Source organism: Sorex fumeus, unplaced genomic scaffold (assembly GCF_029834395.1).
Source record: "Sorex fumeus unplaced genomic scaffold, SorFum_2.1 ptg000061l, whole genome shotgun sequence".
NCBI lineage: Eukaryota > Metazoa > Chordata > Mammalia > Eulipotyphla > Soricidae > Sorex > Sorex fumeus.
Genome location: NW_026606118.1, coordinates 9,478,872 through 9,767,229, shown reverse-complemented (window position 1 = coordinate 9,767,229; position 288,358 = coordinate 9,478,872). Strand labels below are relative to the sequence as shown.

The following is a 288,358-nucleotide window of genomic DNA, read 5'->3' as shown; positions in this document are numbered from 1 at the left end:
AATGCCCTACCTGCTGTGCCTGTGGGCTATGATAGCATAAGATAAGATAGGATAGGATAGGACAGAGTGAAATATGACAGAATAGGAGAAGGTATTGGTAATGGGAAAACACTAACTCCTACAGGTAAAGCATTTTTCCCAATGTCATGAGCTAAAGAGGGTTCTTATAGGCTTTTTCTAACCAGCATAGTTTTGCCATTTTCTTTCCTAATTTTCCATGATGCCAACCACAGCTCTAAGCAAATCTCCTATTTTCTCGATTACGGGGCAAAGAGCTTTCAGTTTCAACAATGGCTCATAATTAGTCCAGTTCCTGGACTCACCAAAAACTTGGACCTGAAACAGAAATGCTGACTCTCCCTAAAATCAGTACTGTTCCGCCTAATTTCTCAGTTTCACCACAACTATGGAAAAGTTTCAGGGTGACAAAATAAACTTTAAATCTTAATCCTCCCTCAGGCTATCTCTGAGTGAGGGAAGTCATTCCTCTGTTACAAATTTCCATCCTTGAATCTCACTTTCCTCTTCTGAGCTCAAAGAAAATAACTGAGAATATGTTCTCAAGTTAAAACTGAGGTTTGTCCTTGTTCACTTGAATGTTTTCATTTTGGGGGACCCTACTCAACAATGTTCAGTCCTTATTCCTGGCTCTACACTTAGAGATCAATCTTTGCTGGAGTGGGGGAGTATACTGGGTGCCCAGAATCGAACCCGTATCAGCCACATGCAAGGCAGTTGCTTTACCTACTGTACCATTTGCTCCAGATCTCTAAAAGCAGAATTTTGAAGCAAATTTTATCTTTGGAATGTTTGTATGCACCATGAGATTGACAGCTTCTTTAAAGAAAGGTCAGTAGTGATATTATCATATTATAATATTGTATATCCACACCACATTTTATGGGGTCCAAACAGTAGGCAACCAATCACATAAAGAAATATTTATATATGTATACATATATATGAAAGTTCACAAGACTCAACCTTTAACAGCATGTTAATGATCTCTTATAAGTCTTAATGGACCCTGTCAAAATAGAACAATCTTCACAATCTTTCCTCTATGGATACTTTTTTGGAGCATTTTCAGAGTTTTTTCATAGCCTACAATAGAAAATATTTTATTTTGGTTCGGGTTTGGGACAGGGATTGGGGGTTGGGATGGAAATATCCCAAATTTGGTGGTGAGAAGGTGTAATGGTGGTGGGATTGGTGTTTTATTATTAAATGCAATCAAATATTGTGAACCTTATAAAATAATAAATAAAATATAGCCACATTTGGAAGATCTACATAATTCAGCAAAACTACATTTTTCAACTATTCAATGCATTGTTACACAATTATGTAGAATGCTATAAACCAATTGTGATGCAACAACATATGCAAAGCTCATAGAAAAGATTTAAGTTTTCATATGGCATCAACTATTTGAGAAGTTTTTTATTCAGCTGAATATTGTCATATTATAAAAGAATATTCACAGCCATATGAAAAGACTAATAAATTAAATCAAGCCATTTCTTAAATAAACTTTTAAAAATTATGTTAGAATATGAAATTTTGTTAGAATATAAAATTGAGGAGAAAAATCAATCAAATATATAGCAATAAACATAGATCATAAGAATAATACGTAAAGTTTTATTTATGTCTTAAGTAGTAATTAAAGTAAAAAATTAAAGACTTTTAAAGTTGAAAAGTGACGAGTTGGGTGAAAAGATTCAAAGGAATAGCACAAAAGAAAATAAAGAGGCCTCTATGTCTTGAGATATTAAGAAAGAAAAGGTGAACTTGATGTGTTTAACAATATCAAATGAAGATACTATATGGCTGAAATATAGGAAGGGAGAGAGTGGAACAGACAAGGTTTGAAAATAAGCAGAAGCCAAACTAGACAAATTATTCTTAGTACAAAAGTCATTGAAGAGCTTACAGGACAGAGACAGCCAAATCATTTTTTGTACTCATTCCTTTTCACCCTAACTTCCTATGTGTGTTCTGCTTGAGAGAGATCTGCCTCTGTAAAAGCAGTTATCAATGAAGAAACCAATGCAGGAGGCCAGATGAAAATAATAATACAATATACACTGAGGTTCTGACAAGGCCAGCACAGAGAGCTTATGACTACTTATTTGTATATAAAGTTTAATTAAAGATGACTAGGTGGGGACAAGAAAGGGAAGGGGAATACAAGCAACCAAGTTTCTGCTTTCTACAGCTAAACTTACAAAAACATCATTGAGTGACAAAAGGTCTTGGAGGTGAATTAGGACCAGTAAATTTGAAAGGCCCAAGAGTTACCAAATAAAGTAGCTGATTGAATAAATTAATTAGGAGGTATCAGAAATGGAAATCTAATTTTGATAACTATTGGGATTTAGGCAACGAATTAGATAAACTTATCTAAATGTAGCAGTAGTTAATTCTTTGTGTCACCTTGATTTGGTCAAGGAACGCTGAAGTATCAGATCAAACACTACTTCTACGAGTTTTTAGAGGGTTTTTCAGATCTTCTTTTAATTGGTCAACTGAGCCAAGAACATTAATTTCCCAAATATGTTGCTTTTTTGGATCTCAGTTCTTCTCACTCTGCCACTGATCTTTCTGGGTCTTCAACTTGCATACAGCAAACACTGAGGTTCTCAGCCTCTATCACCACTTGGTCAATACCCATAGATAACAGAGAAATACATACATATATCTATACATATGATGCTTAGGTAGAGGTGAAGAAAAATTATATTTCATTAGAGAATTATATAGAGCACAATGGAAACTCCAACATCTATTTGTATTTTCAGGAAGAGGAAGAGGCATCTTAGAGAAGAAAAGAAATAAAATAGGATAGCGTGATGTCATAAAAGGCAAGGTTCAATTAGAGGAAAACTGAAGTCCTCTTGAGAAACAGTGTTACCTTGTTTAAAAAAAAGAAGTGAAACAAAAGCAAATTTTAGTGAGTAGTTTTATAAAATAGATGCATCATTTATTTTGAAAAGTGAATCATGATTTTGTGATGAATAAGATTTGTGTTACCTTGGAAGAGAACATTTGAGGTAGGGATTTGAGAAAAATGAGATGAGAAAGAGAAGGGTGCTTGTGTTATAAATAAATTGGGAAAAAGTATTTTAAATGAGGGCAATAATTGGCCTAGAGAGGACAGCAGATAAGACACTTGCCTTTCACACTGCTGACCTGGGTTCAATCCCTGGCACCTCATATGGTCCCTCGAGCACTTCCAGGAGTGATCCTTGAGCACCAAAGCAGGATTAAACTCTGAGCAAAGTCCAGATGTGGCCTAAACATCCCCAAAAAATAAATTAATTAAACCAACAGAGTGAAGTAGTAAGTGGTAAATATTAAGTCAAGGAAGGTATGTGTAAGGATGTGTAATTCTATTTTCTTTCTACTCTCCATCAATCAGTTCCTTCATTACTTTCCTCACTAATTTAGATGCTGAATATTTAGCACAAAATTTAAGCTGACCAATGAACTGGGGAAGTTGTAAAGCATCAAGGAAGGCACATATCATGGGACTTCATGGCCCTTGATAAACATGGAAACCCAGTATGTTAATACTCATGCAAAATAATCTCTTGCAAAACTCTTCTGTAATAACTCAATTTTCAAAAAAAATATTTATCAAAAATACTTTATTTAATCAGAAGAAATGGTTCTTATAAAGTCTTACAAAATTGCAGTAATTTGTGTAATGTGTGTCATTATGAAAACATTCTTTCTCTATATTAAACTCAGCACTGTCAGACAAGTGGGAGTCTTGACCTCATATTTAACTTCAACTCGTGCTACAGCTTTTTCTGTAACAAGGGTCAGATTTATAGAAATATCTTCAGCAAATATGAGTCCTTTAGTTCTCACACATATGAATGATATATAGATAACTGATGCATATACATGAAAAAACAGAGAACCTAGTTCCAGAAAAGCTGAGTCTAATTAATTAATATGAAAGCATATAAAATTTTAATTAAGGAACAAGTTTTAATTTAATGAGTATTTTAAGCATAGTTTATATTCTTACTCAACCCAGTGGGGTTAGCCTTATTATTTTAATTTTAAAGATAAGGAAAATAAGTTTCATAGTACTTAAATGTCTTACCTAATATAGCTTTTCTTAAACCCAGGGTCTCCATCAAATCCAGTCACGTGGGTCCCTCCCTACAAATCCAGGACTGTTAGTAGCCTATGGTGAAATTGGTCCAGCACTTTACTTAAAGTAGTTTTTAGGGAATGCTGAATGATTTCTCAAAAGGGGGTGGCAGGTCAATTAAATTTGTGAACCATTCAGTACTAATGACCTCAAATGCATAAGTACGAATAGAGACCAGAAATCAGATTACTTGAGATACAGACCTAATGCCACTTTATCGTAACTCCTATAAACTTGGAAAGTTCTTCCTTCTATTCTCCCTCAAGTTTCTCATCTATAAAATGAGGCTAGTAATAACGTAATATCATATCTCTGTCTTTTCTATTTTTTTGTTTCTTTGTTTTTGAGCCACACCTAATGATGCTCAGGACTTCCTCCTCTTCCTGTGCTCAGGGATCACTACTCAGTGCAGGGTTCAGGGGACCATATTGGTTACCAGGGATCCAACCAAGCCGGCAGATTGCAAGGAAAGTTTCCTAACCACTGTACTATCTGTCCAGTCCCTCAAAGGATGATTATAAGTATTAAAGCCATTTAAACACTGCTTGGCTTATAAACCCAATAAATGATGACAACACATATATTTCTCTACTTAAGAATAGTTATTCTGGGTCCAGATAGTACAGTGGATAAGACACTTTCTATGCATTTAGCCAACCTGGGTTTGATTCCTGGCACTCTACTACAACTTCCAGCCCTGCCAGGAGTGATTCCTCAGTGCAGAGTCATAAGGTGTGACCCCAAAAGGAATAATAGCAATAATAATTGGTTTTTTTTTCCGAAGGTCACCCCTTTCAAAGTATATTTTACAGGAATTTTATTGAACAGAGTGCATTATAGTGAAATCACCTTACACCAGTGTGGATTTTATACCAAAACACAAACACTCATTGTTTAATTTTAAGCACTTCATCTCATGACTTTGGTCCATAGCTGAATTTTCTCCCATTTCAGTTTTTTTTGCCTACCTCACTCTCCAATAACACTTTTTCTTCCTACAAAGAGGCTAGTGACAAATTCATCTGCATGGAAGCTGGGAAGCAGCCCGGGTTTATTTGCAGACAACTCCACAGAGCTTCGGCAAGTGTGATCTGTCACAATATTGTAAGCTTGCACTGAGTCTGCTTCAGAAACCTGGCTGGGCACAGGGAAAGCAAACAAGCGCTGGCAGCTGGATCAGGCGGGGTTTCTCCATTTCTGCATCCAGTAATGACTTCGCCTGCTCTAATTGCTGCTTTCTCCTCTGAACAAGAGAATTCAGTCAAGTAGATAGGAGGAACTGGGTTGTTCTAAGATGATAGAAAAGCACTCCTTTCTTTTGATATAATTGCAGTCCCTTGTTCTTGGAGTAGTTACACGAAATAAATGTCATTCTAGGAGCACCCGTCCTTACAGCTATCCAAATGTTTCTAAGAAATCAAGAGTCTCGAACTCGGCATTCTGAGAGTGACATAGAAAAGTAGCAGTACAAAGGCTATTACCAAGGTAGCAGAGTCTAAAGGAGATGGGGCTGATTTGTTGCAGAAATATTTTCCACTTCATTTGAGAAGACCTACTTTCCACTCGTGTTTTGAATTTGATACATTCCACCTTATCGCTATGATAGACCCAGCAGGCAAATGAGGGGGAACAAACATGAAGGGGAATTAACAGGAAATTCAGTTGTGTGTGTCTGTGCTTCTGTCCTGATACCCGAGCTATGGAATCAATGATATTCCTACCAAATTACGGATTAAAAGAAATCATTTTATTCTTCCGGTTGTTATTCCTTCATTTTATTAAGCACGGGAAGCTTGAAAAACAGCAAAATTTAAAGCTCCTCCTTGTGGGAATTGAATATTCAAAAAAATGAGCTGAAGAGTGGGGGGGTGGTGGTGGAATAAATTTTCAAAGCTTTAAAACTTTCCTTTTTTCCCAATATAAATATAAACTAACTCATGACTCTATGATAGCCTGCCTGCAAGTCTGTATACGGTTACACCATACACAGGCACAAAGAATTAAAAACCAGGTAACTTAAATTGTAATACATATGTCCCAATTATCTGAATGACACAAGTGAAAAATATTTCTTTCCACAGTAACTTCCATAATTTTGTTTTTAAATAAGCTTTGAGGATATAATGTTAAGCATGGCTACTAATGTGGCATTACAAACTTGAGAGTTACTAAGATTGAAAAGAAATTCTATTGTGATGATCATTTTGTAATATATAAATACATTGTTTAATACCCATGAAATTAAAACTTACTATATGATGTTTTTATTTCAATATGAAAATAATTAAGATTCCCACTTCAATTATTTGTAAACTACTCTAGTTTGTTATTGCTTTGGTTTGATTCAATTTTTGGACCACTTCCAGATGAAATCAGGGTTTGCTGACGGCTTTGTGCTCAAGCATCACTTGTGGAGGTGCTTGGAGACCCATATGCAGCACTGGGATCAAACCGGGGTCAGTTGTATATAAGGGAAGTGCCTTACTTACCTCCTTACCTCCTATATTATCTCTCTAGAACTGAACTAATTTAGAATTTTCTTTTCAAATTACCATAATTTAGCAAAAAATCGTCACATCTGTTTTAGTTCAAAAAATTGTTTATAACTTATCATCATGCAATCTTATGACATAGCTCTGTTGGTCAAGTCATTTAAAAGTAAATAAAACATCACTTCAGTTACCCATGGCATGTGGATGCATTAGTTTTCTTGTATGTTAAGCCTATAACTAGTACTCTGAGCACATGAATCTTGTCAATATTTGTAAATAAGCCCTTTAAAGCCCCCTGCACTATTTCCATAATGAGTATATGATAAAAAGTGATCAACAATTGAAGACCATTGGTAATATAAAGCATCCATCAGTGGAACTTTGATATACATGAGTAATATACGTAAGTAATTAAATACTGGGACCTTATACCACATGAAATAGTTAAGCCCAATCTTCACAAATATGAGGATTTTTCCTTCTTTTTGTTTTTATCATATATTTCATTTGATGATGTGTTTATGTTAAACCATCTTTGCATCCATGGGAAAGATCACACTTGATTATGCTATGTGACCCTTTTGACCCCTGGGGTTCATCGATCTGTTAAAATTTTGCTAAGAATCTTCATTTGAATATTCATCAGCGATATATCAGCATGCAATTTTCTTTCTTGGCATTATCTGTGCCTATTTGTGGTATTACTGTAACATTAGATTAATAGAAAGATTTAGGAAGAATACTTGTTTAATCAATATTCTGGAGAAGCTTGAGAAGTATAGATAATTAAAATTCTTTTTTCTTTTTAAGGAAGTAAGGGTTGGGCCACACTTGTTATAAGCGTATTTCTGGTAGCTTCTAGGGGCTCATATGCGGTACTTGGTATTCGATTAGAGTCTGCTACAAGCGAAGCAAACACCTTACTTTTCTCTCCTCAGTAATTCATGTACTTTGAAAGTTTGGTGAACCCACAAGTGTATCCACCAGGGTTGTTGATCTTGGGGTGACTACATTACTGTACTAATTTCCTTACTTCTGTTTAGGTTTTCTACTTCCTAAAACCTGTTACAATCTTGGGAGTTTGTCTGATTCTAAAAAATGCATGAATTTCCTCTAGATTCTCTACTAACATAAACTTTGTTGATAATAGCTTATGATCTTTTGTATTTCTGGATGTCCATTATATTTTGTTTCCTTTCATCATCAGTCATATTTATTTGAGCTTTCTCTCTTTATTTCTTCATAAGTCTAGATAAGGTTTTGTCAATTTGGTTTATTATTAAAAATATAGCTTCTGGTTTCATTTACTCTTTGAATCATTTTCTTGATTTCTGTATTATTGATTTATGTTTTAATTTTTATTATTTCCTTCCTACACTTACTGGGAGGCTCTGTTGTTATTCTTTTTCTAGTTTGTCAAGCTGTGAAGTTAGATAGTTGATATTGAATTTTTATTTCCTGATGTGAAACTGTTATTGTTATGAACTTCCCTTAGTACAACTTTTGCTGTGTCAAATAAGTTCTGATCATTTCTGTCTTTTATTCTCATTAACTGTAAGCCATGTTGTACTTTTATTGTTTACTGGGATGGAGAGATTTGTACTGTGGGTAAGGTGCTTGCCTTGTACATGGCTGATCTAGGTTCAACTCAGCATCCCGTATGGTCACCCAAGCCCACCAGAAGTGATCCCAGAGCACAGAGCCATGAATGAATCCTGTACATAGCCAGGTATGGGCCCAAAACAAAAAGAAACAAACAAAAGGAATATCTCAATGTATTCTTTGATTTTCTCTTTAACTTGGTGGTTGTTTCTAAGTATGTTTCACAGTTTCCAGTTACTAATATGTTTCCTGAATTTCTTTATCTAACAGATTTCTGTCTTCCTGGCATTGTGATTTGAAGAAACACTTTCTAACCTTATGGACACTATAACTGTGCTTCATGTGGTCTCTCCTGCATTTTGTCCCACATGCACTGAAAAATAATGATATTAAGCTTTTCAGGGCAGAGAGTTATGTACACATAAATTAATCCCAGGTCTAAGTCCTCATTAAAGGTTCACATTTCTTATTTCATTGTTAATTTTCTGCCTGCTTTATTTGTTCAATGATGAGACTGGGGTGTTCTAGTCTTCCACTGCTATTATATTATTGTTGGTGAATCTCCTCAGGTTTGTAACTAGAAACTTTATAAATGTTGGTGCCCCTTTCTTGGGGAATTCATACCAATAACAATTCACCTCTTTAAATCTATTGATTCCTTAAGAAATAAATAATGACTATTCTATATTTGTTTTCTTTTGTTTTCTTTTGCATGAACACAATTTTTTCTCATGTCCCTACATTTTTCAGTTTATCATCAGTCTTTATGATTGTTTTACAACCATTAACTATGGGCCTGTGTTAACTATGGGTTGACATGTGTTTCTTATAGCAGAAAAATGTTGATTTTTTTCCTGATCCACCCAGTCATTCTATGCCTTTTAATGGGAGAGTTAAGTTCTTTGGCATATAGAAAAGCTATTGATATGAAGGAACCTGTTGTATTTCTCTGAGTATTTTGCCATTTGATTTGCATATGAGGTCATTCATTATGACCTTACCGAGTTGGATTCACTTAATCACTTAACTTCCCGGTAGTCGTCGATTTGCTCGAGCGGGCGCCAGTAACGTCTCCATTTGTCCCTGTCACGTGCTAGTGTAGCCCAATGGCATCTGTTCGCTCTGGGAACATGAAGAGCCTCAAACCGATCATTCATGATCTTCACGAAGAAATCTGAACATCTGGTAGGTGGGCGGCCACGCGGTCTTTTGACATCCCGTGGAATTCAGTCAGTAACAGCTGTAGTCCAGCGATCGTCTTTAAATCTCATTACGTGACCAGCCCATCTGGTTTTTGACACCTTGGCAAATGAGACAGTGTCCCTGATTCTTGATCGTCGACGGATGTCGGAACTCCGGATTCATTCTCTCATTTGAGTGAAACGTGATATTCCAAGCATAGCTCTTTCTATTCTTCTTTGGGAGACCTGAATAGCGTTCTCATCCTGTTTGCATAGGGTCCAGGTCTCTGAGGCATATGTTAATGCAGAAAGAACAGTGGAATCAAAGAGATGTGCCCGGAGCCGGAGGTTCTTCATTCTCTTAGCTATTTCTTCGACGTTCTTGAAGGCGTTCCAAGCCGCTCTCCTCCTCCTGCGCAGCTCGGGTGCCAGGTCATTTGTCATGTTGACTTCTCGACCTTGGTACACATAGCTGTTGCATTCGGAGATGGTCGTTCCATTGAGAGCGAATGGGGCATCAGGAATGAGGCTGTTTCTCATAAACATTGTCTTCGTAAGATTCAGCTGTAGTCCTACCTTTCCACACTCATGGTCAAAGTTGGCCAGCATTTGTGCCGCTTGGCTGATGTTTGGATTAATGGCAGCAAATATTCCCTACTCTTGTGTGTCTGAGAATGCTTAAAACACACCTTAAAACCTGAGTGAAAATTTTGCAGGGAAGAAAATTCTTGGTTGAATGAACTTTTCATTCAATGATTTGAATATATGATTTTATTCACTTATGTTTTTTCCATCATATATTATTTCTTGCTCCTTTTGTGCTGCTTTGGGACAACTTTGTCTTTTCTTCTTCCCATTTTTACAATGGGACTTGGTGTTGTTTTCTTATCTTCATAGACATTCTCTGGGTCTCCTGGATCAGTGCACCAATCTGCCTCTTCAGATTTGAGTTCTCAGCTGTTATTTCTTCAACCAACCGTTTTTCCCTTTCCTAATTTCCTTTCCTGGAATTCTGATGATTCTAAGGTTGCCCTCCTGGTATTGCTTGTATCTAGTCAGTTCTTTGTAATTTATTCTCACTCTTTTCAAACTCTTCTTTACTGATGAAATTGTTTACCTGATCTTTGAGGTCACTAATTAGATTTTCAGTTCCATCAATTCTACTGCTAAGACTTGCTATTATATTCATCAGCTCTTTATTTCTACTTGAATGGGTTCTTTATTTTTACCCTAATACCCATCAAGTTTATTGATTCACTTGCTTTTTAAAACTTTTATTAAACATCAGGAGAATTGTTGTTCTAAAATCTTCTCCAAGCAGTTTTAAAGTGTCTTACGCAATGAACATTTTTCACCAATATGAACATTTTTATATTGAAACAACTGAATTCCTTTTTCATTCTGTGCTATATCTACAGAATTTGGCTTTAGCCATTCATGATTCTAGTTTGTTTCTCTATATTTGATTGGCCCATTGGTCTTCAGAGATTGAAGCCAGCATATATTATATGAGTAGAGCTAATGATAGCAGATTCAGTAACTAAACCAATTATAGCAGCATTTAGTCTTCAGACACAAAGATTAAATATTATCAGTCCTAACTTTATAGATTATAGTAAATTTTCCCAATTGTGTTATTTTAACAATAATAGACAAATAAATAACAACTAATGTGTCAACTTTTTTAGACCAAAAATTGATAAATAAATGGTCAAAGACAAACTATGTGCACCAGTCTGGACAATTACACTTTCATGTATGTTTATTTATTTATTTATTTATTTTTACTTTTTTTTGCTTTCAAAATGGAACACAAAGGAAACATTATCCAGCACTATTTTTTTCAATTTTTTCCTTTTTTTATTGATTCACCATGAGATACAGTTACAAAGCTTTCATGTTTGAGCTTCGATTATACAATCATCAAACACCCATCCCTTCACCAGTGCACACTTTCTACCACCAAAATTCCCTGTATCTCCCCACATTCCACCCCTTCCCCTGCCTGTATGGCAGACAATTTGCACAATACTCTCTCTCTCTACTTTGATTACATTCAATATTTTGACAGCAGTCCCAAAACCACTCAAATCTGCCAAAAAAGCAGTGCTGGACAATTTGTTTTGGAGTGATAGCGTAGCGGGTGGGGTGTTTGCCTTGCAGGCAGCCAGCATGGCCAACCGAGTTCAATTCCTCCAACCCTCTCAGAGAGTCCTGCAAGCTACCAAGAGTATCTCGCCCGCATGGCAAAGTCTGGTGAGCTCCCCATGAGGTATTTGATATACCAAACACAGTAACAATTGTAACAATGGATACGTGACTGAGCCCGCTGGAGCAAATTGATGAACAATGGGAGGATAGTGACAGTGAAAGTGATTGCTTGTTATGGATAAAATATAACCTCCTGTGGCCGCTGTTGTGACCATGGACTTTAGGAATTCTAGAATTTTAATATTTAGGGTCTGGAGAGATCTCTGCAGGGAGCTGCTCAGTTCCGAGATTCATTTGTGTGTTTCTGGATCATGGCCATGTGGGAGCTTAAGTTAGCGGTGACAGTTTGGGTGTCATCTCAGAGTTCCACTGGGGCAGGGGAAAGGAGAAGGGCCAGCTCCTCCCCTATCCTGTGAGGCCTGGCATTTCCTGCCACTGCCACCATGTTCCTGTAGCTTTTGTTGAGTTCTAGAAGATTGCAGGCTCAGAGATTCCTAGGGGACAGGTGGAGGAACTGCACCTGTTCCCGTCTGGAGTGGCCCAGCAAAAATGGCCTATGAGGGATAGACATAAAGAGATTGCATTCATCTGGGGAACATAAAGTAACAAAATAGGAGATTAATACCTAAAAATAGCCGAGATCAGTACCAGGAGGATTACTCCATGACTTAGAGGCCAGCCGGGCATTCTAGGGGAAAAGGCAGCTCAGATAGAGAAGGGAGCACCAAATAAAGGGTGTTTGGAGGATCCTCCCAGGATGGGAGATGCATGTTGAAAGTAGACTATGGACCTAACATGATTGCCACTCGATGCCTCTTTTGCAGACCACAGCACCCAAAAGGAGAGAGAGAACAAAAGGGAATTCCCTGCCACAGAGGCATGGTGGGATGGGTGGGATGGGGGTGGGGGGGATACTGCGATCCATGGTGGTGGAAAACGGGCACTGGTAGAGGGATGGGTATTTGATCATTGTATAATCAAAACCCAAGCACAAAAATTTGTAAGTCTACAATTGTACCTCATGGTGTTTCACTAATAAAAATTAATTTTTAAAAAAAATCTGCAGGCATCTCTACAGCCAACCGCTTGGTTTCAAGATTCATGTGTCTGTCTGACATGTATATTTATGTACATTCCATGTACCCTAATCTAGCACCAAAGACAGTTTTGCAATAAAAAAAATTAAGTAATGCTACAATTTAATATATTTTTTGGTTTCACATTATTTTTGTACCACACTTTTACAAAATAAAAAATAGCATAACATCTGCAAATGATTATATGGTGAAATACAATAAACGGTATGCAGTTGTTGGAATGGAGACACATGTATTAATTTATTTCACAGATAGACACTAAAATAGATGGTGTCATTAAAAATGACAAAGCAAAAAAGCAAAGTTTCAAAGAGCAGAATTTGATTTCAAATATGAAAAAAATCATTCCCAATGAAAAAGAGTGGTGCATTAAAAGTAAAATTGAGGTGATATTCCACATACATACATATGTATATATGGGGCTTTTGGTGTTCTTTTTTGGGGGAACCACACAGGCAATACTCAAGGAGCATTCCTGGGTCTGTCCCCAGGGATCACTTTTGGCAGGCTTAGGGACTATCTGGGGTACATGGGATCAATCTAGCATTGACTGCATGCAAGACAAATACCCTACCCATTGTACTATCACTCTGCTCCCTGATATTCTATAAATATTAAATAATACTTCAATTTTAACAAAATAGTATATTAGACTTCCACATACCAATGTAAAAAATACATATCTCAGTTATTTATCTCATACCATACAACCTCAGTTCTAAACATATAGGTAAATAAGAAAAATAAATAAAACTTTGTCACTTATATAAGAGAATTAACACAATAATACTAATAAAACTCTCAATAATACTAATAAAACTGAGCTCAGACGTTTCTTCAACAGAAAGTTAGTATTGACTAAATAATAAAATGTAGCACTGTAGCACTGTCCTCCCGTTGTTCATCGATTTGCTCAAGCGGGCCCAGTAACGTGTCCATTTTGAGACTTGTTGTTACTGTGTTTGGCATATACTCTCGGTAGCTTGTATAAAGTTAAAATTTTATAAAGCTGCATTTGCGTACCTAACAAGATTCTAAAATAATCTTAAACAAGTAAAAGTCAACAGAAAAAAACATTTTATCTTTTTATTGTTTATCATAGTTAAAACTATCCATGGTTTATGGTACTTAAATTATAATCTCATACAGGAACAGTTAATAAATCATCAAATTTCTTTTTTAAGAAATTGAGTCACATCAGTGATGCCAAACCTACACAAATAGTTAATGCTCATAGTACCATAAGTCCCCTGTGGTGCTCAGGGTGGGTCTACCATATACTAAGGAAATAAATCCAGGGCCTCACACATGCCAGGCAATGAGTTATTTGAGCTATCTCCTTGGTCCAACTGGCAACTCGTCCAACCTTTGTTTTATGTTGTCACTAGACTTATTTTTCCCCCATCAATACTTTTGGGTAGAAATTTGTCTGAATACCATAATCTTACAATCCGGAGCGATAGCACAGCGGTAGGGCGTTTGCCTTACAAGCGGTCAACGTGGCCAACCCGAGTTCGATTCCTCCGCCCCTCTCAGAGAGCCCGGCAAGCTACCGAGAGTATCTTGCCCGCACAGCAGAGCCTGGCAAGCTACCCGTGACGTATTCGATATGCCAAACACAGTAACAACAAGTCTCATGATGGAGACGTTACTGGGCCCGCTCGAGCAAATCGATGAACAATGGGAGGGCCGTGATTTCATATGTTTGGGCCCGTGATTTCACCATAATCTTGTAAAGGCCCCAATTTTAATCGAATGGTGTCATTGATGATTATGTCTGATTCCAGATCCCTTCTTAGGCTTCATTACTTCAAAGAGTTAAAATGACTCATAAAGCCACATCTTAGTACCCAAAGAGTTTTGGAGTCAAAGGCAGAATTTTTACCATGATTGCTTCATGTTTCCAATTGTATTTTAATTAAAAACATCTTTCTTTAAATTTACTGAGTTTCAATGATGTTCATAAATAAAAACAGACTCTATGAAATATTTTCCAAAAATAAATATGAGTGAAATTATTTCTCAGTGTTTGCTCAGTAATCTGACTCATTGAGGTCTGCAAAGAGGGAATAACAGTTTTCAGGTGGGTGTTAGACTTGACTCTAAATATATTTATTCTGCCTTTCTAAGTCAGCCAATAATACAGAAAAAAAGAAGAACAATGAGGAGGGTTATACAAAGCATCATCCAGTTGTAGATGTCAAAGTGAATATATAAATGTCTAAAGTTCATTGAGAGTAATTATGTGCATTTAACTTAAATTACCAGTAAAAGTATGCATACAAAAATAATGAACTTATTTGAGATGTTCTTTCAGCAATGTTACTTGAGTGTCTTAAATAATTTTTTCATGTTGACAAATGTTATGGAAATAATATGTGGATTTATTCACCCAACATCTTAATTGAAAATATACTTAAAGCTAAAAGTATAAATTTAGGATTTATAAGTTCTAGTTAAAGATTAGCTTTATAACAATAAAATAAAGGTATAACTGTTTATCTATTAGCTATACTGCTAAACTCAGGGATTAGCATTTAACAGTGTTTATCATACAGTAACAACTATATTGGTCTTAGCTGGTCCTGGTAGAATGTAAGATGATCAAAGTTGGAATTTTCTGAGGCAATTGGGACAACTCAGCTTTAATTGTCATGCTTTTCAACATACAGTAGGTTCCTCTAACATACAGCAGGTCCTCAGACTTGACTGACATGAGATCAAGTAGAAACAGTAAAGGCTTCTTGAGACCTATATATGTAGCTACTTATGGTTCATTTTGTTGCCATGGAAGGTCATATTAAGGAACCTAGAATCAAAATCAGCTAAGGCTACCCTAGCCACTGGCAGAGAAAGCTGAACAATTATATAACGAGGATGACAATGATGTAACCACTACATTGGTTAGAATGGATGTTATTCTTAAGAGTGGTCAGAAAAGAAGTCATTATATTTGATTCAATTGATCAGATGCCTTAAGAAGGTGAAAGGATGAGTCATTGGTATAGGTAAGGGAAACACTTCAAAGGTTAAGACCCTAAGCACGATAGAGATAAAGTAGAGAAAGTGATAGAAAGAGAGGGTTACAGCAGTGGTAGAATGGGGTGATGGGAGTGCAGATCTTACAGGATTTTATAAATACGGAAAGAAATTTGATTTTACTCTAAAAGAAAAATTCATTTAAGGTTGATGAGAAAAGGAGAAACAATACATCGTTAACTAATTTCTAGAAACAATTTTGCTGGGGAGCCTAATGGTTGTCTTGAAAAATGAAAGATTATTCAAAAAGCAGAGAGAAATATATGTTTTTAGAGATGATAAGGGGATTCTGAAAATCTATGCATTCACACGCATATATACATAGAATTCTAAGTGTCATACAAATGACTTTTTGCAGTAACTTGCAATTTGCTTATGCCGAACTCTCTGACCTAGCCAGATCAACAACCACTATTGGACCTGGATCCCAGATCCTCACAGTACTCCTTGAGTATTCACCCCTGAAACAATCAAAATAATTTTAACTCCCATGTATTCCAAAACATAATTATCTGAATGACAGTACTCTTTCAGTATACACATTTTTTATGATTATGTATTTCTGGAAATATTTCTTCCAAGCTGTGAAAATGGGGGCTAAAGTCACCTACAGATTTATTTAACTAATAGCATCTCTTCATGTAGCAAACACTCATCAGTCATTTATTTTGGTGGCCGAGGGAGCAGGCAATGTCTGATAGAATCAGAGCTTATTCCTAGCTGTGGCCTCAGGGAATATTCCTGGAGACACATGAGGGCGTTATGGGTACCAAGGATCAAACCTAGGTCAGTCACAGGTAAAGCAAACACTTTCTCCTTGTACTGTTCCTCTGGCCCCTCTGTGCTTCTATTGACAACTCATTTCACACCTTAAATATTTTGGAGTGGACAATACTGAGAACTCAATTTCACAGATAAGAAAAAAAAGTCAGTAGCAGGTTAATTAAGTTTCCCCCGGTCATTCTGCCTTTCAGTAATAGGCTTCTTTTCTAATTCTTTAATTTTATTTTCATAAAGTTGTTCACAATGACTGTTTACATTCAACATTTCAACACCAATCCCACCACCATTACAACTTTCCACCACCAGTATTTTGAATTTTCCTACCACCACCCAAGCCTGCCCCTTAGGCATATGCTAAATAACTTATTTTGTATTGTTTGTTGTGAGTAGTGGAGAGGTTGTGTGGCTGCAAAAGTGGCCATGTGCTCCTAGAATTCTAAAATTTTTAAAAAAATATTTGGTATCCAGAGGCATCTCTGCAGCATGCTGTCTCTTCTGAGATTCATTTGTGACCCTCTAAATCATGGCCATTAATGCACTTAAATGGTGCCCAGAGGCAATTGGTGGGAGTGACTGCCAGGAAACAGGTATATGTGGGGTACTGGGGGGAGGTCACCAATTCCTGACTCAATGAAGCTGGAGTTTTCAGTCCCTAGTCCCGCATACCTGGGTTTTTCTTCTTCTTTTTTTTTTTTATTAAATTTTATTTTTTAGTGAATCACCGGACACTACTTCCACTACCCAGCCGTCGCCACACTCCAGGACACTTTCCGGACCCGCGCAGCAGCTCCGGCCGAGACCCACGCACAACTGAAGACCCACAGAACAAGATAAGTGGAACTCTCTGAGACCTTGGACTCCAGGCTTGGCGGACCCAGGGACAGAGCTTCTCTGCTTGCTCCCACCACCACAGGTGACAAAGGGATTCTAATCAGGAGCCCCACCCTACCCTGCCCTGTCTGCTTCCATCAACCACCCAGGGATCGAATTGTGCACAGGAGACCCACCCTACCCAGATAAATACCCCACTGGCAGATTTCCACTCTCGACACTACTTCCACTACCCAGCCGTCGCCACACTCCAGGACGCTTTCCGGACCCGCGCGGCCACAAGCGGCCGCACGACACATCATAAGACACTAAATACCCATCTTCTGGAATTGTCGTACCATATTTGATAGGGTTCAAATATGGTAACACCTACAAGGGTGATTAGAGGTCACCCCAAAAGCCTCTATACCTCTCGGAAAGACTGGCAAGCTACCAAGAGTATTCCGCCCGCACGGAAGAGCCTGGCAAGCTATCCGCTGTGTATTCGATATGCCAAAACCAGTAACTACAATTGGTCTCATTCACCTGACCCTGAAGGCTTCACTGACATGGCAGCACTGAGAAAGATGAGAAAGGAGAGGCCGACAAAATCTCAAGGACGACCTAGGCTGCCACAACGAAGGAAGACAAAAATGATCGTCTGTACTTTCAATGCACGTACGCTAGCATCAGATGCATCCATCGAGGACCTGATGGTACAAGCGCGAATGATCAAGTAGGACATCATTGGTCTGACCGAGACAAGAAGGCACGAATCTCACCATGCCGTTTTCGACACTGGAGAAGAATTGTTCCTCGGAACATGCGATAAAAGAGGTGTTGGAGGCGTCGGTGTCCTTGTCAACACAAACTTGGCCAAGAGCATTGATTCATTCGAATGCCTAACAACCCGAATCGGACGTTTACATTTGAATAGATGTGGCTCACTGCCTGCAGTTTCTATCTTCGTTGTCTACGCACCAACATCTCATTATGATGAAAGAGAAATCGAGAAGTTCTACATGGAGCTGGAGAAGTTCTATAAAGAAGACCACACCTTCTACAAGATCATTGTGGGTGATTTTAATGCCAAGATAGGACAGAGAAGATCAGCTGAAGAACTTCACATCGGGACCCATGGCCTAGAATGGAACGAACAGGGTGAGAGACTGTCTGAGTTCATCATGTCGACCAAGACCATTCATGGTAACTCACAGTTCCAGAAGGCAGAATCTAAACGATGGACATGGGAGTCTCCCGGTGGACGATTCCACAACGAAATAGACCACATCATATTCAATCGACGGTTTTGCCTGACTGATGTCGCTGTTGTCCCAAAATTTCGAATGGGATCGGACCACCGTCTCCTTCGTGCAAAATTCTACTTCACAGAAGGGGGAGAAAGGGCTGCAAAGTTCAAAAAGAGAACTCCCAGAATGACCACCAACTGGGAACTCTTTGGTACTATTGCGGCAACATGGGAAGATGCCATTGTTGACAACATTGACGAGGAATACGATCGACTGGTTAAGCACGTCCATGAATGTGCGAGGAACGCCGAGAGAGAGATAGCCACAAAAAGTCGCCTATCTTCGAAAACTCTTGAGCTAATTCGCCAGCGTGGTTTGGCGCATGCCTCAGGCAACCGCAAGCTAACGTCCGAGCTTGCAAAGCAGTGCAGAGATGCGATCAAGGAAGACCTCAAAGAGAGAAGAGCAGAAGTACTGGTAGATGCGGCAGAAGCCGGGAAAAGTATTCGTAACGCCCGCCTGTCCTTCGCCAACTATAAGACCAAGATGACTGCCCTCCGACGTCCTGGTGGATCCATCACATCCTCCAGAACGGCAATGGAGAAGATTATCCATGACTTCTACTCAAATCTCTTCGATAGCCATGTCCACTTGCCGACATACCAAATTCCACAGGATGGGTATGTCGTTCCTAACGTTCTCCCTTCCGAAATCCGACACGCCATTTCGTCGGTAAAGAAGCAAACAGCACCCGGCCCAGACAAGGTCAGACCTGAACACCTGAAGAACCTGCCGTCAGTACTCATCAATACACTGGCTCGGCTCTTCACTCGCTACCTGTCTGAATGCAAGGTTCCGTCCCAATGGAAAACCAGCAGGACCGTACTACTGTTCAAGAAGGGAGACATCCATGACATTGGCAACTATCGCCCGATCTGCCTATTGTCTGTCATCTACAAGCTGTTCACTCGAGTCATCCTGAATAGGATTGGCAGAACACTAGATGAAGGACAACCATGCGAGCAAGCAGGGTTCCGCAAAGGATTCAGCACCATCGATCATATCCACACGGTAACCAAGCTCATTGAGGTTTCTCGGGAGTTCAAGATGCCGCTCTGCTTAACGTTCATTGATTTAAAGAAGGCCTTTGATTCTGTTGAGACGGAAGCGGTCATTGAAGCCCTAGCCAATCAGGGCATTCAAGCCCAATACATCAGGATCCTCCGTGAGCTGTATTGCGGATTCACTACCAGGATCTCACCATTCTACAAAGAAGTGATCGTTGATATCAAGAGAGGGGTGCGACAGGGTGATACCATTTCACCGAAACTCTTCAGTGCCACCCTCGAGAACATCATGCAACGACTGAAATGGGAAGGAATGGGAGTGAAGATAGATGGTCGGCAACTACACCACCTCCGCTTTGCTGATGACATTGTTTTAATAACACCAAACATCAGCCAAGCGGCACAAATGCTGGCCGACTTTGACCGTGAGTGTGGAAAGGTAGGACTACAGCTGAATCTTACGAAGACAATGTTTATGAGAAACAGCCTTGTTCCTGACGCCCCATTCGCTCTCAATGGAACGACCATCTCTGAATGCAACAGCTATGTGTACCTAGGTCGAGAAGTCAACATGAGAAATGACCTGGCACCCGAGCTGAGCAGGAGGAAGAGAGCGGCTTGGAACGCCTTCAAGAACGTCGAAGAAATAGCTACGAGGACGAAGAACCTCCGGCTCCGGGCACATCTCTTTGATTCCACTGTTCTTCCTGCATTAACATATGCCTCAGAGACCTGGGCCCTATGCAAACAAGATGAGAATGCCATTCAGGTCTCCCAAAGAAGAATAGAAAGAGCTATGCTTGGAATATCACGTTTCACTCAAATGAGAGAACGAATCCGGAGTTCTGACATCCGTCGACGATCAAGGATCAGGGACGCTGTCTCATATGCCAAGGTGTCGAAAATCAGATGGGCTGGTCACGTAATGAGATTTAAAGACGACCGTTGTACTAGAGCTGTTACTGATTGGATTCCACGGGATGTCAAGAGACCGCGTGGCCGCCCACCTACCAGATGGTCAGACTTCTTTGTCAAGATCATGAACGATCGGTTTGAGGCCCTCCATGTTCCCGGAGCGAAGAGATACCATTGGGCTACACTAGCACGTGACAGGGACAAATGGAGACGTTACTGGCGCCCGCTCGAGCAAATCGACGACTAACGGGAAGTTAAGTTAAGTGAAGTGATTAAGTGAATCACCATGAGGTAATAACAGACTTACAAACTTCCGTGCTTACATTTCAGTCATACAATGATCGAGTACCCATCCCTCCACCAGTGCCCGCTCTTCACCACTAATGTTCCTAGTAATCCTCACATTCCCCCATTTCCCCATCCCACCCTCACCTCTGTGACAGGTGCATTTCCTTTTACTTTCTCTCTCTCTCCTTTAAGGTGTTGTGGTCTGCAATGCAACTATTGAATGACCATCATGTTTGGTCTATAATCTACTTTTGGCATGCATCTCCCATTGCGAATGGGCCCTCTAAACACCCTTTATTTGGTGCTCCCTTCTCTATCTGAGTTGCCTTTTCTTTCAGTATGTGAGGCCGGCTTCCAAGCTATGGTGCAAACCTCCTGATACTTGTCCCTACTATTCTTGGTTGTTAGTCTCCCATTCTGTTATTTTATATTACACATGTTACTATATATTCTGTGTGTGTGTATATATATGCAATATATATATATATATATATTACTCATGTGCAATCTTTCTATGTCTGTCTCTCTCTGACTCATTTCACTTAACATGGTATTTTCCATGTTGATCCACTTATATGCAAATGTCATGACTTCATCTTTTCTAACAGCTACATATTATTCCATTGTGTAATACCTGTTTTTTTCAGTGGATTCGTTCTTATGTGTGGAGGGCTTGGGACTGTGATAGAATTTTCAGAAGGAACTGGAAACTGGAGCATAGGTACCCAATCATAGTCGATAGTAGCTGCTAAAAAGGTTTGAGAATGGCTTCCAGGTTTCCATTTACATTCAAGCTCAGAGGTTCGCAATGCAATTCAGAGAAGTGCATTTGAATACATGGAAGGTGATTGATATATTTGAAAGAATGTTGAAGAATAATTTAGGTATGTGTTTTTCAGGGGGGTGGAGCGATAGCACAGCGGTAGGGCGTTTGCCTTACAAGCAGCCAACATGGCCGACCCGAGTTTGATTCCTCCACCCCTCTCGGAGAACCCAGCAAGCTACTCAGAGTATCTCGCCCGCATGGCAGAGCCTGGCAAGCTACCCATGACGTATTCGATATGCCAAACACAGTAACAATTCTCATGATGGAGATGTTACTGGGCCCGCTCGAGCAAATTGATGAACAATGGGAGGACCATGACCGTGACCGTTTTTCAGGGACCCATAAATTATTCAAGTGCAAATGTCTACTAAACTCATGAATATTAGAATATGAGATATCAGTGAAAGTCAAAGCTAGAGATAGAGATTTGGCCCATCAAAATACATTAAATCAAGTGTGGACTGGAGCGATAATACAGAGGGTAGGGAATTTGCCTCACATATGACTGCCAGGAATGATTCCTGAGTGCACAACCAGAAGTAAACTCTGAGCAGTCTGGGTATAGCCCCAAATCAAACAAAAGATTACTTTGGAAGAATACAGAAAGGTTACTAGAGAATGTTTTAAAACTTCAACATTTAAGGAGGAAGAAAATATTTTTTAAAAACTATAGATATTACCAAAAGAAATTGCCAGAGTGGTGTCTTAATCAGGAAATAAAATGTAATAAAGAGAAACAGAAGAGCGTCAGGAAGATATTCCTATGAGAGAAGACGAAAAACACCATTAGGCTGGCATTAGGGAAGTCCCTAATGCCTCTCAAAGTGAAGGGCAGATTTTAAAGTGTAGAGGAATAAATGAAGATGTAAGAAAGCAAGATTGAGGGCAGGGCTTGGGTTACAGATAAAAACACGAATAAAGTACCATTTTAATGAAAACTGAATAGCCTGATGGCATTAACATGAAAGCGAAGGGTCTTTTGTGCAAAGGCAGATGTGTCATGGTTTGAAAGTAGAATTTAAGTGCTGTTGCCATCGCTTTCTCTGTGATCTGTGGAGCATAGAAGCTCATGGGAGGGAGAAAAGGGAAAATGAATCAAGAAAAAGAGGACGGTAATATGCATACAACACAGAGTAATAAGGACTTTTGATGTGTGTGTGTGTGTGCGCGCACGCGCGTGTGTGGTATATGTGTGTGAGAGACAGTCATTGAAAGCTTTGATACAAAAGAGTGATTTGCTCAGGAAGCAATTTTAGGGTGATTTGCATGATGCTTGTATAATGTGCACTACTGTACTGATAGGAAACTGAAGGAAAATAGGAAATACCCTCATTTTGAGGTCTTAAAAGTGTGGTTCATAGATTCCTGGGAATTTCTAAAACTTTTTCAAGAGAACATTCATAGTTTCAAGAGAACTATGAATTCAAAACTGTCCAGCACAAGTCTAGGAATCCTATGACTTTTTCACTGCATTAAAAGTTTTATCAATGTTTCAAAAGAAGTAGTGGGTGAAGTTACTAGGCCCCAGCAGGAACACTGAGGAAAAGAGACATAGAAGACAATGCCTCAAGGCTGGAAGATCACTAGTGCTAACAACTATTGCATTCTTCAGACACACTCACAAAAAATAAAAATTTCACTTTAAAAATATTAATTCATGGGGCTGGAGTAATAGTATATAGATAGGGCATTTGCCTTGCATGCAGCTGACCCCAGTTCCATTTCTGGCATCCCATATGGTCCCTCACCAGGAGTAATTCCTGAGCACAGAGTCAGGAATAAGTCCTGAGCATAGCTGTTGTGGCCCCCAAACAAAACAAAAACAAGATTGCTATTGCAGAGCTCAATGAGGTATTACACCAGGTAAGGTGCTTATCTTAAAAGTGGCTGACCTTACTTGAATTCCTGGCACCACAAGGCATGGACCAAAGAACAAAACAAAATAAGGCCCTCCCGTTGATTGTCGATTTGCTCGAGCAGGCCCAGTAACGTCTCCATTGGAGACTTTGTTGTTACTGTGTCTGGCATATCGAATACTCTCAGTAGCTTGCCAGGCTCTCCGAGAGGGGCGGAGGAATCGAACTCGGGTCGGCCATGTTGGCCGCGTGTAAGGCGAACAAAATAAAAAAACAGAAAAAATTATTCATTGATTAATATTAATATTGTTCATTTTCTAAAATCGGACTATGTATTTGTGACATTCTGTGTGATGAAAAGGGAGTTCTGCCTCTTAATGAACTATAGGTTAATAAAGGGGAAAAGCATTTCGACTGTGAAATGGATTGAAATGAACTAACTTCTTTTTTCCCTGAAATACTGCTTGAATTTTTGAAAGGATCAAAAGATAATCTACATTTATTCATACAATATGCTTGTCATATAATTTTCTGAAAATGAAGGAAGTATGCCCCCTTTAAAAAAAAAAAGATGCGTGAATTCATGACCATTGGCAAAATCCAGACTTTCATGCAACGTTAGAAACTGGGAAACTTTAGTAGTTATGAACCCTCTTTCAAGTTTATTCTCATAAATTTATGTTTTAGGAGAAGAAACTAAGAATCTGGGAGCATGAATCATTTGATTAAGTTTCAAAAAATTAACGGTAAAGCCTCAATTGGCCTGTTTTTTAATTAAATGTTTTGGGGTTTTGGTTTCCCCCGACAAGCAGCTCTCCAGCACAGCCGTGGCTCCAGAGGCACAAGGACTTAATGCAGAGCCCAGCAGATTGCGGTGGAAAAGTGAATGGACTATGCGTTAATCCAAGATACCATGCCTACCCAGGGCTGGAGTGATAGCACAGTGGTAGGTCGTTTGCCTTGCACGCAGCCAACATGGCCGACCCGAGTTCGATTCCTCCGCCCCTCTCAAGAGCCCGGCAAGCTACCAAGAGTATCTCGCCCGCACGGCAGAGACTGGCAAGCTCCCCGTGACGTATTCGATATGCCAAACACAGTAACAACAAAGTCTCCAATGGAGACATTACTGGACCCGCTCGAGCAAATCGATGATCAACGGGAAAGCCTTTACTTACTTACTTACCATGCCTCCCTGGGAGGGAAGGGGTATCGCTCCCTTCCACCTTTTTCCCCCTAGGGAGCAAGATGATGGCCGCTTCAGAGCTTTTTGGAAAGCCTACTATGAGTGGGCAGTGACGGGGCAACTACAACCTCATGGGAAGGAGGGGCATTCCTGATTCATCCTTCAGGCCCTACCGAGATCACTAGTTGCTCCTCAGGAGCGGCTCTCTGACACGACACAGACATGGCTCCAGAGCCACAGAAACCAATCTCATAATTATCTGCCTCTTGGCAGAAATCCCTCCAGGCTTTAATAAGTAAAATATCAGAAATGCAAAATCGCGCAGCCACTGTGCAACATCATATGGTTCTTATAACCAGCTGTAGAAAAGAAATTATTTCACAATACCTTTTCAGCAATTCTGATTGTTGGGTGTAAACTCTAAACAATAATGTTGCATCTTTTGTCGAAATAATGTAATCAAAGTAGATAGAGAATTAAGTTGACTTCATTTGCCTCACAGGCATTGGGAGGGGTGAGAGGGGGTGTATATTGGGGTTCTTGGTGGCGAAAAATAAGTACTGGTAAAGGGAAAGGTATTTGACCATTGCATGACCGAGACTTAAACCTGAAAGCTTTGTAACTTTTCCCACAGTGATTCAATTCATTCATTCATTCATTCATTCATCATCCTATTATTCGTCGATTGCCTCGAGCAGGCCCCAGTAACGTCTCTTTCATCCTAGCCCTGAGATTATATTCAAGGCTCTTTAGGAGAATGAGACCCATCATTGTTACTGGTACTTGGCATATTTGGTACGCCACGGGGAGTTTGCCAGACTCTGCCCTGTGGGCAGGCTACATTCGATAGCCTGCAAGTTTGTCCAAAGTAGGAATGAGATAATAAGATGTCATAAAAAAAATGTCCTGATAAGATGTGCAGCCACGCGGTTCTGGGAGCTAGATTTTATAGTCTCTGAGTCTTGGCCGTTGATGGGATTACACGGCGCCAGGGGGCCAGGTGGTGGGTGTGACCCCCGCCTACTGGAATTTGGAGGATCTGGGTGGAGGATGCTCGGCCCCAATTCGAGTAGGTTTGGAGATCTCGGCCCCGGAACCTGCGTGGCTTTGTCCCTCTGCCAGTACCTTCATGTGTGCGGAGAGTGGTCTCAGCATGGTGGTGGCTGGTCCTGGAGGTCTTCGGCTGCCGGAGCCCTGGTCGGGGCGGGGAGGAAAGCTCAACCCGTTCCCCTCCAAGGGGCCCCGGGAAGGAACACCCAGGCGCGGGGGCAGAAGACTGCACTGTTCTCGTCCGGGATCTGGATTTTATAGTCTCTGAGTCTTGGCCGCTGATGGAATTACATGGCGCCAGGGGGCCAGGTGGTGGGTGTGACCCCCGCCTACTGGAATTTGGAGGATCTGGGTGGAAGATGCTCGACTCCAATTCGAGTAGGCTTGTAGATCTCGGCCCCGGAACCCGCGTGGCTTTGTCCCTCTGCCGGTACCTTCAGGTGTGCGGAGAGTGGTCTCAGCATGGTGGTGGCTGGTCCTGGAGGTCTTCGGCTGCCGGAGCCCTGGTCGGGGCGGGGAGGAAAGCTCAACCCGCTCCCCTCCAAGGGGCCCTGGCGAGGAACAGGCGCTTCAGTGATTCAATAAATAAATATAAAAAATGTTTTGGGCTTTTGCCCTATATATCTTAGACATCTCTCTTTTATATTTATCAGGGTGAAATAGTTAGGAATTTTTTTTTAATTTAAAATCCAAACAAATGTTCCCATTCCACTTAATTGGATGTGTATGCAACACATGGATTAAGAATGATATTTTATCACAATAAATTTTCATCCTAATAACTTATAAATAAATATTACATGTTGGTATCATGGAGTAACTATAAGGAAATAGATTAAAACTCTTTTACTGAAATTTATGGTTGAAGCTTGAAAAATGGGGTGAACTTCCATTTTTGTCTGAACTTCCAATTAACAATAATTTCATGCATCATATTTATGGCTTTATTTGTCATTAGGAATTACTAATCATGGGTTACATGAAGTGCTACCCTCAGCAAAATTCAGGACTGAGTTATTAAAGTAAATCTGATATGGAAAAGTAAATGTGATATGGAAAAAATCATATGCATGATTGATGGCAAATTTTGGAATTCAAAAAAGAATAACTATCACTTGACCAGATTCCATCCTAGCTGGGACTAAATTCATTGTTTCAAAAAATATTTATATATATATGTTGTATATGATGGGGTTTATGTTAATGATAAATCTTGACTGACATAGTCTAGTTTCAAAGAGAAATATTCTAGTATGAGGTATAAAATGGGTTATACCTTATATCTTGCTATATAGAATAACCAAGTTTATAATAAAGTTCATAAGAAACATTAGATTTCATGGTAGTTTTGATAATACAACATTCTTAAGACAAAGAAATGTACAGCTTTTGCTAGAGAAGGCAACTAAGATGTAACAGAAGTTATGTCAAGAGATCTCGTTCCTTCAATACTATAAAAATGTCTGGAAAGCATGACATTTATAATAGAGATTAAAAGGTAAAGGTAAAGGTAAAGGCCCTCCCGTTGATCATCGATTTGCTCGAGCGGCCCAGTAATGTCTCCATTGGAGACTTTGTTGTTACTGTGTCTGGCATATCCAATACTCTCGGTAGCTTGCCGGGCTCTCCGAGAGGGGCGGAGGAATCGAACTCGGGTCGGCCATGTTGGCCGCTTGTAAGGCGAACGCCCTACCCGCTGTGCTATCGTTCCAGCCATAATAGAGATTATTCTTAATAAAACTTGAAAAAGAGTTAATAAAGTAAAGGAGAAAAACATCATCAATTTTATTTGAAAGGATAATAGTTGGAGCATAATGTCCAAGTTCTTATATTGTAGAATGAGTCTATTTTACTACAAAATAGAATGAGAAACAAGTATTTCCAGAGGACAATGATAATTGGGTTGCTCTTTGAAGTTCAGTTTATATAGTTACCTAACTAAATCCTGGTTCCTGGATGGTTATCAGAACATACTGAGCAAATATCAATACAATATTCAAAAAGATATTTGACTTTTCAAACTGTCAGTTAAATTTTTACTCATGTTTTTTTAGATAGTGTCATTTTCTTACTTTAGCAGTTAAAATAAAACATCCTAAACTCAAAGACTTACAAACAATTGATCTGTGTTTCTCACAGTTCTGGAGTCTGACACGTAAAATTACAGTGTCAGCATGGTCAGGACCTGGTAACAGACCTCTTTCATTTGTAACCTGTCAAACTGTTCTCTTTCATTGTACCTTATATTGTGGGAAAAATCCTTTAGAGTTCTCTAACATTTCTCTTACAAGTGTAATTGTCACCTCTATGAAGACTACACTCTGGTGTCCTAACTATCTCCCAAAGTCCTACACTCTGGTGTCCTAACTATCTCCCAAAGTTCTACTATCATAACTATTGGGTTCTAGAGTATATTTGCACATATGATATGATTTTAGGGTACATAAACATTCAGCCCATAATATTTATGAAATATCTTCCAATTTTCCTATTAAATTAGAATGTGACACATGTGCATATATATTTCATATAAAGAAGTATAAAAGAAAGAATTCTATAATATATTATAAACTCTACTAATGAATATTCATTTTGTCCCTAATTAGCCTTGTTGTAGAATACAAAAATTCAGGAAATTAATGATGCACATAAAGCAGAAAGCACACTGACAAAATCATTGAATATGAATCGTCATCAAAAGTATTAAATAAGATATGCATTAGAAAATTAAAATATATAGTGTTTTGTTTGGATCTCCCTAAAGCAATGATATGTTTAAAGTAAAACAGGATTCTTCATATCTAAGAAACTTCCAGGGTAAAAATAATTTACTTACTTTTAAAAAAAATTCAATATCTAGTCCAAATTAGATTTCTATTGAGTATTTGAAACATTTGTTGAACTGAGATCATGTTTAAGGAATCTTGTCAATAATATAATAAATCCAAGAAGAATCAAAAGAGCAAGGTAATTTAAAGAAAGGTGTACAATATCTGCACTGATATAAAAAGATTTATAATCTTGCTCAGTTTTCATTGATTGGCAAAATTCTAGGCACTGCTGTGTAACTATATCTGTAGAACTGATATACAAATTATATGTAATAGAAAAGAAGAGAAAAGTCTGCTAATCTTAAAAGAAACATCTGGAGGAATCAATGTTGAACTTGAAAAGAGACTGCTATTATTATTATTATTTTAAATAAGTGATATATAATAGCCATGAGCTTTTTAATAATTGCATGATATCTCATTTAAATCTTATAGACATATTTGGGTTCTATTAACTTTTTTAAACTGATAAGCAATATTCACTCAGTGGGGTAAATTAATATATAAAATATCACATATCTAAAAAGTCACAAACCTAAGGTTGACAAAATGATTTGACTTTAAGGTCAGGGCATTAAGAGTCTAACTTGCCTTTCATATGAAGGATGCTCTGATGTGTGAAAGGTATCCTCAAGATACTGAACAGTAACAAGCAGAATTCAGTTCAATATAAAAAAACTGGTACATGTGTCAAAATAACATGGAAAAATAATAGAAATAGTTGTTTATATTGATAAGTAGAAGATATATAAAATGTATTGCTAAAATTCTACCCTCTAATGTAAAGGAAATACAATAATTCTGAAAATTGTTAAAATAATTTGTGGTATAGTTTACCTATAAGGTGTTTTCAATGACTTGCAATGATAATTAAATTGAATGCCCTTATCCTTTCTCTCTACTCTGGAAGAGAGTAACTTCTACCACCAATTGAGAATTTTGAACATCAGTGTTTATAGTTAGAAAATATAAGCATACTCAAAGATACTTATGTATACAAATAAGAATTACTTTAGAATTAGCATTTACCACTTCCGGTTGGCTTACTCATTTATTTCTAAGTCAACCTGGCTTGAATTAGAAATGAAGTATCAAAATCTCAAATACTCCAAAAAAAGTGTATCAATATTTCTCAAGAGCCATATCTGCCCCCCCCTTTCAATTCCAGGTATACCTAGTTGTCTTCACTAGAACACACACCAAAGGAATGCAAAAAGCACTTTATTTAAAACTTCTTGAAGTGAGAAACACATGTCCTTGAAGAAAGTCTAGAGACAAAATGGATTTTCAATAATTACAAACAGATCTCTAAGACTGAAGTTAAAGAGGAACATCATTATCTTCCGTCAAATTCCCTGAAAGCCAAAGTCCCTTCATTTTTGTAATGTTCTTGTGTCTTTTCCATAGCAGGAGAGAAACATATGCAAAAAAAAGACTTCCTTAGAACAAATGAGGGGAATAAGGGAAAAAGAGAATACATTTGACATAAAAGTTTGTCTCATTTCTTTTCCTGAGCAAAGATCACTCTTGTTTCTGCAGCTTTGAAAGGTTGTGGATTTATGAAAACGAGGCGTTATCTTGGGCGGACGGTGGGAAAGGAGCTTGTGTGTGGGACTGTGGTCAGAAAACACAAGAAGAACGTTTTTTGTGTCCTCCTGCCCCAAATGTTCACCACATAGGCAATGGAGATGAAAAGACTCTGGGTTGTAAGTCTTGACACAGTTGCATCACGCCAATGTCTGTCCTGGCACGTTATACAGAGAAACAAAAATGCAGTGATAAAATAGAGGGACGTCAGTCCCATTGCCTGTGCTTTATTGCTGCTTGAAATTGTTGCACTTCCCACTCCTACCCATGCAAATCCCATCCCGCGTCTGCCCCTCCTTGGGGGTGCTGGAACCGAGGAGTAACGAGTAGGGAGACGTACTGTTTGCCTCTCTTTGCGCAAAATCCACCCCTTTACTCCTCTCCCTCCCTCCCCCGCAGCCTGGACTCCCGCACAGTCCTCCCGCGCTCGCCCAGGAGCTGCGAGGTAGCGGACGCGCCTCCCTACTACTAAGGTGGGAGGGGGCGCCCAGCAGAGGATCATGTCAGAGGTTCACTTCCCCCCTTCTCCCGACACTCCTCTGTGGTTTCTCTAAGGAACCGCAGCTGCAGCAGGAGGACGCGGCAGAGGCAGGGAGGCGCGTGGAACCTGAAAAGTCTGGGTGCTTGCAGTTACCTTCTCTCTCTCTGGGCGTCCGCCGGCGGGCCGTCAGCACCATGGACAGCGGCAGCGTCCCGGTGAATGCCAGCAACTGCACCGACCCCTTCGCCCGCGCTTCCAGTTGCGCCCCAGCACCTGGTCCCAGTTCCTGGGTCAACTTCTCCCACTTAGATGGCAACCGGTCGGATCCGTGCGGTCCGAACAGCACTGAGCTGGGCAGGAGCGACGGCTTGTGCCCCCCGACCGGCAGCCCCTCCATCATCACCGCCAGCATCATCATGGCCCTCTACTCCATCGTGTGCGTGGTGGGTCTCTTCGGAAACTTGCTGGTCATGTTTGTGATTGTCAGGTAAGGAGGGCGCCGGGGCCCCGTGCAGAGTATCCAGCTGCTCATAAGGATGTCAAGGGACTTCTGATGCCCCTTCGCCGCCCCCCCCCCCCCAGCAGGGTGTTCAGCGAGAGGATGAGTGGATGGAGAGTCCAGGAGAGACTGGGGTCTTGGTAGATAGGTGGGATGCTCTTTGCATGCAAAAGCTGATGTTCTGATTCCCCCCACCGCACACACACACACACACACACACACACACACACACACACACTGATAAAGAAAGAAAACAAATTTCAGGAAGAGCGAAGTTGCTTTGGTAAAGATGTAATACTGGCAAAATATATGTAATAATGATGATCAATAACAAGAGCAGTCGTGATGAGGGCCACTAAACACAGTCCCTTCAGGAGAGCTACGGAAAGAGAAATGAGTGTATAATAGTTGAAGATTCTAGGTAGTTTCTATTGACTGGGGACTGAGTCTTCTCATTTCTTTGAAGAGGAACTCTGCAACTTTTCTCTTCCTGTTTTGTTGATGCACTTTGCTACCTTACCCTCCACATGCCTTTTCAGACTAACCTTAACCCCAGTCTTCCTAAGACCACGTGTGGTGATGAAGTTTCTCTGTTATCCCTGGTGTTGCATCATTGTGACAAGCATGACATTGTGCCCAGACCAATTTGCAACTTTTGGCAGCTACAGATTGCTAAGGGTGTCTCCCTTCCTGTTCCTGAAATGGGGATGTATGTTGGGGAAGGGGGGAGCAATACAGAGAATTGAAGAATATGACGGTTGTTCAATGCCTAAAAAAGTTGGAGCCAGTGAATAGTAAACCCAACGCAGCATAATTCTGGATTATAAACTGTTGTTCTAGAAAGTGCCCTGATTGTTCTGAGGGGGAAGGAAGAAGTGGATTCTTGAGTGAAAGTATTTCAAGAGTATGTATGCCTCTCTTGACCCAGATTTTCAGGTTTATTTAGTAAAGAGTGGGCAACCTCTCATTGTTACTTGAGATGTATGTACACGTGCTATTGTAGGTGTGTTTGTTCAAATCCTACATGTCAATATAAGATATTGAGTTTATATTCAGTAGACATGTGATTCTTGGAGTTTTCTTCTACTAAGAGTTATATGTATTAACAAATTTGGGTCTTTAATATCTAGTTACAATAGATGTATCATCAATTTGGCAATGATTGCAGCTGTTTATGAAGCTCTTCCAACATTTAACAATCATTTTCTCTGTTAGCTTTCATGGTCGAGATGCTGCAAGTTACTTGGAATTATTTCTATTTATATATCTTATTTCTTCAATTAATAATTGTTAAGGAGTAAAACTAATTTTCCTGGCCTTTTGATGAGGAAAAAGAAAAGCAATGTCTCTGAGAAAAGAGCACCATCTATTGAGAAGAATGTTAACAACAGAAGGGAAAAATGCAGAAAGGAAATCAAATTAAAGAATTTATTTTTTTTAATTTTATGTAATACAAAGGTCCATAGCAAAGGTAAAACTCAAATTATATTCTGCATTTAGTATCTTAGAAGGCATAAATAAAGGCCTCTTATATGGAAGAAAATCATTCTTCATTTTTTTTTCTAAGCCCATAAAATCACAAACTATTAGGACTGGAAGAGACCTTAGAGATCATGGTAAGATGAGCAAAATGAGGAACAGAAAATATTAATTGTTTCTCTGAGTACAGGGAGTTTTTTTAGATTAGTAGTTCTGAATTTCTCTCAGATAGTATGATATACATATATAATTTTGTGACTTAGGGTGGTAAATTATGAATTTAATGCATTCAGCTAAAAGATTTATAGAATAGATTTAGTTAGTAGTGGTAAAATAGGAGTAATAAATTACCTTAGAATTTTCATTTTGAATTGTGGAGAAAAAAGACAAAAAGATGAATTACCAGAATGTTCATAAATCCTGCCATTATTTGGGTTTTTGATTCCATTAGAGCTTGGGGTTAACCAAGGATCTAACCAAGTACTTTATACTTACATGCCCTGGTATATCCTAGCAAAATATAATATCCTATTTCCATTGCTATTTCCCCTTGACATTTCCTCCCTGATTTTCTTCCTTCTATTTTATGCTTTTCTCTAAAGTTAAATCCAGTAGAACAGCAACCAATTGTGAACTGGGCACATTGGTCTTGTTCCAAGATTTAATAAGTTGTTATTTGGGTATGTTTGTTTTAATATCATTACCTCTGACCTCTTGGTGACTTGAAGAAAGATGGTGACTGGATACTGAAACCATGCTATGATGTTTTATTTTTCTATACTGAAAGTTCTAACTACGGGCACAATGATTTGAAAGTTCACTCCTAACACTCACCTGTGGCAGATGAGGCATTTCATTCCATAACGCTCTAGGAATGTTTGTGAAATAGAAAAATAGCTCAGTGACTGATGAAGTCATGAGAAACATATCTGAGGATGAAAGGGTGGTGGTGTCTATTTAGCTGAAATATTTTAACTGCCATGTCTACAGACTATATTTTCACTATGAAATAATCAGCTCAGGGATATCATTGTCTCTGCAAAAGGGTGATAGTAGAGCTGCATCTACTAAAGTGTTAGGTTATAGTTCACTTCTTGCTCTCAGTTAAAATTGAACAAATTCTTCTGAATCGTCAAGCTCTTGGGATTTTGTAATCAGATTAAGGTAATAATTATTAGAATGTCATTACATTGAGTGACTCATGAGTTTCAGACACCGAAAGCAACAACAAAAGCAAAATAACTGGTCATACTGATGCGATGATTAATGATTTTTCTGTTCATATTTCCTACTAACACCATCTTGCTCTTTCATCTACATTACTACAAGTTATGAATAGTTTGACTTAACTAGGTAAGATTCTAAAACAAAGTTGTTCTCAAAATTATAGAGGTAGGAAAAGATACTACCATTCATTTAAAGATTATCCAGATGTTAAGTGATAAAAGTATAAGTGTTCATCACCTGAAACTTTGTGGGAGTGATTTTACTGAAAAAATGTTTAAGGCAGGACATGAGTAGTATACATTTGTGATCAAATCAAAATGATACTGAAAAAGTGCAATGAATAATTTCCAAAATATATATGCAAAAATTAAAATAGGATTTTAAGAAAGCAAATTAATACATAAAATTATAGCCCTGAGGAATATTGTATTTTTCGAAACATTTGACCAAAGTATAGAATTAATTATAAAAGCTGATGTGTAGTTCCAAGTTTGTTTATTTTGTGAAATATCTTTTTACAAATCATTTCTCTTTGTAGTCATGAACACAGTCTTGGAAGACACTGAAACAGCAAAGGATTTGAAATTCTTAGATCTTCAAGGACTATGTAAACAGTCCTTACAAGTTCAAAAGAAGAGGGTCAAATGGCATTGCTTGTATTTCTAAGATCAAGATAAGCTGCATAACTACCAGCACGACTAGTTATCAAAGAAGAGTAGTAAAACATGCAAGATATTATTGTCATTTTGCTTTGACTAGAAGGCATTTCTGGTTATATTCCATTGTGGTTACAGTGCCATGAAATAAACCCAGGACTTCATAAAAGAGAGGCATGTGTTCTATCTCTGAGTCACATCTCTGGTTCATGTTGTCCTGAAAATTAAACAAATATTAGCAATCTCTATTTGTTCTACATACTAAATATTTGACTCATGTTTAAATTACAAAATCTGCAGCTAGGTATAATTGGAACAGAAAGAGTATATATATATGTATGTATATATGTATTTATATACATATATATTTAACAAATTGGTTGTATATTTAAGGAAGTGAGAAACAAAGGAATATTTTGTTTAACTTCTGGACATGTATGTCTATCTAACTATCCACACACATATTTACAACGACACACACGTATATTACCAAATACGGCCATTAATAATGTTCATAGAACAGAATGGTTTATTTTTGAAGATTAAATATGAATAATGTTTGCTTTTTATTTAATTTCATATGGGTCATACTCAGAGATGCTCAGGGGGCTGGAGGTAATCTACCCTGCCGTGTTGGTTGGAAAGAACGTGAACCTGAAGTTTCCATGATCAGGTCTAATGGTGTAGGGATCAGCCTTGTAGAACTTGGGAGTCAACCAGGCACATCCCAAAGGATACTGGGAACATTTGGGGTAATGGAAGGAGGAGAGGGAGATATGATACAGGTATGGAGCTCGGAATCTCGCTCATGCGTTTTTAAGCTATCTTTCCAATCCCTACTCTCTCTTTTTGTCAAACTAAAAATTATCCTACTTAGTTTATGACTTTAAAGGGGAAAAGAAGACTTTAAAACAAATTATTTTCTTAATATAGTGGCTTAGTTTATATTATAAGAATTTAATTGTGTACTTTCCACTTTACAATGAAATCCTGGTATCATCCGACAATTCACCTTAAACAGCTATTTTCCAAAAAGGTACTAATTCTGTGGGAACAAGTCTTTCTCTGTATCCTGAGACCACAGAGATTTTTTTATATAGTCCCCTCTCTGTTGTAAGCTGTGCCTCTGTTATTAAATTTTTTTCTAATAGAATAGTTACTATATATGTATATCTAATGTAGGTTATATACTTTATGCATATGTATATACAGGATACATATATAATAGATTATATAACAAAATGTATAATAATAGAAATAATATATAAATATACATATTTTGTATATATATGTATCTTATCTTATATATCTTATCTTATCCCATCATACTTCTCAGAGACAACCACCACCATGCTTAACGTTCACACATAATTTTAATATTTTTATATTTTAATCATATTTTCACAAATAAGATATACTCTTTTAATATATATTTCAAAATTTATTTATATTATTATAGCATACATTAAATTCATACATATAATTTATCATTTTCCATAATTGTTTTAGAAATAGAAAATATGTAGCAAATAAGACAGCATTAAAAACAAACAAAAGCTGTCACTACTAATTCCCTTGAAGAATTTTAACATATCTCATTAGCACCTAACAACCCACTTTAGATCAGAGAGAAATTGTGTAATGTATTAAAGTCAGGGAGTAAATATGTTACAAACAAGAAAAACACATTCTAAAATTATTATAAACAAATATTTCAGGATGTTTTCTTAACATAAATAATCTTTTTATTAATGGGCCCACTAAAGCTAATCGATGAACAACAGGAGGACAGTGCTACAGTGCTATATATAAAAAATGTTATATATAACCTTTAGATAACATCCTTCAAAAATATTTTTCTCTTGAATACAAACCAGGTATGGTTTCCCTATTTCTAGCACTAAAATAATTGAATTTTAACTACATTAAAATAGCACTCAAATAAATACTGATAATATTTAATTTGAAATTTTCAATACTTTGGAAGTCCTCTCATATAAGGTAGAAAATGTTATTTATTCTAGCATGTTACTTTAAGTTTTAATTGAAATGAAATTGTTCAGGTAATATGAAAATACCTGCTCATTTTCTTAAATAATACGGAGCAATGTGTCTTTTTAAAGTGCATTAGTAAGTAGCAAAACTACATTGTATAAAAATATTTGAAAGAATTTCTCGTCTTTAAGCCTCACATAATTTACTGTATATTTACCTGAAATTATGATCCTTTACAATGATCTTGAAACCAGGTTTTTATTAATTGAATCATTGTAAGATACCCAATTACAAATTGTTCTTGATAGGGTTTTCTCTCTCTCTCTCTTGTTCCCTCTCTCTAACACTCTCTCTCTTTTAGGCGTTATGATTTGAAACACAGATTCCAGAAGTTCACCATGTTTTTCCTTTTGCCCACTTCCAGCACTGAATTCTTGTCCAGAGTGATCATTTCCTTCTCTCTCTGTCATAGTGGACTTCTCTACCCTAACTGTACAACCATCCCCTACACACAACACCTCCACCACTTGTAGCAAGCTTCCAACCATGTACCAGTCCTCCTGTCCTTATTTCTACTGTCCTTGGGTATTAGTGGCCTAGTATGGCAAATAAACTATGGTGCGTCTATACACTGGGATACTTTGCAGCTACCAGAAAAAATGAAGTTGTTAAGTTTGCATATAAGAAGATGTACATGAAGAGTATCATGCTGAATGAAATGAGTCAGAAGGAGAGGGACAAACAGAATGATTGCACTCATTTGTAGGATATAAAAAGAAACCAGTTTTTAGATGCTGATACTTATTTCAAGAACTTGAAAGTCAACCTACAAAACAGATCAGGGCCTTCTGCATGAATTATATGTCGGGACTCCAGAAGATCGTAGCATCCCTTTGTTGTTCACAACGATCATAGCATCCCTTTGTTGTCTCTAAGACACCTTCATGGAATCTCTAGGACAATCTCAGGAAATAATTTAAAGCCACAACTTTCCTGTAGTATCACAAAACGTTGTTCATTCCACCCGTCACTCCAGCTTACCTTTACATGAGTGATTAGAAAAGCAGACAGATTTGAGGAGTTATAATCTGGAAATACCTCTTCTCATCTGCCTATTTTCCTTGCCTGCTGGTACCCTTGCTTCTATATCTCACACAACCTTCCAAAACTAAAACTAGTTTTTAGATTTTATATATAACTACGAATATAAATATATATTAGATTTTGCATATATTTGTATCTTATCTTTTCCCATTATACTTCTTAGAGATAATCACCACGGTGTTTAACATTCACATATAATTTTAATTTTTTTAATTTCAAGTATATTTCCACAAATAAGATATACTTTTAACATAGTCTTTAAAACTTGTTATTTATATTATGCATTAATTAATGCACATTAAATTAACACAAAATATAACATATATTATATAAAATATATGCATTATACTTCCTTCTCAGAGACAATCATCACTCTAAATTTGGTATTTATCATTTGCACACATAATTTTTACCTTTTAACCCAGTACTCACTTGTGATGCAGTGTGACACTTGAAACTACACTTGGCAGATGAAATGACAACCTGTGTTTAAGAAGCCTTGACCATCACCTTTCCACTCAGCTCTGGAGTGCTAACCACAAGCCATATTAGAAGATCTGGTCCACATTGTATCATCCCAAGAATATTCTTTTGCTCTTTCCTGTTTACTCTGCTACTTAACCTCTCTACTTGTGTTCCATGCTTGCACTTTCCAAAATGATTCATCTTTATGCAAATGCTTATCTCATACTCTACAAAACTCATATATCAGCTCAGTGGAATCTAGCTAACATATAGACTTAACATATCCATTAAATATTTTTCTTAAGAATTAGAAATGTTTAAGAAAAAATTCAATAAGTAGCTAAGAAGAATTATCAGGAAAGACTCTAGTATATTCTTCCCTAATGATCATCATCACTGTCACCGTCCTCCCGTTGTTCATCGATTTGCTTGAGCAGGCCCAGTAACGTCTCCATTGAAGACTTCGTTGTTACTGTGTTTGGCATATCGAATACATCACGGGGAGCTTGCCAGGCTCTGCTGTGCGGGCGAGATACTCTCGGTAGCTTGCCGGGCTCTCCGAGAGGGGCGGAGGAATCGAACTCGGGTCGGCCATGTTGGCTGTGTGCAAGGCAAACGCCCTACCGCTGTGCAATGTTCCTGTAGAGAGTCATTCTTGAATTCACAGTGCTGGAAGGTCTTCCTTACATACAAAATAAATAAGGCCTTCCATGTTTTATAACAAGCCATATAAAGATGAAAATAAACCTCTTTGATTAAAGGATTTATATTTAGCATGAGAGTACTTAAAATAACTAAGCAAGGGACAATTTCAAGAATCCTTAAATATGAACTGAACAAACAGACACAAAAAAAATATATAAAAGCATTATATAATGATGAACTTCTCATATCTACTCTTTTTTACTATCTTTTCTTGCTTCAGGGCACCTCATTTTATTTTCTACCATTTCTTCAGGCCATACATATATATATATATATATATATATATGTGTGTGTGTGTGTATATATATATTTGTGTGCATCTCTGTATATGTAAATTCATAAAAGAATATAATGAAAGCAAACTTTGCCTTGGCTCAGGATATCAACTTCAAACTGTGAAGTTTGTGTCTTTTTCACTTCATCTGCAAAATATGTGAACTACACCCCAAATATCAGAATTCCTCAGAAAGTCTCAGCTGAAATAATTTGTGGAAACTTCAATGACTTTTCTACTTTTTTTCCAGATATTCCTTCTATAGTGACAAATGTAACAATCTAAAATATAAAAAATAAATAATACGCATATTAACATATAAAATATATAAAATATAAATGAATTCTAACTTTAATTTAGTCCTTTGAACTCTTTGAACTCTAAATGAATTAACCTAGTCAGGGAGGAAAAAGTATGTGGAGCTTCCAGGTGGCTTACTTGTAAACTTAGATCATGAATGGTTGAAAGGTACAGTCAATTCATTATTCATTTATCCATGGCTAGAGCAAGAGATCTAACTGGATAATGAGCCATTGTTCACCAAAGAAAAGTGCCAAGTAAGGGGCTATCAGGAGAACAGATATGGGAGAGAATAAGGGCAGTCAAATCAGCAGTTTGCTATAAGGAACCTAAACAAAATGATTCAATGTTTTCTGGACAGAGATAGATGAGAATGTAAGGGAAAAAATGGAAGTGAGAAGGTAGAGAATGAACAAGAGTTTCTTCAAGGACCCTTGATAAGCTTATCTCAGCAGAAGTACCTAGAAAGGGCCTTTCCAAGACCCTCAATAAAGAGATGTTCAGATGGGAGTGGTAGGACTAAGGATATAAAGATGCTTCAGAGAAGGTTGATAGGGACAGAGTAATAGAGTAGCATGGGTAAGTCATGTGTCTTTCATGCAGTCAACCCAAACCGGATACTCTGCACCACATATGAACCCCTGAACATCACCAGGACTTAACCCTGTTCACTTCCAGATGTGGCCCCCAAAACACAAAAATAATAGAAATGTTTGATCTTTTGAGGCATAAAGTCTCTGAACTTTCCTTATGTTTTGGTGTCAAATCTCATTATTAATGGTAGCTATGATCAGTAAGTCCCCATGAACCCTGAATCAAAGAAAAGCCAAACTTTATTACCAAAGGAAAACACAGACTTGGGCTTCCTGTCAGCGTCTCAATAGAGCACTTTCATCAACTCATCAATATGATTTTCTGTTTTGTGTTTCTAGTTAAAGGCACCTTATTTAATAGATAATGTGATTCATTCCCATTGAATTCACTGCCAAGAACACTAAACTAATGCCTGCCCTGAGCTGATCCAACACACCTCCTTCTCCAATAAGCCTTCTTACACTTCAGAACACTTAATAGCACTTCAGTGTTATACCAAGGGGCTATTTTAAACAGTGAAAATCACAAACAACATGTAGAAAATGTGGCACTGAAAGGACATCAGAATGGAGACACCTAATGTCTGAATTAGAGCTGAAATGGAGAGGGCACGAGTTACCTCATTTTCCCTCAGCTGGGAACTTTTCCCTGTCAGAAAAGCTCTAAATCTTTGACTCTTTGAACATGCCTGGTAATGACTATAGAAAATTCACTAGACTAGAATTTAAGACCACCAATAAATTTTAGCAAGGAAGCTTGGTTGGCACCAGGAAATCCTTCAACAAGAAAGATCAATGGCATATATCATATTCTTTGGGGATATATATTTAAAACATAGCTAAAGAAGAATTCAATTAGTTATATACCATACTAAATATGATGATGATGATGGGGCCAGAGTGATGGTACGACAGGCAGGGTGCTTGCCTTACACAAGATGGATCCTGGTCCTATTCCTAGTACCACTATGGACCCCCCACCCCACCCAGGGTACTGTCTGGAGTGATGTCTGAGCACAGAGCCAGGAGTAAGTCTTGACAATACTGGTTGTGATCCCAACCACCCAATAAGAAATATATAGATAATAGTAAATAAATGTGATGTGAGGTGAGTTTATTGATTGAGGTAAAAGTTTGTGGTTTTATTATCATGGATCATATTCAGAGGAAATTCTTTGAAAGCAAAATGAACCTATAAGAATCAATCATCAGTCTGTTATAAGATATCTAAGTACAATATTTTATTTTGTTTTCAAGAATTAATTTTTTTATTTGAAAAAATGTTACTAATCTTCACTTGACTTTTCTTGGTTATATGCTGCAAATATTCCATAAACATGTTACCAAACTAAAAATACTGATATTTTCTTGATTTTTCTTAATTATACATACTGTACAATATTATTTCATAAATATGTTACCAAGTTTCTCCATTTTCACAGACTAATATTATAAAGCAATCAAACTAATATACATATAAATATATATTTTTCTCTATATATATATTTTGCAGAGAGATATTTAGAGTTTGTGTTTACACACAGATAAAATTTGAAATGAAATTTGCTTTTGTTGTAAAAAATTTTTTTTAATTAATTAATTTTTAAAACTTTTTGAGTCCCAAGCAGCCATTTGTCAAATCTGGTGCAGAATATACTAAATAAATTATATATTTTGCAGTGGTTGTGGAAGAAGAGTTGCTAGCCTTCTTCGAAAAATATGCTTAATGTTATTATATATTGGCCTGGAGTGATTGCACAGAGGGTACGGCATTTGCCTTGCATGCAGCCGACCTGGGTTCGATTTCTCCACCCCTCTCAGAGAGCCTGGCAAGGTACCAAGAGCATCTCTCCCACACGGCAAAGCCTGGCAAGCTACCCGTGATGTATTCGATGTGCCCTAAACAGTAACAACAAGTCTTACAATTTGTTGTGAGACGTTACTGGTGCCCACTCGAGCAAATCAACGAACAATGGGAGTACAGTGCTACAGTTGTTATATAGATGGAAACAAAGAATTTTATAAAAATAGCTTAGTCACAGCTTAAAAACTTTTCAGCATCTGAGACAGTAAATAAATATGAAGGTTAGCAGAAGAGTAGTCAAAGATTATGATGTCAAAGGATATTGTTTTTCTGAAATTAATGTTGATGGTGGATTCAAAAAGTAAGCACATAGGATTTTCCCTTACTACAAGCCCCATTTCTAAACCTTCACTCTCTTTCGACTCAATCTATAATAGTCATTACCAACTTTAGCTGTAATTAGGGAATGTTTAGAAAATATAGTTCCTGAATGATTTTTTCTGTTGAGTATGCTACATGGTTATCTTAAATTGGTGCAATTTTCTAGGCTTCCTCACAGAAATTTTCATCTTCAGTCAAATGAAGTTTTCAGGAAAAAATTGAAATTTTCATCTGCAAATTTCATACTAACCTCTCTAGAAAATATGAAAGCTTCCCTCAAAACTATCTGCACCCAAACCCATACATTCATCCAATGGTAATTAATAGCTTCATTTCATTCAACCTCTCCTAGGTTCTTTCAAGCAAAGAGTTTCCTGTTTGAACATGGTTTTATTTCTGATTTATTTAATTTGTCCATTTGAAGTAAAAATTATTCCCTACAGTTCTCAATGTGATGGGCCTGTGATGAGGGGTGGAAGGGTTTGCAGGAATTCCATTTCTTGATCCGAAGCTTGCTAGTTTGATAAAAAGAAGCACTAGACTTGGTCAAGGTCTTCTCTGGCAATTGTAATGCCTTGATTTCTTCATGTGAGTTTGTTCAGTGATTTGCAAAAGGTTCCCTGAAATCTTCTCCCTTCCTGACTCCACATCTTTAATTAAACCCCTATTTATCTTAACATCTCTGTCTCTTTGGTAACATGTCCCGAGAAACTCTTCTTTTCCATTTTTGTTTTGCTTTGTTTTAGAGTCATAACAAGCAGTACTTTGGGTAGTGGTCAGGTGACCATTTGTGGTACCAGAGATTGGACTTGGATTAACTGTATGCAAAGCAAGCACCCTACCCGCTGTGCTATCTCTATAATCCAGAGAAACATTCCTTATACATACGGGAATGGTTTAGATTAGACAGGTGGTATCCAGGTATAAGCTTTCAAAAACAACCAGGTTAAGAAAAGAGTTAATTGGGCAACATAATGGGGGAAACAAACCCACACAACTTAGTTGGGGTTAAAGGTGAGACAGAGGGAGTTGGGTTCCTTAGAAAGGGAGACAAGTACCCTGATGATGGGTATAATGTTGGAATTATGTCCATGAGAAATTACTGCTAACAGTATTGTAAAGCAAATTAAAGAAAAAAAACATTTAACAGAAGAACTTTAGATGATAGATCATCTATCTGGAGAATTTTAATTTTCAGAATTTAAGTGGGAATTGAATATAAATCCCAGCCTGTAACACAGACAGAATAAAATAAATAACAATATTTTCATTTTCTCCCAATTACCTGAAAGAACAGGAGTTCATCAATCTGTGTAACATATGTAAAAACACAAAACACTTCCAGATTTTTCATTCTAGTGATTCTTGGGCTTGGTTGAGCAATGAAATCACCTGGGAAATGGAAGAAAGTAGCAAAGGAAAGAGGGAAGGATGGAATGAAGGAAGGAAGGAAGAAAGGAAGGAAGGAAGGAAGGAAGGAAGGAAAGCGTATCTCTAAGATTAATTTAATTAAATTTTTTGGAGGTACATCCTGTGCACTTAGGCATAGGTAGGTCTAAAATCTTGCTAGTGCTCTTAATGTACACCCAATATTGAGAAGCACAGATATTGACCAACCAATTAATTTTATGAATAAAAAAATGTGTACTGCTGTCAAGGAGATTTGAGATGTCTACCTATATATTTTATTTCTCTGAACTTTAAGACTCATTTATAGAATAAGTGGTAAATTAGATTACCTCCTAGAAGAACTAAACCTTGTGACATTTTTTAAATGTCTTCAAAAGTGATCAGTAAGCTCTTTGCAGGAGGCATAATGTAGTAGATTCAATGCTGAAGCTAGAACAAAAAACTAGGATTCCAATCTCTGCCCTCTTTAATCATTGTAACACAACATCCCTGAAGCTCACCATTAAACTTTACCAAAGTAGTAATAACTGTATCTTATCTCTCATGTTTTAGGTCTAAGTGCTTACCTTCACATAAAAGTAAGAAGTTTCGTTTTTGGCTCCCAACTGATCTCATAAAATAAACAAACAGCTTTTGTTCTCATCTTGCAATTTTGCAGCCCTGACCCATATTTTAAAAACATATTTCTTCTGGAATTACAGTTTCTGCAGAGGCAATACCAAGCAGGTGTCACTCGTGGTATTTTTTTCATTCCAGTCAACTCCTTCCCAATATTCAGTTCTCTTCCAAATGTGTTTTGACAACCATGAAAATGTGAAGAGAATTATAAGGAAAGATACTGAAACTCACTTGGCTTTTTATAATAATTGTCTTATAGAGTTCAATAAATTGAGTGGGGAAAACACAAATCAACTGTTTGGAAATAGTTGTTTTTGCTAAGTTTTTCACATTTAAGTTTCTGTCAGAGTTACTTCTAGAGCATACTTTAAGTCTTTGAGTTGTGTAGAGTGTGCTTTAAGTCTTTATGTTTGAGCACACTAAATGAAACGTTTCTTATCAAGAAGCTACTTACTGAATTTGAAGAATAACATAATACCGGTATTGTCTAACACAAATTTGAAAACAGACATTTAAAATTTCGTTCCTATTAAAGGCCTAGCCTTCAAATACAGGCCTGACATAATAATCACAATAAAAATTGTCCATAAATATGGAGAATATACTCCGTGGAGGACAGTGCATTAAAAACAGTCTGCTAGTAGGCTTAACTTTATTCTTGCTTCAACCAGTTAAGCAAGGTACTAACATTGTCAAAGTCATGCAGTTGTGGACAATGGAACTCAGAATAGTTAAGTAACAAATTTACTTTTTTATGGTTAATAAGCTATAGTACTGAAATTTGAATAAAGATGTATATAATCCCCCAACTTACTGTCTTTCAAAACTGCTATGTTTGATTTTATCGAGGTGAGATTTTTCAAGCTAGTAACTGAAGTACCATTAGAATGACCAGCCAATTAGCTTCTTAGTATACTTTCCAGAATATCAATTAATTAACAAAATGTATATGTTTCCTTGACTTAGTAGGCTGTTCCCTCATTTAAAAGGTGATGAAAGAATAGGAAATTTCCCCATCAAAGTGTATAAATCTGGAGTTTCCCTTAGTACTATACCATGACATTTTGAATTGAATTTATGTTTTTGGGTTCACAAATTTAGATTTCTACTCAAGTATTCCCTTCAACCTGGAAAAATAGAATCCAATATTTATGCGTGAAACTTCTAATCACAAAATCTCAGTGGTAATATAAAACTTCTCTCTCATACTCTGTCCGCAACAGCATAATTTCATGTTATAGCCAGTGGGTGCTAATAATTTATAACAATGGATTCATCAGGAGATAGTGTACCACATTCAGCAGAGAATAATAGAAGAACTAGGCTTTCTGGATTTAATATTCAGTCCAACACTGTACTATCTTCATATTTACATTGAACTCAACAGTTTCATTTTTACATTTTTTTTTGTTTTGGGGCCACACTCAGCAATCTTCAGAGCTAACTCCTCGCTCTGCACTCAGGAATTACTCCTAGTGGTGCTTGTGGGACCACATGCGATGCCAGGGATCAAATCAGGGTAGGTTATCTCTCCCACTGTGCTATCTTTCTTAATATTTTTGATAAAAGAAAATTTCTAATTTTGAAATTTTAAATTTCTTTAAGATGGAACTGGGCTGGAGCGATAGCACAGCGGGTAGGGTGTTCGCCTTACAAGCGGCCAACATGGCCGACCCGAGTTTGATTCCTCCGCCCCTCTCGGAGAGCCCGGCAAGCTACCGAGAGTATTCGATATGCCAGACACAGTAACAACAAAGTCTCCAATGGAGACGTTACTGGGCCCGCTCGAGCAAATCGACGATCAACGGGAGGGCCTTTACCTTTACCTTTACCTTAAGATGGAACTGTCTTTTTTGTTCATTCATTTTTGTACCACATACTCAAGACAGTAACAAATACTCGAAGGACATGGTAGTACATGAAATTAATTAAACTGTTCTGTTCTTGCTATATTTATTCCAGTCCACTGTGTTTTAGTGGCCCTTATCTGGCTTGTGAAAATAATAGTTCTTAGATCATTGTTCCTTTGAAAATTAATGACTGAACAAAACTTGAAATTCCCCAAAGTACAATTCTTACTAAATTGTTTCATTTGGAAGCTCAGATATTTTTCAGGGTTGCTTTAGACATTCAATAAAAGAAGACAATATGATACCACAAAATCTCTGACTTGTCTTACTCCCACCTCATTATCTCAAAGAATGGGAAAGGGTTTTTGAAGAAATAATAACTATGGAGGAAAACTAAACTTGAAGAATTAACTCTGACAGTATCTAAAAAGACGTAATCTAAAAAGAAGATGTACCCTCACTCAAAGAATTTGCAAAAACTTTAACTAATTAACCACAAGGAAAGTCATCCTAGTCCATCTTGTTATCTTTTGAGTGAGTGAACAAAACATCAGATGGGCAGGCTTGGAGCAAGTCAGCATGAATTATTATTGCCAAGTGAAAGTAACCCAGCATGTCAGTGATATTCCAGAGAGCCTAAATAAGGTAACAGATACCAACGGTACTAAAAATCCTTCCTTCCCACACCTTCATGGCCTACCAGTAACTCTTTCTTTGCTTCCCAATAGTTTATTAAGTCATTTATTTAAAATAGTGAAGACACCTAACCTATTCAGCTCCCATACAATATTTTTCTCATAATTCTCTTTCAGCTCATCCCATATTCCATGCCATAGCAAGAGATAGGAAAAGATGAGATATTTTGGGAAGTTGTTAGTAAACGCAATTCTGCTTCTTACTGATTATATTTGCAATGTGATAAACTAAAAACTAACAAAAGCTATTAAGTATCACTGCAATTTTTTTTCTCTCCCCCCAAAACCAATGAACTTATATTTCCCTGGAACAGAAAGACAGAGAAGGGGAAAAACTACAAAGATAGAAGAGTAATAAGAATGAGGTTCTTCCTCCAGAAATGAAAAAATAGAACTTATTGATCTCAAAACAGATCAATATGAGACCAGACTCTGGATTTATCTTACCTATTTATTACACTATCTATAACTAAAGAAGTAATCTGACCTCTACTATGCATAAATAATTTCACTTATATTTAAAAGTACAATTTTAAGCCAAGAAAAAGAAGTTTTATTTTGCAGTGCTGATGGAAAAAAGCAATAAAATTTTATATTTCTTATCAATAAAATAAATTATGAAATTTGTCAATTTAAATGTTTTGAACATATGTATTTTCTTGTAACAGCAGAATTATGTCAAATGAAAGACATGATACAATAGGAGAAATCAGAATTTTTGTTTCTGAAAAATAGACTATCCACACTTATTTATTGTCTACCCAATACTAATCTTTGCCACCACCAAAGATAAAAATATTGGTCAGCAAGGGCCAGGAATATGACACATGCAGCAAGTTTAATGTTTTTGTGGACCTTCCCGATGCACGAAACCAACTTGTAGTAATAGCAAACTCCCTGACATTTAATGAAGTTTCCTTTCAATATTACTATATTTACCACTCCAACTTTGCCATGAAATCAATTCATTTTTACATCTCAACAAATGTGCTTGCGAAAACTTAAAGCATCCCTATAATTTTTAATTTTTTCTATGTCATATGCAAAATTCACTGTCATTCATACCTCTTAGTTAAGATCATTGACTTTTCATTAAAATTTACAAGACTATATGCATTTCAGGGTCACTGTCCACTGTCACTGTCCTCCCGTTGTTCATCGATTTGCTGGCGTGGGCCCAGTAACATCTCCATCTTGAGACTTGTTGTTACTGTGTTCGGCATATCGAATACATCACAGGTAGCTTGTCAGGCTCTGCTGTGCGGGCGAGATACTCTCGGTAGCTTGCCAGGCTCTCTGAGAGGGACATTTCAGGGTACAGCTATACATATCTATATGTGTGAACCATGCTGTGTTCAGTACAAAAATTCTGACTCTATTGCCTTTATGAGAATGGTCCATCCACTTTCCCCATCTCTGATCATTATCCTATGTCTTCAATCTAAGAGTTATTTTGTTGCAATCTCTTAGTTTTTCTTTGTTCATTTGTTCATTTTTTATCTTTTCTAGGGAAAAATGTGAACTGCAAAACTTTGATTACAAAAAGTTGTAAACATAAAATGTCATTAGAGCTTTGATCTTCATGATGAATTTTATGATGATTTATTTGTATGTAACTTTTAACATTATTTTAATGGATATGGAATTGTGCAATAAAGAAAATGCTATCTATAACATTAAAATAAAGTAGGATAACATTTCAAAATAAACAATCCTTTAAAGGAGCAATAAAATATTTCTTTAGAGAACCTTTTATTTAAAATTAAAAATATGTCTGGAGGTTTCCTATGAAAATATAATTGCACACATTAATTTGTAAAAATCTTGTCATGGCCAAGTGGATCTATTCCAAGCTGCAGAACAACTTAATATCCAGTTCATAACCCTCACTGTGCCATGTCACTAAAATGTCAAAATTTTATAACTAACATTTATTTGCTATGTCAAATTACTGGTTTATTTATGAAGCATATTTTCTCCTAACAAGTGCTATTGAATTCTCTATGGGGTAGAGGAAAATACCTTCTAAAATATCCCTCTGCCTGAAAATACTTAGAAAATAATCTCAAGAACCTTTTTCATTTCTTAGAAAATCCCAAGGTAACATTGTAATTAAATTATAAAATAGTGTATTATTCTAAATGGAAATTCATCGTTAATGTAAAATTTTCTATAAGCCAAGATCTACAGGAACTAATTGCATTACTTTTATTTTTCTTTCTATCAATCCTAAAATATTTTTGACAGCTAAGTTTTTGGGAATTAACTAAATGCCACAATATTTATATATCAGCAGGTGCGATGGTTCCTAAAAGGGATAAACATGGAATGCTCTTCAGCAGTCTTGACAAATGGGATTTCAAATTAAGTTTCCTGGATCTTAATTAAATCTCCCCATTGCAAAACTGAGGAGCATGAGACACTCTGAGTTCATCTCCCTTTACAGTTCAATGTATCATTCTATCCAGCATATTATATTATCATTAAACACTATTTAGAGTAGTGTTTGCCATACTCAAAGGAAAAAAATTATATTATCTAGGTATCTTGCTTATGTAAGCAACAAGTATTATGTCACTTCAAACATAAAATGTGAAACATGTGTGTCCTTGACAACTGTTTTAAAACTAGATGCTATTTAAAATATGAATAAACTACTTAGATCAATGCCTGGTAAGCATTCATTAAAAGTTGGAATGCATCACAACCAGAATTTAATTTCCTTTAATGCTAATTTTTCGAGCATTCTCCTCCCGTCGTTCATCGATTTGCTCGAGCAGACCCAGTAATGTCTCCATCATTGTGAGACTTGTTGTTACTGTGTTTGGCATATTGAATAGGTCATGGGTAGCTTGCCAGGCTCTGCTGTGCGGGCGAGATGCTCTCGATAGCTTGCCAGACTCTCCGAGAAGGGGAGGAGGAATCGACTCAGGAATGCCGATATATGTCAATATGGCCATCACTTTATAGTTGTAAATGTTTAAGCTCAACTACTGGGCCAGGACCATCAAAGTCTGTTCAAACCAATGCATCCTAATTCTAAACCTAATATCCTTCCAATAAGACTAAGATGTAATTTTTACCATTAATTTGAAAAAAAGTGGTCTTTGTTACTTACTGCTCCAGGGGATACTAGCATTTTATTGGTTTGTATTTTGCTTTGAAGATTCAGTAAACATTTCATACAACTGTATATTTATCAGGGATATTCTTACTATGAAAGAAAGTGTTTTTGTTCCTTATTCTTCAAACACTTAAAAAATAGAATTAAAAATATTTATCAAAGACATTGAAAACAGCTGCTGTAAATCTAAACCAGTTAATAGCAATTGAATAAGTAGGTATTTCCTTTTTTACTCTCAAAAATATAGACCATACTGCAGCTACTGCTTGAAGGAATGGGTTGCTCATAAGTAGTGAGAAAAAAAATTAGGGCAAAGTGCAGACCCAGACAAAGGTGAAATGCACAGTCATGAACTCCAAAACAGGGGTACATCCCAGAGAAAACGGTGATCAAGTATCCAGTAAGAGCTGGCATAGCTTTCCTGTGCCATCTGGAATGTTTACTTCCTGTTTCTGACTTTAAGAAAATACATTTGACAAGAGTCCACGGTATAGGCAACTCTGTAGCTACCAAGCCCTAGAGAAGCTCTGATCATCTGGGGACCTGACTGGAAAATCCCCAGGACTTCTAATTACCATTGACCTGCTGATGCTGTTACAACCTTCTGATTCAAGTTCACTCTGGTGCCAGAATTCACTGTCAATGGCCCACAGGAATATTCCTGGTGTCAAACAAATGAAACTTCTTAAGCTTTTAGCAGCAAGGCAGACAGAAAACCCTTAGGGATTTTAGTTTCATTCTGGTGATGGGAATTCAAGGAGACAGAGGACTGTCTGGAGAGATTGCTTTCTAAAAGCAAAATTAATTTGATGGATGGGCATTAATGTTTTTTTAATCTGAGAGGAAGCATTAATATAGTGAGTTAGAGTTGTCATTGAAAGGAAACAGTGGCCTCTTAATGCTAACCAGAGGAAATTTTTTGACATTTTTATGGGTGCAGGTGTTTTTAGTATCTATCTCTGGTTTGGCATAGTTATGCCCGACTTATTTTTAATTCCTATAGTATCAGACGAAGAGAGTTCATATCAGAGGCTAATCAACTTTGGATCATTATGCTCTACCAATCCATCCCATAGCCTGCTAATCAACTAATCTACTTCTATCAAGTTTTCAGATTTTTTTCCACACTATTATTTAACTTCACTAATATTACATGACATTCTTCTTTGGCAATGGGACAATAAAAATAGCAAAAATATCTAAAAAAATTTCTTTACAGTGTGGGAGTAAAGTTTTGATGTGAGATCCAAAGTTATGATTTATTTCTATGGAATACGGTAGGAATATGGAATGCTTTAAGAATATAAAATGAACAGGAATGTCACATTTAAAGATAAATGCAGATGCATATAAGTTATCATTAGACTCAGAAGAACCAAAATGTGCTCAGGCAAGCAATTGATAGTAGAGTTTAGACTCACATGGTTCCTTTACTTAAAAAAGTATACTATTCAGAACTAGATATGTACATAACTATGTTAAATATTAGACAACAATAACATTTCATGTTCAAGCATACAAAAGGTCAAACTTTACTTTCAAATTCCTAATGGCATATGATTTTTCTTTATTCAATAAGGCCCTCCCGTTGATCGTCGATTTGCTCGAGCGGGCCCAGTAACGTCTCCATTGGAGACTTTGTTGTTACTGTGTCTGGCATATGGAATACTCTCGGTAGCTTGCCGGGCTCTCCGAGAGGGGCGGAGGAATCGAACTCGGATCAGCCATGTTGGCTGCGTGCAAGGCAGACGCCCTACCCGCTGTGCTCAAACTAAAATCTTGTTCAAAGTGAATACAATGTCTTATTTTCAGATTGAGACAAGCACAAAATTCCACGCCCAGCCTCCAAACTCCAGAACAACTTTTTTTTTTTAATTTGAGGAAGGCTGTTGGTGTTCATTTGGTGGCAACATACAGCTATGCTCAGGGCTTACTCTTGATTCTTCTTAGGGATCAAGAGTAAGAAGAATCAAACAATCAAAGAACTCCTGTCAGGTTCAGGAACCTTATGTGGTGCTAGGGATTGAAGTCAGACCAGCTGCATGCAAGGCAAGAACTGTACCCACTGTGTAATTAATTTTATAGAATAACATTGGTTTATCCTCTCAGCCTTGCCTGCAAGGAACTTGGGTTACACCCATCACAGTGCTCCCAGTCACTCCCATTCCTCTGCATTTATCTGTAAACTCTTCTCTGTGCTCTCCTCCCCAACTAGTTAATCACCTTTATCCCCTAATGAGATTCTGTTAATCTGTAAGATCATTTCCTTCTAAGGACACTGAACTTCTATTTTAAGTTACGTCTTTTGCATGGGCTGGAGCAATAGCACAGCTGGTAGGGTGTTTGCCTTGCATGCAGCCAACATGGCAGACCCAAGTTTGATTCCTCTGCCCCTCTTGGAGAGCCCAGCAAGCTACTGAGAGTATTTCACCCACATAGCAAAGCCTGGCAAGCTACCTGTGACGTATTCAATGTGCCAAAAACAGTAACAACAAGTCTCATAATTTGTCGTGAGACATTACTGGTGCCTGCTCGAGCAAATTGATGAACAACGGGAGGACAGTGACGGTGACAGTGACCTTTAAGCGATGTCCTTTCTGTGTGGACACAGGAAGACAGCTGATGCTGTGCTTTGTAACTTTGGAGTTGATGGACTCCATTAATATTTACTCCTGGGTGTCTGTTTTCTCAACTCAGTTGCCCTTAGTTCCTAGCATCCCAAAAGCAGGGTCCCGACGAGGGATTGAATGGACCCAGGGAAAGCTTTGAGCTACCCTGGCATGAAAATGGGCCAGGCCAAAGTGCCACAATACTCAACTATAAAGTTGAGAGCATGGTCATGGACAAATGCTGTCATAATCCAGAAGTAATGATGAGATTAGGACCCCGTTGGGGTTAGGAAGACTAACCTGGCCTAAGGACTGATATATATATATATATATATATATATATATATATATATTGCAGAATATATAGTGAGATTCCTCAGGAAGAACCAAAGCACAGTGGGTAGGGCGTTCGCCTCACAAGCGGCCAACATGGCCGACCCGAGTTCGATTCCTCCGCCCCTCTCGGAGAGCCCGGCAAGCTACCGAGAGTATTCCATATGCCAGACACAGTAACAACAAAGTCTCCAATGGAGACGTTACTGGGCCCGCTCGAGCAAATCGACGATCAACGGGAGGGCCTTTACCTTACCTTTACCTATCTCTTACTCTGCTCATACAGAATGTCATTGTTAGAAATACTAGAACAACTATTTAAGTGGAGTGCTAGCTGAGGAAAGAAGAGAGCACACACCCTCATTGAGATCCTGCTCTTGATCGGGATCTGCTTGCAATCTGGAGTAATCTCTTTAGATGAGATTTTATCCTTGACTTAATCTCCTGGAGGAGTGGTTTTATCCCTCTTTGTTGATTTTTAATGTCCAACCCACCTTTGTACCACCACCCTATGTGACTGCTACATAAAGTAAGATTGTAAGAGTGGAGGGGGGCAGAGTCAGATCCAGAGGCTGGAAGGAGAATGAGGGGAAGCAGAAAAAAGAATGAAGGGCTGGATAGAGACAAGCAGAAGGGGAATCCGAGGAGTCTGGAGAGGAGATTGGAAGAAACTGCAATTGATACCGACCAGCCTGGCCCTCATTCCTTCCTTTGTCTACCCATCGCCATCGGCCTCCCCGGGGTGGCGGAAACAGAGACCACCGAATGCAAGCAGCAGGAGAGAGAGCACCAAGGTCTTTAGAAAATACACAAATGTGGCCCCTTTTTGGTTATATTTTTATTTGTTTGGTTTGGGTTTTTGGCCACAGTTGGGAGTGATCAGGGTTTACTGCTGGCTGTGCTCATGGATCAGTCCTGACTGTGTTCAAGGGACCAGATATTGTTACCTGGAATCCAACTAGGGTCATCTGCATGCGAGATAAACACCTTAATCACTGTACTATCTCTCCGACCCACAACTTATATTTGAAAGAACACAATTTAAGCAACAAATGTCTGTAAATGTATGAGAACGGTAGAGAAATTCTTAGGCAGTATTGTAGTTATTTAAAGATCCCTGATAAATGTCACTTCAACTGGCCCTACCACTGTTTGCACCCAACCTGAAAGAGATAAGTGGAATAAGCAATGGGAGAAAATTATATAAGCTTTATTACTGATTAATACTTTGCTTGTTGGTATAATTTTGGTTTTCTTTTGGCCACACCCAATGGTCAGGCCTTTTCCCAGCTCCGCACTAAGGGAGCACTTCTGGAGGAGCTCAGGAAGCCATATGAGGTGTCAGGTTTAACACAGGTGAGCCATGTATAAGATATGCAAGCCCCTGGCCACTGTACTATCTACCAGCCCTGGGTCGGTATAATTTAATTGTGAAGATATAATGGCTTCCTAATTCTAACCCCAGAATGAACTGCAGTAACCCACTAAATCATAGGTGCAGGTATTTGTTCACCCACCCATAGGAGCAGTGGGCACTTTAACATAAAGAACCTGAAATAATAGATTATAATATGTATTTCCTTTAGGCGATTTTATCAAAACACAGAGAGTGATGGCACAAGTCAAAGAACTACACTCACTCATTTCCTTTTTCTAAGTTTATAAACTAGATAAATCATACCTTTTGCTGTTAACTGAGTCAATAATGCAACATAAACTAAAAGTGTTAAGCCTTATGAAATATGTATTTGGAAAAACATGAGTTTCCTCACGTCGGATTTACTAAATCTCTAGAGAGAAACACCGAAGAGACAGAACAGAAAATATCAGCCCTGTGCTATCGAGGCAATTCCACAGATAGTCTAGGACTCGATGTCTTTCAACAGTGTTGACAGCCATATTCATTGGCTTTTGTGTGTTTCCGGTATAGAAGTTAGACAGAAACAACAATTCTTACTTTACAACTGGTAAGGAGATTAAAGTATAGGTAATAGACTGTACCTGGTACCCAAGAATGCTCTGTAGAACTAAGTCAGCCACCAATCTACCTTGTCTACCTCTCATCTATCCCATCCTAAAATCTGGTTGAAAACATTATGACTCAAAAGTCTAGGGAGCTCATTCCAATCACTCCCCCGAACCTGACCCCCCAGTAGAGTCTGTGTGTTCATATAGAAACAAATATTGGCTTCAAGAGTCATCTCCAAATAGTAGCCATCATCAACAAGCGGTCATGTTAATGCATGAGTTTATTGAAAATGAGCAAAAATGGGAGTACAGTGGACCCAACAAACAGAAGAGTTTACATTTGAGGAATCAAATAAGAAACATTCACACAAGGATTCTAAAATAAGTTCTATATATTTTCATCATTCAAATGAGATTTATTTTCATGATGCAGGAGGAAGCAACTAGAAGCACAGGGAATCAGCATGAATAAGCAAAGCACAGCAACTATCAGTCAAACTGTACCCAAATTTTGGCCCAACAGTTGCTAGTTGGGGCCCCAAGAGCTTGTTATTTTACCAATCTGTGTCTTAGTGCATTAGCTTTCTCATCTGTAAGATGGAGATAATTATAATATCTACCTAATCATTTGGCATTCGAAAGGCACTGAGAGCAACACCGTACACATAAAAAAAAAAAAAAAAAACCAACCCCTAAGCCTGAGAATAAAAATTCAGAATTCTGGGAGTGTCTGAAAATACAGAATGGAGGAAAATGAAGCCTAACTTAGTGAGCTAGAATAATGTTGTAAATGGAATATAAATGAAGAGCATTAGAAAAAAAAAGTGAAGCTACCTGAATTATAGACACAGAAAAACTAGCATGATAGAGAGATCAGAGGGAAAAGAACAGGGGGGAATTATTGTAAAAATAATAATCCCATTTCCAATAAATAAGAAGAATGTTCAGAATTTAAAATGAGAGATTTTGAGTAACAAGAATAAGAAATATTCTTTAAAAAATCCTCATTGCATTTAATAAGATCCAAGAACATGAAAAATAGAGACAAAATTGCAAGGGCAGGAAAGGGAATGAATTTTCTTCATAATTGGGCAAAAAGAAAGATGGATGGAATGCAAGTTTCAAAGTGAACAAAAACTGCTCTGCAATAAATAAAAAGTCAAACTACATATTAGAAATGAATTCCTCAGTATACGTGAATACCATTTTGTTTAGAGATATTGAAGTAAATACTAAAATAATTAGTTCACTCGGAAAATGAACGTGTGAGCTTCAGAATAAGAGGAAGTGCCATTTTTCTCCTCAGGGATGACAAATACTCAATTATTTCTTTGGTAAAGATAAGATACATTTTTTTTTAACAACCAAACATAAAATGAATTTCAAGTGCCTATTTTATACTAGGCTTAGGAGGGTAATAAGACTTCACTTCTTATTTGGTGGCACTTCCTGTCAGTTAGAGTGAAGCACCAAGAACAGTGAACAGGCCTGAGTAATGATACGACCCTGGGTAAGTTAACCTGTTCTTGAGCTTTAGTTTGCCCATCTGTAAAATGGGAGTGTAAAAGTGCCTGTCCCATCAATTTTGGAAGTTTTATAGTACCGTTCTAAGCATGTAGCAGTATTGACAATGTTATCATTCTTCTATATAAAAAGTTTGAAAGGCTATGAGCCAAAATGCTACATCTAAGTAACAGAGTCTGTTCATTTTTAATTTATTCTTTGCATTACCCATAATAATTTGGCTAAGCTTAATGATAAACATGTATCATATTTTAATAAGCTAAAATAAAATTGAATTCTGAAAAAAAACTCTATATCTTAAAACTATTAAGTTCACATACTATTACACTTACGGTGTTCACATAACACTATCACAATAAGGAAGGCCTTTGTGGATAACATGTACTCTCCATTAGGACAGTTCATTACTTTTTTTGGTGGGGGGTATACCCAGCTGGGCTCAGTACTTACTCCTGACTCTGTACTCAGGGATCACTCCTGGTGGGGCTCAGGAGACCATATGAGGTGCCAAGGAATAAACCTGGATTGGCCCCATGCAAAGCAAGCATCCTACCCACTTTATATCTCTCTAGCCCAAATTCAGATATCTCAAGGGTCAAAATACATCACTGATACACTTTAATAGAAAAAGTCTGAGAAAAGAATATGTTCAGTATATATTTCAGTCTCTTACATGTAAGAAAAAAATAAACCAATAAAATGGACAAAAATCAAAATAGCTTGCTAGAAGATGCTATAAATTTGACCAGAAAAAATCTATGAAATTATTTCAGTCTCTACAATAATTAGTAAAATCATAGCTGAAATGCCATTTAAATAATGTGATTTCAAAAATATGAAACATAGTATAGGTCTCATAGATCAGCCACTATTTTAACTTATTTTAGCATCAAATACTGGGAGAATATAGAAAACGCAAATAAGTAGATACTGCAGGTAGAGGCCACCACATTACAGGGCAGTGAAGGAGATGTTTTCCAGCCAGATGTGTTCCCCCTCATATCCAGGTGTGCCAATGCAGGATATCTCATGTACGCACAAGGGATAACTACAGTAGCATCATGGAGATCCTGATAATAATTGAAAGATGAACAGCACAAATTAGAAAGGCAATTTTTAGAAAGGCATATTCTTATAAAATATTACTACAGTGTTGCTAAAAATGAATAAATCACATTTTAGATGTTAAAATGGGGAGCACTTAATATTAGCTAAAAGTGTTTTCAGACTTTATTATTCATTGAAATCATGTTGATTTACAAGACTGCACATGTTTCATGAGTACAATCTCTCACCTTCTTGAAAGATGCTACTACGTCACACACATCACCCAGGTACCAATATCCATCTACCACAGTCTTAAGACTGCTCAAAATCCCACCTCTCCCCACTCTGGCAATGTCCATTCTGAGTCTAAAAGGGTTTTGTTCTCCCCCATAGTAATTCTAAAATCTTTGCTGAAATACAACACTGAAGTAGAAACTGCGAATGAAAAATAAAGCCAACAAAGTAATTTCCCTGGAAAATATGAGCAAGCAAAAGAGCTCTCAACAAGAACACAAGCATTTTCTCTGTATTCATATGCTGTTTTGTTGCTAGTAATAATCAAGATGTAAACAACCATTCCATGTGTGTTTTGAATCTTGTTTTCTTTCAGTTTCTCAAGAACATTTTCCAAACTAGGTCTGATTTTGTTGATTTTACTTTGTTACTTTTATAAAGAACCCTCTGTCTTGCTCTATGAAGCCCAATAGTCAAATGTTTTAAAAAATATTTTGTTTCTCCCCATTTTCTTTTAAACTCATATTCACGTAAACAATCTCCTCTCCACTCCATAGCATTTATGAAGGCCATTAGTAATGTGCATTTTACTGAAGCCAAACAAGTTATATCTGTCCTCCTTTTACACAATTTTTGCATGATCCAGCAAATTGCTCTACCATATACATTAATAGTTTCATAATAGGCTTTTCTCCTTTAGTCTCTTCAGCCCCAACTTTTGGGGTTTTTTTTCTAGTTTTCTATTTCTGCTATATCAGTTATTTTATCTAGAATTTTTTTCAGTCCTACATATACACATTTTTCCCTTAAGAATCCTTTCATACTCTATGTTAATAACTACCAAAGTCACAGAACCAGTCCCTTCTTGGCATCAAAGCCTGACCTATCTCACCTGTTCTCTAGATCTTTCATAGGCATTTAGCAAAACAATGAGCTCAGATACATTTGAATAAACCCAATCCCCTCAGTAACTCCTTTTTATTCTATAGCTCATTATCTTTGTAACTAAACTCTCGGGTGGAGCTTGATTGTCCCAAAAAGGAGGAAGTTAACAAAAGACCTTAGGGAGACTAAAGACTGTTTTCCACATCTATTCTATTATAGGTTTTCACTGCAGAGAGACAAGCTTCATGGGGGTACAAGTCAAAACTAAGAAATCTGATTGCATATTTGAAAGGAATTCGAGTATCCTCTGGCACTGCTGGAGAATTACAGCAGAGGAGAAATCGGAGCAAAGTAGGGCTGGGCACAGATCATCTTCAACCATGGAGGAGTCTCAACCAGAGTATAGATTATTGAAGTTGGGGGTTATCGTGCTGCCTACTACAGTAGACATTCCAATACATGCTGTAAGTGAGCCACTGACTTAAGTATGTGATAAGAAACCTACAGCAGAATCCCAGAAGGTCGCAGGGCTGATCTCTGGAAAAGCCTGTGGGAAGGCATTGAGATGTAGGAAGAAGTGGGTTCAGAACTGGCAAAGTGGAGGGCAACAGACATAGCGGAAAGGGTTGAACCATGTGCCAATCTTTGAGTTTGACAACACACAGTACAAATTGGGAGACTCAAAAAATGATATGTGGGGGAGGCTAAATGTTGTTAAAAAGTGATGGAAAATTATAATACAAATTAAAGCAAATAATTATGCTGAGAAAATTAAAAATTTAAGGCACAAGAGAGAGTGTAGTAAAGTGCCTCGTATGAGGATGGCTGGGTTTAATCCTCAGCACCTGACTACAGTCAGGAGTGATCCCGGAGCACAGAGCCAGGCGTAAGCTCCAAAGCACAGGTAGGTATAGAAAAAGAAATTAACTAAGAAACACATACAGAATGATTTTTAAAAAATAAAAAGCTAGCTAACACGAAAACACATACATCATTAAATCGAGTAAAAATTTTTTTAATTAAAATTTCTGTACACTTACATAATACTTCCCTAATTCTTAGTCTATATACTTCTTGATTTCATTTGATTTGCATTTCATATTCTATAGAAAAGCAAAATCAAATTTTCTCAAAACAGTAATTAAATTTTTTTAATACTTAAGAAAACTTTAATTTATTTCTTTAAATTGGTATTGTAATTGTCATGCAAGTTTATAGTTTGTCAAATTTGGGGAAGTATCTCTCAATTTTATCTTATGTGAACTGTAGGACTTATCGTGAAAATATGTTTCAAGAGGTGACCCGGGTATTAGGATTTGTATTTATATTATCTCATCTATAGACTTATATATGACTGTAGCATAACTATTCATTTGATTTCAAAAGAAAAAACTCTTATACATTCCATTTTAAACAAAATGGATATTTAATAGGATATTTAAATGGATATTTAATAGTGTAATCCCATCAGCGGCCAAGACTCAGAGACTATAAAATCCAGATCCCGGAACTGCGCGGCCGCATTCGCGGCCGCGCGACATCTTATCAGAACTTTTTTATGACATCTTATTGTGTCATTACTACTTTGGACAAACTTGTAGGTTACCGAATGTAGGCTGCCCACAGGGCAGAGTCTGGCAAACTCCCCGTGGTGTACCAAATATGCCAAATACCAGTAACAATGATGGGTCTCATTCTCCTAAATAGCCTTGAATATAATCTCAGGGCTAGGATGAAAGAGACGTTACTGGGGCCTGCTCGAGGCAATCGACGAATAACAGGATGATGAAATGAAAATGAAATAACAGGATATTTATATCCTGTAAGTCTTTGTCAAAAATTGTTTGTCTAGAGGATCTGAAGACTTTTCCACAAGTGAACTTCAGGTCCTGACATTTAAACTTCATTTCTCTCTCATTCATATTCTGCGTCCAGTTTAATAGATCACCCTCTCTTTCCTTTTGTCTCCTTTCCATGCCCTCCTTCTTCCTATTCTTTCCCAAAACTGTCTTTCTCAGCCTTTACTGATTTTCACACTTTGCTTCTAAACTGAAGTCAAACTCACCTACTTGCGTGACTAGTGTTGACATGTAGAGTCTGGTGACTCATAATTGAATTTCTTCAGTTGTGGTGCAAAAGAGTTTGAAGGAATGAAAGCTACAGAATGGGAATCCAGAGTATAGTACTTGCCTTATACGCTGCTGACCCCAGTTCTATGCCCAAACCCCATGTTGTCTCCTAAGCACTGCCAGGAACGATTTATCTCTGAGAGTAACAGTTGTCCCTGCGCCTGGTAAAAAGAAACCAAACATAACAAAAACTACAAAAAGATGTTTCAGTTCTTGTTCATACAATTGAAAAATGCACAGAGCCATTTGTTTCAAGCCTATTGGGCTGGAGGATTGAAAAGATACAATCCATTCTTCAGTTGCTCAGAAAAACTAAAAGAACCACTAGAAACACTACACCAAACTCCCCCTAGATGCACAAACCACAAAGCATAGATTCATTTTATGTCCAATCTCCTGTGCATGAATGCAGACATTCTGATGATATGTTCACTATTGCCCTTTCCCACTTCAATTGCCTATTTTCTACCTGTATTTCGGTTTACACACCAGGCTTTTAAAAAAAATTAGCTTTTTCTTCATCTAAGGTGTCAAGGAACTAGATCCCCTTCTCGCCTCATTGCCCCTGACAGTCTATGAGCTGTTCCTGGGTCCCCGACATCCTCCTCTAGAACCCCCAAATTGATGCCTTCAATCTCAAAAACTCTCAGGGTTCTTGGGTCTTAAATTATCTTTCCTCATATATGTCTACAATGACCTGATACCACAAATGGAAATATTAGATAGTCAACTGCCTGAGCAGCGAAATAGCAGTCTAAGGCACAGACACTGCTAGATTGAGATTATAAGGAGTAGCCGCTTCACGAAACATAAAAAATCAGGTCAGACCCCCGCTCTTTGGGAATCTGAAGCGCAAATCATAGCACCTACAAATCTGTAAGAAAAGTGGTGAAAGAAAAGCTTTTACCTGCTCTGCCAGAAGGGACAGAAGTCCTGGCAAATCATCAAGTTCAAATAAATACATAAATAAATAAAACATTATAGATGAATAGGAAGATTTTTTGTTACTTTTTTAAATTTATTTTATTTTTTTTACAGACGTACAAACTTTGGTGATAACGTTTCAGTCATATAATGTTCGAGTACCCATCCCTCCATCAGTGCCCATTCTCCATCACCAATGTTTCCAGTATTCTTCCCGCCACTTCCACCTTTTCCCACCCTCTGCCTCTGTGGCAGGCACATTTCCTCTTACTTTCTGTCTCAGGTATTATGGTTGGCAATACAGGTACTAAGCAACCATCATGTTTGGTCTATAGTCTACTTTCAGCAGGCATCTCTCATCCCAAGCGAGGCTTCCAACCATCATTTACTTAGTGGTCCCTTCTCTATCCTAACTGCCCTTTCCCCCAGCATGTGAAACCAGCTTCCAAAGCGTGGAGCTTATCTCCTGGCCCTTATCTCTACTATCCTTAGGTATTAGTCTCCTATTATGTTACTTTATATTTATTCCACAAATGAGTGTAATCATTCTATGTCTGTCCCTCTCTTTCTGACTCATTTCACTTAGCATGATACTCTCCATGTCCATCCACTTCTATGCGAATTTCATGATTTCATCTTTTCTAATAGCTGCATAGTATCCCATTGTGTAGATATACAGAGATTCTTTAACTAGTCATCTGTTCTCGTGAACTCAGTTTTTTTCCATATTCTGGCTATTGAAAATCACTTAATCATTTAACTTCCCATTAATCGTCGATTTGCTCGAGCGGGCACCAGTAACGTCTCCATTTGTCCCTGCTGCGTGCTAGTGTAGCCCAATGGCGCCTGTTCGCTCTAGGAACATGAAGAGCCTCAAACCGATTGTTCATGATCTTGATGAAGAAGTCTGATCATCTGGTAGGTGGGCGGCCACGCTGTCTTTTGACATCCCCTGGAATCCAGTCGGTAACAGCTCTAGTCCAGCGGCCATCTTTAGATCTCATTACGTGGCCAGCCCATCTGATTTTTGACACCTTGACAAATTAGACAGTGTCCCTGATTCTTGATCGTTGATGGATGTCAGAACTCTGGATTCTTTCTCTCATTTGAGTGAAACGTGATATTCCAAGCATAGGTCTTTCGATTCCTCTTTGGGAGACCCAAATAGCATTCTCATCCTGTTTGCGTAGGGCCCAGGTCTCTGTGGCATATGTTAATGTAGGAAGAACAGTGGAATCAAGGAGATGTGCCCGGAGCCAGAGGTTCTTCGTCCTCTTAGCTATTTCTTCGACACTCTTGAAGGCATTCCAAGCTGCTCTATTCCTCCTGCACAGCTCGGGTGCCAGGTCATTTTCATGTTGACTTCTTGACCTAGGTACACATAGCTGTTGCTTTTGGAGACAGTCGTTCCATTGAGAGCGAATGGGGGGTCAGGAATGAGGCTGTTTCTCATAAACATTGTCTTCGTAAGATTCAGCTGTAGTCCTACCTTTCCACACTCATGGTCAAAGTCAGCCAGCATTTGTGCTGCTTGGCTGATTTTTGATGTTATTAAAACAATGTCATCAGCAAAGCGGAGGTGGTGTAGTTGCCGACCATCTATCTTCACTCCCATTCCTTCCCATTCCAGTTGTCGCATGATGTTCTTGAGGGTGGCACTGAAGAGTTTTTGTGAAATGGTATCACCCTGCCGAACCCCTCTCTTGACATCAATGATTACTTCTTTGTAGTATGGTGAGATCCTGGTAGTGAATCCGCAATACAGCTCACGGAGTATCTTGATGTATTGGGCTTGAATGCCCTGATTGGCTAGGGCTTCAATCACCACTTCCATCTCAACAGAATCAAAGGCCTTCTTTAAATCAATGAACGTTAGACAGAGCAGCATCTTGAACTCCCGAGAAACCTCAATGAGCTTGGTTATCGTGTGGATATGGTCGATGGTGCTGAATCCTTTGCGGAACCCGGCTTGCTCACATGGTTGACCTTCATCTAGTGTTCTGCCAATCCTATTTAGGATGACTTGAGTGAACAACTTGTAGATGACAGACAATAGGCAGATCAGGCGAGAGTTGCCAATGTCATGGATGTCTCCCTTCTTGAACAGTAGTACGGTCCTGCTGGTTTTCCATTGGGACGGAACCTTGCATTCAGACAGGTAGCGTGTGAATAGCCGAGCCAGTGTGGACACTACCTCCACTACCCACTCCCTCCACTACCCAGCCACCGCCACACTCCAGGATGCTTTCCGTACCCGTGTGTCAGCTCCGGCCGAGACTCATGCACGACTGAAGACACATCATAACACACTAAATACCCATCTTCCGGAATTCCCGTGCCATATTTGATAGGGCTCAAATATGGTGACACCTACCAGGGCGATTAGAGGTCGCCCCAAAAGCCTCTATCCCTCTCGGAAAGACTGGCAAGCTACCGAGAGTATTCCGCCCGCACGCAGAGCCTGGCAAGCTGTTCGTTGTGTACTCAATATGCCAAAACCAGTAATTACAACTGGTCTCATTCACCTGACCCTGAAGGCTTCACCGACATGGCAGCACTGAGAAGGATGAGAAAGGAGAGGCCGATAAAATCTCAAGGCTGAACTAGGCTGCCACAATGAAGGGAGACAAAAATGATCGTCTGTACTTTCAATGCACGTATGGTAGCATTAGATGCATCCATCGAGGACCTGATGGTACAAGTGCAAATGATCAAGTACGACATCATTGGTCTGACCGAGACAAGAAGGCAGAAATCGCACCATGCCGTTTTCGACACTGGAGAAGAATTGTTCCTCGGAACATGCGATAAAAGAGGTGTTGGAGGCGTCGGTGTCCTTGTCAACACAAACTTGGCCATGAGCATTGATTCATTCAAATGCCTAACAACCCGAATCGGACGTTTACATTTGAATAGACATGGCTCACTGCCTGCAGTTTCTATCTTCCTTGTCTATGCACCATCTCATTATGATGAAAGAGAAATTGAGAAGTTCTACATGGAGCTGGAGAAGTTCTATAAAGAAGACCACACCTTCTACAAGATCATTGTGGGTGATTTTAATGCCAAGATAGGACCGAGAAGATCAGCTGAAGAACTTCACATCGGGACCCATGGCCTAGAATGGAACAAACAGGGTGAGAGACTGTCTGAGTTCATCATGTCAACCAAGACCATCCAGGGTAACTCACAGTTCCAGAAGGCAGAATCTAAACGTTGGACATGGGAGTCTCCCGGTGGACAATTCCACAACAAAATAGACCACATCATATTCAATCGACGGTTTTGCCTGACCGATGTCGTTGTTGTCCCAAAATTCCAAATGGGATCGGACCACCGTCTCCTTCATGCAAATTCTACTTCACGGAGCGGGGAGAAAGGGCTGCAAAGTTTAAAAAGGGAACTCCCAGAACAACCACCAACTGGGAGCTCTTTGGCACTATTGCGGCAACATGGGAAGATGCCTTTGTTGACAACATTGATGAGGAATACGATCGACTAGTTCAGCACCTCCACGATTATGCGAGGAACGCCAAGAGAGAGATAGCCACAAAAAAACCGCCTGTTTTCGAAAACTCTTGAGCTTATTCGCCAACGTGGTTTGGAGCATGCCTCAGGCAACCGCAAGCTAACATCCGAGCTCGCAAAGTAGTGCAGAGATGCGATCAAGGAAGATCTCAAAGAGAGAAGAGCAGAAGTGCTGGTAGATGCAGCAGAAACCAGGAAAAGTATTCGTAACGCCTGCCTGTCCTTCGTCAACTACAAGACCAAGATGACTGCTCTCCGACGTCCTGATGTATCCATCACATCCTCCAGAATGGCAATGGAGAAGATTATCCATGACTTCTACTCAAATCTCTTCAATAGCCATGTCCACTTGCCGACATACCGAATTCCACTGGATGGATATGTCGTTCCCAATGTTCTCCCTTCCAAAATCTGACACGCCATTTCGTCAGTAAAGAAGTGAACAGCACCTGGCCCAGACAAGGTCAGACCTGAACACCTGAAGAACCTGCCGTCAGTACTCATTGTAAATAGTGCTGCAATAAACATACAAGTGCAGATGTCCTTTCTACTGTCCTATTTTTGCATCTCCAGGATATATTCCCAGAAGTGATATTGCTGGGTCAAATGGAGCTCAATTTTTAGTGTTTTGAGGAATTAGATCTCCTAATTTCATAGAGAAGGCAAGTGTTTAAACAAAAATTGTAAGAAGACTGAAGAGAAAGAATAGAGGTAAAGGTGCATACACTGCATCCCCAACCTTTGGTCCCCAGCACCACAAGTTCTCCCAAGCACCACCAGGAGTGACCCTGAAGGCCCCTAAGTAGCCCTAGGCTGCTCCAAGTAATCTCTGGCACCAAAGGACCTGAATAGCTGTGAATCCTCAGCTACATCCCCCTACCCACAACCTCCTGACCTTTTGGAACTTGAAAGGCTCCAAAAACAACTGTGAAGGAGATTGTGATGTTTAGATACATCTAAATGTAAGGTTTTCCCAGTTACAATAAAACTCCATTGTGGTTATGCTTGTCAATCCAAGTCTAAAATTATAGATTATAGTCATTGGTTCTCTTTTTAGAAGTGGGAATTAAAAATAAATAATTACACATTCATACTTATGCACAAATGTGCCATTAAGGTAAAAGGTAAAGGCCCTCCCGTTGATCATCGATTTGCTCGAGCGGGCCCATAGAAAATTGTTCCTAGATTTTTTGTTTTGTTTTGGGGCCACACCTGGCTATGTTCAGGGCTTGCTCCTGGTTCTGTGTTCAGGGATCACTCCTGGTGGGGCTCAGGGAACCAAATGGGGTACCAGGGATTGAATCCATACTTTGGCATTGCAAGTGCCTTACCCACCAAACTCTCTGACCCCCCCCCAAATTTCCCGATTTTTAATGCATCCATAATCTATGACTTTCAATTTTATAGCAGCATAAACTCTCTGAAAGTATGTAGTTTGGTAATTATCAACATGATCATCACATTCTACTGTAGCACTGTAGCAGTGTCCTCTTGTTGTTCATCAATTTGCTTAAGCGAGCACCAGTAACGTCTCCATTGTGAGACTTGTCGTTATCGTTTTTGGTATCTCGAATACACCACGGGGAGCTTGCCAGGCTGTGCTGTGCGGGTGGGATACTCTCGGTAGCTTACCGGGCTCTCCGAGAGGAGCAGAGGAATCGAACTTGGGTTGGCCACGTGCAAGGCAAACACCCTACCTGCTGTGCATTCTACTAGAAGATACAAATATTCCCTTCAAAAACTTCCCTTCAAAACTTCCCTTCATAAATAAAAAGTGGCCACTCTTGTTTTTGTGGGCTCTTCAAATGAAATAAACAGAAATTTAAACTTTTGATACTAAATTTTCGTGATAATTACATTATATTAACTTTGACCCATTCTTATCCTAGAATTTTGTATGTGTATTCTTCCCCTCCCCCTTATTCTTTCTATATTCTATCAAATCTTTCTGTACCTTCTTTTTACTTATTTCAACTTTCCATTTTTTATGTCTTATTTCAGTGATGTTATTGTTTTGCTGTTACTGACTTCATTGGTGGTGGGAGTGAGCTGGAGATGCTGATACTGGTTAAGATATAATACAGGCAAGCTCACTTTTGGAAGTATTACATTTGAGATGTCCACATCAAGTTTAAATTTCCAAAAGAGAGTGGGAAAGCTAGCCACAAACTTGAAAGGGGGACTAAAAATAAACTTGAAGGCCAAAGATAGTATAATGGGTAGAGCACTTGTTGCGAAATCAGCTACTAGGGTTCAATCCCTGGTATCACATATGGTTCCCTGTGCTCAGAAGTTATTTCTCAGCATCACTGGGTATGATCACTAACACAGTAAATAAATAAAATAGGAATTTTAATTAATGTTTAATTGCTATTTTGTTATAAAAAGTCAATTGCATATAGTTGCTAGATTAAAGCATATATTGTGAGAGGATAAAGCAAATAATATACAACTTAGTTTTGCTATAGATCTGGTTTTGTTATGATATTCTCAATGAATATGTATCAATATGTAATAAAAATGTCTCAATATTTCTATGATGTTCCCAATATGGCCATTTTTCAAGAAAAGATAATAGGGGGAGTATGGTGCCGCCGGCAGGTCAATATGTACCTGTGATGCGAGTGCATCAGCAGCCTCATAGCTCCTTCAGACTTCCAGATACCCCAAAATTGCTACTGTGCCTTTAGCCAGACCCCAAAAACTTGGGGCAAAGTTTACCAAGAAAGTAAACGGCCAGAAGTTAGGTATGTGGGAAACACACCCACAAACCATCTCCGGCTCAGCTATATAATTGGACGCAAGGCCTCTTTGGTTCCTGATTGGACTGCTTAATGGCCATGATCCCAGAGACTCAGAAACGAATCTTGGAACCCAGCGACTTTAGGTAGAAATGCGTCCGGTCTCTGCGTAGGCTACCGGTGCTGGACCAACCCAGGTGGGAATAGGTTTCGTGCCTTGGTCTGTTCCCCCTGGCGGCCCAGTGGTCGCCATCCTTCTGAGGCCACTGGATAGTCACATTTGGGCCCCCAGTGACGAGACACACAGGGCCTCACGGGATGGTGGGGGGGAGCCGGGCCTGTCCTCCCTACCCCAACGAGACCCCAAGTCATCGCCCATGAATGGCCTCTCTGGCTCCTCATCAAGCTGCTAACGGCCTTGATCCCAGAGACTCAGAAACAAATCTCGAAATCCAGCGGCTTTTGGCAGAAATGTGTCCAGACCCCGCAGTAGGTTAATGTTGCCGGGCCACCCCAGGGGGGAAAGGGTGCTGTCCCTCGGCCTGTTTCCTTCTAGTGGCTTGGTGGGCGTCATCCTCCAGAGGCCATTGGACAGTCAGGCTTGGGCCCGCAGTGACAAAACTTGTTGGGCCTCACGGGATGGGGTGGAGCCAGGCCTGTTCTCCCCACCCCAACAAGACCCCAAGTCATCGCCCACAAACGACCTCTCTGGCTCCTCATCAAGCTGCTCAACGGCCATGATCCCAGAGACTCAGGAGCAGATCTCTAAACCCAGTGGCTTTTGGCAGAAATCCCTCCAGATTTAAGTGTTAAAATTTCGGAATTTCAAAACCACATGGCCCTACTGACATTTTAACAGAACTTTTTTTTATGACATCTTATTGTCTCATTCCTACTTTGGACAAACTTGCAGGCTATGGAATGTAGCCTGCCCACAGGGCAGAGTCTGGCAAACTCCCCGTGGCCTACCAAATATGCCAAATACCAGTAACAATGATGGGTCTCATTCTCCTAAAGAGCCGTGAATATAATCTCAGGGCTAGGATGAAAGAGACGTTACTGGGGCCTGCTCGAGCTAATCGACGATTAACATGATGATGAAATGAAATGAAATGAAATGGCCCTACTGCAGCCACGCGACATCATATGTTATTCATAACCAGCAATAGAACACAAATTGTCTATTGTTGCCTTTTCAACAGATCTGAGTGTTGGGGTAAAATCTCAAATAATGGTGGGTTTGGTGTCGAAATATTGAATATGATCAAAGTAGAGAGAGAGTAATGTGGAAATCATCTGCCCCACAGGCAGGGGGAGGGTATGGGATGGGGGTATACTGGGGTTTTTGGTGGTGGAGAATGGGCACTGGTGAAGGTACGGGTGTTTCATTGTATGACTGAGACTTAGACCCGAAAGCTTTGTAACTGCTCTCACAGTGATTCAATACATAAAATTATAAAAAATGGAAAAAAATAGTAAGGTGGAGTTCATGCACAATTCAATCAACTAATCAGTGGCTGAATAAATAGCAGTACTCCTACAAAAATAAATTAAAAAAAAAAGATAATAAAGTTTTGCTACATTTTTCAGCTGTTACAGTAAGTCAAATAAAGATGGAACAAAGTACATACTAAAAATGCACTCCCAGAAACACAGGATAGAGTTTCAGGTGGAGTCTAGAAAATGTGGAGTTAAATGAGCCTGGAACTTTTCTGCATAGCTCTGCGTCAGGTTCTTGCACCTTAAAACAAAGTAATCAAACAACATGGTCCTGAAATTTCCTCTTATATCTTGTCACAATTCCATGAGTTTCTATGAGTAAAAATCTTTAAAATTGATAATACATAGACAAGACAGTAAAGAATATTCCCTCTTCCTTCTATATCAGAAGCTACTGGTTTCATTTATAAACACACACACACACACACACACACACACACACACACACACACCACACCCAAATCTTATATTCAAACATTATCTGATGTCAGTGGTGTATTTGATTCTGTGATAAATGAACAACATTTCTATTTCGGCTTATTTTTAACTTTTTCATTACTGCTATCTTTCTTATTTGACTTATGTTGAATGATTACCTCAACATTACCAAAAAAAATGAAAAATATTTTTGTGGGTTGTGGTGAGATAGTAAAGCCAGTAGGGTGCTTGCCTTGCCCATGGCCAACCTGGGCTTGATTCCTGTCAGCCCAATTGGTCTCCAAGCCTAACAGTAGTGATTTCTGAGAGGAGTACAAAACCTGAACACTACGTCATTCCTGAACACTTCCAGGTGTGGCCACAAAACAAAATTTTAAAAAATTAGTTTTATTAATTGCAATAAAGAATCATTTTCCTTTATACATCATCTAAACATTTATAATCTACCGTGTATCCTTAGACTTCTCCAAAACTAATTTACTAATACTGATATTTCTAGAAAGGTTTTATCATGTTGCTATAAATGTTCTAATACTAATATTATTTTAATACTATATGATCTATTACTACATTGTTATAATACTAATATTGCTAGAAATATATTTATCATATTTTATCATATTTAAGCAAAGTTTTCTTCACTGTTTGTGCCTCCATTATTAAAGAAATATCTGAGGAAGGATATACCATTATTTGAAGTTAGTAATAATGCACACTTGCAGATTCTTTATGTACCAAACTCTCAGATCCTAAAATAGAAGAAATTTCCTTCTCTCTCAGAACTTTCATATTTGAAAGCTAAGGCATTTCTTAGTTCTAAAAATCAGGTCTTTGGAATAAAAGCAAACACTGTTATCTATGAACAAAAAGCTCCAGTTCAGAGGTAGATGTTCTAATGATGTGTTTGAAGTCATTTTGGTCTAAAGAAATGAATAATCTATACATTTTCATAAAACTCTTAATCCACAGAATAAGATTATTTTCGCCAATTATCAGTTCTGTGAATCAAACAAATTGGTGTAACAATATAATACACCAATATTTTAGAATTCACCAGTGTTTTTATAATTACATAAATCAAGAACTCAAGATTTTTTTCCATATACAATTTATTAGATCAATTCTGAAGTTCATATTAGATCTATCCTTAAGTAAAATTTTCAGAAATAAGATAAAGCAGTAAACAGTCTCTTCTAAAATTCACAATGCAAAAATTGTTAAGCAAGTCTTTCAGTCATATAAAACTGTTGGATAACATTGGGTTGTTCTTGCTGCTCCCACAGGGAGCTTAGATTTATTGAATTTCAAAGGACAGCAGTCGTGATGCGTAAGACTCGAGCCATTCCCCTGGCTAGTCCGCAGTGACCACGGACGAGGAACCAGGGGAATGGAGAGACAGGGCAGGAAGCTGGTCAGTACACAGTCCATTCCTCTCTCCTCCCCAGCGGAGTCTAATCTCTCCCTTTACGGCACAATATTAGTCGTAGTTTGGGTCTAGTGCCAGTCGTCATAGTTCCATCATGCTAGTCCTTGTCTTTATAGTCCCTGCTTTCCCCTTACAACAGCAGAGTTATATAGAAATCACGAAGGGTGGGGATACACATAGGTGGGGTTGAACAGTGTCATAACAACTGTATCACTGTCATCCTGTTGTTCATCGATTTCCTCGAACAGGCACTAGTAACATCTCCTTCGTCCTACCCCTGAGATTTTAGAAAGTGCCACATTCAAGGCTCTTTCAGGGTCAGGAGAGTGAGACCCATCATGATGGGTCATAACAACAAACAGAGGTAAAGCTACTCCTTCAGGAGAAGTCCTAGGAGATTAACTAAAGGACAAAATCTCATGTGAGGGTTCAGCACTCCAGATTACTAGGAGATTTGCTCAAAAGTGGAATTCCACCCAGAGTGTATCATCTTTCTCCTTTCCTCAGCTAGTAATCCATTTAATCAATCATAGTAAATTTACTTCGTATAATATTTCTAGTCATTTTGTATGAACACATTACAGATATATTAAGTTTAAAGGTTGGCTCTTCCTGGGGACATCTCGCTTATATTCCAGATCATAGTCCTCAGGCCAGTTTAGTCTTTCCTAACCCCAGCAGGGTCCTTATTCAGTTACTTCCTTTTGGGTCATGACAGAGTTTGTTCCGTGACCATGCTCTTAACTTATTATACTTATGGTGCTTAGCTTGTTCCCTTTAGATGCCAGGGTGGCTTACAGCTCTCCCTGAGTCCATCCAGTCCCTTCGTTGGGACCCTGCTTTTGGAGTGCTAAGAACTAAGAGAAAATGAGGCTTAAGTCAAGTGAATATGGACGCCCAGGAGTAAATATTATTTTGGAGTCAATTAACTCCCACGTTACAAAGCATAACATGAACTGTCTTCCTGTATCTATATAAAAAGGACATTGCTAAACCATGCAAATGACAAGGAAAAAGAAAAGCAATATAGGATTATTAGTGCTTGATGGAATTGGGTGTTCCTCAGGGGCACTGTTGTGAGAGTAACTCGATAAATCTAAGCTCCCAGTGGGAGGAGCAAGGACAACCCAATGTTATTCAACATCTCCCCCTTTTCGTTTGTGAAAAACAACAAGAACAAAAAATTGAAATTCAACCCACCGCTGAACCCAGAGCAGTGTTCGTTAGAAAGTGTCCAGTTACTGCTCAGTATCACGGTTGACAGTAGCCTGCACTGACCAGAAGTGGTGAGAGTCATTTTGCATGTTGTGACGACATCATGCTTCTCAATGAGGTTTGAAGAGCTGTTCCTGCAACAGCAGAGGTAGTGGTCGGGAGTGGTCACAGCAATGAGTCTCAGGAGAGATTCAATCAGGAGTCCAAAGAATTGTCGGGGTAGTAGAGCAGTCCTGTAAAGGATCTGGTGGCCTTTCCCCAAGGGTCCTCTGATGCTGACTCCTCCTCTGATTTCCTTGTGACTTCAACTGTAATCGGTTTGGCAGGCTGGAATGTAGAGAGTTGGGGAGTCTGGGAGCTGATTCTGGCATTGGAATTCAGTGGGACCCAGAATTTCTCGGTGGGTCAGCCACCTGTTAAAATATAAGCATAGACTCTTCCTCCTATGAGAGGTTTCCCGATATGTTCAAGTGGGGGGCTACCTCCCTTTTTGGTTTTGTTTTTAACATTCTACATGTCCATTGAATGTGGAGAGGTGGTGGGCATAAAGCTACAGTGCCCCCTATTAAAAAGGGGTGGCCTCGGAACCAGAGTCTACCAGGGGAGATGGTGTGGGAATTCTAAACTCTGCTTGCTACTGTTCAAGTAAAGCTCATCCCCATAAGAGGTATGAGTGCTACATAGGGCTGGAAAGTGCCTATAATGCCCTTAAGGCCAATACATTTGAAGTGTCTGGTACTCTGCCAGACAGAGGAAGAGGGCATCATGCCTACTCCATACAAACTGTAGAGTATTGCCTGCACGGCCAGTTATGGGGCCAATATTGGGTAGAGATGAAAGAGATATCAACTCCTGAGTCAATCATTCCCTCAAATTTCTTCCCAGGGGTCTCAAGAGTTACAAGTAGGTGGTTGACCTCTTGTTTTTTTCCCTCTAGTCATCATAGTTCTTCTTTTCTTTGTCAATATCTCATTTATTTTTTCCTATAATAATAATAATTATTATTATTTTATAGAACTTATTATTATTATTTTATTATTATTATCTTATTATTATTATTATTTTGGTGTTTGAACTATACCCAGTGGTGCTCAGGGCTTACTCCTGAGCCACAAAGACTGGCAACAAAGGCGATCAAAGGATTAGTGCTGCTGAAACCTCCCATCCCTAGGGCAAGTGGATTGACAGGGAATAACAAAAGGAAGTAAGAGAAGCTGAGTAATGTGCTCTCCCTTATCAAATGTCCAAACAGTTGGCACTGTAACAACAATTGCTATTTCACCAGTATAATCAGAACCAATGACCCCAGTATGAACAGTAATTTCCTTAATAGTCAAACTGCTTCTCCCTAAGAGTGCCCCATGGGATTGGTCCATTTACACCAGAATTTAATTTGTAGGGACACTGGGCAGGGGTTATAATAACTGTATCAGGCAGGGAATAATATCCAAGGCAGCGTTCCCTGCCTTTTATTTTTTCATCTTTGACTAGAGTCATTTCCATGAACTGGGACAGCAGTTTTCTCCCCGATTTTCAACTCAGTTTTAATTAAAAAATTATTTGGAGATCAAAGAGATACCAAAGATACTGTAGGGGCTATAAATCTTGCTTTACAAGTAATTGACCCCAATTCAGTCCCCTGAGCACCTCTAGGTACATTCCCCCAAAACAGTGCAAAACAAAACAAAATTGTTGAGCTTTATAAAGATTCATAAAATAATAAGTAAGTAAGTAAGGCCCTCCCGTTGATCATCGATTTGCTCGAGCGGGCCCAGTAACGTCTCCATTGGAGACTTTGTTGTTACTGTGTCTGGCATATCCAATACGTCACGGGGAGCTTGCCAGGCTCTGCCGTGCGGGCGAGATACTCTCGGTAGCTTGCCGGGCTCTCTGAGAGGGGCGGAGGAATCGAACTCGGGTCGGCCATGTTGGCTGCGTGCAAGGCAAATGCCCTACCGAAAAATGCAACAAGAATGAGATAGGCAAATAGAAAAGCCAAAGAGAATTATGATAGTCAGCACTGTAGCACTATCCTCCTGTTGTTCATCGATTTGCTCGAGTGGGTACCAGTAAAGTCTCCATTGTGAGACTTGTTGTTACTGTGTTTGGCATATCGAATATGTCATGAGTTGCTTGCGAGGCTTTGCCATGCGGGCAAGATACTCTCTGTAGCTTGCCAGGCTCTCCGAGAGGGGCAGAGGAATCGAACTCGGGTTGGCCATGTTGGCTTCATGCAAGGCAAATGCCCAACAAACAGAATATAAAGAACAATACAGAGAAAAAATTAAGTCTATAGAGTACAAAAATAAATTAAGTGGGTGTAGATAAAGTGGATAACTGCAACAAAAAACCCAAATACACAAAACCCTGAGTGTCTTGCACTTTGGAAACTCAGAGATGGAATTACCAAGCCATTGGCCCCTTATTATATGACCCGCTTGGTTTAGTTTTTTGCAAGTCTCTTTCTTCTTTTTTGGAGAATTGATATCTAAAACATATAGGAAATAAAATAGGACTGATTTTATTAGCTAAAAAAATAAAAGAACTTTTGTAGCACAGCGGTAGGGCATTTGCCATGCACGCAGCCAACATGGCCGACCCGAGTTCGATTCCTCCGCCCCTCTCAGAGAGCCCGGCAAGCTACCGAGAGTATCTCGCCCACACGGCAGAGCCTGGCAAGCTACCCGTGACATACTGATATGCCAAACACAGTAACAACAAGTCTCATGATGGAGATGTTACTGGACCCGCTTGAGCAAATCGATGAACAACGGGAGGACCGTGCTTGCTTACTTGTAAAAAATCTGAACGTGGAATACAGCAGGTGAACTATGAGCTTCTAAAAAAATAAGCTTCATAATATGTGTAAACTCACACAAAGGGGGCACGGCACACACAGTGGTGGCTCTATCTCTCCCGCCGCCCACGTTCGGTAGTCTCACCCTTCTGGCGATGGTCAGGTGAAGGAAGGAACGAGGGCCAGGCTGGTTGGTATTAGTAGCAGTTTATTTCATTCCTCTCTCCATCTACACCAGTCTCTCTTGTCTGTCTCTGCTTCTGTCTCTGCTCTTGTCTCTCTCTCCATAGTCTCCTTATATCTCTCTCCAAGAGGAATTGGGGAAACAATTACACATAAGTGCGGTCACAATCAATAGGGGTAGAACTCTTAGCCTCAGGGAAAGCTGCTCCTAGGACAGATCCTCATTATCAGATCAATCCACCCTAGAGCGGATTCTCCTGGGTGTGTTTCTCCTCTCCTTGTCTAGCAAACATATAAGCATATATAATAAAAATCATTTTGTATGGATACAGTAAGAAATATCTTAAACTTATAGAATTGCTCTCCTAGGGCCATCTCGATCTCAGACTACAGTGCTCAGGCCAGATTGTCTTTCCCACCCCTAGCAGGATCCTAGTCTCATCGTTACCTTTGGATGACAGCATTTGTCTATGATCAAACTCTTAACTTATAGTTAAGAAGCGTGGCACCTTGGCCTGGCCCATTTCACTGCCAGGGTAGCTCACCACTTGCCCTGGGTTCATTCAGTCCGTCGTCGGGACCCTGCTTTTGGGGTGTTAGGAACTAAGGGCAACTGAGGCTTAAGTCGAGAAAGCAGATGCCCGGGAGTGAGTAATATTCAAAGCCAATCAAATCCTAAATTACAAAGCATAATGTTAACAGTCTTCCTGTATCTATACAAAAAGGATATTACTTTAAAGTAAACTGTTCATAAGGCATAAGGAGAGGAGAAAGGCAATATTTCACTTATACATATAAAATCATAGATTTCTGGGAAACTGATCTTACAAATTAACAGAGTCTGATTAAGGGGAAAGCTGATTATCTGGGTGGGGAGGAGACCATAGGGAAGACTGTTTACAGATAAACACAATGAAAGTGCCTCAGGAGCACTGTGATGGGTGTAACCAGATAAACCTAAGCTTCTTGTGGAAGAAGGACAAAGCAATGTTACCCTACAATAATATTTTCTCCCCATAAAACTATCTGGAAGCTATGTAAAATCACTCTGATATATCAAGCATGATTGGTACTGAAAAGAGTAAATTTTTTTAGAAATAATTACATGGTTATTAATTTGAAGTCATATCACAAATCTATCACTCAGTCACCTAGAACACACAGGACAAAATACTACTATGTGGAGCTGGAGAAATACTATAGTTAGTAGGAAACTTGCCTTGCACCTGGCAATCCATATGGTTCCCCCAAGTCCTCTAGGAGTGATCCCTGAGCACAGAGCCAGGAGTAAGCCCTGATCACCACTGGGTATAGTTCAAACACCAAAATACTACTACTACTACTACTAATAATAATAATAATGGGAAAAATAAATGAGATATTGACAAAGAAAAGAAGAACTATGATGACTAGAGGGAAAAAAAAAATTTCATGAGCATAGTAGGACCAGACAGTTTTAGAAATGTCCAGTTTGTCCAGGGGAGACTCATTGAGGAAATACCACATTGACACTCCAACCCCAACCACGTTCTTTTGGCACAATTGGTTAATAAATTCATGCTGCCACAATAAGAAGTTACAGAACATTATAGGCAGACACCTAAAAATATATAGTGTGCAGAGAGGAATTCTACTCATACCCACTCAGTAAAACATCATTGTATGGGGAGCCCACTGCTCTGGCATGTTGACTGACTGACTCTGGTATGTATATTCGTCTAATTTAGTGTGACACTGATTGCTCACATAACTTCCTGAGCTATGTTCATCGCACACATCCACAAAGAGGAGAAGAAAAAGTTCAGGCTGGCCAGATCACATTTTTCCTCCTCTGATCAGATCATCCTTTCAGCTGAAAGGATAGGATAAAGGCAAATGAAAGTACTAAATTTCAGTCTTACATAATTCTTCTGCATACATTTAAGAAATTACTGAATCCCTTTGTATACGATGCTATGATCCAAAGATTGAGTAATTGGGATAAGAATACTGGCTCTCTTTAGGAGAAAACTCTTGATAAACTGAGAAAAAAATGTAATTACAACATTCCTCCCATAAAATGTCAGTTGAAATCGCTTTCGTCAGTATAAAATTCACTTCACCTTTCATGATGTAGAACCTTAACCTAATTTTGTTTCACAAACATCTCATCTTGGAGGAGGAAATATAAAATTTTCACTGACATAAACATCAATAAATATCTGGTGCTAGATGAGTCTGAAGAGAAGGTTAGAAGTATTGTGAGTCATAAAATTCACAGTAAAGAACTTCATTGTTTAATGTAAAGCACTCTATTATAAGACAAGACATGCAATGTAAGGTCATTGGGTAGGAAATTGACTAATACCACCCAGCATGCCTTCATATTATGCACTTTGTGGTGTAGCCAGAAAATAGGGTTTTGTTTTTCTATTTTGGGAGAGAAATTTCTACTTAAAAACATCTAAAAAAATAGAAAATTGAGCTTGAAGTTCAGGTATTCTAAAAATCTTAAAGACCATGCTGTTAATTTTAGATTTGACTTGTTTATACTTTGGAACATCTTGTCAAACTTATCTTTTTATGCCTATCATATTTGGAATCCTGATAAAATGAAATAGGTCTTAGGTCTGCAGGATCCCACTGCTATCTGAAAGTAGAGTGATCCTGTCTGGTTTGATTTACTGGGCAATTTATTTATTTGGATCCAGAAACACTTTTACCATTAACTTACATGGAATTTTTTTTTTTTTAGTATTTTGGGAAATTTGCATTTTCTAAGTCAAATGAATTTCTTCAATTTTGCCTTAAGAAGCCCCTGAATAACTTTGTAAATTAGGGTGACTTAATAAGACTTTTTGAAAAATCTTGTGTGAAAGTAAAATTTCCAAAGCAAATCAAAAGATCCTCAATTTTGAAAACAGCCTTTCTCGCAGCAATGCAACATCCACAGTTAGAACTCCCCCATCAGTATTTTAGAGCTCAAGAACAAAATTGAGACTGTTGGTCTTGAGGAGGTTCGTGAAATCCACCTTTATAAGTTCAGCTTCTTAGTGAAATCAAACATTCATGGCATGTCATGAATTAAGACCCTAAACAAATAAGTCTCTGATATGTTGGTTGGTTGCCTCCAACCAATAGCCATGTTGAACAAAATGAATAAAATCAGTTTCATGTGACTAAAAAGCAGTAATCACAAGCTGAAGTTTGAATATAATGAACTAAACATTGAGGAAAACCTTGCTGCAAGATTGGATTATTCTCTTAACTATCAAGTTCACATCTTCTGGGTTAATTACAATTTCGGGCAGGATATTCCAACAGCTACAGACTTTACATTCACTTGGATTTGTTTAAAAATACTATAGTCTTTCCACAGAAAGTTCCCTAAAATCTTACTTATTCTAGTTAAAACATAAAACAATTGCTAGACATTCTCCATAATCCCAATTAATTTATATATTCAAAACCAGAGCTAGCAATAGAGCTTACTGCAAAGCTCACAATCTGATAGTTAGAAATTGCTGAGTGAAACAGGTTATTTTTATAAATTAGATAAATAAAAGTGAAAACTCAAGATAGCTTTCTATTATGTACTTGATTATTTTTATATTTTCTACTTCAAAATTCCTTAGTGTTTGGAGATGAAAAGTACTCTTGACACTTTCTAAGAGGAAGAAAAAGTATTCAATACAAAAACTTGTATATGTATGTGTATAACTGCCTTTTAGTATTCCTAAACTTGATGCAATTCAATTCCCTTAACATTTAAATTGATAGGCAACTCGTGATATATTCATATAATATAATAGCACTAGATTGTGAAATAGAATGAATTACTGACACCTGCAACAATGTGGATAAATCTTTAAAATATTCATGTCTAGTAAAAGAGAAAAAGAAGAGCACACTTAGATGAATTTATGTATATGTTTCTAGAAAACAGAAGCTAAATAACCGACAAAAGAAATGGATCAAAAATAGTAGTTACCTAGGGTATAATAAAGTCCAAGCAGGGAGGGATGAAATGGGAAGATGAAAACGAGGGAGGATTGAGATGGGGAAGACTAAACCTGGGTTGGCAATTAAGATCAAGAGTTAGCACTTTTTGTTGTAAGGAGCAAGGATAGTAAATATCTTAGGCTTTGTAGATCATTCGCTCTCTTGGGAAACTACTCAGTCGGCTAATGATTCATCCAAACAGTCACAGATACCACTTGATCACTTGACATTTGATCACTTGATCACTTGATCACATGACAATTGACTCATCAATTTGCTCTAGCGGGTGCCAGCAATGTCTCCATTCGTCCCTGTCGAGTGTTAGTGTAGCCCAATGGCATCTGCTCATTCTAGGAGTATGAACAGTCTCAAACCAATCATTCAGGGTCTACAAAGAAGTCTGACCATCTCATCGGTGAGCAGACAAGTGATATTTTGACGTCCTGTGGAATCCAGTCAGTAATGGCTCTAGTCCAGCAGTCGTCTCCAAATATCATTACATGTTCAGCTCGTATGATTTTTGACGCCTTGGCAAACGAGATAGCATCCCTGATTCTTGATAATGGACGGATGTCGGAACTTTGAATTCTTTCTCTCATTTGAGTGAAGCATGAAACTCCAAGCATAGCTCTTTTGATTCCTCTTTGGGAGACCCAAATAGCATTCTCATCCTGTTTTCATAGGGCTCAGGTCTCTGAGGCGTATGTTAATGCTGGAAGAACAGTGGGATCGAAGAGATGTGCCCAGAGCCAGAGTTCCTTCATCCTCTTAGCTATTTCTTCCATGCTCTTGAAGGCAATCCATGCTGCTCTCTTCCTCCTGCACAACTCAGGTGCCAGGTCATTTGTCATGTTGACTTCTCAACCTAGGTACACATAACTGTTGCATTCGGAGATGTTCATCCCATTGAGAGTGAATAGAACGTCAGGAATGAGACCGTTTCTCATAAACATTGTCTTCGTGAGATTTAGCTGTAGTCCAACCTTTCCACACTCATAGTAGAAGTTGGCCAGGATTTGTGCCGCTTGGCTTATGTTTGGTGTGATTAGAACGATGTCATCAGCGAAATGGAGGTGATGTAGTTGCCAACCATCTATCTTCACTCCCATTCCTTCCCATTCCAGTCATCGCATGACATTTTCGAGGGTGACACTGAATTGTTTTGGTGAAATAGTATCACCCTGCCGAACCACTCTCTTGACGTCAGTTATCACCTCCCTGTAGAATGGTGAGATTCTGGTAGTGAATCTGCAATACAGCTCACGGAGGATCCTGATGTACTAAGTTTGGCTAGGGCTTCAATGACCCTTCAGTCTCAACAGAATCAAAGGCCTTCTTTAAATCAATGAAGGTTAGACAGAGCGGCATCTTGAACTCCCGAGAAACCTCAATGAGTTGGTTATTGTTTGAATATGTTTGACTGTGCTGAATCCTTTTCGGAAACTGGCTTGCTCACATGGTTGTCCTATATCTAGTGTTCTGTCGATCCTATTCAGGATGACTTGAATGAACAGCTTGTAGACAACAGACAACAGGCAGATCAGGAGATAGTTGGCATTGTCGTGGATGTCTCCCTTCTTATATAGTAGTACAGTCCTGCTGGTTTTCCATTGAGATGGAACCTTGCATTCAGAGAGGTACCAGGTAGCATGTGAAGAGCCGAGCCAGTGTATTGATGAGTACTGACAGCAGGTTCTTCAGGTGTTCAGGTCTGACCTTGTCTGGGTCAGGTGCTGTTCACTTCTTTACCAATGAAATAGCGTGTTGGATTTCACAAGGGAGAACATTGGGAAGGACATATCCATCCTGAGGAATTTGGTGTGTGGGCAGGTGAACATAGCTATGGAAGAGATCCGAGTAGAAGTCATGAATAATCTTTTCCATTGCCCTTCTGGAAGATGTGATAGACCCATCATGACATCGGAGGGCAGTCATCTTGGTCTTGTAGTTGGTGAAGGAGAGACGGGCATTCGAATGCTTTTACCAGCTTCTGCCTCATCTTCCAGCACTGCTGCTCTTCTCTCTTTAGGTCTTCCTTTATCACTTCTCCGCACTGCTTTGCGAGTTCAGACATTTGTTTGCAGTTGCCTAAGGCTTGAGCCAAGCCACGTTGCCGAATGAGCTTGAAAGTTTTCGAAAACAGGCATTTTTTTGTGGCTATCTCTCTCTCTCTCACTTGGCATTTTTCGCACAATCATGGAGGTAAAGAACCAGTCAATCGTATTCCTCATCAGTGTTGTCAATGACAGTATCTTCCCATGTTACAGCAATAGTGCCAAAGAGCTCCCAGCTGGTGGTCATTCTAGGAGTTCTCTTCTTAAACTTTGCATCCCTTTCTCCCCACTCTGTGAAGGAGAATTTTGCATGAAGGAGACGGTGGTCTGATCCCAGTTGGATTTGTGAATTCCAAGCCCAGCAGACCTCCATTACCTCTACTACCTCCACTACCCAGCAGCCGCCATGCTCCAGGATGCTTTCCGAACACTTGGGCCAAGACTCATGCACGAGTGAAGCCCCACAGAGTCAGGGAAGTGGAATTCTGTGACCTTGGACTCCAGACTCGGTGGACCAGGAACAGAGATCCTCTACCTACTTTCAGCAGCCCAGCAGACCTCCATTACCTCCACTGCCTCCACTACCCAGCCACCGCCACACTCCAGGACACTTTCCGTACCATATAACACTTAATACAAGATTACTGCACCATATTTGATGGGGTTGAAATATGGTTTGAATCATGGGAACACCTTCAAGGGTGATTAGTGGCTGCCCTAAAAGCCTCTATCCCTCTCAGAGGACCTGGCAAGCTACAGAGAGTATCCCGCTGCATGGCAGAGCCTGGCAAGCTATCTGTGTTGTATACAATATGCCAAAACCAGTAAATACAATGGGTCTCATTCCCCTGACCCTGAAAGAGCCACCAATATGGCAGCTTTAAGAAGGAGGAGGAAGGAAAGGCTGATAAAATCTCAGGGCCAAACTAGGCTGCCAAAATGAAGAAGGACAAAAGTGACTGTGTGTGATTTCAATGCACGTACACTGGCATCGGATGCATCCATCGAGGATCTGATGGTGCAAGAGAGAAAGATCAAGTATGACATCATTGGTCTGACCAAGACAAGAAGGCATCAATCAAATCATGCCGTTTTCGACACTGGAGAGGAACTCTTCCTCAGAACATGCCACAAAAAAGGGGTCGGTGGTGTCAGTGTCCTTGTCAACACGAACTTGGCCATAAACATCATTTCATTCAAAAGCTTAACAACCTGAATCGGACGATTACACTTGAATAGATGTGGCTCACTGCTGGCATTTTCTATCTTCATTGTCTATGCACCAACATTCGATTATGATGAAGGAAGAATTAAGAAGTTCTACATGGAGCTGGAGAAGTTCTATAAAGAAGATCACACCTTCTACAAGATCATTGTGGGTGATTTTAATGCCAAGATAGGACTGAAAAGATCAGTTGAAGAATTCCACATCAGAACCCATTGCCTAGAATGGAACGAACAGGGTGAGAGACTGTCTGAGTTCATCATGTCTACCAAGACCATCCATGCTAACTCACAGTTCCAGAAGGTCGAATCTAAACATTGGACATGGGAGTCTCCAGTGGACAGTTCCACAACAAAATTGACCACATCATATTCAATCGACAGTTTTGCCTGACCAATGTCGCTGTTGTCCCAAAATTCCACACGGAATCAGACCACTGTCTCCTTCGTGCAAAATTCTACTTCGCAATCACATAGAGTAAGTGATTAAGTGGGCTTTAACTGTCTTCCAGTACAAATGTTTACCAAAAAGGCAGCACTTTGATGAGGATTGCGAGTCAAAGTTCGTTAATCGCTAATCATGAACATGGGGATGGTTTTATAAAGTTGTAAATATATGTAAAATGTTTGGTGTTATTAGAATGATGTCATCAGCAAAGTGGAGGTGGTGTAGTTGCCGACCATCTATCTTCACTTCCATTCCTTCCCATTCCAGTCATCGCATGATGTTCTCGAGGGTGGCATGGAAGAGTTTCAGTGAAATGGTATCGCCCTGCCGAACCCCTCTCTTGACATTGATGATCACTTCTTTGTAAAATGGTGAGATCCTGGTAGTGAATCTGTAATATGGCTCACGGAGATTCCTGATGTATTGAGTATGAATGCCCTGATTGGCTAGGGCTTCGATGAAAGCTTCTGTCTCAACAGAATAAAAGGCCTTCTTTAAATCAATGAACGTTAGACACAGCGGCATCTTGAACTCCCAAGAAATCTCAATGAGCTTGGTTATTGTGTGGATATGGTTGATCGTGCTGAATCCTTTTCAGAAACTGGCTTGCTCGAATGGTTATCTTTCATCTAATAACACCAAACATTAGCCAAGAAGCACAAGTGCTGGCTGACTTTGACCGTGAGTGTGGAAAGGTCAGACTACAGATGAATCTCATGAAGACATGAGAAATAGTTTCATTCCTGACGTTCCATTCGCTCTCAACGGAATGACCATCTCCGAATGTAACAGTTATGTGTACCTAGGTCGATAAGTCAACATGACAAATGACCTGGCACCTGAGTTGTGCAGGAGGAAGAGAGCAGCTTACAACACCTTCAAGAGTGTCAAAGAAATAGCTAAGAGGATGAAGAGCCTCTGGCTCTGGGCACATCTCTTGGATTCCACTGTTCTTCCTGCATTAACATACTCCTCAGAGACATGGGCCCTATGGAAACAGGATGAGAATGCTATTCGGGTCTCCCAAAGAGGAATCAAAAGAGCTATGCTTGGAGTATCACTTTTCATCAAATGAGAGAAGGAATCCAGAATTCCAACCTCTGTCGATGATCAGGAATCAGGGATGCTGTCTCGTTTGCCAAGGCATCGAAAATCAGATGGGCTGTACATGTAATAAGATTTGGAGACAACTGCTGGACTAGAGCCATTACCGACTAGATTCCATGGGATGTCAAAAAACCACGTGGCCACCCACCTACAAGATGGTCAGACTTCTTCATCAAGACCCTGAACGATCAGCTTGAGGCTCTTCATGTTCCTAGAATGAACAGACGCCATTGGGCTACACTAGCATGAGACAGGGACGAATGGAGATGTTACTGGTGCCTGCTCGAGCAAATTGATGATTAACGGGAAATCAAGTGACTAAGTGATATATAAAAACGTAACAAACTGCACACAAATTACCAACCACTAATTATAGGTCAAATATACCTCAACAAAGTTGTTAAAAGATAAACACAAAAAAAGTTATCTTAGGGTCCACATTATAGATGGGATAACGTCTAATTTTTTTTTCTACTACGGCATACGTATTCCTTTGTGAAATGGTTTCTGTTATATTTCTACATAAGATTTATTGCAACCTTTTAGGAGCATTAAATATACATGTCATAACCAATTGCCTTCTTTAGGTTCTCTCTCTTCCTAGAATGTACAATTCCTACCATCTGTAAGATTAAACAAGTATCTGCATGCTTCCTGAACACCTTCCTTTTCCCCTTACCTAACCTCTTCTATTACTTTTGTTTTGCTCCCACAGTTCACTATTGCAGTGCTGTATATGCAAATGTAAATACATTGTTCCACTATGTTAAGAAAATATATGTGTGTGTTTGTGTGCGTGTGTGTAGAAATATATGCTTTTCTCATACATTTGGATTTTAAATAAATTCATATCTATTGTCTGGATACTTGAAAGAGATATGCTTATATTTATCATACCTATTGCAGTAACTAGTATTTGTTTATGTGAAAGTATACATATTTATGTATGTCCACACTGGCATCTTTTCTGACTCCATCATTGCTCTCCGTTCATCTCCTAGATACACCAAAATGAAGACTGCCACAAACATCTACATTTTCAACCTTGCTCTGGCAGATGCCTTAGCAACCAGTACTCTTCCCTTCCAGAGCGTCAATTACCTACTGGGAACATGGCCCTTTGGAACCACTCTCTGCAAGATTGTGATCTCCATAGATTATTATAACATGTTTACCAGCATATTCACCCTCTGCACCATGAGTGTTGATCGCTATATTGCAGTGTGCCACCCTGTCAAGGCCCTGGATTTTCGTACTCCCCATAATGCCAAAATTATCAATGTCTGTAATTGGATCCTCTCTTCAGCCATTGGTCTGCCTGTTATGTTCATGGCAACTACAAAATATAGGCATGGTGAGTGATTTATAGGCCAAAGTGATGGAATGTTTATTAAACAATATGTTAATTGAATCATAGGATAAGCAAAACTTATGGAATCACCTAGTGTCTCAATCAAATTGTAATTTTAATGATTCCTTCTAGCATGATATCTTTATTGCTTTGAAATAAGATTTTTCCCTTTATTTAACACCCGCTATTTTAAATAGAATATAATCTATTAGTTTGTGATTTCACTTTCTTACATTATCAAAATGATGAGAAAATGCCATGACTCTCAAGAATAATTAGAACTTAACCACAAGGGACATCAAGTGGAGACTTATCTCCAATTTTTTGGTCTATTGGATAATTTAATCTTTTCAGACTTCATGTCATAGTGATGAAACACCACCAAAAAGTGAAATGAAAATAGCCATTAACTAATTTGCTACAGATTTTGGACAGTAATTATATATTTTATCTCAATGTGGACTCCATAGAAGATCTAACTCATGGTGAGATCTAAATTGATCAAAGTGAGAAAAAATTATGTTTTGAATAAAAAGAATAAAATAGCTCTAGCTGAAAAACAACAGATTGTTGAGTTTCACCCTTAATATCTTTAATTCCTTTAATTTGATTTTTTTCAATTTCTCCTCTATCCGTTTATATAGTATAATTTTCTTTAAATTAGCACTGGTCAGGGCTGAAAAGTGTGACAAATTATTTACAATGAAATGATTCGATGTTGCTGTTAAATCTTCCTTGTGCTTTTTTTCTTCTAGGTTCCATAGATTGTACACTAACATTTTCTCACCCAACCTGGTATTGGGAGAATCTTTTGAAAATCTGTGTTTTCATCTTTGCCTTTATCATGCCCGTCCTCATCATTACAGTGTGCTATGGGCTGATGATCTTACGTCTCAAGAGTGTGCGTATGCTCTCTGGCTCCAAAGAGAAAGATCGGAACCTGCGAAGAATCACCAGAATGGTGTTAGTGGTTGTAGCTGTGTTTATCATCTGCTGGACTCCCATTCACATTTATGTCATAATTAAAGCCTTGATTACAATCCCCGAAACTACTTTTCAGACTGTCTCCTGGCACTTCTGCATTGCTCTAGGTTATACAAACAGCTGCCTGAACCCAGTCCTTTATGCATTTCTGGATGAAAACTTCAAACGATGCTTCAGAGAGTTCTGTATCCCAACTTCCTCTACCATTGAGCAGCAAAACTCTACCCGAATTCGGCAGAACACAAGAGATCATCCCTCCACGGCCAACACAGTGGATAGGACTAACCACCAGGTATGCGACTTCCAAAATCTGGTGTTCCTACTGGGGATGACAGAAATTACTGTGCTTTGTACTAAGCCAATATTTGAATCCAATAGAAAGAGATAGTAACTACAGGAAACAGTCTAGTAACTAGACAGTTTCCACAGTCTATTCTTTCATGCAAAATGATTTTGGTATAATTGTATAAGTGTTCCTGATTCTTATTTTTTTCCCAGTAACATTGCCTATTTTATATGTCATCCCAATAGACCTGTTCCCCTCAAATAAGGTGATCCTGCCCCCATCTTATGGTTAACAAGGCCAGAACTTTCCCCTCTGCCATGAAGGGTGCAAGATTTTCCAGCTAATTAGTGTCACAGCAAAGAAGAAAAGGGGTATTGGACAATCCCCAACATTGGGTACACCTTGTTAAACCATTGATTTGGGCATTATTGTATCTGAACTCTAGAATAAATATCAAACATATAACTTTGTCAGATTTAAATGATTGCTTATAGTTGTCCTAGCAGATAGGGTTAAAAGAGGGAGGAGTGATCACTTATAGAGATATTTCTAGGCACAAACTAGAACAGGAGATGGTCTGCATGGACGATGCAACAAATTATAATCCTGTGGGATAGCAAAGAGAAGGGAAGAGAAAAAATCTCTATGTTAATATTAGTTTTATAACCTATGGGTTTGCAAAATTTGCATTCTGTCCTTAGAGCAAACATATCACTGAATATTAGTTTAAGTAAGTGCATTTTCAGAAGGTGACAACATGCAAATATAGCAGCCAGTACAATTTGAAAATGTAGAACTCAAATTCAAATGTCCTTTGAGGTAAATTCTTAAGTCAGAACCTTAGAAAAAAAAGATCCTACATGCTGTGTAAGTGGGCAGATCTGGGTGTACTGGTGCAGGACTGAGATACTGGTGCTTCCATCAACAGTTTCACAGATGGACCAGTGGAAGATCCAGGCTATCACAGAGATCATTTGCTTCTCCACAGCTCCTTTGCTGTCCTCTCTTCCCACCCTACATCCCCCCCCCCCCCCACAGCTCAGGTCCACCCTTTATTTTGTAGCTGACCGCGATGGTTAGAGTAATGTGACCCAGATGGGTCTCCAGGAGAAACATCAGTCCTCATAGTAAAGACATTAAGTAACGTTTACCTGAACACAGGAACTTAGAGTCCCTTGGGTGGATGAACTAAGGATGGTAGAACCACTTCCAATGAACGGAAAGAATCCACATTATTATGTCTCACTTCTAATTCCAGTTTGGAAAAAAAAGCCGAGCAGAAGTGTTTTTCTATTCTGCTTCTTTACTGTTTTGTTTTGCCTCCATACCTGATTCTTTAACTAAGCAGCCCTCCTACTCAGAAACTATCAAAATCTTGTGAGCACTCTTAAAGAGGGCTGGGATTTGAGTGAGTTTTCTCCTACCTGTCAATAATAGATGAGAGAATGCACTCTGAAACCCTCGGGGCAAAACTAGAGTTAGAGTATTTTGGCAAAGTAGCAAAATATTTCCACTGGAGCAAATGAGGGCCATGATAAATATGGATTATTTCTCCCCTGACCTTCCCCCCCCTTATATATATAGTACTTAGGATGTGTCTAGTGGGATGCTGCCTGGGACCCTCTCATGTACAGTGCTTAGGATGTGGCTAGAGGAATGGTTCCTGGGACCACACTGGAGTCTTTTCATGGCGGTCACATTGGATTCCCTCAGTGCTCTGCTCTTGCCTTGCTCTCCTGGAAATCCAGCCTGCCTGGGGGCAGAACTTCCCCTGAATTCAGTTGATTGCCCTCCAGTTGCCCCCTGGGGTTGTCCTTGATTCTCTTCCAAATCCAACATTTTCACATTAGTGTGGTGCTTGCACAGCCAGAGAGAGGAGAAAGGAAGCTAATTGGGAAGCTCTGTTCTAAGTAACTAAAAGGTTTGCTTTAAAAATACATCCAATTAGGGCTTATCTCCCTCCATTGGCCTCTATGAAGCGGCATCAGTGTCAGATAACAGCAGAAATACATTAGCCTTGGCTGCTTTCCCAAAAAACGCCCAACTGGGAGAGCTGGACACAGAAGGCCGGCTGCCAGGAAGTAAGGGAAAAACACTTCAGCCTATTTGAAAATTAAGATGAATCAAAGATCCTTTTCAGTAATCACCACTGATGTGCCATTGTTTGACTCAAGGCAGTTACATGCAGACAACACTCTGCAACGACTCCTAAGCCTTTAGTGACAGTCTCAATAACATCAAAATAATAAAATTATTTGAAGGAAAGATCAGATACTTTATAGATGTGTTCATCAGCTGTATCGATTCATTGCAAAGATTAAGTACTTGAATGATTTCTTCTACATCATCATCCATCGTGTTGAGAAAAAAAGCTAACGTGATTTTCATTAACTTTTTCTAACTGCTTATGTAAAGTTTGCAACTGTTGTCGATATTCATGTCCTGCCTGTATATTTGTATTCTCTCCAAGAAATATATTATACTATATATGTCGCATCTCCTGCACATTAGTCCACTTCATATTCTGCAGATCAGAGATCCAATATCAAACCTTCCCAGGGTGTCTGTATTCTGACAACTGTACGCAGAGGGCGTGTCTATACAGCGCAAAGTCCAGTGAAGAGTTGACAGTTTTCAAGGTAATTTGATAAACCGTATGAGAAAAATTCTGTGCCCCCCCCATAAACTTTGAGTCATACTTACCTGTTTAAGGGTTACTCTGTCAGTTTTTGCTCCCTAACAAAGCTTCCAAAGTGTAGTGCCTTAAAATAACCTTTCAGCGATAATATGACCTAATTTGGGCCGGTTGGGCAGTATTTCTAGTTTTGAATGGACTTCCATTGTGGTGATCTGCTGCTGACAGATCACCCATCAGTTGTATGATCTAGGTTGATCCCAGCAAGAGTGGCAGCTTCCAATGATTCCTCATCTTCCACCAAGCTATTCTAACCATTTTTTTTATGGTGGTTACAAGGTCTTGGTCAAGAGGTGAGAAATTCCAATTAATAAAGATAAGAGCTGCAGTCACCATGAGAAGAGTCGTGGACACTTCTGATCACTTTCATTGCATATTCCAAGTTAGATAGGTGACCCATTGCTTTCTGGGAACATGAAGCTCTTCTGCCTTGCTCCTTCTTATATATTTAGCATTTATCTAGCATCATATCTGGCATGTTCAATGGTATTCCAAAAATAACTGCTGAATGTATGATCAGAGGCCTCTTGCTATTTCAGGACTGAGAAAAGGTGCTAGGAATGACCCTTCCTGACAGAATTGGATGATAATCCAAATGGCTGAGTAATACACTTTCCCAGGCTTACTCTTCAGTAAGAAGAGTAGTCACATAAGGGGTTCTTCATTTTCTCTTCTCAGTTTTTAGTCCTTTTATCAAAAGTGTTTTTCAAAAGTGCTTTATAAAAACAAACATTAAGCATTAAATGCTTATTTTCTAATTTTGTTTTGAACATGCTCTATGGTATAAAGGGTCCAGGAACTGAACTCAGTTCCCTAGAGAGGGCTCACTCTCACTAAATATGGAAGAATAAAAGAGCTCAAATTCTTTTGTGTATTCCAAGGCCCAGTATGTCCCTTTGCTCTAGAATCTATGCTGGATTTATGTTCAGCTTGTGATTTTTATCACTTCTACATCCCGATTAGGCAAACACAGGCATAGGCATTCATTTTCCATCTGTTGTCAATGCAATTTAATTTCTCTGTATGTGTACCACCCTGCTGTTATCCTTCGTGGACTTGGCTTTGCCCCAGAGCATCCCCTCCCATTAGTTCACATCAGTCCAAGTCTAACTCAGATCTGAGGTCTTGGCCAGCTGTTGCCAACCTGCCTTTTCTGCTTGGTTGCTACAGAAATGACATCCCAAAGCATGTTTTCTGATTGGCACCCAGATGGTTTTTGAAAAATATTTAGCTTTGAATGGTAAAATAAAAGAATATATTGAATATGTAAGATTATTATTTCAAGGGATTCCACTAACTGTGACCAAGATGACAAGGTCATCCTGTGGTGTGGAAGATGTAGATTATAAAGTGCTTCTGTGGACACCCTCGTGTCAGTTTCCCAAACTATTAACTCTGATGGGGAAGCATGAGAAAATAAATGTTCAGAGAGGTTCAATGATTTCAGGAGACCAAATGACCAGTAAGGTACAGAATCTAGACTAGCTCTTGATATGAATCCAAGTATTTCACTATTTTCCCAAAACATACCATATTGTCTTCAAATTTTATTACGTGATCTCAGCCAGAGTTTTTATGCTTTGCTATGAGTCCCAGAAAAATATACCTTCTGAGGAGCTCTCTAAGACATTCTGGTTCACTGGGTCAAAACAGATGGGACCTGTCTTGAAGAATCTGCCTGTTACATAAAACTCTAAACAAAAAACATATTTAAACTGTAACTTCATTCAAGTTACTCTTCCTTAAGTTTAATAACTATTTCAGGCAAGCTTATTGTTTTCAATTTTCTCACCAAACAAATCTTGGATTTAGCAAAATAAGTTTTCTTAGAGCCTCAACTTTCTGCCTTATCTACAATACCTTCAGCTAACACCTTCCCAGTAATACAGCAAGAACATTATTAAACCCTATATTTAAAGCACTTCCTTATACTGTAAATCGACTAACAGGTCAAGAAATTATAAGATGCTTTGCTCTTGTACTACCAATATAACTGTATTATTCCCAGCTAAATCAAAATCAGATACTAATTTTGAAAAGCAACATCATTCTCAAAAGCTGAATCTTGATTTCATTTGTAGAGCATCTGTAGAGAGCCAATTTGAGCAAGGAAAGCATTTCAATTCCACAACAAAAGCTGCAAATGAGAATTACCCACAAAATGACAGACCTTGACCACATTAATGCATATTTTGTGAATGAAACCAAATAGCTATTCTTTCAAATCCATGGTTTAAAGCACTGGTTTAAATTATGAATGTTTCCACATGTGTGCTTCAGTATGTCACAAAAGGGCATGTCTCCTTATGTGTCTCTGGCAGCAGAGTATATGTAGGCTTAAAATGGATACAGAGAAAGACAGCACATTATGTATGTTGACCATAACCTGAGACGACTGTTTATTTGAAAGTATGTTTATCCCCAGTAAGTATTTGCCCCAAAGACCATTTGTAATCACATTCATTGACTAGTTGGTGTCTAAATGTATGCAATCCTCTTAAATTTTGATTATTACATCTACAGTTGGGGAAATCATCATTGAAGGAATGAACTTTTCTAAGATTATAGCTAAAATGTACGGACTGAGGAATGAATCAAATTGAACTTGAACCTATATTCAGGCTCTTGATCACACTACTCTGGTTTTCGTTCTTCTCTGTGTGGATCTGTTTAGTTTAGTTCTGTTTTTGTCCTGGGGCAATGCTAGCTGTTCTTAGGGCTTATTACTAGCTCTGTGTTCAGAGATTCCTGAACAGCTCAGAGGACTATAATATAGAATGACAGGAATTGAACCCAGGTGGGCCACATGCATCCTACCCACTGTACTATATATCTAGTCCTCTGCGCAGGTTCTTAAGAAACAAATTTATCATTTATATACTGACAGTTTAATTGCTACAATGTTTTATGTACAGTTATGTAGAGATGTTTATAGTGCAATTTTTTTTGTGTGTGGGAAGACCAACACTGAAGTTTTGTGACTAGCAGAGGACATTAAAAAGTAAAAAATAAGGATGTGAACTACTATCATTGAGCTCATATATTTCAACTCACTTAAGTATTTGATATTATTTAAATCATAATGACCCTCCTGGGCTGGAGCCATAGCACAGTGTGTAGGGCGTTTGCCTTGCATGCGGCCGACAGGGCCTACCCAAGTTCAATTCCTCTGCCCCTGTCGGAGAGCCCGTCAAGCTACTGAGAGTATCTCGCCCGCACAGCAAAGCCTGTCAAGCTACCTGTGACATATTCTATATGCCAAACACAGTAACAACAAGTCTCACCATGTTACTGGGTCCACTTGAGCAAATTGATGAACAACAGGAGGACAGTGACAGTGACAGTGACAGTGAATGACCATCCCTGAGTGGATAGCTTTTATACAAGTCAACTTTTTTTTTATTGAGGGCCAGAGCAATAGTACAGTAGGTAGGGGATTTTCCTCTTACACGGCTGACCCAGGTTCAATCCCCAGAATCCCATATAGTTTTTCAAGCAACGCCAAGATCCCAGAGTCAGTAGTAACCCTTGAGCACTGTTGCGTGTGACACAAAAAGAAAAAAATTGTATTGCTGCCAGTGAGCTTCACTGAATAGTTTTGTAAACTGATCTTATGGTCATAAATATAGTCACATAGATCCTACTAATGGAGACAGCATAGATGGTGCTGGTGTCCAGAGACGGCCAGGCCGGGGGTCAGGTGAACATTGTAATTGTTACACTGTGTCTGACCAACATGTACTGGAGTCAACATCTTCATCTGGAAAGAATTCAGTTTCTTCAACTCTCACATATCTTCTTGGTTGAACCAAAAGATAATCCTGCATAACAGATGCACACAGTGAGTGTTGATACAGGAATTGGCCACAGTTATTTGAGCCCTAAATATTCTGATCTTCTAAGGGGCTAAGTTTTAAAATTCAGACCAGCGACTATAATCTTTGCAGCATTTTTGTGGTTTTGCTCTAATTTTTGATATTTGTTATTAAGATGTATTTCTATAGTTTCTTTTAAAAACACTTTGAGATATTTATTTGGCTAAATGTAAGAGGTAAATTTCTATCTTGTAATCATTAAGAATGCAAAAGTTCTTATTGAGATTTAGTGTTTTAGAATACTAAATCTTTAGCCTTTAGATGTCAAAGATGGATATATTAATCTTTAGTCTTTAGATGTCAAAGGTGGCTATATTACTCTTAACTTTCAACATACACTTATTTTTTGCTTCTACATTTATGAATTTTAAATGTAGCCTTATAGTTTGGCTCATTTTGGTTTTGGTATTTTGTATATAAAATGAAATTATGAAGAAGATGGCATTTTTCTAGATCTTTCAGTAGGTCTCATTAAACGTTTTCAAATGCTACAATTTTACAATTTTGGGGGCTGGAGCAATAGCACAGCAAACATGTTTGCCTTGCATGCCGCCTACCCGGGTTTGATTCCTCCATCCCTCTCTGAGAACCCGGCAAGCACCCAAGAGTATCCCGCCCACACAGCAGAGTCTGACAAGCTCCCTGTGGCATATTTGATATGCTAAAAACAGTAACAACAAGTTTCACAATGGAGACATTACTGGTGCCACTCAAGCAAATCAATGAACAATGGGAGGACGGTGCTAAAGTGTTAGAATTTTATAATAATGATCAAATTATTTGGGATATAACATTGGGATGATTATGAATTTCTAGAATTACATATCTGTGACCATGACATATCATATTTTAAAATTAATATTTCCCCCCAAATTAAGAACCTAGGCATGTAACTTTTGTTCACCATTCTCTTCCTTACACTCAGAAAATTTTTCCTTACATATAAATTTCCTAGTTTTGATATGAATAGAGACATCTTAAAGTTAATAGAAACATTATAACCACACTCATTTGGCATTATAATTGGGAAAAAATTCTCTGTTGTGGGAGCATCTGTATTGCAGGGTATTTTCAGGGGTTCTGCCTCAAACACACTGTGTGCCAGTAGCACTCACCCACTGCCAGGTGTGACGGTCTTAGGTTTGTTCATGCATTGGTCACCTCCACCACTTCGCCTGCAGTGAAAGGGTGTGGGGAGATAGATGAAGTGACTGGGTTCAGAATCAGGTGAGAAGCACTGATCTGACCTAACCAGTTGTGTTTAGTGGGAAAAGAAACATCCATGTCCCAATTAGTTGTGACATCTTTGAAGTTCTAGCAGAATTAGAACTGGACTCTGGGTCTCCTGACTTAATTGCTGCTACAGTATCCCACTGATTTCTTTTTCCTTTTCTTTGCTGACCAGTTGCAGAGAAGTAGGCAAATACAGTTTAGAGAAGAGGAAATACAGTTCTATAACATTTAAATGGCAAGCTTCTCATTACTACCTCTTCCTTGTAATAATGTACCCCTCAGGGTAGATGTAAAGTATATAACTTCTAGAATAACTATCCTGGGGGCTTGGCATAAAGGAGGTATACCTTAGTCAAACCTGCCTCCAGAAAATTCCAAGAAGTGAACCAAGTAGAAGGCTCCAAAGAGATGCTCTTCAGTTATATTTGCTTTGGGCTGTTACTTTTATAAGAGGTAGCCTTACAACAAGAAGAGATGAACTTTGGTTCTACAGCGTTCACAAATGCAAAAACAATATTCCTCAGGGGCTTAATCTCTGGCTATTAAAAAATAAGAGCCATAAGCTTCTTGAGTAAAGTCTGTTGCTTAATTAAAACAAAAATCCCTTTAAGACATTAAATGAACTCTTAAAGATGTGAATGACCAACAAGCCATTATTGGAATGGCTTGAATTTATTCAGATTTTCCTAATGGACATGGAGCAGTTCAGCTTAATATTCAACTGGTATGTGGACCTTCTGCTTAGAGCATTTTCACATGAGAACCTATGGACTGTCATACCTCTGAGTTCTCTCAAAAATAAGAGGTTAAAGACCCCATAACTGCTAATCAGCTTTGAGTTTAAATTGTGTCCATTTTTAAATGATAACATTTTATTACATATTGATGCTTATTATGACTCATCAAACTACCTATAATTTTAGCACTGTTTAATATTCAAAAATAGATATTATATATTAAGCAGGGTGATTCTCTTTCAGAGAAAACTATCTTCAGTCTGAAATTTTATTATTAAGAAAACTTTAAAGATGGATGAAGATAAAGGAATTGTTCCAGAACATGGGTGTTTCTGAACGAGGCCCCATCTATTGACAATATTTTAAGAACTTTTACATTCAGTACATTTAGTAAAAGAAATCAGGAGTAAAGAAAAGTGGGGGGACTCCTGGAACAAAAAGTAAAAATAAGAGTCCTGATTTGGGGACTGGAGAGACAGCACAGCGGGTAAGGTGCTTCCTCCCAGGTAGTCAAGCCAAGTTCAAAGCCTGGCACTGCGGATGGTTCCCTAAGCCCTGTCAGGAGTGTCCCCAGATCCCTAAGTGCAGAGCAGGGCCCAAAGCAGCTCTGAAAGTGGCCCCAAGACTAGAAAGAGAGCCAATTTTAATGGATATTTATACACTGAAAGTCACTCAGAATACTCAGCTTTGCACTCTCTGATCAGATGATTTGAACGGATTCTGAGAGCCTTGTAAAATGAAGCAATAACTCCAAGAAGCAAGGTAAGATCACTTGGCATAAGTTTTCTCAAAACAAACTTTGTTTTCATAAATGGTTACTCAACAGGGGAATTAGGTAACCCTAGTATCAATACAGTTTTTTAATAAGAGTTTTTTAATAAGAGATTCTTGTTCCTTTCTGTGAAGGTTTGCTGGATCAAATTATAACCTGGCTATAATGGTACAATGCAAGTGCTCTAATACTAAGACATAAGGTCAGCCCTTACTGGTTTTCATCTTAATAGTTCCAATTGATGTTAATCATCTTATATGATAGGATAAATTATCAAGCTAACTACAAGAGAGTGGCTAGAATTATGACAAGAGAAAAACTTCATTTCCAACTATAGAATTAGAGAAAATTAGTGATAGTAGAATATGGTGTTGGGGGAGTCATAAAGATTTTATTTCCTGAGTCAACAATATGATACAGACCTTCTCAACTGTTGCATCAACACATCAACAGAACTCTAGCACCTAGAACCAAAAAGATTAGCGTCTTTTTTTTTTTTAGAAGGTAAAAGGTAAAAGGTAAAGGCCCTCCCGTTGATCGTCGATTTGCTCGAGTGGGCCCAGTAACGTCTCCATTGGAGACTTTGTTGTTACTGTGTCTGGCATATCGAATACTCTCGGTAGCTTGCCAGGCTCTCCGAATTTTTTAGAATACAAAGAATTTTATTTTTAAGTTGTGGAATATGGAAACAAGGGAATCTAAATCACTAGTATACTTTTCCAGTGTTAAGGCCACTTCTTTAGAGCTCAGTTTTTCTCTGAGATATAAAAAAACCCCAGGTATGATCACTGTTGTCTGGATAATCTGTGATTCCCTAAGTGCTGTCTTACTTGGTTAGCTCTATTTTTGACCCTGGTAAGGATTAGAAAAATGTGAATGGATGTATTATTCCAGGCAGTCTTGATGAATGTTTCCATCTTAGTATCTCTGGAGAGGCAGAACCGAGCCTAGAAATCAATCTTTTTTTTTTTTTAGTTTTTGTTGGGTTTTTTTTAGATTTTTATTAGTGAAACACCATGAGGTACAGTTGTAGATTTAAGGATTAGCCTCTTTCTAGTAGAACCCACTTCATTTAAAAAATAAAATGAGCCATTAGAGTGTTTTAGTGATAAGTAAGAAGGTCATGAGAATCACAGTGAATTAGAATTTGAACTACCTTCCTTATTTATTAGAATAAGGAAGGTAGTTCAAAGGGCAAAAATGCATGTTTCTCAGGCACTAATAAATTCCACATTTAATCTCCAGAACCAAGTGGCCTGCAAGACCCTCTGGGTATAGCCCTACTGATGCCCTACACTACAAGACCATGAGCACATTTGTCAGACCTCACAACCTAGTGATCATAATCAGGACAGATGCCAAGACACCCAGCCACCTGAGTTCTTGTTAGGAAGTCCAATTTATAATTAATTAAAATTCCTAAGTATGACAAATGGTTGAAATAAGTATATGTGGGAAGGAGAGACTGCAACAGGAAATTTACCTTCATATAGATAAAGGAATATGAATAGGAAACTAGGTTTACCCAACATAACCCTAATAATTAAAGTCCCTAGGAGGAGCCTACGGAGAAAGGAATTTCAGTATAACTGAAGAATTTTTTAAATTTTGAGGTAAAAGGATTCCATTGCACCAGAAGTTTCAAGTGTTCAGGGATCTTTATTTTACCCTCAACAAAGGGATGCTGCAAAATTTCAGAGGTTAAAAGTTTTGATGTTTAGGGACAAATAGGGAAGGATTTACTGATGAAAGTTCTGAATTTTTGTTTTGTCTCTTTATTTTTTTTAATAAACTTTACCAGGTTCCTTAAAAATATTCCTGCTATAGAATGTGATCATGAGAATATAGTTCTCCAGACAAATGTTAGGAAATGCTGCATTTTAAACTTTTGGTCCTGTGTTTTGAATCCTGGTGTTAGCATTTAAAGTCTTTATAAAACTGTAGTGCGTTGTATTTAGTTCATGCATTTTTCTTTTAAATACAGATTTCACTAAGTGATTCCAAAGAGTACCCGTAGCATCAGTCATAGCTAGCACAAATCTTTTCAAACTTAAGTGCTTTATTAGAATAAGTAGCAATCTCCTATTCCAGGCATTATCCAGCATTCTAAAAATGATTGCTGATCTCTAATTCTCACTCGTTTTAATATAGAGTCTAAGTAAAACAAGAAGTCTGGGAAGCAGCTCAGCAGTAAAATTCTTGCCTTGCATGTGTGTGGCTCTGGGTTTGAACCCTGGCACCAATAAATAAATAAATAAATAAATAAATATTATTATTAATAAGAAGTGCAAGAAAGAGATATTGAAACTCCCAACATCTAAAACTAGGACAGATTGAGTTTTGTTGTTTTCTTTTTCCCTTCTGTTTTGATGTTTTGAAGCTTGACACTTTCAGGTTATAATCCTAAATTAGGTGAAAATTCATGTGGCTTGGAAAAATGGTCTGCACCGATTTAAATGACCCATTGCTAGAAATAGTCTTACAATTGGCACATCCTTTTGTTCTAAATGAAACACATTTGAGAAAAAAAGAAAAGAAAAGAAGGTTCTTTTAAAATGCATTTATACTCAACCGTGGGAAGTATTTAAAATTCTGTATGAGGGCCATAGTTCTTGTTGAAAGCCGGGGAGTATGAGGTCCATGCCAGGCTGCTGATAACCAGCTGTGTGAGCTTGGCACTGCCAGCCAGTACTGCCTGGAGACCCTCACCAGCAGCTTGGTCCTCTCCGGCCTCCCTGACAGCCAAACATTAATGCTCAATCCCGGGTTTGACTGATTATCCAATTCAGAGGCTAGCCTCTCCTCCTTGACAGAGGGAGCAGAAAGCATCCTCTTTGGGGAGAAGAAAAAATACTTGGGGTAAAATAAATCTGTGCAAAAGCAAAAAAAAAACACGTGGCCTCCAGATCCTTTGGACTATCAAGTAACTCCAAACCTCCTTTATATTCTGGATCCCAAAATAGCTAATCACACAATGGCACCTGGAAGAAAGGATGAGTTTATTATTTAGGCAAATAGAGAGCTTTGCTTCTGAATCAACAACTCCAATTTTTTATGTGACTCTTTTTTATGGATGAATGAGATTTTGAAGACTTTTACTAACTAACCTGCTTAATATTCACTTAAAAATTAAACAGGTCTGTTACTGGCTTTCACTACAACTCTGGATGAGATTACAAATATGAAAAAAAATGTGGAAAGAGGAGAGAGTGGTGGCAATAAGAAGAAAATAAAGATATTAAATCAGCAGCTCCACCAATACAGTTAGTCCTGCCAACTCACCTTTCAAGACCTCTGTTTCCTTCCATTGATTGGTGGAGTTGGGAAAACGATTTCTGAAGTTCTCTCCAGAGGCAGGAAACAGCTTAGCACTGTTTGGATAGAGACAAAAAGTGCCTTAAATAAGTTTCCATTTGAAAATTTAAGCTTTTAAGACCATTCTTTTTTTTACCAAAATAGAGTTTAAAAAAATAGCCCAAGAAGATTTTTTTAAACTTGATTTTTCAAAAAACTAAGAGCTTCAAAAGCTATTGGAAGAAACTAGAAAAACTGGTGGTAGATGAAGAGACTGTCTATACCAAAATTTAAGTTCACTAAAATGTATAGCCAGGGCTAGATGGATAGTACAGTGGGGAGAGCGTTTGCTTTGCACACAGCCAACCTGGGTTCCATCTCCGGCATCCCATATGGTGCCCCAAGCACCACCAGGAACTATTCCTGAGTACAGAGCCAGGAGTAACCCCTGAGCACCTATGGGTGTGATCCAAAAAAGCAAAAAAAAAAAAAAATAGAATAGCCTGACAAGCTCCCTGTGGCGTATTCGATATGCCAAAAATAGTAAAAAGTCTCACAATGGAGACATTACTGATGCCCACTCGAGCAAATCGATGAACAATGGGAGAACAGTGCCACAGTGCTACAGTTACAGCCACACTGTGGCTATGGTCTGGAAAGAACCCCAACCTTTGAAAGTGACACAAAGTTCCAAGCTCCCAAAAGAGATGGCTGGACAACTTGGCTAGTCACAAATCCGTGGGTGCCAAAAATAGACAATGCGATTCAGTGGGCCAGAGAAAGCAGTTTACTCCTCACAGTTCAGCAAACATCTACAGGGTCCCTCAGCCCTGTGCCACACACCACACAATGGAACCAGATTACAGCTTGGCCCAAAGTGGATACACAGCAATTGAGGACTCCAAGCTAATGGTTCAGCAACTCTTGCAGCGAGCCATAAACCAACTATACTCTTCCCCTGGGGTGAGCGCTATTAAATAGTCGTGCTGGGTGCCATGGTTTGTAATTGACTTTGTGACAATAGGAACAACTCAGACTCAATTAAGTGTTAGCTCTTGCAGCTCAGCTCAGTGAGAGAATGTGCAGAGATGGTTTCCCTTTTTCCTTGGGAACACAAAATTTCTTTATATGGAAGGAAGTTGGAAGCTAGTGTCTGCATCTGCCTCTCACCTCCCAACCAGTGACCATTCCAGGTCAGGTACATCGCCTTGAATATTGATGATCAGGCGCAGAACTATCACGGTCACTGTTCTCCCGTTGTTCATCAATTTGCTCGAGCGGGCCCAGTAACGTCTCCATTGGAGACTTTGTTGTTACTGTGTTTGGCATATTGAATACCTCACGGGGAGCTTGCCAGGCTCTGCCGTGCGGGCGAGATACTCTCGGTAGCTTGCAAGGCTCTCTGAGAGGGGCGGAGGAATCGAACTCGGGTCAGCCATGTTGGCTACTTGTAAGGCAAATGCCCTACCACTGTGCTATCGCGCAACATGCAGGGGAAAGATGGATACCAATGCAGGATGGAGAGCAAGAGAAGTGGTAAGAAGGGGTCAAATTAGCCGCTACCCAAAGCTTACCTAGGTCATTTACTTGATTTCAAGCCTGGATAATTGAATGTGCAGTCCTTACCCTTCCAAAGCCTAGTTTATTTGTCATTTGGGCATGGAAATAAAAAGAAATCCTGGGAAATAGCTGATGGAACAGAGCACAGGCGTGGCATGTTCAAAGACCTAAGTTGGAGGGCTGAAATACTACATGCCACATAACTGTCCAAGTTCTGTGGAGCCATCTCTGGCCCCCAGGTCCTGCCAAGTGTGGTCCCTGTGCAAAAGGAAGACCTGATTTTCCATTCAGCCCTTAGCAGATTTTCTCTCCAACCCCAACTTTATACCCACTCAGATAAAATCTCAGATACCTGCTGGGAATAAAGATTCTTCCTACCTCATCCCACAGCCCCTGATTTTTAAAGACTTTCGACTCAGAATCCAGAAGCAGAGATTTTGAGGGACAAATTTGCTCTGGGGAAGCCTTCTGGCGTTCTAGATTCTTGAATAGATGGAACTTGATCTACATGAAGGCATCTGATAGACGCCTTCATTATTATTATTCACATAGAGCTTTCTCTATGTGAATAATGCCTCTCTCTGTGGGAGCATCAGAGTTGGACTACACTTCTTTGACAATCGTCTGATTAGTCTCTAGGGAACCCCTGATTTGAATAGGAACACCACACTGTCTAATGTGGAATGGGTAGGATTTTCCCATTCTGGACTGTCTTGGATTACAGAAACCTTGGTTTATAAGTGCTTACTATTTTGAGAGTTTAATGACCCTACAAGCTCAAAGAACCTCCCATTAAGAAAGGAAATAAAAACTGATCTTTCCAGCCTGGGTTCTTCCTTGAACACTTATCTCTCTCTGCTTTTTTCTAGTCTTGAGAAGCCTGTGTTCTCTCTTAAACAGATATTCCTGTCTGTCTTTCTTCTTACGTCTTCCTAAGTAAAAGTTGTTCAATAAAAAAAAATCTTATAGTACAGTGGATAGGGCACTTGCCTTGTATATGTCAAACCTGGGTTTGATATAGTCCCCCAAGCCTGCTAGGAGTAATCCCTGAGCACAGAGCACAGAGTCCTGAGTTCAGCCAGTTGTGACTTCGATCCCCACCCTCCCACGTTAAAAAAAAAAAAGGAAAAAGGAAAAGAAAGAAAGGAATGGAGTGCTCCTTTCTTAGCTGAGGAATAATCTTGACCTAGAAGGCATGTGACTTCCAGGAGATAAAATCAAAATTGAATTGTCATTCTGTGCAAGGTAATTCCAGGGTAGAGTAACTTAAGTGCTCAGGCATTATGCTGTGGGATTTTAATGTCTTCAGGATGGTCTCTTCGGGTTGACCATGTTTTCATTGTAATTGAAACAAAAGAGCCCAGTGGCAGTCTTCATTGTGGGTGACAATTCATTAAACCCAGAAACTTAGAGCACAATTGCCTACGGGTTTTGCCCATCTTTTGCTGTAAAACTTTCCTCATTCTTTAATCAACTCTTAATCCTCTTGATCAACAAAGCCTTGGGTGTCCTTTAGTTTTTCATCACTGTGGTACTGTGCACTGCTGGTACATTGCCCTCATGATGCTCCTAGCTATCATTTAAAATCAAGCAGGACTACTTCCTCCCTGATGCATCTCTGCATGCTCTCCTTGCCCCTACTTTCATCTGAGAACAATCATGAACCATGGTTCCACTGGGAAGCTTATTAAATTTTCTTTCATATCACTCAGCCTCTTTCTTCTGACTCAATAATAGGTAGAGAAAGAACAGATCACTCATTACCCTTCTCTGTAACACTTGGGCCGGCCAGATCATTTAACCCCAGTTCCCAAAGACTTGGGATCCTGGTCCATGAGCTCTTACATATTATATTAATCATGGTTCAGGAACCCTTCCCTGTGTTCTTACTAGAACTGTCTAACATGTCACCCTATTTGTTACAACATCTGCCAGAATCTCAACCTCTTCTAAAATGGCAAGAAAGTGAGAAGATGACTAAGAAAGCAAGCAAGTAGGTTGTCTTGTCACAACTCCATGGGTGCAAAAGTATGTAAAAACTTAAGATGTTTTGTTACTAAAAACGCAATGAATAGTGGCAGGTTTATCATAGCAGGACCTCTCCTGTCCCAAACCCAGAGCAGAACAATGGGACCACATGGTTGCTACACTCAGAAGGATCCATCACAGTTGAGACTCTAAAGTCAAAATCTGTATAATAGGTAAATCTTCTTGATTTTGAGAGCAAATCCAAGCCTTCCCCAAGAGCAAAACAGCTACATTGCCTCTTTTGCAAACCACAATACCCAATAAGAGAGAGAGAGAGAACAAAAGGGAATGCCCTGCCACAGAGGATGGCGGGGGGGGGGGGGGGGGGATGAGAGGGATACTGAGATCCGTGGTGGTGGGAAATGGGTACTGGTGGAGGGACAGGTATTTGATCATTGCATAACTGAAACCCAAGCACAAAAATTTGTAAGTCTACAACTCTACCTCATGCTGTCTCACTAATAAAAATTAAAAAAATTAAAATAAAGCTACATAGATATCAATGCTATGGACCTACTTTAATGCCAATATGACTATCTACAGAAACTGTTCTGTCAGGGAACAGTTAAGTCTTGCATTGGGCATAGCCTGAAATTATGTTCAGAGACCACTAGGCTTTCTTGCCAAAATGGTAGTTATTATCTGTCTTTTAGCCTAAAGAAATATTTAAGGGAAATAGTTTAACTTAGTATCAAATGGTTCAATAAGATTATGTATGTGTGTACATGCGTAAAAGAGAAAAGAAAATGCAAATGGTAAAGCAAAATGTGTGAAATGTTAACAGGAGTTTACTCTAGGTCAAGGATATAACAGCATACCTTGAGCCATTCTTACTTGATAGCACAGCGGTAGGACGTTTGTCTTGCACGAGGCTGATCTGACCAACCCAGATTCAATTCCTCTGCCCCTCTCAGAGAGCCCAGAAAACTACTGAGAGTATGTCACCCACATGGCAAAGCCTGGCAAGCTACCCATGGTGTATTCGATAATGCCAAACACAGTAACAACAAGTCTCACAGTGGAGATGTTACTGGGCCCACTCGAGCAAATTGATGAACAATGGAAGGACAGAGGACAATGGACAGCACTTGCTCTGAAATTAACCAAGATTTTTAAAATATAATCTTAATTTTATGCTTATCATTCTATCCAAAAACCTATGACTCCACACCAAATACCATAACAATGACAATGACAACTGTGTATTAATTGCAAAGCATTTATTTTACACAGTCCTTCCTTCCTTATTTGAAAATATCAAGTCAGGTTTCTCATGTGGAAAGAAATGCCATGCTATTGTTCAACATCTATGTAGTCTTATACTGCAGGTGTCATGGTGAAATCCCCAAACTTCATATCAGTTTCTGCAGAAAAATAAAACCAGTAATTTTGATAATTGGGAAAAATAAAAAATAAAAATCTGTATCTAGGAAGAAAGAAAGCCATTTCAAAGAAAGGCGATTCCTTTCATCTTTTGGAATTTTGGTCAAGTCATACATCATTTGAGGATAACAAAAAGGAAGAGCCAAGAACAGAAGGAAATAGTTTGCAATTAAAATCTATGTTTTAAGGAAGTCACTAATTCATATTAGATGTCTCATGTGCCATTCCTATTAATTAGTACAAACAAATGTAGTTGCATGCTTATGGTGATTCAGGAGATAATACTTAATGACCCAAGCACTAGTATCCATCTCTTAGAAAAACCTCAGAGTTGCAGTGAAAGAACATACTAGTGAAGGGTTTCCATCTGGTTTTGACACACCCAGATGATACTCAAGACATACATGCTACGATCAGCTCTGAACTGTTCATTGCCTTTTATTTTTCTTTTCTTTCAGCTAGAAAATCTGGAGGCAGAAACTGCTCCATTGCCCTAAATTCCTCATGCCATTCAACCCTCACTGATCTGGAAAACCACGGGGACTCAGTAGCAAATCACTGCAGGACATTTGGGAGGCTCTAGTTTCCTAGGAAAGAGCCACCTTCTGGATTGCCAAAACCTTTTTCTCTCTGCACATTTGAAGAACGTGAAAACTAAGTTAAACACTGGGAACGAAAAAGAGAACGAACTAACAAGTTTAGTTTATGTACCTAACCACCGAGAAAATGCCCACTGGGATCAAAATATGCCATGGTATGTGAATTGAGTTCATCGTGCAAGATGACTCTTCTGTATCATATTTTATTTCCATGCAAATATTTTTGACTTTATTAAAGAAAAAAATCAATTGTTAAGTTTATCGTAGTAACTCATAGAGTAAAGGCTACCTCTCTGACCAAAGTGCTGGTATGGAAAGTTCAAGGCTTTCTAGCCTTCTGTAAGTGAATCTTATTCACTCTATTTTTAATTTAGTGTTAATTTTAATATTGCCTTCTGTTAAAGACATGTTCTCCACCTTCATTTGTGGGTGTGTATTTATTTTCTTAAGGAATAATGTCTCTTTTACCTAGCATCTTAATTGCGAGGGAAGAGAGTAACTTGAAAAGTAATCTGAAACAAAGAGATATGTCAACCGTATAAAGGTGGATTCTTGTGTATTGTGAGCACTTCCAGAATCGTAATAGATTTTCCATTTTTAGGCTTTTAGCGGTTTGCTTCCAAGTTTTAACTGTGCAATTCCCTTGCTTCCATCCAAGTGTTCACCAATGGTAATAGTGGGTCAATGAGCTCATCACTTTATCCATGCAGGAAGTCAAGCATTAAAACATACTCTACATTTTCTGTATTTTCTCCATATGGCATGTTCCGATTATATATTATTCTTTTTAAACTCTGCTTAGGGCACGTATGCCTTTTGAATCAGTGTCACAAGATGACAGATGCTCTCCTGAGTGTCAGAAGTTTCAAGTTTACACACACACACACACACACACACACACACACACACGCACACAAATCCATACTTTTAACTCATAACAGGAAGACTATGTCAAATGACCATCAAAAAAAACGGATGATCTATTTTTCAATCCTGTATACTTACTTGGACTTGAATTATTAAGAATGACCCAAAAGTATTCTCCTGAAGATTGTGTTTCTGTAATGTCATCACTGATATGTTGCTCTTTTTCATTTCTGCTAAATGTCAAGTTTTCCTTTGTAAAATGTCAGTCACCTAAGTAGTTTTTCTAAGACAATTCTCTTTGACTGGTTTTCTTTGGTATGAAATACAGTGAAGATTTAGAAATCACCCGTTTTATTGGATTTGTACCAGTCAGGTCCGATGGCATATATGAAAGAGTTCTCTGCTTTGAACTATTTTGTAGTTGTTGTTGAGGTAACCTGAGTATATATAACTTTGTACTTGTTTTGGTAGGATACGCTCAGACTTTTCCAAGTGCTTGATACCACACCACAACCACCAATTAATGACCCTCCAACACAATCAATTCAACTGCCTCATCTTTTGGCTACCACCTCTTACCTTTTTACCTTGAGTAATATCAATTCTATCTGAATCCAAAATATATATAGTAGTACATATTTTGCTTGTTGATAGTCTACAATTCATAAAATTATAAAGTATAATCTTCCACCTTTTGAATTATTGGACTTAGCATAAGATTCTTTTCAGAAGATATGCATCATTTGTCTTTTAAACTGTTATTTTGGTCTGAAGTGATTAAATAAGTCAAAAATACGTAGTTATCAATAAAGACATATGTAGAAAATGTTGCCAGAATCCCTGAAGAAAGTACTCAGAATCTGCACACTCCCAGACTTGCCTTTTAAACTCATATCTAGTTATGAATTAGTTCATCAGGTGGGGTGTTTGCATTTCATATGATTGACTGGGTTGATTGCCAGTACCCCATATGATCCCTCAAGCACCTGAGTGATCGCTGAGCACAGAGCAAGGAGTATTTTCTGAGCACAGCAAGATGTAGCAAAAAAAAATAAGTAAAAGCAAAGTAAAAATTTCATGTTTGTTCTTTAATCTTTTTTTTTTTTGCTTTTTGGGTCACACCTGGCGATGCATATGGGTTACTCCTGGCTCTGCACTCAGGAGGCGGTGCTCAGGGGAACATATGGGATGCTGGGAATCGAACCCGGGTCGGCCGCGTGCAAGGCAAATGCCCTACCCGCTGTGCTATCTCTCCAACCCCTTGTTCTTTAATCTAACAAGGCACAAATATGCACCTGTGACCAAGGGCAGTGTTCCAGCCCATTCAGGCAATATTACTGCCAAGGATCTTATGGACTGTGATTATGTGAGCCCAACCCACACAATCATTGGATGAGGAAAAGGGCAAAAGTCAAAATGTGATTCAATATTTCCTTTTAAAAAAGTCTTTAAAAAATTTAATCACCATGCTTTATATTGCTATTAATGTTAATGTTTCAAGAATACAGGACCAGAGAGATAGTACAGCAGGTAGGGCACCCTTCTTGCACAAGCTCAACCTGGGTTCAAACTCTGGCACCACCTCTGGTCCTCCAAGCCCCACTAGGAGTAATCCTTAAGCACAAAGTCAGCAGTAATTACCTCTGGGTGTGCTTCCAAAAAGGAACAACTGAAAAAAAAATTTTGCTTTTTGGGTCACACCTGGCAATGCACAGGGGTTACTCCTGGCTCTGCATTCAGGAATTATTCCTGGCAGTACTCAAGGGACCATATGGGATTCTGGAAATCAAACCTGGGTCTGCTATGTGCAAGGCAAACACCCTACCCACTGTGCTATCACCCCAGCTCCCAAAAAAATATTTTTAAGACTATAATGTTGCTTTACCACATCAACCCTCAGAGTAACAGTGCCTCTCAACTATGTCTTTGAATACCTTCTCTTCTGCACCCTACTATTTCCACTTAACAAACTCTGTTTTATAGGCAGACCTCAAAGTATGCTATCATTGGCCATTGTTAACTCCCTTGCTTTTTTTCTTTATACTCCACATATGAGACAGATAATTTGGGATTTCACCTCCTTTCCACAAACTTTACTCATCATGATATCTTCCAGGTTCACCTAAGTTGCACTGAAATAAAGAATTTCATTTTGTATTATAGCTGCATAGTATTCCATTGTGCACATAAACCATTGTATTATTGTCCACTCAACTGTTTTTGAACACTTGAGTTATTTCCAGATCTGTGCTATTGTGTTAGTGCTGCAATGAATACATGAGTGAAAATATCTTTTTCTGAATTAATGTTTTGTGCTCTTGCCTTCTCATGAAGTCTTAAAGATGCTTTAATGATGTTTCTCATATAATAGTTTCTAGACTAAAAGTAATAAGCATTACCTTTAAATTTTTACATTATATCTTCAAAGTAAATAGTAGCTGGACTGTAAAATATTTACAATGTTAAATAAATGCATCAGTGGATACATGTTTATATATATGTACATATATGTATGTGTGTATACATATATATCCATATTCATGAAGTATTGCTAGAACTTCCACAAGTAAAATGGATGATTCAAATAAAACAATAAGGAAAAACAAAACTTTTGTATACAAGTCACTGGAGAAGAAAATTCTTTTTAATGAGCTATATAGTAGCATGAGTTATTTCAAAGGAAGACATAAAACTGCTTTACTTTTCATAAAACTGCTTTTCAGCAATCATTATTTTGCTGATTACCAAGATCCTCATTGAGGCACACAAAAGTAAATACTTCAGTTTTCAATACTTTTTTACCCTAATCTATTTTTATCACAAATTTTCTAAACAGTCTGCAATATAATGGCAAATAGAGAAGGGACAGCTCTCACTTAGATTGACTAAGGTTTTTTTGACAAAATCAAATAATTTTATGCTTTGTTTTACCTTTTTATTTGACACTCACTCTCATGAAAGGAATTTCTTTCAGGTTAGGTGTCCTCAGAATTATAGACTGTAATTGTGAGTTGGGAGTTTTTCTGAGAGGAAACTAACATCTAATCTAAAATAGGATGTGTGTGTGCATATTTCCTCCCTTCATCTCTGCCTCCACTGTTACCTTGCTCCCGGATCCTCTTTTCCTGCTAATAACTAGAAAGCAGACAAGAATGAAAACAAGGCTCAGCTGGGCCAAGGAAAGTCACTAAGAATCTTTTACCAATACCCACAATGGGAGACTTCAAAAGACACTTGGTCCCACTTTTGTTTTCTGCCTTCCCTGTTGTATTCTGGGTCCATCTTTACAATATGATCAAGTCAAATAAAAGAATTGTGGAGGGAAAAATAGTTTGGGAGTCATCTAGATCCATGATCTGAATACATGTTGCCAAATTGGAGTTTATTACTTTGAACAGCATTTAAGCTCCCTTGGTTTTAGACCCGGATTATGCATGGGGCATATATATATATATATATATATATATATATATATATATATATCATTGGATGGTGACTAGGACAAAGAGAATGCGATATAAATGTAGCTAAGCTTGCAGCAAATCTTCCTTATTTGTAGTAAAATTATGAAGAAAAAAATATCAATGGGAAAAGAGAAACTTGATAAATTCACCAGAAACTGTATCTGAAAACCCAGAACTCTAAAGGAAACTTCTTTTCAAAAGACAGGAGACTTTTCAAAAGAGGAAACTTCTTTTTTTATTTTTTATTTTTTACTTTTTAAGATGTTTTTATTGAATCAATGTGAGATAGATCCTTACAAAGGTGTCCATACAGTGTTCCGACACCCATCCCTCCAACAGTGTTCATTTCCTCTAGAGAGAGAGGAAGCTTCTTTCGAAAATAAACTCCAGCAATAGAATGGTATTCTAACAACCTAAGAAAATGGGACTCTCGGGATTAGAGAGATAGTACAATAAGTAAAGCATTTACTTTGCTTGTGCTCCAGCCCCAGTACCACAAACTCCTGACCACCACCAGGAGTGACACCTTAGCACAGAGCCAGGACTCTCCCCTGAGCACCAAAATGTAAGAACCCTCCACCCGAAAGAGAAAAGAAACAAGTGGGAATTAATTTGGCTATTTGAAACATATCCCATTGTTGATTTAGGTCATTGGCCATTTTAAAATAAACTTCTAAAAAAATAGCTTTACATTGGTAAAGGAATATTTGTTCCCTAAGATAATATGACATGTATTGCTAAGACCTATATGTTCATGCATTTGTAAATTTCATTCTTTAAAAGGTACATTTCAATTACTTAAAATTACCTAAAAGATGTCCTAAGAATTCTATTTCCAGCATAATCCCAGTATGTCTTAGAACTTGAAATTCAGAAGCACAAACACAAAACCTAGTAGGGAAATGTAACTAGATCGCAGAAAAGATTCTCTATGACCACAAGATAAAAAGTATGCACAATGATTGGAGTCGATATTTTACTCAAAATGTATGGAAATGATAAAGTGTCTGCACTTTTTATAGAATACAAGTAATCTATGTATACAAACTTATTCTTTACTGATAGTGACCAAAATGAGATACCCTATGGTTATTTTTTCTAATTGTAGCCACAAACACTACAAAGGTTGATATATTGCTGGGATTTTCCAAACTTTGAAGCAAAACACATTAAAGCTAGGACGTGGTGATCCTCAACTTCCAGGCTTCCCTGCTGGGTACACAGGACCCCTCTGAGGTTATAGCATATGTGACCTAGAACGCTTCTTCATTCTAGAAACACTAACCAACAGGAAATGGATACCTGCTGCTTCCTATATAAATCCTCAACATCATTGTTTTCTCACTGGTCATATTTCTTGGGCTACTCTAAGTGATGAGAACAAACAGAAACCTTCATCGTTTCCTGAGCCATTTTCCCCAGTCTGAGAAACTTCAGGGTTCATAGTCACAAAATGCTGCATGAGATTCTGTGCAATTCACTGTCAGTAAATGTTTAGGGTCTAAAGTGGCAAGTCAATCAAAGGATCTAACTAAGGGATCTGTCTATGAGCCACTTGAACTTCGGAATAATTTCAACCCCTATTTATTGTTTTTCGCTGTGAGCCCAGATACTAAAGCTGCAAGATGTATATTACTGAACTCTTCAAGATTAAGCAAAAGCAAATGCTTTAGAGAATTTTTGTACTTGTGAAAACCAATCCAGTCTGTTAGTATAAAAAAAACTGTCTAACACTGATTATAATAGTCCCAATTTTTTAAAAATAAGCATATGTATGTTTATATTTTCAGATTATGCATCTTCAATTGGATTTCACAAGAATGATAGCATTAAGTATAACACATGAAGGAGACACAACTTTTGCAATAACTGAATCTAGTTTCTGTACATCTCAGTGATTGCATGCTTTATGATTGATTGTCATGCAAAGACATCTTATTATCAGATAAAATTTGCTTCTCAGCCCTTCAGTCATGAGAATAAAATTTGAACCAGTGCACTTGAAATAAAAAGTTTATTTCTGAATTTCAAACTCTAAAATTTTAAGACAGGTTATATATATATATATATATATATATATATGTATGTATAAATATATATATATTAGAGAAAAGTATGCATTTGTTTTATGGTTCCAGAGAGAGACTAAAGAGTGTTTTTGAAGTCACTGAGAAAATGTGATCTCAATATTGTCACATACTCTTAATAGGTAAGTTTAGCAACAAAAATATTCAATGAAAAGATAGTGTTACATATTGCCTCTAATTTTTTTCACCTTGCTCTGCAAGTTGATTTTGGAAAGAGCCTAAATCTTGAGCATAAAATATCATATTCACTTTTAAGTCTTATGAGCAACTTCTGTCATTTTAGCTTCAAATATGAAAATGTCTTATTTTATCAGCATTACACATCAATCTTAGCAAATTTTCACAGCTTTACAGAATACCAAATTAAAATAAAAAAAGAGAGAGAAATTGTATAAATCTTGAGGGAGGTCAGAAGAAAAGTAAACAACTATTCCCCTAAGAGTCTGGATAAAATTGGGCATAGTTACCTACACAGAACAACATGAGTAAACCTCATTAATTCAAGCACTGTAAAACTGTGTTTAATTAACAAACGCCAGAGAAAAGGGAAGAGGAAATTACATTTGTGTGAATTGATGATTGTGCTTTCACTGTCTACAGTAGTAGACAAAGCAAATGGTTCTCTGGGAAGAAGAGCAATTATTTTTTTCCTGTTCTGAGTGGGTAGAAGTGCCCCCATAGCACATATCTGAGAAATGCATCTGCCTCATTCCCTCAGGAGAGGGCCCTTGATTTACAAAGATGCTTTTCATATTCCATATCTGTTGTGGACATAACCATCCCACACTGCTATGTTTCCTAACCAAAAAAAAAAAAAGCCTGGAGATGGTCTCTTCTAATCTGCAAATGTGAGTAGATTTGATCCTCATAGATATTCCCAGTTCTGACTTATGAGGAAACGATTAACAGATATGTGGTCATTATAAAATTCTCAATGGATCTCCAACTAGGGATAAACTTATGAATTCCATTCATTTCTAGATGACACTAAAATCCTTACTTTCTCAAAATAAGAACTTGGAATTTGCTTGGAATTTCTAGTATAGTTTAGGGTATCACATATAATTGCTCTTGCCATGGTCAAGATATGAGTGGACATCATTGTCAAATGATTGAAATGAGTGGACAACATTTTCTAAGGCAGTGTTTCTCAACTGGAGACTATGTGGGCTTCTGTGGATCCTCACACATTAGCAACAAGTAAAAATCACACACACGGGACCATAGCGTTAGACTAGGACATTAGCCAATCAGTTAAACAGAGATATCATAGGAAGACAGGCTGGCTCAGGAGGAGAAGAAACACCAGTTTAAGGAGTCCATCTATTCAAGACTTACAGAAGGCTCTCATTTCTAACGTGAATTTTTATAAAATTTTCAGTAAGAGGTTACAGAATGCTCTCTTTATTTGCCTGTTCTTTAACACAATTTTTTTGTTGATTGTGTTGGTTGGTCTGGAAGTGCTTTTATTGCCATTCAAGATTTCTCATTTTTTCCCAGGACATTTATTATCATAAATATAAGCTTTACTATTTTCTCTACGGAGAAGTTTTTTAACGGTCAGCATAGGAGGCGTCATCACCAGAATAAAGAGGAAATTGAGATACATCACTTCTTACATCTTGGTATTATGGTGACCATTATTTTCCCCAATTTATAAAACAATAACTTCCTTCTCTACATCATTTTTGAAACAGTCAGAATTGAATCTGCAATATACTGAGGAAGCACAAGAAGCACATCAGCTGATATTGATTCTCTTACATCCATGCAGGTGGTAAACCTGCTCCCCATTGTCTGCTCAAGCCTCTACAGGGGTCCTTTAGAAAACAGAAAAATAACAAGACCTTCCTGTTACTTTCTTTGACAGTGAGACAATTTGTTCTCATCTGCCCCCAGGCTCACCCAGTGCTCTATCCCAGTGGGAAGCTGCCTCTGATCTCTGCCGTCTTAACACAAAACTCATTTGCTTCATGAAAATTCATGGTTCTTATTTCTCAAGGGAATAGCGAAAACCAATAGGCCTCCTACCCAGCTGTGTACTTGCCATATGCAAGCTACTGCATCTATAGAAATTAGGCTTAAATAACATGGGGTTATTTTCGAGATTTATAAAGTCAGTATGGTAAATAGCAAATCTGACAAGTGTTCTGAGGATCCCCTTACTATTCATGAATCAAACACATCACTCCAACAGGGAGGGAGGAAAAATTTAAAATCTAGTGTTTACAACTGAACAATGTTTTTGATCTGCTCTGTTAAGCAAATATCATGTCCATGGAGAAGGAGGGACACAAGGAAAACTGATCCTTATAGGGCCCTTTTTTCAGCCCTAATTTACAATCCTTACAATTCTTTCTTCTTTAAGAGTGGAATTGAGGGGCTGGAGCAATCGCACAAAGGGTAGGGCATTTGCCTTGTACGCTGCCTACTTGAGTTCGAGTCCCAGCATTCTATATGGTTCCCCGAGCACCGCCAGGAGTAATTCCTGAGTGGATAGCCAGGAGTAACCCCTATGAATTGTCGGATGTGACCCAAAAAGTTTAAAAAAAATAAAAGGAATTGATCTTATCTTTAACCAAATTCATACCTCAAATTGTGTAATACAATTTCTGATAATGGTTGATTAATCAGATTTTTAAAAAAATTTTTATTAGTGAAACGCCATGAGGTACAGTTGTAGACGTACAAATTTTTGTGCTTGTGTTTCAGTTACAATGATCGAGTACCCATCCTTCCACCAGTGCCCTTTCTCCACCTCCAATGCTCCCAGTATCCCTCCGACCCCCCGTTCCCCCCATCTCACCCTGCCTCTGTGGCAGGGCATTCCCTTTTGTTCTCTCTCTCCTTTTGGGTGCTGTGGTTTTCAAAAGAGGCATTGAGTGGCAATCATGTTCGGTCTGTAGTCTACCTTCACCGTGCATCTCTCATCCTGGGAGGATCCTCCCAACACCCTTTATCTGGTGCTCCCTTCTCTATCTGAGCTGCCTTTTCCCGTAGCATGTGTGGCTGGCCTCCAAGGCATGGATTGAACCTCCTGGTACTTATCTCGGCTATTCTTGGGTGTTAGTCTCCTATTTTGTTACTTTAAGCCATGTTCTGTAATAGAATCCCAAGGATAATCTAAGAACCAAGGCAGTCCACTAAAGTTACCTTCCCTGGATGTATCTTTGTCCGCACACACTGAGATGCACATAAGAATGATTATTTCCTTGAAAGAATCCTTTTTTCTTAAAACAAGACTGAAACTTTCCATAGAAAATCAGGAAATCAATTTGGTTTCTTATTGATCCTGAAGGCTGTTGAAACAATCATACTGGTTGTTCTCCAACCAGCTGGTATCTCAGTGAGAGCTAGAAACCAAGATATTAAAAGAGAAAAAGACTACCTGACACTTCCTGCAGAGCTGAGAGAGTAAGAAAATCTGGCAATCGGCAACTGCTCAACAACTACCATCAACTTAAAGCTACAAATATTGTGTAGTGTGCACATATCATTATAAAAATAGCAGATTAAGATTACTTAGATCTCTAAATAGATGCTATTTGACTCGTTAAAATAGAATAGTCAATATCTTACGATGTTTCAGTGTATATAGAGTTGATGCCCTTATTACATGATATTGGAGAATTGTAAATGAGTTTAAGTGTCCACTGTTGAAAAAGTCATAAATGGATAAACCACAATCTTTGTTTTTCTTAAGAACATCTACATTCATTGAAAAATAGTTTCATGCATATTCTCAGCCATGTTTAGCTCATGTAACTGTAAATATATGACATTCCAGTTTTTGAAAGAGTTCCGCCTCACAAAGACCAGAAGACCACTACATGTTTTTAAGTGTTAGTTTAGCTTAAGTCTCCTCCATTGGGAAATTTTCATCAAATACTCTACTTTAAAAATTATTATCAACATAGTATATATACAGACATATACATAGAAACACTACTAGAATGGAGACTTGAAAATTATGAAATCAGATCAAAAGACAAAGTAATTAATAAAGTAAAACAAGCAAAGGATCAGCTCTTTATTTCAATGTCAAGATTAGTGAATTTCTTTGAACTAATTTACATTTACACGTTAGAAGGAAATGCAAGATGAAAGTTAGAAAATACGCCTTTTTAATTAGATATTATTTGTTTAAATTTATATTTCCACCCAAGCCATCAATTTCACTTATCACTTACAGTTTGAACAGAAATAAATTCTAAGTCTATGAAATTTAGTGCTATAGTTTATACCTTAATGGTCCCACTGTAAAAATCTTTGATCTATATCAGAATATAAATTTATATGAATTGAATGAGAAAAAATGATAAATATTGTTATATACAATATAAATGGGATATGTATTAAATATATACTTAAATTAACTTACTTATACATTTAATTGGCATAAAAATTTCCATTAATTTTATAAGAAAAAAATACCAACTTCCATCCATTTATTCTTTCATTGTTCTGAACTTATTATCTACTAAAACATGCAATCTGGACACTTAAAATAATAAACATCTTGATTTTACATTGTTAAATTTTTTCTTTTTTTTTAGCTTTTTGGGTCACACCTGGCGATGCACAGGGGTTACTCCTGGCTCTGCACTCAGGAATTAGCCCTGGCTGTGCTCAGGGGACCATATGGGATGCTGGGATTCAAACCCAGGTTGGCCGCGTGCCAGGCAACTGCCCTACCCACTGTGCTATTGCTCCAGCCCCACTTTGTTGAATTTTTAAGTGCTTATAAGTGTAAATTTTTCTAAAGAAATTTATTTTAAAACTTGCTCTATCAATTTTGTAAACTTACACTTTTAAATTGATAGACAAATTTTACTGTACTGTTATATAGTTTAGGATGAACCATGAGTTTTTTATTTTTATAAAGCAGTTCACAATATTTGATTGCATTTAATATTCGAACACCAATATCACCACCGTTACACCTTCCCACCACCATGTTTCAGATGTATCCATTCTGACCCCAACCCCTGCTCCCAAAGCAGAAATTAATAATTTATTTTGTATTGTTTATTATGAATAATCCTCAAAAAATGATCCAAAAAAGGTTCCTTAGAGGAAAGTGTGTGAACCCAGGAGTCATTCAACCCTTCTATAAGAGATTATTGTTGAGCCTTGTGTGCATATATATATATATATAACTATATATGTAAAAATATATTTCCTCCTAAGATTGGTTGCCTTCCACTCTAAACCCCATCAAATGCAGTATGCTATTCTTGGAATATTAGCGGTGTAAAATATGAGCTGTCACACGGCCACAAGTGTGGCCACATGGTATAAGAATAAGTTTGACCTGAACGTGTGCAGAGCGACAATGAGCAAGAGCGACAGTGAGCATGGCCACGGTTGAGTTCTGGAGGTTTTTGGCTGGTTTGGGGTGGGGAAAACCACAAGATATTAGACTAGATAAAACCTTTGTAATCAGAGATATTGCTATATTCATTCTTTCAACAAAAACTTTTGTTAAAAAAATGAGGAAGTTCATCTTCTGTGACAATGAAACAATGGTTTTGAATCATGCCTCTTTTTTGTGTTTTTTTTTTAAATATTAAAGCATCGTGATTTACAAGGTTATTCATAGTTGGGTTTTAGACATTGAATGTTCTAGCGTTGATCTTACTAATTTCAACTTCTCTCCACCAGTGTCCCCAGGTTCCCTCCCATTGCTACCCCTCCCTCAGTCTGCACTCGTGACAGGCGCCATTTTAATTTGGGTTATGGAAGTTTGAGGCTCATGATTTCAGTGTTCTTTATTCTGTGGTTTGGATATTTAGCTCTATCTGTCCTTATCACCACGGATGTGTTGGAATCCCCTTGACCTGCCTCCTGCTGCTTCTCATCTGCCTCTTCTCTCCTCCCTCCACACTCTATTTCTTTCTTTCTTTCTCCTCCCTATGGTCTGGGACAAGACTAATCTGAGCATCCTCCCTTTAAGCCTTGCATTCCCTTATCTAGTTACTTCAAATACACAGCAATATTATCCTGTGCTTATTCTTCAGCTCTTCATGTGACATATCTTCCAGTTCCATCCATGTTGCCATGAACTGCATGATTTCATCCATTTCTTTCAGCTGCATAGTATTCCAAAGGTTTTGCATACCACATCATCAAGATCCACTTACCTGCCACTAGCAATCTAGATGTCACTGGATTTTCAAGTGTGAATCTAAACATTAGTTAGGTGCTCTGTCTGTCACTGACATTGCATTTTTGGGGGGTAATATCAATGACACATTTTCCCCTTTTCAAAGACAATTTTCATTAGAAAAGAGATGATATTCTATATATTATAACTGCATGTATTGAAATTCAAGCAAATAAATATACTCTTTTTAAAAAGATAAACAAATTGTTTATGTGGAAAAATCAGAATACTATAAAGAATATGTGTCATTAAATGAGATTCTCTCTGCTTGTCTGCTTGACTTAGTTCAAATACTTTTAGATTGTTTCACGCAAATTACTTTCCTTCCAAGCAATAGAAATAGAAATATTTGTAATTTCTTTGAAGTCAAATATAACATAAACAATCCAATTTATCCATCAATCCTAGTCAGGGGTGTGAGCAAATGGTACTGTTCATTTTCCTTAAAATAGTTGGGACTGAAAGAAAAGACACAAATATGCTTTTCTGCCCATGAATTTAACCTTTATGCCGCTGCCAACTATTTAAAAAGCATGTAAAAATGCCAATTACAAAATAAAATCTAAATCCCTTTAGATTTTAAAGGGTTTGCATCCAAGAAAATAGAAGTAATCATTCAAAATGTAGTATAAAATTCATACATTTAACCATGAACCCAACATTCATCCTGGGTTTAATTTTAAGAACTTCTCCCCTAGCAACTTTTATCAAAGTAAGTAAAAAATGTCTTTGCTTAGATATCTTTATTTCATCTTTGTGGTCTTGCCAGGAAAAATAGAAACAAGTGAATATTTTGTGGTGGTGGTAATAGCTGAAGAACTTCAAAAATATGTAACACTCCCTTATTTTGATAGTCCAGTAGTTTATTATATTTGAGAGAGGAGTTGTTTTGTTTTTAAAGAGTGTATTAGCCTCATTATAAATTTTTTCATCACTGAAAAATAAATATTTCACTTGCAGTAAAGATTAAAATCCCTTTTTCAGAAGAAGCTCTAGTTTTCAAAAGAATGTAATGCCGGATTACAACAGTCTTGTGTGAGGCCAAAATGGTCACTCATACATCAGTGAATTATCACTACACTGTTTTACCATTAATCCTGTTCGACTTTAAAATAGTTGTATATAAAAATGTGAAGTTTTCATCGTATTATCCTTGTTGTACCAGAACACAAAACACTTGGGGTTGTACTGTAATTTTCTTGCATGTAATGTACGATGTTATATAACAAATAAACAAAAATCTAATAGTAACATAGTCTAGAGTTTTCTCTTGTCATATTCCTGTGAACATAATAACTGGCCTATTTAAAAACAAGCCTCAGGTAAGTGTTGCAGATGAACAAATAAACAGATAGCTTTGATAAATGAATGATTGAAGAGGGCTTTCTCTCTTCAAGAATTAATTCTGTTTTAGAACCAGAGTTTCTTAAGTTGAACAACCAAGACTTCTTCAGATAGAACTGGTAAGCCTAATGAACAAAGAGAAATTTTTTGGTTGTGAAGTTTATGGTTGTACAGTAGTGTGGGGTATGAAACAACTAAACACATATTTCTATGTGTGTGCTAACCCCTTGAAATGCCATAATATAGTAAACAACTGAAAAACTAACAAAAACAAAGGAATTCAACTCTTTTCTCTAAAAAAAAAAAAAAACAAAACAAACAAAAACTGTCCTCCTGTTGTTCATTGATTTGGTCGAGCAAGCCTAGTAACGTCTCCATTTTGAGACTTGTTGTTACTGTGTTTGGCATATTGAATATGACACGAGTTGCTGTGCGGGCGAGGTACTCTCAGTGGTTTGCCGGGCTCTCTGAGAGGGGTGGAGGAATCGAACCCGGCTTGGCCAGGCTGGCTGCGCGCAAGGCAAACACCCTACCACTGTGCTATCGCTCCAGCCACTTCTCTAAAAAAATTAAATAGTCAAAAGGAGAGGGACAGAGACAAAGACAGAGAAAGAGAGAAAGAGAAAGAGAGAGAGACAGACAGACAGACAGACAGACAGACAGAGAGACACACACAAAGATGAAAAGTGCCTGCCATAGAGACAGTTGGGGGAGGGAGGAGTCAGGAGTGAAACTGGGATCATTGGTGGTAGGAAAAGTACACTGGTGAAGGAATGGATGTTATAACATTATATTACTTAAACCCTGTCATGAACAACTTTGTAACTGCTTTTATCACTGATTCAACAAAAAAAATTATTGAAAATAGTCAAATTTCATCTACCTCTTAAAATTTACAGTCTTACACAGTGAAATTCTTTAAGATCTTTTGGGTAAAAGTTAGAACAAACTTTAAGTTGTCAGGCATGAGTGTTAAACTATAGAATCATCATTGGCATTACCAATGGCACTGTCCACTGGCACTGTCCTCCCGTTGTTCTTCGATTTTCTCGAGCGAGCCCAGTAACGTCTCCATTGGCATTGGCATTACCAATACACAAGGAAATGGTCTTAAAACAATAGCATGACTGTGCAATGTAGCAGGTGAACACTGGATAATTTCAAATCAAATCATAGAAAGAACTATTTAAAAACAAAACCACTAAATGTTTATATATTCTCTACATGCCATTATTAGGCACAACTTTTCTGAAGAAGCAACTTAATCTGCTATCAAAGTTCTGAGAAGTGGTTTCTTATCTGAAAATATCCTCAGAGGCATATTTCTGGATGGAACGTTTGGTAAAATGAATAACAAAACTTTTATTGTCACACTGGTCTCTTCTCTATCCTAAGTGCCCTTTAATCCATAGACACTTGTGGCAAGCTTGCAACACCATTGATCACTTTGGTCAGGAACTGTTAAAAATAGATAAAGGAATATACCAGATAACCTATCAGTATCTGTATTGCAGACCAAAAAGGAGAGAGAGAGAGAGGGAGAGAGAGAGAGAGAGAGAGAGAGAAAGAGCTTGCCATGAGAGGAGGGGAAGACTGGGAACATTGGTGGTGGGAAATGTACACTGGTGAGGAAATGGGTGTTGGAACATTATATGATTGAAACCCAATCACAAACAACTTTTGTAACTGTATTTCACTATGATTCAATTTAAAAAGGTAAAGGTAAAGGTAAGGTAAAGGCCCTCCCGTTGTTCATCAATTTCCTCGAGCGGGCCCAGTAACGTCTCCATTGGAGACTTTGTTGTTACTGTGTATGGCATATTGAATACGTCACAGAGGGCTTGCCAGGCTCTGCCGTGCGGGCGAGATACTCTCGGTAGCTTGCCGGGCTCTCCGAGAGGGGTGGAGGAATCGAACTTGGGTCAGCCATGTTGGCTGAGTGCAAGGCAGATATAAATTTAAAAAAAATTAATATCAAAAGAATTTTTAAGTAACTTCACTAATTTATTTCCTCTCCACCGGGGTATGAAAGATGTGTTGCATCCATGTCAACATCTGATTTTGTCAATATTTAGTAATTGGAGCAATTTTGTGGACCAATAATAACTTATTATGATTTTAATTATTACCTCATTGGCATTTAGAAATGCCCTCTTGTGAATAGCATATTGTTTGTTCTTTAATAGACCATATCGCCTTTTCTATGGACTTGTAGTTTTCAGGCTGCAGTCCTTTGTTGGTTAAATCTACCAGAATAATCTTTTTCCACATTGTGCCTTGACTTTGTACTCTTTTATGGGACTCTATAAAGAAATGAAATTTCTATATTTAAAATGCATTCCAATTTATCAGTGACAATGGCTTTCATATCACCAAAAAACATACTATAAATTCCTATTACTGACAAATTTCTCCCACCGATAAACTATTAAACTATTTTTACCTACTGCTAAGTAAAGATCTTTTGCCTTTACTTTCCACAAACCATAAACCTTACAATATGACCCATGTACAATATTTTCTTTTTAACTTGGAGATCCCTTGACCCAGCATTAGTTACTGAAAAGACTCTTCCTCTGCATGTCCGTATGCATATGCTTTCATTCAGATAAACATGCATGTGTGTCTCTGTTTATGTTTAAGTGCTTCTATTTGTCTATAAGCACTGTTGTAGGTAATTTCCCAATGTGTTCCACTGCCCAATAGCATAAGGCTTCTAATCTTTGTCCTCAGGATTCACTTTACTATCATTGCCTTTTATATTTAAATTTTAGAAACAATTTGCTAATTTATACAGAAAGGGACTTTTGATGAATACTAAGTGGCAGGAACACTTAGTATTCAGAGCTGAACAATCAAATATGCTTTAAATTGGAGGAAGCCAATGCTATAGAACTTTGAATGCTATTTAAGGAACAAATACTTTATTTGGTAGATGATGGGGCAGCACCAAGATTTTCAAGCAGGCAAGTCAGGTAATGAAATCTGCATTTTTGAACAATCACCAGACAGGAGTGTCTATGTTCAACTCTGTTCACCAAATTTCCCAGGCACCTACCTAAAAGTTGAGTAATAGTCATACCAAGTGCTGGGATGGGAGCATCAGCGTGAGAAGTTGTTCTCCATTCCACACCAACGGGGTAGAAGACGTCCCTCTGTCAGAACAAACACAGCTAGCTCTGTGGTCCTTCATGAGGCATTCACTCACATTAAGCCCAAACCTTTGATTGACAGGAGAGTTCTGCCCTCTCTGTTTATGTCTAGCAGGAAAACAGAATTCTCTGCAACATCAAGAGGATGTGAGTATTTTCTGAAGCTCTGACATTATGTCACAATCATCCCTCCCACTTCCTGAGACTCCCAGCATGAATATACCCAAATTGCAGGAGAACCCATCCATCAAAAGCCACACCAGTGAAATGAAGCACATGCGAAATGAGGACTTGGTAAGAGATATTCAGCCCTGACTCAGATGCCTTCTCCTCCAATTCTGACCCAGATAAAACAGGAGCAATCAGGCAGGGCCACTGCACAAAGGAAGCAGGGCAAACAGCTGCCTTTAAAATTTCAAGTGCATTTTAAAGCAAGTCAAAGGAAGATGTTGAGAAGACAAAATAGAAATAGTAATTATCTCTTAGCAAAAAAAGATGACAGAAACAAGTCACGTCAATTAGGTTTCATGGCAAGGCGCCTCAGAACCTTTCCCTCCCAGGCTTATGGGATCACGGGCTCTTGGCTGTGCTGGGATCGATGAACTATTTCTGTAGGTCCTATCAATATCCCGCATCTTTTTTTTTTTTTTTGCTTTTTGGGTCACTCCCAGCAGTGCACAAGGGTTACTCCTAGCTCTGCACTCAGGAATCACTCCTGACAGTGCCCAGGGGATCATATGGGATGCTGGTAATTGAAACCAGGTTGGCCGCGTGCAAGGCCAATGCTCTACCCAATGTACTATCTCTCCAGCCCCAATATTCCTCATCTTAATAAAGCTTGACTCACTATAGGCATCATGGCACTGATTAGGAAGTCATTCATGAAAGCAGAATAGAACAGAGTAACTGGAAGTCTGGGAGAACAAATATCTTTTTTTTTTAATTCTTTTTTAATTTTGTAAGGAAGTTCACAATATTTGATTACATTTACTACTCAAACACCTGGGGCTGGAGCGATAGCACAGCTGTAGGGCGCTTACCTTGCACACCGCCAACATGGCCAACCTGAGTTCGATTCCTTTGCCCCTCTCAGAGAGCCCTGCAAGCTACTGAGAGTATCCCGCCCACACAGCAAAGCCTGGCAAGATACCCGTGATGATTCGATATGCCAAACACGTCACAATGGAGACGTTACTGGGCTTACTCGAGCAAACTGATGAACAACAAGAGGACAGTGACAGTGACAGTGACTCAAACACCAATCCCACCCCCATTACACCTTCCCACAACCATATTTGGGATGTTTCCATCCTGAACCCCAACCACTGGCCCAAAACAGAAATGAAATAATTTATTTTGTATTGTTTGTTATGAAAACCCACTGAAAATGCTACCAAAAATTTTCCTTAGAGCAAAGAGTGTGAAGATTGTTATATTTCACCCAGAGCCATTAAGCTTTTCTATAAGAGATCACTACCATGTTGCTAAAGGTTGAGCCTTGAGTGCTTGGGGTTTAAAGTAGGAGGCAATCAATCTTACAGAGAACAGATAGCTTTCCTCATCAGATCAGTGTAGCTTCTCCAAGGAAGACTCCTAAAGGCATCTCTTAAGGTTCTCGCCAGTGAATGTTGTTTTCTTTTCTAGTTCTAGCTTCACCCTAGTGATGGACTCTAGGACCCTGTACCCAGCACTTGGGAAAGCCACAGACAGCAACCTCTGTGACTCACAGGGGCTTCATACCAAGGCTATTTGGGCTCTCAGCCTTGCAGGGAGATGCTGAGGAGCGTGATGAATGAAGGCAGAGTGCAGGCTCTGCTCAGAACGTCCTGGGCACAGACTGTTGCTCAGAGCTTCACACTGAAATGTAACGTGTGCTTCTCACAGCGAAGGAAGATCAGCATGCTGAAAGGAGCAAGGGAGCTGAAATAGATGCAGGATTTTATATTCCTAAAGAAGCACTACTGCAGTACTCTTAATAATTATTATTGCTCTGGAGCGATAGCACAGCGGGTAGGGCATTTGCCTTGCACGCGGCCCATGCGGCCCACTGGAGTTCGATTTCTCTACCCCTCTTGGAAAGCCTGGCAAGCTACCGAGAGTATCCCGCCCGCACAGCAGATCCTGGCAAGCTCCCCGTGGCGTATTCGATATGCCAAACACAGTAACAACAAGTCTCACAATGGAGACATTACTGGGCCTACTTGAGCAAATTGATGAACAACGGGAGGACAGTGCAACAGTGCTAAAGTTATTATTTAAAAAAATCTCACAATCTCATTGGACTTGGTTTTGGGTTTGGACTTTTTGGGGTTTTTGTTTGTGGTTTTTGGTTTTGAGGGAGGGTTGGTTTCTCCCAGATACAGAATGTTGAACCTATCAATCCTCTGACCAGCATGAGCAGATCCTGCTGTGTCCCCTAAGAAAAGGATCTTGCAAGAACCCTTCACTGCTTTTTGTTGGTACAACTTCCCAGTTCCTCTGTTCCTTTAGGCCTAAAAATCCCTGGCTGGGTAAAGCACCCTGGGCCCCCTTTGCATCTGCTGTTTGCATGGGTGGCTCATGAATTGCTGAATAAAGCGAACAAAATCTATAGAAATAACTCCGTTGAACTTTGATTTTTACACCCTGAAGACATGGATTTCAGTGTCAAAATCCATCTCCCAGCTTCCAGGAACCAGTATCTAGAAGCAGTATTTAATGTTAGTATTAGCAATAGGCACTGTGATTAAAAAAAAAGAGAGAGAGACAAAATTATTCAGTCTCCTCAAAAACTTATTTTTACAAAAGCATATAGCCCAGTGTAAAACAAGGAAAGCTAAAACTGCTAAAACTGCCTCTGCACCAGCATAGAAATAAAAAAAAATCTAAGCTTTAGAGCCACACTGACCAGGCTTAACACCCTCAGCTCTTCCACTGGCATATTCTGAAATTCTGAAATTATTTCCGCCTCTGCAGAACATCACTAATAGCTGGCGTGATGATTCATTCAGACAATTCAGAAAACTTTCCGTTAAGATAAAATGACAGTTATGTGGTTTTGGATAATGTTAATATTTTAGAATGCCTCTGTATAAAATTTAGTCTTGTATAATGAGAAACCAAAGCCTAGTCAAGTTATGGCAGGGAAAATCTTTTACTGATGGCCTAGAGCTGCAGCCGGGGAAACCAAGACTCAGGGATCACTCACACCCTGCACCCAAGCACCAAGAGTGCTACAGGCACAGTCACACTCAGCTCAGCTCTTCATAAACGAGGTCTTTAGCTGCTGTAATTCTGACTGGTGGAAAGTTCCACAAACGGAGGCTGGTCAAAGTTCAATCACAGATGACCTTTGGGTTCACTTTTTCTACTAGTGCAGATGTCTCAGTATCTCCAAAAGTGCGTTGGAAACTAAATAGCCTCCTGACCCTAGTTTTTAATCAATATTCAAGATGGCTCCATCTTGAGCTCAGAGGGATAGCACAGCATGTAGGATGTTTGCCTTGTGTGCGATGGATTTGGTGTCAATCCCTGACATCCCATATGGTCCACAGTGCATGTCACTGTCACTGTCCTCCTGTTGTTCATCGATTTGCTCGAGCAGGCCCAGTAACGTCTCCATTGGAGACTTTTTTGTTGTTACTGTGTTTGGCATATCGAGTACATCACGGGTAGCTTGCCAGGCTCTGCCGTGCGGGTGAGATACTCTCGGTAGCTTGCGGGGCTCTCCGAGAGGGGCGGAGGAATTGAACATGGGTCGGCCATGTTGGCTGCATGCAAGGCAAACGCCCTACTGCTGTGCTATTGCTCTAGCCCCACAGTGCATAGCCAAGACTAAACCCTAAGCACTATTGCGTGTGGCCTTAACATAAGACAAAACAAAACAAAAAAAGAGGTTGACTCTATCTTTGCTTTATTTTTTTTTGGTTGTTTTATAGCACATATGAATATCTTTTTTGTTTGTTAGGTTTTTGTTTGGGGATCCCTAGTTCTGCACACAGGGATCACCCCTGGCAATGTCAAGGGAACATCACTTCTCACATTTTAAGTTTTCCTGTTGATGATATCTCTTGGGCGGGGCGCTTTTCTCCCCGCCCTAGCCAGGGCCCCGGCAGCCGAAGACCTCCAGGACCAGCCACCACCATGCTGAGACCACTCTCCGCACACCTGAAGGTACCGGCAGAGGGACAAAGCCAAGACTCTGAGACTATAAAAATAAACCAGCTCCCAGAACCGCGCAGCCGCGACATCTTATTATGACATCTCATTCCTACTTTGACAAACTGGCAGGCTACCGAATGTAGCCTGCCCACACGGCAGAGTCTGGCAAACTCCCCGTGGCGTACCCAATATGCCAAATACCAGTAACAATGATGGGTCTCATTCTCCTAAAGAGCCTTGAATATAATCTCAGGGCTAGGATGAAGGAGACGTTACTGGGGCCTGCTCGAGGCAATTGACGAATAACAGGATGATCTGTGATCTGATCTGTGATATCTCTTGGAAGACACCACACTTGAATCAGCCTAATTCAGAGGAAGAAGAGGAGAAAGGTTACAAGCTCTAACTTTTCTGACCTCAACATTTCTGCCTTCAACACAAACCCAGCACAGAGGGCCTGAAGTACTGCAAGACACTCTAGGTCATGAGTCATTTTTCTTCTCTAAGCAATTAGCAATCACCAACATGTATTCAGAGAGCAGAATTCAAGCAGACAGGCACTGACAATTCATCATTATCACAACAAAAGAACCACAACTTTTATCCTCCCCAGAGGAAGTAAGATTTTTAGAACTTTGAAATTGATACTCTTCCCAGACTTATGATTTATTTCATTATGGGTCTTGAAAATTACACATTTGGGTCTTGATTTACTTCATATGGGTTTTGAAAGTTTATCCATTTGTTTATGAGAACCAGGTCCAGATGACCCAGTAGCCACATACAACCAAAAAGCTATGAGATTGTTGAACATAGCATTACTAACTTAATCCACAGGGGGTACCACCTCTACATTTGCCACCAAATTACCTTTTGGAAGAGGGTACCCTTTATCTACTCTCAACTGACTGGTTCCTCTTTCCCACATCTTCCGTCAGCTGCTATGATAAAATCTATTATTTGCTACAGTCCAGATCAAAAAATGAACAAATCTCCTATATGTGGTCCCAACTTTTAAGTGCCATGCCTGCAAATTGGTAAGAGTATCAGCAATAGTGTCAATGCCAAATGAATCAAATCCAATTCAACTCCTATAGCAGATACCCAAGATATAAAAAGAAAGAAATCTAAATGTATCACCAGAAAGGGCTGGAGCGATAGCGTAGTGGGTAGGGCATTTGCCTTGCACACGGCCGACAAGGCGGACCCAAGTTTGATTCTTCCACTTCTCAGAGAGCCCAGCAAGCTACCGAGAGTAACTCACCTGCACGGCAAAGCCTGGAAAGCTACCCATGAAGTATTTTTGATATGCCAAACACAGTAACTGGGCCTCCTCCACTCAGATCTCCCATCTTCCAGTATGTAGGCATAACACGCAACAACTGCCCCCCGGCGGGTGCCATGTAACCTCATCAATGACCAAGACCCAGAGACTATAAAACCCAGCTCCCAGAAGCATCTTATTATCTAGCTCTCACTCTGGAGAACCTGGCAGGCTACCGAAAGTATCCTGCCTGCACGGCAGAGTCTGGCAAACTTCCCGTGCCAGATTCAATAGACCAAAAACCAGTAACAATAATGGGTCTCATTCTCCTGACCCTGAAAGAGCCTCAAATGTGGCACTTTCTAAAATCTCAGGGCTAGGATGAAGGAGACAGGAGACTGGTGCCTGCTCGAGGAAATCGATGAACAACAGGATGACAGTGATACAGTGAAACACAGTAACAAGTCTCACAATGTTACTGGATCCGCTGGAGCAACAGGAGGACAGGGACAGTGACAGGGACAGGGACTACCAGAAAATAAAATATTCAGTCATGAAAAACTGCAAGAAGAAAATAAGGATCATGAAACAACAGCCCAAAAAATGGCAGTAGAAGAAATTTATCGATAAATTTTAAGTGTATTGCATTTCTAATTAAAAACAAAAAGTGGCTGAATTTTAAAAATACAACTGCATACTGCCTAAGACTCACTTTGCCTTAAGTATTACTGTATCACTGTATCACTGTCATCCCATTGTGCATCGATTTACTCGAGTGGGTGCCAGTAACGTCTCCATCCGTCCCAGCCCTGAGATTTTAGCAGCCTCTCCTTACTCCTCTTTCCCAATGTATTGGAGGCTCTTTCAGGGTCAGTGGAATGAGACCTGTTATTGTTACTGTTTTTTGGCATATTGAAATGCCAAAAACTGTGTTTGCCTTAAGTATACTCACAAATTAAAATTTTAAAAATGAAAAATATCTATTCCAGGCAATTGGTAACTGATAGAGACCACAGGTAATCAAAAAAAGCATGCATCAGAAAAGAATACTTTAAGTTTAAAACCTCATAAAACACAAAAATAGTTCATTCTATAATGATACAGGATCAAAGGACATACAAAGAAGTTCAAATAGTAGGCAAACAGTCATAAAGGGAAATATATATATGCAAATATACACATTTTCAGATATATATATGAAAGCTCACATCACCCAACCTTTAACAAAATGTCATTGATATTCTAAAGAATGTCTTAATGGCTTCTACCAAAATAAAACAATCTTCACATTGTTTCCTCTATGGATATTTTTGTAGTATTTTCAGGAGTTTTTCATAACAGAGCATACAAAATATATTATTTTGGTTGTGCTTTGGACTGGGGCTTGGGATAGAAACATTCCAAATTTGGTGGTAGGAAGGTGTAATGGTGTAGGTCTTGGTGTTTGAATATTAAATGTAATCAAATATTGTAAACTACTTCATAAAATTCAGGTCTCCCAAAGAAGAATAGAAAGAGCTATGCTTGGAATATCACGTTTCACTCAAATGAGAGAAAGAATCCGGAGTTCTGACATCCGTCGACGATCAAGAATCAGGGACGCTGTCTCATTTGCCAAGGTGTCGAAAATCAGATGGGCTGGTCACGTAATGAGATTTAAAGACAACCACTAGACTAGAGCTGTTACCGACTGGATTCCATGGGATGTCAAAAGATCGTGTGGCCACCCACCTACCAGATGGTCAGACTTCTTCGTCAGGATCATGAATGATCGGTTTGAGGCTCTTCATGTTCCCGGAGCGAACAGATGCCATTGGGCTACACTAGCACGCGACAGGGACAAATGGAGACGTTACTGGCGCCCACTCGAGCAAATCGACGACTAACGGGAAGTTAAGTGATTAAGTGATTAAGTGATTCATAAAATAAAAAAATTAAGAACAAACAACAACAAAAAAAGGACATGCAAAGAATGTACTTCAGGATAATAAATCTGGGGATGGAGCAATAGCACAGAGGGTAGGGCATTTGCCTGGCACGTGGCTGACTTGGGTTTGATTCCCAGCAACCCATATGGTCCCCTGAGCATCGCTAGAAGTGATTCCTGAGTGCAGAGCCAGGAATAACCCCTGAGCATCGCTGGGTGTGACCCAAAAAGAAAAAAAAAGATAATAAATGCAATATACAATAAGCCAGTCAGGCAAAACTGGTTCGACTGGTTCAGCACCTCCATGAATGTGCGAGGAACGCCAAGAGAGAGATAGCCACAAAAAGTCGCCTATCTTCGAAAACTCTTGAGCTAATTCGCCAGCGTGGTTTGGCGCATGCCTCAGGCAACCGCAAACTAACGTCCGAGCTTGCAAAGCAGTGCAGAGATGCAATCAAGGAAGACCTCAAAGAGAGAAGAGCAGAAGTACTGGTAGATGCGGCAGAAGCCGGGAAAAGTATTCGTAACGCCCGCCTGTCCTTCGCCAACTATAAGACCAAGATGACTGCCCTCCGACGTCCTGATGGATCCATCACATCCTCCAGAACGGCAATGGAGAAGATTATCCATGACTTCTACTCAAATCTCTTCGATAGCCATGTCCACTTGCCGACATACCAAATTCCACAGGATGGGTATGTCGTTCCCAACGTTCTCCCTTCCGAAATCCGACACGCCATTTCGTCAGTAAAGAAGCAAACAGCACCCGGCCCAGACAAGGTCACACCTGAACACCTGAAGAACCTGCCGTCAGTACTCATCAATACACTGGCTCGGCTCTTCACTCGCTACCTATCTGAATGCAAGGTTCCATCTCAATGGAAAACCAGCAGGACCGTACTACTGTTCAAGAAGGGAGACATCCATGACATTGGCAACTATCGCCCGATCTGCCTATTGTCTGTCATCTACAAGTTGTTCACTCGAGTCATCCTGAATAGGATTGGCAGAACACTAGATGAAGGACAACCATGTGAGCAAGCAGGGTTCCGCAAAGGATTCAGCACCATCGACCATATCCACACGATAACCAAACTCATTGAGGTTTCTCGGGAGTTCAAGATGCCGCTCTGCTTAACGTTCATTGATTTAAAGAAGGCCTTTGATTCTGTTGAGACGGAAGCGGTCATTGAAGCCCTAGCCAATCAGGGCATTCAAGCCCAATACATCAGGATCCTCCGTGAGCTGTATTGCGGATTCACTACCAGGATCTCACCATTCTACAAAGAAGTGATCGTTGATGTCAAGAGAGGGGTGCAGCAGGGTGATACCATTTCACCGAAACTCTTCAGTGCCACCCTCGAGAACATCATGCGACGACTGGAATGGGAAGGAATGGGAGTGAAGATAGATGGTCGGCAACTACACCACCTCCGCTTTGCTGATGACATTGTTTTAATAACACCAAACATCAGCCAAGCGGCACAAATGCTGGCCGACTTTGACCGTGAGTGTGGAAAGGTAGGACTACAGCTGAATCTTACGAAGACAATGTTTATGAGAAACAGCCTTGTTCCTGACGCCCCATTCGCTCTCAATGGAACGACCATCTCCGAATGCAACAGCTATGTGTACCTAGGTCGAGAGGTCAACATGACAAATGACCTGGCACCCGAGCTGCGCAGGAGGAAGAGGGCGGCTTGGAACGCCTTCAAGAACGTCGAAGAAATAGCTAAGAGGACGAAGAACCTCCGGCTCCGGGCACATCTCTTTGATTCCACTGTTCTTCCTGCATTAACATATGCCTCAGAGACCTGGGCCCTACGCAAACAAGATGAGAACGCCATTCAGGTCTCCCAAAGAAGAATAGAAAGAGCTATGCTTGGAATATCACGTTTCACTCAAATGAGAGAACGAATCCGGAGTTCTGACATCCGTCGACGATCAAGGATCAGGGACGCTGTCTCATTTGCCAAGGTGTCGAAAATCAGATGGGCTGGTCACGTAATGAGATTTAAAGACGACCGTTGGACTAGAGCTGTTACTGATTGGATTCCACGGGATGTCAAGAGATCGCGTGGCCGCCCACCTACCAGATGGTCAGACTTCTTTGTCAAGGTCATGAACGATCGGTTTGAGGCCCTCCATGTTCCCGGAGCGAAGAGATGCCATTGGGCTACACTAGCACGCGACAGGGACAAATGGAGACGTTACTGGCGCCCGCTCGAGCAAATCGACGACTAACGGGAAGTTAAGTGATTAAGTGATTAAGTGATACAATAAGCCCATAGTGACATCAAACTCAAAAGTGAAAAGCTGAGAACTTCATTTAAGGTCAGTAGCTGTCAAGGATGCCCACATTGATCACTTTTATTCAATCTAATATTGAAGTCCTTATAAAAAATGGGGTTCTTGGACAACAAAAAAAAGGCATCCAAATAAGAGGAAAGAGTTAAATTCTTTTGTTTGCAAATGAGGTGGTTTTATATAAAGATAAATTGGTAACTGATAGAGACCACAGGTAAGATTCACTTTGCCTTAAGTATTACTGTATCACTAACATCTAAGGAGTCTACAAAAAGGACTGTTAGAATTAATAAATGATTATAGCAGTCTTCAGAAAGCAAAATCAATCACAAAACTAGCTATATTTCCATACACTGAATATGAACTAATAAAAAATAAAATAAAATCAGGGAAGCAATTTCATTAACAATAGAATCAAAGATTATACAAATTATAAATTTAACCCAAAACACGGATATTATAAAATATCAATGAATACTCTAAAATAACATTGTGTAAAAATTTATGAAAGAAATTGAAGACACAAATAAAAAAATAATTATAAATTGGAAGAATGAATACTAAGATGTCTATAGTATCTAAAGTACTCTTTGGATTTAATGAAACTACTTTCAAATTCCAATAGTACTTTCTACATAAATTGGAAAAACAGCTCTAAAATTCACATGTCTGTCTGTCTGTCTATCTGTCTTAATAAATAAGAACAAAGCTGGAGTCATCATATTGCTGTATTTCAAAGTACATAACCTATAAGAATCAAACTAGGTACTAGTATAAGAATAAAAAGGTTGATTGAAATAACTGATTAAAAGATTCAGAAGTAGATGTATCTACTTACATAGTTGATATTGAATTCGACAGTGGTATCTGGAACATGTGATAGAGAAAGTTTCATGTTTTCAATGAATGTTAGTAGGACACTGGCTAACAATATGCTAAAGAATGGAACAGTCCCTTATCTTTAAAAAACATCCACAAAAACATCAACTCAAAATAAAAGCATACCTGAAATTGCAAATGTAATAGAAAAATACATTTAAGGGTAGTTTAATGATCCTAGTTTGGGCAGTGATACTTGGATATGACCCTGAAAACACAAGCAACAAAAGCAAATATTAAATGTCATTGCATCAAACTATGAAACTTCTGCACAGTGAGAAAGTATTGAAGAGAAAATATCTGGAGTAGGAGAAAATATTTGAAAATCATGTTTCCAAAACTGGGTTAATATCTGAAATGCAATCTGAAATATATCAGGAACTTGAACAATCAATAGAATAAAATTATAAAGCTCAATTGTAAAATGAGCAAAGAACCTGACTAGACAACTTCTCAAAATAAGAGATTCAAATGACTAATAGGCAAATGATTAACATGACTAATAGGTATATAATTAACATATATATATATATAACATACCTATATAACATACCTATATAACATATATATATAACATACCTAGAAGTATCATTAATCATAGAGAAATCCAATTAAAACCCTTATGAAATATCACTTATAAAGGCAGTTAGCAGAAAGATAAAAGATAGCAATTGTTAGTATATGGAGGAATACCTTTGTTTACTGTTAGAGGAAATATAAAATTTAATATCACTATTATAAAAAAGGCTGTACAAATTCCTCAAAAGTTAAAAATAAAATCACCATAAATCTGGCAATTCCTCTCTTGAATTAAATTTATTAAATGAAATGAAGTCATGATCTTAAAGGGGTAACTGCCCTTTCACATTTATTGTAGCTTTTATTCTCAACAGCAAAGATATGGAATCAACGTGTGCCCATTGAAAAGAATGGAATAAAAAACAGGAGACACATATGGAAACATAGATGTATAGAACTTGATCATACTTATGGAGACACATAAATAAATTTAGTTTACATAAGTATATGTAGTTTATAGATAAACTTGCACACAGTCAACATGGCCTACCTGAGTTCGATTCCTCTGCCCCTCTCGGAGACCCTGGCAAGCTACCGAGAGTATCTCGCTCACAGGGCAGAGCCTGGCAAGCTCCCAATGATGTATTCGATATGCCAAACACAGAAACAACAAAGTCTCCAATGGAGACGTTACTGGGCCCGCTCTAGCAATAGATAAATATATGTTATAGATATATAGACAAATATACATTAGATAATTAGATTATATAATTAAATATAGATAATATAGATTTATAGATAAATATATAGATAATAAATATAAGTATATGTACAATGAGAAAAATCACCATATCCTTAAAAAGAAAAAATCCTGTCATTTGCAATATGAATACACTTCAAGGAATTTCTGTTAGGTAACTCAGGCATAGAAAGAAAAATACTGACAACTCATTGATGTGTGAAATCTATAAGAATATAACTCATAGAGACAGAGAAAATAATAGAGGACAGGGTCAAATGGAGAGATGTTTGTCAAAGAGTTTAAATGAATAGCAATCTATTGTAAAGTATCATAACTATAGTTAATAACACTTCACTGGAAAGTTAAATTTGTAAAAGATCAGGAAGGTTCTCAACATGAATAAATTATAACTACAAAAGTTAGTAAATGTTTAAATATCTTGACTCTAGTAGCCATTTTGCAATGGTACCTTTTAGAAATGTCAAAGTACAACACAAATAAATTTTATCAATCATATCTTAATAAGGCTAAAAGATGAAAGATTCTTGTAACATATACAAGATTATTCTTAAATTTAAATGGAAGGACATGTATCTAGAATTAACTAATGCAATTTTGAAAAAGAATAAAGCAGAAAGCAATCTGCTCAATTTCAATACATAATTAAATAGCTATAGCAATCAAGTCTGCATGGGACTGGTAAAAGAATAGACACATCATATGAACAGAATAGAGAATCCAGACATAGGACAAACTGATCTTTGACAAAAGCTCAAAAGCAGTCCAAAGGAGAAAAAAAATAGCATTTTCACCATATGGGTTGGGAACAATTGGACACGAAAGCAAAAATAAAATGAAAGCCCTCAATTTATGCAGTTTCAGTTCAAAAGTTGTCATACTGTTCTTAGTTAAATGGCCACATGATAACACATTATTAGGACAAGGCATCTCTGTAAGATTAAGATTTTTACAGAGATTTGCTTAACTTGGGTGTTTTCATACAGAAGGTGATAGAGACAATCTCATACAATTTATTCTGTTCACCATTTTGTAATGGTGAAGAATAACCATGAATTCCAACATAGAGTTTCTGTGTAGGCAGTGGGGCATTTTGTGTATCACATATAAAGCCACTATTTGTGTGATTGCTAATGAATAATTGTGACATCCCTTCCTAGTTTGGGTGTATGTTAAAGACTTAGAGTTGAAAGGAAAATCTTTTGTGTTCTGAGCTCATCTAGGACTGAAAGACTATGCATCAAGGAGGAGTATATTATCTTCACTATGGCAAACCGCCTGGATAGCTCCCTGTGTCGAAGTATGGTATATGACTCTCTTGGGATAGGTGCCACAGAATGCTGCCAGCAAGAGGAATTTCTTATGAAATGATGTATTGCAGAACCCCTCCCAAGAAGGGCACAGGGCAAGAGAAGAAAGCTAATGAGCAAATGGTTTCTATGGTAACTAGTTTTAATGTGCTATCGGGGTGCTCTAAAGTACACACTGTCCCTCAGAGTTATTCTGCTTTTAAGATAAAAGAAGAGTATTTTTGTGCCCCATGTAAGTTGGCTATTGGTCACTGGCTCTGAAGAAAGAGTAGGGAAAGGAAGCAGGAAGAGAGTCTCTCTAGGGAGGCAGGTGCTATTCAGCCAAAGTCAAAAACTTTAAAGAAAGTCAGTCCTTTGCTGTCAGCGGCCAGCGTCTTCTGGGAATTGGATCGATGTATCTGGACAAGGATGCTCATCTAGGCACTGCTAACATCGATTAAAATCTACCCCCTGTGATGTCCAGGTCCTCTTGCTATGTATACGTAGTGTAATCATTTTTATAGGTATAGTGACAGTAGCCAAACAAATTGCCAAGAGGGGAGTTAGAGTCACAGACTCTAGACCTGCTATGAAATGCATGTGATGGTCTTAAACAGCATATTATCTCCCTCATCCACAACACAATTTAGATTTCTATTGCATAACTTTTCTGTATATTGTCTCTGAGTTGTCTGAGTTCCTACTTCCCTGGTTGACTAATTCACAGTTAACTTATCAAAAAGGTACCCGAGCTTGCAATTCTACTGCAGTTATTAATGGACATGACCAAGTAGTCATTTGAATGACAAACATAATCTTCTCTCCTTCACTGTTTGGCAATGATCCTACATCTTGTGATTTTTAGGATCAAAGAAGCCTGCTGATAGCGAAGATACATTCAGTGTTTGGTGGTATACGAGCACAAGGAACCCAAAGTAACTAGGTGACAGTCATAGTTTTAGACTGCTGCGATTTATATGCCCTTCAGTTGTTGAGGCTCCACTTCTAAACTCACAAGTCTAAAGCAGTAGAGTCCCAAACTCCTCAGGACTGGAATGAAAAACAGTGACAAGTCTCTCCAAGAGTGATACTTGAATACAAAGCTAGGAATAATGCCTACCTAAGAACATTGGGTTGATCCTTCTCCCCACAATGAAACAAAACAAAAAGTAAAGTTGAAATTTATGTTTTAGGAGTGAGAAATATAAATTCCCAACTGGAACATTTGGAGTGACGATAATTTAGATCAGTAGTCCTATTTTCACCTCCGGATCCCTTCCTATGTGATTTAGTCTGTTGTCAAGAGGATGCATATAATGTCAATGTTTTTAAGCAGTAAATCCCATCCTGGATGAAGTTTTAGTACTCTGTCCTTACAGGGTCTTTCCACTGGTAAGTGCATCAACAATACTTTCAAGGAACCTTTTCAAAGCTTTCAAACCAGCAGTTTCTGAATATACAGAATATAATGGAACCATTATATCGCCTAGTCTATGCCTCTTGACCATAGATTAGGCTGTTTATTTAAATAAATTTTCTTGATTCCCCTGCTTATAACAAAGTTCCTTAAAGCAGGCTAGTTAACAACATGTTTATTTCTCACAATTCTAGAGGCTGGAGGTCTGATATTTGGGTGCTAGCTGGTAGGTTACCGGTGAGAGATTTCTGTTAAACAGAAGACTGGCTTTTCCTTGTATCTTCATGTGGTAGAGTGAGCCAGGTCCAAGGCATCTTCTTGTAAAAGGACTCATCCTACTCTTAAAGGTTCCAACTTCATCACTAAAGTACCTCACAAAGATCCTACCTTTAACTGTCTTCACACTGAGATTCTATTTTGGCATATTAATTTGAGGAAAGCAAGCAGTCTATGACAGCAATGTTGTAGGAGATCCCAAGCATAAGTGTTTGTTTTCCTCAAATTAATATGCCAAAATGACCCACTTGACAATGAGTAGGTGTTTGGTCTCCTCAAAAGCATGATGCCTTTTTTAGAAAAGATAAAGTCATGAAATTTTCATGTAAGTGGATCAACATGGAGAGTGTCATATTAAGTGAAATTAATCAGAGAGAGAGGAACAGGCATAGAATGATTGCACTCATTTGTGGAATATAAAGTAACATAATGGGAGATTAATACCCAAGAATAATACAGATAAGGGCCAGGAGGATTTCTCCATGGCTTGGAAGTCAGCCTCACATGCTGGGGGAAAAGGCAGCTGAGATAGAGAAGGGACCGCCAAGTAAGTGATGCTTGGAGGACTCTCTCAGGATGGGAGATGTGTGCTGAAAGTAGACTATAGTCCGAGCATGATTAGCCACTTAGTACTCATATGGTAAACCATAACACCCAAAAGGAAAGAGAGAGTAAAAGGGGATTGCCTGCCACAGAGACAGAGGGTGGGGGAGGTTGAGAGGAGAGATACTGGGAACATTGGTTGTGGAGAATGGGAATTGGTGGAGGAATGGGTACTCAATCATTGTATGACTGAAACATAATCAGAAAAATATGTAATTCTGTAATTGTATCTCACATTGATTCATTAAAAAAATTTAAAGTGGGTCTGGAGTAATAGCACAGCGGGTAGGGTGTTTGCCTTGCCCACGGCCTACCTGGGTTTTATTCCCAAAATCCCATATGGTCCCTCGAGCACTGCCAGGAGTAATTCCTGAGTGCGTGAACCAGGAGTAACCCCTGTGCATCGCTGGGTGTGACCCAAAAAGAAAAAAAAAATTCAGAAAAGCATGACACCTTATTAAGACTCAGAACCTATCTTCATTACTGGGGATCAACACAATCAGCCTCATCTAGGGCCGTTAGCCTTCATGAAAGAGTATATCTTTGGGTTCCATGGCTGACCTCTCTGCCACCAGGCTGTCTTGGTTCATGAGCCCATGACAGAGTGGCCAAAAACAGCAGCGGGTAGAGCACAGAGCAGCTGACACATTCTATCTGCCCGGTTACTTAGTGTTCCTTCTGATCTGGGTGCTCTTTGGAAAATATTAGTATTCATTACAAGGATCAGATTGTTCCACATTGTGGCTACTCCCAAGGGCACATTCTCAAAATCTCTCCTCCATTTCCCCTTATTCTCCATGGCCCGTGACTCACTGTCCCATATTACTTGGGCCACTGAGCTCTCCACACAAATTGGATGATCTACACACATCGCCTGAAGCTCTGACTCTGGAGAAGTTTTCAGAGTCACACATCAATGAGTCTTTAGGGAATAGTAGATAATTTTGGACTTGAACTCACCCACTCATGTCAACCCACTAATGCACTAAGTTCAGGCACTCTTCTCCTCTGACTTGCAATAACAATTTTACCATGAGATCAAATGCATGTACTGAATGAGAGGTGACCACATGGACCACGGAGGTATCGCAATCATCTATTATGCAATTGCATTGTGCCCTCAGAAGATGCTAAATATACCCATACTTACCAGTGAATCGTCTCTGTTAGATACCCTAAACTAATGTCTAATAGCAGCACTCACCTCTTGGTGGCTGCTTCTAGCTACAAAATCAGCTAATAATTAATAAGTAGACAGTCAATGACTTATATCGACCTGTGTTAAATAGCATGCCAGAAGCCATTTTTAAGGGCAACTCTTTTGTATTGCATATGGCCTGACTTTGTTCCAAAACACCTAGGGATATGTGCTTTCCTACTAGAAACTTTTATAGACTCCACACTGCTTCTATTTTGTATACATCTCTACATGGGACCTTCTAGATCATATGGTGTAAGGGAAAAATCTACTTGTACTGTAGCTTACTCCTGCTGAAGAACCCATTAATATTCTGGGGCCCCCTTATGACTAGAAGCTTATCCTATCACTCTATGAATTAAGTCAGAACAACCTTCCCAAGTACAAAATATATTGCCTTGAAACTTGAACCCCTTTCAAACAAAGCTTCTTCTTCCTGGTAGGACTGCAATGTGCACTGATTTGTCTTTTACTTTCAAAGTGTTGTCCTGGATTTTCCCCAGACCATGAGACTCTTTTTTTTTTTTTTGGAGAATTTTTTTTTACAGTTGTAGATTTACAATTTTTGTGCTTGGGTTTCAATTATACAATGATCAGATACCCATCCCTCCACCAGTGCCCGTTTTTCACCACCATGGATAATATCCCTCCCACCCCCATCCCCCCATCCCCCCCTGCCTCTGTGGCAGGGCAATCCCCTGTGTTCTCTCTCTCCGTTTGGGTGTTGTGGTCTGCAAAAGAGGCATTGAGTGGCAAACATGTTCAGTCCATAGTCTACTTTCGACATGCATCTCCCCTCCTGGGAGGATCCTCCAAACATCCTTTATTTGGTGCTCCGTTCTCTATCTGAACTGCCCTTTCCTCTAGGATACCCGGCTGGCCTCTAAGTTATGGAGTAATCCTCCTGGTGCTGATCTCAGCTATTCTTGGGTATTAATCTCATACTTTGTTACTTTATATCCCCCAGATGAATGCAATCTTTCTATGTCTATCCCTCTCTTTCTGACTCATTTCGCTTAGCATGATACTTTCCATATTGTACCACTTGTATGTAAATTTCATGACTTCATCTTTTCTAAGAGCTACATAGTACTCCATTGTGTAGATGTACCAAAGTTTCTTTAACCAGTCATCTGTTCTTGGGCATTCAGGTTTCTTCCAGTTTCTGGCTATTGTAAAGAGTGCTGCAATGAACAAACAAGTGCAGATGTCACTTCAACTATACATTTTTGCCTCTCTGGGATATATTCCCAGGAGTGGTATTGCTGGGTCAAATGGGAGCTCAATTTCTAATTTTTTGAGAATCGTCCATACTGTTGTCCAGAAGGGCTGAACCAGTGGACATTCCCACCAACAGTGAAGGAGTGTCCCTTTCTCGCCACATCCACGCCAGCATTGGTTGCTTTTGTTCTTTTGAATGTGGGCCAGTCTCTGAGGTGTGAGATGGTATCTCATTGTGGTTTTGATCTGCATCTCTCTGATGATTAATGATGTAGAGCATTTTCTCATGTGCTTTTTTGCCATTCGGATTTCTTCTTTGAGAAAGTTTCTGTTCATTTCATTGCCCCATTTTTGGATGGGGTTGGATGTTTTCTTCTTGTGGAGTTTAACCAGTATTTTGTATATCCTGGATATCAACCCCTTATCAGATGTGTATTCGGCGAATATCCTTTCCCATTCTGTAGACTGTCTTTGTATTTTGGTCACTGTTTCTTTGGAGGTGCAGAAGCTTCTTAGTTTAAGATAGTCCCATTTATCTATCTCTGTTTTCACTTGCTTGGCCAGTGGCGTGGCATCTTTGAAGATACCATTAGCTTCAATATCATGGAGGGTTTTGCCAACTTTATCTTCAATGTACCTTATGGTTTCTGGTCTGATGTTGAGGTCTTTAATCCATTTTGATCTTACTTTTGTACATGGTGTTAGGCAGAGTTCTGAGCCTATTTTTTTTGCATGTAGCCGTCCAATGATGCCAACACAATTTATTAAAGAGGCTTTCCTTACTCCACTTCACATTACTTGCACCTTTATCAAAGATTAGATGATCATATGATTGAGGGGAGATGTCAGTGTATTCAACCCTGTTCCATTGGTCTGCAGTTCTGCCTTTGTTCCAGTACCATGCTGTTTTAACTATTACTGCTTTGTAGTACAGTTTGAAGTTAGGGAGGTTGATTCCTCCCATTTTCTTTTTCCCAAGAATTGCTTTAGCTATTCGTGGGGGCTTATTGTTCCATATAAATTTCAGGAGTGTTTGCTCCATTTCTTTGAAGAATGTCATGGGTATCCTTATAGGGATTGCATTGAATTTATACAATGCTTTCGGTAGTATTGCCATTTTGACAATGTTAAGTCTCCCGACCCATGAGCAGGGGATATCTTTCCATTTCCTCATGTCCTCTTTTATTTCCTGAAGTAGCGTTTTGTAGTTTTCTTTGTACAGGTCCTTTACTTCCTTAGTTAAGCTGATTCCTAGGTACTTGATTTTCTGGGGCACAATTGTGAATGGGATTGTTTTTTTCATGTTGCTTTCTTCTCTCTCACTGTTTGCGTATAGGAAAGCCATGGACTTTTGGGTATTGATTTTATAACCTGCAACTTTACTATACGAGTCTATTGTTTCTAGGAGTTTTTTAGTGGAGGTTATTGGGTTCTCTAAGTAGAGTATCATATCATCTGCGAATAGTGAGAGCTTGATTTCTTCCTTTCCTACCTGAATGCCCTTAATATCTTTTTCTTGCCTAATCGCTATTGCAAGTACTTCCAGTACTATATTGAACAGAAGTGGAGAGAGTGGGCATCCCTGTCTCGTCCCTGATCTTAGAGGGAAGGCTCTCAGTTTTTCCCCATTGAGGATGATGCTTGCTGTAGGCTTGTGGTAGATGGCTTTAATTATGTTGAGGAAGGTCCCCTCTATACCCATTTTGGCTAGGGTTTTCATCATAAAGGGGTGCTGGATCTTGTCAAATGCTTTCTCTGCATCTATTGATATAATCATATGCTTTTTATCTTTTCTTTTGTTCATATGATGGATTATGTTGATTGATTTTCGAATGTTAAACCATCCTTGCATCCCTGGGATGAATCCTACTTGGTCATGGTGTATGATCTTTTTGATGAGTAGTTGGATTCTATTTGCTAGTAGTTTGTTGAGGATCTTTGCATCTGTGTTCATCAGGGATATCGGCCTGTAATTCTCTTTCTTTGTGGTATCTCTGTCTGCTTTTGGTATCAGTGTGATATTTGCTTCGTAGAAACTGTTCGGAAGTGTTTTTGATATTTCAATTTCGTGGAAAAGCTTAAAGAGCATCGGGAGTAAGTCCTCTTTAAAGATTTGGAAGAATTCACTAGTGAATCCATCCGGGCCAGGACTTTTGTGCTTGGGGAGACTTTTTATTACCATTTCAATTTCCTTGATGGTGATAAGGACCATGAGACTCTTAACTACTTTTCCTATTCTTCAGAACCTTGGTTCTTCATACAGTTGATTTCTCACTCTGGAGCTAATGTGACTAATCACAGTCTATAATGCATGTACTGCTTTTCTCGTCAGAATTGTGCTTGTTATTTCATGATACCATCAATATGGTGAACCAATTGGATATTCTGTGAAATGTTCACATAGTTCAGTTTCCTTTAAGCTATATAACTGAAGAGTAATGTAGTGTACCATGATACAGAGTTCGAACAAAACCCTAAATGTGTATCATCAATTATCTTATATAAATGTAAAATGCTTCTGGTCCCCCACCATGCAGGTCATTGAAAGGACACAAACATGTGCGAAAAATGGGTATTGAAAGTATACAGACCTCTCAAAGGAGAAAATTTAAGGGTCAGAGAGATTGCACAGCAAGGAAGGCACTTGCCTTGTAGATGGTTGACAAAGATTCAATCCCAGGCATCCCATATGGTCCCCAGAGCATGATCACGATCACGATCACGATCATCCTATTGTTTGTCAATTGCCTCGAGCAGGCACCAGTAACATCTCTTTCACCCTAGCCCTGAGATTTTAAAAAGTGCCACATTCAAGGCTCTTTCAGGGTTAGGAGAATGACACCCATCATTGTTACTGGTATTTGGCATATTGGGGAGTTTGCCAGACTCTGCTGTGTGAGCAGGTTACATTCGGTAGCCCGCCAGGTTGTCCAAAGTAAGAATGAGATAATAAGATGTCACGTGGTACAGTCAGGGGTAATTCCTGAACATAGAGCCAGGAATAACCTAGAGCATTATTGCGTGTGCCACCCCCCCTCAAAAAAAAAGGACAAAATAAATATTCTTAAAGTTACATAAGCTCCAGGGGAAAAATACTATATCCAACACTATCCTCGCCCCTCTAAAGGTAAAAGGGTAAAGGCCCTCCCGTTGATCATCGATTTGCTCGAATGGGCCCAGTAACATCTCCATTGGAGACTTTGTTGTTACTGTGTCTGGCATATCGAATACTCTCGGTAGCTTGCCGGGCTCTCCGAGAGGGGCGGAGGAATCGAACTCAGGTCGGCCATGTTGGCTGCGTGCAAGGCAAACGCCCTACCCGCTGTGCTATCACTCCAGCCCCTCGCCCCTCTAAAATTGGGTTATGTTTGAAAGAATCCACCACATTTTGTCGTGGGGATAAATGGGATATGTATGGGTAGGAACCACTGCCCTTGTACTTCAAGTCTCTTATGATAGCACAAACCCTTTTAAAGCATTTGATGTTGGCACAATGTTTCCAAGATTTTCCTGTGAGAAATGGCTTCTTCACTAGACATAGGACCAAAATATTACAAGGGATTGTGACTTCTTCCTGTGGCTGCAAACCTGAAATTTCTTGATAACAATTCTATGTGAACAAATATTCAAACATGTATTACATATACATACCCCGTCTTACATGTCATATGTTGTTCTTGTAAGGAAAGAACTATTAGAAATCTGTTAGCAATCTCCAAAGATCTGGCCAAGACCCTTCACCTCAGGTTTCCGTCTCACAATTGCTGCTCATTATAGTAGCTCTGACTAACTTGTTTCAAACCATGTGCTGCTATCTGTTCTCCATCCTTCAGAGTTCTACCATCCCATAGCAACCAAAGAAGTCTATGCCCTCACAATACCTTCTACTCGCAACCTCAACCATGGCAACCACAGCCTTCCAAGGATGCTGGTACTTCTCGGCCAATGCAATTCTTAGTAAACAGCACCCTCTCCGTGGGTCCCCCTGAGCCACATAATCAGCGGTAGGTTTCCTGGTCTTATATATAACATAGAATTTTGGAGCCTTCTTCCAACTTCTCTTCACCTTTTAACCCCTCTTTCCACATTCATCAGAAGTAATTCTGAGATATCCACTTCATTAAACATATTTTCTACTATTTTTTTCAGCACCATATTAGAAATATCCACTGTGACCTGGGCCAGGGTATCCAATCATATGTCACCGAAGAGATGAAACTCTGTTGTGCCCATGTAATAAACTCATCATATACCTACTGTGGTGTCTGCCTTCACTCCTTTTGACTCCAAGGTACCATGTCTTAGTTCCTGTCAGTTTCTTAGCCAATAGTCATCGTGATGTGTTATGTCAGTGCTCTTGTCCTGTAGCAGATCAGGCTTTCTTCATTGGGTTATGCTGAGATTAACCAGTCAGGCTGACTGCCTGAAAGGCAGGGGAGGGTCTGACAGAGATCAGGTTTGATTTGTAAATTGTGAATTTCCAGGATTGCCTTTCAGGAGTGGAGTTTTGAGAGTCATACTTCCCAGCAAAGGGATGACCATTTGGCAGGCTGAAATTCATGTTTCTCCAGTTTTTTACTCACCTATCCCCATGCCAATATCTAGACCTTCTTCTTCCTCTACAAGGATCATGATTTTGGCCTTGCTGATCAGCTGAGGGTGGAATGCATGCCTTCACTGAAGTTCTGCAATTCTTAATTTAAGCTTGTACCTTCTGTCCAACCCTGGTGTCTCTGACTATGAAAGATTAATGTCTCTCTGAATGCTGCCAAACATCTCCTCCCATAATTACTTTACTTTTTTAAAAAAAATTTTATTAGTGAGACACCATGAGGTACAGTTGTAGACTTACAAAATTTTGTGCTTGGGTTTCAATTATACAATGATCAAATACCAATCCCTCCACCAGTGCCCATTTCCCACCACCATAGATCCCAGTATCCCTCCCACCTCCCATCCCCCAATCCCACCTTGCCTCTGTGGCAGGGCATTCCCCTCTGTTCTCTCTCTCCTCTTGGGTGTTGTGGTTTGCAAAAGAGGCATTGAGTGGCAATCATGTTTGGTCTATAGTCTACTTTCAGTATGCTTCTCCCATCCTGGGAGGATCCTCCCAACATCCTTTATTTGGTGCTCCCTTCTCTATCTGAGCTCCCTTTTCCCCTAGCATGTGTGGTTGGCCTCCAAGCCATGGAGCAAACCTCCTGATACTAATCCCGGCCATTCTTGGGTGTCAGTCTCCTATTTTGTTACTTTATGTTCCCCAGATGAATGCAATCTTTCTATGTCTATCCCTCTCTTTCTGACTCATTTCACTTAGCATGTTGCTTTCCATGTAGTACCACTTGTATGTAAATTTCATGACTTCATCTTTTCTAACAGCTACGTAGTACTCCATTGTGTAGATATACCAAAATTTTTTTAACCAGTCATCTGTTCTCAGGCACTCCCATACCTACTTTAAATGAGTAAGTCTGAGCCTGTTATTCTCCTCCATGCCTTAATAGTACTTACCAACAAGTTCCATGCAGACCTCTCAACGCCCAGAGACTTGGCACCAATGCGGACATCACTGTCTACCCATGTCCTCAATACAACATAGAATAAGTTCCTAAGGATGTCACATGTACCACATGCCAGGGTCATTCCATTGCCCACTGAGCACAAATTGTGGTTCACCAATCAAGGAGATTCACCTCTCTTACTTCCCTCATCCTTAGAATCTTACAATCTCTTATCAGAGGCCATGTCCAATACTGAGGGTCACAAGTTGTAAGCAAGACCTGAAAGAGAGTTCTGAGATGTATGAAAGAAGGTTCACAGGAGGATGGGAAGGGCCGGGTGTAGGATGGCATAAAGGCAATCCCAGTTGGGATCACAGATGTCAACTCTTTCCCCTGGCCCTTAGGAAAGCTCTGAATACAGCCTTGTAGCAGAACAGGCTCCGCCTGAGACATGAGACCAATTTCTCAACCCCAGCTGTCAAACACCCACCATGGTCACCCTGGTTGGGAATGACCAAAATAATCTCTTAACCTATGTGACTAATTATCCCCCTCTAACTGTGGATCATTTTCTATCACTGAAAAATCTCCTGACACTTGGGGGCTGCAAGCTCAGGCCGGGTGGTGGCATAAGGGTGGTTCATCTGGAGCGTCCACTCCAGTCACCTTTGACACAAGAATAATAACTGACCGAATATTCTTTCAGCCCCCCAAATATGGGGCGTCCCCCCAGACTTCTTACTCTGGACAGAAGTGTTGAAATGCCCTCCGAGGAGACTCCAGTGTTGCTCTAAGAGGATAAATTCCTAAAATTTGTGTCTAGAAAAATCTAAGAGCATCTTAACTACAAGTCTGCTTGCTGTCTTCAAAGAGAAGAAATAAATATCAAGTGATTTGCAGCAACTGAGAACAAGGACACTGTGTGCTCATCCTTGGGACAGCAACGTCCATTCCCACAAGTGCCCTGTCCCTCTCACAGAGGGCAAGGCCAGCTGGGTGAAGCCTTGGTCAGTCTGACATGACACAGCACAGCTCATAAACTCCTGATTTAGAGACCCGAGTTGTTCTTTGCTTTATGACATTTGGCTTGCAAAGCAGTAATTTTTTTTCATTTTGCTTATGTTTTGTTTGGAGTATGTTTTGTTTGGAGTGTTTCTGGGGGCTTCTCCTGGCTCTGTGCTTGGAGGTCACTCCCAGACATGTGGGGGGCATATGCTACTCACCACTTAGGCTGAGCTTCTCACCAGGCCTGACTTCCAGCTAAGCATAATTCAGGGAAACTTAGGAGATATGACCTGTGATGTGACCCCCACAAGTATGCATGTGCTAGGGTGAGGTCAGCAGGTTTCCCTGCTCTGTTTATACCCCTAGATGGTGTCAGCTTCACCCAAACATTAAATAAATCACACACACACACACACACACACACATACACACACACACACTCACACAACCAGCAATGATTTCTTTTTTCAAATGCCCCATTGTCAACCTTGATGCCTAACACAAAGCCCATGGCCAGCAGAAGGATAGAGGGGTGAGTCATATTCAAGACATGCTCCTCAACCCCTGAACTATGTATGACTCCAACCCCTTATTTTACTTTCTACAGGAGCTGGGCCCAGGGCATTGATTGGTGCTGGGATGAGGGTCGGGACAGCGCCCAGAGATATTTAGGGGTAATGCAGTGCCAAGAATCAAACTCAGGACTTCATACAAGCTAGGCATGTGATCTACCACTCAAGATCCCCGCACAGGGCTTTTTCCTTAGGGCCATCGAGATAGCTAAGTGGTCAGGGACATACTCAAGGCATGTGCTGGGATCCTGTTTTGCACCTTGGCACAGCATAGCCCACTTATCGTTGCTGAGTATTATTCTGGAAGTCCCCTAAGTGCCACCAAGGGTGCTCCTCCCAGCACCACCCCACCCAAGAAACAGCACATTGTCAGGTGGGGCGTTGAACTGTCTGGCCATGGTTCAGATTGTTGCTGATATCCAGAGGTGCCTAAACAGTGCTCTGGAGGCCCAAAACTTCAAAGCACAATAAAGCTTTGTCCTTAAATGAAAGAGTTTTTAAAACCTCATCCGATGGCTTAGATAGAGTCCCTATTTCCACCTGTTTGTTTGATTTTCAAAACTTAGGGTTTTTTTTTAATTCTCCTCAAAATGGAATTACTATTTCTATCATGAACAGTTCTGGGTGAAATCAAATTCAAACCATAAAGAATGACAGAGGAATTTCATCTTTTCATCTTTCAGCTGAGACAGGAATTCTGCTTTCTGGGAGAAGCGGGCGCTTCCCGGAGCTGGGGAGAATATTTTTAACTGGAGGTTCGTGGTCACCAGAACAGCGACCAGGTCAGGATCACTGGCATTGTGTACAGGTGACATGGGGAAATCAAGGACAGAGACCAAGGTGGGCTGAACACTTTGTAGCTGAAGGTTAGGCTGAGAGTCAGGGGGAGGAGGTTTTGCCCAAACTCCATTGGACCTCCAGCCCCAAACAGGCCCCCAACACTTCACCAGCTATGACGCCGGACCCCCGTTTCCCAGCATGGCTATTGTAATCCCCATGCATGTTCCCCAACATCACTGCATTCTTGGGCCCTGACATAGCTTGGGGTCTCCAGAGATCCCCAAAATGAGAGTGGACTGGAGAAAGCCAGGAAATGTATTTTCCCCCTGGGGCCTCCACAAGGACCAGAATCCTGCAAACACTTTGATGATAGTTTAGAGAAACCTGTGACAGACTGGTGACCCGAGGAACAGTGATGAGGAAGCACATTCTCAAGCTGCTAACTTTGTGATAATAGGTTGTGGGAGCAAGAGGTCAGTCACACAGATGCGGAGCACACAGACTCCAGCACTGTGGGGAAACCTACAATGTCTTGTGGTGTCAGCAGGAATCGCAAAAGGTCAGGGGGTGGAGCCCTCTTAAGTGAGAATGATGGAGGAGGAAACAGAAATGCATCATTTCTTTGCTGCCCCAAGGGATGAGACCAGGCCTATTTTCTCGGAGGGGATGGATACAAAAGAAAAGCATTGTAATGAGCCTTTCAATGTTGTCTTTGTTCCTTCTCTATTTTCAAGGAAATTGTTCTCCAGGGGTTGCACCTTTCACAGTCTGAAAAATTCCCTAAACACACTTATAAGGGACAAGTTGGATTTTGTGGAGCAGCGGCAATTTATGAGAACTATAATATCTTTGTATTAATATATCAGGAAACGGAGGGCCAATGAAGAAGACCACGAGTCCCTTAGCTGTGGTGGAAATAGAGCTCCCAGCACAAGGAGGTCTTTCATTTTGCAACGAGAACATTAACTCTAGACTCAGTTATTTCCAGCTGCCACTAGAGAGCGCTAGAAGCTTTGTGGAAGATGAAAGTTTGCTTGGACGAAGATCTTAGAAGAAGGCCGAAGAAGGCAGAAAATGAAAACCAGCGGTTTATATATATATATATTTTTTCTCATGTCGTTTTACTATGTACATTTTTTTCTCTCGTTTTTGTTTCTTACAAGACAACCTCAAGAACATAAAGCAGGAGAACCGGACCATGCTTGTTTTTTTTTGTTTGTTTTGTTTTTGCTTTTTGTACAGAGGATGAAAGCACAGTGAAATTGAGGGTATCATTTCTACATGGACATCTTGTCCCCAAACACCATGCAGTGCTGCAAGTAACATCTCGGTCATGCACAGACGTTAGCAATGTGGGGTTTCAGCCTCTGTAGTTGGTGAGGGGTCAAGGGAAGGGCTAAGCCGGGCGGTGCTCCGGGGAGGACTGCAGGGAGAGAACAGCCAGTAGCAGCAGGGGAGGGAGGCTCTTGGGAGCCAGGAAGGCATGTGAGGAAACTGCTTCACAGTTCACAGCACAGAGACATGGGTCACCAGCTAGGCCCGTGTCCATCGAAACCATCAGTGGGTTTCCCAGTGCACCGTGCAGGAGTCCTGAAATCCTAGTTTCTGGAAGTTTCCTTTACAATTACACAGAAGGGCGGCGGAGTGAGCATCTCACATTTCCTGGACTCAATTTCTCCTGGAGAAAAGTAGACCAAGAATTGGAAGGGATCTAATTGGAAAATCTCAGTGGAATGTGATTGTCTGTTAGGCAGGGGGTGTGGGGGGCGGCACCCTTTCCTGAGGAGACTGACTCTCAGGGAAGGTCCCTCTGTACAAACAAAGTCAACCGGACTTTCCAGGGTCACCTCTTTTCCAAGTCATAAAAGCATTGTTTTCTTTTTTTTTCTTTCAATTCAATCTTCTATCTCTATAATATTATTTGTGATGGGTTTAAAAACTACTTAAGGAAGTCGCTTGAGGAGAAATGGATAGAGGAAGGTTGGGTTCAAGCCCAACCTCTAGGACTGAACTCAATCAATTGCTAAAGACGTTTCCTGACACACTTTCAGAGGAAACAAAATCAGCTCATCCCACTTCTCTGTATCTCTTTCACCCAACACCTACAGAGCAGTGACAGGAGGAAGAAGGAAGAAGAGAGAAGGTTAAGGGCCCAGCTGGAACTCTGGCGACCTTTGGGGCCAAGGGGATAGGAAAAAAGGAGTTTTCCCACTCAACCCTGCCCCTCCCCCACCCCCAAAGCCATGGGCCCCATTCAGTACCAGGGGAACCCATGTGGGACCTGGCATCCCAGTCTGATTTCTGTTTTTACTAAGCATACACTTGCACCTTTGATTGCAAAGATCAACCCCCTACTCAGTGAGCTAAGGGCCAACACCCAGTCCAAGGCAAACTGTGGGGCGTCCCTAGCAGGGGTCCAAGCCGTGGGAGGGGCTGAGTCACAAAGAGGGACATTTACATTCAAGACCTGCTGTTCTCTGTCCTGGGGTTCCTCCCACACCCCACTTCTCAGAGCCCGTTTCCTCCTCCTCCTCCGGTGGAAAGAAGTACGGATAATCCACACTCATCCCACACAGATCACCGTGTGGGCTCCAGGGGACTCCAAAACACACCCACAGCCAGCATCAGAGTACTAGGGAAATGGAAGGCATTGGTTTCACGCTTTAAGCTGGACGCCATGCCCCATCTCTTTCTTTGGCTTTCTGGAGTCTTAGTCATTTTCTGCTTTCTAGGCTTGGATGCCCTGCTGAGAAGGGGCAGAAGGAAGCCAATGGATCACAGAGGCTCATCACAGACACTCTGTAAGTGTAGGGATTGTCAGATCTTCCCCAAGATAGGCCCAGAGGGAGGGGTGATTGCAACAAACCATTCAGGGTGTTTTATCGGGCACCAGTTTGGGTCTGAGGCTGATGACAGAGAGATGAGACCTCCCTACAACCTCAGAGCGAGATCCAGTGCAGACCCCACCTAAGCAGCTTCCACTAAATAGCGAAACCTCGAGATGCTCCAAGATTTCCCACTTCCTTCTGAAGAAGCCACTATTCTGCCAGGTCACCGTCCTCAGACTGGAGTGACGGGTTCCCCTCTTGACCCCATAAGCCAACACCAAATCTACTTCAGACATGTCCCAATGCCCGTTGGATTAAACTGGAATGAACCAGTTTTCCTAATAGCCTTTGGACCAGAAAAATGGCTGGGAGCTGTTATAAATCAGTCTTGCCCCTGCACTGAGTTTCACAGAAGCTGTCACCAAGGCTTTCTCACAACTATGACCTCTGACCCTCCTCTTCATGGCCACATAGAAGCAGCTCCCTGCTGCATAATATAGAACAGAGCAGAAACAATCACAGAGGGGGGAAATCCTGAAGGGTCCTATCTGAAAGAGCAAAACTGTGCAGTTGAGTTGGGTTTTGACTGGAGAGATTCACCCAAGTAACCACTTGAGCCAAGGACGCAAAACTACATCTGGACTTTGGGAGAGAATTTGAGTAAGCAATTTCACTGGGACTTAGAGTTGGAGGGGTTCTCAGGAGTGTGCCCTAGAAGTCAGTTAAATGAATAGTGATGCAAAGCCAGACAAACGATTCAGAAGTCCTGCCCGGAAGCTCCTGGGACACTTCAGTGTAGGGCAACCTACTTCCAAGTTCAGTGTCTGGTGTTGCAAAGCAGCGGAAATGGGTGGGAAGGAGAGTCTGTGCCATGACACCATTCTCTTCTTCCCTCAACACTGATTGCCATTGTGAAGCCTAAATAATGACCCATCTTAACCACCATTAATTAGGGAAATGATCAATTATAATTTAGCTGAGAGGTTCAAGCACTTGCTTTCTCAAACCAACAGTTTGGGGGCTCAGTTTGGGATCCTGAAAGTGACCTCTCTCAGGTGCCAAGTCTCAGGCAATCTCCTCTGTATGACTCACACCCCACTTCCGGCAGGAGCTCTGAAATGTTGCTGGTCCAACTGACCTGGACTCTTATCTTACAGATAAGTTAAGTACAGAGGATACTACATCTAGCTTCCTGTTGTTTACCTCCTCACTGCTGACGTTGTTTTTTATTTACAAAGCATTAAGACTTCTTAGCAAAGGAAATATTCAACAACTATTTCCATTCACTGTGCAGATAAAATTTAGGGGTTATTTCCATTTGAATGTCAAGCCACACACTGACTCTAGCAAACAATTATGTTGACAGTCTTCTATGCATAAGGCCCCCAAAAAATGTGGGTTTGGGGTAGGAAGTGGCTATTTTTACAGTGAGGTATGTTCATGATGATTAGTAAATGAAGACTCTCATAATGTTTCTCGAATACAATATTGAGTTCTTTTTAACAACAGATCCCAACATTTCTATTAATCTTTAGACAAAAAAAAACTATATGATTTGTGTTTCATTTGGTTTGGGGCTTGTGGGCAAATGAAATAAAGCTTAAAGTTTTGCTAGGGGGTAATCTAAAGTGAAAGTCCATTTCTGTTTCCAGAGTGAATTATAACTAATAGAGAAATCCAAGCTCTCTGGGTAGACAGAGGGAGATCAGAAAAGATGAAAGATTATTAACGCATGCCTGACATTTATCCCACAAAATTTCCTGAGCATTCCTTATACATTAGAGTGCAATATAGTAATTCCAGTGAATCAATAGTATTCCTATTTTTCTCAAGCAAAAAAAGTCATAGACTCTGAGGCTCTATACTAAGCAAAACATATGATAGTATATCATCTTTTTAAACACTGGTAATTTGATCTTCTATAAATATACTTAAATAACATATTATATATAGCTATTCTCATAAGACACAAAAGAGCACATAGACATACAAAAATAAAACAATCATAGTTTAACTCCTTTGTTGTTGTTTTTCTTTTGACTCACATTATTAACGCAATTCAAATGCCATAAACATCATGTCCATTTCCATGTTGCTCCCAGAGAAACTGGGTATAAATTCATGAAGTGTGTTTGTACCACATGAGGACAAAGAGCAAACTTTCCTTATTGGACTTATTGTTTCCTCTGGGGAGTCAAAATCTGGATGAGGTGGAGGTCTACAGGTTTAACGAAAAGCTATTTTTAGCTGCCCCATCACAAGGAAAAACTAATCAGATTCTGCATCACCACCAGGTTGAATATGAAACTATCAAGCCATCCTTTGAGTGGAATCCAAAAGACGTTCCTTATGAGCTCTCCCAAACACTACTTGCTAGAAAGTAGCTCTCAAAACATGGGAAAGGCACCAAAATTCCAGACCCTGGAGGAGGACAATTCCACAAGTCCTGCTCCAGGTGTTGGTTGAGGAAACATTTCTCCACTCAACAGAGAGCTTAGAGAATTCAACACCCCAAGCAGGCAGAATATGTGTACCTATTCTTCTTTGGGAAAATGGAATATTTCTATGAATAATCATCCCTGGGGAAGGCAGTCTTTTGTTCAGAGATCATGAGGAATTTCTTGAGAACAATGAACAGAAGAGACAGTGCTCACATCCCATGACACGAGCTCCCCGTCAGAACACAGCGTCTCTCCAAACAGCCTCCATCCCACTGGTTTCCACGAAAGCACTTCAACCTAAGCTCCACTTCTCTGGGATCACCTAAGCTGTCTCGTCAGAGCTGGACAATAATACTTGAGGAGGAACTGGGCTTCAGTCTTCCTCTACAAGAAAAAACAATGGCTTCTCTTGCAAAATCTGGAAGAGTTGCTGGGGTAAGTAATAAGGGCCCCGTTCTCAAATCGAATTTTCCACACGGGCTGAGGAGGGAGGCTCTTTGTGTTCCTCGGTGGTGCTTTCAGGTGTCGATGTGGCCTCGCGTTGTTGATAGATATCCTGGATGAGCAGAGTGTTCATCACCTTCCACTCCCTGTACTTCCTGGCGGTCAGCTTCGGATCATCCAGCAACTGGTTGATCACGGCCAAGTCATGCTCCTTGCACTACACAAAGAGAAAGAGGAAGAGAAGAGGATGAGATGGATCTTAATTTCAACAAACCATCTTCCATTCTTTTACAAATGAATGCATGTATACGTGAAGGGGGAAATCTGTGTTTTCAGACAAGACTATTCTAAAACACCTACACCACTCCTAAAAGTTCTGCTTTCACAGAAAAGCCAGAGAAAAATGTGACGTATCGTGGGGATCTCCAATAACATCATTCCCATCTATGACTTTGTGTTACATTATTAATTGATGCTAATGAAAAAACTGACCAATGTTGAAACAATGCTACTGGAGGACTTGGTTTTGTTATATGTGATCTTGCTTTAAGTGGAAGTTTCAAGCAAGAGCATTAAAGGCAACCCACCTTGGAATGAATGGAAAACTAGATTCATAGCCACAAGATATGCTGTGTGGCTCTTCTCAGATCAGTCTGGTATCTCACACCATGGTAGTATCTCCACCTCAAAGTGAATAGCTTTCTAAAATACACAACTGTATAATCATTTCACTGTCTAAACTTTATGTTAGATCAGGATATTATCCTCTAGGACACAAGATGATTGAAAATCTATCTTTGATGACTTTTAAGCAAGGGCAATGTCTTCAATAAGCCACACAAATTTATTGAATGAATATCTGCAGAATTAAATACACACTCTATTTTCATTCTAGGACAGAGCACTGACCCACCCTCAAAACAGGACGCGTTTGAATGGTGCTGAGAGAAGCAGCGTGTTATTTCTCCCTGCCTCCTCCAATGACGCACATTTCTGAAATGTCTGGCTCAGCTGAGGGTGTTTTTTCTGTAGTCAAGCAATGGAGTGGAAATAATATGTTCCAACCTCCACATTCCAAAAGGAGCAGAGTCCTGACAATTTTGTGTTGAGCCTGCCCCAGCAGTGTTTGGCCCTGAGTGCAGGGTATGCAGTGGGAGAAACCCAACCCATGGCTTGTCCTGCTCTTCCACTTGAACTTGGAGTTCCAAACCCCAACTCAAATAGTTTGGCCTCCTATCACTCTCGTGTCTTTTCTCTCTAGAGCCACATTTCACTTGGGACATAAATTCCAACAGACCACACTGTTCTTCTCCACAGACTGGATCTCCACTTCAGGTCCACACTTGGCCTATCCATGCAAGGAATCCACCTGCAAAGCCTGGTTCCATGTCAGCATCCCGTGGGCTACAACTCCATGTCTGGTCCTTCGTTTCTCCTTCCTCTCCTCTCCAAGATGCTTCTGTGAATGTTCTCCCCTGTGCAATTCTAGGTTACATCCTTTAGAGTATGTAACACTCAGAGACCCTGAGTGTGCTTCCCCTGGTGAACTCTCATGCCCAAGCTGTTTTCTCTGGAACGCTTCCGAAATTTGATATCATTTTCTTATTTTTATAAATAAGAGGAAGACTTATTTATAAAAAATAAATAAAAATTTTAAAAAAATAATTCAATGCTCAGAGGTGCCAGGGACTACTCCCAGCAATATTCAGCTAATAACAGCTCAATGCTTATATCTGATAATATGATGTTGCTTAGGTCAAGCAGTGTGCGGGGTCACCAGGGCCAGCAGTGTTCAGGGGGTTGATAAACTTTAAGGGATTGAACTCAGGGTCTTGAGCATGTAAGGCATGCACCTTAGCCCTCTGATATATCTCCCTGGCCTTCTGATATATTTTAATGAGTTTGACTTTCATTCAAATTTACATTTACCAGTCATATTGCAAAGGCAAATCATATATGTTCATCAGAATACTACGGAACCCCCAAATTGAAATCAAAATTCTTTTTTCAAAGTTCTTGTGCCTTCTAGTGTCCAGAGGCCTCTCAGAATCTGGCAAGTTGTATTTAAATTTTCTTGAAGAATCAAGAAGCCATGCCAACTAATCTAGGTGATGAGAAACACCTTTTATTCATCCCATTTTCCTACATAGGTGTTATGTTCCCTAGGTGGCAGGTGGGCAGCTAAAGATTCCAAGTTGTGCTCATGACCATAGTTTGGGTTTATGACAGTTGCCGCTAAGTGGACTTCCGCTCCCGTCCATTTTTCCTCTCTTCTCCAGGATAATGATGGTGCTGCTTATTTTTATGAGTAAATGGAAACAGTTCAAAGATTGTTTCTATGGAATGAATCCCAACACCCAACTACCTACATCAGCACATCTGCTGTCCTCATCCCCTCTGCTCACTTGTAATTGTTTGTTTCCAATGTTCATTAATTGACGTCAGCATTATACTTTCCAATAGTATTGAGATCACAATTTTATATGCTCAGTGCTGCTCTGCCAATGCCTCCTCCACTGTTCTGCTCTTCATTGGGTTAAAATATCTGGGATCTGGGCAAGGTCAGTCTCTCCAATTATATAGAATGACTCCACCCCTTCCTGTTCAGAAATTCGCTGCAGCAACTCTCTCCTCTCTTCCCTGTGACTCAACTTCACATGATCATTCTCACTGTCATGGGTATATGCTCTTATTTTCTCCCATCAAAATGTTCTCTCGACTCCCACCCATCTCCCTGTTGTAGGTAATGCACCCCATTTTCTCCCTCTCCTCAATATTCCCTTCTTGTCATGCCACACCATTCAGATTTATGACCCTCCATCCCATCATGTTAACCCCAGTGATGTCCTTCCACTTAACCACCCATTATGAATCTTCAACTTCTTTATCCACAGAGTTTCTTTCATTGTTTTGCTTCTTTGATATATTTTCTTGGATTTTCTCATTCTACAAATGATACTTTTTCCTTCTAATTTCTTCTCTGACTCAACTTACTCATGCAGGGGTACCCCAGAGCATTCACCCGTGTTCTCTTCTCTGTTCCATCCACTTTCAAGTCCTTATAAGTCCCACGAAAACTTGGAAGTCCCATGAAACCTTGGAAGTCCCATGAAGTTCCATATACTGAGGGTCTCACATTTATGTCTGATCACACCCTTGAATACCAGACTTCTTTACCTAAACTTTCTCTTCAATGACTCTGCTGGACTAATAACAGGATTCTGAAATATGTGTTCCAAATTGTTATCCTCTCCAACCCCTTCCCAATACACACTGAAACTTGTTCTTACAAAAGTCAAGCTAAACACTAGAAGCTAAATACTAGAATACTAGAATCAATCTAATTATTAGAATACTAGAATCTTTGGAAGGTTTGTCTACAAAATGTGACAAACCATGGCACAGCTCTGTTTAGAACCTTAAAAAACCCTACGGTCTCACTCAGAGCAGAAGTCAAAGTATTTGCAATGACAAAACAGGCCCTTTCAGATATTACATCCCACCGTCACTCTCTCTGTCCCTTGGAACTCCAGCCACACCAAACTCCCTTCTGTTCCTTAAATATGATAATATGCACATATATCCTACAGCATTTTCATTTTTGTCATTTGTCTGGATCATTTTACTCAGAAAACCTTATACCTTTGTCCCTTTCCTTCTTTCCTTTTGAAGATTTTTTAGAAAGTAGGATTTTTTTTGAGGGTTGGGGGGAGATGAAGAACAGGATGTGCTCAGGAATGACTCCTGGTGATGCTCAGGAGACTGTATGTGGTGCCATGGATTGAACCAGGTTCAACCATATGCAAGCAAGTCCCTATGCTCTCTGTCTTCAGGCCGTAAATTCCATCTTTCAAAGATGACTTTCCTGCTGATCCCAATTGAAAACTAATCTCTCAACATTCCTATCCCCTCTTTTCTCATCCCTCTCAAATCTATCATCTCCCCGCATACCATAAAATGCATTTTGCTCTTTATCTACTTCCTCCTCTACCTAATGTAAGCTTCATGAGAACAGGGAGTTTTTTTCATATATGCCTACTTTTATATGTATAGAATTATAACCTAGAAGAATGACTGAATCTATAAATTAATTCAATATTTGTTGAAAATGTGAATATAACTTATTTTATTTTTAATCTCTCACAGTATGGTGGACTGGAGTGATAGCACAGTGGTAGGGCGTTTGCCTTGCATGCAGCCAACATGGCCGACCCAAGTTCGATTCCTCTGCCCCTCTCGGAGAGCCCGGCAAGCTACCGAGAGTATCTTGCCTGCACGGCAGAGCCTGGCAAGCTACCCATGATGTAGTCATATGCCAAACACAGTAACAACAAAATCTCCAAGGAGACGTTACTGGGCTCGCTCAAGCAAATCAATGAACAACGGGAGGGCAGTATCATCAGTATCAGTATCACAGTACGGCAAGCTACCCATGATGTATTCAATATGCCAAACACAGTAACAACATGTCTCACAATGGAGACGTCACTGGGCCCACTGGAGCAAATCGATGAACAACAGGAGGACAGTGCTACAGTGCTCTCACAACATAAGTCCTATTTTTGAGACTGAGTAAATCTTCACCATAGATAAACAAAAATGTTACATATATATACACTTTATATGGTTATGTATTTTATATACATGTTTCATATATTGTAATATCTACATTTACATATGATTCTAGAACTGTCACCATTTGTTTTATCTATTACACCATTTGTTTTATCTATTTATTTATCATTTATTATTTATTTATCTATTTATTTATCACCATTTGTTTTATCTATTACTATTACCATTTGTTTTATCCATTATCTATTTTACTGGCCCCCTGGTGCCGTGTAATCCCATCAGCGGCCAAGACTCAGAGACTATAAAAACTGGAAGAACAGTGCAGTCTCCTGCCCCCGCGCCTGACTGTCCTCGCCGCTGGGGCCCCTTGGACCTCTTATTATGACATCTTATTATCTCATTCCTACTTTGGACAAACTGGCAGGTTACTGAATGTAGCCTACCCACACGGCAGAGTCTGGCAAACTCCCCGTGGCATACCCAATATGCCAAATACCAGTAACAATGATGGGTCTCATTCTCCTAAAGAGCCTTGAATATAATCTCAGGGCTAGGATAAAGGAGACATTACTGGGGCCTGCTCGAGGCAATCGATGATTAACAGGATGATTTGTGATTTGTGATTTGTGTTTTACCTATGCATTCTGATCAAAGATAGATGAATAGAAATACTAGTGGAACTCAATGTATTGTTTGCACTCAATCATTTATTTCACTTATATTTTGAATGCTTCATCACACTTTCTGATTTTCATATTTCTAAATTGATTAGAATTATACAAGTTTTAAAGGAAAATATCACACAGAGCACCAGATGAGTGGTGAGATTAATTACTTTAGAGCAGGAGATCGGAATAAGGAAGGGAGGTTGAGAAATCTGGATTTCAGGAAGGAAAAGGGAATTGTGCAGTGGATACAGAGCAGAAGAGGACTAAGAAACAGCTGAGAGATCCACAGCGGTGGAAGGAAGTTACGAGTGATGGTGGAGAACAGGTGTTGGGATACGGGACCAGGAATAGCTTTGTAACTCTGTATCTCCTAGTGATTCTATTAAAAGTAAACATCAGCAAATAAGTCCAGCCAGACCAGGAGAACTTCCTTTCTTCGTGTTCTCAAGACCTACACGTCAGAAACCAGAGCAGTAATACAGTAGTCAGGGCACTTACCTTGCACATGGTGGACGTGGGTTTGGGTCCCAGGCACCACATATGGTTCTCTGACTCTTGCTAGGAATGATGACTGAGCACAAAGTCAAAAGGAAACCCTGATGCCCTGGGGGGGACATACCCCTCTCTGCCCCAAAGGACCCAACCCCAGCAGCTGAAAACCATCAGAATTCAACCACTGCCCCACTGCCATGCTCAAGGCAGCTCTCCACATGCTCAAGCCTTACCCAAGAGTGAACTATTCCTGGACCACGCAACACTTCATAGGACACACCTTACCCATACTCCAAGAGTACTACACCACATTTGATGGGGTTCAAAGTAAAGCAGTAGGCAACCAATCTTAATCACTTAATCACATAATCACTTAACTTCCCGTTAGTCGTCGATTTGCTTGAGCGGGCGCCAGTAACGTCTCCATTTGTCCCTGTTGTGTGCTAGTGTAGCCCAATGGCATCTGTTCGCTCCGGGAATATGAAGGGCCTCAAACCGATCGTTCATGATCTTGACAAAGAAGTCTGACCATCTGGTAGGTGGGCGGCCACGTGGTCTTTTGACATCCCGTGGAATCCAATCAGTAACAGCTCTAGTCCAACGGTCGTCTTTAAATCTCATTACGTGATCAGCCCATCTGATTTTCGACACCTTGGCAAATGAGACAGCGTCCCTGATCCTTGATCGTCGACGGATGTCAGAACTCCGGATTTGTTCTCTCATTTGAGTGAAACGTGATATTCCAAGCATAGCTCTTTCTATTCTTCTTTGGGAGACCTGAATAGCGTTCTCATCTTGTTTGCATAGGGCCCAGGTCTCTGAGGCATATGTTAATGTAGGAAGAACAGTGGAATCAAAGAGATGTGCCCGGAGCCGGAGGTTCTTCGTCCTCTTAGCTATTTCTTCGACGTTCTTGAAGGCATTCCAAGCTGCTCTCTTCCTCCTGCGCAGCTCGGGTGCCAGGTCATTTGTCACTACTTCCACTACCCAGCCGTCGCCACACTCCAGGATGCTTTCTGGACCCGCGCGGCCACTTGCGGCCGTGCGACACATCATAAGGCACTAAATACCCATCTTCTGGAATTGTCGTACCATATTTGATAGGGTTCAAATATGGTAACACCTACAAGGGTGATTAGAGGTCACCCCAAATGCCTCTATCCCTCTCGGAAAGACTGGCAAGCTACCGAGAGTATTCCGCCCACATGGAAGAGCCTGGCAAGCTATCCCCTGTGTATTGGATATGCCAAAACCAGGACTACAACTGGTCTCATTCACCTGACCCTGAAGGCTTCACCGACATGGCAGCACTGAGAAGGATGAGAAAGGACAGCCCGACAAAATCTCAAGGCCGACCTAGGCTGCCACAACGAAGGAAGACAAAAATGATCGTCTGTACTTTCAATGCACGTACGTTAGCATCAGATGCATCCATCGAGGACCTGATGGTACAAGTGCAAATGATCAAGTACGACATCATTGGTCTGACCGAGACAAGAAGGCACAAATCTCACCATGCCGTTTTCGACACTGGAGAAGAATTGTTCCTCGGAACATGCGATAAAAGAGGTGTTGGAGGCGTTGGTGTCCTTGTCAACACAAACTTGACCAAGTGCATTGATTCATTCGAATGCCTAACAACCCGAATCGGACGTTTACATTTGAATAGATGTGGCTCACTACCTGCGGTTTCTATCTTCGTTGTCTATGCACCAACATCTCATTATGATGAAAGAGAAATCGAGAAGTTCTACATGGAGCTAGAGAAGTTCTATAAAGAAGACCACACCTTCTACAAGATCATTGTGGGTGATTTTAATGCCAAGATAGGACCGAGAAGATCAGCTGAAGAATTTCACATCGGGACCCATGGCCTAAAATGGAACGAACAGGGTGAGAGACTGTCTGAGTTCATCATGTCGACCAAGACCATTCATGGTAACTCACAGTTCCAGAAGGCAGAATCTAAACGATGGACATGGGAGTCTCCCAGTGGACGATTCCACAACGAAATAGACCACATCATATTAATCGACGGTTTTGCCTGACTGATGTCGCTGTTGTCCCAAAATTTCAAATGGGATCGGACCACCGTCTCCTTCGTGCAAAATTCTACTTCACAGAGTGGGGAGAAAGGGCTGCAAAGTTCAAAAAGAGAACTCCCAGAATGACCACCAACTGGGAACTCTTTGGTACTATTGCGGCAACATGGGAAGATGCCATTGTTGACAACATTGACGAGGAATACGATCGACTGGTTCAGCACCTCCATGAATGTGCGAGGAACGCCAAGAGAGAGATAGCTACAAAAAATCACCTATCTTCGAAAACTCTTGAGCTAATTCACCAGCGTGGTTTGGCGCATGCCTCAGGCAACCGCAAGCTAACGTCCGAGCTTGCAAAGCAGTGCAGAGATGCGATCAAGGAAGACCTCAAAGAGAGAAGAGCAGAAGTACTGGTAGATGCGGCAGAAGCCTGGAAAAGTATTCGTAATGCCCGCCTGTCCTTCGCCAACTATAAGACCAAGATGACTGCCCTCCGACGTCCTGATGGATCCATCACATCCTCCAGAACGGCAATGGAGAAGATTATTCATGACTTCTACTCAAATCTCTTCGATAGCCATGTCCACTTGGCGACATACCAAATTCCACAGGATGGATATGTCGTTCCCAACGTTCTCCCTTCTGAAATCCGACACGCCATTTCGTCGGTAAAGAAACAAACAGCACCTGGCCCAGACAAGGTCAGACCTGAACACCTGAAGAACCTGCCATCAGTACTCATCAACACACTGGCTCGGCTCTTCACTCGCTACCTGTCTGAATGCAAGGTTCCGTCCCAATGGAAAACCAGCAGGACCGTACTACTGTTCAAGAAGGGAGACATCCATAACATTGGCAACTATCGCCCAATCTGCCTATTGTCTGTCATCTACAAGTTGTTCACTCGAGTCATCCTAAATAGGATTGGCAGAACACTAGATGAAGGACAACCATGCGAGCAAGCAGGGTTCCGCAAAGGATTCAGCACCATCGACCATATCCACACGATAACCAAGCTCATTGAGGTTTCTCGGGAGTTCAAGATGCCGCTCTGCTTAACGTTCATTGATTTAAAGAAGGCCTTTGATTCTGTTGAGACGGAAGCGGTCATTGAAGCCCTAGCCAATCAGGGCATTCAAGCCCAATACATCAGGATCCTCCGTGAGCTGTATTGCTGATTCACTACCAGGATCTCACCATTCTACAAAGAAGTGATCGTTGATGTCAAGAGAGGGGTGCGGCAGGGTGATACCATTTCACCGAAACTCTTCAGTGCCACCCTCGAGAACATCATGCGACGACTGGAATGGGAAGGAATGGGAGTGAAGATAGATGGTCGGCAACTACACCACCTCTGCTTTGCTGATAACATTGTTTTAATAACACCAAACATCAGCCAAGTGGCACAAATGCTGGCCGACTTTGACCGTGAGTGTGGAAAGGTAGGACTACAGCTGAATCTTACGAAGACAATGTTTATGAGAAACAGCCTTGTTCCTGATGCCCCATTCGCTCTCAATGGAACGACCATCTCCGAATGCAACAGGCAACCAATCTTACAAGGAAATATTTTTTAACAAATATATATATATATATATATATATATATATATATATATCAGCACACAATGCTCAACCTTTAACCACATGGTAGTAATCTCTTATAGAAGGGCTTAGGGCTTAATGGCCCCTGAGTAAAATGCAACAATCCTCACATTCTTTTCTCTAAGGATACTGTTTTCTAGCATTTTCAGAGGTTTTTCATAACAAAAAAATACAAAATATGTTATTTTGGTTCTTCTGAAAGGACAGGCTGAAGCAATAGCACAGCAGATAGGGCGTTTGCCTTGCACACAGCCAACCCAGGTTTGATTCCTCTGCCCCTCTCGGAGAGCCTAGCAAGCTACCAAGAGTATCTCGCCTGCCAGATAAAAGCCTGGCAAGCTACCCATGACGTATTCGATATGCCAAAAATAGTAACAACAAGTCTCACAATTTGTGTTGAGACGTTACTGGTGCCTGCTCAAGCAAATCGATGAACAATGGGATGACAGTGCTACAGCGCTGCGATAGAACAGGGATTGGGGTTTCAGGATGGAAACATCCAAAATATGGTGGTGAGAAGGTGTAATGGTGGTAGGATTGGTGTTTGAATATTAAAAGTAATCAAATATTGTGAATTACTTTATAAATTTTTTTAAAAAATTAAAAAGTAAGCCCTGAGCACCACTGGGTAATTGTGTGGCCCCCAAACTAAAAACAAAACTATACTTCAAAATAACAGTCATTTCCCCAAAACCAGAATGTGCCTTCCTCTTCTGGCACCACTATGATGCTATTTACATGAAATTATTTCAGGAATTTTGCTGTGTTCTTAAGAAATTTTAACATCTGCTTCAGAGGGAAAACCAAGTATTTACTTGGGGGGGGGGGAGGGGCGGGGAGGGAAGCTGAGAGAGAAGCAAATTACTAAAATCAGGAAAAGAGTTTTTCTTAAAGTAAAATGCATTAACCACCCTTCTAAATCTGATCAAAGATTGTTTAGGTAATGTTCTCTTGAACTTTGGGTTAGCACTTCTCATATGCTTGTCAGTTCTCAGGATTTCAAATTTCTTAACATTTGGTTCAAGTCTGCTAGATCTTTTATGCATAAAATGAAAAAGCACTAGAGACAAGAATAGAAAGGAAGGAAATTAATGAAAAACAAAATCTGCCGAACTGCTCCTCATGGAGCAAGGATACTCAGGGGCATCAGGGGAGCGTGGCTGTGCTTCTTCCTAGCAGTGCAGGAGGTTTACCCACTGCTTGAAATTACGTTCACATCCTCCTTACTGTCCAGCAGAAAGGCAAGGTGGGATAAGTGTTCCCCAAAAATCATGTGGAAGAGAAAATGCTAAAATCTGATTTTTCACCCTAATTGTGTGGCAATGACTTGCTTCAAAGAAGCATTGAAGGGGCTGGAGCGATAGCACAGCAGGTATGGCATTTGCTTTGCACATGGCCAACCCAGGGTCGATTCCCAGCATCCCATATGGTCCCCTGGGCACCGCCAGGAGTGATTCCTGAGTGCAGAGCCAGGAGTAGCCCCTTGTGCATCGCCGGATGTGACTCAGAAGAAAAAATAGGAAGCATTGAAAATATGCTCTATGAGAAGTGATAACAGGCTCGAGTGATAGCACAGCGGTAGGGCATTTGCCTTGCACGCGGCAGGCCTGGCCGACATGAGTTCGATTCCTCTGCCCCTCTCAGAGAGCCTGCCAAGCTACTGAGAGTATCTCGCCCGCACAGCAAAGCCTGGCAAGCTACCCGTAATACATTCGATATGCCAAACACAGTAACAAGTCTCACAATGGAGATGCTACTGGGCCCGCTTGAGTAAATCAATGAACAACGGAAAGACAGTGCTACAGGAAAGGTAGTGGGAAAGGAGTTCGCTGCTCTATGGATACCTCAGAATAACCCCAAGACAGAGTTCTGGCTGAACCCATGAAGTATTCAGTTTTATGTAAAGACAGCTCTGTCAAAATTGGTGGGTGGGAAGCTGTCAGAAACAAACTAAAGATCAGATTGTACCACATAACATGACAGTCTGTGCCACTTCTTATATAATTCCTACAAAGGGCTTTCCAATACTGTCCAGAATATTTTTCTTTTTTTTTTTTAGGGAACATTCCCATCACTAATATAAACATGATGGTTAAAAGTCTCCTTATTTCTATAAAAAACCCTGTGGTCTTTGCTTGCTTGTGCTTTAATTTTTGAGGTACTCCTTTTTTATGAATAAATGTTCATAATGCAGCATGACATACACAAATTCAAATGCACTAAGTATAGGCTTGGTGTTTGATGGAATACCACAAAATAAGCACTTTTTAAGTTAGTAAAAGGTAACTCAAAGTCTTTGACTTGAGAAGACATATATGTATAAAATTATCTTTCTTTCAATGACTCCATTAATGTGTATTTTTCCCCTCAGTAAGGCCAATTTCCACATCACACAGCCTCCCCTTCATGTAGGAGGGCTGAAAGCAAAAGCACCTGCTCAAGCCACCCCCAGATTCCTGACTCACAGGCTCCGGGCAATGATGTGTTTGCTTGCAGTTGCTAAGATGGGTGGTATTTTGTTATATCACAACAGATAAGTAATACACAGCAGAAAGGATGTACTGAGAGGCTGGAGAGAGAGCACAGCAGGTAGGGCATTTGCCTTGCATGCAACCGACCCGGGTTCAATTCCCAGCATCCCGTATGGTTCCCCATGCAGCACCAGAAGTAATTCCTGAGTGCAGAACCAGGAGTAACCACTGTGCGTGGCTAGGTGTGACCCAAAATAAAAAAGATTAAAAAAAAAAAAGAAAAGTTGTACTGAATTCATTGATTCCATGGCCAACACTTGTGAAGAATAAGGGACCAGATAGAAAAATGTAGGTCTATAAAACCTTTCATTCTCTGTAGAACCAGAGCTCTCTGTGGTCAGGAAAGCGTGAGGTCCCTGAAGGTCTTGCTTCCAGAGATGGCTGTTCTTTGGAAAGCTGATACCAATCTTTACCCTGCTAGCAACGTCCTGAACTGCCCAGGCACAGAACTCTGCTCTAGTCACTATTTCTCCCGACAAAAATGCAACATGAACCCACTGATAAACATTTAACTGATAAGAGTTCCTCTTCTTGAATGCCATTCCTTCTCTTTCTGATAGTCTTCATCTCTTGTGCAAGCGTCAATGCATCCATGACAACATCCCTTTTCGTTTTCATCTCTTGTGCAAGGGTCAATGCCTCCATGGCAATATCCCTAACAGCCTCTGGATACCAAAACACTTCAAACCTGTGCCAACACAGCACATTCTAATTCTCTTTTTCCTGTTTCCTTCATCCAACTGTGCATATTTAGTAGTGTCAGTGGCCTAGAATAGTGCCCACACAAAGTAAGATTCAGGAAATAACTGTTACATGAAAAACATTCACTCACAGCAGTTATCACTAACACAAAAGTAGAGTTCTAAGATACTATGACATTGAAGCAGTAGGATTCTAACAAATCATGATATTGAGTATTTGTCCACTTTGTATGCTCTATGGCATTTAACGTATCGGTCACTGAAATTAATGGGAGTAAAATCTTTTGTCACTGAAGAATAGGTGCACTTGCCTTCAGGTACAGATTGATCTGCTGGCGGCACCATACCCCCAATTTGTCTTTTATTTTCAACCTTACTTTTACAACATTTTTAAGACACTGATTTTCCCTGTTGATGGACAGAGATATTTGACTCATACTCACACAGTTATCTCTCTGTTACCTGGTCCTTTTGGTTATGTCCTGGAAAAACAGTCAGATTTTCGATCCAAAAGAATATTTACAGAACAGACTTTTTTGTATATTTTGGGATCTATCAAGCCTTTCCAGAATCCACAAATATGCTAATTTAAGATTATTTTACAGAATATCCCTCTGTGCATGCCATAATATAAATGTGAAGGTAGAACACGTCTGTTATAAAGAACCATTTGAGTTAAAGGAGGTTCTGAAAATAACTTCAGTACATCCTGTGTAGGGTCCCTGGTTCCTATTGTGAAAGCATCTGCTAGTGTATTACCATAAAGTGTGTTTCCCACTGCCCACTTCTGTCTCTTGGCTCCAGACTCTATGACCGAGAAATACCATCTCTGTTATTTCTGAACCCAGAGATATTCTTTGGGAAGTAGAATCGCACCTTCAGTGAATCAGGTAAAATCTAAGATTTTATCTATTTAAATCAATTTTCAGGGTCTCATTGATATTGTACGAGGCAAAAAAAAAGCAAAAAAAAAAAGACCTCAACAAACTTCACATGATCTTGTTTTCTAGAAGCTTAACATTTAAGTTTTTACATCAGGAAGATGCATAAATCAAGGGATACTGTGGAAAAACGCATTAAGTCAAGCCACCTCACTCTGTAGAAATTTTACTGCAAAAATCTGCTTTTACTGCAAAACCCTTCACCCACACGAACACACTGTGTGTGCATAAAATCTCTGCAGTGTCAGCTCTTCCCTGCCCCACAAGCAGACTCATCCACAGTCTGAAACGTGTTACCTTTAACGTGCTATTCAATGTTCGGATTTTGTGGAGTTTCTCGTTGATGGAGGGATTTTTGCACCGCTTAACGAAGGACTTTCTCAGCTCCTTTTTAGTTGAAGGGCGTCGGTCCCCAAGAGGAGAGAGACTTGCTTGCTCTAATGATTTATAGAGCTTCTCCATTTCATCATCTTCGGACACTTTTGTTTCATCTATTTAAATTACAAAAGGAAGAACAGTAACCTCAATTAAGGTCCAGGACATAACATTAGACATGGCGGTCTTTAAATAAGATCTCCCAACACCCTTATCTCATATTTCTAGTATCCAGAAGTGTGAAATGATATTTTGGTTGTCCAAGCTACTCAGCCCAATTGCTCTGATGGGACCCTGTGGCCACTGAAGTGAATGCAAGTTTATTTGTTCCAGACCTCTTTCAGCTTCTTAGCTTTAGCATTATAGTGCAAATTTTCACGTGCAGATCATTTATCTGTATGTCTGTGTCCAAAGTTCCCCCTTTTATACAGAAAAAAATAGTGTTGAATTTGTAGCTCACTTTACTGATTTAATATTAACTATTTACGTCTGTGGCAATCCCACTCCTGATGAGAGCACTTTCCAGGGTGCTAGGTGTAATGGTCTCACCATGAGTTTGGAGAACACAGATGAGTCCATTAGACTCTATCATCTAGCCCTTCCCAAACCATCTCCTTTTCACAATCCAAATATATTCATTCCATCCTAATATCTCTGGAGGTAACAACCCATGATAGCATTAATTTGAATCCAAAATTTAATCCAACTCTGATTTAAATCAGGCCTTGATAAGATTTGTGGAATGACTGATTGATCTTAGTGCAGAATTCTTCTCCACCTGTGAACAAATTATCTGTTGCTACTGATGAGCAATGATGAGCCATGCAAAGTCCACCAAACTTACACATACTTGAAACCCTGAGAAACAATGTCCCCAAATGACTATTGTGCTTCTAGAACTTTCTTTAAACAAGGACATTTACCATGGTCAATGGCTTTGAGAAGATAGTGATTGTTTCCCATGCTGGTACATACATTCAGTCCCCTTTCTAACTGCACATTTTTGACCTTCACCCAAATGTTTCCAGTAGTGATTCCATTCAGGACCCATGATGGATTCCATGTGCTCTGCTACATTTATGTTAATCCCATTATTCTGGCCATAATCATTGATTCACAGATGAGCATATGCCTTAGGACAAGTCAAGTAAGGTCACAAAAACTCAGTACTGCAAGACGAATTGGGGTATTGGAGGAGAAATTCCTAAACTGAGTGTGTGATATGAGGTGAAATACTGCAGAAATCATTTCAAGAATCATGAGAATGAAATAAATTCACTGGGAATAGTTGAGACAGATTATCATGATACCACTGGGGTTCTCTTAGACAACGGGTTGCCTTTCAGTGTTTATAAACTGAAGGGTCTTGAAGATACAGAAAATCACTCAAAGAAAATTTGCATAATTTATTGTGAGTTGTCACTGGTGCCCGCTCGAGCAAATCGATGAACAACTGGAGGACAGTGCTACAGTGCTACAGATATTGTTTACATTTCCTCCCTAAAACTTTAGTCTTTTGTTCTTCTATTTCCTGAAGACACACTATATACTTCCCGGTGTCTATAGATTTGACTTTCTGCCTGAGAACGGTCTTTACAGAGGAACCAAAACAGAATAACTTTAGGAGAAACTGAAATAAAGGGGCCTCTCCAAAATGCAGAGAAATACATACATTAAATATATTTTTCCTTTTTTTTTGAAAAAAAAAAAAAGCCTGGACTTCACGTCAGGCTGTGGGGCAGGTAGGAGCCCTCCCCCCACCAAGGGACCCAGCCCCGGCAGCTGACCTCCACTGCCCAACCACCGCCATACTCCAGACTGCTTTCCGGACACTCAGGCTGAGCCTCACACAAGAATGAAGTCCCATGGAACCCAGATAATGTGGAACTTTGTGACCTTAGACTCTGGACTCAACGGAACCTGGAACAGAGACCCCTTACCTGCTTCCCCCAGTCTCTGGTGACTCAGGGATAACAACCATAAGCCACACCCTGCCGGTACCAGATAATCTTATTGGCCATGCGACTGCACAACACATTATAAGACACTTCCTACCCATTTATGCCTCTTGGAGAGCCCAGCAAGCTACCAAGAGTATTCTGCCCTCACAGACAGAGCCTGACAAGCTCTCCGTGGTGTATTTGATGTGCCAAATACAGTAACGACAATATGTCTCATTTCCCTGACCCTGAAAGAGTCTCTAATCATTGGGAAAAGATGGGTAAGAAGAGGTTGCTAAAATCTCAGGGCTGGGAGGAATAGGAATACTGGCACCCGCTCGAGTAATTCAACGATTAAGGGATGAGAGTGATACAGTGATACAGTGAATAATATAAGGCATCAAAAGTAAGCACACATCACTTACCTAAAAGTTTATTTTCATATTCTCCATGTCACAGACATAGAATGACTGCACTCATTTGTGGAATATAAAGTAACATAATAGGAGACTAACACCTAAGGATAGTAGAGATAAGGGCCAGGAGGATCACTCCATGGCTTGGAAGCAGATCTCATGTGCTGGGGGGAAGGGCAGATGGGATAGAGAAGGAACGACTAAGTAAATGGTGATTGGAGGACTTGCTTGGGATGAGAGATGCGTGTGGAAAGTAGACTATGGACCAAATATGATGGCTGCTTAGTACCTGTATTGCATATAACATATAATTGCATATAACATATAACACCCAGGAGAGAGTAAGAGGCAATGTGCCTGACACAGAGGCAGGTACGGAGGAAGGGGTGGGGGTGGTGGGAGGGATACTGAAATATTGGTGATGGAGACTGAGCACAGGTGGAGGGATGGGTATTCTAACATTGTATGACCGAAACGTAATCATGCAAGTTTGTAAGTCTGTAACTGTATCTCATAGTGATTCATTCCACGGTCCACGGTCCACGGTCCTCCTGTTGTTCATCGATTTGCTCGAGCGGGCCCAGTAACGTCTCCATTGTGACACTTGTTGTTACTGTGTTTAGCATACCGAATGCATCATGGGGAGCTTGCCAGGCTCTGCCGTGTGGGCGAGATACTCTCGGTAGCTTGCCGGGCTCTCCGAGAGGGGCGAAGGAATCAAACTCGGGTCGACCATGTTGGCTGCGTGCAAGGCAAACGCCCTACTGCTGTGCTATCTCTCCAGCCCAGTGATTCATTAAAGTAAAAAAATAATTTAAAATAATTTAAAAAAATAAAAAATAAAAGTTTCTTTTGTAAGATTGGAAATTTTTAAGCAGTATTTGGTTTTCCTCATCTAAAACTCTTAGAAAAGCCCATTCTAAATATGCTTTCATTTAATGGAGGACAAAAAGTCAGAGAGAGAGAACAACAGGCTGAGCACATGCCTTGTATGGGCTTGGATGTGGGAGGTCTGGGTTTGACTTGAGTCCGGGCATGGTCCCTGAGCATTACCAGGAGCAAACCCCAAGCCCTGAGCTAAGACTAACTGAAAGCACCACTCAGTGTGGCCCAAACCAAGAAACAAAAAGTGAAGAACAAATATACTGGTTGCCTTTGTATGTGACTCAAAGTACTGGTTAGTACAACCACCTCTATGCTCTCTACCAAAACAATTTCAAATAAAGAAGGAAAGCATTCAAACCATATTTGAAGACAATGAGACTTTTTGACTCAATCTGTGTGCAAATATCAAACAGACTGTCAATCAGATCATGAAAAACTATTCAACATTATTAGTCATTAAATAGATCTCACACGCGCAGTGAGATGTTGCTACACACCTACACTTATCAAGATGGCTAAAATTAAAGATGATGGTAAAGTGTAGGCAAGGATGAGGAGAAAATAGAAAACTTGCATATTACAAGTGCAGATGCAAACCGAAGCTGCCATTTGATAAGTTCCTCAAAATGTTACCCTCAGAGTAGCACACCACCCAGAAATTCCATTTCTATTAATTTCTTAGAACAATTAAGAATACAAAGGGTGGTTGCAAATGATGGTGATGATACTTCCTAATAGATAAAAATAGAAATATCCTAAATGTTCATCTGGTAATGAATAGAAAAACAAAAGGTGGGTTTGCATCTAATAGATTGATTCAGTCCTTTAAAGAAATAAGATTCTAGTACATGCCAGAAAAAAAGTATTAGTATTAAAAATATTGCACTGTAGCACTGTCCTCCCTTTGTTTATTGATTTGCTCGAGTGGGCACCAGTAGCATCTCCATTGTGAGACTAGTTACTGGTTTTGGCATATCAAATACGCCATGAGGAGCTTGCCAGGCTCTGCCGTGTGGGTGGGATACTCTCGGTAGCTTGCTGGGATCCCTGAGAGGGACAGAGGAATCGAACCCTGGTCGGTCATGTGCAAGACAAACGCCCTACCCACTCTGCTATCGCTCCAGCCCATTAAAAATATTAGTCTATACAAAATCATTCAGTCACATATTGTATAAGCCCGCTTATATTAAATTTCCAGAATACGCAAATCTACAGTGACAACAGGTAGATCTGAGTTGCCTTGGCTAGGAAAGGGACAGTAGGAAGGGAAATGACAGACACCGGGTGCAGGTTTCTTTATGTGGTGTTGAAATTTTTCTGAAATTTCATTGTGGTGACAGTTGCACAAATCTGTGCATATACTAAAATTTGACTTTGTGCTACATGAAATAGATCTCAAAAAGTAAATATTTATTACTAAAAATGTAAATACCATATGATCCATCACTACCACTCCTAGAAGTATCAGAAGGATTTGAAAACATAATTAAGAAATATTTTCACGTCTGTTTATGGCATCCTTATTCGCCATAGCCACAACATGGACTCAACCTTCACAACCACTGACAAATGACTTGAGACAGAAGCTGTGATCTCAATACTTGATGAAATGCTAATTAACATTTTTTTTCTATTTAAGAAAATCCAGTTGTGCTTTTTGGAACAAAATGGATAGAATTTGAGGAGATTATGCTAGGTGAAATAAATAAGGAAGTGAGAAACAATGATCAGATGGTTTCATTCAGGTGTAGATGATAAACCAATGAAAAGAGAAACTGGAAATAAGCAAAAACTAATTCAGGCTCTGCAAAAATTGGAAAGAATGGTGTGAGAGGAATAAGTTACTGCAGGAGTCATTCACAATGACATGACACGGGGACTTTGATGGCAAATATAGTGAGACTTTGACCCATAGGGAAGAGTGAGGCTCTGATCTTGAAATTCTACAGTATTGTTAACCAGTGATAAATCAATTTTATTTTTCTAAAAAGAAATTTCTGTCTTTTTATGGCATTAATTACTATTTATTTGAAGAGAGGTATATATATTGGTAAATCTCTGGCAAGTTTAGTCAACAACTAGAGTAATAAAATACACAATATGTGTATATTTTAACACAAACACACCTAACATATACTGCAATCAATTGCCCTAAGTATCAATAATAGCTTAGTTTTACCAGAAAAGCTAATTGGAACATAAAAACTTGGTTTTTCAGTAAATTGATACTGCATACACAGTGGAAACATTAAACTTATAACAGTACTAGAATGAAAGCTGAAGGCATTAAAAAGAAAAGAACCCTGAGAAAGTGAAATTAAAAACATCTGAGCCCAACAAGTGTATAACAAAGAAAATGAACAATTTTTTTTTATATTTCTCTGTGCTCACCAAGGAACTCAGCTGTGCTACTACAGATTATGATAGAAAATAAAATTACTCTTCTCTAATAAATTAGTTTATAAATTATGCCTCGGTAAAATGAGTATGCTAAAATCGTGTATCTAATTCACCAGATGCTAAGTTAGTAGGAATGAAAGTAACCTCAGAATCTTGGAATAACTTGTCACAAAATACATTTTTCTTTGGGGAGGACGCACCCCTGGCGGTGCTCAGGGCTTTCTCCACCTCTGTTCTTAGGGGTCATTCTTTGAAAAACTCAAAGGACCATACGTGGTACCAGTAATGAAATCTGAGCTAACCACATGCACGGCAATTGCCATACCCACTATACTTACTATCACTCTGGCTCCAATTTTTATTTTCTAAATAAAAAACAAATGGGCCCGTTTGCATTTTTGGATAATTTTATTATTTTTAATACATTTAATGGATATATTATTTTTATGCTAAAATGTTGGTCTATCTCCTCTCCCTACCAACAGACACAATTCTTCTTTAGGGCACTAGCCATAAGTGTGTCTGTGTGTGTGTGTTTGTGTGTGTGTGTGTGTGTGTGTGTGTCTGGGTTCTCTAAGAAATAATGGAACCTTGACACATAATCCTTCAGGTAACACGAACCTTAATGTTTACTAAAACCAATAAAAAATCCATATCAATTACAATCAAATTATGTTCAAAAATCCCTTTTTGGGTTCATATGGAAATTGGAGTAACTCTAAGGAGCAAGTATGTCCACAGGAGGTTAGAGCTGTTACGAAAAGAGAGAAAAAGGGAAGAAAATGACACCTCTCAGCCATTCCTCTCTCTTCCCCAGGACACCTGAAACTCACTCTAGAAGAATCTCTGCCCTCTAAGAACCTGATGGCAGCCTGCCTCCAAATAGAGCAAGAATGAAACAATCAATGGTGATATGAGGCATCAAAATGATACTGATTGACTTTTGCCCACGGCCGCCTGAGAGATTGGGCCCTTATTGCTGCCTCCTTGAGGCTCATCTCTGTGATCGAACTGTGTCTGTGACCTGTCCAGACACAAACATTGTTTCTACAGCCTCTTGTGGCCCGTGCTGAGGTCTTTCCGGGCTCATAAAGGGGCCTCCGCATTAACTGGCACAGATGAAAAATCAGTCCATGAAACAGAAAGGACCCCAAAGGCACAAGCACACAATAATACAAAGCTCACACCTGACCCCAGCTCAACAGAGAGTTCTTCTGCCCTGACACACAAAGGAGGCCATGCTGACAAATAAATCCTATAGAACTCGCCTGCTATGGGTGGGCAGGGTGAGACAGGGTGTGTGTGCCATGCACCAAGGACTTCAAATTCCCCTGGATGCATTTTTTTAAAACCTATGAGGACATTGGGGATCAGTTTCCTGTGTCAGAGAGACCCCCCTCACCCCTCAACATCCCAACACACAAGCTCTCAAGAGTGGGATATATGGTCTTTCTTATTTTCCTACTCATTTGGGTTCAAATAGATTAAAAGGCTGATTTTCTTTTTTTTTTTTCAAAAGAAGAATTTTTTAAAAAAATTTTATTAGTGAAATACCTTGAGGTACAGTTGTAGACTTAGAAATTTTTGTGCTTGGGTTTCAGTTATACAATGATCAAGTGTCCATTCCTCTACCAGTGCCCGTTTTCCACCACCACTGATCCCAGTATCCCTCCTACTTCCCTTCCCCCATCCCACCTTGCCTCTGTGTCAGGGCATTCCCTTTTGTTCTCTCTCTCAAAAGGATTTTCAGGGGGAAAAAAACTACAATAGGAGTATGGAAAGTTATCATTGTAAAAATTGCTCTTCTTTTCATATAACTATATTTTCTAAATGAAAAGTTCCATTAAGAAGCATAGTAGTATTCCTATTACCTTGAGAGAATGTTTTTTTTTTTTAAGCCAAGGAAAAATATTTCCAGATACAAACACTCACAGGTCTTTCACTGGAGAGAGAGAAGCCAAGTTCATTATTTCCACCTTCTCTGTCTTCAGAAGCAAAAGAAATACATTTGGTCTGAAAGTCAAGTGTTTCCAGTTCTGTTGTTGTCCTTCCTCCCTGGTGAATATCTCAGGCTCGGCGCATTAAAAAGCATGAGTTTATTTCTCTGTGCCCTGTAAGCACTTCATGTTCTGTCTCAGCAGCCTCACTGGGACTTTGCCAAGGAAGACGGAAACTATGTTTATTTCATGTGTGAGGGGGAAAGAAATATTCTTGAGAAAGAGTTCGATGATTTTTTTTCCCCAATGAAAACCAGCAATGGAATTAAGAAAAAAAGTTCCATACCACCCTGCCCAGACTCTATGTATACCTGTATAGCTATCCTGTAGCTGTCCTCCTGTTGTTCATCGATTTGCTCGAGCGGGCCCAGTAACATCTCCATTGGAGACTTTGTTGTTACTGTGTTTGGCATATCGAATACATCACGGGTAGCTTGCTGGGCTCTCCAAGAAGGATGGAGGAATCAAACTCGGGTCGGCCATGTTGGGTGCATGCAAGGCAAACGCCCTACCGCTGTGCTATCGCTCCAGCCCTATATAGCAGTCTCCTCAAATTTCAACAAACAAACTTCACCCGGTGCTATTGTTCAAATGCAGCTCCTCATTCAGAAAGTCTGGAATTCTGCAGAAGTTCTACATTATAGTGGATTTAAAAAGGTCCAGGTCCTTTTAATGACAACAGGACTGCATCTAGGAGCTGTACTTGGAGTAGTAAGATGAGACCATCAACAATTTGTTCCAGACCATGAGCCTCAGTCCTTTGAAGACCACAGATTACTGGAGTGACAACTAGAAAATTGAGACACACCCAGAAAGCAAGAGCAAATTTCTCTGTGCCATTGCCTACTTGGCAAGCAGAGAAGCCAGTTTTGCTGGAGAGAGAATGTGCAGAAGCCCTGCTCTAAATCATCCTATCTCCCTGGTAGAGTTGGGAATTCAAGGTAAATGTCGGTGAGCTTCTGCACCCCCTAGACTAACTTGAACTATCTCAAGACATCAGCAAACTGAGTCGACTCCAAATAGCAGTGCAATCATTTCATGAAAGAGAGAAATGCCAGACGGGGCTTGAGAGAGAGCTCTGTGGGCTGCTGGGAGCATGTTTCTTCTGCGGAAGGACCAGGTTCAATTCCCGGCTCTGCCTGGACCAATTCCCAAGCATCTAACCAGGAGTAATTCCTGAATAACCCTGGGTGTGGTGCTCCAAGAAAACAAAAACAGAAAGAGAAATTAAAAAAAAAATACAAGTGCATTTTTTAATAAGATCCTTCTTGGTGACATTCGCAAACCAAGGCAAAACAGCATTTTTAACTAGTGGTTAGCAGTTTGCTCCTTTCCAAGATTATGCCAGATGAATGAGCCACTCCTAGCGCACCCTCCCACGCGGCCCAGGCTATTGTCTGCTCCTGACAGGACCGGCGGGCTCTGCTGGCCCAGAATTTGGCTGTCGAGAACACTCTACGCAGATTCTCTCTAAAGGCGACATTTTCAACTTTTCCTCCCCCACTATCTTATTTTTGGTATTTCCTGGTGCTTTCGAGAATGTGGTTTTTCTTTTTCTATTTAGAACATAAAAGCTGGCTTCAGGAGACGGGTATGTGGAGGAAAATGTTCACAGGAGTTATTTCATACCCCAATTTGAACAGAAACCTTCCTGCAATTGGAAAAATCCACGTACTATCCCAAGGAAGAGATGCTTAGCAGCTGCCAAGCATAAGGCACGCAGAAACATTTAGGGAGAAAGCAGCGTCCCCTCTACCCTGAGTGTTCTAGGTGTCAGAAAGGCAAAGCTTTTTGTTACAAAGCGAGGAAATGACTACATAGTCATTTAGACATTTTTGTGTTGCCTGTCAAAATAAATGTTATTTGATAAAGCATCTGATACCAAGCAATGGAAAGTGTTTTACAGGCTTTCTCTTAATAATGAATCTGACACATCTAGACCAGGGCAAGAGACTTAGAAGTATAATGACAAAGTAAGGAGAACTCATTTTTAACAGTAAGGATTCTTCTGCCCCAGAAAACTTGTGTAACACAGTTTGCAAGTGAGGTGACTCTTTCTCAAGCTGTTGTGGAGAGAGTTATCATGTCCAGACATTTTACTATGAGACAGAATCTACATGAACTGCTTTGCCAACAGGGTATCTTTGTCATGACAGCAAACTATGAGGAAAGTGTCATTAACCACAGTCATAGGGAGAGAATGTCAAGACATGGACAGATTAAAAAAAAAAACACATGACCAAAATTATCAAGAGGTGAACCAAGGTTCTGCACCATAGTGTTTATTAGCTAATTAGCTAAACACTATGCTGTGTGATATGTTTATTTTATCCCCTTGCTTTTGAATTAAAGGATTTATTTTGAGTTGAAGAATATCTCAAATCAGGTACCACGGGGTCAGCAAAACTGGTGGAGTCCTGTAGCTGGCAGGATTAGATGAGTCAACTCAAGATTAAGGACCCCAGCCCCATTATTCTGTCTTCCAAGAAAAAAAAGTCTACTTCTAAGGTGTCCAAGTTTTATATCTCCAGATCTGGATGACAGAAACATAGAAATTCATAAATTGGTCAACCACAAACCACGCAAGCAAGATTGTGAGGTGATTCCCTGCTTGGATTGAGTATCTGAAGATCCTGAACTAGCAAAAACAGAAAACGAGTCACAGCTGAGGTGGGCTGTGGCCCTGGTACACCAGTAAGTGCTTAGAAATGGAGAAGACAAGGTTAGGAAAAGTTAGTTGGGAAAGAGGTGATTTAACAAAGCAAATGAACAAAGGATGGTACGCAAAAGAAGTTCTATGTGATGAATAAGATTTGAAATAAAGAGGGAACACTCAACTAGGAAGCTAGTGTTTTTGCTTGTGCTCTTACAATCCTGGGAAAGAAATCAGGGTCATGGTCATGGTCCTCCCTTTATTCATCGATTTGCTCGAGCAGGCCCAGTAACGTCTCCATCGTGAGACTTGTTGTTACTGTGTTTGGCATATTGAATACGTCACGGGTAGCTTGCCAGGCTTTGCCGTGTGGGAAAGATACTCTCGGTAGCTTGCCGGGCTCTCCGAGAAGGGCGGAAGAATTGAACCAGGGAAAAAAATAGACATGCTTATTTCCTTCATTTTCCTATATTTACCTTCACTTTCCTGTGAGAATAGAGAACATATTTTCTCTGAAGTAGTTGATGTTTATATTAAACAAGGTAACACAACGCTCTTATGTTATTGATTGATTTTATTGCTAAGAATTGATTTATTGCTAAATTATTCTATCAGGCAATCTTTAATGTCATTGTTTGGTTTTATTACTATTATTATCACGTGGCAGTGATTTTTTAAATAATTCTAGCTTTATATTCATAAAATGGGCATCTCGTTGACTTTTAAAATGCATTTATCCAATCCTATTAGCACTCAATATTGGGGAAAATGTTTAATGAAGACATAAAATTTCTATGTCTTTTAATATTCTTTATAAAGCAAGACCAACATTGGGATGCATGTAAAGAAAGAATAAAATTTTTTTGTACATAAAAATCTCAGAGCATTCAAATGCACATTTAGTCATGGTTTTATTTCTTCAAACATATACTTATGAGACAGAAGTTAAACAAGAAATAAAAGGATAAAACTAGAAAACTGTCCCAAAATCAAAGACAAAACCATGAGTCCTGTAGATAAGTATACCCCCAGTATGGCCCCAAATCTGCTGGATCCATCAATCATGTGGATATCTGATAAGGACAAGTGATAAGGGCATGAAGAATGGAAGGAGGGGACACCAAGGGACAAAACCAGTGTGATAAGAACTAGGACATTACTCTCAGTTTTACTAAACAAACAATAAACATTTATTTTCTTGCCCTGTAAAATCAAACTCTCTTTCCTTATTTCAATCACTACAGTGTGATCTATATTTAGCTACGTAACATAATTTTCACTTCATTTGTTTGGGGGGCTCAGAGCTCAGGGGTCACTCTTATTGGGCTCAGGACTATTTATAGTACCAGAGATCCAACCCAGGTCAACTATGAGTAAGGCAAGCACCCAATCAACTACACTTATTAAGTGTATGCTGGGGGCAGCATACTTATTTTTTTTTTAATTTTTATTAGTGAAACACCATGAGGTACAGTTGTCGACTTACAAATTTTTGTGCTTGGGTTTCAGTTATACAATGATCAAGTACCCATCCCTCCACCAGTGCCCATTTTCTACCACCACGGGTCCCAGTATCCCTCCCATCCCCCATTCTCCCATCCCACCCTGCCTCTGTGGCAGGGTATTCCCTTTTATTCTCGCTCTCCTTTTGGGTGCTGTGATTTTCAAAAGAGGCATTGAGTGACAATCATGTTTGGTATATTGTCTACTCTCAGCACGCATCTCCTCTCCTGGGAGGATCCTCCTAACACCCTTTATTTGGTGCTCCCTTCTCTATCTAGGCTGCCTTTTCCCCTAGCCTATGCAGCTGGCCTCCAAGCCATGGAGTAAACCTCCTGGTAATATACTTATTTTTTAACTGAAAACTTTCTGAGTTGAGTTATAGATTTATATGTGACCATTAAATCCCAATCTGCAGATATTTGCATGGAAAATGATGACAATCCTATAGAGTTACAGTATATTTAATGTTACCAAGGATTGAATGTTCTGGGAAACCTATCATTTATTCTTCATTCCTCTTCCCTTTATATATTTGGTTCATTCGTTTCTTCAATTCATTGGTCAAATATAGTTTAAAAGTTTATTGTGTACTGGGATAGTTTAGACACTGGGGATAGACTGACTAAAATCATAATATTATAGTCCTACATTTTATGGTTACAATATGTATCAAATATGTATATTATTTTCACATTCTTTTGTTGCCAACATTAGCAAGCCCACCATAATATCCCCATTGGCCCATTTCAACAGATAGTCTAATAAAAGACATGTCTTCACACTCCCACCTCAAGGTTGGATTCCAATCCCAGGTTGGATTCTTGCCTACCCCAAAGAAAACATCCCATTATAAATAGAACAAAGTCCAATCTCTTAGAAATCCACTGGTTGTCACATAAGCCAGCTGCTATGAAGCTCTGACATTTCTTCCTATATTGCCTTGTACTCTGCTCCAATAACATTGTATTTATTTCTCTTAAATTGCAAAAATTGTGCCAGTGCTAGAATGTTCACACTTGATTTTCTTTCTGCCTCATGTACATTTGACAGCTTCTGTTAATGCTATAGGCATCTTAGCATCCCAAATCCTATATAACCTCCATGATCACTGGTCCATGGCAAGCTCCTGTCTCCACCAATACCCCACTCTGATAAGTCTTACCTTCCTTAACCTTATTGAACTTATTCACTATCAGAATTCATTCTGCTATGCATTTACTAATTGTTTCCCTATCCTTCCAATGTACACACTAAATTCATAAATAAGTTCTGCACAAAGGGGTTGTTGCTTTTGCTATTATTCACAAACATAGCCCCAAATGCCCTACTTATGCCAGGCATGTTATAATTCTTGGATAAACATTTATTGAATAGTTTCTGTTTGGTCAAAATCTCCATTGTTTGATCTCATGCTAACCCTTTCATCTATCCATATGTCAAATAATCTTGGTTAGTTGGGTTATAGATTCTTAAAAATATCCATAAGTAAATTTTCTTATTGAATTTCAAATATCTAGGTAGCATCAAAATTTAAAAAAATAGTTAGCAGAAATGAATAAGAAGGACATTACTACATATTTTGTGAAAGGCAAAAAAGACAAAATATAATGCAAAAAAATGCTCTACATAATTCTATGTGCAAACCATAATGGCCCAAAAGTAGAGAGAGAGTACAGGGGAAACGGGAAAGAGTATGAGAGTAGGAGTGGAATGGGGGGATACTGAGGACATTGGTGGTGGGAAATGTGAACTGGTGAAGGGATGGGTGTTCGATCATTGTATGACTGAAACTCAAACATGAAAACTTTGTAACTGTAGCTCATGGTGATTCAATAAAAAATTATGTCACAAATTTTATAATCTAGACAAAATAAACAAATAATTTGACAAACAAATCTGCAAAAATTTCATAAAAGAGAAATACAACCATATACTATAATAAACATATATGTCCTATATAAATACACTATACGTTAAATAATGTGAATCAAGCACTTATAACTTTCAAAAATCAAAAGCACCACTGGCTCATTGGTGAGTTCACCAAATATCCGAGGAAGAATCATGGTAATTCTTTACAAGCTTCTCCAGAAGATGGGAGAGGAAATACTTTGAATACACTCTATGAAGACAAAAGTACAATAAAAAAAAGGTCTGAGACATTGAATGGGAAAAAAAAACAACTAAAGAGCATTTCTTATGAACAGACACAAAAATCATCAATAATATGTTTGTAAATTTAAATATAAAAAGAATTTATACCACAACCAAGTGGAATTTATCCCAGAAAAGCAATGCTGTTTTAACATTTTAATTTGAAAAGCAACTAATACAATGCATCAATATCAATTTGCAAAGATCATACAATCATATCAACAGATGCAGAAGGAGCATTTCACAAAATCTAATACATACTCATGATAAAAAGTAAACTAAAAATAGACGAAAATTGACTAAAGCTGATGCAGAAAACATCCTCAATATCCCTATAGTAATTATTTTAGACTTTAGTGAGAGAATTAGGATTTTCCACTTAATGTCAAGGAAAATATGTTCCTCACTCCTTTACCACTTACTCTCAACACTGGACTGGAGTTACAGCTAATTTAGTAAGGAAATTAAAGGTAAACAGATTGAGAAGTAAGAAATAAAACTGCCTTTGCAGTTAATAGTTGCAGAAATATTCTGGGAAATGCAAAGAAATAAAAATAACCTGGCTCAGACCAATAGGTAGTAGGTTTGATCCCTGGCACTCCATATAGTCCCCTGATCCTGCCAATACTGGTCCTTGAACACAGAGCCAAAAGTAAGGCTATGATAATTACTGGGTGTGACTCCCCCAAACAAAACAAAACAAAAATTTTGAAAGATAATCTGTATGACACCAACTGATAGCCACATATCATTTGTCCAAGCCCATCAAATCTTGAATAAGTATACTTCCTAATAAAAGCCATGGACCTTGTATTATAAAGATGAGTAGATGTAGTCTCATTCAAAACACTCAGTTTTAATAAATATTAAAACTAATATTTATTATTAATAATAAATAACTCTGGTGCTAGAAATGTTGATAATGGAAGAAGCTATACATGTGTGGGATGGACAGATAGCAAATCACCATACCTTCTGCTTGATTTTGTTATGAAGCTAAAGCCTAAAAGTATCTAAAATATTTTATCTAAAAATATATTTAAATTATTTTTTTCAATCTATTTGTCAACTGGGGCAACTGAAAGCTTATTGCCTTTAGGTCTAACTAGGAAAGCATAAAATTACCAAATGAAAAATTGATGGGTCTCATTCTCCTAAAGAGCCATGAATATAATCTCAGGGCTAGGATGAAAGAGACGTTACTGGGGCCTGCTCGAGGCAATCGACGATTAACAGGATGATGAAATGATGAAAATGAAATGAAATGAAAAATTAGAAATAAATAATGAAAGTATAGTGCTGAAATATTTAAGCTCTTACCTGATAAGAAGTGATAAGAAGATACTCATATGTGTTCTTATATCTGATATGTGAAATACTGACCTTAGATTTGCTCTTTTGGGGGGGGGGGTGCAAAGCATGATTAGGGCTAGACCTGACAGTGCTTAGCTCTTATGCTTGACTCTGTGGTTAGAGATCACTCCTGGCAGGGACTGGGAGGTCAGGGATTGAACCTGGGTCAGCCATGTGCAAGGCAAGTGCCCTACCTGCTGTACTATAGTTCCAGCCCCAGAATTGCCCCTTTCAGTTTCAAATTCAGATGTTTTCTATTGTCATCCTAGTTCCTCATTCTTAATGAAAAGACAGGTACTCCGAGTCACAAGAAGGACAGGGAGATATAATTAAGCAAATGAATCTAAGACAGTAAGACTGTGAACATCTCAAAACCACCCTTCCAGTGAGACCACTTCCCACCCCAAGGGACCCAGTCCAGGCAGCTGAAAACCTCTAGAACTCAACTGCCACCATGCTCATGGCTGCTCTCCACATGCTTGGGCTAAGCCTCACCCACAACTGAACCTATTCCCAGACACCTCATAGGATACACCCTACCCATACTCCAAGAATATCACACCACATTTGATGGGATTCAAAGTAGGAGCCAACCAATCTTGGAAGGAAATATTATATTATTTAGGTTCTGCTTTGGGCAGGGATTGGGGTTCGGGATAGACACACCCAAAATATGGTTGTGGGAAGGTGTAATGGTGGTGGGATTGGTGTTTGAATATTAAATTTAATCAAACATTGTGAACTGCTTTATAAAATTTTTAAGAAATTAAAAATACCCTTCCATAGCAAATAGTGTGAAATACAAGGCTATGCTCTCAAAAAAAATCTGTAGATCTGAAAAGTCACTCAGAACTGGGACGCACAGAAGCCTACATTGTGTAACTGTATCCTTAAGAAACTGGACCAGGCTTTGTTATTAAAAAACCTACATTTTTAATCTGAAATGACCTTAATTTTTTTAAACTGCATTATTAACTTCTTGTGATCTCCATATAGAATCATTAACTATGATTAACTATGAAAATATTCATTAACTATGAAATATAAAATTATCTTGTAAAATTGTGTTGGCTTAAAGAAGAAATTAAGAGTTAAATTGCTCTAAAATTTTACACTTAAAACTTGTTAGAATGTTAGTATTATATTATACAGACTTCAAGTTATAGTAAAAAAGTATATATTCAGAACCTACATATATTTAGTAGGAATGAAAAGAGAATCATTTAACCAGTTCGCACAAAAAGTAAAATAAGGCTACAAAATCCATAAGACTGAGCAATTTATTAAGTGAAAAATAAAAATAACAAACAACTAATAAGAAAAACACAATTTTTGAGTAATAAAGCAAACAACCTTTAGATTAATTATGGTCACACACATACACACGAAAGAAGTATATGAGTGTACCAATCATTTTTGGGATATAAAAAATGTAGTATGAAATGAATACCCAAGGGCAGTAGAAACGAGGGCCAGGAGGACTGGTCCACAGTTAGAAGCTTGCCACAAGTTGGGGGGGGAGAGGGCTGTTAAGTTAGAGAAGGACCCCTATGACAATGATCATTGGAAATGATCACTATAGACAAGAACTGAGTACTGAGAGGAGGTAAAGGGATATACCTGATAACCTTTCTGTACCTGTATTGCAAACCATAACACTCAAAAGGAGAGAGAGAGGGAGAGAGAGAGAGAGAGAGAATAAAAGTGATGGCCCCACTGACTAAGGGTGGGGGTGAGGACATTGGTTGCAGGAAATGTACATTGGTGAAGGGGCAGATATTGGAACACTGTATGACTGAAACCCAATCACGAACAGCTTTGTTTCTGTGTATCTCATGGTGATTCAGTTATTTTAAAAAAAGTTTAAAATAAATAAAAATCAAACCCAAAAGTTTCCTGGAGAATTGTACCACAAAGAATGGTGACTGCTGAATATGAGACTATGAGGTGCTACAGTGAGAACCGAACTCTGTGCTGACAAACTCCAACTCCTGTACTAGAGTCACTTGTAGCAACAGTCTTCTCTCTGCACACCCTGTTCTCATCAGTCTTCACAAAGGAACCACAACAATCTTGCTAAAAAAGGCAATCAGAAGGTGCCATGCCTTAACCCCCAGCTCTTCAGCAACTCCCTCTCCCTCACGATGGGAACCCAGAGGGCTGACTGTGTCCCTTAGGGGGCAGATTCCTGTCCCTCATGCCTTGGTCACATGCTGTCCACTCCTCAGGAAAAGATATGTATGTGCGCCTATTTTCAGATCACTTCTGAAATCATAGTTTGTAAAGAAAAATCAGAATCAGTGATGGTGATCTAGGGATTAAATTAAGTGCTTGAGAAACGAAAGCAATGACTAGTCCCGACTCAGAAAGGAAACTAGAGAAACTTCCTAGTCTCACTGTGGCTTCCTTTGTCAGTCCAGGTATGACAAAAATTTCCTAGGGTTTATTTCCTGCATTCCCTTGCTTTCTCAACCCAACTTTTATTTATTTGTTTGTTTATCTTTTTGGCCACACCCAGCGATGCTCAAGGGTTACTCCTGGCCCTGCACTCAGGAATTACTCCTGGCCGACTTGAGGGACCATATGGGATTCCGGGAATTGAACCCGGGTTGGTTGCATGCAAGGCAATTGCCCTTCCCACTATACTGTCGCTTCAGCCCCCTAATTTATTTTTATTGATCAAGATTCTGTGGTTTACAATACTGCTAATAATGGCTCCTCGAGATGCAAATAACTCTAACACCACACCCATCACCACTGGATTTACTCCCTCCGTCCCCCCTCACGGATCCCAATACAACACCTTATCACCCCAACCACCAGTTCAATTGTGTGGATCATTTCTCTCATTTTGGTGTCTTTGGACCTTTGATGTTATCTTAATATGTATATTTAAGTCCCAATGGGAGAAAGTCTATTCTGAATTTTTATTATATTCTCTGTTTGCATTGATGTTGCTGCAAATTGCATGATTTTGTTCTGTCTTAAGGCTGCATGGTATTCCATTGTGTATATCTACCACAGCTTATTGATTCATTCATATATAGTTTGACATTTGGATTGTTTTCATATCTTGGCTACTGTGCCAAGTACAGGGGTGAATACAAGTGTGTGTGTGTATGTGTGTGTGTGTGTGTGTGTATTCAAAATAACATTTTTGTTTTGGGGGCATACATGACTAGAAGTGGTATTACACAGTCTTTATGTCTACCCTATCTTTTAAAGTCAACAGAAAGTTTTTAAGTGTTATAACTTTTTTAAGTATCAAAATACATAGAAAAGCACAGGAAAATATGGTTCCAACTGCATGAAACTCTGATGAGAAATGCCTACAGATGATCTAATGACTAGACAAGTTTTCAGTTTCTTTACTGTCCCATCCCCTGCTCCATTTCCTCTCTCTCTCTCTCTCTCTCCCCCCCCCCCCGCCACAGTTGCTGCCACATTGGTTCTTACTCCTTTGTTAATCCCTCCAGAACCATGTTTTTCTCTTTTGAAACTTATTTTACTCTGATTTCTTTTTCTTTTATTAAATGTGCTCATTTTTCTCACTATCTCCATTAGAAGCTAAAAATAATCTATTCAGACCAGAAGTTGTATCTCGCTTGTGTTTGCACACCCATTAGCACAAAGTACAGGAATACATGTTATATCCCCAGAAAATAATAAAAATAATATTAAATTTAAGGGAGTTCAATAGTCTACCTGGTTCTTACCTTCTTGAATCCTGAAGAGATATCAACTTTGCCAAATCCAAAAATCAGGCTCATTGATGTCACATTCCTGAGGACCCTGACTGTTCTAGCAACTTCCCTAAAAATGCTTGTTATTCTACCTCTCCTCCATGTAGAATATTCACTATGGCTATATTTGTGTTTCATAATTTATTAACATAAATTTGGTACTAGCCTTATTAATGGTTCTTTTTTCATTTTTCTGGAAATGGGTTCTGACGGAAAGGAGCACAGCGGGTAGGGCGTTTGCCTTGCATGCGGCCAACCAGGGTTCAATTCCTCCTCCCCTCTCGGAGAGCTTGGCAAGCTACGGAGAGTATTTCACCTGCACAGCAGAGCCTGGCAAGCTCCCCATGGCATATTCATTGTATGCCAAAAACAGTAACAACGTCTCACAATGGAGACGTTACTGGTGCCTGCTTGAGCTATGGGACCTGACATTCCATTCACAGAGTAAATGCAAATGAAATCATCTCTACACAATTAGCAAAACGTAAGTAAAGACACGTAATGTGTCCCCTCATACTACAAACACAATCCTGGACCAAACAACCTCTCATAATATACAAGAAGACCAAAGAATAAAAATGATATAAATTGTCAAAGGTGAAAATCCTGTCACCTTTTACCCATTGCACTTTGTGAAAATATTCAGTCAAGAATACAGGTAATTAAGCAACTCTATGATATCCAATGTAGAAAAGCAACAGAAATCAATTATCACACTTCATTTTTTAAAAAATCTTTTCACACGTTAGGGAAGAAATGCCTAAAATTCTCTCTAACTTCAGTAAGAGACTTTAGCACAATTTGAACACAATTTATCACAACTTTAATTGTATACCACTGTAGCACCATAGCACTGTTCTCCCATTGTTCATCCATTTGCCTGAGTGGGCCCAGTAACGTCTCCAATGTGAGACTTGTTGTTACTGTGTTTGGCATATCAAATACGTCACGGATAGCTTGTCAGGCTTTGCCGTTCAGGCAAGATACTCTTGGTAGCTTGCTGGGCTCTCTGAGAGGGGCAGAGGAATTGAACCTGCGTGGGCCAGGTGGGCCTCGTGCAAGGCAAATGCCCTACCGCTGTGCTATCACTCCAGCCAAACAAATTGTATACCAAATACCAAATATTTTTCTCATTGCCTAAATGAAAAGAAAGCTATAATAATGCTGTCTTCTTGATTTAGGAGCAGTTATTAATTTTTAGGCATATTTTCTGGGGATAGAGAGATAGTACAGTAGGTAAGGCACTTGCCTTGCATATGGAAAACTCAGGTTTGATCTCTTGTACCACAAACTATCCACCAAGTCCCACTCAGAATGATCCCTGAGAACAAAGTCAAGGGTAATTCCTGAGCACCACCAAATGTAGTCCAACCACTCCCCACCCTCACTTATACCAAAATCTGTTTTAGGATAAAAGCCTCTTGCTCCAGCAAACATAACTTGAGACTGGGATTTAATCTAAAACTCCAACTCATATCTTTATCCATGTCTAAACGTCAATCACTGTCAGAAAATCATCCTGAACAATATTTCAGACACAGGAATTTCAGGGACTTTTGAATTGGAAGATATATAGCAATAATTTTTGATGGTCACAAAATTGAAATATTTTCTCCTCCAATGTACATGTGTAAAATGCCCTACAAACAATCTGCTACTAACCAATAAGTCATCACAAACACAAGCAAAGACTAGTTTGCATTTTCCAAAGCAATGACTTTATGTGGTTTAACTTGGGCTGGAGTGATAGCACAGGGGTAGGGCGTTTGCCTCACATGCGGCCGGCCCGTCTTACCCAGGTTGGATTCCTCTGCCACTCTCAGAGAGCCTGGCAAGCTACCAAGAGTATCTCGCTCACATGACAAAGCCTGGCAAGCTCCCCGTGACGTATTCAATATGCCAAGCACAGTAACAACAAGTCTCACAATGGAGACGTTACTGGGCCCGCTCGAGCAAATTGATGAACAACAGAACAGTGCTACAGTGAAGTGCAACTCTTCTGGTAATTTAACCAAATCCCCAAGAGAAAAAACTTGGGCAGGAAAAAAATTGTGACATATAATAACTTCCCTCAAATCAGTAAGTGAAAATTATTGCTATATAATTTCCTCTTGTACCAATTTAATACCTTAACATTAAGTTACTTGATGAATTACATAATTGTGCATGGTCATTCTGTACTTACTGGATATTTTTATATATTTTAAACTTTTAAAAAAATATTTCTGGCCACAGCCAGAGAAATAGCTCAAAGGAGTAGAATCTATGCTTTACAGATACAGGACCTATTTTCAATTTCTAGGACTTTACAGTCCCCTGAGCACCTCTATGGTCCAGATAACCCCATTATATTCAGGCTGGAACATCATATTATCAGGCTTGTACCAAGGGAACAATTATCTGTAGGACAGATTCCAGGACACCTGAGCACTGCAGAGGAAACCCCCACCAAGATAAACAAGTAAATAAAACACTGAACCGCAGTGCCCTAGGCTTCTTCTAAGATTAAAAATTTACTCTTAAAAAAGTTACCCATCTGGGATTGGAGCAATGGCACAGCAGGGTAGGGCATTTGCTTTACATGCAGCCGACCTGGGTTCAATTTCCAGAACTCCATATGGTCCCCTGAGCACCACCAGGAGTAATTCCTGAGTGCAGAGCCAGGAGTAACCCCTGTGCATCGCCATGTGTGATCCAAAGAGCAAAATAAATAAATAAATAAATAAATAATAAATAAGTTATTCATCAGTACTCTTCCTGGACTGGATGCCTTTGTATTCCCAGAATATGTCATTGGGCAAAGGGAACATTTCTCATGAATTTCAGGGTTTTCATTCTAAAGAAGAATTCAGTCTGCAGGATCATCTCTTGGGGAAGAATTCAGATGAAATTCTGTTGTCAGTACTAGTTTTGAAGGGTGTGCAGGAAGCTTTTAAGTTTCTTATTTGTTGTACCCCACCAGTCCCACCTCTAAGTGAGTCTTTGAAGCATCAACTTATTTAGCATCTACTTCAAAATTCTTAAATTCTCTCTCCAGCATGATAATCTTTGTAAGAGAAAAAGATTGTGATCAAGGTATGCAATAAGCAAACAATTCTTCATCAAAATTGTATCGAAATGAGCAAGTAATTCCAGTGACAAGTATGTCTGACTTTCCAAATTGCGTGTTCTTTTCTGTATGGGTCTCAAGGTTAAAGTTCTTATGCTGAATCTAAAACTATTATCTTTTTAAGTACATCACTGGCTTCAAATTTTGCACCAATTATGTACTTCCAAAGAGAAACATGTTGAGCCCACACTTCTATAGAAGAGAACTTCACAAGCCAGAGGCCAGCCTGTCCCACTCTTCACAATACAATCTTGATTTCCCAGGTTCCTCATTGACCCATTCACTCTCCTCCCTATTCTACTTCATTCACCTCTCCTTATTGTAGGTTAATTTGCTGATGAGTTTATTCTTTCCACTTTTTCTAACATAAAAGATTTTTCTGTCCTAAATTGGAAGTGTCCAGTGAAAATGCCATCAGAGGTTAGGCCAAGCAGACAACTAACAGAAAATGTATTAAACATCTACAGAAGTGATCACCACAGCTGTGGTCTGAAAATGAGTTCCCAGTCTTAGCCTTTACAGTCACATTTTGGGGGGCCCCAAGCAGTACTCAAGAGGGCACCAGGAGCCACTTGTAGCAATATTGAGTCAATCAGGCCAGACAATTCGATGCTAGAGCCCGCGGAGGCAGAGGTGCTCAGGCCCAGTGCTAGAGACTACCAGGACCATTCTAGTGGAGCTTAGCGCCGGTCAGGACTACACCTCCTGATATCTGGGTTTGGACTTTGTCCCTGCACATGCAAAGTATGAGCCCTGACTGCTGAATTCCTTGCATATTTAGCAGGGGTGGTGGGGGGCGGGGGTGGAGGGTTGGACACTCCCAGCTTAAGGCTTACTCCTGGCTCTGTGCTTAGGGAGCACTGCTGGAGTGCTGGAGGTATCCCGGGGACTATATGTGGCACCAGGAATCGAACCAGGGTTAGCTGAGTACATGGCCCACCCTAGCATCTTTTTAAAATTTTATTAAAACCTCATGAGTTACCAAGTTATTAATCATTGGGTTTTAAAACATACTGTATTCTTATACCAACCTACCTACCCAACCTACCCACCATTCTTATCCTGCCATTTTGACAGACTTTTTTTTTTTTTAATTTGGTTGTTGAAGTTTAGGTCTCTTGTTTTCAGTGTTGTTGACTGTGGGTTGGATATTTAGCTATACTATTCCTGGAGCGATATAGCTCCAGGATTTAGCTATACTATGCTGGAGCGATAGCACAGTGGGTAGGGTGTTTGCCTTGCCAACCTGGGTTCGATTCCTCTGTCCCTCTCAGAGAGCCCAGCAAGCTACCAAGAGTATCCTCCCTGCACGGCTGAGCCTAGCAAGCTCCCTGTGGCATATTTGATATGCCAAAAACAGTAACTAGTCTCACAATGGAGATGTTACTGGTACCCACTCGAGCAAATCGATGAACAGTGCTACAGTGCTACAGTGCTACTACTCCTACTACTCCTTTACAGCACTGATGTACTCAGATCCCCTAGAATGCTGCTCCCCATTGCTTCCCACCATCTCCTTTCCTCCCTTACTTTCTTCCCTCCTCTGCCTTTCTCCTTCCTATATTCTGGGGCCAAGTGTTATCTAGGTATCCACCCTTTCAAACATTGCATTCACTCATCCATTTCTTCTATATACTACAGATCGATATGCCAGACACAGTAACAACAAAGTCTCCAATGGAGATGTTACTGGGCCTGCTCGAGTAAATCGACGATCAACGGGAGGGCCTTTACCTTTACCTTTACTACAGATAAGTTAGATGATCCTGTGCTTTTCGCTTGTCCTTCTTCTCTAGCATATCTTAAAATACTACACACACACACACACACACACACACACACACACACACACCTGGATCTGAAGTGGTAGCTCTTTACTTACATGACTCTGAAATCTAGTATTTGATTATTTAGAAGCACTCCAAAATTTAATACCTTACAGAAACTTTGTCTGAATAGGCTAGTGGAGAGGAGAGAGCAATTACTGGGTCAATCTAAATAGACATCCATGGATTTAGACTGTCTGCTTTTACTCACCAGCAAAGCAAAATAATAGAAACCAGACCCATCACTCTCACATTACTGAGAGTCTTACATAAGATGAACTCATTTTATAACAGAATAAACAAAGCATAGACCATCAAAAAAGACTCATGGCAGAAAATTAATTTTTAAGTTAGTCTGAATAAAAGCTAATTATCACAGAGTTTTAAGAAAGCTCATGTTATTAATTCTACACCCCATTAACTCTTTTCTTTGTTAAGTCTGAAAATGCTTTTCAGTAGCCTAAGTCATCCTTTGCTTAAAAGCTCTATTACTGTCCTGCAAAAGCACACAAATTATATATCTTCCCAGGGACTGCAGACAACTGAAAAGCCGACTAGCAAGAACACATTCTTAGCTCTGTCCTAAGGATATAGTGCTTGCTCTAAGTTTGTTTGGAACTATTGGTACAGTGACTGGAGCATCAAAATTCTAATCTAAACACAAGCTCAGAGCATTGGGCATGGGACCAAAAGAAGAGCTTTATCTTAGATTTGGTGTAGAAGTATCATTATTTTTGTAATCAATGCCTTATTGCTCTATGCATTTGGTCAGTGGGTAAGAAATGCCCTTGAAACTAGAATTTTCTGAACTTAAACTCCTCCACAGAAAGCTCTTGGACTAGGTTCCACTTGACCGTTTAATAATTTTGGGATATTTCATGGCTTTAAAATTTCCTTTGTCCAATGTACATTAGGTTCCATCTAACATGTATACAATCTCTATTGAAAAGAGAGTGGGGCTGGAGAGATAGCACAGTGGTTAGGGCTTTTTTCTTGCATGCAACCAACCCAGGTTTGATTCCCAGCATCCCATATGGTCCCCTGAGCACCGCCAGGAGTGACACTGCCAGAGCCAGGAGTAACCCCTATGCATCGCCGGGTGTGACCCAAAAAGAAAAAAAAAGTGAGTAATGTCTTGGTTTACCTGTGTCTCTTGTCCTCGATCCGGCAGGCTTTTCTGGGACAGTGAGATGGTCTAGGTTACTACTCAATGAAGAAGTGTCATCACTGGATAAAGAGTTCAAAAATCCACTTTCTGATGTGACAAGACTGTTTTCCAGGGCCTGGTGACTGTTTGCTTCTGGGGGTGCCGGTGAGTGAACCTGCACAGCTAATGTCAGAGGCGGTCCTACAGATTCAGCAGCAGAACTGTTGACAATAGCAATCCAGGACTGCCTCTCTCTCGGGCACGAGGAAGATGACCCACTGGGGGTTGTCGCCGTTACATTCTCCAAGGAAGAGGAAGAACGTGACGTCTCACTTGGTTTGGGTGAGGATGTAAATGCCTATTTTGTGCACAAAAAGCAAAACAAAACAAAAAAGAATAATATAAACCCATGATCAAATAAGCATTCTCACTTTTCTTTTCAATGAAAGTGTTGGCCCTGGTGTCTCTAAACTGTGGCCAGTAATAAGAGACTTAAAAGGGAAAAAAACACCCAAAGTGATATTTATATCTGTGTGATATTCCTCATAATACCATTTTTCAATATCAATTGCATACATTGACCTTTCTGCTTTATGAATAGAAAATTATGATTTTTTCCTCATTCTTCAAAACTCTCCATAAATTGAAAAGATCCCTTTGGGTAATTTTTTGAAATGCTGAGACACCTTCAACAATCAGTTAAACAATCAATCAACAAACTAGAATTCAACCTATCAGTGATCACTCACTAGTTGAGTCAAATGTCTTAAGAAAAGTCATAAGGGGAAAGAAAACAAAAGTTGAGACAGGAAGCAAAATGATTTTAGCTAAGTGGAGATCAGAAATAAGGGTAAAGCATATGTATTTCAAATATTTATTTCATACATTCCTTAGCACATGACCAGTTTTGGCAGATAACTAAAGTATAAAAATCTGGACTTGGAGGTGTTCCCTGGTGTTGGGTACTATATTGGAACTATTAGCATGAGAGACCTTCATCAACAGTATTGCAAATCACAGATTCTGAATCAATTAAAAAATGTAAATCTACTTATTCTTCAGTAATTAAAATAACAATTTTCACCATAGGAGACAAAAATACATTTTCTTTTATTTAATTAATTTTTTATTGACTAAAATTTTTAATTTTTAATATTGTTATTACTGGTTTCCCATGCATACAATTCCAACACCGTACCTAACCACGGTGTACCCACCTCTCTCCCACAAGGGCCCCAGTGCTCTCCCTGTCAAGCTCCTGGCAGCAACTCAATAGTGTGGATTAGTTCTTCCATCTTGTTCCCTTTGTTGCCATCTTACTATTACCCTTCAGGTCCCACGTATGAGTGAGATTATTGTGTCTCTCTTTCATACTCACTGACTTCACTTTGCATTTTTAGGCTCTTTATTCATTGACGAGAAACCAAAAATTGTGTGAAGTGGAATGATGCTAAGCTTTTCATAACATATAACCTAAAGGTGAGAGGCAGTCATAGACAAACTCTTCACCTGGACACAGAAAAAAAAAATCAACCTAACATTACCAATTGTTCTCTCTTGTGAAGGACTACATCTGCTCTGAGAATTTACATTATATATATATATATATATATATATATATATATATTAGATGAAGCTAGGTAGTTTCTATTTTAAATTATTTAGAAAGATGTGAGAAGGGAGGAAGAGAGACAAAGAGAGACAAGTACATGTTTGAGAGAGAACACAGGCTTCTCCAGAGTGGAAGTAAGCAAGCAAAGAAGCATCGTGCCGAGCAAGTGAGATACGTGTTCCAGGGAGAACACAGGCTTGAAGAACGAACTGACATTGCTATACTTTGATGTTAAAAAATTGCTTCTGGGGGAAGAATGGTGTAGTCTATATAAACTTTTGCTATTTGAGTTTTTTTAATGTCCTACATTGTGAAAAAATAACTTTGCAACTGTATGTGTTTCCTTCATTTTTAACTGCATTGGTCAACAGAATCCAAAATTCAAGATGCCAGTGCTCCCTGGGTCACCTTTATGTCTGATGACTTAAAAGTATTTTATAGTTCTGTTTCATTAAGGCCCAACAGAGGATAATTGTGTCAATTATAAGCATTCAAAATGTCTAGGAAGAGATTGAGGGATGGGTGTTAGAAGGAAGAAGTCAAAGAGTAAATTAAGATCTTCTTCATAACCTCAGAAGCTTTCTCAGAGTCTTTGCAACTAACTCAGCAAGGTTGACTTTATTCCAAACCGACATGGGATCCCAAGTTTTAAAGATTCAGAGCTCTGAATTCTAATGGGAACAATCAATATTTACCGAAAGAATGCAAATTGGCTGCCCAGTTGGGTGCTAGTGTAGATACAGCCAGATAATCACAAAATATCCTTTTAGTAGGAAGTCATTACATATCTAGTTAATATACACATCCATTGCAAGAATCATCTACTAGCACAGACATGAAGATTTTTCAGTCAGTAATATGTCAATGAGCTTGGAAACCAATTACCTTTTATCACTGAGACTATCTCAGACATTTTGGTGCTGGGGTTGAAGGTACATGCAGTAACTGTATGCACTAAAATCATGGTTGTTAAGATGACTGTAATTATGTTACCTACATAATAATCATATATTTTTATGAATCCAACATTTAATTGGAAAAAAGTTACTCAGGTCATCTAACTGTTAAAACACCAAAGATCTGTAATTCACTAACTAAAACCTAAATTGTCTATAGACAGTAATGTATACTTTCAAAACTCGCCAAGTAAATGCCAAGAACTGCTTATGCATTAACAGGATCTAAAAAATAATTTAAGCAAAAATATCATTCAGGTGCAGTTCTGACACGTTCCCCTATTGTGAGTTATTTTAGTAAGTCTTGGCTGCAGAGTGATCAACTTCCTTTTTGGGAAAGAGACCAAGAACAAGCTTTTCCTGTTTGTCCTGCTGATACAACTATAATTTGATTACAGCAAATATGGGATCTGAGCTAAAGTAAAAAATCCTGCAGTCAGCTGCTGTAGCATTTCCAAAAGCCTTTTTGAACCTTACAACTGTGCTCAAGAGATGAAGAAAAGACATAGAATGAGCATCAGAAATTCCTCTAAAGCATATTCTTGTGCTTTCAATCCATTTTCTCCAGCACCACTTGAAATCTACAACCTTTATTTTACTTTTGTAATGGAGAAGATTGTAGGGGGAAAGGAAATGAAGATAAGTATAGGAGAGAAGGGAAAGATTATGTGAATCTGGTCAGAAGAAGTTTAATGAAACTTCTAACAAATATAGAACTCGCAGACATGTGCTTTATAGATCTCTTTGCAAGTGCTAAACCCTGGGTCATTGTTTCCACCATTCTCTAGCCAGAAAACAATTTTTAGCTCAATATCTTCTTGAAGCATCCATGTAAATACTCTTTTCTTTTTGTTTACTTTTTTATTTGTTTGGGGGGGTCACACCTGGTGGTGTTCAGGGCTTACTCCTGGCTCTCTGCTTAGGGATTACTCTTGGCAGGGCTTAGGGGACCCTTTAGCATGCTGGGGATCAAACCAAGGTTGGCTTCTTGAAAGACAAAGGCCCTGCCCACTGTTCTCCCTCTCTCTCTCTTTCTCTCTCTCGCTCTTTCTCTGTCTCTGTCTGCCTCTGTCTCTTCTCTCTCTTCTCTTTCTCTCTGTCTCTCTGTCTCTCTCGCTCTCTGTCTGTCTCTGTTTCCTCTTTCTCAGTCTCTCTCTCTCTCTCTCTCTCTCTCTCTCTCTCTCTCTCTCTCCATGCTCCCCCTTTGGGAACTTATGTATAGACTCTTACTGCTCTTTACAAATCCAATGAACGTAGAAATGAGGGCAGGCACTCCCTGTTCGGCATTCCCTGCTCATCTCATCTGATTGAAGGGACCCTTCCCTCGTGGGTTATCAGGGCGAGGAGATAGACTTCCTTGATACTTCTGGGATCACTTCCATCCTATCAGGTGGAATGTCATTTTATCTGACTACTGTAATCTCTAATTTCCCTGTTCTTCGTTCTAAGTGAATTCCTTGAGAACAGGATGTTTTTAACCATTTTTGCGTTTGCATTTGCTGTATCAGTCCCAGACACATAGTTGTTAACAAATTAGCAGCAATCAGCAATCAGGAGTGCTCAAGAAAGACAGCTGTGTTGAGACACGCAGCCCAGGCTGGTCTTTGGGCTGGTCTTGTGCTTTGCCTTGTGCCTTAGATCACTTGCTTGCCTCTGTCTCATTGTTGCTTTTTTTCCACTTCAGAGAAACCCTGCATTTTTCCTGAACAAGTATTTCCTCTTTCTGTCCCCTCATGTCTTTCTAAGTAAATTTCATTCACTAAAAAAGTGTCATGCTTCACTGAAGAGAAAGGAAGGAAGGAAGGAAGGAAGGAAGGAAGGAAGGAAGGAAGGAAGGAAGGAAGGAAGGAGAAAAAGAAAGAAAGAAAGAAAGAAAGAAAGAAAGAAAGAAAGAAAGAAAGAAAGAAAGAAAAGAAAGAAAGATAAAAACAGCCCAGAGTGGTTCCCTCTCTGACTGAAGAGATCCCCAAATTCCTTGTAACATACCTTGGGTGATTCTTTCTAATCCCAGAATCTGAGAGCACTGAGTACCATATTCCCGTGATAGGCATTCAGAATCTCTTCCCAAATTATCCATTCTAGTGTAATAATGGATGGTGATTTTATTTGTTTTCAAACAAACTATTTGAGATTTTTATTTCTAAGTGACAACATTAAAGGCATTTTAGGAGCTGGAGCAATAGCACAGCAGGTAGGGCGTTTGCCTTGCACGCGGCTGACCCAGGTTCAATTCCCAGCAATCCTATATGGTCCTCTGAGCACCATCAGGAGTAATTCCTGAGTGCAGAGCTAGGAGGAACCCCTATGCATTGCCAGGTGTGACCCCAAAAGGAAAAATAAAAGGCATTTAATGATCTTCATTTTAATGAATGTCTAGGATGAAAATTTAAAAATAATATTGCTTTTTCCTATTTTCTATATATTTTATTATAGAATCTTTTTTAGCTTGGATTAGTTTTGCATTTGGTTTCCGGCCCACATCTGGCTGTGTGCGGAGCTTTTTTCTGACTTCGTGCTTAGGGAACAGCTCCTGGCAGTGTCCTGGAGAGCATATGTGGTCCCATCCATCAAACTTGGGTCAGCTGCAAGCAAGGCAAACACCTCACCTGCTATTGCTCTGGCCCTTATTGTAGAATGTGAGTTTGGTTGCTAATTCTCTAAACTCCTTTTATTTGAGTTGCTTTGCAAAACCACAAGTGTAGAAAGAAAAAAAAAGTGTTTAAAATGACCATCCAAAGCCTGTAATTAGGAAGAAGTGAGTCAACATAGAACTCTGAAACAACATTGGTCTGAAGCAACGTTTGTTTCCATATGTGTATGGAAACAAAGGACTAAAGTAAGACTAAACATAATATAATTAAATGGGCTATTCTTTCCTTTTATTGGCCATACTCAGAAAAACAAACCATTCAATTATAGTTAAGCCCTAAAAAAAGTAGTATGGTTTTATTTGAATCGTGTGCTAGTAAAAGCCATTGAGCCTAAAGCCCTAAAACCCTGTGGTATCTATTCCCTTCTACCTCTGATATCCTGTATGACCTTGAAAACTAAGCTCCTGGCAAGGCTTCCTTGTCTTTAAGTCTTGTTCTCTTGTCCCATTATTTCCTACTCTTTCCTCAGCACATTCCATCTTCAAACAATGGCTAGAATATTTCTAGGACAAAATATATTAGAGATCATGTGATTCTGTTGCTGCAAACCCTCCTGTGATTGCCCATCACAAGTAGAAAAGTCGACCTGCCTTCCTCATAGCCAAGATCTACAAGACCCCCTACCCTCCCATCAATATCTCCTCCCACCTCCCCCCTTCCCTTCTCCTTTCCAGCTATACTAGCCTTCTTTCTCCTGAGGGAGCATCCCTGATTCCTTCTGTCTAAAGGCACTTCCTGCAGATTTGGGGTTGGCCACTTCCTGCCCAGAATTTTGGTCCTTAGTCCAGTGTCACTTTCTCAACAGACTTTCCTCCTGACAATGATAAACAAAGCAATATCTTCACCACCCCCAGCACCAGCCACTCTGTCACATTTTATTTTCTCCATAGAATGTATTGGTCCTTGAGACTGTTTCTTTGAATCACAAATTTATTCTGCCATTTTCAAAACTTAGCATTTGGCAATGCTTTACTGTACTGTTCTCCCGTTTTTCACCGATTTGCTTGAGCAGACCCAGTAACGTCTCCATTTTGACACTTGTTGTTACTGTGTTTGGCATATTGAAAACGTCACGAGTAGCTTGCCAGGCTTTGCTGTGCGGGCGAGATACTCTCGGTAGGGCGAGATACTCTCGGTAGCTTGCCGGGCTCTCTGACAGGGGCGGAGCAATCGAACCTGGCTCGGCCAGGCTGACTGCGTGCAAGGCAAATGCCCTACCACTGTGCTATCGCTCCAGCCCTTGGCAATGCTAAAGAGAAGAAACTGTCTGTTTCAGGTCAACATCCCCTGACCAGCCACTCTCACGTCTGCTTTAGAGTCTATACACCAAAAATTTTATCATCAGCTTGACTCAGATCTTTCCAGAGGAGCAAATGAGCACAAAATACCCTTAATAAAATGTTGGCTTAAGTGCATACATGTTACTATGATGTTGACTGCTCCAGAATTTGCCTTCTTTGTAAATAAAAACAGGATTTTTATGAGAGTCAAACAAAATTATCCTTCTCAAAGGTGAGAAGGATGAATAATGTCATAAATAATGTCATAAATAATGTCATGTCTACTCATGTGAATAAATATTCTTAAGCAACCAATCGGTAAACGGTATGGATAAAGTAATCACCATACACCTTTGAATAAAATGCCAATAAATAAATGTTTAGCTTCAAATATGTTCTAGAAGAAGACATAAACGCTTTAATAGGGGCTGAAGAGATACTAATGGAACTGACATGCGTATCTTGCATGCAGTGACCCCAGTTTATTCCCTGAAATCGCACATGACCCTTTAAGCACCTCGGGAATCTGCTGAGCAAAATTCCAGGAATAAGTCCTGAGCACAGCTGGGGCTGTACTCCCACCCCAAACCCCACCCGAGAGCCCTCAAAACTGAAGATACTGGCTATGCTTCTGACTGTAATAATTTAATGATTAAATAAAAATGGTGTGCACAATATTTGTAAATAAAGCAAGGATCACTATCACTATCACCCCGTTGTTCATTGATTTGCTCGAGCAGGTGTCAGTAATGTCTCCATTCGTCCCTGTCACGTGCTAGTATAGCCCAATGGCATATTTGGGGGCTCGTTCAGAGTCAGGGGAGTGAGGACTATCATTGTTACTGTTTTTGCCATATCTAGTAGGCCACAGTAGCCTGCCGGGTTCTCTGAGAGTGAGATCTAGAGAATAACAGTTCGCACAAGGATAGTGACTTACAGTAGAGCGCTGAAAAGGCTGGATCATCCCAGTTTAAATGACAAGGCAGGGGAAACTTTTATGAAGGGGACAAGGCAGGAGGGAAAATAGGGACATTGCTGGTGGGAAATGTACACTGGTGAAAGGATGGGTATTGGACCATTATATGACTGAAATCAAATCATGAACAATTTTGCAACTGGGCCTCTCACTGTGATTCAGATAAAAAATAATAATTTTTTTCAAAGAAGTTTTTATGAAGGAAAGACACTTTAGGTAGGTTTTGAAAGACATTAAGAAGGTAGCATCGGATGGGTTAAGTAGTTTCTGCAAGTAAAGAAAATTTGCAATTACAGTTGCAAGAAGCGCGAAAGTTTTGGAAAGCAGCGAGCAATTTATTAGGCTGATGACAAAAGGAGGAAGGAGAGACAAAACTGAATGACATTTTGAAATCAAACCAAACTTCACTTTCAAGCCTACATGTTAAGAATTAATCTGATAAGCAACAAGGATTCACTAAAAGGTCTTACACCAGTGAATTAAAACCAGACAACCACACTTAGACTGACTTGGAAGCGGATTATAAGAGGAAGGAGATTAAGGACAGAGTAGCACTGTCCTCCCATTGTTCATCGATTTGCTCGAGCGGGCCCAGTAACGTCTCCATTGTGAAACTTGATGTTACTGTGTTTTCCATGTTGAATACTTCATGGGTAGCTTGCCAGGCTTTGCTGTGGGGGAGAGATACTCTCGGTAGCTTTCAGGGCTCTTCGAGGGGGAGAGGAATCAAACCCGGCTCAGCCGGGCCAGCCACATGCAAGGCAAATGCCCTACCACTGTGCTATAGACAGAGATAGAAAAAAATTTTTCTACTATTTCAACAATTAGGCCACTACTACTGCAGGTCCTTGGGGACAGTGGCAATGGAAGATGAACCAAGAAAACAGGAAAACAGGAGGTAAAGGTGTAAAAGTGGGTTTGAGCAGCCTAAAAATCATCTCAATGCCAAACACCAAGATTATGAGATATATATATATTTATACATTTATCTTGAGGAAGCGATATCACAGCGGGTAGGGCATTTGCCTTGCACGCAGCCTATCAGGGTTCGATCCCTCAGTCCCTCTTGGAGAGCCTGGCAAGCTACTGAGAGTGTCCCACCCGCACTGCAGAGCCTGACAAGCTCCCCGTGGAGTTTTCGATATGTCAAAAACAGTAATAACAAGTCTCACAATGAGACATTACTGGTGCCCGCTTGTGTAAATCGATGAACATCGGGAGGACAGAGCTACAGTGCTATCTTGAAGGAGTCAGGCGGAGGATTGGGGATGGGAGGAAACCAGAGATCACAGGTGGATGCATGCAAGTACTCCTGGTCGGTTTGGAGTTGTAACACCCTATGCCTAAAATTCTATTTGTCAAAAACGTTGTAAATTCTACTGCCTAAATTAAAAAAATGTTTTTTAATATTTTGATCATCCATTACAAATCTCGCTCAATTAAAACTTTGTCTTCAGGAAGGAATTTATTCGTTTTGTCAGTGTTTCCCAGATATTTAGAAGAGTTGAACAGAACCCTGGAGAAAGCACAGGGGTCAAGTTTGATCCAAGGTATCACATGATCCCCCAAGAATTGTTGGTGTAACCTGGGAGTCTCCCAAACTCCCCAGAGGTGGCCCCACAGTCCCCTGATACTCCGGGTCCTGAGCAGAACTGCATGTTTATGACTGTTGCTACTTGTGAGCTCTATAGAATCATGGATGGGACTTTCTACAAATCATCTTCCAAAGCATTTGAAATCTACAAAGTCCCACTTATTTACTTTTTCAGTAAGCCTGTCAAAATCCTCACCCCTTTCTAAGATTTTTGTGAATAAGCAGATCTCCATTTCATTACCATCCTGTGAAGCATTCTCAAGAGGAAGGAACATAACTAAAACTTATGCACTCAGTGAAGACCTGAAGCATCCTTTATTGTTTACTACAGTCTAACACATTGGAAGCAAAAATCCAATTAGACTGCTCCAAAAGTCTTGATGTTCTCCTTTGCTCTCTTGCCCTTAGAAGGACACATCTTTGAATTAAATTTTTAATTTATCTAAAAAATCATTAGAAATTTTTCCTGAAAAATATTTTAAGTTCATTAGTCCAATATCGAAATATTATCCAAAATATTTATTGTTTAAGTAGCTAAGAACTTGGAAAAATTGCAGACGCTTGTATAACTCAGTTCTGGAGAGTCTATGCTAGACTGAGCCAGACAAGAATTTTATTCACACACTCGATAAATAGTTATCATGATTAATTCCATCTATTTAAGTAAATAACTTAAATGTTATTTCAGTCAAGTGTCTTGCAAGTCTGTTTTTCAGAAACTAGAGGAAACAAAAACAAAATATGCTGGGAAATATGTGAGCAGGAGGAACATATTTTGTTTCCAAGAAAAATATAATCTAATTGTTTGACACTTATCTATTACAAATATTTTCCCCAAAAATGTTAGCCTTAATTGACCATCCAAAGAATGCTCCACTTAGAACTTTGAAGAAATAATATTTGATGACTGGGAAAATTCCAAAGATGACTCCTACTTCAGTGACCTAATTTACTGACCTCATAAACATCCCTTCATTTACAGGTTTTGAAGAAAACATATCACCATAACATCAGGTAAATCTGTCATTATATAATGATAGCTGGAGCCATGATCGTTCAATGAAGAGGACAGTTTGGTTGCTTTTCCTCTAAAAAGTAGACGTCTTGGGGCCAGAAAGATAGCACAGTGGTGACAGCACACTTGCCTTGCATGTGGCTGACCCAGATTCAATCCCCAGTGCCATCCATGGTTCCCTGAGCTCTACTGGGAATGATGCCTGCGAAGTCAGGAGTAGTCCCTGAGCACCATCAAGTGTGACCCCCAAATACAAATCAAATAAACAAATACAATTAATTTTTAAAATGTACGACTATAGAGGCCCGATGATGCTTTTAACAATTGGCCATACTTGTTTGCTACTCTTTAATGAAAAAAAAAAAGTGGTATCTTGATACTAAACTAAACATACAGGGAAAAGGAGCAATGAGAGAGAGGAAATTTCTGGGAGGAAATGAAGGATGACCAAATAAATCTTGTATGGTATTGGTTAAAATTAGGAAAGACACAGAGAAAAGAAGATAAGCACACAAATATACTGTGTCCACAGTGAGAAATTAGTAAGAAATTATAAATACATGCTTTCCTGTTATGTTAACAAGGGACATGCATTGTTCCTACAAAGTAATAGGGTGAAATAAGGGATAATCCAACAAAAAATCAGTTTGAGCATGTCTAGAAAATTCTTTCAAATCCTAACATTTAAATAACACTGTCATACACTGTCCTCCCGTTGTTCATTGATTTGCTCGAGCGGGCCCAGTAACCTCTCCATTTTTTTTGAGACTTGTTGTTACTGTGTTTGGCATATTGAATATGACAGGGGTAGCTTGCCAGGCTCTGCCGTGCGGGCAAGATACTCTTGGTAGCTTGCCGGGCTTGAGGGGCGGAGGAATCGAACCCAGTTCAGCCAGGCTGGCTGCACGCAAGGCAAACGCACTTCCGCTGTGCTATCGCTCCAGCCCAACATTTAAATAACAGAGAACTTAAAAGCCTCTCCTATATGCAAAACCTAATTTTAAAAAAGAAGAAAACACTATATGATAGAAAAAGTTATGGTTATAAACAGGTATACTTCAATTCTCACTCAAAATCTAAATTTTACCATATTCAAACTTTAATTATATTTATATCTTGCTGAATTTGGACTAATTACATTTTAGAGAGAATTTTATTAACATTTTTATTTAATAAATACTTATTTCTTTTTACTTCTTTATTTGCCAAATAAATTAGAAAAGAGACCACAATTCCATTAGCAATATAAAAACAGTACCTGCTTATGAGACACTATTAAAAACAGTTTAATACTTATATTATTTACATTATGTAAGTATTAAAGTGCATTTAATAATAGAGTTTTGTAAATAAACTATATTTATTAACTGGAAAAACACAAAGGTGAAAGCTTCATTATACAAAACAGAATAGTCTAGCATAAAAAGAAGTAGTAATTGAAGGAAATTTGGTCACCTAAACACCCAGTTCTTGGATAGGTGAATGGAGCACGAGAGTGGGAAACCATACTTTACAAAACTAGACACATTGAAGTTTCCATTTCAGGTGTGTATTAATATGTGACCCAGACATTTTACCCTTCTGAATGTTGGTATTCTATCCATGAAAAGACAATCTCAATGGAGACTTCATTATGACCTACATTGCAAAACATTTTTAAACCAAAAACAAATGCTCTAATCACAATAAAAGATATAGATTTGATACATTGAAATCAAAAACATCCATCTTCTTACAAAAAGAAACTATGAAATAAAGCATCAAAAAAACATTCAGGGACTGGAGTCATAGTATAGTGGGTAGAGCACTTGCCTTGCATGCAGCCAACCCAGGTTCAATTCTCAGCATCCTATTTGGTTCCTGAAACTGCCAGGAGTAATTCCTGAGTGCAGAGCCAGAAGTAAACTCTGGGGATTGCCATGTGTGACCCTCAAACCAACAATAACTAATTAATTAATTATAATTAAATCATGGAGTGGAAAATTATATCTGCCCCACTTTTAACTAGCAAAGGATTAACAGAGAATAATAAAATCCATAAAAACACTGTAAAAACACAGAGATCCAAAAAGATTTAGTTACATACACTTAACAGAACAGAAATGGCCTGTATAAATGAAAATATGCTTGACCACATTAGTAATCAGTGAAATGCGGACTAAATAATAACAGTTCTCAGGATTTGAGGCGTTCGATGGTTATAGACACTGAATTCACCTATACACGTTCTGGCATATAGTTGGTATAAAAATTGCAAATAGGATACCCATGACATTCTTCAAAGAAATGGAGCAAACACTCCTGAAATTTATATGGAACAATAAGCCCCCACGAATAGCTAAAGCAATTCTTGGGAAAAAGAAAATGGGAGGAATCAACCTCCCGAACTTCAAACTGTACTACAAAGCAGTAATAATTAAAACAGCATGGTACTGGAACAAAGGCAGAACTGCAGACCAGTGGAACAGGGTTGAATACACTGACATCTCCCCTCAATCATATGCTCATCTAATCTTTGATAAAGGTGCAAGTAATGTGAAGTGGAGTAAGGAAAGCCTCTTTAATAAATTGTGTTGGCATCACTGGACGGCTACATGCAAAAAAATAGGCTCAGAACTCTGCCTAACACCATGTACAAAAGTAAGATCAAAATGGATTAAAGACCTCAACATCAGACCAGAAACCATAAGGTACATTGAAGATAAAGTTGGCAAAACCCTCCATGACATTGAAGCTAATGGTATCTTCAAAGATGCCACGTCACTGGCCGAGCAAGTGAAAACAGAGATAGATAAATGGGACTATCTTAAACTAAGAAGCTTCTGCACCTCCAAAGAAACAGTGACCAAAATACAAAGACAGTCTACAGAATGGGAAAGGATATTCACCGAATACACATCTGACAAGGGGTTGATATCCAGGATATACAAAATACTGGTTAAACTCCACAAGAAGAAAACATCCAACCCCATCCAAAAATGGGGCAATGAAATGAACAGAAACTTTCTCAAAGAAGAAATCCGAATGGCAAAAAAGCACATGAGAAAATGCTCTACATCATTAATCATCAGGGAGATGCAGATCAAAACCACAATGAGATACCATCTCACACCTCAGAGACTGGCCCACATTCAAAAGAACAAAAGCAACTGATGCTGGCATGGATGTGGCGAGAAAGGGACACTCCTTCACTGTTGGTGGGAATATCCACTGGTTCAGCCCTTCTGGACAACAGTATGGACGATTCTCAAAAAATTAGAAATTGAGCTCCCATTTGACCCAGCAATACCACTCCTGGGAATATATCCCAGAGAGGCAAAAATGTATAGTCGAAGTGACATCTGCACTTGTTTGTTCATTGCAGCACTCTTTACAATAGCCAGAAACTGGAAGAAACCTGAATGCCCAAGATCAGATGACTGGTTAAAGAAACTTTGGTACATCTACACAATGGAGTACTATGTAGCTGTTAGAAAAGATGAAGTCATGAAATTTACATTCAAGTGGTACAATATGGAAAGTATCATGCTAAGCGAAATGAGTCAGAAAGAGAGGGATAGACATAGAAAGATTGCATTCATCTGGGGGATATAAAGTAACAAAGTATGAGATTAATACCCTAGAATAGCTGAGATCAGCACCAGGAGGATTACTCCATAACTTAGAGGCCAGCCGGGTATCCTAGATGAAAGGGCAGTTCAGATAGAGAAGGGAGCACCAAATAAAGGATGTTTGGAGGATCCTCCCAGGAGGGGAGATGCATGTCGAAAGTAGACTATGGACTGAACATGTTTGCCACTCAATGCCTCTTTTGCAGACCACAACACCCAAAAGGAGAGAGAACACAGGGGATTGCCCTGCCACAGAGACAGGGGGGATGGGGGGATGGGGATGGGAGGGATATTATCCATGGTGGTGGAAAATGGGCACTGGTGGAGGGATGGGTATCTGATCATTGTATAATTGAAACCAAAGCACAAAAAATTGTAAATCTACAACTTTAAAAAAAAATAAAATAAAATAAAGGGAAAAAAATTGCAAATCAACTTCCTCAAAGATCCTGTTTGACATCTTCTTGGAACTATCACTATAAAGTCAACAAGAATCCAAAAAAGAAAGCAACTCTCCAGAGTTTTAAAATACATTCATGGGGGCTGGAGCAATAGCACAGTGGGTAGCGTGTTTGCCTTGCACACGGCCAACCCAGGTTTAATTTCCAGCATCCCATATGGTCCCCTGAGCACCGCCAGGAGTAACTCCTGAGTGCAGAGCCAGGAGTAACCCCTGTGCATTGCATTGCTGGGTGTGACCCAAAAAGCAAAATAAATAAATAAATAAATAAATAAATAAAATACATTCACAATCTGAACACATTCTGGAGGCTTCAAGCACTAAAAATCAAACTTGGTCTTCTCTTTACTGCTTATACACAATTTTGTTCCTACACTTGATATATATTGCTCATCCCCTTTGCTTTCATTTTACATTGTCATGATGCATGCACTTAGGCAATTTCAGATCTTCCTGAGTAATATCAGGGCATATCCAGACTATAAAATAAGTCTTTATAGGCATTGGCTCACCACCCAGAACTCCTTTGCATTCTCTTCAATCTCCTTAATGTGATACATCTGTGGATCCCACACACTCTGAGTTTGTCATATCAGTGAGTAACTGGAAAAAGCTCAAAACCAGCAACCTTAGAATTGCATTTTCTCTTTCACAATTCCCTCAATTTCGTGTATTTTCGAAATGTGTCAATTGAGGGAGCCTCAACCCAGCTGAATGGCATACTGTCCATACATTTTTTTCCAGAACCAACAGACTGAGCTTGGAGGTACGTACCAAAGGGGACGGAGTCTCTGAAGAGTGAGTAGGAGGTGGTGTCTCCCCTGCTGTTTCCGGATCTTCCTGTTCACTCTCACTGTAGCATTCTATAACAAAAGCAAAACTGTTTAATGTTTTGGCGCCATCATCACTTATTCCATAATTCATAAGCATAGGTTATTTTCCATCTTGCATTACAATTTCAATCCAATTCAGTAGCTGCTTATTTATTGGCTAACCTGACGAGGAAATTACATAATAGGGGGAATAAACAGCCCCATAAGTTTCTGTCCTTAACGAATGTCCAGTTCACAGGAAGAGGACTAACCACATCACAAGGAAAATAAAATAATTCCTCAATAAAGCTGTATGTCATATATTAGAGGCAAATGAAATCAATAATAATTAATTTTTTTGAAACAAATAGATTTTATTTGGAGGATTTTTAAGGTGTGGTAGGGGAGAGAAAGAGAGAGTACTCAAGAGAGAACACAGGCCTCTCCACGGATGGAGAGAGAGCCCCTACACACATCCTAGCATTAGACATGAAAGCATGAAAGTACACATCTAAGAGGGGAGATGCGGGTGACACATGTACTCGGGCACCACATATGCTCGGTCATGAGGGCATAAGCACACATGGGCTCAGGCAGCATATGCGCGCCAATAATGATTAATTTTGATCATCTGCACCATAATAAACTGAAATTAGAAGGGTAATAAAGCTATCAGAGTTGAGCACAGAGTAAAGTGGTACTCAGTCCGCAGGGTAGTTTAAACCAAGTATCCAGAGATCTCCACGGGTTAGGATGAAAAATGAAGCCGAAAACTCACTTGAAGTCTATCCAAGAATTTATATAGCAGTATAAGCAGATGTTTTTGCATTGTTTTATTCCCCCTTGTAATCTACAGAAACATCTCAAATATACAATAACATTTATTTTATGGAAATGGGTTTTAAGGTACTAATTAGAACAGTGTAATCTGTCTTTACATGATTTCACAGTATTATATTTTACTTATTTGTTTTTTTAAGTCTAGGTATCACTTTTCTACTTTTAAATGGGAAATTTTTATGTATTATTCAAAGAGTTTACCTTTCTCATTCCCCTTTCTAAAATGTATGGAGTCTGAGAATTTCAAAAATAATGCTGGTTCTGAAACCCTAGGACCTGGGAGCCTCCCTCATCTCATTAATAAAGAGTTGATTGTATAACTAAGAAGAACTAGAATCTTGTATCTTTGAACCCTGGAAGCTACCAACCATATGGTCTGTGTCAAAAAAAGAAAAACGTTCTGTGTCCCAATCTGACCTTATAAGTATAGAGAAACACATCTCAGCACACACCTGATTGAAATATGAAAACATCAAAAAGGAAATAGTGGGATGAAAGTCATCCATCTAAACCATGATGAGGTGGTGTCTATGAGTCAGAAGAGTAAAGGATCCATCCAGAAAGTGGGGCAAGATAACATTTCCATTGCTGGTTGTTTGAGATGTCAGTGAAGCCTACAGCTGCTAACGTGTGGGTGAAGTGTGAAACGCATTCGTAGCCAGGGTGGGAAGCTCGATTCCATGTTGGTGAGACTGTGTGAATGTCTGTCTCCACATATTTTCAGATAATTTTAAATGTCAAAGTATGTTTCTTTGGGACTATACATAGAATTTGACATTGTTTGCTAATTCCATTTCATCTTACACTAATATTCTTGCTAAGGTTCCAGAGTTTTTAAAACGGAGCATACCTTCATCCTTTGGAGTGGATTCCCGGTGGATTACCGCTAATCCGAGTTTGTTTAACCACCTAAAATTCAGATAGAAAATAAATGTTTGATCAAAGAGATTTAACAATCCCCTAGCTATTTACTTTGCCCCAGGCCTTTAAATAAGATGTGTTTCAGACTTTGTACTAAAGTTAAATCATAATTCTACAGTCAATCGGAACGTTTCCAAAAACAGCATAAATCCAGATGGAGAAATAGCACAGTGAATAGAACATGTGCCTTGTACGCAGCTGACCTGGGTTCCAACCCAGGACCTCACATAGTCCCGTGAACCCCAGCAGTAGTCACCCCGAGTGCAGAGCAAAAAGTAAATCCTGAGTATTGTGGGGTGAGGTGCCAAAACAAAGAAAAACTTTTAGAAAAACAGTAATCATCAAACTGCAAGCTGTCCAATCATGCCAGGGAAATCCATCTCTGGGCTGAAAACTCTGTGGCATTCTCAGAAAGCAGGTGGGCAGATTTCTCTCCCTTCCATATAAACCCAGGAGTCCCCACCCAACAACATATAAATGGCCCAGGTCCTCCCCCGACATGAAAACGACACAGTTCCACAACACATGGAATGTACAACACCTCCAAATTTCACAGTGGTGATGGGCCAGTAGGACCACATCCAATTTTCTGGGAAAGTGGTGTAGAAGCCCACCAAGCTCAATGAAAGTAGTGTAGAAGCCTACTGAGCTCAATGTGTGAAAACAATAACACAGAAGACTTAACCAGCACCAAAAAGCTCAGTACATTTTCAATGAATTTAGTAACACTGCTGTGACATATAACAATGATCACAGTTTGACTATTAATGATTCATTTTCTTATAAGACTAAGATCCTATATTTCAGTCCTGAGAGTGACGGCAGCAAACAATTTGCCTTGCATGTAGCCAACCTACATTCAATTCCCCTATGGTCTCCATAGCACTGGAAGAAGTGATCCTTCAACAGAAGCAGGAATGTAGATCCTCTGCTTATAACCTCCCCTCCCCCGGTCTCCTGACAACTCAGCAGTCACCCACAAGCCACCTCTGGCTGGTGCTGAATAATCCCATCATCTGCCACTATCTAGATCTCATGTCCTTCTCCCCCAGAAGGGAGCATAATATGATACTCGCCACCTGATCCTGCACCAGGCTGTTTCACTCAGGGCCTCCTGGAGGGGGACAGGTGAGAGCCCTCCTGCCCCAAGGGACCCAGCCCTGGCAGCCAAAAACCTCCAGAACCCAGTTGCCACAACGTTCACGGCTGCTCCCCACAAGCTGGGGCAGAACCTCACTCACGAGTCAACCTATCCGCTCAACACTTCATACCACACACCCTGCCCATACTCCAAGAGTACCACACTACATTTGATGGGGTTCAAAGTAGGAGGCAATCAATCCTAGAGGGAAATATATATATATAAATGTGCATATATATATATATATATATATATATATATATATATCACGATCACGATCATCCTGTTGTTCGTCAATTTCCTCGAGCAGGCACCAGTAACATCTCCTTCTTCTTAGCCCTGAGATTTTAAAAGAGCCATTTCAATGCTCTTTCAGGATTAGGAGAATGAAACCCATCATTGTTACTGAGTATATTGAATATATATATACTGGCATATTGAGTACGACACGGGAAGTTTGTCAGACTCTGCCGTGAGGACAGGATACTTTTGGTAGTCTGCCAGGTTCTCCAAAGGAAAAATAAGATAATAAGATGTCGCTTCCGGGAGCTGGGTTTTTCTGCATCTTGGCCGTTGATGGGACCAACCTGGTGCTGGTGGCAGCTGGTGGGTGTGACGCCTATCTACTGGAAGATGGGGGGTCTGGGTGGAGAAGGCCCAGTCCCAATCCAAGCAGGCTTGGAGACCTCAGCCTCAGGACCCGCATGCCTGGGTTCCTCTACCAGTTCTTTCATGCATGAGGCCCATCTGGATATGTGGAGAATGGTCCCAGCATGGCCGTGGCTGGCTCCAGAGGTCCTCAGCTGCTGGGTCTCTGCTCAGGGCGGGGGTGGGGGGAGAGAAACTCAACTCTCCTCCCTCCAAGGGGCCATGATGAGGACAGCCAGGCACGGGGGCTGGAGACTCTTATATAATATATATAATTAAAAGCACACAAGGCTCAACCTTTAACAACATGTTAGTGATCTCTTATAGAAGGGCTTAGTGGCCACTGAATGAACTAAAACATCCTTCACACTCTTTCCTCTAAGGATACTTTTTTGTAGCATTTTCAAAAGGTTTTCATAACAAACAATACAAAATATATTATTTCAGTTCTGCTTTGGGGCAGGGATTGGGGTTTGGGATGGAAATATCCGAAATATGGTGGTGGGAAGGTGTAATGGTGGTGGGATTGGTGTTTGAATATTAAATGTAATCATATATTGTGAAATACTTTATAAAATAAAAAATTAAAAATAGAAGTGACCCCTGAGCACAGTCAGGAGTAATCCCTGAGCACAAGTGTGACCCCCAAATAAACAAAAAATATTCTCTTTGAGACAGTCATAATAAAAATTACTTACTTCCCACCTCTTTCTAATTTTCTGTAATTTTAAAGAGCTCTATATTATCCAATTTAAGTCTTTTTAAGTAAAGTAAAGGCCCGGAGCGATAGCACAGCGGTAGGGCATTTGCCTTGCATGCAGCCAACATGGCCGACCCGAGTTCGATTCCTCCACCCCTCTCGGAGAGCCTGGCAAGCTACCGAGAGTATTCGATATGCCAGACACAGTAACAACAAAGTCTCCAATGGAGACGTTACTGGACCCGCTCGAGCAAGTCTTTTTAAGAAACTAGAGTATTCAATCATGGCCTAAGTCAACCAAAATTCATAAAAGTAATAATAGTTTCATAATCTTAAACTTCATCTGCAATTTTCATTTATTCTGACCTTATGATGCTTCATGTAGTAATCAGCATGATACATTCCCACATGGCATAAATATCTCACGTTCCCAAGTATATTCATCAACTTTTATGCATGAAATGTATAACAAATTAAGTGCTAAGCAAAATAATTTTAATAATAAGGAAGGTGAGCTCAGCCTACTTTAAGAAGTTCCAATTAGCACTATGATAAATAAGAACTCTCTAATGATCCCTTAAAACTGAATTACACCAGGACCCAGATCATGCCATAGAAATTGAAAAATGTTCTTTAAGAATAATAAAGAAAACAAAGAAAACAGAAAATGATGAAAGTGTATAGTGGTTAATAAACACCTGGGGAAAAATTCTCAGTCTTAATATCTTAGTGCATAATCAGATGTGGGGAATATTTTTCACTACTAAATTAGTTTTTTAAAAAATGTAGTGATTATCAGTGATATCTAGAATTTAAAAGGAAACATTCTCTTCCTCTGTTAGGTTTATCTTGAAAATACATACAACCAATTTTAAGTAGGTAGTTTGATGATACTGATTTTGAATATCCATCCCCTTCACCCAACATCTGTAATTATAAATAACAACTCTGCAAAAATGCACCTTTAAATAAACAATTGTAGAAGAATGTTAATTCAATAGGCACATACTCCCAAAAAGCTAAAAACAAGCAATGCAATATAATTAAATCAATGAATAGTGAAAAGAGAAGATACTTTTTAAACATACTAAATAAATTAGTTTTGTATTAATTTCATAATTTGGTTTTGTAATGGTGCTAATCTGTAGCACTGTCCTCCCGTTGTTCATCAATTTGCTTGAGTGGGCCCAGTAACATCTCCATTGTGAGACTTGTTACTGTGTTTGGCATATCGAATACATCACGGGTAGCTTGCCAGGCTTTGCCATGCGGGCTAGATACTCTTGGTAGCTTGCCAGGCTCTCCAAGAGGGGGGAGGAATCAAACCCGGGTCAGCTAGGCCGGCTGCATGCAAGGCAAACGCCCTGCTGCTGTGCTGGGGGGGAGGGGCAAGCCCTTAAGATCACTAGAAAATAGGAACTGGAGTGATAGTACAACAGGTAGGGCATTTGCCTTGCACATGGCTAGTCCAGGTTCAATCCCCGACATCCCATATGGTCCCAGAAGCACCGTCAGGTGTAATTCCTGAGTGCAGAGCCAGGAGTAACCTCTGAGCATCACTGGGTGTGACCCCCCAAAAAATGACTAGAAAATAACCTTACATACTATTGAGTGTAAGAAGCAATTATGAACAATATGTTTAGTCTATTTAATAAAAAAAACACACGTAATTTTGAACACACATGAGTTGATAAATGGGAATAGAGTGAAAAGGATCTCCAGAGGTCTGTCAAAATTGATTAAACCCTGTAGGAAGAGAAGTTGAACTGGAAGGTGAAGTTGGGTTATAAGACAGTTTTCATTTTATATACTTGCATATTATGTAGCTTTCATAAGAATATGTTCCCTGTAGCATTTAACTTTTAAAAAACATTTGCAAGTACATTCTCAAAAAATTGGTCAAAGAACAATAAATTTAAGGGTTCACCTTTAAATTACTGTAAGAGGGGATGGAGAGATAGCATAACAGATAGGGTGTTTGCATTGCACATGGCAGAACAGGTTTGATCCCCAGCATCCTACGTGGTCCCCCAAGCAGCACCAGAAGTTATTTCTGAGTGCAAATACAGTAGTATTCCCTAAGCTTCACTAGGTGTGACCCAAAAAAAACAAATAAAAATTGTTATCGTAATAATATTTAGTTTGGATAAACTGCCCCCCCAAAATAAATAAAAGTAAAATGGAGGGGCTAGAGATAGCACAGCGGGTAGGGCGTTTGCCTTGCACGCAGCCAACCCGGGTTAGATTCCCAGCATCCCATATGGTCCCCTGAGCACCGCCAGGAGTAACTCCTGAGTGCAGAGCCAGGAGTAACCCCTGTGCATCACTGGGTGTGACCTAAAAAGCAAAAATTTAAAAAATTAAAATTTTTAAAAAAAAATAAATTGAATAATATCTTTTTCCAATCTAAACAAAACTGTTTTGAATTGAGAATGCTCAAGAGAAGAAAACATATTTCTAAGCTTTTTTCCAGAACAGGGAAGATAAAAAAGCAGCATAATAGAAGAACATCGACAATAAAGAAAAGATACCACTCAGCTCTTCACCCAAAACACATTTTAATTGTTGCCATTAGTTACTATGTGAAAAATTTATTGTTGAGAATCTGACAGGGCTGTTATCTTTCTAAAAGCCCTTGAGTACTTTCTTTACTAAAAACTTTAAAAAAAATTAAGCACTAAGAAAACTCTTTGTGGCTGAAGAGATGGGTTCACAAAAAGACTTATATTTACAAAAAGGAAAATGACAGATGTTTCCTGGGAGTTTGTTGTACATTAACTTGAAGTGCATGTGTGTGTTGGAGGAGCACAGTGTTAAGAAATTGATGTGCAAAACAAGAACATTCTTCCCACAAACACTGTCTGAGAGAAACAGCAACCATCAGTCTTGTTTAGAAACCAACTCTTTCATTATCCTTAATTGCTTAGCCCTGTGCTTTTAAATTGAGGGTCCCTGCAGAACACACAGCATTTCTATTAAACTTAATTACTCTCCCTTCGTAGTCCCTGAGAGAAATGTCACCACCCCCAAAATTCAGTTATCCGAGCAGAGCTAAAACAGAACCCATCACTCCAGAGGCCACCCCCACCTTCTCCAATATTTCTGCTTCTCACTGAAAAATACCCAGATCCATCAATGTCTGGATGAAACCAACCACAGCAGTCAGGAAGGAAGAAGCTTTTCAGATGTTACTGCAGGATGAATCTGTAAGGACCACCCCACCAATCCCTACAAACACACACACACGCACACACACACACACACACACACACACACACACACACACACACACACCTGCTTCTTGTAAGAGAAGCCAAAACAGCCTCCTCAAAATGCTGAGACCCAAAGAGATTCTGTGCTATTGGACACTCAAAAATAAATCTGTAAGGCCAGAAAAATAGTACAGGAATTAAGAAACTTGCCTTGCATACAGCCAATCCCAATTGGCTCCCCAGGATTGCCAGAAGTGATCCCTGAGCACAGAATTAGGAGTAATCCCTGAGCACCACTGGGTGTAACCCCGAACCCAAAAACAAAGAAAAAAATCTTTTAAATAGTGGGAGTTAATAATAAAATTATATGTAAAGGAAACTTAAATTTTTAAATGTAAAAATTATATGTAAAGGAAACTAGGATACCTGCAGGAACAGATGGACATGTACCTATATGTAGCCAGATTGAGAGGTTTCAAATATGAAGGTCATTCAAAGATGCCACACCATGGGAACAGGACACCTTGAGATTCAATTTTCAAGTGACATCTTGTTTTTAAGGCAATAAGATAACAAATACTACCATACTTGTTATTATTTGTGAATAATACTATTCTTTGTAAATAATAACTTGATTTGTTAATAACAAATATTGACATACTAAATGAATAGATATTGAACTCTTCACAGCAGAGATGGCAAGTAAGATATTGTTTTTGAAAATCTTTGATTTAAAAGTCAGCCATGCATGCAGGTCACATATGTAGTATGGATGCCGAAGACTCATGAAACTCTACTTGCTGTTAGGTAGAAATCCACAAAGGGAGAGCAAGAAAAAAATAGACTAGGCATATAAGCAAAAATTAGAGATGGGTGAGAGGAGAACAAAATAAGTGTTCTGTGTTATTGATATGGCAAATTCCCCTGATATAGCACAGATTTAGAAAATCATGCAAGAGCTTTGCATTCTTATTGCCTTAAGAATAGTTCTTTCGGAATCAACAGCCTTGATCCAGAGACACAGCAGTAAATCCCAGAAGACAGCAGCTCGTTGGAGATCTCTCTGGACCCCATACTGAGCTAATTCCACCTGGGTACCTCGGAGCATGGGTACTCTCTCTGCCCAATCCAGATGAAATCCCGGAGGCCACGAGCTTCCAGAAGCAAAACCCAGGTACACAGGTTGCAGGACTAAGATTCTAGGCCTTATGGCGGCAGTGGAGACAGGGCTGCTCTCCTAGTCTTCCCACCTGCTGGGGGTCCTGGCTGTCTCGCCCACCATCTTCCTCTGGGCGCCATCTCAGCGCATCAATGGCCTTGGTCCAGAGACTTCCAAATGAATCTCACAATGGAATAGCTCCCTACAGAGATGTCTCTGGATCCCAACCATTTACAATTTTAGAATTCGAGAAGCATGCAACCTCTCATGATATTTATAATAAGCAATAGAAAATAAAATATCTAGCATCTTCCCCTGGCAGGCAGGCTTGAATGGTGGCAAGAAAATTCAAGTAAACCATAATGCCCAAAAGTTGAGAGAGAGTATGAGGGAAATTGTCTGCTATAGAGTCGGGGGGGGGGGGGAAGGGCTTGGATGATGGTGGGGATACTGGGGACATTCACTTAATCACTTAACTTCCCGTTAGTCGTCGATTTGCTCGAGCGGGCGCCAGTAACGTCTCCATTTGTCCCTGTCACGTGCTAGTGTAGCCCAATGGCATCTGTTCGCTCCGGGAACATGAAGGGCCTCAAACCGATCATTCAAACTACAACTGGTCTCATTCACCTGACCCTGAACGAACTGGGGGCATTGGTGGTGGAAAATGTGCGCTGGTGGAGGGATGGGTGTTCAATCATTGTACGAATGAAACTTAAACATGAAAGCTTTGTAACTATATCTCACGGTGATTCAAAATCATTGTATGAGTGAGACTTAGACCCGAATTCTTTGTAACTGCTCTCACGGTGACTCAATAAATAAAATTATAAAAAATGGGGTCTCTGCCCCCGCGCCTCGGTGTTCCTTCCCGGAGTCCCTTGGAGGGGAGCGGGTTGAGCTTTCCTCCCCGCCCCGGCCAGGGCTACGGCAGCCGGAGACCTCCAGGACCAGCCACCACCATGCTGAGACCACTCTCCGCACACCTGAAGGTACTGGCAGAGGGACAAAGCCACGCGGGTTCCGGGGCCGAGACCTCCAAGCCTACTCGAATTGGAGTCGAGCATCTTCCACCCAGATCCTCCAAATTCCAGTAGGCAGGGTTCACACCCACCACCTGGCCCCCTGGCGCCGTGTAATCCCATCAGCGGCCAAGACTCAGAGACTATAAAATCCAGATCCCGGAACCGCGCGGCCGCATTCGCGGCCGCGCGACATCTTATTATCTCATTCCTAATTTGGACAAACTTGCAGGCTGTCGAATGTAGCCTGCCCACAGGGCAGAGTCTGGCAAACTCCCCGTGGTCTACCAAATATGCCAAATACCAGTAACAATGATGGGTCTCATTCTCCTAAAGAGCCCTGAATATAATCTCAGGGCTAGGATGAATGAGACGTTACTGGGGCCTGCTCGAGGCAATCGACGATTAACAGGATGATGAAATGAAAATGAAATGAAAAAATAAAAAATGGGGGGAAAAAAGTAAGGTAGAATTCATGCACAATTCAATCAGCTAATCAGTGGCTGAATAAATAGCAGTACTCCTACATAATAAATAAATAAATAAATAGTAAAAGTAAAGGCCCTCCCGTTGATCGTCGATTTGCTCGAGCGGGCCCAGTAACGTCTCCATTGGAGACTTTGTTGTTACTGTGTCTGGCATATCGAATACTCTCGGTAGCTTGCCGGGCTCTCCGAGAGGGGCGGAGGAATCGAACTTGGGTCGGCCATGTTGGCTGCGTGCAAGGCAAATGCCCTACCGCTGTGCTATCAAATATCTTTTCCAAAGTAAGAGGTGTATGAGGTGAGGTGATACAGTTGGTAATCAAACACTTAGCAGTGATTCGGCAGAGATGAAAAAAAATTGTCTCACTCCTCTGTTGTTGAAGAAAACGTGTGTGTGTGTGTGTGTGTGTGTGCGTGTGTGTATGTGTGTGTGGGGGGGGGGTGGGTGGGTGGGTGGGTGGGTGTGTATGATTAGGCAGGAATTAAGCTAGAGAGACAAGAAGCTCTTTGGCTATTTGGGAAATGTGAGGCCTCTGGGGATGGGGTGACAGTGTGTTGACAACCAACAGAAAAGGTTAGGAAAGACCAGTGGGAATTATTTGATACCTTCGCTCCAGATGAACTCTCTAACATTGGGGGTGATTGTAAGCCTTCTCCACACGACTGACACACCTAGGGCTTGCTAATCAAGAGGGTTTCAGTTACCAATATAAATGAAGAGATAAATAAAGAGCAACAAGGGAGAGTCTTTAAATAGCTCTTCTTTCTCCTGATAGTTTCAGATGATGAATGTAGGAGAAATAATGCCAGAAAAAGGTTTGGAATAGTATCTGCTTATCTACAGGACACTGTTTTCTATGCCTTATAATTTCTAAAACAAGGTTTCCCAACATTCTGTGTGAACAGGCCTCATCTAAAGAAAGGGCTGAGAACAAGACTTAGGTGTAAGAACAGAGGTGAAGGTTTCAGCTAGAAAGCACTGTTAATGGGTATCCTGTGAGAAGTTCTTTGTGTGTGTGTGTGTGTGTGTGTGTGTGTGTGTGTGTGTGATCACATGTGGCCATGTAAGCATACATGTGTTTGGTCAAAAGAAGCTTTTCTCCTTTTAAGTCTCAAGACCAAAGACAGAGAGAAATTACAGAAAACTGATAAATTCATTATGGTTAAAATAAAAATAGATTGTCATAAGTTCTATGAATGAAGGATTTATATCTCTGTTCGTTTTTTCTGTTGCCAATGATCTGCTACAATGAGACATGCAAAAGATGTTCAACTGATATATTTTTAGTTAGCTATGCAAGGAAAATTAGAGATGCTGAAATACTAAGAATAAGGTTTAAATTAAGCAGAATGTTCTCTTGTGCCTTGGCCACTTCAAATATATGTGTGTGCATATATGTATACATATAGATATACATATAAAATTATAACCTCCCTAAAATAATACCCATTGTGATCACACATGGCTCTAAACTAGAAAGGGATAGAACAGGGCAGGTAGTACTTTGCTCTATACCCCATTATTTAAATATAGCAATCAGGAAATGGTATTAAAGACATAAAATGTTATGTTATACATATTCTGAGTTATAATTTTTAACAAAATATTCAGCTTAGAATCTGAAGAACTGGTAAACATACAGATAATAATAATCATAAGTGCATATGAAATGCTTAGAGAGATTTTTTCATTTAGAATTTTGAAAAGCTGTAATATCAGTTATACCTTAATCTTTTTCTCTGTGATGGTGATTCACATTTTAATATTTTCTTGTATGACTTCTATTAACCCCCCCGCTTTTTTTACAAGTGTTTCCCTTAAAACAATCTTATTTTTTCCTAAAATACTCATTTAATATGTCTGCTTTTTTAAAGGACTTGCAAATATTAGATAACATAGCAAGAAAATTTTTCTACAAGAAAGATTAAACCTTAAAGAAGCAGAAGTCTAAACAAAACTTATGCTGAAAATTCAACATCTTACCCAAGTAAATCTATATCCATGACAAGTGGATTTAGCAAGTTCCTGTACTTACACATTCATTTCCTGCAAATTCTCAGCAGCAAAATAAAAGGTCTTGATCTGTGGGTGACTGATCTTAAAAGCACTTGAAAAAGAAAAAAGCACAAACACAGAAATTAGCGATTGTAGGAATCAATGGGATAAAAAGTAAATCAGTCAATACAAGTATTATAAATTTACCTACTTTCATTGTAAACTTACTAAGAATAATTTTACATTAAATATATAGATATTGTCTAATCCCTACTAAATTAAAAGAGAGTAGGGGTCAATTTGTCATGCTTGAAATGCAGAATAGGACCAAAATGGGATTAAGAAATAGTGCAGTGTATAGTGGGTTTGCTTAGCAGACAACCCACCTGAGTTCAATCCCAGCACTACATATAGTCCCATGAGTCCCACCAGTGTGAATTCTGAGCACAAATCAGGAGTAAGCCTGATAATCACCCGGTATGTTCCTTAAAGTAAAATAATGGGGGCTGGAGAGATAGTACAGCCAGTAAGGCACTTGCTTTGCATGTGACCGACCCAGGTTCGATCCCTGGCATCTCATGTGGTACCCAAGCACGACCACAGAGCCAGGAGTAACTCCTAAGAATCACCAAAAAAATCTTATTTTGGGTGTGACCCAAAAACCAAATAAATAAATATAAAAATAAAATAATAAAAGAATAGGACCATGTGTTGACTGATCAATAGTTTCTGCCTAAAACAGAGACACAAATCCTTTCATTTTCATCTGTTAACTTCTTTGCAATAAAAATACAACCAATTAAAATGTAAATAATAGAAGTATAATTTCAAGATACTCCGATTCATTCCTTAAAGCAAGCATTTATTCATTTTGATCAAATAGATGCAAGAATTATATTTACAGGAAAATGATCATATACAGAACCTCCACAATGCAAAAAAGCAAAAGCCTTGTCCTGGTCACCCTCTGTTAGTGAAAGATATAAGGTCATGATTATTTGTGTAATTTTTTTAATAGAAAAATTTAAGATAACAAAATACAAAGTATTTCCAGTTTACCGGAAGTCCTGCAGTATGGGCCTTGTATTTTTTTTTAAATAACAGCTTTGGTCAAAACCACAAGCAGCAAAACCCCACACCATGTATTTGTATATGTCCAGTGGCACCAGAGGAGAAAAGACTTAAAGCTTCTTAGATACAAAGAAATCAATTGCTGCTATGAGTAAATGACCAACAGGGAAATATACATTTCTACAAAGGATGGGGAAAAAGATGTCATATAGTCCCATAAGTCCCATCAGTTTGAATTCTGAGCACAGAGCAGGAGTAAGCCTGAAGAATCACCAGGTATGGCTTAAAAACTAAAATAGGGAACTGGAACAATAGCACAGCAGGTAGGGCATTTGCCTTGCAGGCAGCCGACCTGGATTTGATTCCCAGCATTCCATATGATCCCCCAAGCACCACCAGGAGTAATTCTTGAGTGCATGAACCAGGAGTAACCCCTGTGCATTTCCAGATGTGACCAAGAAAAGCAAAAAAAAAAAAAAAAAAAAAAAAAGAACCTAAAATAATAGAAGAAAATTAAGAAATTGTGAAAAGGGCATTTTGCAACTGCAGTTGGTTACTATCACAGGAAGAACACTTGACTAGATGTATAGAGAGGTGGATTTAAAGCAAGCTCCCGAGTGAACTCCAGAGAGGTCAGAATCTTAGCTATTCTCAATGAAAACAGAACCACAGGGGCCAAAGAGATAGTACAGTGGGCAGGACACTTGCTTTGCATGGGGCTAAACCTACTTTGCTCCCCAGCATCCTGTATAGACTTTCAAACCCTGCCAGGAGTGATCACTGACATAGTGCCAGGAGTAAGCCCTGATCATAGCCGGTACGTCCCCCCAATAAAAACAAGCAAACAAACAAAAGAGAAGAACCACAGTTTGGTGATGTCCTTACTTCCTGTTGGTTCTAAAATCCTTTGAACTTTATCTACATTGAAGTGTATTCTTCATGCCTAAGACATCTCACAGATCTTCAAGTACTATGGATGCTTCTAGAAACTAACCAGAACTAGTCCTGGTGTCATAACTGCAACTCTGGGGAGTCCTATTTAACTAGTTTTTGCCAGGACAAAACCCTGACATCTGTCATCCCTGTCAGTTCTGGACAAGCGCTTGTTTTTAATTCTATCACAGAAACAGTTGTCAGTAATATGCAATGCCAAGGCTCTATGGGGTTTTAATATCCATCCGGTCCACAAAATGAAATTCCAAAAAACAAGATGATTCTGTTATTGTTTAGGGTGTTTAAATGCTTCATTGTTTAGGGTACCAATATATAGTGCTCAAACTTCTCAGACACTTGAGTGTGGCCTTCACTAACTACCAAATCACCACATCATTTGAGGAACATTGTGCAGGGATAGAGTTTTGTGGGAAATAACAGAAAACTTACTGCTTTTTCTTGCATTCAGAGGCTCTTTCCACAGTGAAATCAGGCAGGTTGACAAATCCATCAGCTTTCTCTGCCTGAAATAAATACATATAATATAAATGAATAAATAAATCCTAGATGCTGGTGTGTTGAGATCATCTATGCTGAATAGAAATCATAGAAGTAAATGAAGAAAATGCAAAGATGCCACTGAGAATTGCAATTGAGTTTATCCCAGATATCTAGTTGAGATAAATTAACATTATCCACATAAGTCATCTGGAATCTTTCCAGGAAAAGTTCTGGAAGAAGCAATTTATGCACATAGAATCTACCCTGCCTTGTCCTCTTACTATATTCCTGGAGTTACTGCTAATTATCAGAAATACTTTTTGCTGGTCTTGTAGACTTCCTCAACATTTCTCTCTTCAAAAATGAACTCAGTTAGCAGTAGAGAAAGTGGGGGAAAACACCTCACTTTGGAATTAGTAAATCCAAGTTCATATCACATACTGATTGTAGTAACACTTAAATAAGCTCCAATGGAAACAACACAACTAGCATTTGACAAATATTATTTCCTCTCATTCATCTTTAGGTATGTCCTTGGGGTTAAATCAGAGAGCATGCTTTGGGAGCTGTCAGTTCTCTCATCTATTGCAAGGAGTTTTTTTTACAAATCAAAATCTCCAGAAGAAGTAACACTTCTGAAAAGAACATATAAATTTCTCTTTTCAAACTCCCAAATTTTATTGGAAATGTAATTATTATTCCACCAAAGAACTTGCTAAATGCCATGGATAAAATTAAACTGAACTACAAGGAAGCTAGCTTGAACCAAATTCCTCTTCCATACACACTGATACCTCTTAGTAAGGAAATATGGCCTATAAAAAGAAATATGATTGATTCAGTGGTTATTGGGATTGGGCAAAATTGATTTTGAAAATACAATCTGAATTTTAAAATTCAGCTAGCTATTGAATTAGTGCCATGGCTGCTTTGGCACTAATTTAGAAACAGAAGTTCATCAGCTTCTGTTTCTTTCCCTTAACACCAACTAGAACTCAAGTCCTGGTCTTTTCTTAAAAAAAATAATAATTTAACTGTGAGGCATCTAGCTCTATGCTAATTCCATTTTCTCTCTCTTAAAAAATAATTTATCCAAATTTTCATCTCTTACGCCTTCCTACACAACTTGAAACTCACTTGTAATAGACTCTTCCCTCCTTAAAAAGAAATTATAAGCACACACACACACACACACACACACACACACACACACACACACATATATATACAAACGCACATACATATATAGTTATTCAATTTACCATTTATGGTCTATTTAATTATCATTGATTTTACTAACCCAGATGCAGAGAGAATGCCACATACTCAAAAGCACTGACTGTTTAAGTCAACTTTTTATACAATTTCCTAACCTTCCTGTGGGTTCTTAATTGGTCTGATAGAAAAGTCTAGTTTTATAAACCTATTTGGCTCCAGCAATGTCCAAGGAACCAAAATTTAAGAAAATTGCATATAAATACATGTTCACAGAAGCACTATTATCAATAGCCAAAAGTGAAATTACTCAGTTCAGAAGCATCTCAGCAGTAACACATACTATGACTATATCCCTGGAAATCCCATCCCAACCAACTGCTCAGTGTAACTATGTATATCCAAAGCCTCCCTGTTAGACGGAATGTGTACCATATTCCTCAAATTCTTCTGTTAAGATCCTATTTGCCAAAGTTGTGGTATTTGATGATAAGGCCTTTGGGAAGAAATTAGGTTTAGATGTTATTATGACAGTGAAGTCCCCAAGTGGAATACGTCCCTATAATAGTAGGAAATTGACCAAAGTTTCTTTTCTTCCCTGTGTGTGAGGATATAGCAAGAAGGACACAATCCAGAAAAAAAATCTTCACCAGAGAGAAAATCAGTCTGCATCCTGATCTTTGATAACTGAGCTTCCAGAAGTGCAATGAAGTAAGTGCACAAGCCACACCATCTGTAGTAGTTATAGTAGTTACAGTTGGACATTCCCAAGTGTGGCAAACCCATCCAAACTCAGCATCCTCTTCCACAATTATTTCTCTGCTTTCTCCTGTGTTCTCAATTGAATATCACTCTCTACAATGTTCAGAAAAGGAAACAATGGGAGATATTTCTGACTCCCAGCTCCCTCTCAGTAACCAAGCTCAAAATCACTACCAGGTATCATAACTCCCATTTTTGGAATTCATCTGTCCTGCCAGTATCTTCCGCCTCCTTTAGCACACCATTACTTCCCAGAAACCACTGCTAAAGTCTCCTCATTCACTTCCCCCCCCAATTCAATCTTATCATCCAATTTAGCAATCAAATTGCAGCCACAGCAAAGCTTACCTCATAAACATTCTTCCTATCACGTCTTTCATCAGAATTATGCATGGTTCCTAACTGCCCTTGGGTAAAATCTAAGTGCTTTACCAGAGTCTGAAAGTCCCTTCACGATTGAACCTTGCTTTGATTTCACAATTCCATTTCCTCCACAGTCCAATTCCTTTACTCAACCCAAAATAAAAATTAAAACAAAACGAAAGCAGTACTTTCAGTGAGGTGAATTAGAATTGACACCCCATTTTGTACTATTTTTAGTCTAGACAATTTTCTTTCAGTACAAGAACTCAGTCTTAATGGTAATAATATGAGTCTGTCAACAAATAATAAAAAGAAGTAGATGAAAAAGAGAAGTTGTGAGTTTTCATTTGATTGGATTTTTTTTAACTGAATAACTGAAATCATTGAGATTGCTTCAGCCTAGATAAATCTTTAATAAAGATACCTTATTGTTTCTACAGCAAATCTTTTCTTTATTACCAATGGTATTTTTTCTTTATGCTGAATATATTCAATCTGCATTCAACAAATATTTCTCTCAAAAATCATTGTTGTTACTTGGCTCTCAAAATACATAAAAATGACCATTTTAATGGGGAAATTCTAGCACATTCCTCCTCTTGCTCTTTTTTTCATTTTTTATTAAATTTTTTATTAGTAAATCACCAGGGAAAAGGTAGCTAAGATAGAGAAGGGAACACCAAGTAAAGAATGTTGGAAGGACCCATTCAGGTTGAAAGATGCGTGTTGAAAGTAGACTATAGACCGAACATGATGGTCACTCAATACCTCTATTGCAAACCACAACTCTCTTCCTCTTTTTTCCCCTCCTTACACCCCACTCAAGTCCCATTTCTTGAATCATCAACTAATATCGGACATTTTTCCTTTCACTGATTCCCAATTTTCTTAAAAGTTGCTTTAAAGTTCTTCATTGGTACCTGAAAACTTCCCTCGGCATTCTAATATAATAAATTACTTGTTCTCTTGCCAGAAATATTTACAATCCTTTGGCATTATGCAAATTTGTCTAAATATCCATGTCTTAAATTAAAAAAAAGAACAGTGCCTCTTATTTTGCTTTATGGTGTGACAGAATCTCAAAGGTATTCTTCCTCACAAATCAGCCCATGAATTTTTCCAAGTAACCTATTTTCTTTGTCTGGGTGGATTATAACCTGCCATGGCTATGTTAGAAAGCATTAACATTTTTTTATCAAAATTATTGGTGTTTCACATTATTAAGCAAATTATAATTATTGTTTTGTTTTAGGTAAAATATATTTGGGGTGTATCTGTGCTTAGTTAAAAGGAAAACAGAGGAGAAAAGAGAGATGGTTCAAGGGTCAGGGGCACGTGTCTTGCAGACTCAAGGACCTGAGTTCTGTCCCGTCTTCACTTAGACTTGACCTCCCTCTTCTGCCCAGTGCGACCAAATATAACCTTAGAGGACTGTGAACCCCCTCCAGTGATTCCTGGCCCCGCTGGATCCAAGCAGCATTGTGTCTCTGTCAAGCTTTGAACCATGTGGCCAGTTTGGCTGAGTTTTGCTAGTAGTTGCCCCCTCACCCCCACAGCACTACATGAGAAGCCAAATTAATGAATAAATATCCCTACTCTTGTGCATAAAAGTAGCAATAGCTCAACACACAAAGACAAAGTATATCGTGCAGGGGCCGGAGTGATAGTATAGCGGGTAGGGTGTTTACTTTAAATGTAGCCAACTCGGGATCAATCTTTGGCATCCCACATGGTCCCCGGAGCATTGCCAGGAGTAATTCCTGAGTGCTGAGCCAGGAGTAACTCCTGAGCATCTCTGGGTGTGACCAAAAACACAAAAATAAATAAATAAATAAATAATAAATAAATACAGTGTATCATGCATTGTTGACAGTAATTACTATGGAAAAACGTACGTTGTCCAGAACCCAACCACTGCCATGCTCAAGGCCACTCTCCACATGCTCGGACAAGCCTCACCCAAGAGGGGACGAGCCTCACCCAAGACGGGATGAATCTCACTCAAGAGAGGACAGCAGAAAATCCAGGTATGCAGGTACCCATGACTGATACCTCCAAGCTTTCTCGGACCAGGACTGGATCTCCTCCCCCCCAGCTCTCCAGTTTTCCAGTGGCTTGGCAGTGACACCCACAAACTGCCCCCAGCACACTGTAATGTCATCAACGGCTAAGACCCCAGAGACCATAAACTAAAGCTCCTGGAAGAGAGCACCGCAGAATTTCCTGGAGTGTGTGGCTGCATTTGCGACTGCATGACTTCTTACATGCTATCTCACTTACTCATCAAAAGTAGGGGGGATGGGGGTTGGGAGGGATACTGGGATCCGTGGTGGTGGGAAATGGGCACTGGTGGAGGGATGGGTATTTGATCATTGTATAATTGAAACCCAAGCACAAAATTTGTAAGTCTACAACTGTACCTCATGGTGTCTCACTAATAAAAAGTAAAAAAAAAAAAAGTAGCACATATTTGTTTGGTTTTAGCATACTTGCTTGTATTCTCTTTTATTCTGCTTAAATAGCTCCAGAATGAAATACAACAACCTTCACACTCTTCCCTCTTATTGAGATGGGAAGGTGCTTGGTGGTGGGATTGGTGTTTGAATATTATCTGTAATGTGAACTACTTTTATGAAAGGTAAAGGTAAAGGTAAAGGCCCTCCTTTTGATCATCGATTTGCTCGAGCGGGCCCAGTAACGTCTCCATTGGAGACTTTGTTGTTACTGTGTTTGGCATATTGAATACGTCACGGGGAGCTTGCCAGGCTCTGCCATGCGGGCGAGATACTCTAGGTAGCTTGCAGGGCTATAGGGGCTAGAGCAATAGTACAGCGGGTAGGGCATTGCCTTGCATGCAGCAGACCTGGGTTTGATTTCCAGCATCCCATATGGTCCCCTGAGCACCGCCAGGAGTAATTCCTGCATGCAAAGCCAGGAGTAACCCCTGAGCATCACCAGGTGTAATCCAAAAAGAAAAAGAAAAGAAAAGAAAAAAATGAAAAAAGAAAAAGTTAGGTTGTTCAAGCTCAAGGGATTCAAAGTGCAAATAGGAAGCAGGATAGTTTGCTTCTTGCTTCTAACCTTTCTACATCATTCGACTAGATACAGCTCCAGAAATTAACTTTGGTTTGACCTTCTCCACAAGTGTGAGCTTCTCCTTGCCCTGCTCCTCTGAACCCATCACAGATGCCTCCCTCTTAGCTCCCCAGGGCCAGGGGTGGGCAACCTGACATATTTCCATTACTGTGCTTAGTTGTCTGGTTATGTGTCTCTCACAACTAACTGTGAGCACCTTGGAGAAAATGCTATAACTCTATAGCATTAATAATGCTACAACTCTGTAGCATTAATACACAGTAGTACAAAGTACGTATTCAATACATAGAAAATAAGTAAGTCATATGGGATAATAAATGACAGCAACATTATCTTTTTTCCTTGACAATAAAGAAAGTGTTCATATTAGATACAGAAGTCTCTTTGGAAAAAATGTTGAGCCATTTTTAAGTAGTAACATATAAGTATTCTATAACCCAGTAATTCCATTCCTAAGAATCCAGCTATGAGAAGCAAAATAACATAAACCCATTCAGAGATTCACATGTGGGGCCAGAGCGATAGGACAGCGGGTAGGGCATTTGCCTTGCATGCAGCCAACCCGGTTCATCCCATATGGTCCTCCAAGCACTGCCCAGAATGATTCTTGAGTGCAGAACCAGGAGTAACCCCTGAGTATTGCTGGGTGTGACCCAAAAAAAGTTAAAAAAAAATCAAATATTAACATGTGAATAATGATAGCAGAATTATTCATAAGAGTCCCAAACTGCAAACAATTTAAATATTTACCAACTGGTAAATAATAGCGTGGTAAAATCAATCAATGGAATATCATTCAGCAAACTACTGGTGTATGCTAAACCGAAATGAGATTCGAGAAGTCACATGTAACTTCTATTAGTTCTTTATATGAAAAGTCTAGGGAAGGAGAACCCAATGAGACAGAAAGTAGAATATTGGATTAAATAGAAATCCCAGTAGGAATTGGTGGGATCAAAGATTAATTTAATGAATATGAACAATTTCACTGATATATGAAAATGAAAACAATTAAAAATTGGTTTATTTTGGTAGTTGCATGACATAATAAATGTGCCCAAACCTTTTGAATTATAAATTTTATTAGGTAAATTTTTAACTATAATATATAAAAATAAAGCTTTTTCTAAATAAATGAGTTTCAAAAAATGACTGAAAATTTAAAAGCAAAGAAATAAAAATTATTGAATGAAATTTCTCCTGTTAGGTTTCAGTGAAACTTGGAAGAGGTGAAACGTGAGGAATTGCCAATGGTACTGATAGTGCTTTTTTATTTCAAGCTTTTGAAAATAGTCTGAGCTAACATTTCCCAGATTCTGTGCTTCAAGCTTAACTAAGTATTCAAATTTGGACTACAGAAATTTTGGGAAATATCACAATAAAAATTTTATTTACACAAAATTTTCTGCACTTAAGCATTATTTTAAAATTTAATTAAAGGGGGATATTAAATTTTAATACTAAAATGCAAAAATATTCATTGTAATTTATAGTTTAGATTTTTCATACTATGAACACCTTGCAACCTAGGGAAAAATTTGCTTCCTAAGTAACTACATATGTCAGAAAGATGAAGGGTAGACCTAGAATAATAAGTGTGATAATATATATATATATAGCTATACATTTATCTAGATATAAATATATTTTTCCAGCAGTTATGTGGGTCAAAGAATACCAAACCCAAAACAAATGAAGTATAATAAAGGAAATCATTATGTATGTTAGGTTATAAATAAAAATATAATCATCTATTTCAGTGGCACCATTTTTCTGATTCTAAAAAGCCTGATTTCACTTCATGCTTGAGTAATTTACACTTTGAGAAGTTCCTTAGAATTTAAATTCATTTTCAGTGTAGCATTTTCTCCTAAAATCTATTAGTAGGGCCGGAGTGATAGCATAGCGGGTAGGGTGTTTGCCTTGCACGCAGCTGACCTGGGTTCGATCCCTAGGCATCCCATATGGTCCCCCAAGCACCGCCAGGAGTAATTCCTGAGTGCAGAGCCAGGAATAACCCCTGAGCATCGCTGGGTGTGACCCAAAAAAAAGCAAAAAATAAAAAAATCTATTAGTAAATATATTAGAAGTATTTAATCAAATAGAATCTTAAGAGAAATGTAGTTTTAAAATATGATTTTTAATATGATTTTGTGTTTCATATGTAAATATGGATTTTTAAACCATTATTATGACTTTAAACAAGTTTAAGTTACCCAATGAAATGAGAATCAAAAGAAGTGAACATCTTCATTTCATCAATGAATACATGCTTCGCTCAGTTCTGCCCTAAAATTTCAGCACATAAGAAAAAAGCAAAATCTAGGAAAGATGGCGGCCGCACGGGAGCCTTGTGGACAGCAGGTTTGAGCCGGGGGTGGGGGGCGGCAGGGGCCTCATGGGAAGGGGGGCGTTCTGGGCCGTCCTTCACGCCCGACCGAGGTCGCCAGCTGCCCCCCACGAGCTGCTCTCCGGCACGGCCACGACTCCAGAGCACAGAAACCAATCTCTTAACTATCTAACTTTTAATAGAAATTCTTCCAGGGTTAATAAGTAAAATAGCAGAAATCCAAAACCGCGCAGCCACTATTGCGGCCGCATGACATCATTTTATTCTTAAACTAAGTTGTAGAAAGCAAATCATTTCACAACACTGTTTCAGCATGTCTGATTGGGGGGGAGGGTCGTAAACTCTAAACAATAATTGTGCATCTTCTATCGAAACAATGTATCTAGTCAAAGTAGATAGAGTATTAACTAGAACTCATCTGCCTCACAGGAATTGGGAGGGGTGGGAGGTAGGATTCTATTGGGGTTCGCGGTTAAAAATAAGTATTGGTAAAGGGAAATGTGTTTGATACTTACATGACTGAGACCTAAACCTGAAAGCTCTGTAACTTTTCCCACAGTGATTCAATAAAGAAATAAATTATTAAAAAAAAAAAGAAAAAAGCAAAATCTAAACTCTATGGCAAACCCTCTATGCACATGTCACCTTGATGCAAGTACCACCAAATTCTAATAATGGCATACTCAGATTTGTGAGCCGGAGAGAAATCTGTGTGACATTACATAAAGTATATGTTACAAGTAAATTTGAGATGAAAAGATGATTAAACAAAAAATATAAAATCTTAAAACTCTAGAGAAATAGCGCTGGTGCCAATTTAAAAAGGGAGGCTAAATGGAAGGAAATTAGGCAGAAACAAGAAAAACTGAATCTACCCTTTGACACAGAAATTTCATTCTGAGGATCTGTTCTAAATATATAGAGAATACTCACTGATAGGTGCATTGCAATATTGTCCTTAATATAAAATGGACATATAGAATCTAAATATTTATCTTCTGTTGACTAAATGATGACATCAACATATAATTTGTAGATATAAAAATGGTATAAACACCTAGGGTATAATGTCCAGGCAACAGCAAGAGAGAAAAGTAACTGGACAATAGGCATAGTGTCTGTACAATAGATGTAGTGTATTGCTTTGGGTAGTTGAAAGGGGATAGGGAATGAGACAGTAGCCTTTCTGTCTGTATTTGTAAAGAACTTCAAAAAATAAATAGAAAACAAACATGAAAGGAGGGAGGAAAAGAGGGAAAAGAAAATGGATAAAACAGACCCAATCTGGTTGCAACTTTTTATATAGTATTGACTTTGAAATTGGTCATATATATTTAAATGATTACATTTCTCTTTTAAAACATTAAAAAATATTTTTGAAATATATTTAAAACACTTTTTTGTTTGGGGGCCATATTAAGCAATGCTCAGGGTTACTCCTGCCTTTGCACTCAGGAAATACTCCTGGCAGTTCTTAGGGGAACATATGGGGTGCCTGGGATCAAACCCAAGTTGGCCATATGCCAGACAAGTGCCCTACTTGCTGTACTATCTCTCCAACCCCTAAACATTTTCTTTTTAAAAAATAAACCAAATTTCAAAAGCCCCCAAATTAAAACAAATAGAAATTAATGAACCGAACTAGATATAAAGATAGTGACAAAACCCTACAAAAAGTAATTTCTTTAATAGACCTCAGGGCACATTTCGATGAGACAAAGGTTGTAGACTATAGTTTGAGGATTTTCAATAGTAACACAGTTATAATTTTCCATAGTTTAGTCGTTTTTTTATCTTTCCCCTCCTACCCCCCATGCTGGAGGGACTCTAATGGTTTTCTCCTTCCCTCCATGCAATTTAGTGGCACTGTTCTGTTCTGCTAAGCAACACATCCACTTCCTCTCAGCAAAGGAAAGAAGGAGATTGCAGACAAGACAGAAGATTTTCTGCAACACCCAAGGATAGTAGATACAAGGGCCAGGAGGATTGCCCCATAGCTGGAAGCCTGCCTCATGAGCGGAGGGGAGAAGGCAGATGGAATAGAGAAGAAGGGATCACTAAGAAAATGATGGCTGGAGGAATCAGTCAGGATGGGAGATGTGTGCCAAAAGTAGATAATGAACCAAACATGATAACCTCTTAGTGTCTGTATTGCAAACCATAATGCCCCAAAGTAGAGAGAGAGTATGGGGAATATTGTCTGCCATGGAGGCAGGGGGAGGTTGGGAGGGGGGTATACTGGGGAGATTGGTGGTAGGGAATGTGCACTGGTGGACGGATGGGTGTTTGATCATTGTGTGATTGTAACTCAAACATGAAAGCTTGTAACTTTCTCACAGTCATTCAATAAAATTTAAAAAAAAAAAAGAGTTTCCGGCCTGCAGAGTTGAGCTGATTGGCATTGGGCTGTGGTAGGCACTGCAGGGAAGCAAGAAGAAAAGAAGAATGTCTCGTTCTGTTTGTTTTATGCTTCTAGAAATTAGAAGCTGGCCTAGTAATTTTAGAAATATAATCTTGAGATGCTTACGTCATGAAGAAACTTCTCTCTCTCCCTCCCCCTCCACTCTCTCTCTCTCTTTCTGTGTGATCTCTCTGTCTCTCTCTGTCTCTCTGTCTGTCTCTCTCTCTTCCTCTGTGTGTAGGGGTCCAAGGGATTAATCAGATCAAAATCAAAGCACCAGAATTTATAGAATCTATAAAACTATTTAGTTCTTTAACCTAAACACCAAACTGTGTGGACATGATGAAATAGGAAGATTTTGTTTTGTTATTCAAGCAACAGAACTCAGATCAGAACTCAGCAGTAAGCTAAATAAGCCCCCCACAAGAACATGTGAACTAAAATAGAAGAGAATCTGCAGCCAACAAATTGCACAGAAGGAACCCAGTATCTGGAATCAGAATATTTCAACAGAAATCATCTACTGTGTGATTTTGGGCAGAGCACTTAACTTCTCTGCTTAACACCCACACAGTGAAAAAATAAGCAGAACCAGCATCTCCAGGTGAACAAAGATCAACTTGATATTATAAAATAGTTCATTCTATTTAACAACTAATATTTTATTGCCATTAATTTCTTACATGTGATTAGCAAAATTAGTTTTTAAAAAAAAATGAAAAGAGCAAAAGACAGGAATGACCCAGAAACCCAGAGGAAAAATACAAGAAGGTTTTTGAACGGCCCATTACCAGCTGAGGTCACTGAATAGTTGTATCTGTGTCTTAATTCTCCCTGGTCTTCTTTGCAGCATTCAATTAATTGTTAAAAAAAATATTTTAGTGATTTGGAAAACAATAATGCTAGCAAGCACACTGCATCCTATTGTACACATTATCTAGGGTACATTTTTTAAAACTAAAATAGCTTTGCATTTTGAATGTATCTAACATTACCCGATGAATATAATGAGATTCTGATCCAAAGGGACTTCCTTCTTACAAATGTCTAGAAATAACTGCTCTACATAGAAAGCATTTAGTAAATGTTTCTGAGTAGTAAACAGTCCTGATTTTCTACCGAACCCACACTTTCCTGGCATTAATTTTTTAAAAGGAATCAAGATGTTTGATGGGGATCGCCGAGATGTGACTCAGAGTGCTGAGCTCCAACTAGGAGAAAGAAGGACTCCAGAGGAAACAGCTCGCAGACGCCCTGCCACCGACCCAGGCATTTCCACCACTAGAGAACACTTTCCCCCATGTTCCCGGCCCCTCTGAGGCACACTGCATTTCTTTGTGCAGGGTCTCTCTGATGGCAGAAACTAACTGGGAGGGAGGGGGGAGGGGGCACAGGAGCCACTGCCCCCTGACCCCCAACCTTGGAATAAACCAAATTACACTTGTAAGTAAGGCAAACTGGAAGGCAAACTCCCTAGAGGTGCATATATTTTTTTTCAGATCACTAGAGTCCTTCATTGTGAAATCATTATTATAGTTTTACAGTTTTCTTTTCCATATTGATTCCTTTTATTTTATTTTATTTTATTTTATTTTTTTATTAATTTTTATTAGTGAAACACCATGAGGTACAGTTGTAGACTTACAAATTTTTGTGCTTGGGTTTCGATTATACAATGATCAAATACCCATCCCTCCACCCCCATTTTCCACCACCATGGATCCCAGTATCCCTCCCACCTCCATCCCCCCTATCTCACCCTGCTTCTGTGGCAGGGTATTCCCTTTTGTTCTCTCTCTCTCCTTTTGGGTGTTGTGGTTTGTGAAAGAGGCATTGAGTGGCAATCATGTTCGGTCCATAGTCTACTGCCAACATGCATCTCCCATCCTGGGAGGATCCTCCAAACACCCTTTATTTGGTGCTCCCTTCTCTATCTGAGCTGCCCTTTCCCCTAGAATGCCCGGCTGGCCTCTAAGCCATGGAGTAATACTCCTGGTACTGATCTCGGCTATTCTTGGGTATTAATCTCCTATTTTGTTACTTTATGTTCCCCAGATGAATGCAATCTTTCTAAGTCTGTCCCTCTCTTTCTGACTTATTTCACTTAGCATACTTTCCATGTAGTACCACTTGTATGTAAATTTCAAGGTGCATATATTTTTAAAGACCCTCAGTATTTCCCCTCAGAATTAAGCTTAAGCTATCCAAAGTCATAACTTTCCTCTATGGAGAATTTTATCAGCTGCCTCTCCACCCTTGCTCATTTTCCCATTCCCTTTCCAAGTGTTTTCAGAATAACTTCCCAGATTAACTACTTACACCCAAACCTTTTTCTAGGTCGGCTCCTAGGAAATTTAGGCCAAGATGCCATTCCTCTATCTGAAATTGCTTCTTCTCGTGGTTCCTACTCAGGTATGACCCAACTATTCGTTACATAGTTTTTCATGATTCACTCCTAAGATGCACCAAGGGCAAGTCACACTGGATCATGCTTAAGTGGGTAGTGACGAAGACCTGATGGTCACTAATCTATGATTTGTCAATCAGCTGTCCTACTAGCCACTCTTAGTTACTTTCTATTCTCTCTCTCTGAAATCATATCTTAAAGGAAATGATGTTATGAGTGAACTTTCTGGAATTTGGGCATAATGAAGACTGTTACTATCCTTTGAAATTGTGAATTTTTACATAAACGTATTGTAAAAGAGCCTTATGCAACTGATCTCTTTAATACTAAATCCTTAGCATAAGAGACAAGCTTAGCATACAAAATGTTCATGTAAAGTTACCGTATTAGTTTCATTCTGGACATCTGTTCTATTAGAGGCCCGAAAAACTTTTTTTGGTAGGCTATCCTTTCACCTTCTCAGGGTTGATATCTTCCACAAAATGGTCAGAAAAAAGTAAAGAAGAAAGCATTAAACAGGGATACAAGGTTTTAATGAACAGAAAGAATTTGAATTAAATCTCGCTACTATAGAATAAATTCCATTTCTTACTTCCTCTCTAGTTAATGTCACCTAACCAGACAGGGTTAGAGAAGCAGTAGAGGAATAGTAAATAAAGTAAAATCATTTAAGAAAATTAAAATTTGGTGCATTTGCTGTTAATATTACACTTAACAAAATAATTAAATATAAGTATAATCCGTATAAAAGCAGATAGTATAACATGATAACTTCACACAGTGAATATTAACTCTTAGAATATTTAAGGAACTTCAAAATATCTCCACGGTATTTCCATAAGACTCACTGGTGTTATTAAGATACCAGTCTTGCAGTATTCTTATTATTAAATAGACACAATAAGAAAACAATCTAATTCAAAAATGGAAAAAGCCATTTCCACAAAAATGTACAAATGGCAAAACAAACCATGATAAGATGCTCAAGGTCAAGAATCATTAGTAAAACGCAAATTGAAAATTCACACCAATTAAGATTTTTGCCATCAAAAAACATTAATATCCAAGATACATAAATCTCTGGTATAATTGTACAAGAAAAAATAAACAACCAACACCGTCAAAAAATGGGGGTAAGAAATTAGCAAAAACTTTCTCGACAAAGACATGCGGAGGCCAAGAAATGTATGAAAAACTATTCTTCATCACTCATTATCAGGGAAATGTAAGGCAAAAAAAAGATCTATCATCTCACACTAGCAAGATTTGCACACAACATAAAGAACAAGACAACCTGTGCTAATATCGACACGTTGATAAAGTGTCTCTCATTCACTGCTGGTAGGAATGGTATTTGGTCCATCCTTTTGTGGAAAACACTATGGAAACTTCTCAAAAAATAAGGAATCAAGCTTCCATATGACCCAGAAATTCACTTCCTGGCATTGACTACAAGGACCCAAAAACTCTTATTCAAAAAAACACTATTCATAGAAGCACTATTCAAAATAGTCAAGATCTGGAAATACCCAAGTGTCCAAGAATGGATTACTGGAAAGTAGAAACTATGGTACCCATATACAATGCAATACTACTTGACTCTAAGAGAAGATGAAATCATGTAAGCTTACGACAGGGAGATTTGGATGGTAGGGAAGAGCTGAGGTGAGGCTGAGATCATGGTAGAGGGAAGTTCACTCTGGTGTGAGGGGATTGTGTGGAAATATCTCATGCTTCAAACCATACAATTGACAGCATCCTAAACCATGGTGCCTTAAAGTTAAATTAAAATATTATAACTATTCATAATAACAATAAATAACAAATGCTGGTGAGGGTATGGAAAACTGAAACTCTGGTGCACTTTTGGTGAAGATATCAAATATTTTACCTATAAATGAAAACAATATAGCAGGTCCTCTAAGGATTAAAAATCAAACACATGATGATATGATGTAGTGGTTGCTCTCGGAGTGTTAACCGAAAGAATTGAGAGCGGGATCTTATAGAAATACTGATGAACACATGTTTCCAGCATCAATGTCCAAATACCAAAAGGTGGGTAAAACCCGTTGTTTCATAAGCTAATAGGAATAAATTAACAAAGTGCAGCATATACATTCTGTAGACATATGATGGAATATTAGTCAGTCTTCAAAAGAAAGGAAAATCTGACACACATTACAGTGTGAGTGAACTTACAGATGTTGTGCTAAGTGAAACAAGCCAATTACAAAAGAACAATATATAATTTTTAAAAAGTTAAAAAGTAACAATAATATAATGATGCCAATCATATAAAGGCAATCACATTCACAAAGATGGAAATAGAAATATGATCTCAGGGGCTGGTGAAAAAGGAAGTTACTGTTTAGTAGGTATAGAGTGTCAGTTTAGTAAGATGAAAAGTTCTACAGTTGCTTACACAAGGACCTGAATGTAGTTAATGTCACTGACCATACTTTTAATTAGTAGTTACTGCAAGGGACAGAAAAAAAAGATGTCATTCAAGACAAAGGGCACACACATTTGGATTCTTAATAATGCCTCACTGAAAAGTGTATGATACTATAATACAATCACACCCGGGTTTGATTCTTCCACCCCTCTCGGACAGCCCAGCAAGCTACCGAGAGTATCCGCCTGCACAGCAGAGCCTGGCAAGCTCCCTGTGGCGTATTGGATATGCCAAAACTGTAATAACAAGTCTCACAATGGAGATGTTACTGGTCCCCGCTCGAGCAAATTGATGAACAATGGAAAGACAATGACAGTGACGGTGAGTGACAATCACACACTATTATAAAAGGGAGAAAAAGGGAAAAAATGATTAAGATGGGAAATTCCATGAGATTAACAGTCATCACAATTTAATATATATGTATATAAATTTAAAAGATTGAGGTACCAGACTGATAGTACAGCAAAAAGGTGATTTCCTTGCATGCAGTCAACCCAAGTTCAATCCCTACCACCCAATATGTTCCCCCAAGCCTGCCAGGATTGATTCTTCAGTGCAGAGCGAAGTAAGATTTGACCCAGAGACAAAGCAAAACAAAACAAAGATTTAAAATAAATATAAAATAAAATTTAAAAAATTAAAATTAAAGGAAGATCAGAGTTTTTTTTTTACCAGAAATACAAATGCCTCTGACATCATTAGATTCAAATATTGAAATTAGCAGCAGTTACAGAGTTATTGAAGAGGTCCTCCACATTGGTGCATGTCATTTGCAGATAAGGAGGCAGAGGACAGGGGCAGTGGCTGGATGACCTGAGCTAAGTTGCTGTCCCCTCACGGCAGAACCTGTCCTCCTTATTCTGGCCTCAGGGATAACTTCAGATATAGGGTAGCAGTCTGTTCATTAATTTTGGGGAGACAATGTTTCAACGATGGTCTCCAAAAAAGGATTTCAGAGAGAGTGAGAGACAGAGAATGAAAGAGAGAAAGAGAGAGAGATAGAGACAGACAGAGAGAGAGAGAGAAAAGTAGAGAGAGAAGTAAAGTGTCTACTATAGAGGCAGGCAAGAAGGTGTGGGGGGTGGGAGAGAAACTGGGGGACATTGGTGGTGGGAAATGCACACTGGTGAAGGGAGAGGGGTTGGAACATTATATGACTGAAACCCAATCACGAACAACTTTGTGACTGTGTATCTCACTGTGATTTGATTAAAAAAAATCAAGAAAAGAATCTTAGAATTTTACCTAAAAACAAATATAACTTCTTTTCAACAATATTCCAATTTTCAAAAATTTCTACCGTAGTCCATCTTTGGGAGATGTCCTTGAAAATGAACACAAGGCAGACTCACAGAGCGACACAAAGACAGAGAGTTTGTCCCTGAACTCTGCAGAAGCAGCTAGAGCTGTGGCCCTTCGAAAAACTTGCTCAAGAGAAAGAGTAAATCTTCAGATAATGACTTCTTGGGAAAATCCCTGAACTGGATCATCAATTCAAGTTGTCCCGCGGGCCTGTTTTCATCCTATTACTGGGGAGATGTGCACACAACCCACCTCACTAAATCACTTTACTTGAATCCTTCCTCCAAGCTAGGAAATGTCCTGGGGGATCCCTGAGGAACTTCTAGTTGCTTTCTGTTTTATGACTTAAATCTTTTACATCCTGATCAGTGGATGTATTTTTAGAATCTCCAGAACAGGATAGTCTTTGTGGCCAAAATAAAACATATCTGGTGTCTGAAAATCCCAACACAATTCTTCCACATCTTAAAAAACACAATAGAGGGGGGCCAGAGTGATACTACAGTGGTAGGGCTCTTGCTCTGCACATGATTGACCCAGATTTGACCCTCGAGAATTGTATAGGGTACCCAGGAACTCACCAGAAGCAATCCCTGAGCAGAGCCAGGAGAAAGTCCTGAGCACATTGGATGTGGCCCAAGTACCTAATTAATTAAATAAAGAAATCACAAGACCAGATAAGCACATTTCACCTAAGACTTGTCTAAAATTGCCTTTGTTTTATCTGAATGTCTTTTTGTTTGTTTGTTTTTTTGTTTTTTGGGTCACACCCGGCATTGCCCAGCAGTTACTCATGGCTCATGCACTCAGAAATTACACTGGGCGGTGCTCAGGGGAACGTATGGGATACTGGGAATCGAATCTGGGTTGACCCATGCAAGGCAAACGATCTACCCACTGTGCTATTGTTCCAGCCCCCTGTGATTATTTTTTTATTGCTATACAATGTGTTCGCTTTTTCCAAAGTTGTCTTGAATTTTAGGGGATAGTGGATTTGCTGAGCAAAGTGTGTATGAAAGAAAACAAAAGCATGGGAATTGCCTCCCTGATTTATTTATTTATTTTTATGTGAAAAACAAGTTTATAGTTTATTGGCTTTATTATGGTACACAAAAGTTCTGTGTCGTTGCTTGCAAGCTCTTCATGCTGAACTTGAAAGTGCAGGGCCAACCACAATGCCCAAAAGGAGAGAGAGAGAGGAGAAAGAGAGACAAACAGACAGACAGACAGAGACAGAATAAAAGTGCCTGCCATAGAGGCAGGCAGGGGGGTGGGGATGATGGGAGGGAATCTGGGGATACTGGTGCTTGGAAATGTACACTGGTGAAGGGATGGGTGTTGGAATACTGTATCACTTAAACCCAATCATGAACATCTTTGTAATGGTCTCTCTCACAGTGATTCAATTTAAAAGTTTTAAAAAGAAATAAAATATGCATAAATTTTTTTTTTAAAGTGCAGGGCTTGAGACATAGAATGGCTTGGTGCCATCGATGCAAACCTCAGACCACAAATTCAATCCCCAGTAATCCGCATATGTGCTGAGGCTCTGCTCTTTGGGACCCCAGGTGCTGTAATAGAGCACACCCCGCCTGGTGTACTGCAACCAGCTGTGGGTGTGAGCGCTGCAAGTGAACACGAAACAAGCACCACAGCCAGGATGGCCGGCTTTGGTGAGTAGCATGGCAAGCCCCAGTGAGCATCACAACTAAAACATGTGAGCCCCGAGAGAGCACCACAGCTAATATGCAGGCACTGATGCTAAGCATGAGAGCATCACAACCAGGGGTCAGCAACCCCAATGACAGCGACAAAGGGAAGAGACGACAGGGAGAAATAGCACAGGACTAGAATCCAAGGACATTTCTCTCTTACACCTTATGTATCCAAGCCACCTTCTGACCTGCTGGTTTAAGGGAATCTCTGAGGAATCTACACCGACATATCAATGTATGTATACACTGATACTTATTTATACACAGGAAAAAAATGTTTGGACAGATGTACATCAAACATTGGTGGGGAAATTGTTAATGCATTTCAATAAATGAATGATGTTAATTCACTTCTGTCTGCTACCCTATCTGCTTATCTTTATTTTCTGCTTACTGACATACAGTTTACAATTTTTCTATAATTTATCATTATATAAAATATACTATTTTCATTAAATCATTTTCCTTTGCTTTTAGGTTTATAGGAAATAGAAAAGTCAACTCTAACACAACAGATGAAGTAAAATACTAGCAGGAAGTTGTGGGACCTCCAAGGTCAGTGTGATGCAGTGTCCAGCAGGGAAATCAAGCAAATGTTGTATCCCTTCGTGGGTATGTATCAGGCTGAGCCAAGAGGACCATCCTGGGATTTAACCTGACCTATGTCATATGTCTCACTGTACCTTTTTTCAAATCAGCAGTGTTCAAGTATGCTGTAATGAGAGCTAGAAAAAAGAAATAAAATTTCTGCAACTCATTTTTGAAGAAAAATAGTCTTGTAAATATGATTAATTGTTTCCATGCTGCATGAATTAGCAACAAGGATTATTAAATATAGTCTGACCATCAAGGTCCCACTGAATAATGGTCAAGCTAGCCACAGAGATTTAGAAAGCACTTAGATTTAGATTTTGAAGCACTTATTTGAAGGGAAAATAAGTGCTAAGACTCAGTGACCATATCACAAGCAATGCATCAAACCAGATGTCCATTGTAAAGATCTTTCCCATGGAGCTAAAGTTATAAAGTTAAAATGAGAGTTCCAAAAAGGTGGCCATCATTCCTGCATTAAGATTTTCAACTGGTATTTAAGTATCATTTTTTAAAATTTCTTCACCCATCAGAGATTACCTTGAAATAAAGTATTATTTAGCTTATTTAGAACACTGACACATCACAGTTTTTTCAGTATGGACTTGTCAACATTTTACTTTCTCATTCTCTTCTCCAATACAAGCTCACATAATTAGTTTAGCTCATCTTCACTGAGAAATGCTTTAAAAGATGGGAATTATTTTATTTCATCGTATTGTCAGCCCAGTAGGATCACAGCAAATTTGATGGGAAATTTGCATAGAAGACCATCCCATGCTCAATGAGCCTAAACAATAACACAGAAAACTCAACTAGCTCCAACCAGCCCAGTAGATACTTAGACAATGGCTTTAGAAATGACTGCATGATACAATAATTACCACAAATTGACTCTTATGATCTTCAGTTTGATAATTCCATGTGTCTTTGTGTTGTAACAAACAATATGAAATAAATATGTTTGAGCCTACAAGTGGGCAGGCTGGGGTGGCAGGTGAGAAACTGGGGACATTTCTGGAGGGAAGTTAACACTCATGTGAGATTTGGTGTTGTAATATTTAATGCATAAATAAATGTATAAAAAAACTTGGTAAATCATGGTATTATAATTTTTTTTATAAAGGGAATTTGTTGGATACCATCAGGATCTAATTGTTGTTGGAAACAATGGGTGTAGGGCTCAAATAAATTAGAAACAGAATTTATAGAAATGCTAACTTTTGTATACCATAATATACAAATAAATTACCATTTTGGTAGAACTCAGAATGAATATCAGATGTTCAGAAGTGCTTTAGTTATATAAATCATTTATAATAAATATGATAATCTGCCTTTAAAAATATTGGTGTCTGTGATCCAAGCTAACTCTTGACTCTAGAGAAGTTTAAACCAAATAAGTGCCTCAAGTTTTTATATTGCAGTTTGCCCAAAGACAATATAGTCTTGGAACAGAGAGATAGCATAGGAGATAAAGCCTCTGCCTTATATTTTGCCAACCATATTTCAATAACTAGCACTACATATGGTGCCCCAAACACCACCAAAGGAGATTCCTAAGTACAGAATCAAGAGTAAGCCGAGAATGCCCGGCCAAAGAGGCGGGGTGGAATGGGGGGGGGGGGATGGGAGGAGGGATACTGGGATCATTGGTGGTTGAGAATGGGCACTGGTGGAGGGATGGGTACTCAATCATTGTAGAACTGAAACCCAAGCACAAAAATTTGTAAGTCTACAACTGTACCTCATGGTGTTTCACTAATAAAAATTTAAAAAAATAAGAGTAAGTCCTAAGTGTTTCTGAGGGTGGCAAAAAAACAATAATAGCCATAATAATAATAATGTGATCAAATTACTCATAAAATTCTACATAAATTTTATTCCAACCCATGCTAAACTCACTCTGATATTTCTCACAAAACCTATTCTACAGGTCAATTATCAAAGAAAACCACTGAAAACTTATATATCTTTCCAAGAGCAAATATACCCCAGTCCTTATTTTTCTTATGCTGAAAGCAAGCTAGTCATTATTTATTAAAACTTTCAAAACAGCAGCTTCATAAAAAGAAAAATTCTGATTTCCAACTATCATTTCTACAAAAAGTAATTCTGCCAAATCTAAAAACTGCTAGATCCTTGCTCTAGAGCTTCTCACAAAACAGATTCCAAGAAAAAAAAAATCTTATCCAATTCTAAAACCCTAAATTCACATGAAGTGTACAGAAGCTAAAGATAGAAAACATATGATGCTGACATATTTCCTTGAACCCACAGACACGTGTAGACAGATGGTGAGAAAGAAACCCAATCACATTTGGGCAGGCAGATCAGATTCTCAAAGACTAAAAATTCTGCATAATAGCTATTACTCCAAATATTATCCTACACATCTGGTCATCTTACCAAAAGTCATGAGTAAATAATGAGTTGGATGATTTACCTTTCCTATACTGAGACCCAGGGATCTCAAAGTCCCTCTACTGATGCAACACAAATAATAATAATAAAAATTGACTTAACTTCTCAAGCACACAAGTGTCCCAGAATTTTATACAAAGAACATACAAATGCAAAATAAGCCCACACAGTGAACGACAGTGAGTGAAAATGGAATTCATCACGTTTAGCCACAAAGCAAGATAAACCCCCAAAGTAACTGACAATGAGTTAAAATAAAATTCTATAAGTTTAGTCACCAACTTCCTTCCAAAATTTTTAGAGTATTTTCCCTTTATGGCCCGGCTCCAAAACTTATGATATGCTCAAATATTTTATGCACTCAATACACCTTACTCTTCCTTAACAGTGCTGTGTCCCAAATGTTCACACCACATCACTCCAATCCAGTTGTGTATGTCTCAGTGTCTGCATTTTGTCATCCTCTCTTTGCTGACCTAGAAGAATCTATATTCCTCAAAATATCACATGTAACACTACTAGGTTAATATTTTTTTTATTTTATTTATTTATTTTGCTTTTTGAGTCACACTCAGTGATGCTCAGGGGTTACTCCTGGCTCTGTGCTCAGGAATTACTCCTAATGGTGCTTGTGGAACCATATGGGATTCTGGGGATTGAACCTGGGTTGGCCACATGCAAGGCAAATGCCCTACCCACTGTACTATCACTCCGGCCCCAGTTAACATTTTTAAAATGCTTTTTTCATTAGATAATTTTCTGACTCAAGACTATACAAAGATTCCCTCCTGTCTATTGGCTCAAATCCAAATGCCCACACTAAGATTTTGAAACTTCTATTACCCGACCTTGACTCACTTCTAAATGGGCCTGGCCTTCTCCTTAGCAAATACTGTTTTTAATCCCAGCTCTGCCATTTACTCCTCCTGTGACTTTAGGCAAGTTACTTAAATTCCCTGAGCTCCAGAAAACTCCCTTGGAAATGGAAATAATAAAATCTGTCTTGCTAGGTTATTACAAAGATTCAATCTAATGTCTAACATTGTGGGTTAGTACAGCTCATTATATTTTCATTTCTTTGTGTGTATTAGTCCCCATCCATGCCTTGTCTCTAAAAAAGAGAAAACAAAATTCTGCCTTCCAAGGCTGATCTTAAGACTTTCTTTTTTCTGCCTGGAGTCTTTCCATACATTGTAACCCATAGGAATAGTGGTTTTCTGATTATTAAAAATATGTTGATCCAGTAAGACTACTGTCTTAGAGCAAGAAAATTATGCAGCTTTGGGAAATATATAAAATGAAGAGTGTATCTTCCTACCTAGGAAAAATGCAAATACTCCAAGTACAAAAATCACTGTAAAAGTATCTTTTCACTTTCGGTCCCAAAAAATGTATCACTGACCCCAGAAATTTTGATAATACATTAATATTGTTCAAAGCCAGGCCCATCTTCTTTTATTTTCTTAATGGGCTTTTTTTGGGGGGAGGGTCACACCTGGCGATGCTCAGGGGTTACTCCTGGCTCTGCACTCAGGAATTACTCCTGGCAGTGCTCAGGGGGCCATATGGGATGCTGGAAATCGAACCCCAAGTTGGCCCCATGCAAGGCAAACTCCCTATCGACTGTGCCATCACTCCAGCCCCAGACCCATCTTCTCACCAAATTTTCTTTTGTTATGTCATGTACAGAGTTCCTTTTCCCTACCCCAAACCATAAGCTTTTAATAGAGAGAAATGTAATCTATAATCTACCTCTGTGTCCTAAAATCCTCTAATAACATTCCCAACTGTTAAATTATCCTAAACTATCATTAATAAATAGTGCTGGAAAGATACGTGGGTAGGTAGGTGGGTGGGTGGATAAATGGATAAATTTTCCTGACAAGGAGATTTTTAAAAATCAATTATCTGTAACTAATATTTTGTTGTGCTTTGTAATAAAAAGACTAAGATGTTTAGCCAATGCCTCCAAGTTGTAGACCAGCATGATGTCTATGGCACTTCAATGTTGATTTGGGGGTGTGGGGGTTGTTTGTTTGGTTGTTTTTTTAGTTTTGGTTGGTTTGTGGGTTTATTTGTGTAGGGTAGTTAATTCTATCACTGCAGTTCTTAAGGATCCCTCCATGACATTAAATTATTTAATAAATGTTCTTAAAAGATCTTTAGACAAAAAAGTTCCATTTTTTAAAGTAGCACTTGATCTTTCACAGTGGAATAATAAAGACTTCCCTGCTTGCTCTTTGGCTGAAGTAACCTTGGCCGAATGCATTTTGATCGTCCACCTGGGCTGCCAGATAGCGGGTAAAGAAAACACAGCAGCCAGTAAAGGGAGTCGTGCTCTCTGAGTAGAAACATTTGAGAACACTGCCAATCACCAACTTTTCACTGTTATAGTACATACATTTGCTATAAGGTCTGTCCCTGTAGGTCAATAAAATTGATCCACAATATTTCCTAAGAAATAAAGCAAGATTTTAACAAAAAATACTTCGAAAAGGAAAACAAATACAGTAAGTGATTCAAATCAAAAGTTAAAGTATGAATTAATTTTTACAAATAAGCCGTAACATTTTTGTTTGATTTGGGAGTTTGGGGGTACTCTGGGTCACACCCAGCAATGCTTAGAGTTTATTCCTGGCTCTGTATTCAAGGATCACACCTGACAGGGCTTAGAGAACCATATAGAGCTCTAGGGATCAAACCCAAGTTGATTAGAAGCAAGGCGAGCTCCCTGCCTGCTGTATGATCTCTAGCCCCCAAGTAATAACATTTTAAAGATGTATCTTTAGTTATTTGATAGTAACACATTTGAAGGAAAGTAATAAGTCAGAATCCTGCTTTTCCTTCACCAGAAAGTGCTGTTCCCACACTCCAGTCTGCAGCTGTGCGTACCGTCTAGGTGAAATGCTGGCATAGAGAAAAAGTGCCTGGTACATTTCTCATCTCTCAGTCAACAGTTCTGCCCCCAGTTCAGTGATCTCAATAGAGCCTTCTTTTCATCCACAGGCCACGATAAGAAAGCATCTAATAAAAAATCACCTAATAAAGTGTTTCTTAAAAAAAAAATAAAAGAAAGAAAAAAAAAGTTCATACTTTAACTTTTGATTTGAATCACTGTATTTGTTTTCCTTTTCGAAGTATTTTTTTGTTAAAATCTTGCTTCTTTGGGATCTCAGATGCTTTCTAGCAAATGCACCTTTTCCTGTTTCTATTTTAAGAACAGAAGTGAAAATCCCTTTAGTGGGAAGATGTTTTATTTTTGCTCTTAGAGGCAGTTCGTATTCATTACTTCATTCCTCTAAGTCCCTGTGGGCTATTTAAGTGCTGATGATGCCTATACCTTATTTATTTCTGGTAAAGGTAAAGGTAAAGGCCCTCCCGTTGATCGTCGATTTGCTCTAGCGGGCCCAGTAACGTCTCCATTGGAGATTTTGTTGTTACTGTGTCTGGCATATCGAATACTCTCGGTAGCTTGCCGGGCTCTCCGAGAGGGGTCGAGGAATCGAACTTGGGTCGGCCATGTTGGCCGCGTGTAAGGCGAACGCCCTACCCGCTGTGCTATCGCTCCAGCCCGTATTTATTTCTGAATCAACAAATATTTACTCTGTGCCTAGTTAAGTGTCGGATACTACACAAGATGTTCAAGATGTGCTAGAGTCCTTCCCCACGAGGATTATTATTAGTTATGGAAAACTGCAAGTCTAATAAATATGCCACCAAAAGAAAAATGGATAGTATAATGAGAAGGATAGGCCACTAAGGGACTAGAGTCCTCATTTAGGTCCTTTAGAATATGTAAGACCACCTAAAAGTGTATTTACCACAAAATTTGATAAGATGATAGAAGTAAGATAGAATTAGAGGGGTAAATAAATTCAAGGCATGGAAACTGAGGTTTTTGGGTACAAAACTACCCTATAAGAAGACTGAAAGAGAGAACCAGCCTACATTATAACAAGGAATTAAAAGAAGTTTTGATACCTCTACACATCGAATGATATTAACGCATACCCTCTGAAAGTCTCTGATATAGTAAACTAATGAAAATTCACTTTCTAAAAGAGGCATAAAGAAATTCTGTTGCAAGCATTTGAATGAGGGGCTGAGGGAACAAGGTGATGTAAAAGATATAGGTCAGGGAGATTCTGCAGAATAGAAAATGCAAATGCATGTTTGAAATCCTACTGGCAAGATAAAACAAGGCATGTGTATATACAAAATACTGGTTAAACTCCACAAGAAGAAAACATCCAACCCCATCCAAAAATGGGGCAATGAAATGAACAGAAACTTTCTCAAAGAAGAAATCCGAATGGCAAAAAAGCACATGAGAAAATGCTCTACATCATTAATCATCAGGGAGATGCAGATCAAAACCACAATGAGATACCATCTCACACCTCAGAGACTGGCCCACATTCAAAAGAACAAAAGCAACCGATGCTGGCGTGGATGTGGCGAGAAAGGGACACTCCTTCACTGTTGGTGGGAATGTCGACTGGTTCAGCCCTTCTGGAAAACAGTATGGACGATTCTCAAAAAATGAGAAATTGAGCTCCCATTTGACCCAGTAATACTACTCCTGGGAATATATCCCAGAGAGGCAAAAATGTATAGTCGAAGTGACATCTGCACTTGTTTGTTCACTGCAGCACTCTTTACAATAGCCAGAAACTGGAAGAAACCTGAATGCCCAAGAACAGATGACTGGTTAAAGAAACTTTGGTACATCTACACAATGGAGTACTATGTAGCTGTTAGAAAAAATGAAGTCATGAAATTTACATACAAGTGGTACAATATGGAAAGTATCATGCTAAGCGAAATGAGTCAGAAAGAGAGGGATAGACATAGAAAGATTGCATTCATCTGGGGGATATAAAGTAACAAAGTATGAGATTAATACCCAAGAATAGCTGAGATCAGCACCAGGAGGATTACTCCATAACTTAGAGGCCAGCCGGGTATCCTAGAGGAAAGGGCAGTTCAGATAGAGAAGGGAGCACCAAATAAAGGATGTTTGGAGGATCCTCCCAGGAGGGGAGATGCATGTCGAAAGTAGACTATGGACTGAACATGTTTGCCACTCAATGCCTCTTTTGCAGACCACAACACCCAAAAGGAGAGAGAGAACACAGGGGATTGCCCTGCCACAGAGACAGGGGGGATGGGGGGATGGGGGTGGGAGGGATATTATCTATGGTGGTGGAAAATGGGCACTGGTGGAGGGATGGGTATCTGATCATTGTATAATTGAAACCAAAGCACAAAAAATTGTAAATCTACAACTTTAAAAAAAATAAAAATAAAATAAAGGGAAAAATAAATAAATAAAAAAAAAACAAGGCATGTGTGGCTTTTTCAAATCCCAAATTTCAAATCACCTACAGCTTTGTAAGGCGAGGCAGGCTCTCTCGTGCTGGGTCAGCATCCAAGCACGTGGCAGGGGTGTGGAAAATGGTGGATGAACCTTTGGTCTCAACCTGTCTCAGGGAAACTGTGTGGTTCTGATGAATGAAAGAGCGTCATGAAAGAAGGCACAGCAGTGTATATTATTGAGTAGCAACAATAACAAAGAGATGCTGGTGAGAGAGCCTCCTCAGGAAGAATGAGGGTACAACTGAGAGAAGAAAGGGGTCCCCCGAGATCACTTGTCATTTCTCACGAGGATCGCCCTAGATTTCATTTCTAGAGTTCTCCACTCAGAACGTGAGTGAAGACAGAACACAGGCTCTAATCATGCCGATCTCCCTGTGGAGTCAGTGCAGAATGGCACAGCCACCCAAGAACAGGAGTCAAAGGCGCTAGAAGGTCTGTGTCCTGTCACCTGCCACCATAATCCTGTTACTCACACAGGGGGAAATTTAATACAACCTCTCTGAACCTCTGACTTGCCAACTTCAAAGGGGATGACAATGACTCCTTGCAGGTGTTTGCAAGGCGTTGAAAAGAGTAAGTTTCAACATGATGGCTGCTTCTTGCCTATTTGCAAAGCATAACACCCAAAAGGAGAGAGAAAGAGGAAATGTGCCTGCCACAGAAGCAGAGGGTGGGAAGAGGTGGGGCTTGGGGGGAGGGATACTGGGAACACTGGTGGTTGGAGAATGGGCACTGGTGGAGGGATGGGTACTCGAGCACTGTTTGATTGAAACAAAATCATGAAAATTTGAAAGTCTGTAACTGTATCTCATGATGATTCATTAAAATAAAAATTAAAAAGAAAATAAATAAATAAAAATAATAAGAGTATGATGAGAAGTGCCTGCCATATCCCTAGGTGTAGAGCAGGCCTTGAAGCAGACGGGCTCTCACTGTGTAGCCTCTGGCTCTTTGCCTCCGAGCACCAGGACATAGAAGGAGTTCGTAATAAGGAAGGTGGACTAAGAAAGCTTTTCTCATTAGACCTAGATGCCTTGGGAGCTACTTTGTTGACCGAATTCTTCCAGAGGCAGAAAGCAAATAAATGATCTTAGCTGCCAGAGAGGTGTTTGGCTTTTATTTCGCAGCTAATATTCACAGGAAGAGCAGGACTACGACAATATGGCAATTGATTAAATATTCGTGGAGAGGCTTGTTTTCCAAAACAAGTGTATCAGCAAGATGTCAGAGTATGCAAGTGTGTGGGAACACACATGTGAGCATGTGCAGGGAGAGAAAAGTCCTCTATTACACGGAGTCATAGAATCAGGGTGTTCACCTTCAATTACTCATCAGAGGCTTCCTAGCCTAATCCAGATAACAGCAACCTTGGTCTGCAGTTTGATTTTGCTAACGTATCTGTTGCACTGCTTTATTTGCTCCCTTGGTAGTTCTTTCCGCATTTGCATGAAAGCAAGTTCGGGTAGGGGTCCTCGCTTGGGTCTGAGGGTCTCTCCTTTTCCTCTTTCTAATCTAGTTTCAATTAACACTGCTGCTTCCTATGGAAGAATGAACTTCCTAACTCCCGAAATAGGAAATTAATAGCCCCTCTAAAAGGAACATAAACCAAATAAGCTGATGAAGCCAAATCAGCCAAATCCTAAATTATATTGTTCAGAAGAGTTTCCTTCAAATTTTGTGACAATAAGGGCCCCATTCAGAACTTTCATGACTGAAAACATGAATATCCTGCTTATCTCTGAGCTTGCTCTTTCCCAGAGAGGTGCCATGCTCCATAAGCAAACAATCCTTCCAACATTCCCTGGAAACTCAGTAAAAAAGATCAGTAAATTTTCTCATTTTACTGGAGTAAATAACTATCACTTATACAATGACCCAAAAGCAAAAGTCTAAAATAAGATGCAACAATAGAGAGAAATTTATACTTACTTTCATTCTTTTAAAGAAAGAAGCTGTATATTTTAGAGAAAAATTTTTTAGAGAAAAAAAATTTCCCTAGGGGTCAAAGCAATTATATAGCTGGTAGGGTGTTTGACTTGCATGTGGCCAACCTGGGTTTGATATCTAGCAACCCCTTGGTCCTCCAAGTCTGTCAAGATTGATCCCTGAAGGGACGGAGCAATAGTACAGAGGGTAGGACATTTGTCTCGCACAAGGTCAACCAGGTTCAATCCCAGCATCCCATATGGTCCCCCAAGCATTGCCATGAGTAATTCCTAAACGCAGATCCAGAAATAATTCCTGAGCATTGCTGGGTGTGATCCAAAAAACAAAAGCAAAAAAAAAAAAGATTGATTCCTGAGTGCAGAGCCAGGAGTAAACCCTCAGCACAGTCAATTGTGACTCAAAAACACAACAAAACAAAATTACCTTAGTTCCAGATCATCTTAATTTGGATTAAACTACAATGTAAAAGACAAGATGATGAGTGTATCCACGAGAGAAGGAGAGAAAAAGAGAAGATGGTTAAAAAAAAAAGAACTACTCTACTGGCTTATTCTCGTGAGATTATCCCAAATTTGATAATCTCATCAAAACTCAAAGACTTGAAGAAAACTATTTTATGAAACTTCATAAAGAGTTGTGTATTATGTTTGACACAAGGTGAAACCTAGCCAATAGACTTGGGGACAGTGACAGAGGGATGGTGGCAGAGAGAGAAGATCAGGGAAGATGTTTATTCTAGAACACAAGATCAGACTTCCTCCGTTCTTACCAAATCTATAGGAGAGGAGCCCAGGAAAATGTGGGCAACAAGTTTTTTTAAGCAGTCAATAAATGTAAAATCAAGTAAAATATTTCCCACAAACTATATGTCCTCTTCTTTTTTAATTGCATTTATAAATTTTACATTCTCTCTCGGGTTTCTTTCCTTGAGTAATGGGTACACAACAGTCATTCAAAGTCACATAAACAACAAAACACTGTCCTCCTGTTGTTCATCGATTTGCTCGAGCGGGCCCAGTAACGTCTCCATTGTGAGAATTGTTGTTACTGTGTTTGGCATACTGAATACTCTCGGTAGCTTGCCAGCCTCTCTGAGAGGGGCAGAGGAATCGAACCTGGCTCGGCCAGGCTGGCTGCATGCAAGGCAAACGCCCTACCGCTGTGCTATCACTCCAGCCCAAAGTCACATAAAAATGAGGATTTTTCTTGCTTATGTGAAATTCTTCTTAATTGGCCAAAGGTCATTCATTACTGATTTTCACTAGAGCCCACAAAAAAACTCTTTATCTTTTATAAAACCAACAATTTCTTAGGGATACTAGAGAAAAAAATCTATGCGAAAAGCCTCTGCTCATTCAACACTCAGTTACCTTTGCAATGTTTGAAGGCATAAAAAAGCATCACACCTTCCAATTATGATTTTATTTCCAAGTAATTTGTTCTCAGATAGGAACCCAGCTTATGAAACAGTCTGCAAAAGTCTATGCCTATTCAGGCATAAATTAGGCAACATGCTTATTGATTGTTGTACAAACATCACTGACTTAATACTGTCATTAAACAGTCTATAAAACAAGACAACAGTCACCAACACAACGCAGGTTAGCAATTCCAAAAGCAACCCACCTACTTAAGCAGGGTTCAAAGAAATAAAGTTAAGGAGGAGAGACGGAGAGCACTTCTAAATCAATATACAGCCCTAGTGAATCTTTTTTTTATGAACTCTAAAGATAGATTTAATCTATTTTAAAGATGATTTTTTATTTTTTAATTTTTATTAGTGAAACACCATGAATTGTAGACTTACAAATTTTTGTGCTTGGGTTTCAGTTATACAATGATCAAGTACCCATCCCTCCACCAGTGCCCAGCCCTAGTGAAACTTAAGGCTCGGTTCCTTTTCAGAGACCTTAAAAGTTGTCAAGTTCCCATCGCAAGTGCTATCCACCTCATTCCTGAAACATTTGGAATCATTTGTGGGACAATCATTCATAGTGGTTGAAAACCTCCCTTAGCAAGGATGTGTAGTTTCTATGTAAATCACAGACAGATGCACTCCAAACCAAGATTAACAAGTCTAACAGAATGATTCTCTCCTCCGTGAATGAATTATAGTGGATACCGTGCAGGTATTGGACCTGAAGAGGAATCGGCAACGTGTTTCTCTGTTTGCTCTATTGCATGCACCAGAAATCAAAATGCACTTTCCCATCAGAGTCACCTGCTCTGGGTTGAATCCACCCAGTTGAAGAGGTAGGGGAGGGGGGAGGGGATGAGGACTCACCATTTGACTGCTGTACCAGTAGAGTGAGGATCCCTTCAGCACCACCCAGAACTTTTTCCATTTGTTGCTTAGGAAAGTTCCCTTTTCTTTTTTCTTATAGAGCCACCCTTGGCAGTCAGCGTGCCCCAGGTCTTTACAGGAAATCCTCCTCCGACTCATGGTGAAAAAACCTGCAATGATCCACATGGAAAGGAGGATAAAGTAATGAACGCCCTGGTCTACGGGGCAGAGGGAGAGCCAGCCCTCAGTTTACCAACTCGGGGGTGAAATGTTTACCAGAATGCATGCAAAGTCAAATGCAAAGCCAAAAACGTCAAAGAAGAGAGACATGTGTCTATTTTGTTGTTTAAAGTTATTTGGTAGAAGGTACCAGCTATGCGCCCCCCCCCCCTCCCCACACACACACACCCCACCGCCAGGAAACAGTGAGACTGCAAAGCAAGTGTTAGTCAGAAAAAAAAAAATGTTATTCAACACAAGCAAGTTGGAAAGATGAAAATCCCAAGGCTAGCGGGCACCTCACTGCATTAGCACAGCTCTTTCCCACGGCCACAGCCGCAGTTATGCAAGCCAGGAGGAAGGGTTAAAAGCCCACTTCAGCACAGCCGCTGCGAGACTCCGCGCCAGTTTTTTTCTTTTTTTTTTTTCTCAGCTTTATTGACATACTGTGAGGGATTCATCTGAATGAACAGCATCCCCGCATCTCTCCCCATCGACCCCCCCACCCACCACCCATAACCAAATATTAATCTGCATGCACCTCCTGATGTTCGCATGAAGCCCCGGACAAAAATCAGATCCCGAGACCGCATCGGAGAGAAAAAGCCAGGCAGCCCGCACACAACAGAGGCACCAAAGAAACAAAAGACATCTAATTACCTTGAGTTTTCTTTCTTGTCTTCTGACGCAAAGGAACCTGCTGAAAATGCAGGAAGGAAAGAAAAGAGGAAATTTCTGATTGTGGGGTAACATTTGTAAAGAGAGAAGGCGGGAGGAGGTGGCAGTGTTTGTGAGCAGGATGGAGTCTAAAAAAAAAACTCTCCAAGCAGAGCTAACAGGGAGCTACTAGGGGAGGCACAAAATGTGCTAATTGGAATCAATAGACTTTGAGCTGAACCTGAAAAAAAAAAATAAGTCACAGCTTATTGTTTCCTGTTCCCGCCCACAAGCAGATCTCAGGCAGCCGCTTATGGTTCTAGGACAGGACCGTGCTCCCCAAAGTTTAAAAAAAAAATAAAAATGCGAGATTTCCCCTTTCACAACCTTTTATTTGTCCTGTGAGGAGAATAAAGGGGAAAAAAAGAAATAGCGCCTTCTCTTTTTTTGCAGTTTCTAAATGACAGTGACGTTTGACTTTAACTTGCAATAATCCTAATTCCCAAGGTGTTCGCTTCACCGTGGATATTCATGGTCCCGCTAAACACACAGTGTAACATCAAAACCACAGGAACTGAAAATAATCCAGAAAAAGAGGATTCATTCTCTTTGAGTGAAATCTAAGTAACTCTTTTGTCTTCTGACCAGGAATTCTTATGTACAAATTTAAATTTCTTGTTCAGTCTTTAGGTGTTTGACTCGTTTGTTCATTTTGTGGAAGATAAACTAATTACCAACTTTGGTATTAGTTCTCCAAATAGTTCTCCAAAATTAGTTCTCTAAATCTAATCTGATATTAGATAAGACATGTGGAGTCTTATTTTCACAAGATATTTAACAAAACTCATGTACAAATCAGAGTATAGCGAATGCAAAACCAAAAAAAAATCTTTTAAATGGTTTTTGGGGTCCGTGTGTGCATGAGTATATGTGTGTGTAGAGAAGAATAAAAAGCTAAAGAAATATTTAATGTTAAAGAAGTTCTTGTTTTTCACTCTAGTAGCTAAGCTGAATTTATTTCAGTTTCAATGGCTCCACTTTTTATGTTAATTTGGAAAAGAAGTTGCATATAATTGAAAAGCAATTCCAAAATCTGGCTTGCAATCTTATTTACAGCGTTTTACTCTGTCAGAGATACACCTGGGAAGAACTCTACACATCCAGCTATAACTATAAGAATGATAGTATGTGGCTCTACTGGATATTTGAAAGGGAGATATAGTATAAAAATAAAAAGTGTTTTTAATCCCAGAAACCTGCAATCGATTTCTGACTGTCACAATTCATGGCTGTGCTACCCAGGGGAGGAAAAATATCGCTTTACTAAAACTATCTCCTCATTTGCAAAATGAGGAATCTTAAAGTTCTCATAAGTGTTTTTGCAAGACTGTGTGTTTAAAATACCCTGGAAACTTAAAATAGTATTTTATGTAATTGTAAGCAATGTGTTATCTAATTATAGGTATACATGAGTGGTCTGTATCCAATAAACAAAATTTCACAACTTTTTAGGATGTGTAGATTTGTATTTCCTTCAACAACGGTGATGAGGTTAACATGCTGAAATGAGTCTGGGAAAGAAATAAACTGGTAAGTGCTGTATGACTTTCTATTTTATGAATGTTAGAATAAAATTATCTTCACAAAGAATACAATCGCCCATATGAGAAGGAACTGAGCCAAGTAATAATTAGGCCTGGAGATGTGTCTTGGTGGTAGTGCACAAACCGTTTACATATGATACACTGGATTGGATCCCTAGCACCACCCACAATACCTAGTTTGATCCTCGTTGCCACAAAAACAATGAAAATTAAAATAAAAATTTGGGGGCAACAAAGATAGTATAGCAGGAAGATGCTTGCACGTTGTCAAGGTTCAATCCCCAGCACCACCCGTGATCCCCAGAGCACCACCAGGAGGAATCTTGAGTACAGAGTACAGGATGGGCTCCACAAACAGTGTTTGGGGGTACCAGGGTCTCCTTCCAGTAATTCTCGGCAATCAGGTCAGTGGCCAGTGTGAGCAGCCAAGAATGTGGTGTTGGTAGAGTGCAGTGCAAGGGATTATCTGGACTATACTAGTAATTTTTGGGGTGGGGGGATGGGGAGAAGGTGTCCCCAGGGCTGGCTGCACCTGATGCTCAGAAGGGCCATGTGGTACTGGGAATCAAATTAGGGTCAGGGACAAGCAAGGCGTATGCCTTAATCCCTATACTATCTCTCCAACTCCAACAAAGTTTTTCTTTTTTTCTTTTAGCTTTTTGGTCACGCCCAGAGGTGCACAGGGGTTATTCCTGGCTCTGCACTCAGGTATTACTTCTGGTGGTGCTCAGGGGACCATATGGGATGCTGGGAATCGAATCTGGGTCGGCTGCGTGCAAGGCAAACACCCTACCTACCGGGCTATTGCTCCAGCCCCTGGTGCTTTTCTTTTTAATGGCCAAATTTTCCCAAGTTTTAAGCAAACATAGCCATGGTACGAACACATGTGACAAAAAAGTCAGTCATGCTATTATCACAAGGACCTAGCACCCGCCCCACCCCCACCCCCCCCCCCCCGCCACTTCACAAAATATTTTCCACACAATACCTGCCACTTATTTTAAAGTTCCCATCATTCCCACAAATCATCTCCAGGGATCTTTTTTGATAGGTTAACTTAAATCAGTAAAATCTAATTAACAAAAGATTTCAGCTCATATGCATGTATTATTTGGACAGATATAACTTGGCCCAGGAATGCCAGGACCAAAATCAAATAAGAGATTGAGTAACCTGAGAAAGTGAGAATGGTCTGAGGAAGCCTAGTGTTTTAGGGTCCCCAGGAAGTAGTTATGTCAAACTGAGATACAGGAAGACAGGGAGAAAAAGGGGCTGAGGACTAGTAGCTCTAGAGGAGTCTGGTCTTCAGTGAAAAGATGAAGTCGCACTAATTCCTTCCCGGGAAAGATATTGTAAAAGGAAGAATTTGCACCAATATGAATGGACTTAGAGGGCCATACGCTGAGTGAAATAAGACAGATGGAGAAAGACACTTTATGATTTCATTCATCTGGTATGTATAGAGAAACCTATAGCACTGTAGCACTGTCATCCTGTTGTTCATCGATTTCCTCGAGTGAGCACCAGTAACGTCTCCATTGTGAGACTTGTTGTTACTGTTTTTGGCATATCGAATACACCCATCGGATACACTGACAGTCTCTGCCGGGGGGGGGGGGGGGGGGGGGGGATACTCTCAGTAGCTTGCTGGGCTCTCCGAGAGGGACGGAGGAATTGAACCCGGGTTGGCAGTGTGCAAGGTAAATGCCCTACCCGCTGTGCTATCGTTTCAACCCAGAGAAACCTATTGACAGATAAACAGATAAATTAAATAAGCCAAAAATAAACTTTTGGACTAAAAGACCAATTAGTAGCCAATTAGTGATTACCAGCAGGGATGGCAAAATGGAGATAAAGAAAACAATTGATGGTGAAGGTTAAGGTGGATCTTCCAGAGGTAAAGTTAAGGTGGTAGAGACTCATTTTGATCTACCAAAACAAAGACGTGAAAAATATTATGTTAAATTTCTGCAGTGAAAACTTAAAAAGGAAGGAGACTCGAGAAAAAACAGCTGTATGATTTGTGGAGAGGCAGCCCTCATTCAAGCTCTCATCAGTGAGAACCCTTCACTGTTTCCTTATGAATAATTCCTGGGAGTAAATGGGGAGTCTCAAGTTTCCCCATCCAAATCAAACAGTGGATTGGTTCCCTCTCAATTTCACTCAAAACCAGACTTGGTGTATGCTAGATTCTTGCATCTATGCTGGAGGAGAAGTGAAGAGTCTAAGCAGCACTATTTTAAATAGTGAGCACTATTAACAGAGGCAAAAATGATATTCAAATTTGATTGGGGGGATAGAGAGGATAGAGAGTAGCTCAATTAGTCTCATCAAATAGAACTTTTCCAGATAATAATAAGGTTTATTATAACTGTTCAAACGGTTGAAACAGACGGTGTGTTATAGATAAAAAAAATATTGCATGGAGTTTCAAGTTTCAGTTTCATTAGTTGTACATGAATTTAAAACCAAATTGGTTAACAAGAGAGAATGAAAACATTCTTGAGAACTTGAGTTTGAGATTCATTTCAGTTCTCACAACAGGAAGTGGAACCTGAAAATTTGTCTGTTTCAAAACAGTCTTATATGTGGCTTTTTCACAAGTTGAGTTAAAAAAAAAAGCCACCCCTCAGCCATTTATGAGACAGTTTTTTTAAAAAAAAAAAAAGACCTTTTACTTATTGTAATAAATATCCAGAGCCTCATGAGTTAATTTTTCTCATACCAAATATCCCAAACCTAATAAAACTTCTTCTCATTGGCATCCTGTAGCTAAAACAGAAATTAATGGACAGGTGAAAATTGCCTTATTTGATCCTAAAATTTGGGGTAACTTTGTTTTTTAATTTATGAGATTGGTTTTTCAATTAAGACACTATTGTTTATAAAGTCATTCATAATTGAGTTTTAGGCATTCTATGGCAGAGCCTGGCAAGCTCCCCGTGGAGTATTTGATATGCCAAAAACAGTAACAGTGACGAGACTCATTCCCCTGACCCTGAAGGAGCCTCCAGTATGGCAGAGTTGGGAAAGACGAGAGGCGAGGCTGCTAAAACCTCAGGGCAGGGACAGATAGAGACATTACTGGCACCCGCTCAAGCAACTCAACGAACAACAGGATGACAGTGATAGTGACAGTGACCTTCCAGCACCAATCCCTACCACCAGTGTCAAAGTTTTTTCCACTAGTGTCCCTAGGTTCCTTCCTACCCAACGCCACAATCCAGCCTCCCTTTTTAACAGGCTCATTTTATTTATTTTTGCTTTTTGGGTCACACCCGGCAATGCACAGGGGTTACTCCTGGCTCTGCGCTCAGGAATTACCCCTGGAAGTGCTCAGGGGACCATATGGGATGCTGGGAATCCAACCCGGGTTGGCCGCATGCAAGGCAAACACCCTACCCGCTGTGCTATTGCTCCAGCCCCCAACAGGATCATTTTAAAGTTTGGTTGCTGTGGTTTGGATCTCCTTCTTCCATTGTTACTGACTCTGCAGTTTGAATATAAAGCTATTTCCTTTTTATTGAGGGAGGCTATTTTATGTCACCTTTTCGATGACTAAATTCAAAAGCACATGGAAGATAGCAAAAATCAAAAAGTCTAACATAAGTGTCAAGTGATGATTTTAACACCCAGTTACAGAGTAGTAGCTAATAAATAGACTTCCTGTTTAGTTGTTCAGTTTTGCCAGTAGAATTTGCCACATAATATATTAAACACATTAAATTTCAGTGATATGGGTTTTCATTATATCATACTTTGTAATGATCAAAGTCTTTAGCAAAATTATATACTGATATTGTAATAGATGGTTTAGTTCTGACCTGATTTCTGTGGCATAAATCCTCACTTTGTTGTTAATTTCCAGCTATTAATATCTTAAGAAGCAACCACAAAATAGTCTGAATAGTTCATGTTTTCAAACATACTCATATTACCTCCCTCCTGAAATCCATTCTCCTCATGTAACTTTGGTCCTATTATCAATGTCCACTGGCTTGTATTTTTATTATTTTTTATTCATTGTATTTTTATTCATCAATTTTATATTCCTCCATTGCACACAAAGGTAAAAATAATTACTTTTTTTTTACCAAGTCAACTCTAGCACACAACTCATAGATTAAGAATGTTTCTCTGTAAATCTTTTTCTGTTCCTGGAAAATTAAATTGAACTCATAAAGGGAACTTTTAAATACTTTCATGGGATGGTAGCCCTCCCAAGAAATGCTTAATGGGTGCAATGGCCACTCCTTGTTGTAGATTCCAACAAGGCAGGTAATTAAATGCCAGGGTTCAGGGGTGCAGTGTTGCTTGGGTCTCTGGTAACAGAGACCCGAAGAGCTATACTGCATGGACTATAAGGTCTCAGAACTCTACTTAGCAAAGCTTTAAAAGCTTTATAGTGGAGAACCAAAGCCTTGCGTCATCTTCACAGATCAAGTTTTAAACTTTTAATTACTAAAATCTTGCCTGTGATCTTTTTAGAAATACTTGCTCATTTCAGAAAGCTACCTACCTTAAATATCTAATAAGTTTATATGAAAAGAAAACATCTAGTCGTCAATAATAGACAGATAATAGATATTCTAATAATCATATCAACAATGACCAGCTAGGAAACATAGTTATCTTTTTTACTCTCATTTTTGGTTTGAGTTTTGAGGTCACACCCAGACGTGCCAATAGCTTCTACCAGAAATGCCTGGGGGACCATATGTGGTGCCGGGGATGAAATTGGGGTTGGTCATATGCAAAACAAGCACCTTTACCCCTGTATTATCTCTCCCCGTTTAGAATTTTTTATTATATTTTAGGTATATCGAATAATTTTGTTTAATTTTATTGCATTTAATTTTATTGTATAAAATTATTACATTTACCACCAAAGTGCCAGTGAGGTACCACCAATGTCTTTAGTTCCCTTTGTAGCAAGTATATCTAAAATTTGTTCACCTCTTGCCTTGTTCTGAATTTCTCACAAATACCTGAATTGAGTTTTTATATTTATAGCTCGGGTGCTATTAATATTCTCCCATTATAGAAGAGGAACTGGAGGTTCAATATTTTCCCCAAAGTCACAGAAGCAGCTGTTAACATTTAAATGTCCACTTTAACAATAAATTTCACAAAGTAGATGACATTCATGGTTTTTTTCTTGAAATCACTGGTATGAAAGAGGAAGGACAGGAAAGCAAAAGCCAGAGTTTGACGGGAAGCTTTGTACAGTGGAACTTTTTGCATATAAAAGAGGTCTGTCATCCCCAAATAATTTGAAATATAGAACTGTCTTTTAATTTTCTGTTATCAAAAACACATACTTCTCGTCAAATTATTCTTGTCTTTTGATAAGTTTGTTTTTTAAAAAAAGACTGTTGAATTTTCTCCAATATAACCTTGATATATGAAATGACCTTAGTTTATAAGAACAAAATAATTAAATCATAAGAGTTTTTAAAAATAAATAAAATGAAAGAGGTTGAAGAAAAAAGAATGAGAAGTAGGAAATGGATGAAAGACAGAGAGGGGATAAAAGAAGCTGGCAGTTCTTGTCCTGACTGATGATTTCTGACTGTCTTTGTCATAGTGGTCCCTTCTCTATCCTAGCTGCCCTCCGCCCATCACCACATGTGGCAAGCTTCCTACCACGGATCATTCCTACTGGGCCTTGTTTCCACTATCATTGGGTATTAGTCTCATACGATGGTTTTCTCATATCCCACAAGTGAGTTCAATCGTTTTATATCTGTCCCTCTCCTTTTGACTAATTTTATTCAGCATACTCTCCATGTCCATCCATTTATATGTGAATTTCTGACTTCTTTTTCCTGGTGGTTGTATAGTAGTCCATTCTGTACATGGACAATAGTTTCAACGAGATTATGAAAATTCATTCAAACACTTTAAAAGTCATCTGTTTGGGGACACTCAGGGTGTTTCCAGATTGTGGCTATTGAGAATAGTGTTGCAATGCTACTTGAGTAATGATAAATTAATACAAATAGAAAAAAGGGGAGCTGGCAGAAAGGATCCAAAGAAAAGAGCACTGGGGAGGGTGGCAGAGAAGAGGAAGAAGATGCAGAATAGAAAGGGGGGGAAATCCTGGCATTTCAGCTTAAGTAACAGAATAGATGGCAGCAACACAGAAAACACAGTTGGAAATACATATATTCAACAGCAAACATCTTGAATTTAAGGTATATCTGAGTCATATAAGTGGAAATGCTCAGTATGTTTATTCAAGAGTCTCCAGATTGGAAGAAAATCTTGAATAAAGATGTAAAATTGGAAACCATCAGAATGTAAAGGACAGAAGCCTTGATTTTGGGTGAGATCCTCAGTAAGTGTATAGAACAACCAAGGGCTGAAGTCAGCATCTGCAAGGGCAAACTGACATTCAGAAACAGTAGAAGATACTATCCAGGAGTCTAGACAGAACGGCCAATGAAAAACTCAAATCAGGATCAGGTTATCTTGGAAAGGAGGGAGACACTCAAGAGAAATGCAGGTCCTGGAGACCAGAAACGAGAAGTACACTAGGAAAATATAGGTAGAATGCTTCAAAATTTGGACATGAAAGCCATCTTCAATGATGCAATACTACTAGAAAAGGCAAGAAAATGAAAATTAAATAAATGGGCTGTATCACTGTAGCACTGTCCTCCCGTTGTTCATCGATTTGCTCGAGCGGGCACCAGTAAGTTTCACAACAAATTGTGAGACTTTTTGTTACTGTTTTTGGCATATTGAATACATTACAGGTAGCTTGCCAGCCTTTGCTGTGCAGGCGAGATACTCTCGGTATCTTGCTGGGCTCTCCAAGAGGGACAGAGGAATCAAATCCTGGTCGACCGCGTGCAAAGCAAACGCCCTACCCGCTGTGCTATATGGGCTACATAAAATTAAAAGAGCTACTACAAGGAAAAAGAAACATTAACTAAAACTGAAAGACAGCTAACTGAATGAGAGAGAAATACATTAAACACATCAGATAAAGTGTTGATATCCAGGATATATAAAGGATTTACAAAGATCAACAAAAAAATTCAAAACCCTACCAAGAAATGGGGAGAGGAAATGAACAGGCACTTCTGAGAGAGGAAGACAAGTGGATGGCCAGTTAGCACATGAAAAAATGTTCATCATCACTTATTATTAGAGAAATCCAAATCAAGATGACAATGAGATACCATCTCATACCAGCAAGAACGATACATATCAAAAATAGAATAGGAACAATCTGTGTTGGTAGGAATGTGATGAAGAGTGAGCTCTCATCCACTGCTGGTGGGGATGTTGTCTGGTTCAACCCGTGTGGAAAACCATATGAAGGGTTCCCAATAAACTAAGAATTGAACTGCCATATGACCCAGCAATTCCACTTTGGGGGATCTATCCCAGGACTTAAAAACATTCATTCAAAAGGATACAAGCACACTATTATTCATTGCTGCACTTAGTATAGTAATTAAGATATGGGATCAACCCAAGTGTCTAATGAAAGATGAATGGGTTATGAAGATGTGGTCTATATATACAATAGAATACTATGCAGCTGCTAGGAACAATGAAATCATGCAGTTTGCTGCAACTTGGTTAGAACTGGAAGATATCATGATGAGTAAAGGAAGCCAAAAAAGAAAGACATACACAGATGTATGAAAGATCATCTCACTTATCTATGTTATGCAGAATACTGGATAAGGAAATGTATTTTTGTGAAGGGGGGAATTCCTACATCACCCTTGATCCCAGAGTCCAGAAAGAGGACAGAGAAAGAATGAAATTAAAGCAGGTGAGAAAGGAGGAGAAACCGGGAAGTAATGGGCAAACAGGGGTAGGGGCTGCAGTTCTACTGGTGATAAGGGAGAGTGGTATAGCCATATATCCAAAGCATAGACTCAACAACATTGAGAACATGAGATCTAAGCTGCATCCACCAGAACTTTGTAATGTGTCTGTGAAGCAGACAGGCAGTGGAGGGGGAAGGATGGGGGAACAGAATATGGGAATACTGGTGGAGAGAAGTTGACACTGGTGGTGGGATTGGCATTGAAATACCATGTGCCTCAAATACAACCATCAATAACTTTGTAAATCACGGTTTTATAATTTAAAAGTATTTTTAAAAAGAGAGAGAAAAGTAGGTCCAAATAACCTGAAACTATCGGCTTTTGGAAAACCATCGTTAGCAATGTCTGCAAGAAAAGCACCATCATTGTATTAAGCTAGAACCAGAATGGAGATAAATGGGAAATAAAGAAATAAAGATAGCATTGTAAACTTTCATGCGATCAGAATAGCAGAGTACCAAAGGAGAGATGGCCACGGGTTCCTTGAATCACATTCTCTGTCTTACTACCAGTGCTACAGAAAAATACAGATACGAACATACTGAACATGAGGTGTTGAAATCGGAAAGCAGTTGTACAACAAAATATCACCTATAATCTGACCCGCTAAGCATAGATTTCTCTCTTCCTTCCTTTGAATCTTATTTTTCAGATTACCTTCGGATAATCAAGTAGAAGTACAACTGTGTCTCCCAATGCATCAATGCCCTTTGCCATTCCCTTCCTGTCCACTTCTGGTTATACCAAACTGAAAATGATGTTAATCATTTCCATGCAGCCATAGTATTGACACTCAATTTTAACAATACCATGGACAATAGCAAAAACAGAGATATTTAATTGTGTACTCTATGTTTTGGGAACGTTTTTTCCATGTACCTCTATTTCATTCCCCATGCTGTATAAACCCGCAGTAAATGAAAATGCCATAGTTCATCCATCTATTTACTGAAGTTCTCTTGTGCTACCTCAACATTACTGCAATGAACAAGATGCATTGTGCATATGGACATTTTATTTCTCTGTACTGAAGCATTAATCTGAGTGGATTATAGAGTCTTGGGCCCTGTGCTTCTTTAGTGTTGTAGATACTCCCAAATTGACTTTCAAGCACCCTGTCTACAATCCTTCCTTTAATATGTGTATACTATAGCACTGTCCTCCCATTGTTCATCAGTTTGCTCGAGTGGGCACCAGTAACATCTCCATTGTGAGACTTGTTGTTACTGGGTTTGGCATATCGAATATGCCACAAGGAGCTTGACAGTCTCTACCATGCAGGCGAGATACTCTTGGTAGCTGGCCAGGCTCTCCAAGAGGGACAGAGGAATGGAACTCAGGTCAGCCATGTGCAAAACAGACACCCTACCTGCTGTGCTATCTCTCCAGTCCATGTGTATACTATACCACATTTAAATTAAGATTTGTTCATTCTTTTGAGAGGGGGCAAGGGTGTGGTTTGGGTCACGCTCAGGACTGTGCTCAAGTTTTATTCATGACTCTATTCAAGGACTTTTCTAAGGGAACCTCTGGTGCCAGGGAACAAACTTGTGTCTACCTCATGCAAGAAAGCACCTTACCTTCTGTACTATTTCTCCAGCTTCAAGTTCATTCCTTTGAATGTGTTTTAATTTTTTAATGTGTACTTTTTATTGCTGGAGCGATAGCACAGTGGTAGGGCATTTGCCTTGCATGCAGCCAACATGGCCGACCCGAGTTCGATTCCTCCGCCCCTCTTGGAGAGCCCAGCAAGCTACCGAGAGTATCTCGCCCGCACGGCAGAGCCTGGCAAGCTACCCGTGAAGTACTGGATATGCCAAACACAGTAACAAGTCTCATGATTGAGACGTTACTGGGCCCGTTCAAGCAAATCGATGAACAACAGGATGACCATGACCATGATTTTTTATTAAAGTACCGTGATTTACAAAGTTATTCATAATTGAGTTTTAGACATGCACTATTGCAGCACCAAACCCTCCACCAGTGTCAACTTCTCGCCACCACTGTTTACAGTTTCTCCTCCCCTCCATACCCTCTCCCAACTCCAATGTGCCCTCTTGATACCAAGTAGAAATTCAACTGTGTCTCCCAATGCATCCCTTCCCTTTGTCATTCCCTTCCTGTCCTTTCTAAGTTTGGTTGTTAACGTTTGGGTCTCTTGATTTCATTGTTGTTGACTCTATGGTTTAGATATTTAGCTGTACCACTCCTGTACATCACTGATGTACTTGGATCCCCTTGGTCCCTGCTCCCAATTGCTTCCATCTAACTCTTGGTCCTTGATTTCTTTCCTCCTCTATCCTCTTCCCTACACACTGGGCCAAGAAACATCTAGGGATCCTTCCTTTAGAACATTGCATGATCTCACATGTGTTTGTCTTTCTTCTGGCTTACTTCATTTAACATGACATTTTCCAGTTCCATCCATGTTTCAGCAAACTAAATGATTTCATTGTTCTTTGAAGCTTTCTATTGTGTATACGTACCACACCTTCATAACACACTGTCTGTTCTTGTACACCTAAGCTGATTCCATATATTAGCTATTGTATCAAATGCTGCAATATATAGTGGTGTCCTTTTAAATAATGGCTTTTTTGTCCCAGGAGTAAATACCTAGAAGCTGAATTGCTGGGTCACATGACAGCTCAATTCTCCATCATTTGGCTGAAAACTCACTGTTTCACATTGTACTGTCCAAAATGTTTATATCACTATCAAAAATAGACTTTTATACATTTATTTCATGAAAAATAAAGATATTTTATCTTACAATCTATGATCACTAGCATGTTTTAAGTGTTTTAAAATTTTTTTAAATTTTTTTTTATTAGGGAAACACCATGAGGTACAGTTGTAGACTTACAAGTTGTTGTGCTTGGGTTTCAGTTATGCAATTATCAAGTACCCATCCCACCAATGGTGCCCATTCTCCACCCCCACCAATCCCAGTATCCCTCCGACCCCCCCATCCCCCATCCCACCCTGCCTCTGTGTCAGGGCACTCCCTTTTGTTCTCTCTCTCCTTTTGGGTGCTGTGGTCTGCAGAAGAGATATTGGGTGGCAATCATGTTTGGTCCATAGATTACTTTCAGCAGGCATCTCCCATCCTGGGCAGATCTTCCCAGCACCCTTTATTTGGTGCTCCCTTTTCTATCTGAGCTGTCTTTACCCCTAGAGTGTGCGGCTGGCCTCTAAGCCATGGAGTGAACAACCTGATATTTATCACAGCTGTTCTCGGGGATTAGTCTCTTATTTTGTTACCTTATGTACCCAGATGAACGCAATCTTTCTATGTCTGTCCCTCTCTTTCTGACTCATTTCGTTTAGCACAATATTTTTCATGTAGTACCACTTGTATGTAAATTTCATGACTTCATTTTTTCTAACTGCTACATAGTACTCCATTCTGTAGATGTACCAAAGTTTCTTTAACCAGTCATTTGTTCTCGGGCACTCAGGTTTTTTCCATAGTCTAGCTACTGTAAACAGTGCTGCAATGAACAAACAAGTGCAGATGTCACTTCAACTATACTTTTTGGCCTCTCCGGGGTATATTCCCAGGAGTGGTATTGCTGGGTCAAATGGGAGCTCAATTTCTAATTTTTTGAGAGTCGTCCATACAGTTTTCTAAAAGGGTTGAACCAGTCGGCATTCCCACCAGCAGTGAAGGAGGGTCCCTTTCTCACCACATCCACACCAACACAGGTTGCTTTTGTTCTTTTGAATGTGGGCCAGTCTCTGTGGTGTGAAATTTTAAGGTCACAAAATTATGGGGACACTGGTTTTATGCCCTCTCTCTCTCCCTTTCCCTTCATTTTGTTTTTACCTCTCACTCTCACTCTCCCTGGTGCTCATGATTCTTTTTTAGCATCTGGAATTTCCTCCATAAGTGTGTCGATTCAGCCTACCAATTATCTCAAGAGACCGTCCAGCTACTGTTTTAGCTGGTTGTGTTGTTGAGAAGATACCACTATCTCCTCCCTATCTATGGCTCCTTCCGATACATCAAGGAGCCAACAGTGTCATTTCAGGCAGTGGTTTGACAACTGTTCCTTTCTGATTAGCACCTTCACAAGTTGGGAAGGCTTTTTTTCACCACCGTCATCAAAAAGCAAAGGGCACTCTCTTCACCTTAGAGGAGCCTGGCTCTTACCCTGTTAACCTGGAGCAGAAGGCGACCACTTCCTGCCTCCAAAGGAAGTGCTCACCAGGCCCACTGCTGCTGTCACGTTTGCTGCTTCTCATTTCTGACACAGATGACAGCCTCATTTCTCAACCTGACTTCTGGTTTTCCATGTTTCTGTTTGTCGTTCATTGTTTTACATATGTAGCAGGACACAATGTCCAAGTGTGAGCTCACAGAACCATCAGTAAATAAAAACTAATTTTGCTTTGATTTTTAATCCATCACCATGAGATATACAGTTACAAAGCTGTTCATGATTGGGTTTCAGTTACACAATGTTCCAACACCCATCCCTTCACCAGCGTACATTTCCCACCGCCAATGTCCCAGTTTCCCTCCTGCAACACCCTCCCTCCTAACCCTCCATGAAGCTTGCCTCTCTTTTCTTCTTTCTCCCTCTCCTTTTGGACATTATGGTTTGCAATACAGATACTGAGGCGTCATCATGTTTGTTCATTTACTACTTTCTATCTTAAAATCACAATCCAATGAGGAATCTCTTCCCATGATGATGTAAAGACACCATCAAAATTTCTGGTCCTTTCCTCTCCTGCCATCCTAATCATTTTCCTGTTCTTTAGGAATATGAGCCGGTTTACCAACCCCACACTTTCAAATACTTTATTCTCTCCCACCAACCCACTTTTACCCAGTTGTTGCTTACTCATTCCTTCAGACAGGTCAAAGGTCACCTCATCCATGATGGCTTCTTGACTTTAGAAGGCCATTAGCTCTTAAAATAATCTTATGTTCACTCATTATTAATATTTACTCACTATAACAACTGATTTATATTATGTCCAAGAGATCAATAGTACATACTATTTTTAACTTCCACAAATGAAGAACTTAATTTGGTGTGGCTAAATACTTGCCCTCTGGTCATGCATAACTAGCAGCAAAGCCAACTGAGATGCAGTCCAATTAGACTCCAGAGCTTATTATGTGAGTATCTTGCTGTGCTTCTTCTAACCTCTGTGCTCCCACAATGCTTTGCTGATAGCTCTGAAATAAATAACATTCTTATATCTGTATGGTGCACTATAGGACACACGTTGTGCTAACACTACCCATCCCAATGATCTGAATCAGAATTTTTTTGTGTCATCAAAAATATGCCCTTTCTCCACTATACAACATTTGTTCAATCACCTCCATTAGTGCTACCCGCACTAAAGTTGATCAAATCACTTTTATTGCATCTGTTGCTCAATGACTGCAACTTAGATTCAAGGATTAGCTAAGACTTCAAAATAAACTTGATGTTCTTGAACAAGCCAAGACTTCAGCATTTAGTACCTAGCTCAATGTATAATATAGTGAGCACTTGATCAAATTTTAACCAAGACATTGACTGTTTTTTATTAGTTTTTACTTCCTACAATGACTTATTAGTGCTTGGGATAGCAGAGATTCAACCAATCTCTATGACACCATATTTTTGTTTGATTATTCATAATCAAAATTAAAATACTTCCTTCAGTAAATAACACCATGAATTTTAACAACATAAAATTTGATTCAATAGATGTCTTACCTAAACCAACACATACATAAAGTCTCTGTAATTGGTCAGCTAAATTTTTGCAAAGGGGCTGAGAGCATGAGATGAAATACTAGCACTTTTGACAAACAGTGTTGGAAGAATTGGATAACCACATACAAGAAATTAAAGCTGAATCCATATTGCACACCCTACACAAATTTCAACTCAAAGTGGATCAAAGACATTGAGATCACACTGTATTCTATAAAGTATATTGAGAGACAATGCAAAAGAGAGGCAGAACGCCCCAAGACCTGATCTCAAGGGAGTCTCCAGTGATATAATGTCATTAGCAAAAGCTATAGAATCAAAACTAAAGAAATGGGATGAGATCAAACTTGAAACTTTCTGTATGGCAAAGGAAACATGAGCATGAGAAAATATTCACACTCAGCTCTTCAGATAAAGCGTTGGTACCCAGGATCTATAAAGTACTCACAAACATCAAGAACAACAAAATATCCTAAAGTATCATCAAAAAAAGGGAGAGGAAATAAGCATTCACTTCTCTAAGAAAGACCAAGAGATAACCACAGGCACATAAAAAAATGCTCAAATTAGTTACATTCAAATCAAGAAAAGAGTTAGATGTTATCTTATGCCAGCAAGAATAGCACATATCAAAATGCTTGGAACAATCTTTGTTGGCAGGGGTATGGTGAAAGAAGAAACCTCCTCCACTGCTGGTAGGAATGTTATCTGGTCCAATCCCTGTGGAAAACAGTATGGAGGGTACTCAGTAAATTCAAAAATGAGTTCCCATAAGACATAGCAATTCCACTTTTTGGTATCTATCCTCAGGACAGTAAAAATTTTACTAAAAAAAAGAACACATACATACCATTATTCATTGCAACACTCAATATAGTAGCCAAGACTTGGAATCAACCTAATTGCCCAATGACACATACATGGATCATGAAGATGTGATATATATACATAGCAGAACACTACACAGTTATAAAGAATACAAAAATAAAATCATTGTATTTCCTGCAATTTGCTCGAGCAGGCCCAGTAACGTCTCCATTGTTGTTACTGTGTCTGGCATATCGAATACTCTCGGTAGCTTGCCGGGCTCTCCGAGAGGGGCGGAGGAATCGAACTCGGGTCGGCCATGTTGGCCGCTTGTAAGGCAAACGCCCTACCGCTGTGCTGAAAGTAACTGCAAGACATTATGTTAAACGAAGTAAGCTAGAAAAAGGATAAACACAGGATGACATAACATATGTGTAGTAATTAGAATAATTGGATAAGGGGACGCAATGTACAAAAGGGGAATGCCCAGATCAGCCTTGACCCTGGAGGATAGGGAAAAGAAGGAAATAAAGAGTGGAGTGGAAGAAGAGAAGACACAAATGAGAAGCAGTGGGGGCCAGATCGGGGGATTAAGGTACAAAGGTGATGTTAAGGAATGAAGAGCCAAATATCCAAACCACAGAGTCAATGCTGAAATCCAGAGACCCAAAATTGAAAAACTGAACTTAGAAAAGTACTTATCAAGAGGACAGGTTGGAAGGAAGCAGTGATGGGGGTAGGGGATGAATAGGTGTATATATATACATATGGGTGGGGACCTGGGAAGAGAAGTTGACCCCGATGGTGGGATCAGTGCTGCAGTATTGTATGTCTCAAACTCAACCATGAGTAACTTTGTAAATTATTATACTTTACTATAAATAAATAAATTAATAAATAACAAAGTCTCTGGGATTGACTAACATTAAATTTGGATCTTCCCAGAGAATCTGCCTTTGGCTTATTCTTGAATGCAAAATGGACTCTTACCAATTTTCTACTATCAAAAAATACTTGCTTTGGGGCTGGAGAAACAGTGTGAAGGGTAAGGCACTTTCTTTGCATCCCATATGGTCCCCTGATCCCCACCAGGAGTGATCCCTGAGCGTAGAAGCAAGAATAAGTCCTGTGCAAAACTAGGTTGTGACCCAATAAACAAACAAAAATAAACATTTTTCCTCAAAAACCACAGTAGCTTTCTCCATTACCCTATTTGATCATGTCCTCCAAAAACTAATTAGCCAAAGTCCCAGAAAAAAATAATGCATGGATTGGGAGGAAGGTCATGTACTGTGGCAGTGGTAGATGAAGAGGACCTTTCATCCTTCCTCTGTAATCTGTTCCCAGGTGGCACCATGTGCTTCTTTACAGAGCCTAGTTGGGATAGCAAATATGATGAACAACCTTCAGAGTGCTCTGTGCTCAGCAGCAATGGCACACTAAACAACACAGTCACACAATAGAAAAAACAAATTGTCACATTCTCAACTCTTTTTATTTGATCATAAATGTAAAGAAACAAAACAAGCTCCTCACTTCCTTCCTAATGATTTCCACATCTCTGAGGTCCACAAAGATGGAGCATGGTGTAGGAAAGATTCCCAGGGAGCTGAAAGAAACCCTTCTGAGCAGCTCACTGCACAGAATATTCAACAGTGCATGTTATGCCAGCAAGTGATGCAGGCTTTTCTTGTGAAGCAAGCATAAAATGAATTAGTTTTTGCTCTGAGACCCATGAGCGCATGGCTAAAAATCCAGGCACAAGCAGATAACTTAACCACAGTGCTGGGAGTACATGTCCATCCACATCTAATGAGCTTGTCTTCATCAGGTAAAACAGGGCAGAATAACCATGATTTATGTGCAAGAGCTCTTGTTTCGGGAAAATGTCTCCACTTGACATTTAATTTTCAGGCAATCTTTTAATGAAGTAACTTTTATTTAAAAGAAAACACTGCCAAAGTTTTGATGGGAGATAATGCTGACACTTTTCCCCATGAGAGCTATCCCCAAAATCAAAAATGTTCGAGAGCTCTTGGTCAAACACAATGTAAATGTAAAGCAGTAAAAGAAATTGTATCACATTCCACACCCCACACCCTTGAGTCATCTCATCTTTAAATTAATGCTATTTCCCTTTCTTAACTAAAACATTTAAAAAAAGAGAAACCTCTCAACCATGTCTTTAAAATTTAGATGTGCAAATAATTTCTTTTTCAATTTTATGTATTTAATTAAGAAAAACAAGAGAAAACAAAACAATACTAATTTAGTGTATAGTACTTTGTTATCATCACAGTGTGGAGCACATAAAGCCCTTGAACAATAAAGTTCTAGTTATAGAGATGAATGCTTGAAGATGGTTAAAGGGTTTTATTGAATCTAATAATTTTGTTGGAGATTTCCCAAAAAACTGTGACTGGGATCCTAAATTTCTCATTCTTTTTCACGTGACAATTTGGTAAATTATGGTTTTTATTTCAACAAGTGCACAAATCTTCAAAAGACAGGTTAGATGGCAAGTAAACTCTCTCGCTGCTTCAAGGCTTGAGAAGGCAGAGAATTAAACAAGGTCAGTTATACCTTTGGGAGAATGAGAAATCAGGGAAGGTACCCCATGAGTTGATAAGAGCAAAGCCTTAAAAGACAAAGAACTGGGCATAAAGAAATCTGATACAGAGGAGCAATTACCAAGTTTAGATGGGTCACATCATTCAAAGCTTAGTGATGCGTGTTTGTAAAGGCTGAAGAGAGAGTATAGAGGCTAAAGCATTTGCCTAGCCCGCACCCAACGTGATTTGATCACTGGCATCACATAGGGTCCCCTAAGCACAACCAAGAAGGGGCCTTGAGCACAAAGTCATAAGTAGCTCCTGAACACAGCCAGGCATAACACCCAGTCCCCACCCACACCCCCAAAGGAAGCTATGTTTGAAAGTATGAGCTTTGTCCTAAAGCAACAGGAAGTTATTGAACAGGTGTGAGCAGACATGAAAGCATAATCTGATTCACATTTAAGGCGTTCGCTCTGGTTGTATGTGGCAAGTGATTTGAAGAGACATGGGTGCAAAGAAAGAGGACAGTGAGCAAGAGAAAGAGCAGGTGTTGTGTCTGTGAAGATGGAGAGACTTAGGGGGTCAACCAACAGAATCCAGCGAGCTAATACTATTGGTTCTGTGTGAAGCTTTTGCTTGGAAAATGCCGTGGTTTCCTTCAGAGGAAACAAAAGAATGCTAACTTAAAGGACTCAACGTGCAATGCTGTTCTCCTAAATGTAGCAAAATTTCAAGTATCTAGGTTTCTGTGAAGTTTTAGTACTACCATTGACTATACAAACATTGGTGATAACTATCAGACCAGGGCACACCAAAGTAGATCAAAATTGTCACCCTACCCGCCAACCAGACGGCAAGCTCATCTATGTATTCCAACACCACGTTTTCAACACACAGCTCAGTAAAAGTTAAAAGATAAAAGATAAAGGCCCTCCCGTTGATCGTCGATTTGCTCGAGCGGGCACAGTAACGTCTCCATTGGAGACTTTGTTGTTACTGTGTTTGGCATATCGAATACATCACGGGTGGCTTGCCGGGCTCTCCGAGAGGGGCGGAGGAATCGAACTCGGGTCGGCCATGTTGGCCACTTGTTAGGCGAACGCCCTACCCGCTGTGCTATCGCTCCAACCCAGTAAAAGTTAGTTTAGTAGAAATGAACTGTAATTGGAGATCTGATTAGGTCAAAAGTTAAACTACCTAGCATCCAAACAGGTCTCCTGTGCAACATTTTATTTAGAGAAAATGACAGGAGAAAATTGAACTAATTTTCTGAATGGAAAGATAACGTAGGGAAACCACCGAAAAGCAGCTGGAAGAAATGCTTAAGAGCAACATTAAGCAGAGCCACCGAGATGCTGATGGCTGTGAGACAAAAATAACAGCTAAATAGACACACAAGGAGGGCCGGGTTGATGGAGCCGAGGAGTAGAAGATGGCTCATGAAATGAGAAAGAGCCATAAATAGAAAGAGCCATATAAAGTTCCCCACTCAGAATAACAGAAGCCGCTTGCATCCAGGTCCAAGGAGAAGCAGGGTACATGTTACAGAGAAAATAGTCTAAAAGGAACTGCATGGATGATAAGTTAGTCTTTGAGTCATCACATTGGTAATCAGTTCCAACACTCTGGTTATACATTTTTTAAGATGTGGAAATTTTTACTTGATTAACATGATAATCTCTACCTAGAGTAGTGATTGATATGGCAGTATAAGGAAAGGTCATCACTGTCACTGTCACTCTCCTCCAGTTGTTCATCGATTCGCTCAAGGGGGCCCAGTAACGTCTCCATTTTGAGACTTGTTGTTACTATGTTTGACATATTGAATATGTCACGGGTAGCTTGCCAGGCTTTGCCGTGGGGAAAGATACTCTCGGTAGCTTGCCGGGCTCTCCGAGAGGTGCGGAAGAATTGAACGCGGTCAGCCAGGCTGGCTGCATGCAAGGCAAACGCCCTACTGCTGTGCTATTGTTCCAGAACCTATAAAATTCATATTTCAATAAATGGATGGAAGATATAAGGATGGTCAGATGGATGGACAGATGGATGGATGGATGTGCCTTTAAAATGTAGGAACACTGTCTTATTATCTTAGAATTTTCATTTCTTCTCAAACATAAATAACAAGCTCATTCCAGGCAGATTACATTCTTTCACTCAAAAATGCAAAGCACAGGGCTGGAGCAATAGCACAGCGGGTCGGGCGTTTGCCTTGCACACAGCCAACATGGCCGACCCAGGTTCGATTCCCAGCATCCCATATGGTCCCCCCGAGCACCGCCAGGAGTCATTCCTCAGTGCATGAGCCAGGAGTAACCCCTGTGCATCGCCGGGTGTGACCCAAAAAGAAAACAAAATGAAAAGCACAAGATGGAGCAATAGTACTCTATAACATTAGTACAGAGTACTGTTGCTGTATACTAATAGTAGGGGGCTTCCCTAGCACACGGCCACCTAAAATCAATCCCCAGCACCCCATATGCTCTCTTAAGAGCTAGGATTTATCCCTAGGAGTTATCCTAGGAGTTATCCCTAAGTTTGGAGTTAGGAGTAATCCCTGAGCACTGTCAGGTGGCCCAAAACAGAAAGAGAGAGAGAGAGAGAGGCAAAGCAATATAATATTGAAACAATGTGAGACTTTGCCAAGTTTCCAAGAATCTAATTCTTTTCATTTCTTCACTCCAGATTACATATGCAGAGGCTTATTATCATATGCACTTTACTTATTAATTTCTGTGAAAATTGGATATGCATAATTTTAGCCTACTGATTCTATTTTTACAGATCTATGATATCCCATTTGTTTTGCCCTTGATCACAGGATCTTTCTTAATATTAGTTTATACTCTTTCCTTTTAAACAATGAATTTTTTTTTTTTTTGCTTTTTGGGTCACACCCAGCGATGCTCAGGGGTCACTCCTGGCTCTGCACTCAGGAATTACTCCTGGCGGTGCTCGGGGCACCATATAGGATGCTGGGAATTGAACCCAGGTCAGCTGCATGCAAGGCAAACACCCTACCCGCTGTATTATTGCTCTAGCCCCGAATTTTTTTTTTCAGTTTTCTGCAGCCTTTTTTCCTAAAGTTTCCACCATTTTTCATTAATGCCAAATTTTATCTCCTTATCTAGAACTAGCATCAAAATTCAAATGATCACTTTGCATTTTCTATTTCTGGACATGAAATTATGAAGATAATGAGTGAATTTAGCTGCTCTCCTGCCTACTAGTAGGATTCCTCTTCCAGAGACTGTCTAGTTAACTCAGTGTCTCCATCACAGTATCTACACCCTGCCTTAGCAGTTCTTTTTATAATTTGCATCAGAAACCAAATGTGCATGTTCCCTATTGGCAGGAAATCTACACTGAAACCTCCCCACATCCCGCTTCTCATTTTGCTCTTGGCTTTACTAGAAAAACTTTTTTCCATGCATCCACCATGTGGTCATTAGATTACCAAAAAAAGTGCATACACTACAATCCCAGACAACCCCACAACCTCTTCTATTAGATATGTCATCGTTATTAATATCAACTTGCTCATTTTCCCTCAGTAATTTTCCTTTCTTTTTAGGGGAAGGTGAGTCTTGGGTCATGTCAAGCAGTGCTTGGGGCATCATGTCATGCTGGGGATTGAACCCGGATCTCCAGCTTGGACTGTCTGCACTCCAGTCTGCTGAGAGACTCACTGGCCTCGTGTTTCCTTTCTAATAAAGGTAATAGAGTCGTTCAATTTAGTTACTAATGGAAGTAAATTTCTTATTTAAAATCATTTTTAAATGAACAGGGAATTTCAAAGTTAGGTTGACAGATATTTTCCTATAGAAATAACTTTTGTACTAGTATTGTTAACTTAAAAAACAGAGATAATTCATGTATATTATATTAAAATAATGATTGGGGGCATTGATCTTCATTCTTACTGTATCCAAGAATCTTAAATCTTTGCAAGAATTCCATGATACCAGGGAATAGAGTGCTGGGAGAGCAGGTAGGGCACTTGCCTTGCATCGGATGACCTAGGTACAATCTCTGGTATCTCATGTCCCTCCCCCCTCCCCCAAGAACTACCAGGAGTAAATCCTGAGTACAGAGTCAGGAGTAAGCTCAAGAACAAAAAATAAAATACAAAAGAATTCCTTGAAATCTAAAGAAAAGGATGTATAATTTCAGTGTGACTAATGTAATAGAGGACCATAAATTTCTTTTTAGACTTCAAATCAACTTGTTTGTTCATTTTTTCAAACTAATTTTAATTTTTCATTAAGGCACTATGCTTTACAAAGTTTCTCATAATAGCATTTCAGACATGCAATATTCTAGCACCAATCTCATCATCAGTGTTATCTTCCCTCCACCAATGACCCCAGATTTTCTTCCACCTCCCGATCTACCTCCTAAACAGGCACATTTACAAATTTGGTTTTTGCTTAGCTTTTAATTCTTTCATCAAACTGGCAACTTTTCTCTAAATTTATGTATTCTAAAGGTACTTACTGGAACACTGCCGTCAGTAGCCATGTCTGATGTCAAACAGGAAGGGGGGAAAACTAGAAGAGAAAAAGATTTTCAGGTGAACTAGTGATTAAAGTGTACAAAAAGGCATGAATCTCTTAGAACAGGAAATCCATTATTATTTTGGCTAATGAATTTCACAGTAAGAGAAATTCATTAGGTGACTTTTCATTGCAGAACTCAGTAAGCCAACTATCTGACAATGAGTTCATAAAGTAAATCAGAATTTCATCTGCACATTTGTCCATGATCCTTTAACGCCACATATAAGATACATATAATTTGCATACTTAAAACTAAGTCATAATTTTTTTAAAGAAACTTTTACTCGTCCAGGAGCTGGAGCAATAGCACAGCGGGTAGAGTGTTTGCCTTGCACGCAGCCAACATGGCCGACCCAGGTTCGATTCCCAGCATCCCATATGGTCCCCCAAGCACCACCAGGAGTCATTCCTCATTGCATGAGCCAGGAGTAACCCCTGAGCATCACTGGGTGTGACCCAAAAAGAAAAAAAAAACCTTTTACTTGTTCATGGTAAATAAACAAATTTTTAAAGTGAAAACAGTTTCCCCATCATCTTGAACAGTATAAGATGGGGAAATGTCTCCTCCATGACTTCATTCTTATTGTATTAAAAAAAACACTTTAAAAATGTATCAAATTCTTCTGCCAAGTAGTCACAGCTTTAATGTGAAGATGAACCTCTTTTGATGTATTGTACTTTGTAGTGGATTATCTGAAAACAAGACAATCTGTGGTTTCAAGCAAAGAATGTGAAAGGGAAGAGAATTCTTTTGCAACTTTGACTGGCAAGAAACTTGTTAAACATATTAAACCCACTGAAACCCTCCCAAGGCAGACAGCCTTTCAACCCTTTCTCTCCTCAGTGAGACTCTAAATCTGTATCTTGCTCGATTTTATTTCTTAGAAAAATGGCTCCTTGGTTATGGAGAATGGTAAAATTACCATTAATATTTAAAAATTTTATTTTGGGGGCCAGACAGACAGTACAGCAGCTTGAGCATTTGGCTTGTATATGCCCAACGCAGACCTAATCCCTGAAACCCAATATGATCCCCAAGTCCACCAGGAATTATCCCTGAGTGTAAAGCCAGAAGAAAGCCCTAACTTGCCAAGTGTGACCACAAGTCCCCCAAAATAAGCCATTCCTATATAACTTACATGTGAATAAGACTTGTATTTGTAAATTGTCAAAGACAAACTCACTATAAAAAAGACTGACAAATATAATTATTTAAACTTTCAGCTTCTTTGTGTTAAAACACTAAGATCTAAATAAAAAAGTGAATCATAAGCTAGTGAAATTATAATTGTAAGATTTATATAGAGTTCTTACATACTAATAAGAAAATAATGGGCAAATTAGTGTAAGAACAAATAAAGAAAAACTTTTAGATAAAAAGACAACTAATGTGCAAAGAAAAACAACAAAATCTCATTTTTAGTCTTCAAGATTGACAAATAAACAGGGACTGTCTTTTTTGTGAACCTGTACTAAACAAAATAATTCGTTGTTCTTGGGGTGTAAGTTATTACCACCTTACTAAAAGGCAATTTGCCAACGATAATGAGATTCACAACACATCAGTTAACATTTATAATTTTTACAATGTGTCATCAATTATGCCAAATACTGCTATACTAAATATTCAAAGTTTTACAATATACTGAGAATTTTAAAAAGCAAAAATATATGTGCAATGTTGCTCCTTTTCATTTTTAATCATAAAATATAGGTTTAGATACATATAGTTTATACACAGAAGCACTGGAGGTGGGTCAATGAAGCTCTTTGCAGCTACATTTGTATAGTGTTTTCTACCTCTGTTGGAATAGCCAGTATCCCGATAGTGTTGCCAAGTTCCTATTAACCTTTATTTATTTGACCAAACAGTACATAGCAAAAATAAATTGAATATTATAGTACTATCAGGTAAAGATGGTTAAACAACTTCTAGGTGCTCAGGGCAAAGATTTGTATTTGTCTGGACTGAACTTAAATCTTAGTTTGACAACTTAATGCATATGAATGGACATGTAACAGGTATTTAGAGACTACCCATCTGTGAAATGAGGATAATAATAGTTTTTCCTTAATAAGAATTGAGTAATAAAATATCTTTAATAATGCTCAGAGCAGGGTCTAAAATGCATCAATTGTAAAAGAAGTTATCATTACATTCATTTAATAAAAGGCATTATTAAGCATCCCATATGTATACCCTTTAAAATATGACATAGAGTATCACTATGCAACTTTTTCCAACTCTACCATGGCTTATCTTCTGTTCATAATATAATTGTTTAATTTATTGCATTATTAAGCAGCAATCATTGAAAATTTACATGTAGCATGCCATGGACTTGTCAGAAACATCTTTATTCATAATGATAGTTGATATAATGATATTTTATATCAGTTTTAGATGAGGAAATTTAGCAAATTTAGATGAGAAAGTTGGTAAACAGATACTTGATCATTCAAACCCAGTGTTCTCTTAATGTTGGATAGTGTACTAGTCAACCTAAATTCTCCCACATACTAATATAACTAACTCCATGGTTGAACAAAAAGAATGTTCAAGATAGAGACCAAAGTCACTTCTATCTGCCTTAGAGGCCAAGTTCAGTGAAGGAAACAGCTTATGTAATAATCATCCACACAAACTTAAAAGAGTTTACACACCTTCAGACATATTAATTTAGGAATTAATTAATTAATTAATTTAACTTCTTCACTCATCAAACTTTTTACTACCAAAATAAGCACAGGACTGACAGGAAATGATAGAAGGCATTGGAGAAAAGGGAAGTTTTTCATTTCTATTTCATTACTCATTGGGATTTGCTGAAAGTATGCTACCGTCGCCACTTATAGTCACACTTCTTTAGCTACTGAAAAATGTCTCCTGATAGTACCTACAATCTATCTCAAACCCACAGCTAATGTCATACTCAATGAAAACTTAAAGCTTTTTCCTTATATAAGGGTTTCCACTGCCATCACTGTTATTCAACTGGTTTTTAGAAGTCTTAGTCATCGCGATCAGACATGAAAAAGATATCAAAAGAATAAAATTTGAAAAAACAGTCAAAATCTCATTATTTTCAGATGACATGATAGTATACATAAAAAGCCCTAAAAATTCCTGGAAACTATAAAACAGTACAGTAAGGTAGCAGATTACAAAATCAATGAACAAAAATCTGTGGAATTCCTTCACACAAATACTAAAATAAAAAAAATTAAAAGGGCTATATACTTCAAAATAATCCCCAAAACATCAGATACCTATGAATCAAGACTTATACAGCTAAATAACAGAAGAGATCAGGAAATGGGAAGACATCCCCTGATCATGGATTGGAAGAATTGGTATTATTAAAATACCTATCTAACCTATCTAGTATTATAGAAAGTCAACGCAATATCCATTAAAATTTCAATGACATGATGACATTTTTTTCTTCATTTCTTTTTTTTCTTTTTTTAAATTTTTTGTTTTTTTGCTTTGAGGCCATACCAAGCAGTGCTCAGGACTTACTTCTGAATCTGAGCTCAGAAATCATTTCTTACAGGTATTGGAGGACCTTACGAGGGGCTGGAGGAAAAATCTGGGTCAAACATATGAAAAGTAAACATCATCCTCTGTGCTATTTTTTAAGGCCCCAATGATGTTTTTCAAAAACATAGAACAAACAGCGAGTAGGTCGTTTGCCTTGCACGCCGCGGCCCACTCAGCCGACCCAAGTTCAATTTCTCCACCCCTCTCAGAGAGCCCGGCAAGCTACCTAGAGTATCTTGCCCACACGGCAAAGCCTGGCAAGCTACTCGTGTCGTATTTGATATGCCAAACACAGTAACAACAAGTCTCATGATGGAGACGTTACTGGACCTGCTCGAACAAATTGATGAACAGGAGGACAGTGCTACAGTGCTACAGAACAAACTTTGCTGAAATTTGTATGGAATCAATCCTAAGCCTTTAATAGCCTAAGCATTTCTAAGGGGGATAAAAATGGGTGGCATTGCATTTCCAAACTCTGAACAATATTGCAAAGCTATAATAATCAAAATTGCATGGTACTAGCATAAGGATAGACTTACAGACCAATGAAACAGAATTGAGAGTCCTGAGTTATATCTCCAGATTTTTTGGACAGTTAATCGATAACAGAAAAAGCTAAATACATGAAGTATTTCAACAAGGAAACTTCAACAAATGGTGTCATAAAACCTGGACAGCCACATGTTTTTAAAAAATCAAATTAGAACTGTATCTCACACCTTTCACAAACATAAAGTCAATGTGGATATAAGTTGTAGAAATTAGACAAGACCTCAAAAAATAGATTGAAGAAAATGGAAGGCTTTCCAGAAAATGATTACAGTGAGGTCTTCAATGAAATAAACACAGTAATAAACAACAAAAACTGAAATAAACAAACGAGTCTACATCAAATTAAAAAGCTTCTACACAGTGAAAGAAACAAGAATTGAATGCTGAAAGTAGGTAAAGGAATATACATGATAACTTTCAGCACCTATACTGCAAACTGTAATATCCATGGGGCAGGGTGTGGGGAGAAAGAGAACATTGGTGAAGGAACAGGTCTTGGAACACTGTATGACCAAAAGCCCAATCATGAATAACTTTGTAACTGTGAATCTCAAGCTGATTTAATTTAAAAAAAAAACTCTAGCTATAATAAAAGATACCCTACAGAATGGGAAGAAATATTTGCACACAATACATCAGCTAAAGAGTTGATATTCAAGAACTATGAAATTCTTATAAATGCTCAACAGTAAAACATCTAAACAATCCCATGCACAAATGAGGTAAGGAGATGAACAGACATTCAAAGAAGACATACTAATGGCCAACAGGCATATCAAAAACAATTATCTTGCCCGCACTGCAAAGCCTGGCAAGCTCCCCATGACGTATTCAATATGCCAAACACAGTAACAACAAGTCTCAAAATGGAGACGTTACCTGGCCTGCTTGAGCAAATCAATGAACAACAGGAAGACAGTGCTATACCATTATTAGGGAAGTAAAATCAAAACAACAATGAGGTATCATATCACACTAAAATAGATATATAGAAAAGTCTGGAAGTAGCAATTGTTGGTGGGGTTGTGATGATAAAGGATCCCTCATTCACTGTTGGTAAGAATGCCATCTGGCTCAGCCTCCATGGAAAGCAATATTGCAATATAGAGTTTGTCCAAAAGACAGGAATATGCCTTCCATGCGACCCACGGATACCACTTCTTGGCTATCAATCCCCAAAACACAAAAACATTAATTTGAAAGGAAATATGCACATCTATGTTCATCTGCATATTTAATGCAATAGCCAAGAAGATATGGAAATTACCCAAATACCCAACTACAGGTGAATGGATCAAGAAGTTGTGGTACATATGTACTGGAATACTATGCAGCTTTAAGAAAGAACAAAACCATGCAATTTTCAGTGCATGGATGTTGCTAAAGGATATAATACTTAGTGAAATCAGCCAGAAAAAAGGGATAGATACAGGATGATGTCCCTCATATGTGAGATTTAAAGAGACACAGCAAGTTAGCAACAAAGTGTCAAGGGCACCTTGAAGGAAGAACTGACCCACACAATGAGTTGGCAGGGTTGTGGTTGAAAGTGAGGGGTGTTGGTGTCATTGGATGAGGTAAGCTGGGAATGGGAGCAGTGTTTGAATTATGGTCATGAAAAACCATCACTGGCAATACTGTATATCACAGAATCTCGATCAATTTTTAAAAATATCTCTCTTGGGAATAGAAGGATAGAACAATGAGTAGGGTACTTGACTTGAATGTGGCAGACCTGGATTTGATTCCTGGTATCATATGTGGTCCCCCAAGCTCCACTAGGAGTGACCCCTGAGCACAGAGCCAAGAGTATGCCCTAAGTACTGCCAGACGTGGCCCCGAAACAAAACATCTTTTTTCAACATGTTCTCTGTCTTACTTCCTATCTCTAACTGACTTCATTCTGTCAATGTCAATGTCAATGTCAATGCAACGTGTCTAATACTCTAATCCAAGACACCAGCACCTTTATTGAATCAGTACAGAAAAAGAAACCTAGATAATGCCCCAGTTTCTTTGCTTATTCAGAATGAGGTTGCCAAACTATTGATTTTTCTCTTCCTTCAATTCCTACACTGTTCGTTAATATCATTTCCAAGCCCTATCTCATGAACATTACCTACAATGAAGGATTCTGTGCCTCTTTCCATCTTTGTTACTCACTGAATGTTCTGAAAATTTTCCTAAACATGTTTACACCAATCTCAGAACCTCTATTCAAGCTTCTTTTCTTTGGATTTTGACTTTTTAATTGAGATATCATATTTTATGATAGTATCATCAAGTCATCATTTTCCAGCTGCAAAAATACTATATCAATCCCTCCACCGGTGCTTCAAAATCTCTCAAATATCCAAATTTCTCTTCTTAAGAGAGTTTACATTTATGTAATTGTTTACAACTCAGATAAAGAAAGCATCATGGAGTCAAGAAAATGTTCCCTGATTCTTATGAGAGAACCATCTCCTTTCTATGCACTTGTGGCATTTTATTTTTATTAAAAAAAGTTGTACTTGTTAATTTTGGAATTGGTTTCTCACCATCACTTCCCAACATCTGACTCCCACTAGAATATAACCTGCCTGGTCTCAGGTACCATCTTATCTCGTTCACTTGTATAGTCAAATCTCCAAGTTATTGCACACATGGAGATTAAACAGATATTTACTAAATGAGTAAAATTTTAATTGAGCAATAATATCAGAGTAAGACTACATTTTCCTTTAACTCTTTGATTGATAGGTCCCTTACTTAAGTGGATATTCCCAGAAAGGCTTGGAAATGTGAAAAATTATTACCACCAAAACATTCTGCCAGCATTATATTTTCATAAATTGCCTTCATTTTGTGATTTATATATACCACTTATCAAAAACGTGGTACTACATATTTAGCTTGTCAATATATAGTCAACATATGTCCTGTAACAAAGGTGGTTACAGCTAGATCTCATTGTTCAAAGAAGCAAATGTATTTACTTAAATCTCCCTGACTACTGTTTCACTTCCTCATTCTTCTGCAATATAGCTATGTGGTAAGAATGCAAGTTGTGTTTATAGTTCCTCTACCCCAAGTTATCTTTTATCTTTTTTATGAAATTTTAGGTTTATGTTTGCTACTTCAATAATCTATTGTTCCTCCAAAATCATTAAGCAGATACTCACATAAAATTTCCACAAAGACACCTTTATTTATAGCTCTGCTCACTTTTTCCTCTGTGTTGCACACCACTGATTGCATATAATTTCTCCACATTTGCTCTTTGACTGTGGGAAGTCTGCATGAATATAGTTTTATTATCCTATTCTTGCAGTTCAGAAAGGATATTGCACTTTTCGGTTTTGTTTCGTTTGGGGGCAATACTTGGAGGTGTACAGAGCTTACTCCTGGCTCTGTGTTCAGGAATCACTACTGTCCGGTGCTTGGGGGACCACTTGTGGTACCGGGTATTCAACTGGAGTCAGCTATGTGCAAGGCAAGTGGCTTAACCCTTGTAGTATCTTTCTGGTTCCATGGAAGGACACTTTTTACAGAAAGGTTCTGATGTTGATATTACACTAAACAAAACATTTTGAAATTCATAGTCTTTCTTTCTGGAAAGTTATTGTTTAGTACTTATACCCAGGAGTAAACCTTGTCAAACCTCCAGATGCATCAAAAAAATAAATAAATGAACAAAAAGAGAATTATATCATTAAAGTTTTGGGGAGCAGTTAAGTTGCTCAAGATTTCAGGCATATGCTTTGCATATTGAAGGCCCAGGATCCATCCCGAGAACTACGAGGAATAACCCCTCAATTTTTTAATTGATTTCAACTTAAATATATATTTCTTACTAAAATGCATGATGAAATTGTCAAAAATTATTTTATAATCTTAAAAGGGAATATAATTGTGAAATTTCTCGGGAGTTCAAGATGCCGCTCTGTTTAACGTTCATTGATTTAAAGAAGGCCTTTGATTCTGTTGAGACGGAAGCGGTCATTGAAGCCCTAGCCAATCAGGGCATTCAAGCCCAATACATCAGGATCCTCCGTGAGCTGTATTGCGAATTCACTACCAGGATCTCACCATTCTACAAAGAAGTGATCGTTGATGTCAAGAGAGGGGTGTGGCAGGGTGATACCATTTCACCGAAACTCTTCAGTGCCACCCTCGAGAACATCGTGCGACGACTGGAATGGGAAGGAATGGGAGTGAAGATAGATGGTCGGCAACTACACCACCTCCGCTTTGCTGATGACATTGTTTTAATAACACCAAACATCAGCCAAGCGGCACAAATGCTGGCCGACTTTGACCGTGAGTGTGGAAAGGTAGGACTACAGCTGAATCTTACGAAGACAATGTTTATGAGAAACAGCCTTGTTCCTGACGCCCCATTCGCTCTCAATGGAACGACCATCTCCGAATGCAACAGTTATGTGTACCTAGGTCGAGAGGTCAACATGACAAATGACCTGGCACCCGAGCTGCGCAGGAGGAAGAGAGCGGCTTGGAACGCCTTCAAGAACGTCGAAGAAATAGCTAAGAGGATGAAGAACCTCCGGCTCTGGGCACATCTCTTTGATTCCACTGTTCTTCCTGCATTAACATATGCCTCAGAGACCTGGGCCCTACGCAAACAGGATGAGAACGCTATTCAGGTCTCCCAAAGAAGAATAGAAAGAGCTATGCTTGGAATATCATGTTTCACTCAAATGAGAGAAAGAATCCGGAGTTCTGACATCCGTCGATGATCAAGAATCAGGGACGCTGTCTCATTTGCCAAGGTGTCGAAAATCAGATGGGCTGGTCACGTAATGAGATTTAAAGACGACCGCTGGACTAGAGCTGTTACCGACTGGATTCCACGGGATATCAAAAGACAGCGTGGCCGCCCACCTACCAGATGGTCAGACTTCTTCGTGAAGATCATGAACGATCGGTTTGAGGCTCTTCATGTTCCCGGAGCGAACAGATGCCATTGGGCTACACTAGCACGCGACAGGGACAAATGGAGACATTACTGGCACCCGCTCGAGCAAATCGACCACTAGCGGGAAGTTAAGTGATTTTTAAGTGTGATAATTGTGAAAAAAGGAGGGATAGGGGAATAAAAAAATCTAAGGTCAAAGAGAAAAAAAGAACAATGTAAAGCAAATCCAAAGATCACTTTATAAAAGTTAATGGAACATATGAAATCTTGGAACTATTTATACTGTACGGGCTACACACATTAAAGCAAAACATTCCTTTCTATTACCAATATTCACAATGGGCCAGAAATTATATCTGAAGCAATTATTTAAGCATACCAATAAAAACTTTAGATAACAACTTAAAGTATAATCCAAATTATTTTATGGAAATAGTAAAACTGTCTTAGAACTATTGCACACAAATAGAGTGAAACATTTCACTATTTGTTAAATGGAGAACTTTGAAAAATCACTTCATTTCTCAAAACTGTAGATGCCTCGTCTGTTAAACAGAAATAATAATCAACTCCTAGGGTTTGAGAAAAGTAAGTGAAATATCACCTGGAAACCATGTAGGGCACTGTGTATGCTCACTGTGTGGGAGCAATTATCTAGAATGGGAGTAATTACCTGGAAATAGCTTTGTTATGGAAAACTCTCCTTCCTAATGAAATTAGCACACAACTAAAGGGTTTGAGCAAATGTGATAACAGGTTTCATCAAATAAAATAGCTCTCTCAGCTCAAGGTTGATTAAATTCTGAAACTTTCTCTCCTCGAGACATTTAGACACCTGTTTCAGAGTTTAGCAGAGTAGTTGCCTCAGTCCTGGGATAGTTAGTCTATAAAGAATTCCTGAAAGGGAGTCTCACCAGTGTTCCCATACTCACATACCTCCACTCCTTTGCACCACCAGCCCCCGCCTACCACCTTGATGGGCGCACTATAAATATGGGTGTTGCAACTCATATCTCACGTTTTCAGTGTTGTTGAATCTATGTTTAGGATGTGTCACTGTACCACTTCCCCACATCACAAGTATCACCACAGCCTGCACTACTCACTTGTTGCCCGTTTCTTCCCTTTCTTGCCTTCTTCCTTCCTCCCTTTATTTCTTTCCTTCTCTGTCCTTCTCCTCCCCAAATTTTGGGTTCATTTTGTAAATCACAGTTCTTTAATGAAACAAAAATTATGTTTAAAAAAATTAAAGGAAAGAAACAAAGCAAAAAAAAAAAATAAAAAGAACCAAGTCTTTAACACATCACCACATAGGAAACCAAGATGATGGTTCTATTAAGATTTAAGTTTGTGAAATGGAAGTCAATGCCTTCCTTTCAAACTCTGTAACTGAAAAGTGAGAAACACATCTCCTTAGTAAAATCCATTTCAAAGATATTTGATAGATCATATGTAATGCCAGAGTTTTAATCATGATTGACCAAGTACAAGGCAAGCAGCTTTCTTCCTGTACTATTTCTCTGGCAAGAAATTTGTTTTATACCCACAAATTAGCTTCATCATATAGAACTATTCAAATGCATTCAAAGTTGACCACAATTTGGATTATGAAAATAAAAGGATTTATCTCTAATTTGTCTTTGATAAATAGGGTTTCATTATCATCTGAAAATAGGTAAATATATTTTACTTGTCAAGAAAATACAACTTAAAAAAAGAGAGAGAAGGGGCTGGAACAATAGCACAGCAGGTAAGGTGTTTGCCTTGCATGCAGCCGACCTAGGTTCAATTCCCAGCATCCCATATGGCCCCCCAAGCACCGCCAAGAGTAATTCCTGAGTGCATGAACCAGGAGTAATTCCTTGCATCGTAGGGTGTGACCCAAAAAGCAAAAATAAATAAATAAATAAATAAAGAGAGAGAAGAAAAAAGAGTTTGAGGGGCTGAAGCGATAGCACAGCGGGTCGGGCATTTGCCTTGCACGTGACTGACTCGGGTTCGATCCCCAGCATCCCATATGGTCTCCCGAGCACCACCAGGAGTAATTCCTGAGTGCAAAGCCAGGAGTAAACCCTGAGCATTCTCAGGTGTGACCCAAAAAGCAAAAAAAAAAAAACCCGAAAAAAAAAGAAAGAAAAGAGAGCGTGAGATTATAAAATTATATGAATTTCTGTTATTCTTTGTGAAATAAATGACTATATGTCTAAACTCTAAAAATATTTTCTAGAAAATCCTAAGAATATTTTATAAGGAATACGGTTATATTTTCATATATATATATATAAATCTGTATAATAAAAAATAAACTTGAGGAATATTAGTTGTCATGAAAAAATCCTATAAAGTTTATTTATATATTATTCTATTGTTCTGATTAGGAGGATCATTATGATTTTAAATTTATTTATTCTTTGATATAATTTTTATAAAAATCATATAATATAATGGAAAATATGATTTCATAGGTGAAAACTAAATGAGAGGGCTGGAAGATAACTCAAAGGGCTGGATTGCATTCTTTGTATGTTGGAGACTTGAACTCACCTCAAGCACTAAGTCAGTCAGTGG

General features: G+C 39.3%; 2 protein-coding genes across 2 annotated transcripts; one reads left to right on the top strand and one right to left on the bottom strand.

The window, feature by feature from the left end:
* Window positions 1–30,838: 30,838 nt before the first annotated feature.
* Window positions 30,839–104,997, top strand: OPRM1 (opioid receptor mu 1). The gene is made up of 4 exons (XM_056125882.1): window positions 30,839–31,207; window positions 85,196–85,548; window positions 86,301–86,821; window positions 104,851–104,997. The coding sequence occupies exons 1-4, from the start codon at window positions 30,915–30,917 to the stop codon at window positions 104,887–104,889; spliced, it is 1,206 nt and encodes a 401-aa protein (XP_055981857.1). The 5' UTR covers window positions 30,839–30,914; the 3' UTR covers window positions 104,890–104,997.
* Window positions 104,998–153,042: 48,045 nt separating this feature from the next.
* On the bottom strand, window positions 153,043–263,840 carry IPCEF1 (interaction protein for cytohesin exchange factors 1). Its single transcript, XM_056126315.1, has 10 exons — window positions 263,781–263,840; window positions 253,670–253,841; window positions 252,791–252,960; window positions 222,043–222,116; window positions 219,629–219,700; window positions 209,158–209,216; window positions 207,430–207,518; window positions 192,498–192,858; window positions 167,297–167,490; window positions 153,043–153,659 (listed from the first exon to the last, which is right to left on the bottom strand). Exons 1-10 carry the CDS (start codon window positions 263,838–263,840, stop codon window positions 153,456–153,458), a joined length of 1,455 nt encoding a protein of 484 aa, XP_055982290.1. The 3' UTR covers window positions 153,043–153,455.
* Between the last annotated feature and the right edge of the window lie 24,518 nt (window positions 263,841–288,358).

Bases quoted from the DNA above. Each gene is read 5' to 3' on its own strand.
- OPRM1 (XM_056125882.1), top strand. From the start codon at position 30,915: ATGGACAGCGGCAGCGTCCCGGTGAATGCCAGCAACTGCACCGACCCC. The intron at 85,549-86,300 runs GTGAGTGATTTA...TTTTTCTTCTAG, and splicing joins AACTACAAAATATAGGCATG to GTTCCATAGATTGTACACTA. The intron at 86,822-104,850 runs GTATGCGACTTC...CTTTTCTTTCAG, and splicing joins TGGATAGGACTAACCACCAG to CTAGAAAATCTGGAGGCAGA.
- IPCEF1 (XM_056126315.1), bottom strand. From the start codon at position 263,840: ATGGCAAAGGGCATTGATGCATTGGGAGACACAGTTGTACTTCTACTT. The intron at 222,117-252,790 runs GTGAGTCCTCAT...TATTTATTTCAG, and splicing joins ACTGGTACAGCAGTCAAATG to GCAGAGAAAGCTGATGGATT. The intron at 192,859-207,429 runs GTACGTACCTCC...TGCACAAAATAG, and splicing joins CAGAGACTCCGTCCCCTTTG to GCATTTACATCCTCACCCAA.